This window comes from Macaca fascicularis, chromosome 5, assembly GCF_037993035.2.
Source record: "Macaca fascicularis isolate 582-1 chromosome 5, T2T-MFA8v1.1".
Taxonomy (NCBI): domain Eukaryota; kingdom Metazoa; phylum Chordata; class Mammalia; order Primates; family Cercopithecidae; genus Macaca; species Macaca fascicularis.
Window position 1 is genome coordinate 81,250,923 of NC_088379.1, and position 270,641 is coordinate 81,521,563.

Below are 270,641 nucleotides of genomic sequence, written 5' to 3' on the forward strand. Positions count from 1 at the left end.
TGAATCACCACGCCCAGCCTGGCCCTTTTCTTTAAGTGTAAAATGGTGATCAAAAGCAGACCTGTTTTTTCATGTCTGATGGGAGTTGGGATACAGACATCAAATAATCCCATGTACAACAATAATAGATATCACTCATACAGTGACTATTATGTGCCAGGCATGTTTTTAGTACTTTACATAAATTAACAAAATCACTCTCTGAGGGGGTACTCTTAGTATCTTCACCTTATAAATAAGGAAATTGAGGTATAGAGAGGTTAAGAAACTTGCCCAAGGTCATATAGCTAGTCCAGGTAGGCTGACACCAGGGTCTACGTTTGAACCACCCACTCGACTGCCTTCATGCAGTACTCTATGGCATGAATATATTTACAAATATAAGTGCCACAAAGGGAAGACAGGTGGTGCTATAAGAACATATAACAAAGGTATCCCACCTGTAGCAGGGGGACATCTACAGGTTAAGTGGGTGTCATCTAAGCAAAAAGAGGGAGGAAGACAGAGGTGGACACAAAACTGGTCACAGCTGAAGGGTAAGTATGGAACCATTAGCCACCTGGACACAGGAATTCACTGATGGGCTGGGGAGAGCAGTATGTTTGGGAAGCTATATGGGAAGGTCTCAGGCAAGAGGCACATCTGGAGGAGGCGAACTTTGAACCTTCTAAACTGGTTTAGAGAGCAGTGACATAGTTTGCATATTTGTCCCCCATGTGATCTCCAATACTGAAGGTGGGACCTGGTGGGAGGTGTTTGGGTTATGGGGGTGAATCTTTTCAGAATGGCTTGGTGTCCATGCCATGGTAATGAATTAATTTTTGCTTTATTAGTTACCACGAGATCTGATTGCCAAAAAAACAAGAAAAGAGAGAGAATTCTCCCTCCCCTCTCTTGCTCCCTCTCTCGCCATATGACACACTTGCTCTCCCTCCACCTTCTGCCATGAGTTAAAGCTTCTTGTGGCCTCACCAGAAGCTGAGCAGATACTGGTGCCATGCTTGTGTAGCCTGCAGAACTGTGAGCCAAATAAATCTCTTTTCTTTATAAATTACTGAGTCTCAGGTATTCCTTTATAGCAATGCAAAATGGATTAAACACAGGCAAAGAAGAGAGGAAAAGGAAACATCAAAGATTCAGAATGAGCCTAACGAATTTCAGGGACAGGAAGAGACGGATGTATTAGGATTCCTTCAGTTGGAACTAGTAGACATCCAGTTTGAACTGGCCAAAGAAAATGAAGACTATACTGGCTTGAGTTTCTAAAAATCCCAGGATTCAGATCTGGTAGCGAGTGGATAAATAAAGTTGTTAGGATGTCTTTCATTTCTTAGCTCCATTTTCCTGTGTTGGCTTCATTCTCAGGTAATTGAAAGATGGCTGCTGTAGATGAATATCTTACCAGCTCAGTAAACTCAGGAAGGGGAGTATTTCTTTCCCAAAAGTACCAGGGCTAAGTCTCATTGGCTCAGCTCATATTACATCCTCTTGGCTGAACCAGTCACTTTGGCTGGGGCATGAGGCACTGTCATTGGCCAGGCCTGGATCACGTGCCTTCCTCTGGTCACAGGAGGCTAGGTTAGCCACATTTGAACCCTAGGTCTGAGTGTGGGAGATGGAAAGTTCCCCAAAGTAGAAGCTAGGAGTTGTTACTGAAAGGAGAATGGATGCTGGTGAGGCAAAAACAGAATTCTACCACAAGTCATTGGCTGGAGCAGTGCTCCCCAAACTTCTTGGAGAGTCTGATTTATTAGGTCTGGGATGGGAACTGAAAGTCTGTACTTCTGACAACCTCCTGGTGATGCCAATGCTGTTAGTCCATGAACCATACTTTGTGAAGCAAGAGACACATCACCTCCCTCAAATTAGTTTAGGCTATTGTATTAGGCCATTCTTACATTGCTGTAAAGAAATATCTGAGACTAAGTGATTTATAAAGAAAAGAGGTTTACTTGGCTCATGGTTCTGCAGGCTGTACAGGCAGCATGGCACTGGCATCTGCTCGGCTTCTGAGGAGGCCTCACAAAGCTTTCAATCATGGTGAAAGGCAAAGGGGGAACAGGTATCTCATATAGCAGAGCGGGAGCAAGAGAGATAGAGAAACTATACCATTCCACCCGTGGCCCCTCCAAATCTCATGTCCTTCTCACATTGCAAACTACAATCATTCTTTTCCAATAGGCCCCCAAAATCTTCACTCATTCTAGCATTAGCTCAAAAGTCCAAAGTCCAAAGCCTCATCTGAGACAAGGGAAGTCGCTTTCACCTATAAGCCTGTAAAATCAAAAACAAATTATGTACTTCCAAGATACAATGGGAGTATAGGCATTGGGTAAACGTTCCCATTCCAAAATGGGGGAAATTGGCCAAAAGAAAGGGGCTACAGGCCCCACACAGGTCCAAAACCCAGGAGGGAAGTCACTAAATCTTAAAGTTCCAAAATAATCTTCTTTGACACCATGTCCCACATCCAGGCCACACTGGTACAAGGGCGGGGGGTGGGGGTGGGGGTCCCAAGGCCTTCAGCAGTCCTGCTCCTATGGCTTTGCAGGGTAGAGACTCCAAGGCTGTCCTCATGGGCTGCAGTCTGTGGCTTTTCCAAGTACAGAATACAAGATGCTGGTGGATCTATCATCCCTGGGTCTGGAGGGCAGTGGCCCACTTCCTATAGTTCCATTAGGCAGTGCCCCAGTGGTGACCCTGTTGGAGCCTCCAACCCCACATTTCCCCTCTACACTGCCCTAGTAGAGGTTCTTTGTAAGGTCTCCACCCCTGCAATAGGCTTCTGCCTGGACAAACAGACTTTGCCATATATCCTCTGAAATCTAGGCAGAGGCTGCCAAGAATCCATGATTCTTGCACTTTGTGTGCCTGCAGGCTTAACATCACATGAAAGCTACCACGGTTTACTGTTTGAATTCTCCAAAGTGGCAGTCCAAGTTGTATGTAGGCCCCTTTGAGCCACAGCAAGAGTGGGAACAAGAGCAGCTAGGATGTGGTGAGCAGTGTCCCAAGGCTGTGCAAGGCACCAGGGCCCTGGGCCCAGTCCATGAATCTATTCTCTCCTCCTAGGCCTCTGGGCCTGTGATGGGAGAAGCTACTTTGAAGTTCTTTGAAACGCCTTCAAGGCTTTTTCCCTATTGTCTTGGATAGTAGCACTTGGCTCCCCTTTAATCCTGCAAACATCTCTAGCAAGCAATTGTTCCACAGCCTGCTTGAATTCCTCTCTTGAAAAAGCTTTTTTCTTTCTCTGCCACATGGCCAGGCTGCAAATTTTCCAAACATTTTTTTGCTCTGCTTCCCTTTTAAACATAAGTTCCACCTTTTGTCTTTGCTCCCACATCTGAGCATAGATTGCCAGAAGCAGTCACACCACTTCTCGATCACTTTGCTGCCTAGGCATTTGTTCTGCCAGATACCCTAAATTATCACTCTCAAGTTCAAACTTCCACAGATTCCTAGGGCATGAACAGAATGCAGTCAAGCTCTTTGCTAAGGCATAACATTGCGTGACCTTTGCTTTAGTTTCCAGTAAGTTCCTAATTTCCATCTGAGGCCTCACCAGCCTGGACTTCACTGTCCACATCTCTGTCAGCATTTTGGTTTGAAGTCCAGGCTTCTGAGGTCTCGAATGGAAATAAGGAACTTATGGGGAACTAGAGCAAAGGTCACACATGTTTTGCCTTAGCAAAGTGCTTGGGTGCATTCTGTTCACGGCCTAGCCATCAGCATTTTGGTCACAACCATTTAACCAATCCCTAAGAAATTCCAAACTTTCCCTCATCTTTCTATCTTCTTCTGAGTCCTACAAACTCTTCTAACCTCTGCCTGTTACTGAGTTCCAAAGCTGCTTCCACATTTTCAGGCATCTCTACAGCAATGACTCACTTCTCGGTACGTTTTCTGTAATAGGTCATTCTTGCATTGCTATAAAGAAATCCCCAAGACCAGGTAATTTATAAAGCAAAGAGATTCATGGTACTACAGGCTATATAGGAAGTATGGCACAAACATCTGCTTCTGAGGAGGGCAAATGAAGCTTCTAATCATGGCGGAAGGCAAAGGGGGAACAGACATCTCATATGGCAGAGTAAGAGCAAGAGAGAGTTAGGGGGGTAGTGGGGAGGTGCCACACACTTTTAAATGACTAGATCTTGGGAGAACTCACTCATTATTGTGAAGACAGCACCAAGCCATGAGGGATCCTCCCCCATGTTCCAAACACCTTCCACCAGGCCCTGCCTCCAGAATTGGGGATTCCAATTTAATATAAGATTTGGGTGGGGACAGACATCTAAACCATATCAGCCGTTTAGTGCCATCCTTCCATTTTCTTGCTTTTCCCAGTCCTAACGATACCTGCATATCAGCTTATCTCAAAGTTCTCTCATTAGCTTGTCAATATTTTTAAGGTTTTAGCTTTTATCATCCCTGAATAATGTTTCCTCAATGAGTGAAGCTAAGATTATGATTATTATTCTTCAACCCAAGAATTTTCCAATTTAGACCTGTGAATACTACACTTGTGGAAATGTAAAATGTATTTAATCTTTCATGAGTCTGACAAGCTCTGCCATGTTCAATTGATTTGTTGTGTATGTAATTCACTGCCTGAGTTTCAATCTGGATGTTTATATTGAACACTTCAGTTTTAGGAGATACACCATTAAAATGTATACAAAAGATCCGTTTAACTTGCTGATATAGCACTCAGTAATCAGATGATGTTCAATTTCCATTATGTTGATGGTGTTTTCAATCCTGTGGACTTTGCAATCCAATGTTCGCAGAAATATTGAACTCTTATTATAAAATTTTCATATCATTTAAAGATTTGGATTAATGCCTTTATAGTGGAACTTCTGTGAAATTGAGTCCTGAGATCTGAGTTTTAGTCTTGAGGTTGCTCCTGACCTTGAGACATTAATCCTCAAATCTTAAAGTTTTCTGGGCCTCTGTGTTGGGATTGGTCATAGCTCAGTTGTTTTTTGTCTTCTCTCTTCTCTTCCTCTCCCAGAGTGCTCAGCCCAGGTTACCACACCAACTTCATCTGTAGCATTTCGGTAAGGCATCTGGGCAGGATACTTGATCCTCTAAGCCTTATGTTACTGATCTGCAAAAAACGAGATAATAGCATCTACCGGCTAATAGTTATGGTGGCGATTAAAGGAGATCATGAATGTAAGCATTGGGTGCAGTGGTTCACGCCTGTTGTCCCAGCGCTTTGGTAGGCCAAGGTGGGATGATCACTGGAGCCCAGGAGTTCAAGATCAGGCTGGGGAACATAGAGACCCCGTCTCTTAAAAAACAAAGAGAGAGAGAGAGAGAGAGAAGAAAATCAGTCATGACTTACAATGGAAGAAATTATCATCAGGATGTATTTGGAAATAATATTTAGGTTGAAAGACTTAAGCAGGAATATTACTTCTTATGTGCACTGGAAAACACAGTGACATGACTCCCAAAACCTTCAGTCAACGAGTCTGTCTTACTGTTTCCTCCCCAGATCCTAGGGGGTATTAGCAATCAAGGGCTCTCAAATGTTTACTCTTGGTTAGATAAAATTTATCTTCAACTAATTTTTCTTCTGATTCAATTTGTCATTAAATATATTGATTTAAGAATTTATCACGCATCTCACTTGTACAACTTCTCCCATGAAAGCATCGAATTGCAACTTTGTATGTGTAACTGTTTCACACATTCAGAAACCGGCCCCTTCAATTCGCGTGGACCTATCTGCTAAGTGGTGCACAGACTCACCCTCTGAACCCACAGACACGACCTTTAATGCGGGAAATGTGCATGATCCCATACAGCGTCCATCTCAACAATTGGAGGCTGGGCATCCCTGAGAGGGGTATGCCTGCCTTGAAGATATGGAAAAGTTTTGTTTTCGTTCCTTCCGCTCCTTAGTGCTTGCGCGGAACCGGGACGTCTCCTTTGGACCCGCTAATGTTACAAGCCGCCCAAGCGCGCCGCTGCTGGCCTCCGCCCAGACCCGGATTCCTCTCGCCTCCTGGCGCCCTTTCTCGGGCGCCCGGCCCGCGGCTGGCGAGGGCTCTCTGACCGCTCCGGTGTCCTCGCCCCATTTTACTTCTTGGGTCCCCGCCGGTGCCATCTGGTTGGAACCCTCGGGAAGAACTAAAAGTTGGACGTTGCCACCCCTACCCCTCGCCAAAAACTAAACACCGGAGGCTGCCGAGGCGCTGCGGGAGGAAGGCGACAAGGAAAAAGCGAGGACGGAAGGCGGCCCCGGGTTCGCCCCGGCCCGGGCCTCCCGCCTCCCCACCCCGCACCCCGTGCCGTCCCCGGCTCCCTGGCTTCCCGACGGCGAGGAGGGCCGCTGCTTCCGCGTCGGAGTCGGCCAGGGGGACCTGCGGGGTGCGGCTGCCGCAGCGGCGCGCCCCGGAGCCTGGCCCGGCATTCCAGTCCGAATAGAGAGAGGCAGGGAATCAAATGGAAAAGCAGGAGGCCAGGCCGGGCGGGGAGGGAGGCGGCGCGGCGGGGCCCGGGAACCCAGCCCGGAGCGCTCGGAGCGGCCGGCTTGGACTCACGCGGCGCGCCCGGGCCGCCCCTCCTCCCCGCGCCGCCGGCCGCGGCCCAGGCTCCCTCGCTCCGCCACTCCCCGCCCCTCCGCGCTCCCTCCCCGCCCTCCCCGCGCCGCCGCCTCCTCCTCCCGGCCTCCCTCTCCCAGCCAAACTGAAAGCTGGACCCCAGGCCGCCGCGCCGCCGCCCGGCCTCCCAGCCAGCGCGCCACCATGGGCAGTCCCGGTTTCCCCTTGTAAAGATGGCGGTGAGGGATCGCTGCAACCTTTAGACTAATGACTGTCCGAAACATCGCCTCCATCTGTAATATGGTGAGTGGCCGAGCCGCCTCGGGGTCGCGCCCGACTCGCGGCGAGGCAAAGAAAGGGAAGCCCGAACTGCACCATTCGCCCGGCGGCTGGGGCGGCGGGGTCCGCGCCGCCAGAAGTTCCCGGCCGCCGAGCTGGGCGCGCGGTCGCAGCCCCCTCAGCGGCCGGGGAGGGTCCCCGAGCCCCCCGCGCCCGCCTCAGCCCCGGTACATCAGAGCCCGCCCGGCGATCCCGGGGCCCCGCTGCTGCGCCCCCGCCCTTGGGTTGCGGTGGAAGCGGCTTGAGGGAAGGGAAGCGACCGAACCTGAACGTCCCCAGGGAGGGGGTGGGGGATAAGGTGGAGGTGGGGGCACCCATCCTCTTCTTGCGGTCAAGTCGGCCTTGTTGGACGCCCAGACTGCCCTCATCTCATTTTGAGTTCAGTCCTTCAGCGGTGTTTAGAATTCACTTTGCAACACCAATTGTGTATATGGAGAAATTGGAAATGTAATAAAGCTGTAAAAAAGTGCAAAATTGTGGCTAGAGAAGTGAACTTCAGCCTGGTTTGAAAAAGCACCGTAATTTGCTCCGCATGCCTCAGTTTCCCCATCTGTGAAAAAGGGACAAGGCTCTGTAGCGGTAATATTTGCATGCCCTAAGGGTGGGGCCGGCTGTGGGCTTGGAGGAGGTCTCCAGGGTTATCCTACCTTATCCACTGTAGACCTAGGGGAGACTGGCGGGCATGGATACAGCCAGGGACATCACTGGGTTCTGATGCAGTCCGAGCCCATGACGCGGTGGTCACTTTAATTTGGGCTTCTCCCATTGCTTTCCCTTTTTCTGTAGGAAGAACCTCCAGCCCTTGGGTCCCCAGGGTCCCCAGGGTGGACCCTGCTGGCACCTCCACACGTCAGAGCCTTTGGGAGCTCAGACTGGAGTAAGGCATTGCTGTCCCTTGCAGGGTGAGATGATGTGTGCTTTGCTCCATTCTTTAGACTGCACCCCGCCCCCCTCCAGCCCCCTCCCAAACTGGTCCCCAGAGGCAACACGTGCTCTTACAGTGCCAGTTTGAGGAAAACCTCCCTAGAAGCTAGTAATACTGGCCCCTAAAGGGAATCCAAGGAAGCTTGTTGGAGAAGCCCTGGTGTAAGGTGATCTGGCTGTCCTTCCCCCATCACATAGCTTTTTAAATCTTCTGTCCCACATTCTGTTGCAAGATCAACACATGGCAAAGGAGCATTAAGAAACCTTGTGTTAGCTCAGGGGTGGAATTGAGACCTGCTGGCTTCAGCTTTCAGCACAGTGGGACGTGCCACTGTCACGGCCAGCAGAGCAAATGCTGGGGCCTCCCAGAGTGATAGCTGCACAGGTATTGGTTGGTGCCGGGCGAATTCATACAGGGAGTGGATCCTGGAGCCTTTCTGTTTTCTCTTTTTTCATTTCTCTGCGAGGAGACAGGTTTACTCTTATTCCTGTGGAGGGGCTGCTTGTTATAGAGGTGATGCCTTCTCAGTTTCTCTCTCCTACGACCAGCTTCTGAGGGAACTGTGAATCAGGAGCAGCTTGAATACTCTCTCATGTCTGTTGGTGTGGCCGCAGGCCTAAGGATACTACAGGGTAGTTAGGCTCCGTCCCAGCCCTTGGTGGTGTTCTTGTCCAGCTTGTGTGTGGTTACACCTCTCTGTGTAGAAGCAGGCTGGAAACTTGAGAGCTAGCATGTCCCTAGAGGAAGCCAGCCCCCAACCTCCCCCCACCCGCCTCCCTCCCGCCCTCAGTGCTGTTGGGGCTTTCTGGCACACCTGGGCTGAATGTCACAATGTGTTTCAGTGAAACTCAGCTAGGGAGACAGGGTGTGGGGAGGACCTGAGAGGAGCAGGCCAATACTGCCCTGAGAGTTGACATCTCGGGTGGAGACCTAAAAAGGTACCAAATTTAGGACCATCACCCAGATGAAGTGAGGAACGAGTAATTTCATTAATTAAAGAGTCCGATGTGCCTATTTAGACGCTGTGTCTAGAGAGAGTGACAGAGTTTGGGTTCTAATGTCAGACTTTCTGGGTTCAGGTCCTGGTTCCTTTTTTTTTTTTTTTTTTTTGACAGGGTCTCACACTGTCACTCAGGCTGGAGTGCAGTGGCATGAACATGGTGGCTCACTACAGCCTCCACCTCCCAGGCTCAAGCGATTCTCCCACCTCTGCCTTCTGAGTAGCTGGGACTACAGGCACGTGCCACCATGCCTGGCTAATTTTTAAATTTTCCATAGAGACTGGGTCTCCCTTTGTTCCCCAAGGTGGTCCCTAATTCTTGGGCTCAAGAGGTCCTCCCACCTCAGCCTTCCGAAGCGCCAAATTACTGCTGTGAGCCACCATGCTTGGCAGGTCCTGGTTCTAACACATGTTGGCTTTGTGTCCTTGAACAAGTTGCCCAGTCTTAGACTTTCCTTATCTACCAAAAGGAGATGTTAATATTGTATTACTCGGGCATAGGGCCTGGTACATGGCTAGAACTCAGTGTCATTGTCAACATCATCTTTCTCATTGTTATGTCATCTACCAGGTGTTTAAAGGACAGTGGAGATCATGCCATTTCAGACCTGGTGGAAGCAACCACTAATATAAACACCGCCCACGTTTAGGAAGGCTGGAGTGGGAATCCTTAACCCCGCCCCCTGCTCAGGTCACCCCCCCCCCCCCCCCCCCCGCCCCTGCCGCCCCTCCCAGTCTTCCTTCCCAGAGGAGAAGGCTGGATATGAGAAAACTGCTGTCTTTTCACTGGATCAGACGTAAATATTCACTGGACCTTGATTCTTCGCTCAATAATGAATTGTTTCCAGGTAGGTGTCTTACAGGTCCCTTCTCACTGCTTAGCTTCTCTGTGGGCCTCTTACTGACCCTTCCCACTCCTAAGTTTGTTTGGTCCCAGCTGGTTTGAGTAGTTGTAGTAAGAGCAAGTGAGGATTGCATTTTTTTTTTTTTTTTTTTTTAAGCAGATCGTTTGACATATTTTGAACAGGCTGATATGTGACCAGAAAGGATGTTAGAAGATACCATTTTTCTGGGTAACAGGAAAAAATGAAGATCTATCATTGAAAGTGGATTTGTTTCCTCCATCAGATAAGAAAGGACCCGGCAGAGTAGAAACCAAACTTGTGGCAGATACTTTGTGTGATTGAGAACTAAACATCCCCTCTTTTCCCCATACTTCTTGTGCCAGTTTTAGATATAGGAAACTTGGAAAATATCCTCATTCCTCCACTTACCCACCCACTTGCTGAACTTTTATTGTCCACTGGAAGTTTAGTACTAGTTTCCATTTGTTTTAATTTTTCTTCCGTGTGAATTCCTGCCATGGTAATTCTTGATGAACTTGCTCAGGGCAAGGCAGCTTGGCCACACAGCAGTGTCTGGTTCAGATATAGTAAAGCTTGTTTGGCTGGTGTGTTGTAATTTTCATAATGCACTAGCTGCTACCAAGCATGAGGAAATGTCTTCTGTTGATAATCCTCTGATTTTTATCCAGACCAATGGATTTAACTTCCTATATATATTTATGGCCCTGCAAATGGAAGGTTTTTGTTTTTGGATTTTTTTAAAGTTTCCTGTTTGAAGAGCTTGAGGAATTTTCTAAAAAGGAAGCATTAGTTAGAAGAAACCAAATGTGACATACCAATGCAAATTGGTCCAGATCTTCTAATCTTATTTCATTTGTTAATAATGCTGTAAGATGTACCTCTGAGAAAATGCCGTGTATCAAATAGATTACGAGTTTTGTTCCAATAAATGGCCATCTGTTGAGGACCTGCTATGTTAGTGTTGGCACAGACTATATTCAACTGCTTAATAAATGAATGAGGTGGGTCCCTGTCCCACCGTTCCTTATCTTGTGGGTGTAACATTGGTAAAGATGAAACCATTTCAATACAGTGTGATACCAGCACAGATAGAGGTTGAACAAACTCCCAGCAGCTGTACAGTGGAAAGACTGATTAATACAACAGGACATTTCAAAAATATATTCTCATTTGACCAAAGTTGGATACATGTTCTACTTCTGGCTTTTATTTTATATGAGGACATGATTATAGTCAATGTGAGTTAGAATTGAAATCTGCACCATTGGGTGTCTCTCCAGTTAAGCATGAATCCAATGGTGCTTTTGGACAAATTGTTGTATTTCTGAGGACCTTTGTTTTTCTCATCTTCTAAAACTGATTTTCTGGTTTTGGTCATGAAAAGCTTCTTAGTAGAATTTCTTAGATAAAGCCTTTATGAAAATCTGCACCTCTTAATTGGTTAGCAACCACTTCGTTACCTAACTGCCTTGTTTAAAACTGCATTAAACTTATGAGATATTAGCATTTTAGCATCTGTAGAACAGCCTCAGGATAATTTTTGACACCAGTTTGAGTGCCAGATTTTAGTTCTTTTAAATCAATGAAGTAGGCTGGCCATGGTGGGTCACTGGTAATACCAGTACTTGGGAGGCTGAGGCAAGAGGACTGTTTGAGCCCAGGAGTTCAAGATCAGCCTAGGCAACATAGTGAGACCCCATCTCTACCAAAAACAAACAAACAAATAAAATCATGTAAATAAAAACATATACATATAAATAAATGAAGTTATGTTGAAATAAAGGGAAAGTAAACATTAAAATTTTGAAAGAAAACTAGAGAATTTTTATAGTTTTATCTTGATAACTACTTACCTAAGGCAAGTATTTTGAGAATGGTTGGAAACAATTTTTTAATTATTAAAAAATATGTTGGTCTTATGATTTGGGGGAACAGATATCTTGCCTTTTCCTCTGTTACTGTTATTCATGCTTGCCATTCTCAAAGATAGTTGGCAACTGTAAGTTTAGTTAATGTATCAGCTAGGTGTAAAGTCATGTGAGGGTCTACTCTGATAGTTGCTGGGGTTAGAAAATACAGTGTGAGGTGAGGTGAGTTAATGTTTAAAGAAAAGAAATTCTGTTTTTCTGGCCCCACTGGTCTCATATGCAGAGGTTTATGTTAGGTCGGGACCTGACAATTAGTTCTGCGGATTTTTCTGTTTTTCTTGGACTCCTCCAAGAAAACGAAGTTGAATGCCAGTATTTAGTTAGAATGAAAGATTATGATACCTTTTCTGAATAGCAACTTTATGTGCTTCAGTTCACTCATACCATAAAACCTGTTTATTTATTCTTCACTAAGTGGAATTTTGGTATGTTTATGTTATAATTGAAAGACATTTTCAATTTTTATTCTCTTAGCAATTAAGAGAAATTTCTCTAGCTCAGATGTCTTTTTTCCCCCCTCCTAGTCTTTCTAGTTAGTGTGAATGGATTGGGGTTCCATGACGGTATTAAATTCTGTGGTATCATCAGAAGGGTATTTGGTAACCACCTATCTCTATCTCTAGCCTACCCATGAAGCCACCCAAAGCTAACTAACTAGAAGAGATGTAAAAGATGGTGTCTTTTAGTCTAGTTAACTTTTCTGGTCTAATTATTTTAATGCAGCTTCTTATAACAAACCTTCAGTTGTGGTGCAACCAAATGCTGGCCTAAGGGTTTGAAAGGCCTTGGTGGTCTTTAAGAGAAAAGGCCACCCAAAAATCAACCAGCAAAATCTTTTTTTTTTTTTTTTTTTGAGATAGAGTTTTGTTCTTGGTGCCCAGGCTGGAGTGCGATGGCTCACTGCAACCTCTGCCTCCTGGATTGAAATGATTCTCCTGCCTCAGCCTCCCGAGTAGCTGGGATTACAGGTGCCTGCTACCATGCCTGGCTAATTTTGCATTTTTAGTAGAGATAGGGTTTCACCATGTTGGCCAGGCTGGTCTCAAACTCCTGATCTCAGTTGATCCGCCTGCCTCAGCCTCTCAGAGTACTAGGATTAAAGGCATGAGCCACTGTGCCCTGCTGCAAAAACATTCTTGAGACAAACTCGATTACCAACCAACCCCAACAGTAAAGGGTTTTTGGAATATTTCTCTTCTGGGACTATGACTTGAAGTTTGAGGGATGTTTTAAGTGCTGTACATGGAAGTTTACCACAATTCTGAGAATGATTCTTTGTCATGGATGGTTTTAAGATCATGGTAGTGGGACTCCATGGTCCCCAAAGCTTCACTTTACACTCATAGGGCCAACCTTCCTGTTCTTCCTCAAGTTCCAATGCCACTTTCAGAACCCTCAGATACTTTTAAATTAGCTCAGACTTTGGCTTTTTTTCTGAGTGAGGGTGATTTTTAGACATACAGAAATGTAGAATAATAGAGTGAATACTCGTGTACTCCCCACCCCGTGAAGAAATAAAATACTATATATACATTTAAAACCACCTATGAGTCCTTCCTGATCTCGTTGCCCCTCCACCACTATTCTGCATTTGTTGTTTATTGTGTATTTTTATATTTTTACTAGATTTATGTGCATTCATAAACTAGATATAGTGTATTTTTTCATGTTTTAAACATGCTTTATAATACTAAACATTCTTCTCAGTTTGCTTTTATTGTTTAAATTGTGATTTTGCTATTGAGAGACACATAATCCTGGTTTATTTTAACTGCTATATAACAACATTTTATTATATAAATATGCTATGACACATTCATTGTAATGTTGTAAGCAGGCTTACAAATTTGTGAGTGCTGTTTTAGTGCAATGAACAGTTGTGAACTCATCTCCCTGTGTATAGTGTACACAGTTGACAGTTGACAGTTTCTCTGTGGTGTAAACCTGGAAGGGAATTGCTGGGTCAAAGAAATTAGATCGTCTTCTTTAATAAGTTGCCAGATTGCTCTCCAAAGAAGTTGTACCAATTTGCATTCCAACCAAGCAGCATTTGGGGGTTCCAATTGCTTCACATGTTTACAGATATTTGATATTGCTAGACTTGATGTTTTGCCAGTCTGATGGGTGTGAAATTGTGCCTTTGTGGTTTAAAATTTGCACTTTTTCTGTTTGCTAGGGGAGGTTGAACATCTTTTCATGTGTTTGTTATGCTGGTTTGTTTTCAACTCGGGCTTGGGAGCAGTTTTCCAGGGCTTGAAAGTCAGGATTGTAGTTTTGGTTTTGTCCGAAAACAGGGACAATGAAGAGGAAAATCAAGGAGACCAAAGCAAAAGTCATGAAAGGTAGGGATGAATTGGAAGATGCAGGTGAAGAAAATGATGACAAGATAATCACTGTGGAGGGGTGAAAACGAGTAACAAAAAAATAATAGAGTAGCACTGAGAAGATATCTTGAGTTTTGATAGTAAATTCAGGAGACCTTCCTGTGCCAGCCAGGCCTTGGTCGAGCCACATTTGCTTGGTTTAATTGAAATTGGCTTTAGTGAAAATTGTGTCTAGGGCCTGTTCCGGTGAGAACAGCAGCAAAACTGGACTTGTGGAGTTTTCCTGTTTACCCAGTTGCTCTTTCAAGTTCTTTTAGAAAGGCATTGTGAAATGATGGTTGTCTTCCTAAAATACATTTCTTTGTCCTTCAAATTAGGTACACAGTGCAGGAAAATTTTTATCTGGATCTGCTTGAATATATACTGGTGGAATTACTGTCTCAAATATTTAGAAAGTATTCTCTACACTTCATTTTAATTTTCAGAGTATGACGAGTATTACCTCATTAAACAAAGAAATGTATGGTTTTAGGTTCTTTGGTGTACCAAAGAATGGTGCCCACATGTGCATTCTCTTATTAAAAATTTAGACTCTGGGGTTCAACACCCAGAGAGTTTGATTAAGTAGGTCTTAGTTGGGGCTCTGGAATCTGCCTTTTAAATTAGTGTTCCCTCCTCCTTCCTACTCCCTCCACATTCTGTTATAGGTGAGCTGAGGGCCATGCTTGGAGAAATATTGCTTCCCTTGGGTAATAACCTTAGCCTCTTAAAAAATATTGCTTAATAAATTACTCCATGTGAAAGTTTTTTTAAAAATGAATGTAAATTATTTAAGCTAGTAACTTAACTTTTTCTGTTCTTTTTTCTTTTTCTTTTTCTTTTTTTTTTTTGAGATGGAGTCTCGCTCTGATGCCAGGCTGGAGTGCAGTGGCGCCATCTCAGCTCACTGCAACCTCCGCTTCCAGGTTCAAGCAATTCTCCTGCCTCAGCCTCCTGAGTAGGGTACTACAGGCACATGCCCCCATGCCCAGCTAATTTTTGTATTTTTAGTAGAGACAGGGTTTCACCGTGTTGGCCAGAATGGTCTTGATTTCTTGACCTCGTGATCCGCCCACCTCGGCCTCCCAAAGTGCTGGGATTACAGGCGTGAGCCACTGCACCCGGACAACTTAACTTTTTCTTGATATTAAATAGCCAGGTTTTTTATTAGTATATGTTCTCAGAACGGAGATTTTCAGCACTGGTTTTGTATCACATCACCTGTGAAGCTTTTAAAAGAAATTTTAAAAATAATAATTGAATCACAAAACATTAACATACAAAAAAGCATGAAAAAAATAATGTTATATATGTTTACCTACCCTTCAGATTTAACAGATATTAAAATGTAGCCATATTTGGTTACTTTTATTTTTAGACACATTACCTTAAAAATAGCACTAACTCTTTTTAGACTCTTTTACCTTAAAAATAGACACTCATTCACCCCATCTCTTTCCTTTCTCTTCCTCCCAGAGCAAATCATTTTCCTAAAGTTGGTATGGTGTTTACCAAACATGTCTTATACTTTACTTCGTATTTATGAATTCATAAGCAATGGATTGCAACGTTTGTGTATGGATAAAACTGTGTAGCCTTTTGCAACTGTCTTTACTCAACAGGTATGTTTGAGATTATGTCAACACATAGAGGTCGAGTTTATTCATTCTGACTGCTCTGTAACAGGATTCTTTGACCTAACCATGGTTTACTTATTCATTCTCTTATTTAGGGGCAATTTGGTAGTTTCTACAATATTCTCTCTGGAAACAGTGCTGCAGTGAATGTTCTTGTTTCTGTCTTCTTTGCTCAAGTGTCTTCATTTCTTTAGGATATAATCCTGGAAGTCAATGTGCTGCTTTTAGGATGCGCCCATCTGCAGCTTTGCTAGGTGTGTCAAATTGCTCTCCGAAGTGGTTCCACCAATTGGAGCTTTTTTAACATGCAGTTTCTAGGGTCCCAGTCTCAAGCGTTTCCGACAGTATGTAGATGTAGGTAGTCTGGGGTGAATTTTAGGCACCTGTGTGTGTATGTGTGAGTGTGTATTTTACGTGCCACAGTTGATTCCGATGTGAGCTTCCAAGGTTGAGAAACCACCATGTTAGACTGACAACTCTATGAGGGCAGGAACTATATTTATTTGTATTATTCACTGTTGATTTCCCAGCTGTCAGCACAGTGCCTAGCACATATGTGGTTAGTGCTCAATAAATAAATATTGATAAATGAATGAAGGGATGTAATTTGGTAGAATGGAAGAATTGCCTTGCAGTACAGCAGTATGCCTCCAATTTTATTATGCATAGGCATTAGCTGGAGCTCTAGTTAAAATGTAGATTTGGATTCAGCAGGTCTGGGGTAGGGCTGAGATTTTGCACTTCTAACAAGCTCTCTGGTGATATAGATAATGCTGGTTTCAGGACCATTTTTAGAGCAGCAAGGCTTTGGGAAAAACAAAACAACTTCTATTTTCTATATAGTTGTAAAGTGGAGGAGTTTGGAATTCAGAATCCTGTTTGGTAAATCTTAGAGCCTATTTATCTTTTTACAACAAAGGTAGTCAATGAGATACCGTCTTTAAAGCTGTGGTGTTGGGAGAAAGAGGTAGAGAGAGGCCCACAGGACTCTTCTAATCAGCGCTGTAGCAGGTGACAGGACAACAGGAAACTGTCTAATTGGGTTCCGAAGTCAGATACTTTTCAAAATGAAAAAGAATGCTCAGAGTAATTATAAAACATTAATTAATCTATAGGTGTGATCTGAGCCATTCAGGGCAAACTCAAGGTAGGTCACTCTAAGGTTAAGCCACCACAGGACACTCCCATTTAAATGCAGAGTTTCAGGATGCTTTGGGAACTGGGTTTCCCTGCCTCATGAATCAGAGGGGTACTATAGTAATGGAGAGAAGGCAAATACAAATAAATAAATAAAAATAACATTCAGAACGAATGCATATTGTATGGTTGGCAGGGTAGGGGTGAATAACCTATTATTTCCAAATTTTTCTTACTCTAGAGAAAAACTGTGGGATGGATCCAGTTGCTTAGGTCAGTGATACTCAAATGTCAGTTTGTCATCATTCTTCATGGTTTTTGCTACACCTGTGTATCACTTGAACTTATTTACTTAGTTTTCCTTAATCTGTTCACCCTAATTTGACCTCATTCGGAAACATCTGCAAAATGATGGGTTTGATGAGCTAGTTTTATGCTTTTCTAATCCTTTTCAAAAACATTATTTCTACAGTTAAAACTATTCATACTGATGCCATCTAAGAGTAATTCCCCTCCCTCCAGGATTCATGGCCCATAGTTTGGGTGACATTGGCTCAGATGAGAGGTTCTTTGTAGTGGCTCAAATAACCGGCTCTTGGAGGAGCACCATTTGTTGAACTGCTTTGTAGATGATGAATCTGGTCAGTGAGCTTCCTTGGGAGGCAGGTGAGCACATGGCTGAGATCTGGTTGGACTTTCTATACCACTGTTGATTGGGTACGAGAGCTTGATGTTCTCTACCCTTGTAAAGACATACTTCTTATCCATAGCCTGTGGGTGATGAGAGGACTTACCTTCCTGGGTCATTGTGGGGCTTAACCAGAGAGATTGATGTCTAGTGCTTAGCCTGTTGCCTGGGCATTGCATTACCACTTTCTTCCAGTGCCCTTCCTGTTTCCACTAGTGAAAGAGTCCATGAAACACTGTAGTAGACAGAGCCCTGAGCTAGGACTCAGAAATCCTGGGCTCTGATTGCTTTCCAGCTTTAGTGATGTTGGACAGGTCACTGAGGCCTCTCTGGGTCTATAAAATAAGAACCACTCCTGCTGGTGAGCAGTGGCAAGAAGATGAGCATGTGTGTTATAAACCAGCTATGGTTTTCAGTCAAGGAGAACTAGGGAAGGGCTGCAGGACAAAGGGAGGAAGAAGCTATGATTTCTGACCAAAATGCCATTGGAAGACACATGCTGGTGGGGTGTGGCTAAGCTTTTGTTGTCACTAGTCAAGATACAGTATTTTTTCCTTTTCCTGAGAATGAGGGCACGTGGTGAGTAAAAGATAAGTTGTCTTTGAATGAGCTTATACCACACTCTTTTGTGTCATTTGGTGCACACAGCCTTCCTAACTAAGAAATACATGAAGTAGCTAAGCGCAGTTTCTTTTTTAAATTTTTAAGTAAAGTGTCTGAATAGGTACTCTGAGTTTATGTGGCAGACATTTCAAAATGTGCACAAGGTTGTATGTTGAAAATAGACCCACTGTCCAATTCTTATCTCTAGCATCTATCAATAGTTTCTTATGCTTCCATTTAGAGTTATGTGCATATACAAGCAAATGTGTTTATATTTCTCTCCTAGTTTTTAAAAACACAAACAGTACATAGAGTATACGCTGATCTGTCCTGATCTGCCCCTTGCTGTTTGTGTCTTATAGGAGGGTCCGTGGGAACAGCCGCCTCATTCTTTTTTTTATCACTGCAGAGTGAGTATTCAGTTGCTTGAGTGTATTGAATTCACTGAACCAGGCCCTCACTGACTAGCAGGACATGTTGTAGGTAGTTTTCTAGTCTTTGGTTTTTACAAACAAGGCTGTAAGGAACAACTTTCTCCATATGTGGGAGTATATCTGTAGACCGACTTCCTAAAAATGGATTTGCATTTGTAACTGGGATGGATTTTGCCAAATTGCCCTCCATCAGCAATATGTGTGACTCTGGTTGCCTGCAGCCTTGCCAAAGCAGTTTGCTACCCAGAAACCTTTTGATCTTTGCCAGTCAGGGGAAAGGTGGTGTCTTAATTTGTAGTTTGCATTTCTCTTATTAGAAGTGAGCTTCAGCAGCTATTCACACATTTAGGAAAATAAACTCAATTTTATTTAAATGCCTTGCTGTTGGTAATTATTTTCAGAGTCTGCAGGGAAGGACTAGTTTTATTGTTATTTTCAGTCTGTCTCAGACCAATATATTTGTAAAATACAATAAAAAGGAATAACTAGCAAAATGGAATAAAGAAAACCCAAAGAGAAATAAAATGCAAGCCTTAATTTTTTGTTACTAAACTTGACAGATACAAAATTACTCTATCCACCCATTTTATCTCCATGTTTTCAGTTTCTGGATGTAGCTCACCACAGAGCGTTTTGAGTAACATTGCTCTAAAGAACAACTTGCTCATATTTTTTCTCCCATTGCTACCCTATTGGGGGTGGGAGGAGAGAGCTCAGAATTTTATATTTTATATTTCATAATCAGCACATTTCAGGATTTTTTGTTACATTTGTTGAAAATATCTCTGATGGTGCAATACTGACCCAGGAGGGACTGGTTCCCGAGGGCAGGGTTGCTGCACAAGTGCATTGAGGCATGTTGACGCCTGCAGTGCTCCCCATGCTGTGAGGTGGGAATGCAGGAGTTGTGATTTTCACTGATGAAGACCTTGAGCTTGGATGAGAAGAAAGGAGGATGAAATCACCCTATTAATAAAATTTGCAGAGCAGGCCTATGTTAGTGCATTCTCACACTGCTATAAAGAACTACGTGAGACTGGGTAATTTATGAAGAAAAGAGGTTTAATTGACTCACAGTTCCAAAGGCTTAACAGGAAGCATGACTGGGAGGCTTCAGGAAACTTAAAATCATGACAGAAGTTGTAGGGGAAGCAGGCACATCTTACCATGGTGGAGCAGGAGAGAGCAAGAGAGAGGGAAAGGGAAAGTGCCACATACTTTCAAACAACTGGATCTTGTGAGAACTATCATGAGAACAGCAAGGGGAAAGACCACCCCAATGATCCAGTCACCTCCCACCAGGCCCCTAGAATTGTGGGAATTACAATTCTAGATGAGATTTGGTGGAGACACAGAGCCAAACCATATCAAGGCCTCTTTGACCTGGGATTTTGCAAGGACCCCAGCCTTCTCTCTGCCTTTCTGGGAAGAGATGGGAAGTGTATTTCTGTGTAAAGTAGGAGCTTAAGGGACACGATAATTCAGGCAGCATCTTGGTGGCTTTGTAGAAAGATTGAATTGAAAATGAGATGCTTGCTTCTAGCTCACTGAGTTCAGTGGCATGAGTGGCTATTTCCTTGTCTTCCACCTGCAGCTAGAAAACAGACATGGTCTCAAGATTCTTTGTTCTGCTTTTGACTTGAAGTTTTAGTTTTGCATAAGGACTTCATTGTGTTATTTCTAAATATATGGAGAATTGTTTTGCCAGCCAAAGCTTCTTTCTAGATATTTTTTAACAGTTCTTGCTAGAATGACTTGGGATGGTCATGTAGTCAAGTATCCCAGGGTCAGCTTTCTTCAGTGGCAGATGTTTTGGCCTCTGTGTACAATTATTAAATGGAGTCATGTTGAGGTTTTTGTTTGTTTGTTTTTGTTTGTTTGTTTTTGAGATGTAGTCTCTCTCCGCCTCCCAGGCTGGAGTGGTGTGATCTCGGCTTACTGCAACTTCTGCCTCCCGGGTTCAAGCGATTCTCCTGCCTCAGCCTCCCGAGTGGCTGGGATTACAGGTACATGCTACCATGTCTGGCTAATTTTTGTTTTTGTTTTGAGATGGAGACCCTCTCTGTCCCCCAGGCTGGAGTGCAATGGCATGATGTCAGTTCACTGCAACCTCCGCCTCCTGGGTTCAAGCGATTCTCCTGCCTCCGCCTCCTTAGTAGCTTGGCTTACAGGTGCATGCCACCACGCCCGGCTAATTTTTTGTATTTTTAGTAGAAACGGGGTGTCATCATATTGGTTAGGCTGATCTCAAACTCCTGACCTTGTGATCCGCCCACCTTGGCCTCCCAGAGTGCTGGGATTACAGGCGTGAGCCACTGCGCCTGCCCCAAGGTTTTTTTCAGAGTTTTTTTTAAATTCAGTATCATGTAAGATAGCGGTCCCCAAACTTTTTGGCACCAGGGACAAGTTTTGTGGAAGATAACTTTTCCACAAACCTGGGCAGGGCTGGGGATGGTTTTGGGATGAACGTTCCACCTCAGATTATCAGGCATTAGACTCTCAGAAGGAGTACGCAACCTAGATCCCTCTGCTGCGCAGTTCACAATAGGGTTCACTCTCCTGTGAGAATCTTAACGCTATTGCTGATCCGACAGGAGGTACAGCTCAGGTGATAATGCCTGCTTGCCTGCTGTGCTGCCTGGTTCCTAACAGGTCACAGAACTGTCCCTGGGGCTTGGGGACCCCTGATATAAGACAAAGAAGTGACACGCTGTCATACTGTGGAATGAAAATGCCCCTTGACTGCCTTCTTGTTCATGATTGCTTTCCCTGTTAAAGCCTGGAGAGGAATGGGCTGTTGAAACAGGAACCAGTGTTGTAGAAAAATGGTGTTAAGATCATAGATTCACCACTTACCTCTGCCTTATGCTAACATTTGACCTTGGCAAGTTAGTTAACCTCATTTCCTTCAGCTATGACATGGGGATAATGAGTTCCCATCAATGATTTATTTGGCAGAGAGAGTCACATTCAGTATTGCTCAGTGGGACAGGGGTTCAGTGGTGACATGTTGCTAACTAAACAGGTCAGGCATTCGTAGCCACTCTGGGTAAGTGCCCGGTGGTTAGGTAATGTGTGACAGCCAGCAGTCAAAGTGGACATACTCAGAGACAGTTCTGGCTGTCTGCCCAAGCCTTACATCTGTAGCTAAAGAATTACTGAAAATGTGAATGAGAATATCTTCTCTCCTGACTTGTGGTCCAGAGCTCAGACTCAGGAATGGAATTGACGTAGGTTTGAATCCCAGATCTGCTCTTATTGGCTGAGTGAGCTTGGGCAGGTTCCGTACATTTTTTTCATGTGTAGAATGGGGATATTAAGAGTAATCTGCCTTGGGTTAGCAAGCAAGATTGAACGAATATGTAGATGTGAAGTTGTCTGAATGAGTGGCACCTACTGCTAACGTTCCCCCTGCTTCCCAAGTTTATTCAATGAGCAAATTTATCAAGTGCCTTCTATACACCAGACATTCTACTAGGTGCTGGCAAATGAATCATACCTAATTGCTGCCCTTATAAAGTTTATGGCCTAGTACAGGGGTTGGTAAGCTTTTCTGTAAATGTCTGGAGAGTAAATGTTTTAGGCTTTGTGGGCCGTAGTGTCTGTATCACAGCTACGCAATTCTGCTGTTAATATTGTGAAAACAGTTGCCATAAGTAAATGAATGATCATGGCTGTGTTGCAGTAAAACTTTATTTATGACAACAGTTGGCATAATCTGCCCATGGGCTGTTAGTTGCAGACCTGTGGTCTAGTGGGAAGACAGTTGTTAAATAATTACAATTATGATGTTACAGATTGTTCTAAGGGCTGTGGAGGAACAGACAGGATTCTATGAGTGGGAAGGGTCAGGGAAGGTAGCTTTGAAGAGTGACGTTGAAACAAATGATGAGGAGAGGCAGCTAGAGGAGGAGATGGATAGTGCTCCTGGCTGGTCTGTGGGTTTGTATCTTTTAAAGGCATAACAGATATTCTGCAACTTTCTTTTTTTTTTTTTTTTTTTGAGACGGAGTCTAGCTCTTTTGCCCAGGCTGGAGTGCAGTGGCCGGATCTCAGCTCACTGCAAGCCCTGCCTCCCGGGTTCACGCCATTCTCCTGCCTCAGCCTCCCGAGTAGCTGGGAGTACAGGCGCCCGCCACCTCGCCCGGCTAATTTTTTTTGTATTTTAGTAGAGACGTTCTTTGGATTAAAATAAACAATTTCTTTCCTCAATTTAATTCATTGCCAGTTCTCTCCTTCCCCACCCCTCTCCCTGTAGTAATCCAAGAGATAAGCTGTGTTACCAAGAGATAAGCTATATTAATATATTAACACATTTTGTTCTACATATGCACTTTCTCTCCCTTTTCCATTGTTTTCGTTATGTTATTGTCAGTATCTATCTAAGTATTTAGTAGAGAAAATTGTACATTATTTCATTATTAGGTGTAAAATGGTTTACTCCCTAGAATTCAAATTCGCTTTTTGATATGGTTTTCTCTTTTAGCTTTTTAAAAGTTGACATTATTTGTTTTTATTATTTGGCTAGATAAAAGGTCCACAGTCTTTGAAATGATTTTGAAAAAAAATCTGCTTTCCTCTTGACTACATCTCATGTCTCCCCTGACTCCCAATCTCAATTTTATGTTTCCTCTAAACGGGTTGCCAGTACTCTGTAGAGATTTCATGGAAAAGGACTTGTGTGTTCTCATTCTGGAAAATTTCAAGGGGTGCTTCAGAAGGAAGGGGGTTCTCCTGACAACTTCGTGACCTCTTCGGTTTCTTCAGTTCTTTCAGTTCTGTGGTTCCAAGGAGACTCTGCCTCCCTGAGAGTCCATATTATGTAGTAGTTGGGGGTACACACACTGGAGCCAGATTGTTCAAGTTCAAACCCAATTCCAGTACTTAGCACCTGTGTGAACTTGAATAGTTCCCTGCCCTCTTAGTTTTCTTATCTTTAAAATAAGGCCAGTAGCAGCATCTGCCTCAGAGTTTTTATGAGTATTAAAATGAATGAAATACAGGTAAAATCCCTAGAATGTGACTGTACACAGTCTATGCTATTTATGAGTTCTCTATTATTATTAATTACATCAGAGGCATCAGTGGCCATAATTCCTCTGTGATCACACTTGAATTCTGTCGGGTGACTTCTGACTTATCCTGTGATCTTGGGCTGAGTCACTTCATTTTTGCTTCACTTTCTCCATAAGACTATAGGAATGATCTTTGTCATCAGATTTCTGGGAACACTAGTCCTTTTGAAAATAGGTCCTTTATGTGCTTTGTACTTTGAAAGTATAGTTGATAAGTAGAGTAGCCTTTTGAACCATAGATCTACAAATGTGGTTTTAGCAGCAATGTTCACCTCTCCTGTCATCTACTTTAATTTATGGTGTATAATTAATGACTTATTCTCTATGTACTTAGAAATCCTTACATGTTATCTTTGGCCTTTCTTGTGTCCCTTCCTTGTACAAACTTGAAAGAAAGGCTGCATGTCCTAGGATGCAGATAAATGAGCTGCCTTGGAAAGATCTTGGGCAAGTACGTTTGCTTCTCTGGGCCTTCATTTTTTAATCTGTGGCATGGTCTGGCTCTTCTCCAGGGACCCTTCCTGGTCCCTGTGTTTTTGTTTTAGGCTCTTCCATATTTCGACAGAGTTCTCATTGGTTTTTCCAGACCTTTTAATGCCATTGTTTTCATTATTTCCTCCTTCTGGGCAAGGCCATCTTCATCCTTTAACCCCCAACCAAGGAAGAAATTCTAACTTGTTTTCCTTGTAAATTGCTTCAAAACATTTCTTTCTTTTTCCATCTTATGCATTTATGAATCATCCTTCCTGGGATTTTGTTATTGTTGTTTGTGTTTTAGTAGCACCCCTTGGTAGTCATAGAATTGCTTTCAGAGGTGCTTTGAGGAGCTAAGATGATAGTCTTGTTGGAACTTGTCCCAGCTCAGATGCTATTTTTAATAAAGTTGGCTGCATTGTTTTTCAAAGGTTACCACATTTTTTACTGATGGAAATAAGAACCCTATGTTTCTTATGCTTCCAGACCCTGTGATTTAGCCCACTAGGTAGGTACTTTGTTCACCATCTGGTCATATAGCAATTATTTTTCAGTGCCCCTCATTGCCTTTTGTGTCTTGTGCAGGGTGCTAGCAATAGAAGTGCAGTCTCTTGGATTTGTAACATACTTTATGATTTATACAGTGCTGATAACATTCCCAGTTTTTGCTTCATTCTCTCTGCTGCCCTGAGGAATAGTCAGACTGGATATCAGCAGCCCAACCTCTCAGCCAGGAAACTAAGGCCACAAAGAGGTAAAGTGACTGAAATCAGAGGCATTTTATAGTGGTGAAAAAAAAATGGCCAAATACAACTCTGAGGTATTTGCCAAGAGCCTTAGGCAACTGGTCTGCAGGGCATTCATTTACTAAACTTTTATTACATTTTTAAAAATTTGTTAATTTTTTTTTTTTTTTAAGATGGAGTTTTGCTCTTGTTGCCCAGGCTGGAGTGCAATGGTGCGATCTTGGCTCATTGCAACCTCTGTCTCCCGGGTTCAAGCAATTCTCCTACCTCAGCCTCCTGAGTAGCTGGGACTACAGTCATGCGCCACCACGCCTGGCTAATTTTGTTTTTTTTTTTAAAGTAGAGACGGAGTTTCTCCATGTTGATCAGGCTGGTCTTGAACTCCCAACCTCAGGTGATCCACTTGTCTTGGCCTCCCAAACTGCTGGGATTACAGCCATGAGCCTGACCTAAAATTTTAATAAAAAATAATATATGCTCATAGTGCAAATTCAAAGAGTTAAAAAGATAATAAGAAAAGCCCGTTCTTAACCTCCTCTTCTTCTAGGCCTACTCCCTGATGCTGGGGACCACTGTTATAATCTCTCAAGTGTTCTTTCAGAAATTTCCATTAAAATGTAGATGTTGAATACAGTGGCCTGGTCTGCTTTGTTCACCTTGTGTCTCTCAGATGTAGAATAGAGCCAGGCACACCGCAGGGCTCAGTGTCTGTTGATGGAATGAACCACATTTACAGTTTTGTCCTATACAACACATTGTTACTCTGTAACATGTTTTTACTTATCATTGTATCTTAGGCAAATTTTCATAGCAGTACCTGTAGGGTAACTTTACTTTTTAAATTAGCTACATGGTATTCCATCATATGAATTACTATAATTACTTAACCAGTTCAAGTTACTTTCTTTTTTCTTTTTCTTTTTTCCTGATACAAACCTTGCTGCAGGGATATGACTGCTGATTGTCCCCTCAGTATCCATTTTTCAGCCAGGCACAATGGCTCACACCAGTAATCCCAGCACTTTAGGAGGTCAAGGGGAAAGGATTGTTTGAGCCCAGGAATTTCGAGACCAGCCTGGACAACATGGCAAGACCCTGACTCTACAAAAAAAAAAGCCAGGCATGGTAGTAGCACATGCCTGTAGTACCAGCTACTCTTGGGGTTGAGGTAGGAGGATCACTTGAGCCTGAGAGGTTGAGGCTGCAGTGAACCCTGTTGGCACCACTGCACTCCAGCCTGGGCGACAGAGAAAGAAGCTGTCTCAAAAAAAAAAAAAATGCATTTTTCATTTCTAGAGACATTTTACCTGGTCATGGCTGCCCAGGTAAAGACCACCTTTACCAAGCTCCCTTGCAGCTAGGTGTGGCCGTATGACTAGATTAGATTCTGGCTAGCAGGATTGTGAGCAAAAGTAACTTGTGCAGCTTCCAGGAGCATCTTTGAAAGAAGAGGATCAGTCCTTTCCCATTTTTTTTTCTGCTTCCCCCTGGCAGAGGTCATTTGATGGTATGAGCTAGAGTAGCCATATTGGTTCCAAAGATAGAAACTGGCTCTTCAGGATGACAGCGCAACAAGGTAAAAGGACCCTGAGTCCTCAACACTGCAGAGCTGCTATATCAGGCCCACGCTGCGTCTTCTTGCATACTTACATGAGAGAAAAATAAATTTCCATCTTGTTTAAGCCACACTTATATTATTTGAGTCTTTTTACAGCCTTTGTCTCTTTTTCTACCTGTATGAAAATATAGTAGAATAAAAAAAGTCGAATTGCAGGGTTGAAGGTTGTGGTCATTTAAAACTTTGATACTACTGCTTAATTTATCTTTAAGCAATTATCATCATCATCTCATGAAACATTCCCCATCATGTCTGTGTTCTTTTATCATGCAAACATTTACATTTAACATATTTAAGCCCTAAGTCTGTTAAGGATGCACAAAAATTCATGTTACCAATGAAAAATGCTAGCATGTGAAGTAAGAGTTTGGTTCCAAATGTCAATATCAGTGACATTCTGTATCCATGGAAACCAATTCTTAGAGTATGTGTCTATAAAAGGGAAGGGAGAATGGGGAAGTGATGAAGGGTACTGCTTATGCCTCACTGAACAGTACATAGGGAGTGCACAAACATATGTTTCCAAATTATCATGCACATGGAAACTACCCAGGCAGCCCTACCCATCCCTGTCCATGCATGCATTCATCCAGCCATCAGTTCATGCAGCAGGTATTGTGGGACTACTATGTGCCAGCCACTGAGATCGCAGCATTGGGCAGGTCAGACACGTTCTTTGCTCCCATGAGCAATATCTATATATATTCACACAAAATTATATATATATAATTATATATATATGATTATATATATATTATAATATAATATATATAATATATATAATTATATATATAATTTAGGGCATTGGACAGATGTTAATAATTATATAAATAATAACTGGAATATACAAGGGAGACATACAGGATGCTATGAGTGGGAAGTGGAGCTTGGGGAGGGGTGTATTACTTTCCTGTTGCTGCTGTAAAAATTACCGAAAACTTAGTAGGTTAAAAAGACACAAATATATTATCTTACAGTTCTGGAGGTCACAAGCCTTAAAATCCAGGTGCAGCAGGGCTGTACACCTTCCAGAGGCTCTAGGGGAGAGTCTATTTCCTTGCCTTTTCTACTTTGTAGAGGCTGCCTGCATCCCTTGGCTCATGGTTCCTTCGTCCCTCTTCAAGGCCAGCAGCATGGCATCTTCAGTCTCTCCGTCTGACCTCTACATCTGTTGTCAGTCTCCTCACTGACTCTGACCCTCCTGCCTCCCTCTCTTGAAGTCACTTGTAATTACACTGGGTCTCCTGGATAATCTAGGATAATCTCCCCATCTCTAGGTTCTTAATTATTTAATCATATGTGCAAAGTGCCTTTTGCCACATAAGGTAACATCATCATGGGTTCTAGGGATTAGGGCCTGGACAACTTTGGGAGGGGCAGTATTCTCTCTGTCACAGAGGCTGACTTAACTTAGGGGTGCCAGTGTAGAATACTCCTGGGAGCTGATCTTTAAGCTGGCCTTGCAGGATGCTGGGACACAGGCGTCTGAAGAAGCAGGGAAGGAGGAGTACTCAGATAGTAAGCAGGGGCATTTGAGGTACCAAAGAACAGGAGGGCCATTGGGACAGGGGATGGGGGCAGGAGATGAGGTTGGAGACAGCAGTGAAGGTCACTGGAGGATTTTAAGCAGAGTCATATTTTACAAGAGCACTTTTTGCAGCGTTGATGGTGGGGTTAGAGGTAGGTTAGATGGGCGGTAGAGGCCATTCAGCATGTGGTTGTAATTCAGATGAGAGATCTGGTAGTCTGACCTAGCTGGTGGCAGTAGAGTAAAAGAGAAGCACATGGGATCGAGAGATTTAATGAGGGTGAGGCAATAGGACAGTGATGGATGGGCGAAGAGTGCAGAGGATGATGTCGGCATGACCCGTAGGTTTCTGGCATGAGCCAAGAAGAGGAGGATATTGTCCTTTTCTGAGCAGGGAAACACCAGATAAGTGAAAAATCTAGTTTTAGGTAAATTGATTTTGAGATCCTGTGAGACAAATAAGTGGACCTGCCAGTACTCATTCAGCCTGGAGCTCACAAGTGAGGTTTTCGGGCTGCTGAGAAAGAGTTGGAAATGGTTGGCACATAGCAGCTGATTAAAGCCATGTGAGTGGTTCCTGCCTGGGCCCAGGAGAGGGTGGAGGGCCCCAGACAGCCCCTGGAAAAAGTCAGCCACCTAAAAGTGCCATGGAGTTTGCCACATTTGAAACTTAACAGTGATGAAGTGAGGGTAGAGCCCAGAAGGGGCTTTTTGAGGAGTGATTTGGAGATGAGGAAGTAGAGACAAGTCTTAAGATTTTATTAGGAGGCTGGGTGCGGTGGCTCATACCTGTTATCCCAGCACTTTGGAAGGCCAAAGTAGGCAGATCGCTTGGGCCCAGGAGTTTGAGACCAGCCTGGGCAACATGGCAAAACTGTCTCTACAGAAAATACAAAAATTATCTGGGTGTGGGGGTATGCACCTGTAGCCCCAGCTACTTGAAAGGCTGAGGTGGGAGGATCGCTTCAGCCTGGGAGGTCAAGGCTGCAGTGAGCCGAGATCACACCAGTGCATTGCAGTCTGGACAATAGAGTGAGACCCTGTCTCATAAAAAAGAAAAAAATGATTTTATTATGGAACGCCTGAGACATTTTGTATTAATTTACTATTACTGCTGTAACAAATTACCATTAACTTAGTGTCTTTTTTTTTTTTTTGAGATAGAGTCTTGTTCTGTTGCCCAGGCTGGAGTGCAGTGGCACCATCTCGGCTCACTGCAACCTCTGCCTCCCAGGTTCAAGTAATTCTCCTGCCTCAGCCTCCTGAGTAGCTGGGACTACAGGTGCCTGCTGCCACGCCCGGCTAATTTTTGTATTTTCACTAGAGATGGGGTTTCACCATATTGGCCAGGCTGATCTTGAACTGCTGACCTTGTGATCCGCCCGCCTTGGACTCCAGAGTGCTAGGATTACGGGCGTGAGCCACCACGCCTGGCCAACTTAGTGTCTTAAACAATATACATTTTTGATCTTACAGTTCTGGAGGTCAGAAGTCTGAAATGGGTCTCACCGGGCTAAAATCAAGGTGGTGCCAGACTGTGCTCTTCCGGGAGGCTGAAAGGAGACCCATTTTCTTGGCTTTCCTGTTTTCCAAAGGCTGCCTGCCTTGCTGGTCTCTGGCCTCTTCCTCCATCTTCAAAGCCAGTGAGGGCGAGCGGAGACCTCACACATTGCCTCACTCTGATCTCTTCTGCTTTTGTCTCTCACTTGGAAGGACCCTTATGATTGATCCCATTGGGCCTACCTGGAGAATACGTAGGTCTCCCTATTGTAAGGTCACTGGGTTAGCAAATTAATTCCATCTACAGCCTGAATTTCCTTTTGCCATGTCAGGTCATGTATTCTCTAGTTATGGAGGTTAAGGGGGCTACTATTTTGCCTATATACATATATGTGAAAAATAAACAGAAAGCACAGTGAGCCCCCACACACCCATCACTCAACTTCAACAACATAGCTTTATCCCCTGAACCCCCACTTCTCCCCAACCTCACCACCAGATTGTTTGAGACCCATCTCAGAAATCATCTGATTCATCCATAAATGTTTCAGAATAAACAGTTGTTTAAGAAAGTTTAGCTCTGAGGGGGAAGTGAGGAGGAGCTGATAACTGGAGGTGATGTTTGGGGCAGTGTGGGTATGTATATTTTTGATATGGGAGCTGGAGCATGTTTAAATGCTGATGGGAAGGATCTGATCATTTTCTTCCTCTCTGTCATTAGCAAGAAAGAGGCATGTAGGAAGTTGGGGGAGTCCCTGTCTAACAGTTAATGTTTTGTTTTGCTTTTTTCTGTTGAGTGGAAGGCCAGTGAGAAAGGTCAAGGGGATGGCAAAGTTTTGAGGAGCTTGGGGACCGTTGGAAATGAGCACTGTGGAGTGGAAAGTGAATGCACTGGAGAAACCCTGGAATGTGGGACCTGTTGTGGGCCACTTGAAATGGGGGCATTCCAGTGAATCTAGTCAGATTGGTTGTTTGACTTTTTTCCCTCTAGCATTGCACATTTGTCTGGGTGTATGTTCAGAGAGGAAAATGTTTGGTTTACACTGGCTTGGCTTTCTTACCAGATGTATGGCCAAAGGGCAGGGTGAGGGCTATTTAGAAGAGCAGCTGGATTCGTTATCCACAGACTCAAAGCTGAATGAGAAAGTAGAGGACTAGAAGTTCTGGAGAGATGTAGGTGTGGCTAGGACTGTGGGCTTAAAAGAAGCCAGTGGTAACATTGCCTGGAGGGTATAAGGAGGCAAAAAAAAAAAAAAAAAAAAAAAAAAAAAAAAAAAAAAAAGAAGTAGAAGCAGCCAGCTGACAGCTGAGTTTGGGTAGATTGTGGGCAGCTGCATTTGAGGATTTCAGGGTGATGACCAGATCCAGGGTGTCTATGGGAGGGGTAGCTGAAGTGGAATGGAATTTTAAAAAGTGCAGTGAAATAAGACAATTGAAAAATAGGACATCAAGTTGCTGCGAGAGCATGTGTGGGATGGCTCGTCCATCCACATGGGTGTTGAAATCACCTGGGATGGTAAGAGTTGTAGTATAAGTGTAGGTCTTCCACGAGCTTGGGTCAGCCAAGAAGAGGGGCAAGGAGGGAGCTTCACAGTAGTGGAAGTTATAGACCTCAGAAAGGGAGATGTTTTGACTGGGCACGGTGGCTCACACCTGTAATTCTAGCACTTTGGGAGGCCGAGGCAGGTGGATCACTTGAGGTCAGGAGTTTGAGACCAGCCTGGCCAGCATGGTGAAACCCCATCTCTAGTAAAAATACAAAAATTAGCTGGGCATGGTGGCGGGTGCCTGTAATCCCAGCTACTCAGGAGGCTGAGGCAGGAGAATTTTTTTTGTTTGTTTGTTTTTTGTTTTTTGAGACGAAGTCTTGCTCTTGTCGCCCAGGCCGGAGTGCAATGGCACGATCTCGGCTCACTGCAACCTCCGCCTCCTGGGTTCAAGTGATTCTCCTGCCTCAGCCTCCCGAGTAGCTGGGATTATAGGTGCCCACCACCACACCTGGTCAATTTTTGCATTTTTAGTAGAGACAGGGTTTTATCATGTTGGCCAGGCTGGTCTCAAACTCCTGATCTCAGGCAGTCTGCCCACCTTGGCATCCCAAAGCTCTGGGATTACAGGCGTGAGCCACTGCGCCCGCCCCAGGAGAATTGTTTGAACCCGGGGGGTGGAGGTTGCAGTGAGCTAAGGTCAAGCCAGTGCACTTCAGCCTGGGGACAGAGCAAGACTGTGTCTCAAAAGAAAAAAAAAGAAAAAAAAAGAAAGGGAAGTGTTTTTACAAGAGGGTGAGGGTATCATGGTCTAGAAGCAGCGCCAGGGATCAGGGCCCAGCAAACTTCTCCTCATGACCCTTCCAGACCCAAGCAAGCTCAACCTGAGGGGTGGTGAGGAAGTGCTGACCTCAGAGTAGAGCAAGGTTTCACTGAAGGCACAGAGAGCTCACTTTGATTTTTCGCTGTGCTGTGCTGTGCTGTGCTGTGCTGTGCTGTGCTGTGCTGTGCTGTGGTACACCCAGCTTCCTGCCTGAGTGGGCCAGGCCTCTGTCTCCAGCGTATTTCTCTTGAACACTGGCCCCTGGGTTGCCATCCTTTATATGAGTCATGACCTCCACCTCCAGGTTGCCGCCTCCCAAAATGGGAAAATATTAAGATAGGTAGAAAAAGCAAACCGAACCTAAGAATTTCCAAATAGCAAAAATCATGGATTAACTTGAATATGTTCCTACCTCATAAAGAAAGATTTAATGGTATCTGTCTCCATGTGCTATACTTTTATATCTGATATTCCTCCTGGGCTCTAAGCCATATATCCTAATTTTGCTTGAAAAATGGCTATGGGGGTATATTTAATATGCATTATTTACATTGATTTATGCTTGAGATATAACTTTATTGAAAATTTTTAGTGATTTTTGTCTATACCATAAAGTCCTACCGTAATTTGATGTGTTATTTCAAAAATTCAGCCTTGTATATAGTGTCACATTATTGTGAAGGCAGTGACTAATGAAAAAACATGGAAACTATCCTAGACACAAATGATCCTTGAACTCTAAGTCTCAGATGACAGGTAAAGGGAGTTATTAGTTTGGTGGAACAATATTAAGGACCTAGGAAACAAGTGGAATTTGAAGGATGTTATGATGAGGGGAGGCTGTGTGCCATTTCTGCTGTAGTTCTGTGGTCTGAGGAGGGTCATTTTGCATTTCGTGTTTACTTAGGGACAAGTGGCCATTTTGACTGGTTCTCACTTATGTTTTGTTCATTTCTTTCTGTGACAGGAGATGCCAGTTGTGAGTCCAGAATAAATAGTAACTGCAGATCAATTTTTAAAAATGAAACTTCCTTCCTTCCTTCCTTCTTTCGTTTTCTTTTTCCTTTTCTTTTTCCTTTCCTTTTTCCTTTCCCCTTTCTTTTCCTTTCCTTTCCTTCTTTTCTTTTCTTTCTTCTTTTTTGAGGCAGGGTATCACTCTGTTGCCCAGGCTGGAATGCAATGGTGCCATCACAGCTCACTGTAGCCTCTACCTCCCCAGGCTCAGATGATCCTTCCACCTCAGCCTCTTGAGTAGCTGAAACTACAGGTTTGTGCCACCACGTCCCGCTAAATTTTGTATCTTTTGCAGAGACAGGGTTTCACCATGTTGCCCAGGCTGGTCTCGAACCACTGGGGCTCAAGGGATCCGCCCACCTTGGCCTCCCAAAGTGCTGGAATTATAGGTGTGGGCCACCATGTCCAGCCAAAACTTTTTTCTTATTCATTTAAAAATACCTGTCTCTCAAGTCTTGAGTTTCTGTGAGCTGTTAGTCTTCCATGATGGCCTGCGAAGGTAGACAGAGCCTTCTCTAGAATGATGATAGAGTCCATGGTACAAATGGAGTCTTATTTTACCTGCTTCCCAAACTACTTACCATATTGTACTGAACTTGGGTCATTTTTCCTAATCCTAGAAGACTCATTCAGGTCTTATGGAGTGATGATAATCATTTGCCAGTAACTGACCCTTAATGGGACTCAACAAAAGGTTTAATATTAGAATTGCTCTGTACAGCATTTGCTTATGATTGTGGACTCTCAAGTCTGCCTCTTGGGTTCAAGTCCTAGCTCTACCACTTACAATGGACCTTAGGTGGATTCTTAAATGCTTCTGAGTCTTAAGTTCCTTGTCCGTGCAATGGGGATGGTAATAGTACTTACCTCACAGGATTGTTGTGAGCATAAATAGCACAGTCCGTGGCACATAGAAAGTGTACCCAGTAGCTGTTATCATGTCGGATTGTCATGTGGCTTACCAATTTGATGCATTTGGGAAAGGTTAGGTTTTAACTTGTATTTCTTCACTATTTACAATATTCTTTGGACATTTGCCTTCTCAGTAAGGCCTTCCCTGACCACTCTATTTAAAGGTGCAGTCTGGGCGTCGTGGCTCACACCTATAATCTCAGCACTTTGGGAGGATGAGGTGGGAGGATTGCTTGAAGCCAAGAGTTTGAGACCAGCCTGGACAACATAATGAGACCGTGTCTCTACCAAAAATAAAAAAAATTAGCTGGTCATGGTGGTGTGCACATGTAGTCCCAGCTACTTGGGAGGCTGAGGTAGGAGGATCACTTGAGCCCAGGAATTTGAGGTTATAGTAAGCCATAATCCACTGCACTGCAGCCTGGGTGATAGAGTAACAACCTGTCTCAAAAAATGAAATAAAAAAATAAAGGTGCTGCTCTCCACCCTCTACAGCCTGCATGCCTCTCCCCCATCCTTACTCCTTGTCTTCCCCATCGCCATTTCCTACTTTATTTTTCTCCATTGCAGTATTTTCCTTCCTTCCTTCCTTCCTTCCTTCCTTCCTTCCTTCCTTCCTTCCTTCCTTCCTTCCTCCCTCCCTCCCTCCCTCCCTCCCTCCCTCCCTTCCTCCCTCCCTCCCTTCCTCCCTCCCTCCATCCATCTCCCTTCCCCTTCCCATTCCCCTTCTCCTTCCCTTCCAATGGAGTCTCATTCTGTACCCAGGCTGGAGTGCAGTGGCACAATCTTGGCTCACTGCAACCTCTAGCCTTTGGGTTCAAGCAGTTCTTATGTCTCAGCCTCCTGAGTAGCTGGGATTACAGATGCCTGCCACCACACCTGGCTAATTTTTGTATTTTTACTAGAGATGCGATTTTACCATGTTGACTGGGCTGGTTTCGAACTCCTGACCTCAAGTGATCCGTTCGCCTCGGCCCCCAAAGTGCTAGGATTTGACAGGCGTGAGACACTGCACCTAGCCCCTGCACTATTATTTTTAGATAAACTCTACAACACACTTTTCCTTTCAGTCTGTCTTCATCTGCTAAAGTGCGAACTCCATGAGAGCAGGCATCATGCGTTTAGTTCACTGTTCTGTTATCCATGCCCAGACCTAGAGAACAGTGTCTGGCTTAGTGGGTGCTCAGTAAATCTTTATTAAAATGAAGACATTGACTTTGATAGTGGTAATATGATTCTGTATGCCATCAAATATTACAAAAGCTGCTGTGGCTGTTTGAAATGCCCATGTTCCTTATTCAGAAGTTCTTGGCGATTGTTTGTTCATTTGCCTATCTTAAACTTTCTTTTCTAGTTGGAAGAAAATTGAAGTCAAGTAGAGTAGGTTTGAGGGGATGAATAAGTTCAATGAGGAGAAGAATAAGGCTGACATTATTAACTGCTCTTCTGCTTTACTTCTGACACATTTTCCTTCAGTGCAAACATCACCAAATACCATATTGACCGGGGGAGATGCTTGTCTCAATAGTAGACTCTTCTAAGTATGATTTTACTTTTCATCTATTTTACATGCAACAGAACTTTTGCTATTTTTCTCTTTTAGGGCACCAATGCCTCTGCTCTGGAAAAAGACATTGGTCCAGAGCAGTTTCCAATCAATGAACACTATTTCGGATTGGTCAATGTAAGTATGTAAAATGTTTTATTTTCATCAAATGTTTTAGGGTATATGAAGCAACTCTACTCTAAGTGCGTTTTTATCACTGCCAATTTTTAAATGATTGGTCATGCTCCTTAGTAGAATGCCAACGTTGGGGAGGAGGCAACTTAACCTATTTTTGAAAGTATGAGTTGTCCCAGCAAAAAACATTTAATTATTGCATTTTGGGTCAAATTTACATTTCCCCCCCATGCTTTAAGGAATTTCCTTTGCATACATAACTTTCATAATAACTTCATTAGTCTTTGTAGCCAAATCTGCTTTTTTTTGGTTTTGTTTTGAGACAGAGTCTTGCTCTGTCACCCAGGTTGGAGTGCAGTGGCGCAATCTCAGCTCACTGCAACCTCCACCTCCTACCTCAGCCTCCCGAGTAGCTGGGATTACAGGCGTGCGCTACCATGCCCGGCTGATTTTTTAGTAGAGACGGGGTTTTGCCATGTTGGCCAGGCTGGTCTCGAGCTCCGGACCTCAGGTGATCCACCCGCTTTGGCCTCCCAAAGTGCGGGGATTACAGGCGTGAGCCACCGCACCAGGCCCCAAATCTGCTCTTATATGTTCTCCCTGTGTCCTCTGGATGAACTGTTCAGCCAGTCTTTCTTTAAGTTTACATCAGTACAACCAGCGTTTTAAAAACGTTACCAGCACATTGCCAGTGTCTTTCTTTAACAGTGTAAGTTGGTGGTGTACCTGAAGCAGGACAGGTTGGGAGGGAAAACTGGAACCATTTTATCTCAGAATTCCTGGCCTCATTTTTTTTGTGCTCAGCAGTAACCTCCTTTGTAGAAGGCTGGACCCAGCAGCTCTGCTTCCTTGGTAGGTTGATGATAATGGAGTAGTAATACGGTAGAGGTCGTGTGCCTCCATCCTCATGAGCTTTCTTCCTCACTTGATCCTTTTTCTCTGTGATATAGGTGTTAAGTGACATCAAATACTAACTCATAAACAATTGGTTTTCTGAATAATTATGCTGAACATAGTCTGTCAGTGCCCAGGTGTGGTAAGTAGTAATATCCACTGGGAAAGCTGGAAATATTCTCTGCAAGTAAATGCTGCCCATGACATAATAGGAAGAACATTGGCTTTAATGTAATACAGACTTCGGTTTGAATTCTGCCTGTGCTACTCCCTGGCTTGTGTGATCTTGGGCAATTACTTGCTTTTTCTGAGCCTCCATTTCCCCATCTGTAAAATGGGGGTCATAATGGCTTCTACCCTTTGGGTGATAATGAAGGGTAAATGAGAGCGCCTATTTAAAACCCTGACATGAAGCTGAGACATACTGTGGACGCTCGGTAAATGTTAGTTCCTTTCCCTTCCCAGGAGTTATCCACTGAATTGGGGCCAAGTGTTACTGAAGGGTGTCTGGGGAAAGGTGAGATACTGAGTAGAAGAGAAAAGAATGGAAGGAGGAAAGCTAAGTCCTGGAATATAGGGCATTGTGTTGGTGAAATGCTGACTTAAAATTTTAAAACAAACCTTTTAGCCATTGTGCACAAGCCTCTGCTTAGCCCTGTGAAGTAAGTTATTCAAGGCATGGGAATTCTGCCCTGGCTAAGAAAAATAACAAATGCAGATTGTGGAGAGGGAAAAAAAAAAAAAAAAAAAAGAAAGAAAGAATTAAGGCCATTTCCTAGTTTGTGTAAGGATTGTGGGATCTGTGTTTATTAATAGCTTCATTTATGTTCCCTTTGAATGGTAATTTATGAAAGTTCCAGCGTCTCTGTACAAAGAGGTTTGTCTCCTGTTACATAATTGTGTCAAAGTAGATTAAAATATAAAAATAGGAAGCCTTCTATCTTAGCATACGTAGAAATGTCATGTTAAGTATGGCAGAGCATCTGTCTCGCTCTTGGCTAAACGACACACAAGCCAACAACCAGTTTTGAGAAGGTGTTCATGTTCTATTTCAATCCTACATAGCATTTTGTAATCTGTTATTAATCTTGTTAGTTATTTCCTTAGAATTTTTTTCTTTAAATTTTATTGTGCACAAAAAATTCTAAAGTGATAGTCTCAGCTGTGTTCTTCTACAGAGGTGGTCTTATAGTCAGTTGAAAATCAGTGAGATGTTTTCCCTCTTTAATAATAATCTCAGTATCCATGCTTTGTGAGAGGTATAAAATGTTACTGGGTGGGCCCTAATGTGATTGCAGGCTAGGAACTTGGGTAGTATGGTATTGGCACAATTGCTGCCTTGGCAGAGGCAAGATCAAGGGCCATTTAGTAGTCCAGAGGGTGGGAAGCTGGGAGAGTGACATGAGGCAGCATATTTTTGCCTGTGTTGCTTGGGGTTAAGTGAGGAAATGTGGTCTGAGCCAGTGGGCAGGAGCCCTGGAATATTGAAAAACGAAAACCAGCCCCCGTTCAGTTTAGGCTGTTTCACCCGAGCAAGTGGTTCCTAATTACTGGATTTCTTTTTTATTCAGATTTTTATTTTCCCTGTCGTAGGAGTTTTGATGTATTGCAATGTGCATCTTTTATTTAGCCAGCTGCTTTCCTGAGTCTCTGCATTATGTATATTTTTTTCTCTTCTCTCTCTCTTTTTTTTAAGCACCAGCAGGCCTCATTAGACTCTTTATTGAGGCAGAGTGCTTGTTATCATTCTCGAGACTTTGATGGGCTAGAGAAGCACCAGAATGATGTGCATTTTTCTTCATTTCTCTGTGGATCAGATGGTCACTGGTATTTACAGTAGTTAACTAGTTTTCTGATATGGTGAACTAGACTCCAATACAGGGACATCCAGGCCAGTTCATGGAGTGGGGACCTTCTCACCCTCACTACTTATTCCAGAGGTGGCTCATCCCCAGGCAATGACTTGAACCATCCCTGTTGTCCCTTGGCAGTTTGGAAACACATGCTACTGTAACTCCGTGCTTCAGGCGTTGTACTTCTGCCGTCCATTCCGGGAGAATGTGTTGGCATACAAGGCCCAGCAAAAGAAGAAGGAAAACTTGCTGACGTGCCTGGCGGACCTTTTCCACAGCATTGCCACGCAGAAGAAGAAGGTTGGCGTCATCCCACCAAAGAAGTTCATTTCAAGGCTGAGAAAAGAGAATGGTGAGTAGTAAGCAGTATAATGTGTTTAAGCCTCTGAAATAAGGAGAATTGATGGTTCTCTATCTCCTCAAAAGGAAGAGCTGAGATTTTTTCGAAAAGGGAAAATAAGCATGGTTAACTACTCGGTGTCACTTTTTAAGAAACAACATTTCTTCTCTGCCCAGTAAACATAAAACAAAACTGGGTTAGAAACATGCTTAAAAATGCACGTTTATTATTCCAATTTAGAATGACCTTTTTATTTTCTCCATTCTGGGCAGTATCATTGTAAGAGAGAAAAGTGTCCCAGGCAGCCTTCTGAGTGGGATACTCATTGGCCTAAATTGGTTGATGCAATAATTGAATAAAATAGTACTGTCTTATACACTTGTCATAGGTGACTAAAATAAGTGCCTATTATCTAATCAGAGCCTCTACTGTTTTAAATATACCTCTGATTTTCATTTGCCTAAGGTAATTGAAGGATATCAAATTGATTGCTTTATATGATGTTTAGAAGTCCTGATTTTTCTATCTTCTTCTTTTGGGGAGTAGGTAGTAGAAACTAGGTGCGTATTCCAGAAGTTTTGTATTGGCAGTTTTTATGACTATAAAGATATTTGTTATGGCAATTGCTATTTATCTTAGATTCAGCCTTCCTTCATCAGATGTGCATGGTTAATCAGGTATTTGTTTTATAAAATCTCTTTTAATTTGATTGCTATGTTTTGAAGTTACAGTTTATACATACCAGAATAAAACTAATTTGAGTGGAGAAGGAAACAGAGCACTCTGTCAAGTTGTGAACGTGAGTAATAATGAAGGTTCACAGCTGCATTCATCTTTTGATTGTTTGTCCTTATGGCGGGGAGCAGCAGGAGGCTTCTGGAATCATTTGTATTTGGTTTCAGAACACTATCAGATAGATGCATGCTCACACATATCCCTCATCTCCCTTCTGTGTTTCATCTAGGCTGCTTCCAGGCTGGTCCAGGGTTTGATATGATCTTTGGGAAGACACCCTAGTTGTTCTGAATAAATTACCCAATGAATACTTAATTGATCATTGGTAGTTACATCATATTAAAAATTCATATTTTATCAGGGAACTTATCTAGTAACTTCTGTTCTTTTGTAGAACAAATAGAACTTTTGGTAGTTTTATATAAATGTGATGACTTTAGGGAGATACGGGAAATTTTGTTTTTGGTACGTGGTGGAAAATGGAAATGAATTAAAAAAATTCTTTGGAAACTTACTCATTGAAGCTGCTTGGTAGAGATGAGTATGTTTATATTCCATACCTGTTCACCCTTTCAGTATAAAAATTGAAGTATGGGCTCTGGGCAAGGTGGCTCACGCCTGTAATCCCCGCACTTTGGGAGGCCGAGGTGGGCAGATCATGAGGTCAAGAGATCGAGAACATCCTGATCAACATGGTGAACCTGGTCTCTGCTAAAAATACAAAAATTAGCTGGGCATGGTGGCACGCACCTGTAGCCCCAGCTACTTAGGAGGCTGAGGCAGTAGGATCTCTTGAACCTGGGAGGCAGAGGTTTCAGTGAACTGAGATCGTACCACTACACTCCAGTCTGGCGACAGAGCAAGACTCCGTCTCTTAAAAAAAAAAAAAAAAAAAAAAAAAAATTAAGTATGGCATGTAACACTAACTACATCCATTTGCTTTTCAAGAACCAGAGACTGAAATAACCACCTTCTGCTTTCCAGATCTCTTTGATAACTACATGCAGCAGGATGCTCATGAATTTTTAAATTATTTGCTGAACACTATTGCGGACATCCTGCAGGAGGAGAAGAAACAGGAAAAACAAAATGGAAAATTAAAAAATGGCAACATGAACGAACCTGCAGAAAATAATAAACCAGAACTCACCTGGGTCCATGAGATTTTTCAGGGAACGCTTACCAATGAAACTCGATGCTTGAACTGTGAAACTGTAAGTACTAGGGGAGCTCTCATGTAACTCGCGTGTTCATATTTATGTAGGCTATGTTGCATGTGATTGCAATGTGGTATTATAGCATTTAGCAATTATCTGCAGTGTATGTAAATGATCCTATTTTTGCATATGAAACTCAAGTGCAAACTTTTGGAAGCACATATCCATCCAGGATGTCTCAGCAGGCCAAAGCTGAGTAATGAAGAAAAATCTCCTCAAATGCTGAATTGCTTTACACCATGGGCAAATTTTGGGGTCTACAGATTTAACCTATTGAATTGGATGTCAACCAGTTACCTTACAAAGATTTTGGTCATTGGGAGGTCATGTGTAATGTGGAACAGGACCATCACCCCAATTTAGAGGCAATCAGCTGTGGTATGTTGAACTTGGAGTCAGAAGACAGGCTAGACTCCTGTTTTTATAGCAGTTAACTGCGTATTTGGGGCGAGTTACTTACAGCACTGTTTTGAGGGTTGGATGAGCTTATGTGTTTGGATGGGTCTGACACATGGTAGGTACTTAATGTTAATTGAATTTGAAGATATGTTCTCCAGAGCATGATTCAGGATGTCATATTTGCTTGGCATGTTTAACTTCAACTCTGTGGGTGGCCTCATATTTTGCTGCTTAAGAGCTGAGCTCTGGAGCCAGGCTGCCCAAGTTTGTATGATGGCTTTTCTGCTTAATAACTAGCGGACCCTATGCAAATTATTAATCTTCTCTGTCCTCAGTTTCCTCATCTATAAAATGGGGATGATGAGAATGCCCATCTTGGAGGGTTGGTGGGAGGATTAAATGAGTTGACACCTAGAGCCATGCTTGGCACATGGCAAGTGGGCAATAAATGTCAGCTATAATTTTTTATTCTAGCTACTACTGACAGCATAGAAAGTCTATAGGTTCATTAGGGATCTCAAAGTTTCTTGACATTGTATGAAAAATTCTATAAGATTGTGCATTTTTCTGGAAAGAGAGTTAGTAGCTTTTGTCAGATTCTGCAAAGAGCCTGTGTCTTAGTCTGGTCTGCCTACAACGCAATCCTTCATGGATTGCTTAAACAACAGAAAATCATTTCTCACAGTTCCGGAGGCTGGAAGTCCCAGATGAAGGTGCTAGCAGGGTCAGGTTCTTGGTGAGGACCTTCTTTCTGCCTTGCAGACAGCTGCCTTCTGGCTGTGTCCTCACTTGGTGGAGATAGAGAAAGCAAGCTCTCTCGGGTCTCCTTTTATAAGGGTACAAATCTTATCATGAGGGCTCCACCCTCATGACCTGTTTGCCTCCCAGAGGCCCATCTCCAAATACCATCCCATTAGAGATGAGGCTTTCAACGGACGAATTTTGGGAGGACACAGACATTCAGTCCATTGTGAGCTGTAACCCAGAAATGTTTAAGAAATGTAGATTTACACATCAACATCTATGTTGGGAGAAGCTTTTTGGGTTTTGGCAGTCTTTCTTCCATCCTTTTAAACAATTTTTGAGTCAAGCATTCTGTTTTACCCATTGTAGAAGCAATTAGAAAACATAGCTAAACAAGAAGAGACTAAAAGTTACCAGTCATCTTCCCACCTAGAGATGATGAATTTGTAACATTCTAAAAATTAGCCCAGAGATAACCACTTGAACATTTAAAAATATATCCTGCCAAAACATTTTCTGCACATAAATATGCCAATAAGTATCCAGAGATCTTCCCTCCCTGCCACCATCTCTGTCTCTCTCTCTTCTTCCCTCCCTCCCATTTTCCCTCTCTTCCTTTCTACTTTATATTCCAGTAAAGTTCAAATGAATACAAAAGTAGAGGCAGTAGTGTGGTGTTTCCCATGTGTGTATCATTCAGGATCAGTGATTGTTAACACTTTGGCCAATCCTGATCCTCACCTGCAACCTTCCCCCGCCCACCCTTTTTTCCTTGCAATTTGTTTTTTGAAGAAATCAGGGTGTTTGTCCTATAGCATTTCCCACATTCTGGAAACATCCTTGTGGTGTACTTTAACATGTATGGTAAAATGGCAGTATGTTTCTACCACCCTACTCTTTGTTTTTATTTTTATTTTATTAAAAAAATTTTTTTGAGACAGTCTCGCTCTGTCGCCCAGGCTGGAGTACAGTGGCTTGATCTCAGCTCACTCCAACCTCTGCCTCTCGGGTTCAAGTGATTCTCCTACCTAAGCCTCCTGAGTAGCTGGGATTACAGGTGCCCGCCACCATGCCCGGCTAACTCTTGTATTTTTAGTAGAGACGGGATTTCACCATGTTGGCCAGGCTGGTTTTGAACTCCTGACCTCAGGTAATCCCCTGCCTTGGCCTCCCAAAGTGCTGGGATTACAGGCGTGAGCCACCGCACCTGGCCCCTACTCTTTGTTTTTATTTAATTGATCTATTTTATATTCATTTTTCTCTCTTCTTTTGGGTCAATGAAATATTTTTCATTTTTTGGCATTTAATATATTACATTTCCAAATTCATTTAGAGGTTACTCTGGCGATTACAACATGCATCCTTGACCTCTTTCATTTTTTTTCCCACTTTTCCAACAATGTTAGAGCCTTTAATATACTTTATCTCCCTCTCTGTCTTTTGTATTACCATTTTGTGATGAATTCATGAATTTTAATATATTTCGTGTGTTTTAATCCATTATAGTTTTTTATTCCTTTTGATAGTCAGCTTATTTTCAGAATAATTTTGTATACTTTTAAACGTAAAAACTAGGGCTATATTGTAATTATGACAATTGACAGATTTTCAATATTTGTCATTTAATAAGGGTGTACTCCTTCACGCCATCCTTACCTCACCTCTTACATCTATTCTGTTGCCACTCCCTGTCTGCTGTATCTCCCTTAATATACTTTTCTTCCTCCCTGCTACCAGCCTGGCTCAGGCACCCGTCAACTCTTGGCTGGCAGTCTCAACTAAACTACTGTAGTAACTCCTACTGGATTCTCTGTTTTTTCCTCTGGCCTTCCTCCATGTTACTCTCCTACCTAAAGTATAGTAGTGGCCTGCAGTCTCACTGAAAATACCACTGCCTACAAATTCTTACATAATCTGGCTCTGTCTGCCTCTACAGGGTCATCTTTGCTATTCTGTTTCTTACTGTAGCTTTAGTGTAGCTTCTCAAGCGTTTTAAACCCCTTCCTGCTTCAGGTCCTTTGCACATGCCACTTTCTGTCTGGAATGCACACCACCTGCCCCTATTGCTTGACTAAAACCTCTTCAGGTTTCAACTTGTGTTAAATCCCAAGAGAGGCCTTCTCTGAATTTCCAACTTAATGAAGTCACCTTGTATAATCTTACAATAGTCTACTTTTCTGTGATAGCATTTTGTTGTATTTATGTATTTATCTATATGTATTTTGTATGCAGCATCTAAACTGTAAGATTGATGAGGACAGGGATAGTGCCAGTTTTGTTTCTCTCTCTGGTGCCCAAGGAGTAGCTGACATATAATAATTACTCAATAAATAGTTGAGTGAATAAATAAATGAAAATGTCATGTTTCTTGAAGAAGAAAACTATATGTTATGGGAAAATATTTTGATTTATTTCATGAGCTAGAATTGAGAAATGATTCATAGTAAAGCCTGGTCTAGACTGGTAAGTATTGAAATTATTTTTTAAATTAGGAAATACATCATGTTTATAAAGAAGTGTATGTGTGTATAGTGTATGTTTATATATAGGCTACGTATACATTTTAAAGAATAGTTAAAAAAATCCATAGGCATATACACCTATAAAAAATGGAACATTAGCAATAACTTTGAAACCCTCTGTGTACTTCTTTGCAATTTAATTTTCCTCTCAATCTCATCCTTTGCCCAGGAAATAACCACTGTCTTCCATTTTGTGTGTCAATGCTATCTTTTCTTTGTAGTTTTACATACATATGCATGTGTATTTCTAGACATTTACTTAGTTCTGCATGTTTATGGCTTTTATATAGATGAAATCATATACATGTATTCTTCTAAACTTGCTATTATCATTAAAGATTATATTAATATTTTTGAGAATTGGCCATTTCTTTGTAGCGTGGTTCATTCATTGTTATTTTATAGTATACCATTGTAGGAATATACTGCAGTTTGTTTTTCTATTCTTCTATATGGTGTGTCTAGTTTTGACTTGTAGACAGTGCTGCTACAAACTATCTGCTGGCCCACATGGGCAAAATTCTCTCTGGGATATCCTTTTGGGAGCAGAATTGCTGGCCATAGGGCATGTGCATCTTCAGATTTCCTAGGTAGTGCCAAATGTTTCTAAAGTGGTGGTAAGTTAGTTGCATTAGTAGAGTTTTGGTTTTTTTTGTTTTGTTTTGTTTTGTATGTGTGTGAGACAGAGTCTTCCTCTGTCACACAGGCTGGAGTGTAGTGGCACGGTCTTGGCTCACTGCAACCTCTGCCTCCCAGGTTCAAGCAATTCTCCTGTCTCAGCCTCTGGAGTAGCCAGGATTACAGGTGCATGCCACCACACCCAGCTAATTTTTGTATTTTTAGTAGAGATGAGGTTTTACCATGTTGGTCAGGCTGGTCTTGAACACCTGACCTTAGGTGATCTGCCCACCTCAGCCTCACAAAGTGCTGGGATTACATACATGAGCCACAGCGTGTGGCCACATTAATAGAGTTTCTAATGTTGACCCCACTTTGTATTTTTGTGAGAAACTGAATTGGGGCTTTATCTTTTATATACATGGTTGGATTGTGAGATCTAAAATTTTTAGGATTTTTTGCCACTATGTTTATTAGTGAGATTGGCTTGAACTTTTCCTTTCTCCACTGTACTTGTCTGGTTTTGCTATCAACATTCTTGTGAAATTGGTTCTCTCTTTTCTTTGGAAGAGCTTCTATAAGTTTTTATCTCTTTGAATGTTTGATAGAACTGATGACCTATTTTTGCATATCTGAAATATATAGTTCAGTTTGGCTTGTTTTTGACATTTTGATACATATCATAAATATGTATCATTTGTGTTTTGCCTTTTGCTCAGTGTCCCTTGTAAGATTCATTTGTGTTGTTGCATGATGCTTTAGTTTATTCATTTTTATTGCTGTATGGTATTCTATTGCATGAATATGCTACAGTTTACTAATTCATTTTACTGTTGATGGGTATTTGGCTGTTGCCAGTTTGGGGCAATATGAACAATGCAGCTATGAACATTTTAATACATATACTGTAGTGCACATGAACCCAGTTTCTTTAGGATATGCACATCAAGTAAATGTGTTAGGTCATATTGTATGCTTTTCATTAACATCATTAGAAAGTGTCAAATTCCCAAAATGGTTATACCACTTTACACACTCAGTATATGAGTGAGTGCTTTCATTTCTCTACATCATCTATCCCTGCTCTTCTCAGATATCTTCACTTTTGCTAATCTAGTGGCTTTGTACAGTATTCTTTTATTCAGTAAATATGTGGGTTTTTTTTTTTTTTTTTCCACATTTGCTATGTAAAAGCCTGAGGCACTTGAGGGTACAGTGAGAGCCCTGCCTTTCTGGAACTTCCAGCATGGACACAGTCTTTAATGACAAAATGAGTAATTAGTTAAGTAATTATAATTGCAAGATGCCGTGAAGAAGAACAGAGTACTGCATGAGTTTATGATATGGGAACCAGAACAAGGGGGCTTCAGTTCCTACATTTGTAGCCAGAGAACCTGTACCAGACTCTACAGTAACACTGTTGCTAAATCCATCTTTACTCAGTGTGGATTTTCAGGAAGACTCAGAAGATGGACTCAGACACATGTGTAGTTTTTTTTTTTTTCCCTTATGAAAAGGTCAGCTGATCCCAATAAATGCAAATATTGCATTGTCAAGTATTTATATTGTAAAAGCTTTTACCTAGCTTGTTATCTCCTGGAGGGTTATCACGAGTGGGAAACCTGTGCCCAAAAATGCCTTCGAAATTTTTGGATGATACTGTAGTATTTGTTATAATGGATTCCAACTGTTTATACTTGTTTTGTAGAAGTAGATGCGAGTGTGCCGGTATGTCTTTCTGGAAAATGGGGCAATCTGTAAAACCTACTTTTCTTCCTCCTGAAATGATAAGATGATTTCAGGCAAGAGTGTTTTTTCTCTGGAGTTACTTGGATAATCACCTCCATTTTCTTAGCTCCTTCAACTGGATGGGATCCTAGCAGTCATTTAATCTTTTTTTTTCTGCCAGTGCTGAGTCCCTTCTATGATATCCTAGCCAGTTGGTCAACAGCATCTGATGGACCCAGTCCAGAGGCAGGGAATCAATCTCCCAAGGCGTTGCATTCCATTTTTAGAAAGCTCTAATTGTTAGAAAGCCCTGTACTTTCTAAGAAAACACATAGCCTGCAGGCTTTTTCTGTTACTATAAAATGTTGAGTACTTGGTGTGCAAGAAGACCTAATGGGAAAGATTTCCTTTACCTGGATGAGAAACAGGGTGCCTCTTTTGAGTAACATCCTTTGCCTAGGGCAGACAGCCTTTAGATGGTGCTTCAGTCAGAATTGCCAAGACCCATGTTTGTGAAGTCTAACTGTGGGATTAAATGGCACTAGATCCTGAGCAGCAAATTATCCCCTGGGGGTACCTTGCCATTGTCGCTGCCTCAGCTGCTAGTTCCTTCAATTGTGGAAAACCTTTTTGCCAGCCTTCGTGCTTTCAGAAAACAATGATTTTCTTTTTCTTTTTTTTTTCCTGGGTCTCACCCTTTGTAAATGTTGCTTATGCTTGCAGTGCAAATATCAACTGAGGGATTTGTGGAGACAAACAGTTTCATTCTGCAATAGACTTGGAGAGACTATTTTAAGGGGTAATTCATTGCTGACTTTTCTGGATAACCTTGATAAAGGCACTTCAGAATTGGGGCTTGGATATTCCACTGTAGCCTTGCATGTTCCCTTGGTTATTCTTTTGTTTGGTTCATAAGATTTGTTAGCCCAGTTGGAGCTTAATTTTGCCACTGTTTATTTTAATTTTCCCTCTTTCCATTTAAGCTGAGCTTTTGCTCTACAAATCTCTGGTTTTCCCATGTTTCTCGGTGGCTTTAACACATTTGTATCTGCTACTGGAGCCAAAAGGTTGTTTTAAGAACTGCTTTATTAAGTACCAATTTTGCAGCTCCTCATTGCTTTGTTTGCAGAGGTTCAAATTGATTAGTAGAGCTTCTGAGGCTTTTGCAGATAGGAGTAGGGATGGGTAATGGAGGGTGGTGTGATAGTCAGTGGAGATTCTGAGTCCCAGAGATTGATTCAAATTGGCTGTAGTTGCACTTTTCCCAAGCCCACCACTGGGTACCTTTTAAAGCCAGCACAGTTTCGGCTCATGATTGAACAGCGCAGAACTGCCACCTCATCACCTTTTCTACTAAGCTCAAGAAAAGAATATGGGGATTTAGAAGCTGACTTTATTTATTTATTTAGAGTTAGGGTCTCCCTCTGTTGCCCAGGCTGGAATACAGTGGTGGTGATCAATAAGATTTTTTTTTGAGATGGAGTCTCACTCTGTCACCCAGGCTGGAGTGTAGTGACGTGATCTTGGCTCACTGCAACCTCCCCTTCCCGGGTTCAAGCACTTCTGCTGCCTCAGCCTCCCAAATAGCTGGAATTATAGGTGCCTGCCACCACGCCTGGTTAATTTTTGTATTTTTTAGTAGAGACGGGGTTTCACCATGTTGGCCAGACTGGTCTTAAACTCCCGACCTCAGGTGATCTGCCCGCCGTGGCCTCCCAAAGTGCTGGGATTACAGGCGTTTTTGTAGTCTGGGCCTCACTATGTTGCCCAGGCTGCTCTTGAACTCCTGGCCTTAAGTGATTCTCCCACCGTAGCCCTCCAAAGCACTGGGATTATAGGCATGAGCTACTTCTGTGCCTGGCCTGAATATGATTTTAATTTCTTAAGAACTTAGCAAAGCTCGTGATTTATATGTATACCCTATATGTAATCAATTTTATTAATTGATTTGCAGTTAATTACTTTAAAAAGAATATTAAGTGAGAGGTCTCTTATATGCTTTTAAACTAAGAGTTTTTGAGAGACTTCCATGCTCAAAATTGAGGGAGAAGAAAGGAGAATAAGATATAGCTTGCACTTGCTAAGAGTATTGGAGTCTCTTAGTGATAGATGTTTCCTTGGAGACAAGCTGTATTTTCGGTTAGACCAGAATGAGATCCTTGTGTGTGGGAAGAAAATGGTTTTCTTTTCTGGCAGCTTTCTTGGAAGAGAGAGAAGCAAAAAAACCCAACAACAACAACAACAAAAAACCCACAGAACCCCCAAACCAACACCCTTCCTCCGCCCCCCCCGCCCCCCCCAGAAAAAACCCACATTATTTGATCATTAATTGCTTTTGACTGTGTCAATCTAGAGCAAGGAGAGAGAAAAATCCAAACGGAAAGGCTTAGCGCCATGTTTTGATGGCCCCGCAGGGGTGATTCCTCTGCGCAGCACTTTCACACACTCTCATTCCAGTAGCAGTTTGCATTTGGAATTGAGAGAAACTTTTTTCAGTTAATGAATTACATTTGTTCCATTTCTCCCTCTCTCCAAAACCATTAAGTTCAGAAAAAGATTTGCATCCAACAGGACAAAATGTTTTTGTTTTTATTCCCTTCTTCGTTTAAGAGCTTAAGTAGAATGAGATCCTAGCTATCTAATTTATTTATGGTTTCAGTTGGCTATAATCTTCTTATTTCAGAGAAGGGCCATTTAGGTTAAGAAAAATGTTCTGCCAATTAAGGAAAATATTGTGGATTATTTTTAAAAATTAGAAACAGAAATTAATAAAAACTCATAATTCTGCCACTCGGATGCCACTGTTGTCATTTAGATATATTTCCATTTGTTCAGTCTTCTGTTCAGTTATTATTTATTTAGTAAATATTTATTTCCTGTTAAATGCTGGGAATTATTTTAGGTACTAAGGATATAGCAGTTAAAGTAGAAAAATGGTCCCTTTTCTTTTGTTTACTAACATACAAATACAAAGCTATAAATTTCCCTGTAAGCACTGGTTTAGCTGCATGCTACAAATTTTGATGGTATGTTTTCTTTGGCATTAGTTGAAAATATTTTCTAATTTCTCCTGTGATCTTTTTTATTTGATCCGTACACTAATTAGAAGTATGCTGTTTAATTTCCAAATATTTGGGATTTTCTTATATATCCTTAATGGTATTTATTTCTAATTTTGTTGTGGTTAGGGAGTGTATTCTGTATGATTTCAGTTTTAAATTTATTGAGATATGTCTTGTGTCCTTCCACATGGTCTGTCCTGGTAAATGTACCATCTGCCCTTGAAAACAGGATCTCTCAGCCAGGCGTGGTGGCTCACGCCTATAATCCCAGCACTTTGGGAGGCTGAGGTGGGCGGATCACCTGAGGTTGGGAGTTTGAGACCAGCCTAGCCAACGTGGTGAAACCTGTCTCTACTAAAAATACAAAAATTAGACGGGTGTCATGGCGCACGCCTGTAATTCCAGCTACTTGGGAGGCTGAGGCACAAAAATCACTTGAACTCGGGAGGCGGAGGTTGCAGTGAGCCAAGATTACGCCACTGCACTCCAGCCTGGGTGACAAAGTGAGACTCTGTCTCAAAAAAAAAAAAAAGAAAGAAAGAAAAAGAAAACAGGATCTCTTAGTGTTAGAACTATTGACATTTTTGGATCAGATAATTCTTTGTTGTTGGGGATAGCCCTGTGCATTATAGGATATTAAGCAGCATCTCTGGCTTCTACCTGCTAAATGTCAGTAGCACCTCCCAAGATACAACATTGAAAAATGTTTCTGGACATTGTCAGATGTCTCCTGGAAGCCAAATTTCCCCTGTTGAGAACTACTGAGTTGAAAAGAATGTTTGGCAGTTGTTGGGTGTAGCATTCTATAATCGTTAGATATGTTGGTTGATAAAGTTATTCAGATCCTTTTTGTCTTTGTTGACTTTCCTGCTAGCTTTTCTGTCAGTTGCTGAGAAAGGAGCATTAAAATATTTTTGTGGGATTGTCCTATTTCTCCTTTTAATTCTGTCAATTTTTGTTTTATGAATTTTTTGACTTTTTAAAAACAACTTTGGTGAGGTATAATTTACATGCCATAAAACCTATCTAGTTAGTGATTTTTTTTTTTCTTTAAGTAATTTGCTGAGTTGTATAACCAGTACTATAACCTAGTTTTAGAAAATTTTCATCACACCAGTAAGATCCCTCATATCTGGCAGTTAATTCCTGTTCCGTTTGAGGTCACTACTAGTCTACTTTTTGTCTTTAGAGTTGTGCCTTTTCTGGATATTTCATGTAAATGGAATCATACAATATGTGGTCTTTTATGTATGACTTCCTTCACTTACATAACATTTTTGAGATTCAGTGGTGTTGTGGCATGTATCAGGAGTTTATTCCCTTTTACTGGTGAAACAGTGTTCCAGCTTCATGTTCCAGCTTCTGCGTTTCTCCCTCATGTGTTTTTGAGACTCTGTGGTGGGGACTCTCCATATTCGATTGTTGTGTTTTTCTGATAAGTTGATATTCTTATCATTAGGAAATGTCCTCTCTTATTTCTCTTAATAACTTTATCTTAAAATCTATTTTATTTGATATTAGCCCTCTACAAACTTATGCTAACTCTTTGCATAGTATGTCATTTTCCAACCATTTACTTTCAATCTGTGTCTTTATATATAAAGTTTAGCTCTTGTGGATGGCATACAAATTGGTATTGTCTTAAAAAAAATCCTTCATTCAATATTTGTCTCTTATTTGTAATTATTAGTCCATTAATGTTTATGGTAATTACTGGTATAGTTGGATTTTGTTTTCTATTATTTCCTCTATTTTTTGTTCTTCTGTTCCTCTTCTGTATTTTCTTTTAATTTTCCTCTTGATCTTTTCTGAGTATATTTTCGCATGCCTGTGTGTATTTTTAGTGATTTTGCTAGAGATTACAATAGACATTCTTCACTTTTCACAGTATCCTTACAGATAATGATACTATTTCACCTGAAATCTAGAAAGCATATAAATATATAGGTGTATATTCCCTCTGCTCCCACCCTACCTTGTTCTTTATGCTGTAGTTGTTATATGTATTACATTTATGTAGAATATAAATCCCACAGGACAGTGTTATGCGTTTTCCTTTAAAGAGGTGTGAATATTACACAAAAATTAAACGAGAAAAAGTCTTTTTTATTTGCACAAATATTTATCATTATTGATGCATTTTATACTCAAGGATCTGGATTTCAAACTGGTGTCATTTCTCTTTGGCTTAAAGAATTTCCTTTCACCTTCCTTGTGATGCAGGTCTGTTATATCAATGAATTCTCTTCATTTTGCCTTCATTCTTGAATGATCTGTTTATGGCACATAAGAAATCCAGGCTGATCACTTTTTTCTTTCAGTACATGAAAGATGTTTCACTGTCTTCTGGCCTCCATAGTTTCTGATGAGAGGTTAGCTGCCAATTGAACCATCCTCTTATCTTTTTTTTTTTGGTCTAGATGTTTCAGATTTGCTTTTTATTTCTGGTTTTCAACAGTTTGCCTGTGAGGCACCTTGGCTGACCTTCTTTGTATTTATCCTGCTTGGTGTTGGTTGAATGTCTTGAGTCTATTAATGGATGTCTTTCACCAAATTTGGGAAATATTCAGCCTTTATTTTCTCAGTTCTACTGCCCTGTTCTCCCTTTTCTCCCCTTTTAGGACTCTGATTATATGTACAGTACTAGCTAAAAGATTCCTAAGTATCTGTTAATTTTTACTTCAGTCTTTTTTCTTTAGTCCTCATTGGGTGATTTCCATTGATCTGTCTTCATACTCACTTGTTTTTTCCTCTGTCACCTCCACTTTGCTGTTAAATTCATTCAATGTATTGTGTTTTTCAGTTCCGGAATTTCTATTTGATTCTTTTTTATTGTTTCTATTTCTCTACTGGAGTTTCACGTTTTTTGATCCATTGCGAGTATATTTTATTTTATTGATGATAGTTATAATGGCCTCTTTAAAATTCTTATCTGCTAATTCCAACATCTGGGTCATCCCAGGATTGGTCTCAGTTTTTTTTCTTTTAAGAATGTCTTAGGTAAGTCATTTGTCACATATTGTAACTTTGGATCTTATTCAGAACATTGAGAATGTTAAATGGCAGAGACACTGGATTCTGTTAGATTTCTTTTTTTTTTTGAGATGGAGTCTTGCTCTGTTGCCCAGGCTAGAGTGCAGTGGTAAGATCTCAGCTCACTGCAACCTCCACCTCCCGGGTTCAAGCGATTCCCTTGCCTCAGCCTCCCAAGTAGCTAGGATTACAGGTGCCTGTCACCATGCCCAGCTAATTTTTGTATTTTTAGTAGAGACGGGGTTTCACTGTCTTGGCCAGGCTGGCCTCGAACTCCTGACCTAGTGATCCACCTGCCTCCACCTCCCAAAGTGCTGGGATTACAGGTGTGAGTCACTACGCCCAGCCAGATTCTGTTAGTTTTCTTTAATGCATATTGAGTTTCTTTAGGTTTAACAGGCACTTATCTTGGTTGGATCCAAACTATTCACTATGTTTCTTGGGTGACAGCTTGAATTTTGGGTGGCAGCCATTTTGTTAATAGCCAAGTTGCTTTGTGTATATTCCATGCATGGGTGGATCAGGGGCCAGCCACATGTGGGCAGGGTTGGAGATACCCTCTTTCCTTTTTTTCCAGTGGGCATGGTTTCCCAGATTTAGTCTTCCGGCTTGCAGACCGGGAAGACTGCGTTTCCCCCTCAGCACCCCCAGCTAAAGGCCATGAAACCATGAACTTGTTGTGTATGGCTATCCTTCTCCAAGTGTGGACTCCCCATGTGCTTGCTTGTGTTCACTCTCCAGTGCCTTCAGGTAGCTGCTTTTAGTTTTTGGTTATGTGAGTTTATAGTTTCTAGTTTTCTGGAGAGTATTGGTGTGCTAGGATCTTAGTTACTATGGAAGCCAGTCTTTTGAACTTTCATTTTAGTGAGGGGGAGATGGACAGTAAACATATAAAAGTAAAACATATAAAAGGATAAGTAGTTGTATCAGTAATCTATTGCTTTGTCACAAACCACCCCAAAACTCTGAGCCTTAAACTATCATTTATTATTATAACTCATGCAATGGTGGGTTGGCTTGTGGTCGACTGGTCTAGGCTGGACTCGGCTGAACTTGTGTATTTGTAGTTCAGCTACCCCACTCACATGTCTGCAAGATCATTAGGGGTTTTATTCTAGATTGGGCTTGGCTGGATTGCCTTAGTTAGGACAGCTTTCCTCCATGGATCTCTCCTCTTTCTGGGAGCAGCAGGCTAGCCTGGGATTATCCTTCTTATGGTGATGCAAGAGAACAGTTTCACAAATGCTTGTTCTGGCTTCTGCTGGTAACTTGCCTTCTAGCATCCCACTGGCCAAGGCAAGTCACATGGTCGCACTCAGACTCAAGGGTGGCAAAACATAATCACCTCTTGATGAGAGTATCTGTGAAGCCATATGACAAAGAAGCCAATAGAGGCAATGGTGAGGATTTGGGGCTACTAATGCGTTCTACCATGGCAGAAATAAATGGCATTAAAAAATTAAAACAGGATGGTAGAGAATGCCAAGGGAGGGGATGCATGTGTGTAAGTATAAAGATGCCTTTTTTTTTAAATACAAAATTGGAATTAAATTATATATAGTTGTATAACCTACTTTTTCATTTCATATGATAACCACAATGTAGAAAGCCATTCCCAACTTTTTGACCATTTTAGGACACTTAAAATTTTTTACTGCTTCCTAATTTATTGAGTCCTTACTTTTTAAAGCACTTCACATGTACTATCTTATTTCCTCCTTACAACAGTTTTATGAGATAGACACTCTTGCTGTCCCCACTTTACAGATGAGGAAACAGAGGCTGAGTAACTAGCCTGAAGCTATCGACTTTATAAGTGGCAGAGACAGGATACAGATCTGGGCGATACCCATTCTTGTGTCTCAGTATCCATTCCTGTGTGTACTTTTTTTTTTTTTTTTTGAGACAGGGTCTCACTCTGTCACCCAAGCTGGAGTCAGTGGCGCAATTTCAGCTCACTGCAACCTCCGCCTCACGGGTTCAAGCAATTATCCTGCCTCATCCTCCCAAATAGCTAGGGTTACAGGCACGTGCTGCCATGCCTGGCTAATTTTTTGTATTTTTAGTAGAGACGGGGTTTCACCATGTTGGCCAGGATGGTCTTGAACTCCTGACCTCAAGTGATCCACCTGCCTCAGCCTCCCAAAGTGCCGTGATTGCAGGCGTGAGCCACCATGCCTGGCTCCCGTGTGTGCCTCTGAAAGTATAAAAGAGAGCATCCACATCTCTGAATATTTCTTCAGATAACTTCTGGAATTTTGGGTCATAGGGTAGTTGTCACACTTTAAAAGGAATGTTGTTTTCATTTTGCTGCTAATTGACTGAGCACCTGAAGGTTGTTGCCAACTGTTCCTGCTACTCCGGGAACAAGGTAGTAAAACCCCAGGGTTGTCAGTGAATTACTGGAAAGTAAGCACTTACTCAGTGAGCTTTGAGATATATGAGATCCAGAATTAGTGTGGGGTGAGCTGTTGAAGGCTGAGAGACAGCTGGGGCCACTGAACCAGCTCCGCTGAGAACTGCCCACAGTATGGCGGGCCTGTGTGAGCCCAGGCTCCAGGCCAGCCCCAGGTCTGGTCATTGTCATGGACAGCACAGGGCTCTGCATGTGATGACCACTTCCTGGCCAAAGAACAGCTTTATGTGTGGTCAGTGTGATTCTGCAGCCCATTGCCTGTCAGGCTCCCTGGCCCACCACACGGTTTGAATGATGGGGCAAGGGAGAAAGGGAGTGATTTCAAGGGACTGGCAAAAAGTGGAAACAGCTCAACAAGGGATGGTCATCTGGGTGATAGATTTTGTAAGTCTCTTGTCCTTTTTCCATTTCCATTTTTTATCACTCTGCAATCTGGGCTATATGGATATTTAATACTCCCTACTTTGAAACAATGGGAGAAATGAATGGAGAGGGAGAGAAATCTGGTTGAGTTTTAACTATTAAAAGCTGTGAGTCAAAACTGGGATAGGGATGAGGTTAAATTGAGAATTTGGGATTTTCTCTAGATTGGGTTGCTTTTGTGGTAATTGGGTGCCAATGAGTATACATGTCCATGCAGGACTTTAACTGCAGTTATGGTTTTTATTGCAGTCAGTGATTACCTATACATATTCAAAGTGTTATCTACTACATATTTCATGCCTAATGTATTTTTTCCTGTTTTTGTTTCAGGTTAGTAGCAAAGATGAAGATTTTCTTGACCTTTCTGTTGATGTGGAGCAGAATACATCCATTACCCACTGTCTAAGGTAACCTTATGAACTCTGAGGCAGTGTGAGCTTTTGATCAGGCTTGTAGCTAAGTGGGAGAGAAAATCCTGTGTTTCTTCAGGACATAATCTTCCCTCCTCTTAAACCAATATGATCGTATTATTTGCTATCTCTCCTTTCCCAAGAGAGATTATGTGGTCTGGAGAAGAGTCCCACTGAGAAAAAAGAGCATAAAATAGAAGTAATTGGTTGTTAAATTTAAAAATAAAATGTTACTCTTTAATGCAGATGTAGGCTTTGGTCTTCATCAATCAGTGTTGCTCTTTCTTACACACACACACACACACACACACACACACACACAGTCTCTGTCTCTCATACAATTAAGTTAATAAAGGCTATAGATGCCTACGATTACTCTTTTTGTAAGATAATCTATTTTATTATTTTAAATATTATGCACTTTGGGCTGAGAACTAATGAGGGAGTTGCCTGTTCCTCCATCTTTTAAGCATTCTATGGAGATCATCCATGGAAAGAAATTCTTTCTCATGAGGGTGAAGAGAAGATAAGGAGCCCTGAGTGTAACAGTAATGTTTGCCCAGGTTTACTGTAGACATTTTTATTGACTTGTGCATTGAAAATGTGCTCAGAGTTGTTGTAAAGACGTAATTCCCTTTGAGCCCCTCACTCCCTTCTGCCTTTCTTCCTTTCAACAGGAGGCCATGAGTGCTTATAATTTGCCTGGTTGTGTTGTAGACACTGGGGATAGAGGAGTGAACCTGACAAGGCCTGTGCTTTCACAGCACTTGCATTCTAGTGGGAATGCATAGACAGTGATCATTGCTTTGAAGGAAATAAAACAAGTCTGAAGAGTGGCTGGTAGTGGAGGTGCCTGTGTAGACCAGGTGGTCAGCATGGGCCTCCCCAAGGCTTGGGGTGTTCCAGCAGGGTGTCAGAGACATTGTTATAGTATCATAATTTTTATGAGTAAGGGCCAGATGACAGAACCTTTATTTCAGGAGCTCAGGTTACTTGGAACCTTTTAGAAGAATAGATTAAAGGGATTTGGCTGTGGTGGTTGCAGTTAGAAAGCCATCTTTCAGGGAAAAGGCACCAACAACAGCTTGGAAGAGCTTCTTGGTTCATCTGGGTGTAATGTATTGTGTGAGCTGGGGGCTGATTGTGTTCCCATTTCCCAGGGCTCTGAGAGTTCCCCACCCTGGCACTGATAGTTACCTGAGTGCTTCTTATCGGTTTGGCTTTTCTGCTTGTGTCCAGGTGTCTAGGACAAGTTTGTAATTTCTTTGTTTGCAAAGAGTTTTATAGGCCATGATGGCCTCTTTTTTCTTCTGAATGTTTCTGTTTACAGCATGAGTTTCTGTATTAGTCCATTCTCAGACTGCTATAAAGACATACCTGAGACTGGGTAATTTATGGAGAAAAGAGGTTTGATTGACTCACAGTTCTGCAGGCTGTATAGGAGGCCTGGCTAGGGAGGTCTCAGGAAACTTACAATCATGGTGGAAGTGAAGGGGAAGCAGCCACAGGACAGAGAGAGAGCAAAGGGGGAAGTGCTACACACTTTTAAACCCCCAGATCTCATGAGAACTCACTGACTATCTTGAGAACAGCAAGGGGGAAATCTGCCCTCATGATCCAGTCACTTCCTACCAGGTACCTCCCCCAACATTGGAGATTACAATTCAATATGAGATTTGGGTGGGGACACAGAGCCAAACCATATTATTCCGCCCCTGTTCCCTCCCAAATCTCATGTCCTTCTCACATTTCAAAACCAATCATGTCTTCCCAGCAGTCCCCCAAAGTCTTAACTCATTCCAGCATTAACTCAAAAGTCCAAGGCCAAAGTCTCATCAGAGACAAAGCAAGTTCCTTCTACCTATGAGCCTGTAAAATAAAAAACAAGCTAGCTACTTCCAAGATACAATGGGAGGTATAGGCATTGAGTAAGTGCTCCCATTCCAAAAGGGAGAAATTGACCTAAACAAAGGGGCTACAGGCCCCATGCAGGTCTGAGACCCAGCAGGGCAGTCATTAAATCTTAAACTGCCAAAATAATCTCCTTTGACTCCATGTCTCACACCAGGGTACACTGACACAAGGGGTGGGCTCCCAAGGCCTCAAGCAGCTTCACCCCTGTGGCTTTGGAGGAGCCCTTGCAGGTGCTTTCACAGGCGGGAATTGAGTGCCTGTAGCTTTTCCAGGTGCACAGGGTGGGCTGTTGGTGGATCTACCATTCTGGGATCTGAAGGGCAGTGGCCCTTTTCTCACAGCTCCACTAGGCAGTGCCCCAGTGGGGACTCTGTGTGGGGGCTTCAACCCCATATTTCCCCTCTGCACTGCCCTAGTAGAGGTTCTCCATGAGGGCTCCGCCCCTGCAGCAGACTTCTGTCTAGACAGCCAGACATTTCCATACATTCTCTGAAATCTAGGTGGAGGCTTCCAAACTTTAGCTTTTGCTTTCTGCACACCCACAGGCCCAACACCGCATGGAAGCTGCCAAGACTTAGGGCTTGCATGCTCTGAAGCAACAACCCAAACTGCACCTTGGTGCCTTTTAGCCATAGCTGGAGCTGGAGTGGCTGGGGTGTAGGCTGCCATGTCCTAAGGCTGCATGGTGCAGTGGAGGCCCTAGGCCTGACCTGTGAAACCATTTTTCCCTCTGTGAGAAAACATTTTAAATGTTTTGTTTTCAAGGCATCATAAATCTAAGTACTGTCAGCCAGCCTGTGGTTGTGACAAACTGCACAGCTCATGGCACCTAGAAAGTCACTGTAAGTGAACAGGATATAGAGGAGGGGTCAGCACATAAAAGGGAAGAAAGTTTTGTTATTGGGAAATTGAAACTTAAGCAGGGAAGGGGACTGGGGTATGACCTTATGAGGGAATAATGAAACTTAGGCAATGTCCGGGAAGATTGTAACCCCATAGTATTCAACCATTGAGGAACTGGGGGAGGGACTTGTGTGCTAGGAGATAAATTAGCTACTGAAATTAGCTGCTGTACTTGCCCCTGGTGTGCCTGCCTACCAGACATCCGATCTTGCAAGACCACCGTTAAAAGTCTTGTTTCCACTGTTCTTTGTGACTCTAAGTCCATTCTTTGGGTTTGGATGGGTGAGTGTGTTTCTCACACCTCTTAGGCCTCCAAGCCTGTGATGAGAGGGGCTGCTGTAAAGGTCTCTGAAATTTCCTGGAGGCATTTTCCCATTGTCTTGGCTATTAACATTTGGCTCTTCTTTACTTATGCAAATTTCTACAGCCTTGAATTTCTCCCTAAAAATGGATTGTTCTTTTCTGCAGCCCATGGTTGGGCTGCAAATTTTCCAAACTTTTATACTCTGCTTCCCTTTTAAATGTAAGTTCTAGTTTCAGGTCATATCTTTGTTTATGCAAACGAGCATAGACTTAGAAGCAGCAAGAACACATCTTAAACACTCTGCTACTTAGAAATTTCTTCCACCAGATGCCCTAAATCATGTCTTTCAAATTCAAAGTCCCAGAGATCTCTCGAGCAGGGGCACAATGCTACAAATCTCTCTGCTAAAGCATAGCAAGAGAAGGAAGGGTGGGCTCTTGCTTGGCCCCTTTCATGGTTTAATTTGGATTGCATTTTTGAGGATTTGTTTTTACTTCAATTCCCAATAACTTCCTTATTTCCATCTGTTACTTCCTCAGCCTGGAATTCACTGTCCATGTCACTATCAGCATTTTGGTCACAACTATTCAAGTCTCTAGGAAGTTCCAAACTTTCCCACATCTTCCTGTCTTCTTCTGAGCCCTCCAAACTGTTCCAACCTCTGCCCCGTTACCCAGTACCAAAGTTGCTTCTACATTTTCAGGTATCTTTATAGCAATGTTCCACTCTTGGTACCAATTTTCTATATTAGTCTGTTCTCACACTGCAGTAAAGACATACTGGAGACTGGGAAATTTATGGAGAATAAAGGTTTAATTGGCTCACAATTACACAGGCTATACAGGAGGAAACTTATAATTGTGGCAGAAGGTGAAGAGGAAATGCATCATCTTCATATGGTGGCAGGAGAGAGAGAGTGAAGGGAGAAGTGCTACATACTTTTAAACAGCCAGATTTTGTGAGAACTTACTATCACAAGAACAGTAAGGGGAAATCCACCCCTGTGATCAAATCACCTCCCACCAGGTCCCTCCCCCAACATTAGGAATTATAATTCAACATAGGATTTGGGTGGGGACACAGAGCCAAACAATTATCAGTTCCTAACGTTCCGGTGAAAAGAAGCCATTTTTTATTTCCTAAGGTTTTATGATCACAGGTCGTGGAAAACGTTAAGGGTGTACCACCATTAGTTTTTGATGAGGGAATGGGAGAAGGCCATTATATGCCCATTCTCCTCCTTGGTGAGAATTTGGAGTTAGGGAGGTTGGCTACATTCCCTCTTTTCCAGGAATTACTTGAACTGTTCAAAAGGGCAGGTGGCAGTGGCTGTAGATTTGAGATCAGCCAGGTGAAGTGTTAAGTGACTGGTGATAATTTCAACCTTTGGGAAACCTTGTTATAAGAAATAGAACTGAAGTTTAGGTTTCCATAATTTTTTTTCCTGGAGAAATGTGTATATTGGTTATCCATACCTGGTGAAGTCAGGCTAGAGGCACTTGGAAATGTTCAGGCTAGGGTGGGTGGATATAAAGTAGACTCTGAATGCCTTTTAAACATTCGACTCTGTCTTATTGCACTGTGCAGGCTGATATCTCTGAAGTGCCTCCCACTCCCTTGTTTTACATCACACCTAAACTAGACCTTGACCAACTCGGCTATACCTGCCCTAACATGCGTGTGAGATGTCACCTCTACAGCAGAAAGAGAAGCCTGCCAGGTGTTGCCACTCACCACTCAGAGTTCCGTGATGGGAGAAGGACCTGCGGGAGAAAGATGCAGGGAGCAAATTATGCCAGTGGAGTCGTTAGCTTTCTCTGTCTCTGAGACAAAAGAGAAGGAAGGGTGGGCTCTTGCTTGGCCCCTTTCATGGTTTAATTTGGATTGCATTTTTGAGGATTTGTTTTTTAAACTAGAATTATGAATTTTCTTCTCTAATGTTATGTCTGCATTTCTCTTCTGATATGTTTCTTTCATTTCGATAACTTTAAAAAATAAAAAATTAAGCTAAAATGGTGGGGTTTGAATGTAAGATCTCTGGCACCTTCTTCCAGAAAGTTTTTAGGTGGTGAATTATAATGTATTTTCACTGAACTTTTGTTCCAGAGAAATGATATAAATAGTGTTTAAATTCAGGATATAGATCTGGAGAAACCATTAAGTTTGTGTGGTAGCTGAGCTATAATTCTAATACTTCAAACCTCAGTACTGTGTCTTAGGCAGAGTAAGCCATTTGTGTCATAGGAGAATACTGAGAAAGAAAGATGTTTTTTCCTTGTGAAAAGTTCAGGACTGACCTCAGGCAAAAACTTAAACTATGTGAAGTTTATCTTAATTATCCTTGCATGACCTTTTTGGTTATTTTTGTCTTCCACTTGAGTGCCTTAGACCCTCCCCATGACTCCTTCCCAGAATCTCCTCTTTCTCCTCCAAATGAGTGCTCTAAAACCACCTTCCCTTTCCTCTATCTTCCTCTCATTTTAAATTCCCATTCTCCCAGTGCCGACAATATCCCCAGGTTATTGGGAAGCATTGGAGTAATGACTCTCTGCCTTTACATTGGCATTTTGGCAGCACATTGGAAGATTTAAGAACAATAATGCCTGGGTTCCACCTGGAGAGATTCTGATGTAATTGAATAGAGGGAGAGTCGGGGGTGGAGGGGTGTGGGATTGGGCATTGGGATTGTGTTTAAAGCTCCCCAGATGATTCTAATGAGCAGCCAGGCGAGCAGGAGGAGAACCACTGCACTAGATTCTAGAATAAAACTTCCCAACTGGTGAGCCAGGGAAAATGGGTTAGATGTATTCATCTCGGTTCCTGGGAGGCTAGGAGGGCCTGGCAGTGCCAGAGCCCCATGGCCAGCCATAGGAGCAGCCTCGTCAGTATATCCTACTGTGTTTCTCATGGTAGTATTTCTGTGTGATCATGACATGGAAATTATCAGGAAGTGTTACTTGAGGATTTTTAATATCGATTTTAAATTATTGTGATGAGTGAAAAAGATTTTAATTGAAAATATATCAAAGATAGACATTAACTTGGACACGATAGCTGTGTTTACAATAAATGATAGCCTTCCCCAAAAAGAGTCTTTCTCCATTTTTTAAGTTTTAAAATACTTGCATAAGGCTTTAGTGCCTTTTTTGTAAAAGCATGCATTTCTTATTAGATTTGTTCCCAAAGTGTATTTTCTTTCTTCTCTTTCTCTCCTTCCCTCCTTCCTTCCTTCCTGAGAATGGAGGAAAAAGTAGAACAAGGAGTTTGATCTATAACTGACTGTGAACCATCAATTGAGATAACTCACTACTTTTGGAGCAGCCCTATATTAGTCCATTCCCACGTTGCTATAAATAAATACCTGAGACTGGGTAATTTATAAAGAAAAGAGGTTTAATTGGCTCATCGTTCTGCATGGTGTTGGCATCTGCTTGGCTTCTGGGGAAGCCTCAGGAAATTTACAATTATGGCAGAAGGTGAAGGGGGAACAGACACATCACACAACTGGAACAGAAGCCAGGGGTTGGAGGAGGGGCTAAACACTTTTAAATGGCCAGATCTTGCAAGAACTCAACCACGATGTATGGCGAGGACATCACTGGGAGGATGGTGCTAAACCGTTCATGAGAATTCTGCCTCCATGATCCAGTTACCTTCTACCAGGTCCTACCTCCAACATCGGGGACTACAGTTGAATATGAGATTTGGGTGGTGACACAGATCCAAACTATATCAAGCCCCAAAGTGTATTTTTAAGTAATATTTTATTGCTGCTCTGCCTCTTTTTAAAGCAATACAAAGAATTTTATGTTTTTCTCACAACCTCTGCTCTATGCTTTGATAATTTATCCCAAGTGTGGGAGAGAGCAAGTGCCCCTCTGTCTTTCTCATTGAAGAGTTTCCTACACCACTGTTGCCCATTTTTGTTCTAACAGGTATAGAGCATTAACTGACAGCTGCTCTGCCTCAGCATTTACTGCTGGGGTCCTTCCCTTCTTCTAATTTGCCTTCATTTTCTAATTCTCAACTCATGGATGCCCTAAGAGCATTACTCTGTCAGCGACCTTCTTTGTAAAATGGGTCTTTACATTAGGTATTAACTTCTGCTCTATTTCCACCTGTCTGGGTGTACAAATCAAATAACTTTTTGGAAAAAATAAGAATGAGTAGGAATGAATGATTCCCTGTTTGTTGCTGGCCTTTCTTTGGCTATTGTGACCCTTTAGCTTGGTAGTACAACTTGTCCACAGTAGACATTGGGAGGATATGAAGCTCCATAACGCCCATACTCACCTCCCTGCCTCTGGCTCCCTGGTTCCACTCCAGTCAATCCCATGCAGCCAAAACAAGATTCCACAGCACTTACTCAATTGAAGTATTCAACCAGCTAAGTATGAGTTTGTTTTATATACCACGTACTTGAAATCTGAAAGTTTAGTACATTTGCACTCTAATGGCTTTCTTGCCTTTTAGCCCTCTCCAATCCCCCCTCTACCATGCTGTCAAAAGTGGAATTTCCAAAAAGCACTACCTGATTATGTCTTTTCTTTGTTGAGACTGTTGGTTAGTGTTCATGCTGGTGTCTTGGTAGCGTATTCCAGGCTGTGTGACTTGCTGCCTGATATGATTTGGCTGTGTCTGCACCCAAATCTCATTGAATTGTAATAATTCCCACGTGTTAAAGGAGGGGCCAGGCAGAGATAATTGAATCATGGGAGCAGTTTTTCCCATACTGTTCTCGTGGTAGTGAATGAGTCTCACAAGATCTGATGGTTTTATAAATGGGAGTTCCCCTGCACATGCTCTCTCTTGCCTGCTGCCAGGTAAGACATGACTGTGCTCCTCCTTTGCCTTCTGCCGTGATTGTGAGGCCTCCCCAGCTATGTGAAACTGTGAGTTCGTTAAACCTCTTTTTCTTTATAAATTACCCAGTCTCAGATGTGTCTTTGTTAGCAGCATGAGAACAGACTAATACACCGCTGCTGCTATTCCCTACCTCCAGGCCTCTGCACTGCAGTGTTCTCTCTCTGGAGTCATTGACTCTTATTTGCTTGTTCACCTGGCACACTTTCCCTCTTTCTCTGTGCTTTCTCCTGGACTTTACACCTGCTTCTGTCTTTGTTGGTTCATTCATTCAACCAACAAATATTAATGCGTTCCATTGTGTGTCGTGCTGGGGATATAGGAATGACAAGCGCACTGCCCACATAGAGGGGAAGCAAGTAATCAAATGAACAGAAGATTGGTTTCAGATGCTGGGAAGAAATAAGACGGCAATGTGATAGGGGCTGGATAGGCTTGGACAAAGTGGCCAGAGAAGTTTTCTCCAAAGAGGGGATGTTTAGGCTGAGTGCTGAACAACCATGTTAGCCAGCCATGGAAGCTTCTGGGAGGAAGCTCTCAGTGCTGAGAAAATAGCACCTGCAAACACCCTAAGGTAAGAAGAGGATATCCCAGGGCCAGTGTGACTGAAGCAGAGAGGAGGCAGGGTGGATAAGTGCAGTGGAAACTGCTGGAGGGTTTCAGCAGGAGAATCATGTAATACTTTTTATTGAAGCTGCACTGATCGTTTCATGTTGTCAGTGGTTCATTTGCACGCATCTCTGTTGAAGTGTGAACCGTATGAGGGCAGTTATTCTCTGTGGATCCCCAGAATCTAGCCCAGAGGACTGGCAGGAAACATTTGGGGACTTAATGAATGAAAGAATCCATGTTTTCTTTTGATGTGTTCTGTGTAAGTGGTAGAATCACCTAACACATTTTAAATAACATTTTATGTTTAATAAAATCTGGTCATTGTGGTGCTAGGACACTCTGTGAACAAGGAAATGTCCCAGAATTTTTCAAAACTGTAGGGTGTTAGTCCAGATGTTCTTTTCAGCCCTTGAAGCAGTACCACAGAAATGTTAAGTAGAATCTCGATGGCTGGAAAAGAATGAAAAACCATGACATTTAAAAAATAAAAACCATAAATAGCAGAGTAGAACCTCAAGATAAGGCAGATACACATATGACAAACACAGTGGCTTTTGTTCTCCAAAGGGGGCAGGCAAAAGTTCATATCCTCTGGCAGGGGAGCAGTGGGGAGCAATGGTTGGTAGGAGGTGGTCATTTGATTAATTCAGGATTTCTTTAGTTCAGTAAGAGGGCAGTTTTGTATATGGTTTAAATTTCATTATCTTTACTTTCATGCTCTTTGAAAATATGGACTACCAGAGAAATACTGTTTTTCATTAACTACACAATAATGTCACCTTGCATATTACCTGATTTCCTTTTTCGACCTAAGTTTTAGTGTTTATGGTGAGCTTTTACTCAACAGCATTTTTCTATTATGATTTTAGTTTCTAGCTTATAGGTATTCACCATTAAATCATGAGGTTTTTTTCTGAATCCAGTTGGAAACCCTAATTTGTATCTGCCTTTATATATCCCATAAATAAAACTATATTTGAATCTCTCATGGTAAATTCATGATTTGATGTAAAGAACATGTCTACCATCATAATGGCACCCAGTCTTCTTTTTATTTATCCTGTAGTTTCTCTTCCATCCTAGTTTTAAGTAGGGTTTTTTTTTTATTACTTCTCCCATTTTTATTTAAAAATTACCCTACAGGTTAATTGAGGGATTTAAAACATGGTATACCAAGTAGATTTGGACATTTTTTAAAGATGAAAATATTTTCCTCTACAGAGACTTCAGCAACACAGAAACACTGTGTAGTGAACAAAAATATTATTGTGAAACATGCTGCAGCAAACAAGAAGCCCAGAAAAGGTAGGTAAAGATTTAGCTCAGGGTTATCTCTGTGTGGTGAGAAGGTTCCAGACTGTGGGGCCCAGTAGGGTTGGCTTTGAATCAATCTCAGCTTCCTGGGCTTGTAGCCGTGGAACCTTGGGGAAGTCAATTACCCTCCTCACCAGTGAAACTGGGATAAGAACGCTGACCTTGGAGAGGACAACTTGGAGAGTTGTCTGTCCGATTGTTTACTTATTTGTTTATTCATTCAGTCATTCAGCAAATATTTGTTGAGCCCTGCCGTGTGCCAGATACTATGCTAGATAAACAAGTAATGATTAAATGTAATCACTATTCTCTTGAGATTAAAGGTAAATTATATAAATACTTAGCAGAGTATATAACACATAGTAGACACCCAATATTATTTTTGTTTGTATTGCTTAAATGTTGGGACCTCTTATTTAGAGACAGAAGTTTAAAAAATATATATCATTTCATAAGGACTCATGAGGAAATTATTAACACATCAGTTATAAGCATAGGTGATTAGAGGCTGGGCGCAGTGGCTCACACCTATAATCCCAGCATTTTGGGAGGCCGAGGAAGGCCAATCATTTGAGGTCAGGAGTTTGAGACCAGCCTGGTCAACATGGCGAAACCCCGTCTCTACTAAAAATACAAAAATTAGGTGGGTGTGGTGATGGGCGCCTATCGTCCTAGCTACTCGGGAGGCTGAGGCAGGAGAATCACTTGAACCCAGGAGGCAGAGGTTGCAGTGAGCTGAGATCGCACCACTGCACTGCAGCCTGAGTGACAGAGTGAGACTCTGTATCAAAAAAAAAAAAAGAAAAAAAGAACAGGTGATAAGAAAGTAAGTTATTGCACCATCTTTTCTGCACACCAGACAGTTACAGCTCTTGGAAAATCTGGAATAACCAGTTGTTCCCCATTAATCTGCTCCTACAAGCCAGGAAAGTTGCCATTTCAGTCATCCTGCAAAGGCTTCTGTGAGTTAAATCTATCTTGTCAGTGGTCTGGAGTATTCAAGGCAGCTGGCAGATGCTCAGTACTGCTGTCTAAAACCCTCAGGGGTTTAGACCTGAGGTTGAGATCATTTCTCTGCCCAGCCTTCCCAGGCGTTCACTCCAAACATGTACACTTTTCTTTGCTGCAAAACTTACAGATGGTTAGTCACTGTAGCAGGCAGGCCTCAAGGAGGTAGGTAGATATCTTTTGTTAGTAAAGAAGGTCACTCACGTCTGCCCCCCATCCTTATAACCGCAGTCTGCCTAAGACTGGCCTTGGGTCTTCCTTTGTGGCATTAAGATGTTTTTCGTTCAGCCCTGGGGAGTTTATACATTACAATGTCATGTGTTCCTGTAAAATATGGGGTTCCCCATAATTCTTATTTCTCTAGTGTTGTTTTACTTGCTTATTTGTATGAACAGGGCTTTTCCTTAATAGATTCCTTAAAACCATTCTTTTAAAATTTGTCTTTTTCACATACTATGCATTAAAAATGTATGCAAACTAAACGGCATTTACACTTAATTCAGTACATTCATGGAATGGGGGCCTGGAAGATAACTGGAAGACCCGTTATTCTAGCAGTATACTCTGCATAAACTGTTATCTTTGTGACTTTTTACTGAGGAATGATCAGTTACTAGGTGACTTTTTACTTTTTTTTTTGTGACTTTTTACTGAGGAATGATCAGTTACTAGGTGAACGATCACCTAGTAAAAAACCTTTCTATGTTTATATAAGTTTGGGAAGTCCAACATCAAACAACAGAACAATTCCTTTACTGCAGGATTTCTCAAAATCTTCAGTGTGGTAATGTACACTTAGGATCTTCAAAGCAGAAAGTAGCATCGTCCAAACTTACTTAGCCACAGAAACATCACATCTGTTAACATCTCCAGTGCTCTCATGCACCCAGTTTGCAAAATGTAGCCCTAAACCAACCCCTGCATTTTATAAATGAGGAAACTGAGAGCTAGAGAAGGGAAGTGACTTGCCCAAGATCACAAGGGTCGGAATGAGAGTGAGCCTGGCACGCTTGGTGTCCCAGTGCCCAAGAGTGTGTGTCAGAAGCATCCATCTCCTGCCAGTCCTCGGAACCTGTAAGTCCAGCAGTCGGCACCGTCTACCTTGTCCTTCTCCCATCTTCCTGTTCTCAAAAGCTCTCAACCCACCTCTCCATCATCTGAGGGGGTAGACTGTCCAAGTATCATTTCTCTCTGGAAGGCACAGGGCAGTGGGGGAGAACAATTGCACAACCTATTTTTATTTGTACAAAAATTCTGAAACATCTCCTTTCAACAAATAGACACACACCGTTGTACATTTCTCCTGCTGGGATGCTTCTGGGAGCCAGGGATGTAGGTTAAATCAGCTCTATATAAGCCAACATACTTTTATCCTTGCAAACTGTTTGGTTGTTTGCTGGTTTGAAGTTGGATAGAACTTCCTCTTATTCTGTTTGGGCAGGTGACAGTGTATTCTCTTCCCCTAACAGGTGTTGGGTACAACTGATTTTCTATTTCATGGTTTCTTAGGATGAGGGTAAAAAAGCTGCCCATGATCTTGGCCCTGCACCTAAAGCGGTTCAAGTACATGGAGCAGCTGCACAGATACACCAAGCTGTCTTACCGTGTGGTCTTCCCTCTGGAACTCCGGCTCTTCAACACCTCTAGTGATGCGGTGAACTTGGACCGCATGTATGACCTGGTTGCTGTGGTCGTTCACTGTGGCAGGTAAGGGCAAGACTGGAAGCAGACATACAGGGTAAGTGTAAGGGTTGCCCCTTCGCTGAAGTATATCCAGCTGCACCTTTCCTGGGCCGTGGCACTCAGTACTTTTGGGATATCTTCCAAACTCTTACTGATCATCACAAAAAATATGTAAACATGCCTGCAGACACATAAAATAAAGAGCATTCCAATAATGAAAATCTAAGTGTTCTATCATGAGATAAATCACTTAATAAATCTCCTTTGCATGGAAATGATGGTTATGAGGAATTTGAAATAACATGGAGAAATGTCTATGCTATTATTTTAATTTTTAAAAAGCCAAGTTGCATTTATAGTATGATCTCAAAAGTATTTTAAGATGTGTAAATAAAGACTGGAAGCAGTGGATCAAATTTAATATTTTTTTGGCACTTTGAGTGATTAAAAATATATTCTCAAAAAATATTCTTTGTTATTTTTATTCTTTCCCCAACATTCTGTAATAAGTATATAATCAGAAAAAAAGATAAGAGAGAGAAGGCCTCTAGATATGGAAAGGCAAAGCATTTTGCCGAAATCCTTTGAGCAGATTTTTTTTTTTTTTTTTTTTTTTGAGACAGAGTCTCGCTCTGTCCCCCAGGCTGGAGTGCAGTGGCACGATCTCGGCTCACTGCAAGCTCCGTCTCCTGGGTTCAGGCCATTCTCCTGCCTCAGCCTCCCGAGTAGCTGGGACTACAGGCGCCTGCCACCGCGCCGGCTAATTTTTTGTATTTTTAGTAGAGACGGGGTTTCACCGTGGTCTCGATCTCCTGACCTTGTGATCCGCCCGCCTCGGCCTCCCAAAGTGTGAGCAGATATTTTTTATTCCATAATTTGGTATAAGGGAAGAAAAATATATTGAAAATTTACCTGTTTGTTATTCTTTGCTCAGCTGGGACAGGTGTATGTTCTGTCTTGGGAGTAGGCACAGCTTTTCCCCGCCCTCGTAGGTTTTAGATTGGGGCGTGTCACAGAGTAAGAGTCTTTCTCCGCCATCTGCTAAAATCGGATTATGGTGAACACACCATTACCAGGAGACTACCATTGCCATGCGCAGGAATAGATTGATACATTTTTAATTGTGTACTAGGGTAGATGGCATCAGAAACTGTAACTTTACATGTGAAGCACCCCATATTTTATCCTGCACGTATTAACTTTAAGTCACTGGATGTTTTCTTGTATTCTCAGTAAAATGGTATTTATTTGCTAGTTATATGCCAGTTTTGTGGTGTTCTCCCTGAAGAAGAGCTGTTATTCTTTTGAAGAACCCAGTGTTTCAGTGACCTGGAACCTAGCCTTGAGCACTGGGTGAGGCCTCACATTGGTGCAGGGTTCAGGAAGGTCTTAAGGCAAGCAGAGCCTGGGACCTGGTGGGCATTGTGGCTAAAGTGGGTGGCAGGGGTGGTGTGAACAGGAGGGCCCCTTGCACAGGGTACACAGGACTTTCAGTGTGGGTCTCTGTGGGTGCCCAATTCAAATCCTTGGGAGGACTGGCAGAGACCCAGGTGAGGGAACTGGACGTCCAGCGGGAGGCTGGGTTCTCTAAGGTCAGTTTCTGTACTGTGAGCACAAGGTCAGAAGAGCCCTGGTAGCAGAAATCAGTTGGTGCCAAGTCATGCATGCCACTAACTAGGATTCTTCAAACTCCTCCCCACAGAAGTAGCATTGTTCTCCTGTGTGGAGCAGGGTTGGCCTATGCATGTGGATTGGGTGGCTTCCAGGTAGCACTGGAAAGCTTTGAGGTTAGGGAGCTGGGCCTGCCTTCCCTTCCATGCCAGGAAGGCAGGCCCACAGTTGCAACAGGTGCACAGCCTCATGCATTGATTTCTGCTGCAAGTTTTTTTTTAAGCTCATATTTTCTGGGTTCCATGCCAGGATCTGAAGATAGAGTAACGAAAAGACACACAGCACAGGGGCCCTGCCCTCACAAAATTTATAATCTATCTGGAAAGACTGATAATGAACAAGTAAACACACTGCCCTGCTACCTCCAAAAACAAACCATTGCAAGATAATTTGATTTTGATCAGTGCTATCAGGAATAAACAGGGAGATGAGTGAGTGATGGGAAATACCTCTTCAGGTGAGGTGGTCAGCAGAGATTTATCTGGGGAGGTGACATTTGAGCTGAGGGCTAAAAAGAATGCAGTTGGGGGAGGATTATCTCTGGCAGAGTTTACAGCAATGCAAAGGCCCGTAATGTGAAGGGGGTGGCGTGTGAGAGGAGCCCGATGGGCTGGAGCTCAGAGGGAAAGGGAGACAGTAGCTGGAGGAGGCTGGAGAAAGGGCAGGAACAGATCATTGGCATCATCTTGTGTTGAAAGAGGGTAAACAAAGGGGAAAGTTTGGCTTTTTCAACTTTAACAGTGCGTTAAAAAACAGTTTTAGGTTTAGGATTAAAATCTCCTCACTCGTGCAAATCTAACCTAACTACATAGTGACAGCTGCTTAGTTGTCCTTTCTGCTTTTTTCCGTATAGCATAGTATATGGCTTTTTAACACTTGTTACTATGCTTATTGGTTTGTTAATGTCTTTCTAAAACACAGATCATGCAACTCCTCAAAATTCCCATTTCTTCCTGGCTTGCTCGAAGCAAAGCCTAAAATCTTACTTGGGATTCCTACACCTGCCCCTCAGCCCCCTCCGGTCTTCCCCTCCTCGCTCACTCTGCTGCTCTGGCCTCCTTTGGCCTCTCTGCTGTTCCTGAAGACACCAAGTGCTACTCACTCACCCCAGGTGTTTGCACTTGCTATTCCCTATTTCTGAAACTTCCATCCCAGAGTCACATGGCTTCTCCCCATGCCCTGACCCCAACCCCACCCCTACCCCTACCCCTGCCATTTCCTTCAGGGAAATTTCCTTCTGCTCACATTATCAAAGTGGCCTCCCTTCACTTTCCATCAAACATTACCTCCTCCCATCACTCATATCCCATTACCCTGCTTCATCCTTCTCCGTGACACTTCTCACCGCTTGACATACATTTATAACTTTAGTTTGTATATTGCCAATCTGGCCCCTACCCCAAGTCCTAAGTAAGTGAGGTCTTTGTTTTGTTCACTGCTTCTTCCCCTGACAGATAGAATAGGGCCTGGCACAGAATAGGTAGAGAGTAATTTTTTGTTAATATTTACTGAATTTGAATGTCTGTTTTTGCTGCTGGATTATGAGTCCTCAGAAGACATCTCTTCTGTCCACTTTTGTATTCCCGTGTCCAGCTTAGTGTTGTGAACATAGACATCAGCTGTATTCCAAGTTCTTTATGCTGATGACATAGTTTGTTTCCCAGAGAATCACTGCGTATAAAGAGCTAAGTAGAGTTTTATAAAGAGATAAATGTTAACTTGCTGACTTTCTTTTAATTGTTCTTTTCCAGTGGTCCTAATCGTGGGCATTATATCACTATCGTGAAAAGTCACGGCTTCTGGCTTTTATTTGATGATGACATTGTAGAGGTTGGTTTGCAGATTATTCTCCAGTAGTCATAGAGCATCAATAGTATTTCAGGGAATGTATACGTATAGATGTTTTCTAAAATAGGCCTCTTTCCCCATAATGTAATTTGAAAACAACTTAAATTTCTATTCAAAACCAAATTCTGCGAATCCCCATGCTCCATGGAAAGGGAGAAGGGGTGTGATCACGGACTTACCGATGAGTGTTCTCTACGGTTCAGCCCTAGACACGGGGTCTCTCTATCTGTGCCACCGTAAATCATACTTAAGTATAAGTCTTGTTTCTATCATGACTAAAGCCCCCTCTGATACAGGACAAACAATAGACTTCAAAGTTCTATTAAAATTATTTTATTATAACAAATTTTTCTTGTATCGATTATTGTTTATTTTTTTCAGTCTGTTGGATCTGGAAATCTTTATATTACACCAATACATTCTATGTATTGACTTTGTTATAAAAGAATACTAGCTGGAATGAATTCTACACTCAAAGACATGATCTATTTTAACCCACTAGGGTAGCAGTTTTAGTGGAATAACACTAAAAGTGGAATAACACTAAACTCTGGTGGCCGGAAAGACTTAAGGCTATTTCCAGGACCCATCAGTTTACCATCTGGGAGATGTCTTGTCTTGTTCTTCAATGAGTGCCCACACAGGGTTGCTAATGCATGAAGGTGTTGCCTACTTTCCCAGAGATGTACAATTTCTGTGATGATGTCCTTCAGCCAAGTCTGTGGAATTCTCCATTTGCTATTGAAAGTTCCTAATCATGATTTCATAACAAATTGTCCTCCTTGCATTTTAATATATATTCCATTAGTTTTTATCTCCTTTCCCCAGGAATCATATTATATAATTGTATTGTTTTCTTTCTCCTTTATTGCAGAAAATAGATGCTCAAGCTATTGAAGAATTCTATGGCCTGACATCAGATATATCAAAAAATTCAGAATCTGGATATATTTTATTCTATCAGTCAAGAGAGTAACTTAAAGAACTGTGGAACTGAGTCAAGTGGGGGAAAATGTTCAAAGCACTATTACCTGGTTTCTCTGCAGTCTTTCTTCTTCCCCAGTGGCCCACTAATGGTATCACTCTGAGTCTCAATGGTCTGGCCGAGTTAGACTCTCTCCTTTTGTGTTTTTACATGCAGCACTACTCTTGGTTTTATTTCAGTCTGACGTAGAGTTAACTGCAATCAGATTGTAGTCTGATTTGTATGAATAACAGTTGCTAATTTTAGGACTGGGTGAAAGCTATGCCATTCATTATGTCTGGCTGTATTAGAATGACATTTCCTATGAATGTCTATGGTCTATTTTAGGTGTTTGCTAAACTTCTGTGGCTTCCAGGATCTTCTTACAGTGCATTCCTTTAACTTGTCCCTGGAAGCATTGCTACCCATTTTCAGCTTCTCTGCCTCTTTTCTGATAAAAGGACAGAAGAATTGGGTAGATATTCACCTTTTAGGGGTGCAACTGTAGCTTTAAGTTTGTGCAAGTGAAAATGTTGAAAAGTGAGTAACCTCAATACTAAAATCATCCTTCACATGAAACAGGGTGAAGAGAAGCTGTCCGCGGTGGCTGGTGTTGGCTGGCATTGGCACTAGGCTGTGCTGACCTAGCCATTAGAATTCCAGGGGCTAAGAAGGCTCAGGGCAGGCAAAGCCAAGAGGGGGAAGTTTTTGTGGACAATGAAAAGTTATTTTCGTACATTTCTACCAAAACCCAAGTTTCAGGAAAATAACTCTATGTTGTTTATTTTCAGTGACACTTTTGTGAGGCCCTGTGAATTGTATTTATCCTGTATCCGACACTGCTAAGCTTTTCAAGGTATCTTTCCAATCCTGCTGATGTGTCACAGTCAGTGACTGCAGGGCTGGCAAACCTCACCTTAGCTAGTCAGCACGGCATTGTTCCTTATCAGGAATAACAAAGGTACTGCATCTTTCCAGCCATCAGCACATTGTACAACTTAACTTTTTAATATAGTCCGTCTGTTTACTGAGGCACTGGCGAGTCCCAGGGCTGATACAGAACCTTCCCTAGAGGGAATACCAGAGTTAGCTGGGTATGAAGGTGGCTCAAAGGAAGTGTCCGTGGGCAGGGGGAGGAATGAACAAAATGGCGCTGTTTCTTTGGCTCAGACTCCTAAAATGCTTGACAAGACAGAATTTTTTTGGAAGAACCTCATCTCACTATAGTTACTTTTTTCACTTTTGTTATATATGTATTTATTAGAGCATTTGAATATTGGTACCTTTAATTAAAAGGGTCGTTTGGTGTTTTGCCGTTGAGCTGGTTTTTGAGTCTTAGATCTTGGCTTCCTTTGGAAGTCATGTAACTTCCATACACTATAATAAACTGTGAACATATTTTTGTTACCTAATGCATCCGCTAATGAACATGCAAACTTTGGGCATAATGTGAACTAAAATTGAAATGGAAAATGTTAGTGGCCATTTTGCAACAATGAAGAGGATAGCACTTTATCTAGATGAAAACTGGATTTCTTATCTTTGAAATATCTTGAACTGTTTATTGCTCAGAACTTAAGTAAGCATGCCAACATTTCATTTGTTTATGCTTGAAGTGAAATGTTTTACTTTTCACTGGAGAAGACAAAACAGGGTGATCTTCATGTTATTGTTTTATACAGTGATGGAAATGTACCTTGCCTTGTTTAGAGGCAATTTCACATTTATAAGCATTGTTTTTCTCTCCATGAAACTTATGCAGTAATCACTACCTGGAAGGTGAGTCTTTGTCTCCTTTTAAGGAGAGGCAGTTTCCGACTGAAGGTGATTAATGTAGGAAAATGTTTGTACTACATAGAATCCATATATTTGACTGCAAGTTACAAAGTTTTAAGAAAATGATGGTTGGCCTCTAATATATTGGAACTGATTCATAAGAAAAGCTATTAAAATTATCTTTGAAACAACTGTTGAAGCTAATTTATTAGAAAAAATATTTCAATTGGAAGCCTGTAGAAGTAATGTTTAAATGCTCAGTCATAAGTTCAGGATATTTCTTTTCTATTTGGTTGTGCAAAATGTTTTTCCCAGTGATTTAATCAAAGTAATTCCTTTTAATAGAAAGAGTCAGTTAAAATTCAGCATTCATGGATAGATTTTTGGAACGAAAAAGGGTAAGTATAAGAAAATATTGCAAAGACATTAAAACAATTGTGTGGTGCAGAAAAAGAAGATTGGAAAAAGACCAAAACACACTTCTCCAGCAACACTCCATCAGCTTTTTAAAATTTAGAGCTATCTGCTAATTTTTTCACTCTTCCTCCTCAATAAATGAAACAAACACTAGGCAGCTACAAGTTTTTCCCAATCATGTCTCTTTATGTAAAGACGGTAACATGCAAACACTTTTAGTTTACATCCCTCATTCATAGTGTAAAACAGGAAATGGTGTGGGAGATGTGAGACCATTCTGAGGTCAGCAATAGCCCAAAGGCTCCTCAGTATTCCCTCCAACGGCCAAGGATTTCCTGTGTCATCTGCAGAAGTGAGTAGGCCTGCTGTATTTCTTTTAACTGCTGGGTGTTATAAAATAAGTTACAGTGTTTTACACTTAAAAAAAAACAGAAGGAACATTTGCTTTATTGGTTACTTACTAGTTTAGCCTCTAGGTTATGGCATAAAAAATGCTAAAAAATCATGTGTTTAAAAGTAAATGTTGGTAAAATGCTGGCATCCAGTCCTATTGTGTTGGTGCATTTTCCCTTCTATGGTCATAGGAAGTGGACTGGTCTGAAGAGACTGAGGCACACCACAAGCAGGGCATTAGTTTGAATAGGAAGTCAGTCATATTTGGTTTTATGGCCTGGTATATTTTGGATTTAAGATAAAATGGGGAAAAAATGTCAGCAATGGTCCCTATGCAATTATTTTCATGGATACCCTTAATTTCATGGGCATGCCGAATAATGATCTATGTTCTAACTGGAGCTTAGGGCTTATTTTAGGTATTGGAGTGTAGCTTTATTACAGATGGATTTTATCTTTCAACATTGCATTTTGATCAACTTTGTATATTCATGTGTATTAAAATATTGTGCACTAAATGTTTTGCCCTTGTTTGCTATTATATGGTCAAGGCATTTATCAGCACTATTGTAATGAACTCATGTAAATGGCATGGGTCAGGGAAAATTATTTCTTACTTTTCTGCCTAATTAAATTTCTGTTTTCCAGTATTACATTAATTTATTTTTGGCTTCCATTTCTGTGTAACCTGTATTTGTGTGGCATTCCTATTATTTTGTTGCTAAAAATATTATAGTTTTTATTTAAAATAATCTGTACCTTAATTTTTAAAAATGTAACCAATTCAAGCACTTTAAGCAATAATGTCAATCTTGTGAAATTTTAATCAGTTTAACACCCTGCCTCTAAAATTGTTTGCAAAAATTAAATAAATGAATAAAATGGAAATTCTCTTTCTAGAGAATTATATCGGGGTAATGCTACACACATGGACTTAAAATCATTTTTATAAAGCGTGAGTCAGTGGCAGGTCTTATGTCCAAGTAATTATTACAAACTTAATTTTGAAGCAGTGGAAATGTACAGAACATTCTGGTCACTATAATATATAAAGGCAGCGTTACTCTCAAGGTTGATAAAAATCAATGTTCTGGAGATAACTCATCACTTTTTTGAGTGAGAAAGATCAACAGAATTTAATTCAGGGAACAGTATCTGGAGAATAGCAAATTGAGAATATCAGTGAAAAGAAGTTAGGGATAGTTAACTAGGCATCACAGTGAATTTCTTTTTGGGGACTTTGCATATAAAATCCCCTTAACCAGTTATGAAATGAAAGATCCATTCCCCAAATAAGGAGGCAGCCTACAGCATCTGGTTTCTAGGAAGGAGTAGGAGTGTGGTTGGTCCCTGGTGTCCTGATAGCCAGCTGACTTCTGGGCCTGTTTCTGAGCCACGGGGAACCCCCAGCTTCAGAAATCCTCAGGTGAGTTCACACCACTCCCTGCCCCAAAAGGGGGGCAGGCACAGGTCCATGCCATGTGGCCACAGTGAAGCCTACAGTAATCACGGGTAGGACTGCTTTTCCGCATCAGTCACCCAGGGCATCTGTGGGTGGACAGATTGTCATCTGAATACATGCTTGGGTCCATTTATGGGAATAAAACCTCACAGACCAAGAGCAGGGAATGTGCCAGTAAGTGTTGAGTCTCCCAACTGCTGTCCATCTTCTCAGGGCAGTGCAGTTGAACCTGACTGAGCTGAAACAGAGACTGTTGGGAAAGTCACATCTGTCTGCCATGAAGGCCAAAGGAAGAGAAGATCTTCTTGGGAATGTGTTTTTCTTTCCTAGGCCTCACTTTGTCAGTGGGATTTATAGGATAGGCCTGTCACTACCAAGGTGACACAAATTCTAGAGAATGTATTTTCCCATTTCTTCAAATTTCCTTTCCTCTCTTTGTATTGATACTTAAAATACCTTTACTGAAAAAAAATGAAGCATTCCATTACCATTGCCTTATATTTACATGAAGATAAAAATATTTGCTAAGTCATTGTATTTGTCCATTCTGGCAGTGCTATAAAGACATACCTGAGACTGGGTCATTTACGAAGAAAAGAGGTTTAATTGACTCATGGTTCTATGGGCTGTACAGGCTTCTGTTTTGGGGGAGGCCTCAGGAAACTTAAAATCACAGCAGAAAGCAAAGGGAAAGCAAGCCCATCTTATGTGGCAGGAGCAAGAGGAAAAGAACAAAGCGGGAGGGATTACACACTTTTCTTTCTTATTTTTTTTTAAGATGGAGTCTCACTGTCACCCAGGCTGGAGTGCAGTGTTGTGATCTCAGCTCACTGCAACCTTGGCCTCCCAAGTTCAAGCGATTCTCCTGTCTCAGCCTCCTAAGTAGGTGGGACTACAGGCATGTGCCACTATACCCGGGTAATTTTTGTGTTTTCAGTAGAGACAAAGTTTCCCCACATTGGCCAAGCTGGTCTGGAACTCCTGAATTCAGGTGCCTCAGCCTCCCAAAGTGCTGGGATTACAGGCATGAGCCACCTTGCTCGGCTGGAGTTACACACTTTTAAACAGCCAGATCTCGTGAGAACTCAGTCACGAGGCAGTAGTAGCGGGATGGTGCTAAATCACCTATGATTCAATCACCTCCCACCAGGCCCTGCCTCCAACACTGGGGATTACAATTCAACATGAGATTTGGGTGGAGACACAGCCAAACCATATCAGTCATTTTTCTTTTACTGAGGGAAAATTTTGGTTGTGGGGTTAGTACTAAAGATAGCCCATGTAGACTTTTTGTGAAGATGCCCCAGGTGGAGAGATTTTTAATTAGGCATTTGTTTGGCAACTATTACATTCTAGGCATTGTGACAGGAGCTGGCGGATAAAAAGGTGACACAGATTGGGTCCCTCTTACAGACTCATTTTTTGTCTCAGAAAAGTCTGGGTGAGAAAGAAATTTAAAATTAAGTTGTGGAAATAATACTTGTTGGGGAAACTCCTTGCAAATCAGCACAGTTTGGTATTCAGCCCCAGCCTCACCGGTGGTGCAGGTGGCACTGTTGGATGAAGCCACCCCATCCTTTTTCCTGGGAGCCCCACGCTCTTCCCAGCCTGCCTTCCAGCTCAGGGACAACACATTTTGAAAAACAAAGTATAAATCGGTTATGTTGCAGCAATGAATCACGTTTTGCCTCTTCTCATGTTAAAAGAGCCAGTATCATGAAAGCCTCAACAGTGGGCTTTATGAATCAAGTATCTGTTATTTCTAAACAATCTGTTTACATTATGACCAGATAATTAGAGCCTATGTAGACTTACCAAAATAAGATAGGACATAAGTGGTTTATTGGTGCATCAACCTGTGTTTGCTTTTTAAGGTTCCTTTATGTTTTAAAGTGATTTGAACGAAAGACATTAGGAGCTTACAAAGGAAAAGTAACTTCATTTTGGCTATGAGATAACAGAGTCAGAAATGATGTTAGATTGTGTAGAAAAGACTTCTAATTGTGTGCTTAATTCCCACATGATTATAATAAACTATGTATTAACCTTGGTGGGGTCGTACTCAGGTTGTCAATTACACGGATGCATCTTTCACTTTGTTCTCTCCCAAGAGTGAGAGAAAGAGTGAGGTCGTGCTTAAGGCAGTGTGGAGTTCTATAGAAACTCTTCATGGAAAAGGAGTTCAGGCACTTGTGTTTAGATTGCAGTCTGATTCTGTTCTTACTTCCTCTCAGCATAAGGGAGCTTTGAAAAGAAAACGGAGACTTGTATCCGACTTGGCTAGAAGCAAAATAATTTGATCATTGAAGCCACCATTTCTATGTATTTGATCAAGTCCTCCTCAGGAATCCAATACAGCTGTATTCATATTTCACTCTCTCTTAATGGACCTTGCTGGAAAGAACATTCCATGCTAAGAAAATGGAAAATAAATGCGAGAAAACTTTAAGAGTGAGCCTTCACGTCTCCTGCAGCAGGTGATATCTCTGTACTTTAGAGCTTGTCTCCAGGTTGAGAATTACCTGTTTTCCACTCTGAGGAGATTAGAAAGATAATTTTTTAATGGGTTATAACACTTGTGTGAAGAAGACTGACCTCCACCTCTCCTGTGAAATAAATTGTTTGAAAACTCTTTGAAGAGAAATGGCTTCGGTATATTGTTCTATCTGTGCTACCCCAAAGCCCGGAGAACAAATATTAAGTATAAATTGCTAGGCTAAGTATGTCATATGTGCCAGCTTCGACATGTAAACCAAAGAAAAGGACTGAGCCAAGTCTCAATTAATGTACAGGTTATTTTGCCAAAGTTGAAGATACACCAGGGAAAAGAGACGAAAGCCACAGTATGATCTATGGCCCCTACTTTTTACAAAGAGGAATCTGAGGGCTTCAGTATTTAAAGGGGAAAAGTAGGCAGGAGGAGGAAGGAGGAAAGAAAAAAAAAAGAGGGAGAGTATGGTCATATTCTTAGGAGGCTTTGATTCACACTCGCTGAATCTGAATTCACATGCTGCGTGTGGAAAGGAATAGGTAGAGGAACAGTAAATTATGTATGTCTCCTACTCAGTAAAACTGCACTTTACAAAAGATAAACAATAGAAAAGTCAAATATGCATTTATCTCAAGGTGGGCAGTGGGGATGATTTCTATTCTCCTCTTGTCCCATATTGCAGGAGGCCACCTGGGGAGACATGGCCTCTTTTTGCTATCCGTTTAGGAACAATAGGAAAGACAGTTTTCTGTGACTCAGCTTCCAAGCTTAACTTTTTTCTTTGGTATAGTGAGTTTGGGGTCCCGAGATGTTCTTTTCCTTTCACAGATGTATGAGACTTCAGCAGAAGGGTGAAGGCTGTAGAATGGAGAGAAAACTCTGCCTGCATGGCTAATGATTGACTTGGTCTTTTAACTGATTATGTCATCTGAGGAGTCTGTGAAGGTTTATGAAGAATGAATTCACCATACAGCCTCCCCTCAGATGGAAATGTATACACGATGTAGAAGAATAAGGGGCTGTGAGTCTCGGGAGTAAGAGGAGGGGAATAAGGTTAAGGCTCCTCGTACTGCTTAGCTTCTAGCCTTGGGTCTTGCCGCAACACCTGCCCAACACGTGTGTGTGTGTGTGTGTGTGTGTGTGTGTGTGTGTGTGTGTGTGCTTTGCAAGGTTAGCTGGGACCCAGGTAAACCCCACTTTGTCCCTCGCTGACAGGAAACCTACACATTCTCTGCCCTCTCTGTTGCTTCCCTGACCTCGCTCTCCCATGGAATTTTAGATTCAATTCAATGGCGTTCAGGTTCCAGTGTGGGTTGGTCACCAGCCGATGCAATCCCCCTAGCGTATGGGAAAGCAAAGGATCAGGAGGCATGAGATCCTAGTTCAGTCCTAGCCTTTGCTTCCTGGTTTGCCTAACTCAGATGTTGGACATAGTATTGGGGTAGGATGCTAATGAGTGGTAGTTGGTGGAGGGGGCCATTTTCCCCAGCAGTCCCCAAGGGGGAGAGACCAATTGGCAACACAGTGGAAAGTATATAATATTAGCTACTTAAGTCATAAATAGTTCTGGGAAATAGGCTCTACTGTTTCATTTATTCCCCACAACATTTCCTAACATTTCCTAGGCATGAAATACGACGCTGAAGACGTGAGAAAAACAAGCATCCCCTGACAGCCAGGGGCTAGCCTGAGACAGCCGCCCTCTGATGTTGTCCGGAGCCATCCTGGCGCTCATCGCTGGGCTGTGGTGTTTCTTGTTTGATGTAAATCGCACAGAACACCAGCCTTAGACAAGGTCATGCCGTGACTGTGATGAAGTGAGACGAAAAACAAGACCACTTCATAATTTCATCCCAGCATAGACAAACACAAGGTCACTGTATAAACCACGAAATCACAAACATCCCCCTCTCTCCTCATCACCAGTTCCCATTTTAGCTTTGCTTTCATCTGTGCTACATGAGATTTACTGCGATCTCAATCAGATCATCTCCCCCACTTCCTGACAGCAGCCAATACAAAGCACACCCCTATCCGCGGAACACTCCCATGAATGACCTAAGCAAGGTCTCCATCCTCAGAGTTCTTTCTGACAGCCGCTTACGAGATGCCCCACAGTCCCCCAGAGTGTGTGGTCTCTCAGTGCACTGAGCATTTGTTCAACCACAGTTGTGTTCCTAGTGGTCTGACTGGAGAGTGCTAGACTGAGAAGTCATTTCCTGAGGTCTGCTGTTCTCATGAGGGCAAGGGGGAAAGGAGCATCATACACACAAATAGGATGGCTACTGGTATGCTGGCGCCTCATTGATCTGTAGCAACTCCTCCTGCCCACGGAGTTGGTGGTGTTGGCCCAGACACCAAAGGAGGCTTCTTACAAGTAACTCTGGAGAAATCTGGACTTCAGTTTTTCCTAACCTGTAAAACAAGGTCAAAGCGGGTTTGTCATGAATAGAAATGCTGGAAAGCATGTAGTGTGATGGTGGGCATGGCCTGGTAAGACTGACATGCTTTGCTCATTGTTCATAGTTCCTGGCACCTTCACACCTCCCCTTAGAGTCCCTCAGGCTCAGGTGTGTCTGTGTCTCGAACCCTTGTTTTCCTGAGGGGTCAGAACCACTATTTGAGGCAAGGCCTGAAACAGAGGAGATGGGGACTGAGCTCCCTCTGTATGGAGGGTTCAGTCAATTTCAGGAATTCCAATTTGCTCCAACAGAAATTCCAAGTTCTGTCTGGATCCTGTTATATGTGCTCAAGAGCTTTCCAGAATCATAGGGCTGGGGTGGGCAGGGATGATCCTGGTGTGGATAGGGCAGGTGGCAGTAGAGATGACTGAAGATGCAGGGACAGGGTCCGGTGCCCTCTAGTTTGAAGGGCCCACTAACACCTCCTGATTGTCCTCAAAAGAGCTGTTGTGCAAGTCTTGCTCTTACTTTACTTACATTACTTGTCTATGTGTTTTGTTTAAAAAAAAAAAAAAAAATCCCAAATGTGACAACAGTGATCTTGAATCCAAACCAAGGCTGAAGTTAAGCCCTTACCTTTCTGCAAGACAGGGCAATGGAACAAGAGATCATGAAAAGGGAGAAGAAGACATTCTCCATGAAGACAGTGTCCTGTCCCTCTCTGAAGCTGGTGCCTAGAAAGGGTTGTCAAGTTAAAACAAATGTGTGGCAAGGAGATGTGGGGCTAATGTGGAGAAATCTAAAAAGAGAGGAGAAGTGATTCTTATTCCTATTTAGCTTTTTAATGTTATAAAGCAGGAAAGGAAAGGTCAACCTGAAATAATTTAAAAGAGTCAGGATCCAATTAAAATAGTTTAAGTGCAAAGATTGAGGGTAGCTGTCAAGGCACACCCGGACACCAGAGAATGATTATTGGTGCTCCCAGTGTGGGGATAAGTGAAGATTGTTTATATAGGCAAAAATAGGTGTAGAACAGAATCACAACATTCTCCATACAAAGGCTAACACAGAGATATAAGATTTGATTGGCTACTGTTGATTACACTCCAAAGGATTGCTTAACATCTCATTGTAAAGAGGTAAAAATCATGAGGGTCTTTATCTCATGTAGCCTAAGTTTGAATAAAGATTAGGGAGTCTGGTTAATATATAACATCTCAACACAAAGATCAAGAAGCAACAGTCATTCACCAGAGAAGAAAAACAACTGTGGCTCAGTTTCCACGGCTTAACTTTTGCCCTCGGCATAATAAATAGGGAAGGTCCTGAAAATTTCTTTTCTTTTCACAGAAGAACAGAAGAAGAAAAGAAAGAAAATGGAGAAATCAATGTAAGGGTTTAAATAAAAGATCTGAGAGCCACTTTCTGATTTTGGGAGGTACAGGAAAAGAGCCCCATGGCAAGCCAACTAAAGTGGCCAAGCATAATTTTAATCCTTATAGTCCTCCCCTACCTGACAACAAATATCCTGTTTTGTTTCTGCTATTCAAGTTTTGGTTACAATGTTTTGCAAGCTATTGATTTTTGTAGGCAAAAACTGTGAGGCCTCTCAAAAGTGATATGGGATAGGGACTCATTTATCGTTTTAGAAAAAGTGATGTGGGATAGGAACTCATTTACTGTTTTAGAATTTCTGGAAAATAGTTTTGCATTTTGAAGCTTTCATTATTTTTGCTAGAAGCATTTATTTGTAATTATGTCTGCTGACCCCAGACTCTAAGCTACATAATAGAACTTTAATTACATTAGGTACAGGATTTTTTTCTCCATTTACGTATATGGAGGAATGGAGTATTGGACAGAAAGTCGGCCGGGCATGGTGGCTAACACCTGTAATCCCAGTACTTTGGGAGGCCAAGGCAGGCAGATTGCTTAAGCCCATGAGTTTGAGACCAGCCTGGGCAACATGGTGAAACCCCCATCTCTACAAAAATTAGAAAAATTAGCCAGACTTCTTGGCATGCACCTGAAGTTCCAGCTACTTGGAAGGCTGAGGTGGAAGGATCACCTGAGCCTGGAGAGGTAGAGGTTGCAGTGAGCCATGATTGTGCCACTGCACTCCAGCCTGGGTGACAGAGCAAGACCCTGTCTCAAAAAAATAAAAAGTCTATAGTGACATTCTGAGAACAAGTGTTGTGAATAAGTGAGTGATGGAAGTGTAAGGAGAATATTCAAGAGAGAAAAATGGCGAAGCAGAGCTGAAGGAAGCAGAGATTTAATGCATTCTTCTTAGGCATGGCTGGTGAGTGAGTGACTTCTGTCACACTAAAATTTAAAGAAATCTTCCTGATAGAATGTATTTTAAAATAGATTTAAAATAGATATAGTTTCTTTTTAAAACTTTATCATGGGGAATTTAAAACATGTACAGAAGTAGAGAGAATAGAATACTGAACCTCTGTGAACCCACGACTCAGCTTCAACAGTTAATTATAGCCAATCTTGTTTCAGACTGCTGGAATTTTCAGATGGTACTGGAAAGTTATCAAATGAACAGGCCCTCAACTATTCAGGATCTCTAAACCCATAAAGGACAAATGTATGAAGTGTTGATGTGGTTTAGATTGACAACCAACTCTAAGGGATTTTCCATGTATTTTGTCATCCTCTAACTTGAAGTAACATAATCATTAGCATAAATGCAAAAACATTTTTTGTGATGCAGAGATTTAATTGTTGAAATGTCCTTAACTTTTACAATGGCTAAATCATATAAAAAATAATGAGACTGAAGCTACAGTATAAGGAAGTAACCACATTTATTTGGAAAATTGTAATGAAACAATAGCACTTTATAACTAATATAGATTATAGAATATAGTTCTATGAATATACATATGCAAAAGTGACAACTTCTACCTCTCACAGCTGTTTTACACGCCTTCTAGGTTTTCACTTTTCCGTCTACCCTTACTTTTCTGAAATTTTCCCAAAAGGATGGGGCCAGACTCAAAGTTTCTGTTTGTCTTGCCCCTTTCCTGTTGATGTTTTCTCTTGTGGCATGTCATTAGAAGATTTTACTGATCAATGCATTAAATCAAAGAATGCTAGAGTGGAAAGACAGTTCCTGGAAAACAGTTCAAAGTCAAGATAAGGAAATAGAATGTATTTTAAAATAGATTTAAAATACAGGAAATAGAAGCCCTGAGATCTTATCAATACTTGCTTGCATCACTTTTCAAGTTGGTTTTACCTAAAGTAAAAAAGGAGGGACTGGTGACCGTTGTCCCAGAGTAGAAGCAGAGTCACTATTCTGTGTGGTGGGCGCTTGCAGGAGGAAGGGAGTGCAAGCTCAGTTGTAGCTCTTGAAATCTCCAGCTCTCCCTGGTGCCTGCTCAAAGAAGCATGTGGAGGCCTGAACTGCAAGGGTTGGGGCAAGGAAAGAGAAAGAGCTGGTCTTAGCAATCAGGAGGTAGAGCAGAAACCAAAGGGTCTTATATATAGAATTTCACCCTCTCCAGTCCATCACCCAAATGATCTAGCACTGTTTTCAAGCTCTTGTTTCAGTAGCACAACCTTTTTGAAAAATAAAATCTAATGTAGAACCTAATTGTGTGTATATGGCATATTTTTCCTCAGCTTTATTGAGGTATGATAGGCAAATAAATATTGTATATATTTAAAGTGTACAACAGGATGGTTTGGCATATGTGCACATTGTGAGACGACTACAGTTAATTAGCAAATACTCTTGTGTATGTGTGATGAGAACATTTGAGATCTCAGCAAATTTCATGCATATAATCCATTATTATTAACTATGTCACCATGCTATATATTAGATTTTAAGAATTTACTCACCTTAAACTGAAATTTGTAACCTTTGACTAATACCTCCTCATTTTCCCCTTCTCTAGCCCTATTAACCACCGTTCTACTCTGTTTTTATGAGTTCCAGTTTTTTAGATTCCACATATAAGTGATATCATGCAGTATTTGCCTTTCTATGTCTGGCTTACTTCACTTAGCATAATGTCCTCCAGGTTCATTCATATTCTTGCAAATGACAGGATTTCTTCCTTTTTGAAGGCTGAATAATATTTCGTTTTATATATATATATATATATATATATATGTGTGTGTGTGTGTGTGTGTGTGTGTGTGTGTGTGAATGACATGTATTTATCCATTCATCTGTCAATGGGCACTTAGGATGCTTTGCATCTTGGCTACGGTAAATAATGCTGCAGTGAAGTGGTAATGCAGATATGTCTTGAGAGTTACCGAATTTATATACTTTGGATATATACCCAGAAGTGGGACTGCTGGATCATATGGTATTTCTGTTTTTAATTTTTTGAGGAACCTCCATTCTTTTTTCTGTGTAATGACTATACCACTTTACCTTCCCCCCAGCAGTATATAAGGCGTCTGTCTTAGTCCATTTTGTGCTGCTTGTAACAAAATAGCTGAGACTGGGTAAGCTGTAAAGAACAGAGATTCACTTCTTACAGTTCTGAAGTAATGAGAGGTCCAAGATCAAGGGGCCCACCTCTGGGCCTGGGCTTTAGTGCTGTGCCATCCCACAGTGGAAGGTGGAAGGGGAAGAGAGTGCAAGCGAGAGGGAACAAGAGGTCAAAATCACGGCCTCAAGCACTTTATTATCTGCATTAATCTATTCATGAGGGTGTAGCCCTCATAACCTAAACACCTTCCATTAGGCCTCACCTCCCAACACTGATGCATTGGGGGTTAAGTTACTAACACGTGCTTTTTCGGGGACAGGTTCAAACCATAGCAGATTCTTTTCTCCACATCCTTACCAACAATTATCTTTCAACTTTTTGAAAATAACCACCCTGACAGGCGTGAAGTGATGTTTCATTGTGATTTTGACTTGCATTTGTCTGATGCTTAGTGATGTTAAGCATCTTTTCATATATCTGTTGACCACTTGTATATATATGGTGTTTTATATGGCATTTTATTAGTATACATTCCTTTTATAAATTATTTTTAGAATGAGAACAGTGCAACTATCTGAGGAACATGAAATTTTGAAATCAAGGATTGTCAGTGACAATAGTATTCTTTTATTGGTCTCAGCACCCAATTTACATCTGAACTTTTATTTCACTCACATGGAATTATGAAAATTCAAGTTTGCACTGATACATGGTTGCATATTGTGTTTCATTTTGTTTTTTAAACAGCTGCCTTGCAATCTCCAAGATCTTTTCAATAAAATCAAAATAGTGGGGAAACTTTTATTTTTAAGATTTTTCATTAAAATAAGTTAACCTCTCAGATTACCTCAGTTAGAGTCACCAAAGAGTTCAAATTTGATTTATAACACAGTTGAATATATCTGTTGGTTATTAAGCCAAGTTATATTTTAAAAGTGAAACTTTAATGAAAACATTTGTGGAACCCCTGAAGCAGGGTTCCATAGAACATAGTTTGAAAACCAGTAATCTGGTATTGAAGAAGTAAGGCCTCCTTTATTTCCTCACCCCAAACGTTTTTCAGCCTTTCCCGCTGCCCTTTCTTGGCTTATTTTCCCCTTTGGAGTGGTGCTGAACTCATTTTAACTAAATTTCATTAAATTAGCACTGTGGTTGGTAGGAGGATGGAAAAAAGGGTAAAGTGGCTGCTTGTTCTGCCTGGGACCTAGCATTCCCACCTCCCTTCTTTCCCCTCCATCCCATGGCATAAAGGGGTGGGTTCGAGTCAGCACTGAGTAAAATCGTGAAGTAGGTGGACTTCTTTCTCACGACTTCTTCAGTCCGGGAGCTGAACTGTTTTTGGCATCCTCTTCCCTTTAGGAAGACATGATAGCAAGCTGCTCTATTTGGACATTCTGTGCTCCCTGTGCCCCCAACACACACTGAGATCCCTGGGGGCTGTGATCCAGATTTTTTTCTTCTGCCTTATCAAAACTTACAGAATGGGAAGTGTCCCATGACTTAGATGCTGCTTTCTGCTAGGTGTTTTCTAGCTATAGTAGCAAGCTAATCCAGCCAATATGTTTACTTGTGTGCTTTTGCAAATATTATTTATTTTTCTCACACATTTATTAAGCAATTACTCTGCGATGAGTAATAAGCTGAGTACTTTACATGATCATTGGGTTCTCCCAACAACCCTGTGAGATAGGTTCTCTCTCTCATTATCATTCCCATCTAGGGATGAGAACACTGAGGCCAGGATTTAAAAGAGCTTTCTGAGAGTCCTTTTGGAACCCTTTGTTGTGGTGACCACCCAGGCTACCTGATGCAAATTTCAGGTACAAATGATGAGGTGGTTTAGAAGCAAGCTTTTGTTCATCTGAAAGAATAGAGCTTTCCCCAATAACACAGCAGTTAAGAGCACAGTCTTTGAAGTAAAAATAACACACATTTGAATGTTGGCTCAGCCACTTACCAACTGTATGAAACTCAGTTTCCTCATCTGTAAAATGGGAAATAATAACAGTACCTATGTCTAAGTGTTGTTGTGAGGATTAAATGAGATAAAGTGTGTCAAACACATAACAAAATGCCTGTGCCTATGTTCAGTGCATTCCGTACATTCAGTGGTGGAATGTAAGTGGTTAGAAAGTCTTAGCTGTTATTTTGTTATTATTAACTCATTATTAGGCCTGAGCTAGCTGAACATAGAAGAACCACTCCACTGAAGCACATGTTTAAAATAGGAATAAGTATAAGTTACCTGCAATAATTTAAGAAACAAAATGAGACTGCGCTAACACCATTTAGCTTAATTCCTCTACTCTTTGAAGGTATGATCACCTCTTTGGATCATATACAGTGTCTGCTGTGGCCTGGTTCCAAAAATAGCTCTAATATCTTCTTTTCTTTTAGGGCAACGAACCCTGCAGATTGGGCTCTTGCACATAGATGGATGCTGTTTTTGTCAGCCAATGAAAGAGAGGGCAGAAAGAGCTGATATCATCAAGTCATACTTCTTGTTCTTCGAGCAAACTTTTTCTATTCCTAGCTTTGGGACAAATTTTGCCCCCGGGAGCCAATTATGCTGCTGGTGTCCAACGAAGTCAGCATTTTATTCACAAGTGCCGTTTCTGCACTTCTTGAAGGACAGAGGGTCTTGTCTGACACAAGCCTTCCTCACATGTGTGCCAGGGACCCACTCAGAGAGGGGCAGTGGGTGCTCACAGAGGTCCAGATTCACAGCTATTAGAACCTCTTCAGAGCCCAAAGTCCGTGGGCCCATGGTGAGGGCAGCCTTCTCTGCCCCTGCTCATCCACTGAAGATGGCCTGGGCAACACCAACGGCTCCAAATCATAGCAATTTGGCAACCTCTTACCTGAGCCATTCAGGAAACTTCTTATACAGAAACATTCTTGAGTTTCCCTAGTTCCAGTCAGATCACATGTTTGGTTTTGTTAAAACATGTTTGTATTATTTAAAAGATGAAAGTACTAAATGCTTATTGTCCACAGTTAGGAAAACATAATAAAAAAGAATCTTCACAAGGCTTTTTTTCTTATTATTTTTGTAGTTTGACTTCTATATGCATTTAAAAAAATAAAGTTACTTGACTCATTCAACACTTGCATGTGGATAGCTAAGCCTCTGAGCCTACTAGTGTAAGACCTTCCTGCTCTATGTAGAAAAGTGTTAAAAGTGCTGTTTACATATGTGTGAAGATAGTCACTGCAAAGTTGCACATAATATCAAAAAGACCTAAATGTTCTTTAAATAAATAATGATACATCTATATTATGAAATTATATGCAGTAATTTTGACACACAAATCATGATCATATTTAAAAATTCACCAAAAATATCCAGTTAAATAGAGTGAAAACCGATAGTTCCCCTTTATTCCAGTTCCATTTTTTTCCCCAAAGATAACTACTAATGAAAGTTTGTGGTAGGCCCTTACAGACCCATTTTTGCATTAACACATGTATATTTGCACATAGATATATAAATATGTTTTTAGTTTTAATTTTTAAAACAAAGATTATTAAGTTTTATTCTGCAACTTGCTCTTTCTTTCAACTTAATAGTCTTAAAGATTTTTCTATACTAGAGTGACTTCATTTAAAATAAATTACTGGGCCAGGTGCAGTGGCTCATGCCTGTAATTCCAGCACTTTGGGAGGCCAAGGTGGGCAGATCACTTGAGGTCAGGAGTTCAAGACCAGCCTGGCCAACAGGGTGAAACCCCATCTCTACTAAAAATACAAAAAATTAGATGAGCATTGTGGCATGCGCCTGTAATCCCAGCTACTCAGGAGGCTGAGGTGGGAGAATCACTGGAACCTGGGAGGTAGAGGTTGCAGTGAGCCAGGATCATGCCACTGCAGTCCAGCCTGGGAGACAGAGTGAGACTCCATCTCAAAAAAAATTACTGCATATAATTCCATAATATAGATATACCATAGCTACTTTTATATATACATAGAACCTTGCAAGGCCAAGCAAGCTGGCTCATGTGTATAATTCCAGCACTTTGGGAGGCCAAGGGGGGTAGATCACTTGAGCTCAAGAGTTCAAGACCAGCCTGGGCAACATGGCGAAACCCCATCTCTACAAAAAAATATAAAAATTAGCCAGGTGTGATGGTGCATGCTCTGCTACTCAGGAGGCTGGGGTAGGAGGATCACTTGAGCCCGGGGAGGTTGAGGCTGCAATTTGCCATGATTGAGCCACTGCACTCCAGCCTGGGCAACAGAGTGACAGGTGAGACCTTGTCTCAAAACAAAAACGAAAACAAAACCCACAAACAACAACAACAGCAACAAAAACCTTGGAGTGAATATCTTTGCACACATGTAAACAGCATTTTTAAACTTAAAATTTTTCCCTATAGGGCAGGAAGGACTTACACCAGTAGGCTTGGAAGGCTTAGCTGTATCCATGTGCAAGTGTTGAATTCGTCCTGAGAAAGTGCTTGGGGAAATTAGAGGAACTCATTAAATCTTTTGGACCAAGAGCTAACACTGAACCCTAGAACTACTTGGTTTTATGAATGCCAAAAGAGATTTTTTTAGTTTCACATTTGTTTAATGAACACAGGGCCTGGAACCATCATCTAAGTATAGTAATTTGAGATATAATTTTAAGATTACTGGAAGACAGTGTAATAGGCTTGATGTCTGTCCTCATCTGGTGTTTGAAATTCTTTCCTCTTGAGTATTCCGGGCCCAAGAGAAGCTTGAAAGTTGATAATGTTGTTTTTTCACTGTTGCCCTTTCAACAGGGTCTAGAATTTCCAACTGGTCTAATTGTGAAACTTGTCTTTTTGCTGAAATGTTTTTCCTTGATTTGGGTTTTCTTGAAATTACTGCCAAAGTCATATGACATAAATTGTAAATGCCACAAAATTTATTCTGCTATTCTTGAGATAAAACATGGAAATCTGAAAGTTGAAGGCTAGGACTTGAGAAGAGAATATAAGAAGCTACCATTTCAAAATCCTTAGTGAAGGGATTATATCACCCCCTTGCTTTGACTTGAAAGTCTCTTGAATGATCTTCTTCATCTGTCAGACAATCCCTGCGTCAATGATTAATAAACTCACTCTAGCCTGAGGGTGGGTTTCTGCTGAAATACTGAGGGAGGCAAAGTGCAGCAGGAGTAGAATGTGAATTCCAAACCCAGACTATGCCTAGAGCAGGAATTCTGCAGCCTGACTGTGTCAGAGCCAGCAGGACGCTTTCATCACCACCAGCACCACCAGCAACACCCCCAGCACCAGCAGCACCAGCAACACCACCAGCACCAGCAGCACCAGCAACACCACCAGCACCAGGAACAGTAACATAGTTTCTCATCTATTGAATGAAAAATTATGACCTGATCAAATTTTTCACCTTTCAGTTACTTCCATTTCAAGGTAATGGCAATTTCTTACTCTATCTCTGTTTCATAGCTGAACTCCCAGAACATAGATGATGGCCTTAACACCTACCAAATCCCAGACTCTGGCACGGTTCCAGCTCACCCATGAGCATTTACTATATCAATGGAAATAAGTTATTGGTGTGGTGTTTGTGATAGTCACATGAATGATGATACTTATTTACATTTATGCTTATAGTGATTTTAATGATTATTGTCATACCTTGAAAGATATTATATTGATAGACCAATTAAAAAAAAAAAAAACAAAACTGACCAGGTAGATTTGTGATGATGGCAAGTATAAATAAAACACCTCCTTTCCTTCATTCCTCCAGGTTAATTCCTTCACCTCCAATGTATACATCAATTACAGAGGTATCGCTTCATGTCTATTGCCAACCCCCTAGTCCACGCCACCATACTGTCTTGCTTCCTCAATCCATTCATGGCACAGCAACCTGAGGGCTTTCTTTTGTCTTTTTATTTTGAAAAATTGTAAACCTACAGAAAAGTTGCAAGACTAGACAGCAAGCAACTATCTATCCTTCATCTAGATTTACCAATTTTAATAATTTGTTTTATCTCTATATATGCATATTTTGATTATTACAATTACTGTTATTACATTATTGTTGCTGATTCATTTACGAGTATGGTGGAGACATCATAACCCTTTGCTCCTGAGTACGTTAGTCTGTATCCTTTAACAAGGACATTTTCTTCCATAACCACAGTTACAATGATCAGTAAATTTGACACTGATTCAATACTATTATCTACTATACAGTCCAAGTTCAAATTTTACCAAGTGTCCCCAAAATGTCCTATCTAAAAAGTTATTTTCTTCCAGAATCCAATCCTGGGCAGATACTTGGTTGTCATGTGTCTTCAGCCTTCTTTAATCTCAGGCTTTCTTTGTCTTTTGTGACATTGAAGAGTACAGACCAGTAATTTATACTACACTCCCCCATTTGGGTTTGTCTGAGATTTCCTCATGAGTAAATCCAGGTGATGCATGTTTGGTAGGGTCCCTCTCAGGTTATCACATCAGGAGCAGAAGGACCTTTGAACCCAGTGGGTCAGACTGTGCTCCCATCGGGCATATCATCCTTCAGCCGTGTCTCATGGAGTCAGCTGTTCCATATTAAGGTCCTACACACTCCAATCCCTGTTTCTATCCTGCTATGCTTCTTCCTTGCACTGAGTTCTGGCTGCACTGGGCTTTGTCCAGTTCCTTGAGCAGGTCAGACTCTCTCCTTTAAAACTTTTTCCTCACTCTGTTCTGCTTCCAGTTGGTTGGCCCATACGTTCCAGGAGTTCAGCTACAAAACAGAGATAGAGTAAGAAATTGCCATTACCTTGAAATGGAACTAACTGCAAGGTGAATTTTTGCTAAAAAATTTTTCTTTTACCCCCCTACAGCTTTTGGACTACTCCAAAGTCAGAGTAAGCCATTCTAGTACTTGACATACTCAGATGTATGACTCACCCATCTCCCATGTGACAGGTTTAGTTGGTTGTCGTGTGTGTGTGTGTGTGTGTGCACGTGTGTGTCTAAAATTTTTGTAATAAGACAATCTAAAAGGCAGCTCATAAAAATAACTTAAAAATATTTTTTATGTTTTTATTTGAAATATTTTTGGCACCTTAGGTATAAAAAGTAAGTGTATTCATATTTATAAAGCTAGATAATCTGGTTAAATAATTCCATTTAGAATTCTTGGGGAAATCATAAGCAATTATTCCTAATAGGTCTTCTCAAATTCCATTCGAAATCATCACCATAAGTCTGTTTCCCAGAAGAGCCTTGTGTTACTGTTGCTTTATGAGATGAAGCAGTGTGGGGGTATCATGGGGTGAAGATGTTTACAAAGATGCAATTCTAGAGATTGAGAAGTCCTAGATCAAGGTGCCAGCAGATTCCATGTCTGGTGAGGGCTGATTCCTCATAGATGGCGCCTTTTATGTGTCCTCACATGGCAGAAGGGCAAACATACATTTTGAATTTTAGAATAACTTAGGTTTGCAGAGAAGTTACAGAGAGTTCCTGCATTTTCTTCACATAGCTTCCCCTAATTTTAATATCTTACATTACCTTGATACATTTGTCAAAACTAGGAAACCAACATTGGTACATTATTTTTAACTAAACTTCTGATATGGTTTGGTGGTGTCCCCACTCAAATCTTGTCTTGAATTGTAGCTCCCATAATTCCCATGTATTGTGAGGGGATCTGGTGGGAGATAATGGAATCATGGGAGCAATTTCCCCCATACTGTTCTCGTGGTAGTGAATAAGTCTCATGAGACCTGATGATTTTGTAAGGGGTTTCCCTTTTCGCTTGGCTCTCTCATTGTCTTTCTTCCCTGTCACCATGGAGGATGTGACTTGCTCCTCTTTGCCTTCTGCCATGATTGTGGCAGCCTCCCCAGCCATGTAGAACTGTGAGTCAACTAAACCTCTATCTTTCATAATTACCCAGTTTCGGGTATGTCTTTATCAGCAGCGTGAGAACGGACTAATACAACTTCAGACTTTATTCAGATTTGACTAGTTTTCCACTGATGTTCTCTCTCAGTCTGAAGATCCAATCCAGGTTACTACACTGCATTTTTTCGTCATGTCTCCTTAGTCTTCCCTGGTCTGAGACAATTTATTTTAAAAGTCATTTTTTATCAACATGGTACATACATCTGGCACCAAAAGTTTTACAATGCAAAATAGGAGTTCGTTATCCATAATCTATGCAATACCCCAGAAATAACCACCCTTGCCTGTTTTGGCCACTTCTGGTGTTTACCTCTATATTTATAAATAATACAAATTACCTAATTTGTATTAAATTACTTTGACATTAAGTTACTATTAAAAATGCAAACATACATTTGATGTAAAATAAGCCATGCAGAACACCACACAAAACCAATGAATAATTTAATGGGATGTTGTGAGTTGTGCACTTTTGTAACACCACCCAAGACAAGAAACAGAATGTTGGCAAATACCCTAGTAGCCCCTCCACCTGCCCTGTTCTAATCAGAAGTAACCACTCTCCTGACTTTTATAGCTATAATTGTCTTGTATTTTTAAAAATAGTTTTATTACCCAGTGTACGTTGTTGAGCACTATGGTTTGTTTAACCATTGAAAAATTGTTGTTATTATTTTTTGAGACAGGGTCTCTGTTGCCCAAGCTCGAGTGCAGTAGCACAATCACAGCTCACTGCAGCCTCGACCTCCCAGGCTCAGGTGATCCTCCCACCTCAGCAATCCCAAGCAGCCTAGGACTACAGGTACATGCCACCATGTCTGGCTAATTTTTTAAGTCTCTTAATCTGCAGATTTATTCTCCATCCCTTTCTTTTCCTTACAGTCCCCTCCCCTCCCTTCTCCTCCCCTCCCCTCCCCTTCCCTTCCTTTTACAAAATCCACAGTTTGAATATTCTTACTGTTAATCTTGGAGAAGATCCTTTAAAGATCCTTTATGTGACCTTGTCCTAATGCCCAGAGTCTTTTATACATTGGCCAGTAGAGATTGCCTACCCTGAGAAACATGTATTTTTTTCTTTTTTTTTAATAAAAAAAAGTTTGTGGGCACATAGTAAGTAGGTGTATATATTTATGGGTTATGAGATATTTTGATATAGGCATATGATGCATAATAATTACACAAGGGTAAATGAGGCATTCATCACCTCAAGCGTTTATCCTTTGTGTTACAAACAATCCAATTGTACTTTTTACATTGTTTTAAAATGTACAATTAAATTATGATTGACAATAGTCACCCTGTTGTGCTATCAAATACTAGATCTTATTCTTTCTATATTTGAGTACCCATTAACCATACCTCCCCCTTCCCTGCCAACTCTTCCCAGCCTCAGGTAACTATCACTCTACTTTCTTATATTTTCACCTCTCATTTTTTGGAGAAAGACATGTTGTAAACAATCAAATCATTTTGGGAAGGCAGGAAAATGAAAGCTGAATAAAAGTGTAAGTACTTGGTAGTGGTTGGCAGAATTTTCCTCATTTTTTTGCCTTTATCAGAAAAACTCTATTTTATATATATTATATCTAGTTTTTGAACAAAGATGGCATTAAAAATAGCTTACTAGATCCTGAGCAAGATGGCCGAATAGGAACAGCTCCGACCTCCAGCTCCCAGCACGAGCAACGCAGAAGGTGAGTGATTTCTGCATTTTCAACTGAGGTGCCAGGTTCATCTCACTGGGGAGTGCCGGACAATTGGTGCTGGTCAGCTGGTGCAGCCCAACCAGTGAGAGCTGAAGCAGGATGAGGCATCGCCTCACCTGGGAAGTGCAAGGGGGAAGGTAATCCCTTTGCCTAGCCAAGGGAAACTGAGACACACAACACCTGGAAAATCGGGTAACTCCCAACCTACTACTGCGCTTTACCAAGGGTATTAGCAAACAGCAACCCAGAGATTATAACCCACACCTGGCCCGGAGGGTCCCACGTGCACAGAGCCTCCCTCATTGCTAGCACAGCAGTCTGAGATCTAACTGCAAGGTAGCAGCGGGGCTGGGGGAGGGGCGCCCGCCATTGCTGAGGCTTAAGTAGGTAAACAAAGCCACCTGGAAGCCCGAACTGGGTGGAGCCCACTGCAGCTCAAGGAGGCCTGCCTGCCTCTATAGACTCCACCTCTGGGGACAGGGCATAGCTAACAAAAAGCAGCAGAAACCTCAGCAGATGTTAATACCCCTGTCTGACAGCTTTGAAGAGAGCAGTGGGTCACCCAGCATGGAGGTTGAGATCTGAGAACGGACAGACTGCCTGCTCAAGTGGGTCCCTGACCCTTGAGTAACCTAACTGGGAGACATACCCCACTAGGTGCAGACTGACACCTCACACCTCTGAAACGAAGTTTCCAGAGCAAGAATCAGACAGCAACACTCGCTGTTCAGCAATATTCTATCTTCCGCAGCCTCCGCTGTTGATACCCAGGCAAACAGGGTCTGGAGTGGACATCAAGCAAACTCCAACAGATATGCAACTGAGGGTCCTGAGTGTTAGAAAGAAAACTAACAAACAGAAAGGATACCCACACCGAAACCCCATCAGTATGTCACCATCATCAAAGACCAAAGGCAGATAAAACCACAAAGATGGGGAAAAAGCAGGCCAGAGAAGCTGGAAATTCAAAATATCAGAGCGCATCACCCCCTCCAAAGGAATGCAGCTCATCACCAGCAACTGATCAAACGTAGACGGAGAATGACTTTGACGAGTTGAGAGAAGAAGGCTTTGGTCGATCAAACTTCTCAGAGCTAATGGAGGAACTACGTACCCAGCGCAAATAAACTAAAAATCTTGAAAAAAGAGTGGAAGAATGGATAACTAGAATAATCAATGCAGAGAAGGACATAAAAGAACTGATAGAGGTAAAAACCATGACACAAGAATTACGTGACAAATGCACAAGCTTCAGTAATCGACTCGATCAACTGGAAGAAAGAGTATCAAAGATTGAAGATCAAATGAATGAAATGAAGTGAGAAGAGAAGACTAGAGAAAAGAGAGGAAAAAGAAATGAACAAAGCCTCCAAGAAATATGGAACTATGTGAAAAGACCAAATCTACGTCTGATTGGTGTGCCTGAAAGTGAGGGGGAAAATGGAACCAAGTTGGAAAACACTCTTCAGGATATCATCCAGGAGAACTTCCCCAACCTATTAAGGCAGGCCAACATTCGAATTCAGGAAATAAAGAGAACGCCACAAAGATACTTCTTGAGAAGAGCAACTCCAAGACACATAATTGTCAGATTCACCAAAGTTGAAATAAAGGAAAAAATGTTAAGGGCAGCCAGAGAGAAAGGTCCAGTTACCCACAAATGGAAGTCCATCAGACTAACAGCAGATGACTCGGCAGAAACTCTCCAAGCCAGAAGAGAGAGGGGGCCAATATTCAACATTCTTAAAGAAAAGAATTTTAAACCCAGAATTTCATATCCAGCCAAACTAAGTTTCATAAGTGAAGGAGAAATAAAATCCTTTACAGACAAGCAAATGCTAAGAGATTTTGTCACCACCAGGCCTGCCTTACAAGAGACTCTGAAGGAAGCACTAAACATGGAAAGGAACAACCGGTACCAGCCATTGCAAAAACATGCCAAAATGTAAAGACGATCGATGCTAGGAAGAAACTGCATCAACTAATGAGCAAAATAACCAGCTAATATCACAATGACAGGATTGAGTTCACACATAACAATATTAACCTTAAATGTAAATGGACTAAATGGTCCAATTAAAAGACACAGACTGGCAAACTGGTTTAAGAGTCAAGACCCATCAGTTTGCTGTATTCAGGAGACCCATCTCACATGCAGAGACATACATAGGCTCAAAATAAAGGGATGGAGGAAGATCTACCAAGCAAATGGAGAACAAACAAAAGCAGGGGTTGCAATCCTAGTCTCTGACAAAACAGACTTTAAACCATCAAAGATCAAAAGAGACAAAGAAGGCCATTACATAATGGTAAAGGGATCAATTCATCAGGAATAGCTAAGTAAATATATATGCACGCAATACGGGAGCACCCAGATTCATAAAGCAAGTCCTTAGAGACTTACAAAGAGACTTAGACTCCCATACAATAATAATGGGAGACTTCAACACCCCACTGTCAACATTAGACAGATCAACGAGACAGAAAGTTAACAAGGATATCCAGGAATTGAACTCAACTCTGCACCAAGTGGACCTAATAGACATCTACAGAACTCTCCACCCCAAATCAACAGAATATACATTCTTCTCAGCACCACATTGCACTTATTCCAAAATTGACCACAGAGCTGGAAGTAAAGCACTCCTCAGCAAATGTAAAAGAACAGAAATTATAACAAACTGTCTCTCAGACCACAGTGCAATCAAACTAGAACTCAGGACTAAGAAACTCAATCAAAACCACTCAACTACATGGAAACTGAACAACCTGCTCCTGAATGACTACTGGGTACATAAAGAAATGAAGGCAGAAATAAAGATGTTCTTTGAAACCAATGAGGACAAAGATATACCAGAATCTCTGGGACACCTTATTTAAAGCAGTGTGTAGAGGGAAATTTATAGCACTAAATGACCACAAGAGAAACCTGGAAAGATCTAAAATTGACACCCTAGCATCACAATTAAAAGAACTAGAGGAGCAAGAGCAAACACATTCAAAAGCTAGCAGAAGGCAAGAAGTAACTAAGATCAGAGCAGAACCGAAGGAGATAGAGATACAAAAAACCCTCCAAAAAATCAATGAATCCAGGAGCTGGTTTTTTGAAAAGATCAAGAAAATTGATAGACCACTAGCAAGACTAATAAAGAAGAAAAGAGAGAAGAATCAAATCGACGCAATTAAAAATGATAAAGGGGATATCACCACCGACCCCACAGAAATACAAACTACTATCAGAGAATACTATAAACACCTCTACGCAAATACACTAGAAAACCTAGAAGAAATGGATAATTTCCTGGATACTTAACACTCTTCCAAGACTAAACCAGGAAGAAGTTGAATCCCTGAATAGACCAATAGTAGGCTCTGAAATGGAGGCAATAATTAATAGCCTACCAACCAAAAAGACTCCAGGACCAGACAGATTCACAGCTGAATTCTACCAGAGGTACAAGAAGGAGCTGATACCATTCCTTCTGAAACTATTCCAATCATTTGAAAAAGAGGGAATCCTCCCTAACTCATTTTATGAGGCCAACATCATCCTGATACCAAAGCCTGGAAGAGACACAACAAAAAAAGAGAATTTTAGATCATTATCTCTGATGAACATCAATGCAAAAATCCTCAATAAAATACTGGCAAACCGGATCCAGCAGCACATCAAAAAGCTTATCCACCATGATCAAGTGGGCTTCATCCCTGGGATGCAAGGCTGGGTCAATATATGCAAATCAATAAACGTAATCCAGCATATAAACAGAACCAAAGACAAACCACATGATTATCTCAATAGATGCAGAAAAGGCTTTTGACAAAATTCAACAGCCCTTCATGCTAAAAACGCTCAATAAATTTGGTATTGATGGAACGTATCTCAAAATAATAAGAGCTATTTATGACAAACCCACAGTCAATATCATACTGAATGGGCAAAAACTGGAAAAATTCCCTTTGAAAACTGTCACAAGACAGGGATGCCCTCTCTCACCACTCCTATTCAGCATAGTGTTGGAAGTTCTGGCTAGAGCAATCAGGCAAGAGAAAGAAATCAAGGGTATTCAGTTAGGAAAAGAAGAAGTCAAATTGTCCCTGTTTGCAGATGACATGATTGTATATTTAGAAAACCCCATCATCTCAGCCCAAAATCTCCTTAAGCTGATAAGCAACTTCAGCAAAGTCTCAGTATACAAAATTAATGTGCCAAAATCACAAGCATTCTTATACACCAGTAACAGACAAACAGAGAGCCAAATCATGAATGAACTCCCATTCGCAATAGCTTCAAAGAGAATAAAATACCTAGCAATCCAACTTACAAGGGATGTAAAGGACCTCTTCAAGGAGAACTACAAACCACTGCTCAGTGAAATCAAAGAGGACACAAACAAATGGAAGAACATACCATGCTCATGGATAGGAAGAATCAATATTGTGAAAATGGCCATACTGCCCAAGGTAATTTATAGATTCAATGCCATCCCCATCAAGCCTACCAATGACTTTCTTCACAGAATTGGAAAAAACTGCTTTAGAGTTCATATGGAACCAAAAAAGAGCCTGCATTGCCAAGACAATCCTAAGTCAAAAGAACAAAGCTGGAGGCATCACGCTACCTGACTTCAAACTATACTACAAGGCTACAGTAACCAAAACAGCATGGTACTGGTACCAAAACAGAGTTATAGACCAATGGAACAGAACAGAGCTCTCAGAAATAATACCACACATCTACAGCCATCTGATCTTTGACAAACCTGAGAGAAACAAGAAATGGGGAAAGGATTCCCTATTTAATAAATGGTGCTGGGAAAATTGGCTAGCCATAAGTAGAAAGCTGAAACTGGATCCTTTCCTTACTCCTTATACGAAAATTAATTCAAGATGGATTAGAGACTTAAATGTTAGACCTAATACCATAAAAACCCTAGAAGAAAACCTAGGTAATACCATTCAGGACATAGACATGGACAAAGACTTCACGTCTGAAACACCAAAAGGAATGGCAACAAAAGCCAAAACTGACAAATGGGATCTAATGAAACTAAAGAGCTTCTGCACAGCAAAAGAAACTACCATCAGAGTGAACAGGCAACCTACAGAATGGGAGACAATTTTTGCAATCTACTCATCTGACAAAGGGCTAATATCCAGAACCTACAAAGAATTCAAACAAATTTACAAGAAAAAAACAAACAACCCCATCAAAAAATGGGCCAAGAATATGAACAGACATTTCTCAAAAGAAGACATTCATACAGCCAACAGATGCATGAAAAAATGCTCATCATCACTGGCCATCAGAGAAGTGCAAATCAAAACCACAATGAGACACCATCTCACACCAGTTAGAATGGCGATCATTAAAAAGTCAGGAAACAGCAGGTGCTGGAGAGGATGTGAAGAAATAGGAACACTTTTACACTGTTGGTGGGATGGTAAAGTAGTTCAACTATTGTGGAAAACAGTATGGTGATTCTTCAAGGATCTAGAACTAGAAATACCATTTGACCCAGCCATCCCATTACTGGGTATATACCTAAAGGATTATAAATCATGCTGCTATAAAGACACATGTACACGTATGTTTATTGCGGCACTATTCACAATAGCAAAGACTTGGAATCAACCCAAATGTCCATCAGTGACAGACTGGATTAAGAAAATGTAGCACATATACACCATGGAATACTATGCAGCCATAAATAAGGATGCGTTCGTGTCCTTTCCAGCTACATGGATGCAGCTGAAAACCATCATTCTCAGCAAATGATTGCAAGAACAGAAAACCAAACACCGCATGTTTTCACTCATAGGTGGGAATTGAACAATGAGATCCCTTGGACATGGGAAGGGGAACATCACACTCCGGGGCCTATTGTGGGGAGGGGCTAGTGGGGAGGGATGGCACTGGGAGTTATACCTGATGTAAATGACGTGTTGATGGGTGCTGACGAGTTGATGGGTGCAGCACACCAACATGGCACACGTATACATATGTAACAAATCTGCACGTTGTGCACATGTACTCTAGAACTTAAAGTATAATAAAAAAAATTGGCCGGGCATGCTGGCTCAAGCCTGTAATCCCAGTACTTTGGGAGGCCGAGACGGGTGGATCTTGAGGTCAGGAGATTGAGACCATCCTGGCTAACATGGTGAAACCCCATCTCTACTAAAAATACAAAACAAATCTAGCCAGGCAAGGTGGCGTGCGCCTGTAGTCCCAACTACTCGGGAGGCTGAGGCAGGAGAATGCCGTGAACCTGGGAGGCGGAGATTGCAGTGAGCTGAGATCCAGCCAGTGCACTCCAGCCTGGGCGACAGAGCTAGACTCTGTCTCAAAAAAAAAAAAAAAAAAAATAGCTTACTGATGAAAAGTAGGTGCTCTGATGGTCTGCCTGAGTTTATATCCTGGCCTGTCCTTTCTTAGTGGCTTTGTGACCTTGGACAAGTTATTTAACTTCTTGGTGCCTCAATATTCTCTTCTGTAATATGGAGGTGATAATTGGCATAGGGTTGTTGAGAGGAGCAAATGATATAATAAATACTTTGAAAAGTAGTTGGCAAGCACAAAGTAAATGCTTAATATTTTAAGCTTCCATTACTATTCTTTGCAATGGAGAATAGATTCAAAATGATCAATTTCAGTCTAATGTACATGCCCAGGATTTTCAATTCATTTATTCACTTTTACTCCTGGCACATTTCCAGCCTTATTCATGTGATGAGGATAAAATTAATTCATCCACAGCTGTTCTTCAATCTCTGGCTATTTTCTGACTCTTGGGCAAATAAATCATCAGCTTTTAAACTAAACAATTAGTCCCAGCTTGAAAGAATTTGTAAATATCTCCAAGGCCATGCACAATGGAACAAATCCTTTGTTTCCTGTGTTTATACATAAACTTTGGAATGTAACTACTGAAACCACTGCTCTGCTCTAAGGCATTTCAGGAAGAAAAAAAAAAGACCATAGTAATTAACATTTGGCAACAAAGAGGAAGCAAATATATTTCTATGCACATCTTTAAAACCCGGAAATCTCTCTCCCTAAGTCTGCAATTATATTTTCTAATATATAGGTGGTTATACCCTTGTAGTGAGTTGAATTGAATCCCCCAAAACAATATATCCAAGTCCTAACCCCTGATACGTGGGAAGGTGCACTCATTTAGAAATAGGGTGTTAGCGGGTACAACAAAGTTAAGGATCTCAACATGAGATCATTCTGTGTTTAGGGTGAATCCTAAATCTAACGACTGGTTTCTTTCTAAGAGACAGAAAGGGAGAAACAGACACAGAGAGACACAGAGGGAAAGCCAGTGAAACCAGGTAGAGATTAGAGTGTTATGTCTACAAGCCAAGGAATGACAACAGGGGCTGGCAACCACCAGCAGCCAGGAGAGTGGCACAGAGCGGCTTCTCCTGCAGAGCCCGCAGAAGGAGCCAACCCTGCCAACACCTTGATTTTGGACTTCTGGCTTCCAGAGCTGGGAGAGAATACATTTCGGTTGCTTGAAGCTGCCAGATTTGTGGTAGTTTGTCATGGCAGCCCTGGGAAGCCAATATAACCTTCATGATATAAAGGATACTCTGAACATCTAAGATAAATCAAAACTAAAGAAATTAGAGGCAAATCTAGACATTCTACTTCTGCCAGAACAAACACTCACCTCCCCCATACATCTTTTGTTTACCCTGAACTAAATGCATTTGGGAAAAGGACAAGTTCTAGTTAGCTACCATGTCATACACCAATGTCTATGCTTTCAAGGAATCCAAATATTTAAACTGCATTGCACATAAACTAATCATTTTTAGATGACTCAGAAGGCATTCCACATCTTCAGAAATCAGGGAGTTACTTACTGCCTGAGTCTTTTCCTGCTGATGTAACAAAATCCTACAGGCTGGGTAATTTATAAAGAATGAGAATTAATTTTCTCACAGTTCTGGAGGCTGGGAATTCCAAGATCAAGGTGCCAGCAGGTTTGGTGTCTGGTGAAGGCTGCACTCTGCTTTCAAGATGGTACCTTGTTGCTGCATTCTCCAGTGGGGAGGAACATGATTTCCTCACACACTGAAAGGGAGAGCATGCAGATTTTTGAGTTTTAATCCCATTCATAAGGGAGGAACCCCTCATGAATCAGCTCTTAAAGGCCCCACCTCTTAATACTGTCATATTGGCAACGCTTGGATTCTGGAGGTGACACATTCAAATCCTAGCACCTGTGATGCCTTCATCATTCTCATCCTGACATCACCAAGTTCTATATACATTACCTTCTAAATATATCTTGAATTCATCCACTTCTTTTTGTCCCCTCTGCCTCTCTTGGGTCCAAGCCACCATTTGTTCTCTCTCTGACAGCTGCAGTGGTCTCTGAAATGGTCCCCCATCCCATTCACTGCACCGCAGTGCAGCACAGTCTCTTGACAATACAAGTCTGATTGTGTTTTCTCTTTCGTTGGGGCCCCTAGGGCTCCTTGGACAAAATCCAAACTCCTTGAGAGATGAGGCCTTGTTTTCTTCTTTCCTCTATGTCAGTGCCTGAAGCAATGTGGCACACAGCAGGTGCTCAATAAACACTGTAATAAATGACTTCGACTACAATGCTCTGCATAATCTCCCTCAAGATCTAGTCTAGTTCCCAGTGAACTGGCTGTGTGACTTTAGGAAAATCACTGAAATTCTCAGGCTTCATCCAGAGTCCCACTCCTTCTAGACTATTTACTGTGTGTTAGCCACACTGGGCTTTAGGGTCTTTGCATCTGTGTGGTTCCTTTTTCTCTCAAGGGTTTTTACCAGGCAGTTCCCTTTTCATTCTCACATCTTCTCCCCTAGCATCTATACACCAAAATGCCACTTTCTCAGTGCTATGGTCTGAAAGTTTGTGTTCCCTGAAAATTCATATGTTGATTCCAAATTGCCAATGTAATGTTATTAGGAAGTGGGGTCCTTGGGAGGCAATTGAATCATGAGAGTGGAACCCTCATAAATGGGGTTAGTGCTGGTATAAACAAGGCCCAAGGGAGCCTTGCCTCTTCTGCCATGTAAGGACTTAGTGAGAAGTGCTGTCTGCGAACTAGAAAGCAGGCCCTCCCCATACATGAATCTACTGGTGTCTTGATCTTGAACTTCCCAGTCTCTGGAACTGTAAGAAATATACTTCTGTTGTTTAGAAGCCATTTGGTCTGTGGCATTTATTATGGACCTAAACAGACTATGAGGACACCTAGTGAAACTTCACAGATGAAGTAGCATGTTCCTATAACAGGCTCCCATAAGACTTTGTACATTTCCTTCACATTGCATATGACTTTGTAATAATATATTTATTTGGTGATTAGTTATTTACTCTCTCCCATGCCTACTAGACTTCAGGTTCCAGAAGAGGAGTGACAGGCTCCTTTGATCACCACTTATTCACCACTATGTCCCCAGAGCCAAGCATACTGTCTGGTACATAACAGTTGCTTAATAATGGTGGAATGAGTGAATTTGCCCTGTGGTGTCTCAGCATTGCTTTGTGGCTATCAATAAGCAGAACGTGTTTTGTAAAAAAAGAAAAAAAAAAGAGTGGAGATTTCTGGCTTTAAGGTTGATGATATTTAGGTTTTAGGCATTCACAGTAACATTCACTGAAACCCAAGATGGGTAGAGGAGTCTGTATTCTCCCCTGGGCACACAGCTGGGGTATGGTGGAGGTTGGGAGAGAAGGAGACCAGGTAGAGGTGGTGCATGGCAGGCAGGATGTTAAGGAGAAAGGTGCAAAAGCAGCAAGAAAAGTAGAGCTTTTGGCTTCCCCTGCACTTTGCACTTAACAGTCCTGGGCGTGTAAACTACCAGTCAGAGAGGGAACACCAGGATGGAGGCAGGGCAAGGAGAGAGGGCAGGGACATGTGATGCTTCAGAGGCTGCAAGGGGTAGAGACATGGAGCCCATTTTTTGGGGAAATGCTTTTCTAGCTCTGTACCTCATGGTTTCCATGAGAAATAAAACAATATTTAGTGTTGCTTAAAGTTTCCATTTTCTCCCTGATTCAGCTATCATAATGTTGTATATCAGCAGGCCAAGAAAACAGAAGGCAGGATGAGAATCAACACTTTGTGAGCGCCTTCAATGGGCTAGGTACTGTGCTAGACAATTTCATATTCTCAGTCTGTCCTATCTCCCTCCCTCCCTCCCTTCCTCTCATTTGCTCACTCATTCACTCATTTATATGTCTTTTTTTTATTATTTTATTTTATTTTATTTTTTATTATTATACTTTAAGTTCTAGGGTACTTGTGCATAACGTGCAGGTTTGTTACATACGTATACTGGTGCCATGTTGGTGTGCTGCACCCATCAACTCGTCAGCACCCAACTACTCGTCATTTACATCAGGTATAACTCCCAATGCAATCCCTCCCCCCTCCCCTCTCCCCATAATAGGCCCCGGTGTATGATGTCCCCCTTCCCGAGTCCAAGTGATCTCATTGTTCAGTTCCCACCTATGAGTGAGAACATGCGGTGTTTGATTTTCTGTTCTTGTGATAGTTTGCTAAGAATGATGGTTTCCAGCTGCATCCATGTCCCTACAAAGGACACAAACTCATCCTTTTTGATGGCTGCATAGTATTCCATGGTGTATATGTGCCACATTTTCTTAATCCAGTCTGTCACTGATGGACATTTGGGTTGATTCCAAGTCTTTGCTATTGTGAATAGTGCCGCAATAAACATACGTGTGCATGTGTCTTTATAGCAGCATGATTAATAATCCTTTGGGTATATCCCCAGTAATGGGATGGCTGGGTCATATGGTACATCTAGTTCTAGATCCTTGAGGAATCACCATACTGTTTTCCATAATGGTTGAACTAGTTTACAATCCCACCAACAGTGTAAAAGTGTTCCTATTTCTCCACATCCTCTCCAGCACCTGCTGTTTCCTGACTTTTTAATGATTGCCATTCTAACTGGTGTGAGATGATATCTCATTGTGGTTTTGATTTGCTTTTCTCTGATGGCCAGTGATGATGAGCATTTTTTCATGCATCTGTTGGCTGTATGAATGTCTTCTTTTGAGAAATGTCTGTTCATATCTTTGCCCACTTTTTGATGGGGTTGTTTGTTTTTTTCTTGTAAATTTATTTGAGTTCTTTGTAGGTTCTGGATATTAGCCCTTTGTCAGATGAGTAGATTGCAAAAATTGTCTCCCATTCTGTAGGTTGCCTGTTCACTCTGATGGTAGGTTCTTTTGCTGTGCAGAAGCTTTTTACTTTAATGAGATCCCATTTGTCAATTTTGGCTTTTGCTGCTGTTGCTTTTGGTGTTTTAGACATGAAGGCTTTGCCCATGCCTATGTCCTGAATGGTACTACCTAGGTTTTCCTCTAGGGTTTTTATGGTATTAGGTCTAACATTTAAGTCTCTAATCCATCTTGAATTAATTTTCATATAAGGAGTAAGGAAAGGATCCAGTTTCAGCTTTCTACTTATGGCTAGCCAATTTTCCCAGCACCATTTATTAAATAGGGAATCCTTTCCCCATTTCTTGTTTCTCTCAGGTTTGTCAAAGATCGGATGGCTGTAGATGTGTGGTATTATTTCTGAGGACTCTGTCCTGTTCCATTGGTCTATATCTCTGTTTTGGTACCAGTACCATGCTGTTTTGGTTACTGTAGCCTTGTAGTATAGTTTGAAGTCAGGTAGCGTGATGCCTCCAGCTTTGTTCTTTTGACTTAGGATTGTCTTGGAGATGCGGGCTCTTTTTTGGTTCCATATGAACTTTAAAGCAGTTCTTTCCAATTCTGTGAAGAAACTCATTGGTAGCTTGATGGGGATGGCATTGAATCTGTAAATAACCTTGGGCAGTATGGCCATTTTCACAATATTGATTCTTCCTATCCATGAGCATGGTATGTTCTTCCATTTGTTTGTGTCCTCTTTGATTTCACTGAGCAGTGGTTTGTAGTTCTCCTTGAAGAGGTCCTTTACATCCCTTGTAAGTTGGATTGCTAGGTATTTTATTCTCTTTGAAGCAATTGTGAATGGAAGTTCATTCATGATTTGGCTCTCTGTTTGTCTGTTACTGGTGTATAAGAATGCTTGTGATTTTTGCACATTAATTTTGTATCCTGAGACTTTGCTGAAGTTGCTTATCAGCTTAAGGAGATTTTGTGCTGAGATAATGGGGTTTTCTAAATATACAATCATGTCATCTGCAAACAGGGACAATTTGACTTCTTCTTTTCCTAACTGAATACCCTTGATTTCTTTCTCTTGCCTAAATGCCCTAGCCAGAACTTCCAACACTATGTTGAATAGGAGTGGTGAGAGAGGGCATCCCTGTCTTGTGCCAGTTTTCAAAGGGAATTTTTCCAGTTTTTGCCCATTCAGTATGATATTGGCTGTGGGTTTGTCATAAATAGCTCTTATTATTTTGAGATACGTTCCATCAATACCGAATTTATTGAGCGTTTTTAGCATGAAGGGCTGTTGAATTTTGTCAAAAGCCTTTTCTGCATCTATTGAGATAATCATGTGGTTCTTGTCTTTGGTTCTGTTTATATGCTGGATTATGTTTATTGATTTGTGAATGTTGAACCAGCCTTGCATCCCAGGGATGAAGCCCACTTGATCATGGTGGATAAGCTTTTTGATGAGCTGCTGAATCCGGTTTGCCAGTATTTTATTGAGGATTTTTGCATCGATGTTCATCAGGGATATTGGTCTAAAATTCTCTTTTTTTGTTGTGTCTCTGCCAGGCTTTGGTATCAGGATGATGTTGGCCTCATAAAATGTGTTAGGGAGGATTCCCTCTTTTTCTATTGATTGGAATAGTTTCAGAAGGAATGGTACCAGCTCCTCCTTGTACCTCTGGTAGAATTCAGCTGTGAATCCATCTGGTCCTGGACTTTTTTTGGTTGGTAGGCTATTAATGATTGCCTCAATTTCAGAGCCTGCTATTGGTCTATTCAGGGATTCATCTTCTTCCTGGTTTAGTCTTGGGAGAGTGTAAGTGTCCAGGAAATTATCCATTTCTTCTAGGTTTTCTAGTTTATTTGCGTAGAGGTGTTTATAGTATTCTCTGATGGTAGTTTGTATTTCTGTGGGGTCGGTGGTGATATCCCCTTTATCATTTTTTATTGCATCTATTTGATTCTTCTCTCTTTTCTTCTTTATTAGTCTTGTTAGCAGTCTGTCAATTTTGTTGATCTTTTCAAAAAACCAACTCCTGGATTCGTTGATTTTTTGGAGGGTTTTTTGTGTCTCTATCTCCTTCAGTTCTGCTCTGATCTTAGTTACTTCTTGCCTTCTGCTAACTTTCGAATGTGTTTGCTCTTGCTTCTCTAGTTCTTTTAATTGTGATGTTAGAGTGTCAATTTTAGATCTTTCCTGCTTTCTCTTGTGGGCATTTAGTGCTATAAATTGCCCTCTACACACTGCTTTAAATGTGTCCCAGAGATTCTGGTATGTTGTATCTTTGTTCTCATTGGTTTCAAAGAACATCTTTATTTCTGCCTTCATTTCGTTGTGTACCCAGTAGTCATTCAGGAGCAGGTTGTTCAGTTTCCATGTAGTTGAGCGGTTTTGATTGAGTTTCTTAGTCCTGAGTTCTAGTTTGATTGCACTGTGGTCGGAGAGACAGTTTGTTATAATTTCTATTCTTGTACATTTGCTGAGGAGTGCTTTACTTCCAATCATATGGTCAATTTTGGAATAAGTGCGATGTGGTGCTGAGAAGAATGTATATTCTGTTGATTTGGGGTGGAGAGTTCTATAGATGTCTATTAGGTCTGCTTGCTGCAGAGATGAGTTCAATTCCTGGATATCCTTGTTAACTTTCTGTCTCGTTGATCTGTCTAATGTTGACAGTGGGGTGTTGAAGTCTCCCATTATTATTGTATGGGAGTCTAAGTCTCTTTGTAAGTCTCTAAGGACTTGCTTTATGAATCTGGGTGCTCCTGTATTGGGTGCATATATATTTAGGATAGTTAGTTCTTCCTGTTGAATTGATCCCTTTACCATTATGTAATGGCCTTCTTTGTCTCTTTTGATCTTTGATGGTTTAAAGTCTATTTTATCAGAGACTAGTATTGCAACCCCTGCTTTCTTTTGTTCTCCATTTGCTTGGTAAATCTTCCTCCATCCCTTTATTTTGAGCCTATGTATGTCTCTGCATGTGAGATGGGTCTCCTAAATACAGCAGACTGATGGGTCTTGACTCTTTATCCAGTTTGCCAGTCTATGTCTTTTAATTGGAGCATTTAGTCCATTTACATTTAAGGTTAAGATTGTTATGTGTGAACTTGATCCTGCCATTATGATATTAACTGATTATTTTGCTCATTGGCTGATGCGGTTTCTTCCTAGCCTCGATGGTCTTTACATTTTGGCATGTTTTTGCAATGGCTGGTACCGGTAGTTCCTTTCCATGTTGAATGCTTCCTTCAGGGTCTCTTGTAAGGCAGGCCTAGTGGTGACAAAATCTCTAAGCATTTGCTTATCTGTAAAGGATTTTATTTCTCCTTCACTTATGAAACTTAGTTTGGCTGGATATGAAATTCTGGGTTGAAAATTCTTTTCTTTAAGAATGTTGAATATTGGCCCCCACTCTCTTCTGGCTTGGAGAGTTTCTGCCGAGTCATCTGCTGTTAGTCTGATGGACTTCCCTTTGTGGGTAACCCGACCTTTCTCTCTGGCTGCCCTTAAGATTTTTTCCTTCATTTCAACTTTGGTGAATCTGGCAATTATGTGTCTTGTAGTTGCTCTTCTCGAGGAGTATCTTTGTGGCGTTCTCTGTATTTCCTGGATTTGAATGTTGGCCTGCCCTACTAGGTTGGGGAAGTTCTCCTGGATGATATCCTGAAGAGTGTTTTCCAACTTGGTTCCATTTTCCCCCTCACTTTCAGGCACCCCAATCAGACGTAGATTTGGTCTTTTTACATAATCCCATACTTCTTGCAGGCTTTGTTCATTTCTTTTTCTTCTTTGTTCTTTTGGTTTCTCTTCTCGCTTCATTTCATTCATTTGATCCTCAATCGCTGATACTCTTTCTTCCAGTTGATCGAGCCGGTTACTGAAGCTTGTGCATTTGTCACGCATTTCTCGTGTCATGGTTTTCATCTCTTTCATTTCGTTTATGACCTTCTCTGCATTAATTAGTCTAGCCATCAATTCTTCCACTTTTTTTTCAAGATTTTTAGTTTCTTTGCGCTGGGTATGTAATTCCTCCTTTAGCTCTGAGAAGTTTGATGGACTGAAGCCTTCTTCTCTCATCTCGTCAAAGTCATTCTCCGTCCAGCTTTGATCCCTTGCTGGCGATGAGCTGCGCTCCTTTGCCGGGGGAGATGCGCTCTTATTTTTTGAATTTCCAGCTTTTCTGCCCTGCTTTTCCCCCATCTTTGTGGTTTTATCTGCCTCTGGTCTTTGATGATGGTGACGTACTGATGGGGTTTTGGTGTAGGTGTCCTTCCTGTTTGATAGTTTTCCTTCTAACAGTCAGGACCCTCAGCTGTAGGTCTGTTGGAGATTGCTTGAGGTCCACTCCAGACCCTGTTTGCCTGGGTGTCAGCAGCAGAGCCTGCAGAAGATAGAATATTTCTGAACAGCGAGTGTACCTGTCTGATTCTTGCTTTGGAGGCTTCCTCTCAGGGGTGTACTCCAGCCTGTGAGGTGTGGGGTGTCAGACTGCCCCTAGTGGGGGATGTCTCCCAGTTAGGCTACTCAGGGGTCAGGGACCCACTTGAGCAGAGAGTCTGTCCCTTCTCAGATCTCAACCTCCGTGTTGGGAGATCCACTGCTCTCTTCAAAGCTGTCAGACAGAGTCCTTTGCGTCTGCAGAGGTTTCTGCTGCTTTTGTTGTTATCTGTGCCCTGTCCCCAGAGGTGGAGTCTACAGAGACAGGCAGGTTTCCTTGAGCTGCTGTGAGCTCCACCCAGTTCGAGCTTCACAGCTGCTTTGTTTACCTACTTAAGCCTCAGCAATGGCAGACGCCCCTCCCCCAGCCTCGCTGCTGCCTTGCCGCGATATCACAGACTGCTGTGCTAGCAATGAGGGAGGCTCCATGGGCATGGGACCCTCCCTGCCAGGTGTGGGATATTATCTCCAGGTGTGCCTGTTTGCTTAAAGCGCAGTATTGGGGTGGGAGTTACCCGATTTTCCAGGTGTTGTGTGTCTCAGTTCCCCTGGCTAGGAAAAGGGATTCCCTTTCCCCTTGCGCTTCCCAGGTGAGCGATGCCTCGCCCTGCTTCAGCTCTCACTGGTCGGGCTGCAGCAGCGGACCAGCACCGATTGTCCGGCACTCCCTAGTGAGATGAACCCAGTACCTCAGTTGAAAATGCAGAAATCACTGGTCTTCTGTGTCGCTCGCGCTGGGAGTTGGAGACTGGAGCTGTTCCTATTCGGCCATCTTCACTCATTTATATGTCTTAAGCACTGTGTTAAGTGCTGAGAATACATTGATGATTGAGACCTGCATGGTTCCTGCTGTCATGGGGCTTACACTTCAGTTTTTTTTTTTTTTTTTTTTAATCCTCCTACCAACCCATTACAATCTGTATTATCCCTATTTTACAGGTGGGGAAATAGTCTCCAATAGGTTAAGCTGATTTACCCGAGGAAATGGCCTGGATTCAATATTTAATCTATACTCCATTATTAGGTATGTAGAATTTGAATTCCTTCCCACTCAGGATGCTTTGCAGCCCTTGGGAAAGTCACAATCTGTACTAAGATCCTCACTGTAGAGAAGGCAGTAGGAACAGGGTAGAGGTAAAGGAAGGGGCATGATGGGGGTCTCTGTTCAGAAACAGGAACCTGGCAGAGGCATTGGTGCCCAATAACATCCCTGTCACCCTCACCATTCAGGCACATGTCAGAGTCACCTACTGCAAGTCCTGGGGATTCTCCACACAAAGGATTGCTCTCAGCCTGGCTAGAGGGAGCATGAATGGGCCAGGGAGGGAATACTCCTGGGAGGAGGTCTCAGCCAGTGAGAGCAGAGATGGGACTGGAGGATAAATACCCTCAAGGGGCATGTCTTACACCATCTCCCAGAGTTCCCCTGCAGGATGAGCCTCAGTTGCCCACAGGAGTCACCTGCTCAATAATGCATGCTTCACTGCCTTCCTTCCCTTTCTTCTCTTATTTCTTCACTTCCTGGGATTGCCTCTAAAATTAACTACTTGCCCTCAAGTCCTTGTCTCAGGTCTGCTTCTGGGAGACTCCATACTAAGAAAGGCAGTAACGCTTCATATGCTAGCACCTTCTAGTGTAGACCCTACTATTTAATAGCCATATAGCCTTGGAAAGATCATTTAATTGAGAACTCAGTTTCTTTAGCCTTAGAGATGGGGAATAATATCTTCCATGCCTCCCTCATGGGGTGAATGTGGGGCAAGGATCAAATGAGAAAATGTCTTTGTAAATTATACAGTCCACAGAAACCTGGTGTAGAGTTGGTATACTTAGAGATTTTTCATGGTGTTGAAATGAAATAGTTAAAGTGCATGTGAATACCCAGTTCAAAGGCCACCTCAGGCTAGGTCCCCAGGGATGGGTCTTCTTAACAACATGCCCCAGATTGTGTGGTCAACCAGTGGCAGGGCTGGGGTTTCACACCAAACAATCTGGGACCAGAGCCACTTCCCTTGGCCACCTCACTACACGCCTCCCTGGAAGAGCAGAGCAGTAAGACTTGGGTTCAAGACTGAGCTCTGCTGTTCATTTACTCCTGCTTCTGTTTGCTCATCTTTAAAGTGGAGATTAATGATTACTATCTCTCAGAGTGGTTGTGAGAATTAATTGAAATAATGGACATGCAAAAGCTTTAAAAACTGCAAAGTATTATGCAAATATTATAATTTTGATGTGGATAACAGAGAAGATCCAGAAGAAAGAGAAGCCAGCGTGCTGACTTAGAGTGATGGGCATAGCAGAGGTGACAGAGAACAGCGGGAGGCTCACGAAACCCATGTCTGTTTCTTCCTGGGAACAGAGGAAGATTGCATTTCCCAGCCTCCCTTGCAGTTAGTAGGGACTCCTCACTGAGTTCTGGTCAGAGGGGTATAAGTGATGCTCACTTCTTCCAGCCTGCACCTAAATCCTCCCATATGCTCCTCCTTGCTCTACCTTCTTCCCTCTTCTGCTGATCAGATGCAGAAGTTCTATGTAACCCCAAGGCTCAGCTAGAAGGCAGCCCCCTCGGCTGCCTCCCCAGCAGTCAGATGAACTTTACAGGAGCAAGAAATACAGTTGTCTTCTGTGATGCCACTGAGAGTGGGGTTATTTGTGAGCATACCTAATTGAGCAGATGACAATATATACCTAGTTTTATTTTGTTTTCTTTTATTTTACTTTTTTGCCCAGACCAAATAGCAATCACATTCTAGAATTCAAGAGCACATCAGTTGGGTAGAGAATAGTTTTTTTTTTAAAAAGCTGACCAGAGATGAAATTCTTGCTCCATACTGTTTTAACTAACAAACAGGCCAACAAATAATCTGCTGTCGCTTTAACTTCACTTTCTAACAAAATGAAAAACAGGATTTAAAAAATAGTAATTCTTTGAAACTTTGGGGATACATGCTCTGGTATTAATCCTATTCCCAAATCTCGTTATCCCATGGAGAATCCCTGATACAATTTACAGGGGCTGGAGCTCTATTTGAAAAACAAAAAGTGCAATCATCTCTTTAGGATGGAGGTTTTTCCTGGGGGGAGGGGTGTGATTTGTGGAATGTGGTTTAAGTTAAGCTTTCGCAGTAGGGGTATTTCATATGAACAGGGATTATTCTCTTGGCTAAACCCTTTAGAAGGTCACTGTGATCAGCAGCAAAGGGCAGCATATCTATTTTAGGCACCAGGCTCAAATTTGGAATTGAAGAAAAGCACAAAATGAAACCTGCCCACTCCATGAAAACAAGGTTTTGGGAGGCAGACAAAACTGCGGGTCAGGAATCTCAGCTATCAAAATCACTGCAGCAACCTCTAAACAACCGAAAGGGGTTTGTCATAGAGTGAAATTTAAAGAGTGGAAATATAGCATGAGCCCGCTGAATCTCTGCGGCATTATGGTGGTTTACTTTATATTTCAGATTAAGAAGAGTTTCTGGGTTTAGCATGCAAGAACTGGGTTCTTTTTCTTGCTGCAGAATTTTTTTGGTGAATCCAAATGGTAGAACTTTATGAGAATCACTTTCCTTTCTGGGGTCTGAGAGATCTAGGAAATCTACTTTATTAGGCAGTTCATTAGTTCCTAATTGCAATCACTCAAATCACTTGCCCTCCCCAGATTTATAAACACATAGGCACTGTATTACCTGACAGAAACAGTGGCATCCTCTTCCCAAGCTCTCAGCAGTCCTAAGTTCTGGGAGGAGGACCAAGAAGATCTTTTGTTTGCACATCTCTCTAATCAAGTCTGCTGGTCCTGGGACTGTTTTCATTCAAGTCACATCAGTGAGGCGTCCCTTCTCTGCTTTCTCACTAACTTATCAACTAGGCTTCTTCTTTATGACAGTAAATGTATTGCAAGCTAGTTTAAGTGAAAGTGGGAGATTATTGATTCATCTGGATGAAAACTTGAGCTCTATATCCAGTTTCAAGTACAATTTGATTCAGGGCTCAAATAATGGCACCAAGATCCAATCTATCTTCCCTCTTTTCTTTTGTATCACTTATGTTTCCTTTTCTCTCTCTCTGTCTTTCAGCTGTCTTTCCTCAATTTTAGCTCAAGTGCCCAACTGGTTAAAAGATGGCTGTAGTCCTAGGTCTTCCAATATCTGAGGTTCAAGTTCATCAAGGAGCACCTGCTTCTCTTCTGGCATTTCCACAAAAGGTCTCATTGCATTTCACTAGCTCTGCTTAGAACTAATATTGCTACCTCAGACTAATCACTGTGGTGAGGAGTTTGAATGAGCCACTTGGCTTTAGTCACATGCTTCTTCATCTCTGTGCTTCATGGGGTGATGTCTTGGGAGCAGCGGGAGGGCTGGTGTGCATCTGAACCACATGACATAAGAATAGGTGAGCGTGGATTTCCAAAAAATAAAAATGAAAACAGGACCTATTATGGATACTGGATGACCCAAAATCAACAAATGCCCATTGCCATTCCTACCTAAACCTGTGTTCTACATTAAGACAACTGAAGTCTTTAATCCCCTAAATATTAAAGGGAGACCTCAATTTTCCCAATAGTTTTACTCTAGATAAAATTTGCTTGAGAAATTTTATCTAGAGTGTGAATCCAAGTGTCCTGGGGAAATAAAGTTTCAGATAAGAAAGATGTTTCTGGAAATACAGATATGCTGTTAGTATTGTCAACTTAAAAATAATCAAAATGGTCAGCATCAAATTTAAAGAAAATTTATTCAAGTGCAAAGTGTGAGGATGGACCACCCAGAAACATCAACTCCAAAGGAATAGAGTAAGGATTCACAAATAGGAAAGTTAAGGTTTTATTTATTTATATTGGCAGAGCCAGAGGGGTTTTTTTTAGCAGGCTTACAACATTATTCAGCCAAGGTTGTTGCATAGTTACAGCAATTTAATTGCTTATAGGCAGTTTTTCTATTTAGAAAGGGTACATTTAACTATTTCTTTTTTTTTTTTTTTTTTTTTTACAGAGGATGTAATAGTCATGAGTTTTCTATCATCTGGTCAGTTAATCTATAATCTGAGAACAGATGTTGTAACCACATTTGACTCAGATCAGAGTCACATCTTTCTCAAGACTTAAAGTGTTTTGGGGGCTCCAATGGCTTTTACATTATATTTATCTTCACAGCCTTGAACAAAAAAGGGTAGAAAGAAGAGGTGTTTATTGGGGGAAACCCACCCCTGGTATTCAACATGGGTCCTTTTCTATTTTCCCTAAGTGTCGGCTGGTCTGAGAAATAAAGGGAAAGAGTACAAAAGAGAGAAATTTTAAAGCTGGGTGTCCAGGGGAGACATCACATGTCGGCAGGTTCTGTGATGCCCCCCAAGCCGCTAAACCAGCAAATTTTTATTAGTGATTTTCAAAAGGGGAGGGAGTGTACGAATCGGGTGTGGGTCACAGAGATCACATGCTTCACAAGGTAATAAAATATCACAAAGCAAATGGAGGCAGGGTGAGATCGCAGGACTGGAGTGGAATTAAAATTACTAACGAAGTTTTGGGCATGCATTGTCATTGATAACATCTTATCAGGGGACAGGATTTGAGAGCAGACAACTGGTCTGACCAAAATTTATTAGGTGGGAATTTCCTCATCCTAATAGGCCTGGGAGTGCTAGGGGAGACCTGGGTTTATTTCATCCCTTATCTACAACCATAAAAGACAGACGTTGCCAAAGCAGCCAATTCAGAGGCCTCCCCTTAGGAACGCATTCTCTTTCTCAGGGATGTTCCTTGCTGAGAAAACTCAGTGATAGTTCTCCTATTTGCTTTTGAAAGAAGAGAAATATGGCTCTGTTCCACCCGGCCCACAGGCAGCCAGACTTTAAGGTTATCTCCCTTGTTCCCTGAAAATCACTGTTACCCTGTTGTTAAGGTGCCCAGATTTCATATTGTTCAAACACACATTCTCTACAAACAATTTGTGCAGTTAACACAATCATCACAGGGTCCTGAGTTGACATACATCCTCAGCTTATGAAGATGATGGGATTAAGAGATTAAAGTAAAGACAGACATAGGAAATCACAAGGATATTGATTGGAGAAGTGATAAGTGTCCATGAAATCTTCACAATTTATGTTCAGAGATTGCAGTAAAGACAGGCATAATAAATTATAAAAGTATTAATTTGGGGAACTAATAATGTCCATGAAATCTTCACAATTGAGGTTCTTCTGCCATGGCTTCAGCCGGTCCCTCTGTTCAGGGTCCCTGACTTCCCACAACAGGTGTTGACTCCAGCAGCTGTAATATCAGCATTTGTCCCTGGGCAGCGTGCTCAGCACATCCATGTGTTTCTATGCCCAACAGAGAAAAATGCAGACAATAGAAATGAGAATGTGAGATTGCCAGCTCCTCTGTGGATGGGCCAGGGACCCACTGGGAGTCAGGGATCCTTATTGACTCATTGTCCACTCACCAGCCTGCCACTCTGCTCCTGGATGGCCATTGTCTTCACTCTTTTTGAGTTTATAAAGACCTTGTGTTTCCTAAGATTTAGAAGCCTAAATGCATCACGTGTCATCTTTCGCTTACAGTTAGAATGAGTGGATAAGTTTTTCCTAAAATTGGTCTTGCTGCCTTTAAATTTCATTCCCATGAGAATGTAAGCTCCGTGTAAACAAGGAATTTTCCTATTTTCTTCCCTGTTGTATCCTTGGTATGTAGAAAAGAGAGGGCCTCGAATAAAATAGGCAGCCTCCCCAAATCCTCCAGTTTCTCCAATCTTTTCGGGTTTGAACCTGGAGGGCCATCACTGGGAAGGACTCTGGGAGGACTCTGGAGATGACAGTCACAGAGAAGGAGACAAGGCATCTACCAGCAGGACCCTAGCATGTACTGAAATCTGGAGGAGCCCTTTCAAGGAAGTGAACTCATACTGTCCTGGCATGTACCCACACCTCTCTAACAGTGGTTTCAAAGATGTGGAGTCCCTACCGAGTGAAGGTGGATTAGGGCCTCAATGGCAGACACAGAGTCTGGCTCTTTTGTGGACCTTTCAGTGATGACTTCTTTAAGTGTCCTAGAAAAACACTAGGTTAATAGGTAATACCATTCAGGACATAGGCATGGGCAAGGACTTCATGACTAAAACACCAAAAGCAATGGCAACAAAAGCCAAAATTGACAAATGGAATCTAATTAAACTAAAGAGCTTCTGCACAGCAAAAGAAACTACCATCAGAGTGAACTGGCAACCCACAGAATGGGAGAAAATTTTTACAATCTATACATCTGACAAAGGGCTAGTATCCAGATTCTACAAAGAACTTAAACAAATTTACAAGAAAAAAATCAACCCCATCAAAAAGTGGGCAAAGGATATGAATAGACTTCTCAAAAGAAGACATTAATACAGCCAACAGACATATGAAAAAATGCTCATCATCACTGGCCATCAGAGAAATGCAAATCAAAACCACAATGAGATACCAGCTTACACCAGTTAGAATGGTGATCATTAAGAAGTCAGGAAACAGCAGGTGCTGGAGAGGATGTGGAGAAATAGGAACACTTTTACACTGTTGGTGGGACTGTAAACTAGTTCAACCATTGTGGAAGACAGTGTGGTGATTCCTCAAGGATCTAAAACTAGAAATACCATTTGACCCAGCCATCCCATTACTGGGTATATACCCAAAGGATTATAAATCATGCTACTATAAAGACACATGCACACGCATGTTTATTGCGGCACTATTCACAATAGCAAAGACTTGGAACCAACCCAAATGTCCATCAGTGACAGACTGGATTAAGAAATTTGGCACATATACACCATGGAATACTATGCAGTCATAAGAAAGGATGAGTCCATGTCCTTTGTAGAGACATGGATGCAGCTGGAAACCATCATTCTCAGCAAACTATCACAAGAACAGAAAACCAAATACCACATGTTCTCACTCAAAGGTGGGAATTGAACAATGAGAACACTTGGACACAGAGTGGGGAATATCACACACCGGGACCTGTCATGGGGTGGGGGAGTGGGGAAGGGATAGCATTAGGAGATATACCTAATGTAAATGATGAGTTAATGGGTGCAGCACACCAACATGGCACACGTATACATATGTAACAAACCTGCATGTTGTGCACATGTACCCTAGAACTTAAAGTATAATTTAAAAAAAAAGAAAAAAAAACCCCACTAGGTTAATATGGCCCAAGAAATTGCAGGTAAACTGAAGAACAGCCTTGCTTCCAATAGAGAAAGTTCAGTTGAGTGTTTCTCCATGTCATATGGCCACTAGATATTCTCGCTCATGCAATCACTTATAGGTACCCACCCCTCTCTGACATCAATGGGAAGATTTACAGTTAATTCTGGCAGGTTGAAAACATTCACTTACCTCAGTCGACCACTTCATTCCCACCATCAGTGTACAATAAAGGAACAACCAAAGGCAAAATCACAGGAGGACACCAACCGAATAGTTAATGCCCTCTTTCCTAATTCCTTTCTCCACTAGGTTCTGAAAACACATGAAAACAGAAAAGAGGCTTTACAGCCATCTTTATCCCAGGCAGAAATTGGAGTATTTCTCTCTGGCAAAACCTATCAGTCAAGGAGAAAAGAATTAGTGGTATCAAGCTCTATCATACAAACAATTATTGATCTCTAGCTCGATATCATACCAGAGAAGCCCACCAGTCAACAGCCCTGTGCTCTCCATTTCCATTATTCCTCATTTTGTTCCCAAACTAATTTATGAGGACTTATAAAGATACAATAGGCCAGGTGTGGTGGCTCGCACCTGTAATCCCAGCCCTTTGGGAGGCCAAGGTGGGCAGATCACCCGAGGTCAGGAGTTCGAGATCAGCCTGGCCAACATGGTGAAACCCCATCTATACTAAAAATACAAAAAATTAGCTGGGCATGGTGGCACGTGCCTGTAATCCCAGTTACACGGGAGGCTGAGGCAGGAGAATCGCTTCAACTTGGGAGGCTGAGGTTACAGTGAGTCGAGATTGCACCATTGCACTCCAGCCTGGGCAAGAAAAGCAAAACCCCATCTCAAAAAAATAAAAAAATAAAGATACAATAGTCAGCAAACAGGCTGACAAAATGTAAACAAAATGTAAACTCACACTGGCTAAGGGGAACATGCATTTGGCTCACTCTTTCAATGGACAGTTCTAAAAGGGAATAGGGCAGTTAGTCTTTGCTCTTACTATGCCCATCTCCCCTAGTGATGGTTGCCATGGAATCTTCATCAGGACTCCGCTTCTGCAGATTTAGTGTCTGGCCTTGGGGGTACCTCAACAAAATTCCAGTAAGCTGTGCTTCTATTTTAACTGATGTTGCTCTGCTGTGTCTGTTACTATTAGCGTACACATTTCCGTTTCCATTACAGCTGATGAAGACACCTCTTGGGTACATTCTGTCGTGGGTTTTGACTTCTAACCCTACAATCCATTAGATCCCTAAAGAAGATTAAAGAGATGATGGAGGTTGATTTTAAAAAGAAAAAAATTTCATTGTAAGGGTTGACTTCTAAAGCTTTCCTGCCCCAGGGGGAGTATTACTTAGATATCTGTTTTGCCACAGAAGTTCCCATGAAGGAGCAAGGGTGATTTGCACTCTCTAGGAATCATGTTTTGGAACTTCAGAGTGCTCTCACTGAAGCAATGATGTGATTCAGCTCAACTCAGGGCACACCCTGTGCACTATACATTGACTATGTGGAAGCATAAAGCACATATATTTTCTTCTGAAAGCATGAGAAGACTCCTGTCTGATGTTTCTCAAATATCTAAACAGTACAATATGTACAGTAGCACATTTTGTCTTGCTACAAAATGGCCCAGCAAAGCAGAACTTTATGTCTTTATTAAAAATGGATAGGACAAAGAATTGTGTACACAAATAAGGTATTTTTAGTTCTGTACATACTCAGAACATATATTGAGTACCTATCATGTACCAGGCATTGTGCTAGGTGTTGGTGATACAACAACAAAGAAAACCTTTCCCTCCTCAAGGGGTTCCCAGTCTAGAGGGGAAACATACATGTACATAAGCACTTCACAATAACACACATTGATCGGTTTGTTTTCTTTCTTTCTTTTCTTTCTTTTTCTTGCTTTCTCTTTTTTTTCTCTTTCTTTCTTTCTTTCTTTCCTTTCTTTGTTTCTTTTCTTTTCTTTCTTTCTTTCTTTCTTTCTTTTTCTTTCTTTCTTTCTTTCTTTTTCTTTCTTTTCTTCTCTTTCTCTCTCTCTTTCTTCCTTCTTTCCTTTCTTCCTTTCCTCTTTCCTTCCTTCCTTCCTTCCCTCCCTTTCTCCTTTCCTTCTTTCCTTCCTTCCCTCTTTCCTTCCTTCCTTCCCTCCCTCCCTTTCTCCTTTCCTTCTTTCCTTTCTTCCTTCCCTCCTTCCTTCCTTCCTTCCCTCCCTCCCTCCCTCCCTTTCTCCCTTCCTTCCTTCCTTGCTTGCTTCCTTCCTTCCTTCCTTCCTTCCTTCCTTCCTTCCTTCCTTCCTTCCTTCCTTCCTTCCTTCCTTCCTTCCTTCCTTCCTTCCTTCTTTCCTCTTTCTCTCTCTCTTTCTTTTTTCTTTCTTTCCTTCTTCTCTTTCTGTCTCTGTCTCTCTGTCACCCAGGCTGGAGTCCAGTGGTGTGATGATGGCTCACTATAGTCTCCAAGTCCTGGGCTCAAAGCATCTTCTTACCTCAGCCTCCCAAGTACCTGGGATTACAGCCATGCATGATCATGGCCAGCTAACTTTTTAATTTTTTTGTTACCCATGCTTCAGGCAATGCTCCCACCTCAACCTCCCAAAGCACTGGGATTATAGGCGTGAGCCACCATGCCTGTCCAATACTTTCAAATTGGTTAAATTGGTTTATACAACATGCTGTAGAAGTACATGAAGCATCATTGAATTATTTCCACAGGGCTGGGGGTATGGTATGACATGTGGCAGGAGAATTAGTGGGCTAGGGTGGAGTATGGAAGCCTTCACAGAGAAGATTACTTGTAAGCTGAGAGCCAAAGGAAGAAAATACAGCCTGGCCAAAGTGGTGGCAGGGGAAAAGTGGGAGTGCCCAGAGACCACGTCTAAGTCTTACAGGCCATGCAAAGTAATGGCAAAAATCGCGATTACTTTTGCACCAACCTAATACTAACAAAAATCTATATTTTCACTTTTTATTCAGAGCAGAAGACAAATAAGATCATGTTTGTTAGGCATCCTGTAAAAATTGCCATTAGCCTAATCATGTGGCCTAGTAGCTAGAATACCCTTGGAAGATACAGGTGCAGCCACCTCAAGGAAGGAGTTGGCCCACCTGGATGGTACTGCTGGCCCTGACTGCCCTCGGGCATCAGAGGGGGACTTAGAAAATTTTGATGAAGGCAGCTGGGCATGGTGGCTCATGCCTGTAATCCCAGGACTTTAGGAGGCTGAGGTGGGTGGATCACCTGAGGTCAGGAGTTCGAGACCATCCTGGCCAACATGGCAAAACCCCATCTCTACTAAAAGTACAAAAATTAGCCGGGTGTGGTGGTGGGCATCTATAATCCCAGCTACTCGAGAGGCTGAGACAAGAGAATTGCTTGAACCCGGGAGGCAGAGGTTGCAGTGAGCCGAGATCACGCCACTGCACTCCAGCCTGGGTGACAAGAGTGAGACTCCATCTAAGAAAAAAAAAAAAGAAAATTTTGATGAAGGCACTCCAAGGTACAGGGCCCTCTGTAAGGCACTCCAAGGTACAGGGCCCTCTATAAGGCACAGGTCTAAGGACAGTGCTGCCCACAATAACCTCCTTGGTTTTATCCATATGGGGGTATGCAATTGACACAGCAAGCCATTGGCACTGCCTGAGATCTTGGCAAATCCTCACGTATGGGATACCACTATGGTGAGAAGGCTGCTTGGAAGTGGGCTGGACCCACAGCACAGGGATTCTGGAAGTGACTCTGAGGCAGAGATTTGCATGGAGGAGGTATAGTGGAGAGTGGTCTCAATATCAGCAAGTGTGGTGGCTGAGGGCAGTGGTAAGTGAAGCAAGTTTGGGCAGAAAGAGAAGCTGAACCAAGGCACAATGTAACAAAGGCCACAACTGATTCCAAGGGGAGATCTGGGGCTGGAGGACCTTTCAGATTTATCGCAAATTGAGGCAAAGTGGGTAAACTGTAACCCCACCCCTTTACCACACATCATTCCAGCCTTGTGTGGGATTGCCTCAGGGAGGGTGTGTGACCTTGGCTGAGATAATTCTCTTCAGCCAAGGACAGTTTCTGGTGAGAGACTCTGCTGAGAGCGGTCAACAGCCAACACTCCCAGGCACTATGGGAAGGAGTACTTCCTCTTGTGGTGGGGGATGGAGGGGTTGGTTTAATCATCACAGGCAAACTGTGAAATAGGGATTCTTTGTCATGAATGATGAAACATGACTATTAGGATAGTCACAGTCAAACCCGTGGATGATACATCTAAGAAACCCCAAGTTTGTCTTTTTGAATTAAATAGTAAGAATTTGATGCCTTGGAGGAGTGCGTGTGGGTGCCTGTGTGCGTGTGTGTCTCTGTGTGTGTGTGTGTATGTGTATTAGTCAGGGTTCTCCAAGGAAACAGAACCAGCGGAATGTGTGTGGGTGCCTGTGTGTGTGTGTGTACAGAGAGAAAGAAAGAGAGAGAGGAGAGAGATTAAGGCATTGTCTCAAGCAATAGTGAAGATTGGCAAGTTCAGAATCTGCGGAGTGGGCGGGCAGGCTGGAGACCTAGGGAAGAGTCACGGTCCTGAGGCCATGTGCTGGCAGAATTCCTGCTTGTTCTTGAGAAGGTCAGACTTTATTCTGTTAATGCCTCCACTGATTGGATGAGGCATACCCACACCCACACTAGGAAGCATAATCTGCTTGATATGGTTTGGCTCTGTGGCCCCACTCAAATCTTATCTCAAATTGTAATCCCCACATGTTGAGGGAGGGAGGTGAGTGATTGGCTCATGGAGGCAGTTTCCCCCATGCAGTTCTCATGACAGTGGGTGAGTTCTCATTTGATCTGATAATTTTATAAGGGCTTTCCCCCCGTGCTCACTCTCTCTCCTGTCACCTTGTAAAGAAGGTGTTTGCTTCCCCTTTGCCTTCTGCCATTATTGTAAGTTTCCTGAGGCTGCCCCAACCATGTGGAACTGTGAGTCAATTAAACCTCTTTCCTTTAATATAATATAAATTCCTGGGTAATTTATATTATCCAGTATCTGGTAGTATCTTTATATTAGGATGGTGCAAAAGTAATCGCGTTTTTTGTCCATTAAAATTAATAATTAAAGGTAATTAATTTTATGCTAACCTAATAGTAGTGTGACAATGGACTGATACACTGCTTTACTCAAAGTCTGTTGATTCAAATGTTAATATCATCTAAAAAGTACCTTCACAGATACATCTAGAATAATGTTTGACCAAATATCTGGGTACCATGGCCTAGCCAAGTTGACACATAAAATTAACCATCAATGCTTATATTAGAGAGGGGTGGGGGGAGTTGGGTTGTGGGACAGTAGGAGGAAGCAGTTTCATTGTCACTCTTCTGTCTCCTATTTTATGACCAAACATGTCACTCTCATATGCACCATGCCCCTGCTGGGACTGGGTAACTGGTTCCAGGGGCACGGAGTTCTCAGGAAGAGTAGAGTATGGATCCATCAGGCCTCTGCACAGTGCCAAGCAACTCAGGCAATTGAATAAACACTCATTTGCTTGTCTTTTTCAGGCCCCACTGTCACTGTACCTGGAGGTCTCCTCAGTTTATCCAGGGTTACACTTGGCTGGGGTAACTCAGTGATGAAGAGAAGCCCAAAGAGTGATGTAAGTATCTCAGATATAATCTTCCATCTCTCTTCCCCTGCCTCAACTAATGACCTATACACAAACTCCTTTCAAAATCCATGTGCATAGCATGTTCGTATTTTCCTTTTTTATCCTGTGGAAGCTTCAGATCTCCTGGTTGAACACTTATTTGAGACAAAAGCAAGACCTAGTAGTAGATTCATTTTTCAACAAAAAAATAACTTTTCTTAGTAGAACAATCCAGTTTACTTTTACATTTCGCCTACCTTCCAGTTTAATCACACTCTCCATAACCTATGAACACACAGAAGCCCCCAGGTAAACATGTGCATTTCTTATCCACAGAAAAATGCTTAGAGACCTTTTCAGCTAGAGTAATTGTGTATGTGGTTTAATTATTATTTTACAATATCTCAGAGTCATTTCTTGTTTGAATATTTTCTATCCATTAAGTCCAGCCTGGACTGGAGAAGAGAAAATTGTTCAGTGAAAAATTAGTAGCATTTCCCCTCCTGCATGGGGAAAGGGTGTACTGTTTGTGTGAGAGTCAGGGTTGGGGGATTGTCTGCCACTGTCACTTATCTTTGTGTTAGTAAGTTCCTTTGTTCCCTCTTAATGCTCTGCAAAGCTTTATTTATTTATTTATTTATTTATTTATTTTTGAGACGGAGTCTTGCTCTGTGGCCCAGGCTGGAGTGCAGTGGCGCGATCTCGGCTCACTGCAAGCTCCACCTCCTGGGTTCACGCCATTCTCCTGCCTCAGCCTTCCCAGTATCTGGGACTACAGGTGCCCGCCACCACACCCGGCTAATTTTTTTTGTATTTTTAGTAGAGATGGGATTTCACCATGTTAGTTAGGATGGTCTTGATCTCCTGACCTCGTGATCCGCCCGCCTTGGCCTCCCAAAGTGCTGGGATTACAGACTTGAGCCACTGCGCCCGGCTCAAAGCTTTTTTAATCTGAAGAAATTGATTTCTGCCTCTCCTCCTCTATTCTATTTCTCTGATTAAATAAAGCATTTGAATTTAAAGGAATTTCAGGGAGGGTATTTTTAATGTTTCTGTAGATTATATTGTTATAGACTGAATGTGTCTCCCCAAATTTGTACATTGAAATCTTAACTGCCAAGGTGATGGTATGAGGAAGCAAGGCCTTTGGGCATTGATTAAACCACAAGGGCAGAAGAACCCTCTTGGGTGGGATTAATACCCTCATAAAAGACCCAGACAGAGACCACTCACTCCTTCCACCACGTGAGAACACAGAAACAGGGCCCTCACTAAGCACCAAATCTGCTGATGCCTTGATCTTGGACTTCCCAGTCTCCAGAACTGTGAGAAATAAATGTTGCCTAAAAGTCACCCAGTTAATGATACTTTGTTACAGCAACCCCATGGTAAAACCCCCTCTCTAGTAAAAATACAAAAACTAGCTGGGTGTGGTAGTGCACGCCTGTAGTCCCAACTACTCGGGAGGCTGAGGCAGGAGAATGTCTTGAACCTGGGAGGCAGAGGTTGCAGTGAGCTAAGATTGTGCCACCGCACTCCAGCCTGGTGACAGAGTGAGACTCTGTCTCAAAAAAAAAGAAAAATCTAGTCTTTCTTCTGCCTCTGACCTGGTCCCACCCAACCTCTCTCCACAGGGCAGCAGAGTTTTCTAATACATCCTATTGTTCTTATTGAATTAAATGGTAATTGTGTGATGTGTGTGTGTTTGTGTGTGTGTGTGTGTGTGTGTAGGGGGTGCCTGTTGCAAAGGTATCGCCACCAGTGGATAACTGTCACTCCCATCTCCTTTCCTTTCCTCTCTTCTGCCTCCCATTGTGCCACATCGCAAGTGTGCTGCTTGCAGCCTTTCTATACTTTTCCATGGTTGTGCATTGCATAATTGGATGTTTCCTACCCTGGCATTCTGAAGGCAGGATTATGTCCCAACTGCTTTGGTGAGCCTCTCTGTAGCAGGCCCTCCTGGTTGTCTTCCCCCTAATTTTTCCAATCCCCCTTTCCCTCGTCTGTTTTCCACTATAGAAGCTGAAAAGGCCAGATACTCACTTTCCCAGCACCCTCCCTGTTTCATCTACCCTGTGCTAGGATGGCTGTGTGATTTGCTCCTGGTTGATTTGACATAAGGGGAAGTTGGCTGGTGGAAACTTCAGATAAATGTTTTTCTCTCTGATAAAAGTGGAGAGCACACAAGAGGAAACTTTGGTGTTCTTCTTCTTCCTCCTTTTGGATGTGGCATGAGAAGCTTGGGAGGGTGTGATACCTGGAGCTATTACAGCCATCTTGTGACCATGAGGCATTCAGATAAAAAGCCAACATTCTGAGGTTAGTGAAGGAGAAAGATAGCAAGAGGCTAGATGGAAACAGCAACATATTCCTGGGTCTGCTCCCCTCTGATTTTCTAATTAAATAAACAACTTGTCCTTAGCATTTAAACCACTTTTTTGGGAGTGCAGCTGTTTTCAGTCAAAAGCAGTCTTACCTGATGCACAAGCCACGTGCCTGGCACAATGGGGTTCAATATATATATTTATTGGATAAAGGAATGAGAATGAATAAATGAAGCTCCTACCTCTACTACACCTGCCTGCACTCCAGCCATCCTTGAGTGTTAACAGGACCTCACCTGGAAGACTTAAAGCCTGGGCTGGAATCATTTGAGAGGATGTTCACTTGCTTGGCTGATGCTGGGAAGGGCCAAACCTCTGGAGCATGGAACAGCTGGGGCTCCTTGGGCATCTCTCTCTGTATTTCTGTTGTTTTCCCACATGATCTTTCTAGCATTACAACTTCAAAGTAGCTAGACTTTTTACTGGGTGGCTGAGGGCTACAAAGGTGTGCACTTCACATGGCAGACAGAGGGAGAGAGAGAGCAAGCCAGGAGGAAGGTGTGTCTTTTATATGACCTAGTCTCAGAAGTCACATAGCATCACTTCTGTTCTACTGTATAGGGCCAAGCAGTCATGAGGCTCCCTAGCTGGAAAAGGAGAAGAAATGGATTCCCACTCTTGATGGAGAGGGAAGCATCTAGAAAAGCATGTGAAAATGGAAATTTTGCCATGGCCATTTTTTTTTTTTTTTTTTTTTTGAAAATCCAGTATGCTACAGTGCCTCACATGCATCTCTATTTTCGTATTGACCATCTTGACGTCATTAGTCTCTTTCATGTCTACCCTACTGGCTGAAAGGTGCAAGCACCTGGAGGTTTTAGTCTGTGTTTTATTCACCTTAGTATCTCTGGCACCTTTATGAAGATATGTTTAATAAATGCCTTATTCTAACTGCTCTGAACCTCATTTGTGTGTGTGGAGGGGGAAGCCTCAAGGGTGATGAGAATTTTGACTTCAGTTGCACGGTCCTTGCAGACTCTAACATTAGGAGTCTGCAGCTCTTTAGGGGGTAAGAGAATCACAGGTAAAGCTGGAGTCAATACTGACCAAGACTTGCTTTCCTACCTGCCATTCTCCTAGAGCATGCTGTCCTGGAGGACTTTCTGCAATGATGAAACAAGTGTTCTGGCCCTGTGCTGTCCAGTGTGTCATGTGTGGCTACCGAGCACTTGAAATGTGACTGATGTGATTGAGAAACTGAATTTTACACTTTATTTCATTTCAAAGGATTATAAATCATGCTGCTATAAAGACACATGCACATGTGTGTTTATTGCGGCACTATTCACAATAACAAAGACTTGGAACCAACCCAAATGGCCATCAATGATAGACTGGATTAAGAAAATGTGGCACATATACACCATGGAATACTATGCAGCCATAAAAAGGATGAGTTCATGTCCTTTGTAGGGACATGGATGAAGCTGGAAGCCATAATTCTGAGTGAACTATCGCAAGGACAAAAAACCAAACACCGCGTGTTCTCACTCATAGGTGGGAATTGAACAATGAGAACACTTGGACGTAGGAAGGGGAACATCACACACTGGGGCCTGTTGTGGGTGGAGGATGGGGGAGGCATAGCATTAGGAGATATACCTAATGTAAATGACGAGTTAATGGGTGCAGCACACCAACATGGCACATGTATACATATGTAACAAACCTTCACATTGTGCACATGTACCCTTGAACTTAAAGTATAATAAAAAAAATTGATTTCCGTTTAATTTTCAATCACATATGTGGCTAGTGGCTACCTTGTTAAACAGCTCAGCCCTTGAAAAGCAGGTTTGACAATTCTTTCCCTACTTCGCAAGACCAACCACGACTGGCCTTTCATCCCTCAGCAAAAGAAACAAAGCCACAAAGATTTTTTTGTGTCCCTTCCTGCTCCATGCCTCCCACCAAAACACTCCTTTAAATTCCTGAGACAGCTCTTAATTGCTGGTTTCAGCAATGTTTCTCTTCTATTCACATTCTGTTTTCATTTCACTGTTTTTGTACCCAGTGGGTGTTGACATATAAGGCTTTTTGTTCTCATTTTGTCTTCTATCTGGAAAAATAGTTCCTGATGTCTATTCTGTATCTCATACACTAATGCCATTATCCGTGTTGAAAGGCTTTAGATATTACTGAAGTCAGTTACCATTTTCATGCACTTTAATGAAACCGTCACTTAAACATTCCTGTTGTTGATTGTGTTCACTGAGAATCTTTAATCTGTCCTCTCCAGCCCCCTTGCTTAATCCCAGTTGTCATTCTCTGTATGTTTCCTGTTTGGTATGTCCTGTTTTTTATTAAACTGTCAGTGGAATGTTTTTGCTTTTATGTGGCTTTTGGAGAGTAATGAGTTTTGTCTTTTTCATAGTTTGGAAAGGGGGGTGGTGGTAATCTTAACTTTATTGACAAAAGTGTGTAATAGCTTTGTAACCTTGTTAGACCAATATGAAAGTAAAAATAAATCTGTTTTCTTCCCTAAACCCAGAGGTACTGCTGTGCAGAGAGTTCAGGAAGCAAGACGGGGGCCCTGGAGCATTTACATTTGAAAGGCAAACTTTATTTTCATAAAAACAAATGGAAAATTAGAATATGCAGTGCACTAGGGATCTAGGTTTTGTAGCAACGGCATTTAGACTGCTCTGAAAAGAAGCCACAGATTGCCTGGGGCATTTGTAGGAAATGATATTTGCAGGTCAGAACAATGTGATAGCATCAGAGCTGGACTTAACCCAGTGAATGGCAACTATACGCATGGAGAGAGAGATCGAGAGAGAGAATGAATGAATGAATGAATTTGTAGAAGACAGATAATTTGATATGTTTTATTCACTCTCATGCTGCCAGCACTCATCAGTTCATTCACCAACTGTTCAATATCAACCAACCAACCAACCAGAAAAGCTGCTCCCAACTTCCCTTCTCACAGAAATGATGAGATAATAAATGTTTATTGTTGAGCTGTATTGTGTCTCCTTACAACACTTCTGACCCCAAAGGTATGGAGGTTTTCCACACCAATCATCTATTTTCTGATTCTCTGGACACCAGCTGGGTGTTCAATTCAATTCCTATTATGAGTCAGGTACTGTATCAATGAATAAAATAGATTGAGATTCCTGCCATTCTGGAGCTGAAATTCCGGCATGGAGTTGGATGGGGGGGAGAAAGACAACAAAAGGCAATAGAGAAGGAAATCATAGTATGTAGTAAAACATAACACATGTTATGAAACAAGAAAATATAGAGCAGCATAAGGGATTGGGAAGGATGCAATTAAAACTGCAATTTAAAACATGGCAGTCAGGCTAGGCTTTCTTGAAATGATGATATTTCAGCAAAAACCCCAAGTGAGTGTAGATTAACACCTAGAACAGTGCCTGGCACAAAGGAGGTGCTTGGAAAATAAGTGTTAAATGATCAAACAAGCAAACTCTATCCATCCTTCCACTCAATTCATGTACCCTTCAGGTGAGCCTGAGATGAGCAGTAGGAATCTGCTGCCCCTCAGTGAGATCTCACTCCTTGATGATCTCTCTACAACAAACGTTTCCAGTGTTCAGGATTTTCATACATTTCAACTTCTGTTTGTAAGCCATTTTCATCAGGTATTCAACTGAGATTCAGTGACATGTTTTAAAGCTACAGGAAAAATTGGCCTTATTGAGTTTACTGAAACATGCATGTATACACAATTACTATATCCAACTGGTACTTTTTCAAGGCATGTGGAAGCAAATCCTGCAAAATACGTGCCTCTGTCCATTAAACTGAATATTGCATGTGTAGGGTCGGGGAGCAGGGGTGGGGGAAATTGGGGAGATTTGTGGAGATGCGTTAGAAAAAGCAAGCTACCTTAGCTTCATGATTTTGCATGGGGCCAATCCTGTGGGAGGGTTTCATTAATGAACATTCTCCATGGCACTAAAATTATTTAATTTCATGGTGATCTTGCAGTTCTTGTTTTAAGACTTGAGGCACAATGAAAGTAGATCACTTGTCTGAGGTCTTCCAGAGTGAAAATGCTAAAGCCAGTAAAACGTTGTATGTTGTCAGAAGCCTAAACTCTCGTGTTAGATCCAAATGGACTGAGTACAGAGGACTTGGAGTTGACTAAATACTTTGTTCATTTATTTGAAAAATGTGTTTGAGCCCTGTGGGTTGGGAGCCTCCAAGATGGCCCTTGAAGAGCCTCGCCTCCTGGTCTTCATGTTCTTGTGTAATTCACTTCTATAATCAGTTGGGCTGACTTGGGTAACCAATAGGACATTGTAAAAATGACAGGCTGTGACTTAGGAGGCTAGGAATAAAACACATTACAGCTTTTACTTTGCTCTCTTGGCACTTGCTGGGCAGGAGGCCAGCTGTCATGGACTGAGCAGCACCCTGGAGAGGCCCAACTGGTGAAACAAGGCCTCCTGCCTACACCTGTGACCACTGGATAGTCATGTGAGTGAGTCACTTTGGATGTAAATCTTCCAGGCCCAGTCAAATCTTCAGATGACTGCAGCCCAGGACAACATCTTGATTACAACTTCTTGGCAAGACTCCAATCCAGAACCAACCAGATAAGCTGCTCCCAAATTTCTTTCTCACATAAATGAGGAGATAATAAATGTTTATTATTGAGCTGTGCCTCCTCACAACACTTCTGACCCAAAAGGTATGGGGGTTTTCCACACCAACAACCTATTTTCTGATTCTCTGGACACCAGCTGAGTGTTCGATTCCATCCAATTCTGACTCTACCTGTGCAGGCCCCACAGGTGAAGGACTCAGTCCTTCCTATTTCAGATGCTGGTCTTCAGTCCCAGGCCTCCTGTGCTTTTGACCAACCAGCCACATATCTGCTACCTCCTCAGGTTTGATAATTTGCTAGAATGGCTCACAGAACTCAAGAGCACACTTTAGCACTTTTACTGGTTTATTCTCATAGCCAAATGAAAGAGATGCATAGGGCAAGGTATAGGGACAAGGAGGGGTACACGGAGCTCCCATTCCTTTTTCTAGCATGCCACCCTCCCAGTACCTTTGTGTTCATCAGCCTGGAAGCTTCCTGAACCCTATTGTTAGGGGATGTTTATGAAGGTATGATTAATTAAGTCATTAGCTGTTAGTCCTGCAGGTTGAGGTGGGCTAAAAGTTCCAACCCTCTAATCATGCCTTGGTCTTTTGGGTGACCAGCCTCCATCCTGAAGCTATCTAGGGCCCCCCAGCCATGAGTCATCACCATTAACATACCAAAACACTCCTATCACTCTGGGAATTCCAAGGGTTTCAGAACTGTTGGTCACTAATTGGGGATAAAGACCAGATATATATTTCCCATTATACTGTATTTATTTTAAGGCATTAACTCTGAAGTAATATTTCGATCAGTAATTGATAACTAACCAGAGGCAGGTACCTGGGAGAGTCGATGGAAGCCTGAAATTGTGGGTGTGGCTTTGGAATGGGGTGGTGGGCAGAAGGAATTTGGAAAGAGTGTTAGTGGAAAACTAAAGATTACTGGTGAGATTAAAGTCAAGCTCCACGGACCCCAGGCTGTAGCTACATTTTAAGAGAAAATTTTCCACTGAACCCCAGATGGCCACTCCCTTCTCAATGACTCCTGTAGGACAGTTCTTCAGGTGGCCTTGGACTGACCCAGTTCTCCCTACTTTCTTACTTGTAATTCTTAAGAATAACTGTAGAATATGCTAGGAATGTAATGTCGTGAGATAGTAGGGGACTGGTCAGAACAGCCTGGGCTCTGTTCCAGCTCACCCTAGAAATAGGATGTCCTTCAGTGCTTTGGCCCTGGGCGTAAAGCCCAGGGTAGACTGCTTTTCCAGGTCCCTCAGATGCAGTGCAAGTGCGGCATGTGCCTTGGAGACTCTGTGTTCCCCAAGCAGCTTTGTGAGCCTTGGGAGACCAGCTCAGGATGAAGCCTTGACTTCTGTTATCCATTGCTGCTTATCTGTAAGTGATAAACCTGTTTCATGTAACTTGTGTGTGGGTGTTCTGTCTCACTGTACTCAGATAAATTGGTAATCAGTGCACAGTGAACCTGCTTCACTCCTACTTGTTTGTATGAAAAAACTTTCTTTGGTAATTTCCAGAAGTGTTCTTAAAATGAATGACCCCTAAGCAATAGGAATGGGATGAAGCCAAAAGTCACCTTCGTCCTTCTCTTGTGTATTCATTTATTCAACAAATACATAATAAGCATGTACCATATGTCAGCAACTAGATATATCGTAGTGAACAAAGATGAAGTTTCTGCTCTCATGGAACATACTTTACAGTGGGAGGAGATAGAGAATAAACAAAAACTCACAGGCAAGATACTTCCACTGGGTGATATAAGTGTTCTGGAGAATTAAAGTCTAGGAGAAGAGTAATCCTTATAAATAGCCCTTTTGACCCCTGATCACCCATTTATCTCACATTGTTCAAATTTTGAAACTCCAATCATTCTGCCTATGCTCCTCTTTTCATACTACAATGTTTTTGTCGGCAGGCCATAAATGAGAACTTTGACATTGCAATCTGGGGATGACACTCTTACATTTGCTGTTTCTTACAGAAGTGGTACACCCTCAAATTCAGACAAAAAACTTGGTGCTAAGTCATGAAGTAGATGGATGGGCAGGCACCAGGCACAAGTCACCAAAATGATTTTGCAATAGTTTATTGGGTTAAATTCCATGGTTATTCAAAGTTTACCTCATTTAAAGAAATTAAAATGTATTGATTTCCTCCCTTTTTCTACCTTAACTTGGAAAAAAAGTTAATATACTTTATGGTTTAGTATATCTTAACTTTTCATTCACACCACTTCCCCACACTTGAATACCTATCAAGTGTAAGGCACCCATGTTTAGTGTGATTGCAAGATAAAAGGATTCCATGGAGTGAAATAGATATTTTAAAATGTAGCTGTATCATGAATGGTGTGTCCTAAGAAACAGTGGCTATGGTGTCGGTCATGTAGATTAAAAACAACAAAAAAGTGAGAGAGCTCTATTGCATACTAGGCATGCCTTGCACAGCAAATTTAATTCATGCTGGGTGACGGCTACTTCCTGGGATTAGTCTATGCATGCATGGATGGAGAATTGCTTTTATTCTGCTTGGAACTCTAAGCAGGTAATTTTAATAAATGTAAAAGTCCTGTCCCCTGCCTGTTGACCCACTAAATGTTGACAATCTCCATGATATATTGATAAGTAGACAAACGCATATGCAGAACAGTATGTATAGCAAGTTACCATGTATATAAAATGGGAGAAAAAAATTACACATAGCCATTCCTTCATTATCAATATTGCTAGGTGCTCAGGATATAGAAGTAAACAAAAGATGAAATCACTACCCTCAGGGAGCTTTTACACTACGGGTGTAAAAAAAAAAAGGTGGATTTATTTTAGATACTGAGTATGATGTTTAATTAGTGAGAACAAAATTGAGGAAATTCATTAAATTGGGCAAATGGGGAGAAGATAGTTTAGATTCAATGAAATGAAAGATAATGATATAACTTAATGAGTGTACAGGACTCAAACTAAGTGAAAAAATAAAACAACGCAAGCTCTCTTAACCACCACCAGCAACTAGTAACAGGGAGTGGGGGGTGGGATTCAATGGATTTCTCCCAAAATTCCAGGAGGAATTGAACAGCTAATCCTGAGGAGGGTAGGTGTGGACCCCAGTTGTGACCTTCATGAGACATAGTTCTCAACTCTCAGCTTTTGTGTCTCTACATTAGAGAGAAATCATTACAGTATGAATCAAACCAAGATTGGTCTGAATGCTCAGGAGCTGGGCTCCCCCATTTCCTCATGCAACAGTAAGACCCACTTCCTTCCAGTTACGAAGAAAGGATGAGGCAGGATCTGTTGAGTCCCTTCTTTCAACAGTCTGAATCCTTTCATTTCCTGTCCCCTTTTTATTTTACCCAAAGCAGCCCAGAATTGCCCTCCTATTTGCCTATCCTCTTCCTGGTTCCCTGGCAGAGCCTGAGGTGGTTAAGGGCAGTGCTAGGGGTGGGGGCTCAAGCACTTGCAGACCCCCTGGGTCCTTTTGCCATTTCCTGATAACTCACCCTGCTGCCCCATGCCAGTGACCAACCCCAGTCCCTTCCAACGGTGACTGTGATGCATAACCAACACCACCAAAGAATTGTGCAGTCCTTGGAAAGTGTGGAGCGGCAAATTAGCCTTTCCTGAATTCTGGGAAGACATTTTTATGTAAGAGAAATCACATAGTTTAGTGATTACCAGCTCAGGTGCTGAAGCCGAACAGCAGTGGGTTCAAACTCCAGCTCCGCCAATGACTCACTGTGCAATACTGGTGGGTTTTGTGAACTGTATATCTTGGTTTCCTCAGGCATAAGTCTGAGACAGTAATAACAATACTTATGGGGCTGTACAGCAGACTCACTCAAACTAGACACCCTGTGGGACTCCACTAACTGCCAGCTTGGTGACTGCTATGGTTTGGATGTGTCCTCACCCAAATCTTATCTTGAATCATAGTTCACACCATTCCCACGTGTCTCGGGAGGGACCTGGTGGGAGGTAATTGAATCATGGGGCAGATCTCTCCTCTGCTGTTCTCACGATAGTGAATAAGTCTCACAAGATCTGATGGTTTCATAAAGGAGAGTTTCCCTGCACAAGTTTTCTCTCTTGCTGCCACTGTGTAAGAAGTGCCTTTCACCTTCTGCCATGATTGTGAGGCCTCCCCAGCCAGGTGGAACTGTGAGTCCAGTAAACCTCTTTTTCTTTATAAATTACCCAGTCTCAGGTATGTCGTTATCAGCAGCATGAAAACTGACTAATGCAGTGACCATGGCAAGTCTTTTACTTTCTCTGTGTCCCAGGTGCCCTCTTCTGCAAATGGGATAAATTTATGCAAATGGGATAAATTATCCAGGAAGCTGCCTTGAAGGGCTGTTGGAAAGATAAATGAGTTAATATGTGTGTTATGGTTTGAACTGTGTCCCCCTACACTGAAGTCCTAACCTCCAAGACCTCAGAAGGTGATCTTATGTCTTCACAGAAGTAATCAACTTAAAATGAAGTCACTAGTGTGTACCCTAATCCAGCAAGACCAGTGCCCTTTTGAAAAGGAGAGATTTGGATACAGACATACAAAGGGAAAATGCCATGTGAAGACAAATGTAGAGACTAGGGTGTTGCATCTACAAGCCAAGGAATACCAAAGATTGCCAGCAAACCCCCAGAAGCTGGGAGAGGGGTGTAGGACAGGGTCTCCTTCACAGCTTCAGAATAAACCAAAACTGTTGACACCTAAATCTTGGACGCCTGGCCTCCAGAACTGCGAAAAAATACAATTTCTGTTGTTGAAGCCACCCAGTCTGTGTTACTCTGTTATGGTGGACCTAGGACCTAGGACTCTAATACAGTATACAAAGGACTTAGGATAGTTTGGAGGGACTATTACTATTATTATTATTATTAGACAGAATCTCTCTTTGTTGCCTGTGCTGGATTGCAATGGCACAATCTCAGCTCACTACAACCTCTGCCTCCTGGGCTCAAGCAACTCTCCTGCCTCAGCCTCCTGAGTAGCTGGGACTACAGGTGTGAGCCACCACAACTGGCTAATTTATTTTTCTTTATTATTATTATTATTTTTTGAGATGGAGTTTTGCTCTTGTTGCCCAGGCTGGAGTGCAGTGGTGTGATCTCAGCGCACTGCAACTTCTGCCTCCCAGGTTCAAGCAATTCTTGTGCCTCAGCCTCTGGAGTAGCTGGGATTACAGGCACCCACCACAAAGCCCAGCTAATTTTTGTATTTTTAGTAGAGAGAGGTTTCGCCATGTTGACCAGGTTGATCTTGAACTCTTGACCTCAAGTGATCTGCCCACTTCAGTCTCCCAAAGTGCTGGGATTACAGGCGTGAGCCACCACAACCAGCTGTGAAAGGACTATTATTTTGCAGAGCTTTAAATGAGTTACTATAGGGACTCGGTAATAAGTGATCAATGACTGTCAATCAGTATTTTTGGAACAAAAGACTCAGTGGTTCAGAGTGACAGTATCCTTATCACAGATACTTCCATAGAAGGAGGAATCCATCAACAAAGGGAAAACTTGGCTTCTTTTTTAGGGTGGTTGCTTATTTCACTTGGACATATGAGGCAAGGTCAAGGTCTGCCTGCAGCTCTGCTCAGTGTTTAGTGAGAAACCCTCGACTTCAGATAGTGGCACAGTCAGGAAGACAGCAGGCTGGGGTAGGAGATTAGGGTGTGAACAAACCTTGTCCCAGCAACTCTGTGCCAGGCTACAATACCAGAATTCAGAACTCAGAATTTCAAAGCTGCTGAGGAGAACAGACTGTGAAACACCCACTACCCCAAAATGATGGGAGCCCTCATTTTTACTGTGGAGGAAGGAGCGTGGAGGCAGGGATGGGTGCACCCACTCCTTGCTGGTGCCCAGTTGGGCTCAACTTTGTCCTTCTTGATGTTGGGCTTGAAATTGCCACCCTCTCCTGAGCATGTGAAGCAACTCAAAATCCTGAAAGCTGTTTTTCTTTTTTGGCTGTTGTTTTCAAGAAGAGCAATCTGGCTGATGCTCTCTATTTTATCCTCAGTTAACACACTGTGATTACAGCCTGACTCCCCCACCACATCCTGTAAAAACGAAGGGTGGGTATGTGAAAATTGCCTCTGGTGTTTTTAGCACTAAGGAAAAAACTATTCATTTGTTCTCGGCAGGCATGCTGATATCTTATAAAATCCTCCTGGGCCACAGATTGTGAGGTCACTCTAGGCGAGAACAGGACAGCCTCTTCCATCAAACTCCCATTGGCATTCACTTGACTGGTCCACTTTAGTTCATTGTTTAAGAATAATAATGATGCAGTGATCATGCATCCTTCTGGAGCTTATCTGAGGAAAGGAGATGTAGTTAAAAGTATATATTTTTTCAAACAGGAAGCTCTTTTTGATAAAATATATCAGCCCCTTATATTCTGTTGGTATAATACATTTCCCCAGAATGCCCTAGTTGAGCTCAAATGTCTGCAGCTTGTCCTGAGGACTCTGCAAGGTTCTGTATGAACCTGTTGTTCAATTCTGCAACGTCCAACACGGTAGCCACTGGCAAAATATCTTATTCATAGGAGTCTTTACTGACTACATGGTGAAATAATAGTATATTTAATATATAGGTTAAATATTATTGAAGTATTACTTAACTTGTTTTTTAAATTTCACCTTTTCTCTTTACCTTTTTAAAAATTTCTAGTAGCCACTGTAAAATTCCACCTATGACTTGCATTTGTGACTCACATGTATTTCGATTGCACAGTGCTTGTTCAAATCATTTGCAAGTGTTTATTCTTAAAGGTTACTTGGGTATTTTTTTATAAATTGTTTTCCCATTAAAAGTTTAGTCCAGCTTTCCAGAAATTGATAAGCAACCTTTCCTTCAGATCTTTTCTCTCTCCCTGATAGCTTTTTATGCTTGGTTCCAATGACTTCGCAATCTGGTACCAAATGTTAGAATATGTGATTGAGTCTCTGCCTAGGTCGATATATTCATCTTTAAAACAGAGGGCTGGATGTGACAGGACTCCAGAGGCTCCTCCTGGCTCTAGGATTTTACGATTCTGTTTTAAAACTTGAGGTCTGAAAAGGAGAAAACTCTAGATTAATTTCCGAAAGTCTTGACATTTGAGGGGTGATAAGGTTTTCCGAAGATAAAATCTTTTTAATGGACCCTTTTCCTAGCTGAGCTGGAAGCCTGGAATCAAACAGCCGGGCGAGGCGCAGGGCAAGGAGGGGCAATGCTGCCTCCTACTGGGCTAAAGGGGAGCAGCAGGTCTACAGGGGAAGTGTCCCTGTGCAGTCGCAGTCTAAGTGCTGGCCAAATGTGAGACACTGAGGGCAATAACGGCTCTGGCAGCAGATGAGAAGTGTGAGTGTGGGGGACCCCAACAACTCCTTTAGTGGGTTTGCTCAGTCTGGCCCATATCTCTTGCCAAAAGTTCAACATTTGATTCAAATAGGAGCTGACCGTCCCCTTCTGGTCATAGCAATTGCTCTAAGAGTGTGGACACGGGCAGGTGAAGCTGCGAGGATGTGAACACAGGATCTGTACTCTCAGGATTCAGCCTCAAGGAGACAGCAAGGCTGTGAGAAGGTGCTGGAAAAGCCAGGAGGAGCAAACTCAGGAGGAGGGGCTGGGCATGTTGGAACAGGCCTGTGGTCCAAGCTGCTCTTGGGGGAGGCTGAGGTGGGAGGATCGCTTGAGTCCAGGACTTGGAGGTTGTAGTGAGCTGTGATCGCACCACTGCACTCCAACCTGGAGACCCCGTCTCAAAGACAGACACACACACACACAGAGAGAGAGAGAGAGAGAGAGAGAGAGAGAAAAAGAGAGAGACAGGCGAGAAAAAGAGGAGGGTGTTAGCTTAGGCTAGTCCAAATTGAGTTTTTTCCCCTTTTGACCAAGAGTCCTGACCAGTACACTCTATAAAGCATTTGTTGTTGTTCTTGTTTTTAAGATGGGGTTCTTCTAGAGTTGCCCGGGCTGGAGTGCAGTGGTGCGATCATAGCTCACAGTAGTCTCAACCTTTTAGGCTCAAGTGATCATCTGCCTCAGCCTCCTGAGTAGCTGGGAATACAGCTATGCACCACCACACATGGCTAATTTTTGTATTTTTTTTTTGTAGAAACTGAGTCCCACTATGTTGCCTAGGCTGATCATGAACTCCTGGGCTCAAGTACACCTCCTGCCTCAGCCTCGCACAGTACTGGGATTACAAGGATGCGCCACCACTCCAGGTCTATAACACATTCTTTAGAGGAAGATGAGATGACCTTCTGAATAAATATAACAATACATTAGGAATGTCCATAGAAGGGACATGTACCCTTTTCTCTTGATATGCAGTATATTTAAGAGAAAGGGAATCTGATGGACTCAGGAAGCCACAGACCAGGTGCCAGACATACGTGAAGAAGCCTAAATTAGTTTGCTCACTCCTATTACTCCCATTCCCAGACTTCCCTACCTTATCACCTCCGTGTCCTCCCAACTTATCAAGGCAATTCTGCCCTCTGCGTTTGGCCTCTCACCTCATCCTCCCAGCATACAACACACTGGACAAACACATACATCCACACTGTACAAATAATATATCCCACTGCTTGGTAGCAAGGAATACACTTACCTGTGTTACTTCAAGCAAAAGTAGGGGACAGTTTGCTAGCATATTTGTGGGACTAAAGAAAACAGGAATCTCAAGCTTGTTGCCAGGCCTCCTGGGAATTGGGGAAAGCCACATAACGTCCAAAGAAAAGCAAGACCCACAGGACAGCAGAGCACCAGAGAGCCCGGAATAAATCATCCCATGCAGAAGGTCATTCAGTGTCCAGTTAAATGTCCTGGAGACTGATGATCTTGCTGTCAGCCCTCTCTCCTGTCTCCCTGCTTATACAAGAAGCTGGAATTTGTTGATCTTCAAGACGTCTCGCATTATGGAGCCCATCTCATTTTTGCCTTTATCTTGAACCTGTTCTAAACATCTCCCTTGTGCTCTACTTAACGTATATTTGGACTTCTGCCTCCTCACAACTTCTGCTTACTATAACAATTTCTGCTTTCTTTTGACCTTTCATTATTCTTCAGAATCTTGTCTGCCTTTTCTGTTTTTTTTTCTTTCTCTCTTGCTAATGGAGATGGATTCTCTCCCTCTATCTCTTCTTTGTATTCCTGAGAATCTCCCCATATTTTCATTTTATATCATATCTGTATTTCATCTTCATTTTCTATTCCAGAAAAAGATAATTTGATGCCTTTATCATCATTATTTGTGTATGACAAAGATTTCTTACCAGGCTATCTCGGAGGCTATTGGGCAATTCTAAATTGGCTGCCTTTGGGTTGGGTGTCCACCTCTGGTTCAATTAGTGATAGCCTGGGGTGGGGTCGCATGGTGCAGGGCATGGCCATTTATGCTTACGGAGCAGAAGCTTGGTGAAGTGCTTTGAGTATAACCCCTTATGAGGGGTCAATGAGGGTTGTAGATTTCAAGGCTTTTTCTGTCCCATATATATATACTACCTCCAATTCTCACCTGCAATGCCATTCTCTTGTCCATTGTTCATCTTCTTGCTCACGTGGTCCAAGATTGCATTTTGTAGGTTGCTGCTTGCCTTACTTGATAGTCTTGCTCTTCTCTTTAATGGAGAGTGAAAGATGAGTTTGGGAAGAGCTGGTATGATTTTGCTTCTTTAATCAAAAAAGACCTTGAGAAATAAGGAAATGCTTTCTGGTGATGTATAACAACACACACCTCTTAATGGCCTCAGTGGCAAATTTGATATACTGTGACTCCTCCCTTGAGAATAATGATTTGGGGAATGAGAAGTGGGGTAAGGTGGAAGGAATTTGGAATGTAACCTCAGGCATCTGTCAAAATACTATCCTTTTCTAGTTACTACTGCCAGTTCTCCAACTGTTCAGGCCTCACACTCCCGGAAGGCACCAGCTCTGGAGCCATAAGTGTCCTTTAGGATTTTTATTCAGCCCTTTAAGTCAAACCTAAGATCTTTTCCCCACCTATGTAGTCTCAATCTTCTATTCTCTTTAAATAGCTGTCAGTGATTGTGCTATTCAGAGGTTTCTTCTCAGAATGTAATTGCTCTCTGCATACTTAAATGCCCCAGTTTCTATTGTCTCTGAATGAAATAACTTCAGATAATTCTCAGTCTGGATGATCAGACTGATGAAATCTGAGGAGAACTGAAATTGGGAAAAAATATCTAATATTTCCTCTCCTGGTGGCATCCTCATGTTTCAGAAATGTAGATAACTAAAGTCTTCTGCAGAGTTCCAGAGTCTGTCTCCTGCATGCCAATGATTACTCTTACTCTGTTTAAACACCAGGCTCTGATTTCTAGTAAAATCTAGAGTTTCTACAGACATGAATTCTTATTGTGTACCAGGCACTGCCATAGGAATGATAGGTTCATGATGATTGAGACAGATGTATTTGTTAAGGTAATCCTAGAACTTGTAACAGACAAACTCAAGAATGTGTAATTGTTCAAATGTGATAGAAGTTTGTTTTTCCTCACATGAAATTCATAATGGGCATTGCTGATGAGCGGATGCCTCACCCAAGTAATATGCGAAGACCCAGATTTCTTTCACCTGTGGCTCTGATGTCTTCGGCATGCGGCTTCCAAAGTCCCTGTAGAGCACGGAGGGTTGCCTGTGGGGGGACTTTATCAGCAAGAGCAGGAAGGGTGCACATCGCTTCCACGCCAATGGCATTGGCTAATGCATGTCACGTGGCCTAACTGCAAAGGAAGCTGGGAGACAAGGTTAGGTGTGTGCCCAGGCAGAAGGCAAAATGGGTTTGATGCATACATGGCAGCTTCTGTGAAAATAAACAAGATGCCACTTTTGCCAGAAGCATTCATCTGTGATTTTGAGGAGTGGAGGATACTTCAGAGTAAGATAGCCTGAGACTGGCCCATTAGGAGGACTCAGTGAGCCAACAGACATCCTGGCTTTTAATCTTATTTGCCAAGATGTTTACCAAGCAAATAGCAACTAATGATTTGGCTTCCACAGATTGCCCAAAGAGAAATAACACATTGCCTAAGAGCAGCAGAACTCTAGTTCAACCTTCAGGAAGCACATTGGGGACAAGGACCAGGTGTCCACAACTTTAGGTCATCTCCTGGCCCAATCATCCCATAACCTAGGTATTAAGCCCAGTATCCATTAGCTATTCTTCCTGATCCTCTCCCTCCTCTCACCCCCACCCTCCAAGAGGCCCCAGTGTGTGTTGTTCCCCTCATGTGTCCATGTATTCTCATCATTTAGCTCCCACTTACAAGTGAAAACATGCGGTATTTGGTTTTCTGTTACTGCATGAGTTTGCTGAGGATAACGGCTTCCAGCTCCATCCATGTCCCTGCAAAGGACATTATCTCATTCCTTTTTATGGCTGCATAATATTCCATGGTGCATATGTACCACATTTTCTTTATCTAGTCTATCATTGATGAGCATTTAGGTTGATTCCATGTCTCTGCTGTTGTGAATAGTATGTGTGCATGTGTCTTTATAATAGAATGATTTATATTCCTTTGGGTATATACCCAGTAATGGGATTGCTAGGTTGAATGTTAGTTCTGTTTTTAGGTCTTTGAGGAATCACCACACTCTCTTACACAATGACTGAACTGATTTACACTCCCATCAACAGTGCATAAGTGTTTCTTTTTCTCCACAACCTCACCAGTATCTACTATTTTTTGACTTTTTAGTAATAGCCATTCTCACTGGTGTGAGATGATGTATCATTGCGATTTTGATTTGCATTTCTCTAATGATCAGTGATGTTCAGCTTTTCTTCATATGTTTGTTGACTGCATGTATCTTTGTCTTCTTTTGAGAAGTGTCTGTTCATGTGCTTTGCCCACTTTTTAATGGGGTTGTTTGTTTTTTTCTTGTAAATTTGTTTAAGTCCCTTATAGATGCTGGATATTAGATCTTTGTCAGATGCATAGATTGCAACATTTTTTTCCCATTCTGTGGATTGTCTGTTCACTCTGTTGATAGTTTCTTTTGCTGTGCAGAAGCTCTTTAGTTTAATTAGATTCCATTTGTCAATTTTTGTTTTGTTGCAGTTGCTTTTGGTGTCTTCATCATGAAATCTTTGCCTGTGCCTATGTCCTAAATGGTGTTGCCTAGGTTTTCTTATAGGGTTTTTATAGTTTTGGGTTTTACATTTAAATCTTCAATCCATCTTGAGTTGATTTTTGCATATAGTGTAAGGAAGGGGTACAGTTTCAATTTTCTGCATATGGCTAGCCAGTTCTTCCAGCACCATTTATTTAATAGGGAATCCTTTTCCCATTGCTTGTTTTTGTCAGGTTTGTTGAAGATCAGATGGTTGTAGGTGTGTCGTCTTATTTCTGGGTTCTCTATTATGTTCCATTGGTGTATGTGTCTGTTTTTGTACCAGTACCATGCTGTTTTGGTTACTGTAGCCCTATAGTATAGTATGAAGTCAGGTAGCATGATGCCTCCAGCTTTGTCTTTTTGCTTAGGATTGCCTTGGCTATTCAGGCTCTATTTTGGTTCCATATAAATTTCAAAATGGTTTTCTCATATTCTGTGAAGAATGTCAGTGGTATGGGGAGTAGCATTGAATCTAAAAATTGCTTTGGGCAGTATGGTCATTTTCACCATATTGATTCTTCCTATCCATGAACATGGAATGTTTTTCTATTTGTTTGTGTCATCTCTGATTTCTCTGAGCCATGGTTTGTAGTTCTCCTTGAAGAGGTCCTTCACTTCCCTTGTTAGCAGTATTCCTAGGTATTTTATTCTTTTTGTGGCAGTCGTGAATGGGAGTTCATATGTGATTCGGCTCTCAGCTTGTATGGCTGATATTTCTAGATCTCTTCCTATGTTCCATGTGCTAATCTAAGGATCTTACATGTACAAAGAGAACAGAGGATCAAGACTCTATAGGTTTGAGGGAACATTCTTAGGTTTGCGCTAAAGGACTAAATAAAAAATCTGACCGAGTCATGTGGCCCGTCACACTTGCTGTTGACTCCAGAGGTGGCATGCTTAATCTTGTGTCTCATTTCCTTGTTAAATGGGTGTATCAGTTATAAAACAAGTGACATTGTGCTTTCTACACTGCTCTTTTATGAATTTAGTTAGGATGAAGCCTGATATCATAAGCTTCTATGTTCCATGATCACTGATAATGCTGAAGTTTAGAGTGTGCAAAGGAGAAAAACAGATTCCCTCTTAGCACTGGAAAGGGTTTCCCCTTCTAGTGAGGCAGGAACTTCCCTCAAGTATCTCCTTCTGTGATAACTCCACGGTCAATCCTCCAAGCTCTGGTTCCTTCGAGACTTTCTTCCTATTACTTTAATAAAAAGTCTAGTTTGAAACTCAAAGTTATGGCTGGAATCTGCCTTCTATTCCTGGGGCCTAGACTTAATGTTAGAAGGGGAAAAAGAGATCAAAATAAAGACAAAATAAAAAACCCTGAATTCTCAAGAAGGGAAAATACTTTGATTAAACAAAACAAAACAAAACAAAAAACTGGTTGGGTATGGTAGCTCACACCCGTAATTCCAGCACTTTGGGAGGCTGAGGCTGGCGGATCACCTGAGGTTGGGAGTTTGAGACCAGCCTGACCAACATGGAGAAACCCTGTCTCTACTAAAAATACAAAATTAGTCAGGCGTAGTGGCACATGCCTGTAATCCCAGCTACTCCAGAGGCTGAGACAGGAAAATCGCTTGAACCCAAGAGGTGGAGGTTGCAGTGAGCCGAGATCATGCCATTGCACTCCAGCCTGGGCAACAAGAGCAAAACCTCATCTCAAAACAAAACTTATGCTACCATTTTGCAATTTCAAGAAAAATGTCAGTTTTCTTAGTTTCTAATGGGAAGCGTGAAAAGTCAATCATTAGACTGTTTTCTACTGGTTAGCAAGCTTTGACTATGTGTTAGGCATGATACCAGATTCTGGGTGTCAAAAGATGCAAATGATGTAGGCTAAACAGAGAAAGGCAGATGAATTACCGCATATGTTAAAGGCTAAAGCAAATGTGTAATGAAGACATAGTGGGGCCCCAGAAGTCAGAGCAACTAGTTCTATCAGGGTGGTAGTTGAATAATATGGTAAAAAAAATAAAAACTAGAACCATGTTAAATAATAATAATATCACCGGGTGTCTTTTTTGATTGTTTCTTCAACTTAATGTTTATGCCCCCTATATTTCACTGTGAAATATTTGTTAAGATGTTCCCTTTTCCCCACATTCAGAGTATCTTTGTAGTCCTTGGCATGTATTGAAGATGATGATTTGGGTGGGGGACTAGAGGATGAATGGATATGGGCGAGTTACTGTGTGAAGGCTGACAGGTCACAAATAGAAGGCTATTTCCTTCATCTAGTGTGTGATAAGGAAGACCAGAACCAAGGCAGTGGCAGGGTGGAGGAATTGGGACAGCATTGGAGTCAGGAGACATTTTTTAATCCCAGGGCTTGGTGAGTGGGCATGAGGGGTTGTAAATGTCTTCACAATTTCTACCCTGGGAGACCCCATTAAGTGTGCTTGAGAAGACAGGAAATGAAATGGGTTAGAGGAGGATGATGGTGGGTTCTGTTTGGGCAACTATAGGGTATCTAAGGTGACACAATAAATAGATAATTGCAAATGCAAATCTAGAGCTTGGATAAAAGATCAGGGTTCGACAGATAGCTCTGGGTGCTGTCACCCAGAGTTTTGTGCGTAGTAGGTGGCAGTGAAAGTCCTGAGACTGGGTGAGGTCCCCTTGGGCAGATGTGCAAAGTGGGGGTAGAAAAGGAACTCTAACATTAAGGGTGCAGGTAGAGAAGGGGGAACCAGGCAGTGAAACTAACAGAGGTGTTGCAGGGTCTGGATAGAAACTAAGAGAGTATAGAAATAGTTAACATTTTATTGAGTGTTTAGTATGTGCCTGTTAGTGCTAAATACTTTCTCGTGCATTATATGATTTGATGCTCATGACAATGAAATTGTCATGAATTGTTATGAAATTGATATTAGGCTCTTTGTATGGATACGGAAATAGAAGTTTAGAGAGAGTAAGTAACTCAGCAAAGGTCATGCTGTTAGCCTATGGCAGATTCAGGACTTGGACCCAGATTTGTCGTACTTCAGAGTCTTTGTTCTTACCCCAGGTTAGCTTGCTCTCTTGGCATCTGAGAAACCAAATAAGGATGGAGTTTTTTTTTTTTTTTTTTAATTAATTTATTATTATTATACTTTAAGTTGTAGGGTACATGTGCATAACATGCAGGTTTGTTACATATGTATACTTGTGCCATGTTGGTGTGCTGCACCCATCAACTCGTCATTTACATCAGGTATAACTCCCAATGCAATCCCTCCCCCCTCCCCCCTCCCCATGATAGGCCCCTGTGTGTGATGTTCCCCTTCCTGAGTCCAAGTGATCTCATTGTTCAGTTCCCACCTATGAGTGAGAACATGCGGTGTTTGGTTTTCTGTTCTTGTGATAGTTTGCTAAGAATGATGGTTTCCAGCTGCATCCATGTCCCTACAAAGGACACAAACTCATCCTTTTTGATGGCTGCATAGTATTCCATGGTGTATATGTGCCACATTTTCTTAATCCAATCTGTCACTGATGGACCTTTGGGTTGATTCCAAGTCTTTGCTATTGTGAATAGTGCTGCAATAAACATACGTGTGCATGTGTCTTTATAGCAGCATAATTTATAATCCTTTGGGTATATACCCAGTAATGGGATGGCTGGGTCATATGGTACATCTAGTTCTAGATCCTTGAGGAATCGCCATACTGTTTTCCATAATGGTTGAACTAGTTTACAATCCCACCAACAGTGTAAAAGTGTTCCTATTTCTCCACATCCTCTCCAGCACCTGTTGTTTCCTGACTTTTTAATGATCGCCATTCTAACTGGTGTGAGATGGTATCTCATTGTGGTTTTGATTTGCATTTCTCTGATGGCCAGTGATGCTGAGCATTTTTTCATGTGTCTGTTGGCTGTATGAATGTCTTCTTTTGAGAAATGTCTGTTCATATCCTTTGCCCACTTTTTGATGGGGTTGTTTGTTTTTTTCTTGTAAATTTGTTTGAGTTCTTTGTAGGTTCTGGATATTAGCCCTTTGTCAGATGAGTAGATTGCAAAAATTTTCTCCCATTCTGTAGGTTGCCTGTTCACTCTGATGGTAGTTTCTTTTGCTGTGCAGAAGCTCTTTAATTTAATGAGATCCCATTTGTCAATTTTGGCTTTTGTTGCCGTTGCTTTTGGTGTTTTAGACATGAAGTCATTGCCCATGCCTATGTCCTGAATGGTATTACCTAGGTTTTCCTCTAGGATTTTTATGGTTAAGAAGTAAGGGGGTAGGTGCTGGAGGCCCCGATTGGGGAACAGATTTTCCTGTCCAACTCTGTCTTGTCCAAGTTAATATCAACAAGACTATGCAGACCCCTGGCTCAGGGTAGTTGAGTGAAAGGATAAAGACCCCTAATGTGAAAAGATCCCAAGAGACATCTCAGTTTGGGAAGGAACTTGAGGGCAATAGAATCCCTGAATATTCAAGTGCAAAAAGAGACTGGAGGCACGTGGAAGGTTAAATACACCAGAGCCTCTGACAGTTGAACACTTGAAACCTAATGATTTCCAGATTCTACCATTTGAATTCTTCATAACCACAGCCAAATCTTCCAATAGCTGTGAATTTAGATTTCTCTTTTTATTAATTTCCTATTTCAGAAAAACCATAGTCCCTATCCAGTTCTCAACATAAAAGTGTTAAAAGGTGTAAAACATCGACTCCGTTAAACACCCTGAAATTTAAACTTTCTGAAATGATTCTTTAGCTCTAGGTCAATAATAACAATTAATAATTATTGAATCTTTATTTTGTACTAGGAACCACTTTTAGCACTTTATATGTATTATCATTTTTAAGATACATTAACCCTAAAAAACAAGAGTGATTTTTCAGGTCCGTTATACAAAGCCCTTGCATCTTCAGAATTAAGGTTATGTGCACTGAGTATTCTGCAAATCTTAGGAATCCTCATTTGATGGGTTAATATTGATCTAGGCATATTTAGGGAAGAATTGTCCATAACAATTGTAATCTACATGCATCAGAAGACTGAGTTTTGTTTTTGCTTCTTTCATAGACCTGGGACTTGAGCCAATTCACAGATTTCTTTGTCTTAAAATTCTTAACAGTTTTTTTATTTTTTATTTTTTATGGTTTTTTTTTTGTACTTAGCTATTTAATGAGGTTCTTAAGACATTTAGAATACCAATTTGTGAGGATAAATTCTATTCGTCAGGACAAACACAGATCGCAGGTAGCCCTGGAGCTGAGGAACAGCTTTGATTTTTGGTAGAATTTGTGAGTCCACAGCTTTCTGATCAATCTTGCGCTGCTCTGTAATCTCATATTTCTCTTTTTCTGTGTCGAAGATCTCACCTTCCTGGTGTCTGGGCTTCCGCAGCTGCTTCTTCTTGAAGTAAGCATCAGTAAGATGTTTTGGGATTTTGACATTGCTGATATCTATTTTGGTTGAGGTGGCAATGACAAATTTCTGGTGTGTTCTTCGTAGAGGAACTCGATTGAGGACCAGAGGTCCAGTCACAAGTAACAAGCCACTAGCCAGCTGCTTCAGGAAAACCACCCTCTTGCCCCTGTGGCGTCCAGTGAGGACGATCAGAATGGTCCCGGGGGGAATGCTGGCTCGCAGTTTTCTCACATGCTGACTGAAGGGTTTTTTGCCGTGGCTCAACACCTTCGAGGCACATCTTCAGTAGGATAATATCTAGGCATTTTGCGAAGTTTAACCACCCGGGTACCGCCGTTCTTGTCACCACCAACTGGTTTTGTAAGAGTTGCAAGAAGCTTCTTCTTTTTCTTTTCAACCTCGCATTTAGCGGCTGAGTGCTTCCTCTTGTACATGGCCTTTCTGGAATACATGGCAGATCGGGAATACCTGCCAATTCCTCTGACAAGGACAGGGTTGCGTCTGCAATGGGGCTTCCCCTTCTTGGGCTTCTTAGCCTTGAGGTTACCCTTTTCCACCTTGCCACCAGCATCAGCCTTCTTGGCTTCGGGTTTCTTCTCTTTAGTATTTGGCTTCTCAACTTTTTCACCCGCCATCTTGCAAGATGGGAAAGAGCAACAATTTTTTTATTTTTAAAACGTTATTGTAAAACATACTTTTTATACTAGAGTATATGAAGCATTTCTGTACAATGTAAAGAATAATAGTACAACATGTGGTATTTCATTATTGTATTATCCACCACCAGGATGGCAGAGTGAGATCTTGTCTCAAAAACAAAAACAGAAACAAAAACAAAAACAAAAACAATGCATCAAACCCTAAATCTGCATTAAATTGAGAAGCCCATCACAGCCTACTGCCTGGAAACCAGAATATTCAGTGCGCTCATTTCTTATGGCTGCTGTAACAAACTGCCACAAATTTAGACTTAAAACAACACAGGTCAGAAGTCTAAAATGAAGGTTTCAGTGGGGCTCTGTCCTTTCCAGAGGCTTCAGGAAAGAATTTTTTTCCTTGCCTTTCTCAGTCTGTGGAAGCTGCTAGCGTTCTGTGGCTCGTGGTGCCTTCTTCGCACCATTCCTACTTCTTGCTTCCATCATTACATTTCCTACTACTCACTCTGATTCCCCTGTTTTACTCTCACAAGTACCTTTGTGATTACATTGGGCCTCCCTGGAAAATCCAGGACAATCTCTCCGCCACAAGATCCTTAATTCAGTCACATCTGCAAGGTCCTGTGGACCATATTCACAGGTTCCAAGCAGTAGGATGTAGAAATCTCTGGTGGTGGGTGGGGGTGGGGGCTGTTATTCTGCCTACCACTGCCAAGTTCCTCAGGCCTGCCAGATAAGGGCTGATCCCAAGTGTGGCTGCCCCAAACTTCATGTGCAAGTCTTCCTGTCAGCTACAGGAAAGAAGACCAGAGAATGAATTAAAATTCATACAGCAGCCCAACAAGGGCTTCCTCCACCCCTGATTTATAAAAAATTATTCATATGAAAGTATGAAAATGGCACTTTTAGCTGTGAATTAAATAATTTTATTGAGCATAATAAAAATGATGTGCAATGGAAGCTCTCCTGGAAAATGTTAGCATATTTGTGGAATAAGGTTTATGCATGAAAAAAGATCCTCTTGCTTCAGGGTTTCTTTTTTCTCCTGTATTTCACTGCTAGGGCTGCCACAGCAAATTACTACAGAATGGGTGGCTTAAACAATGGCAATTTATTTTCTCACACTTCTGGAGCCTGGAAGTCTAAGATCTAGGTATCAGCAGGGTTGGTTTCTTCTGAGGCTTCTTTCCTCAGCTTGTGCATGGCCACATTCTTGCTGCTTTGTCCTCACATGGCCTCTGTGCACACACACCCCTGGTATCTTTTTCTCTTACAAGGACACCAGTCCTGTTGGATTAGGGCCCTACACTAAAGATCATTTTAACAGAATCACTTTTTAAAGACCTCATCTCCAAATATGGTTACACTCTGAGGTCTTAGGAGTTAGGGTTTTAACATATACATTTTGGCGGGGATGGGGGGACGCAATTTAGCCCATCACACTCTTTCTGCCTCCAGCTCTGACCACTGATTCCTTCTTAATGATCTTTTTCAGCAGGTTCCTATTTTAACTAGGTGCAAACATTAGGTAAACTCAGGGAATGTTGTCATATTAGGAGCCAAGGTTTACTAATCTGAGTAATGAATGTATATCTATTTTCTTTCCTTCCTTCCTTCCTTCCTTCCTTCCTTCCTTCCTTCCTTCCTTCCTTCCTTCCTTCCTTCCTTCCTTCCTTCTTTCCTTCTTTGTTTCTCTCTCTTTCTCTCTCTTTCTTTCTTTCTCTCTTTCTCTCTCTCTCTTTCTTTCTTTCTTTCTTTCTTTCTTTCTTTCTTTCTTTCTTTCTTTCTTTCTTTCTTTCTTTCTTTCTTTCTCTTTTACTTTAAGTTCTAGGGTACATGTGCATAATGTGCAGGTTTGATACATAGGTATACATGTGCCATGTTGATTTGCTGCCCCCATCAACTGATCATTTACATTAGGTATTTCTCCTAATGCTATCCTTCCCCTAGCCCCACACTCCCCAACAGGCCCTGATGTGTGATGTTCCCCACCCTGTGTCCAAGTGATCTCATTGTTCAATTCCTACCTATGAGTGAGAACATACGGTGTTTGGTTTTCTAGTTTGCTCAGGATGATAGTTTTCAGCTTCATCCACGTCCTTGCAAAAAATATGAACTCACCCTTTTTTATGGCTGCATAGTATTCCGTGGTGTATATGTGCCACACTTTCTTAATCCAGTCTGTCACTGATGGACAGTTGGGATGGTTACAAGTCTTTGCTATTGTGAATAGTACCACAATAAGCATACGTGTACATGTGTCTTTATTGTAGCATGATTTATAGTTCTTTGGGTATATACCCAGTAATGGGATTACTGGGTCAAATGGTATTTCTAGTTCTAGATCCTTGAGGAATCGCCACACTGTCTTGCACAATGGTCAAACTAGTTTACACTCCCACCAACAGTGTAAAAGCGTTCCTGTGTCTCTACATCCTCTCTAGCATCTGTTGTTTCCTGATTTTTTAATGATTGCCATTCTAACTGGCATGAGATGGTATCTCATTGTGGTTTTGATTTGCATTTCTCTGATGACCAGTGATGATGAGCATTTTTTAATGTGTCTGTTGGCTGCATAGATGTCTTCTTTTGAGAAGTATCTGTTCATATCCTTTGCCCACTTTTTGATGGAGTTGTTTGTTTATTTCTTCTAAATTTGTTTGAGTTCTTTGTAGGTTCTGGATATTCGCCCTTTTCCAAACAATATGTTGAATAGGAGTGGTGCGAGAGGGCATCCGTGTCTTGTGCTGGTTTTCAAAGGGACTACTTCCAGTTTTTGCCCATTCAGTATAATATTGGCTGATGTACCATAAATAGCTGTTATTATTTTGAGATATGTTGCATCAATACCGAATTTATTGAGAGTTTTTAGCATGAAGGGCTGTTGAATTTTGTCAAAGGCCTTTTCTGCATCTATTGAGATAATCATGTGGTTTTTGTCATATGTTCTGTTTATATGATGGATTACATTTATTGATTTGCATATGTTGAACCAGCCTTGCATCCCAGGGATGAAGCCCACTTGATTGTGGTGAAAAAGCTTTTTGATGTGCTGCTGGATTCAGTTTGCCATTTTTTTATTTAGGATTTTCGCATTGATGTTCATCAGGGATATTGGTCTAAAATTCTCTTTTATTGTGTCTCTGTCAGGCTTTTGTATCAGGATGATGTTGGCCTCATAAAATGAGTTAGGGAGGATTCGTTCTTTTTCTATTGATTGGAATAATTTCAGAAGGAATGGTACCAGCCCCTCTTTGTACCTCTGGTAGAATTCGGCTGTGAATCCATCTGGTCCTGGACTTTTTTGGTTGGTAGGCTATGAATTATTGCCTCATCAGAGCCTGTTGTTAGTCTATTCAGAGATTGAACTTTTCCCTGGTTTAGTCTTGGGAGGGTGTATGTGTCCAGGAATTTATCCATTTCTTCTAGATTTTCTAGTTTATTTGCATAGAGGTGTTTATACTATTCTCTGATGGTAGTTTGTATTTCTGTGGGGTCGGTGGTGATATCCCCTTTACCATTTTTTATTGCGTCTATTTGATTGTTCTATCTTTTCTTCTTTAATAGTCTTGCTAGCAGTCTATCAATTTTGGTGATCTTTTCAAAAAACTATCTCCTGGATTCATTGATTTTTGGAAGGGTTTTTTGTCTCTCTCTTTCAGTTCTGCTCTGATCTTAGTTATTTCTTGCCTTCTGCTAGCTTTTGAATGTGTTTGCTCTTGCTTCTCTAGTTCTTTTAGTTGTGATGTTAGGGTGTCAATTTTGGATCTTTCCTGCTTTCTCTTGTGGGCACTTAGTACTATAAATTTCCCTCTACCCTCTGGTTTAAATGTGTCTCAGAGATTCTGTTATGTTATGTCTTCATTCTCATTGGTTTCAAAGAACATCTTTATTTCTGCCATCATTTCATTATTTATTCAGGAGCAAGTTGTTCAGTTTCCATGTAGTTGAGCAGTTTTGAATGAGTTTCTTAATCCTGAGTTCTAATTTGATTGCACTGTGGTCTGAGAGAAAGTTTGTTGTGATTTCTGTTCTTTCACATCTTCTGAAGAGTGCTTTACTTCCAATTATGTGGTCAATTTTACAATAAGTGTGATTTGGTGCTGAGAAGAATGTATATTCTGTTGATTTGGGGTGGAGAGTTCTGTAAATGTCTATTATGTCTGCTTGTTGCAGAGCTGAGTTCAGGTCCTGGATATCCTTGTTAAATTTCTGTCTTGGTCTGTCTAATACAAACAGTGGGGTGTTAAAGTCTCCCATTATTATTGTGTGGGAGTCTAATTCTCTTTGTAGGTCTCTAAGGACTTGCTTTATGAATCTGGGTGCTCCTGTATTGGATGCATATATATTTAGGATAGTTAGCTCTTCTTGTTGAATTGATCCCTTTACCATTATGTAATGATATTCTTTGTCTCTTTTGATCTCTGTTAGTTTAAAGTCAGTTTTTCAGAGACTAGGATTGCAAACCCTGCTTTTTTTTTTTTGCTTTCCATTTGCTTGGTAGATCTTCCTCCATCCCTTTTTTTTGAGCCTATCTGAGTCTTTGCACGTGAGACAGGTCTCCTGATTACAGCACACTGATGGGTCTTGAATCTTTATCCAATTTGCAGGTCTGTGTCTTTTAATTGGGACACATAGCCCATTTACATTTAAGGTTAATATTGTTATACGTGAATTTGATCCTGTCATTATGATGTTCACTGGTTATTTTGCCTTTTAATTGATGCAGTTTCTTTCTTTTTTTTTTTTGATGGAGTCTCGCTCTGTCACCCAGGCTAGAGTGCAGTAGCATGATCTCGGCTCACTGCAAGTTCTGCCTCCCAGGTTCACGCCATTCTCCTGCCTCAGCTTCCCCAGTAGCTCGGACTACAGGCACTGGTCACCACGCTCGGCTAATGTTTTGTATTTTTAGTAGAGATGGGGTTTCATCGTGTTAGCCAGGATTGTCTCAATCTCCTGACGTTGTGATCCACCTTCCTCAGCCTCCCAAAGTGCTGAGATTACAGGCACGAGCCACCGTGCCTGGCCAATGCAGTTTCTTAATAGTGTTGATGGTCTTTACAATTTTGCCTGTTTTTGCAGTGGCTGGTACCGGTTGTTTCTTTCCATGTTTAGTGCTTCTTTCAGGAGTTCTTGTAAGGCAGACCTGGTGGTGACAAAATCTCTCAGCATTTGCTTCTCTGTAAAGGATTTTTTCTCCTTCACTTATGAAGCTTAGTTTGGCTAAATATGAAATTCTGGGTGAAAAATTCTTTTCTTTAAGAATGTTGAATATTGGCCCCCAATCTCCTCTGGTTTGTAGGATTTCTGCTGAGAGATCCGCTGTTAGTCTGAAGAACTTCCCTTTGTGAGTACCTCGACCTTTCTCTCTGGCTGCCCTTAACACTTTTTCCTTAATTTCAACCTTGGTGAATCTGACAATTATGTGTCTTGGGGTTGCTCTTCTCGAGGAGTATCTTTGTGGCATTCTCTGTATTTCCTGAATTTGAATGTTGGCCTCCTTGCTAGATTGGGGAAGTTTTCCTGGATGACATCCTGAAGAGTGTTTTCCAACTTGGTTCCATTCTGCCCATCACTTTCAGTTACCCCAATCAAACGTAAATTTGGTCTTTTCACATCATCCCATATTTATTGGAGGTTTTGTTCATTTCTTTTTATTCTTTCTTCTCTAACTTTGTTTTCTCACTTTATTTCATTAATTTGATCTTCAATCACTGTTACCCTTTCTTCCACTTCATTGAATTGGCTGTTGAAGCTTGTGCATGCATCACGAAGTTCTCGTGCTGTGGTTTTCAGCTCCATCAGGTCATTTAAGGTCTTCTCTACACAGTTTATTCTAGTTATTCTTTCTTCTAACCTTTTTCAAGGTTTTTAGCTTCCTTGTGATGGGTTCGAACATCATCCTTTAGCTTGGAGAAGTTTGTTATTACCAACCTACTGAAGCCTGCTTTTGTCAACTTGTGAAAGCCATCCTCCATCCAGGTTTCTTCCATTGCTGGTGAAGAGCTGTGACCCTTTGGAGGTGAAGAGATGCACTGATTTTTCGAATTTTCAGCTTTTCTGTTCTTGTTTCTCTCCATCTTTGTGGTTTTATCTACCTTTGGTCTTTGATGTTGGTGACCTACAGATGGGGTTTTGGTGTGGATGTCTTTTTTGTTGATGTTGATGCTATTCCTTTCTGTTTGTTAATTTTCCTTCTAACAGTCAGGTCCCTCAGCTGTAGGTCTGTTGGAGTTTGCTGGAGTTCCACTCCAGACCCTGTTTGCCTGGGTATCACCAGCGGAGGCTGCAGAACAGCAAATATTGCAGAACAGCAAATATTGCTGCCTTATCTTTCCTCTGGAAGCTTTGTCCCAGAGGTGCAGTCGCCTATATGAGGAGTCTGTCGGCCCTTACTGGGAGATGTCTCCCAGTTAGGCTACATGGTGGTCAGGGACCCACTTGAGGAGGCTGTCTGTCCATTCTCAGAGCTCAAACTCCATGCTGGGAGAACCACTGCTCTCTTCAGAGCTGTCAGACAGGGATGTTTAAGTCTGTACAAGTTTCTGCTGCCTTTTGTTCAACTATGCCCTGCCCACAGAGGTGGAGTCTACAGGCAGTAGGCCTTGTTGAGCTGTGGTGGCCACAACCCAGTTTGAACTTCCCAGCTGCTTTGTTTACCTACTCAAGCCCCAGCAACGGTGGACGCCCCTCCCCCAGGCAATCTGCCTTCTTGCAGATCAATCTCAGACTACTGCGCTAGCAGTCAGCAAGCCTCTGTGGGCTTGGGAGCCACTGAGCCACACACAGGAGAGAATCACCTTGTCTGCCAGTTGCTAAGACCTTGTGAAAAGCACAGTATTTGGGTGGGAATGTCTCATTTTTCCAGGTAGTCAGTCATGGCTTCCCTTGGCTAGGAAAGGGAAATCCCCTGACCCCTTGTGCTTCCTGGGTGAGTGACGCCCTGCCCCACTTCAGCTTGCCCTCCATGGGCTGCACACACTGTCCAACCAGTCCTAGTGAGAAGAACCAGATACCTCAGTTGGAAATGCAGAAATCACCTTCTGCATCAATCATGCTGAGATCTGCAGACCAGAGCTGTTCCTATTTGGCCATCTTGGAACTCCTTCCCTCCCTTCCTCCCTCCCTTCCTTCCTTCCTTTCTTTCTTCCTTCCTTCCTCTCCCTCCCTCCCTCCCTTCCTGCTTCTCTTTCTTTCTTTCCTTCCTTCCTCTCCCTCCCTCCCTCCCTTCCTGCTTCTCTTTCTTTCTTTCCTTCCTTCCTTCCTTCCTCTCCCTCCCTCCCTCCCTTCCTGCTTCTCTTTCTTTCTTTCCTTCCTTCCTTCCTTCCTTCCTTCCTTCCTTCCTCTCCCTCCCTCCCTCCCTTCCTGCTTCTCTTTCTTTCTTTCCTTCCCTCCTTCCTTCCTTCCTTCCTTCCTTCCCTCCTTCCTTCCTTCCTTCCTTCCTTCCTTCCTTCCTTCCTTCCTTCCTTCCTTCCTTCCTTCCTTCCTTCCTTCCTTCCTTCTCTCTCTCTCTCTTTCTCTCTCTCTCTCTCTCTCTTTCTCTCTCTCTCTCTCTCTCTCCCTTCCTTCCTTCCTTCCTTCCTTCTTTCTTTTTTTTTTTCAAGGTCTCTCTCTGTCATCCAGTCTGGAGTACAGTGGTGCAATCATAGCTCACTGCAACCTCAAACTCCTGAGCTCAAGGGGTCCTCCTGCCTCAGCCTTATGAGTAGCGGAGACTACACGTGCATGCCACCATGCCTGGATATTTTATTTTATTTTTTGTAGAGATAGGGCCTCACTTTGTTGCCCAGGCTTGTCTGGAACTCCAGCCTGGGCTCATGCAATCCTCCTGCCTCAGCCTCATAAAGTGCTGGGATTACAGACTCTACACATATTTTCTACCAAAATATTATAGTGCACTAAAATACCTGGGGTAGTGAAACAAGAAAATAATATAAATTGTCTTAGATAACACTGAACAAATATCAATTATGTGCTGGCCCATTATCTTATTTAATTCTCTTAACATCTCGTTGAGACGGGTCTATTGTGCAGATGAGGAAACTGAAGCCCTGTCTCAAGGTGATGGCTCTGTTGAATTCTAGAGACCGCAGAGATGAAGAAACTAAGAGACTGAGGCACAGATTATTAACTATTCTGCCCAAGGTCATACACTGGAAATGAATGGTGAAGGTAGGACATGAAACCAAACTTACAACCTCTAAACTCTAATCACTGTTTTTAGAATACTACTAGCACCTGAAAATGCAGACTCAAGTCAATGACTAGAATATTGCAGATGCAGGATTGTTGATCAGAGGATGTCTTGGTTAATAGAATACCAGAGACTAGATCCATTAGTTATGAGATAGATGCAGAATCCAGAATGAATCTGAAAGGCTCTATACTCTTCTACTCAGTATGGACTGTGGCTCGGCAGCTCCAGCAGCACCATGAGCTTGTCAGAGCTACAGGAGGTTGTGACACGCTGTAGACCCTCTGAATCAGAATCTGCATTTTGACAAGATTCCCAGGTGAGGGGGCCTTGTCAATTTCAAATCCTTCAATTTCCCATAGGTTGTGTATTTTTATAAGGAGTCCTGGCAGGGCTCAGTGACTCATACCTGTAGTAGCACAGGGCACATGAAAAGCACGTAAAAACAATTATGCCCTGTATTATAGAACTGAAGCTATGGTCATTTCAACTTGCTTTCTAGAGGGCTCTATTTTTGTTTGTTTTTGGTTTCTGTTGAAATTGAACAGTGAACCCTCAATTTTGCTCAGGCCAGTGAACCTGTATAAATGGTTCTCAATGGAGACATCCTGGTTAGGCTGCTGAGCCAGAGCCTTGCTCCCAGTAAAACTGGTGCATGTTCCAGGGCTCAAGGAAGGGAGCTGAGGCTTTGATGATTGCCTTCATCCGTTTCTCTATCTCTGTGAATAGACAAAAACCAATTGTCCCTTTAGTAACATTCTATTTGGAGCTCCTGAGACAGTACAGGAGGGTGGGTGGTATTCTGAATCGAGGCTGATGTTAATAGAGGAACTGGCATTTGGAAGAGTTGTATACAGAGAGAGAAAAAGTACCAAAATGAAATCAGCTGAGAGCAGGTGCTCAGAGGCATAAAATGTCACTTTGGTGAAGTGAACCCCTCTAAGCACCAACTTTCCTTTTCAAAGCATATTTGACGAAACTCTTTTTAAAACTTTATCACATCCTTTTCAGGTTCTTTAAATAGAGAATATGAAACACAACTTAGTGTTAGGGCAGGGAGGGCTGATAGAAATCATCAGACTCAACTCCTTCATTTCACAAACGAGGAATCTGTGACCCAGAAAAGTTGGGTAGAGGGCAGGTCACACAAAGCTACATAACTCACTTATGGAAGAACAAGGTCTTCAAAGAAATTTTTGTATAGTTCTTTCTATTTCATCATAGCATATTTTGTTTTTCTTTTTAAAGTCTAATTATTTTGTCTAATACCATCTTTTTTAAAGAAGTAAATTACAGCTGAGGAAATGCATGCAGACTTTTTCCCTTGAGTGGAAATCTAATTTTCCAGGAGGTCAGCAGGAGGGCACTAAGGATGAAGACAAGCTGTCATTCAAACTCCAGTGCCTCCTTCTGCTCAAGTGCGTCTCTACTTTTCTGCTCGTTGCTTCCAGACAAAAGCTCGAGTTTCCTAGACTTTATCTCAAGGTGTACAACACCCTTCCCCCTACTTCAGTATCATACCGGTGGCTGCTTCTGTTATCTCTTTTGCCTGGAGCAGAGTTCTGCTCAAGATTCGTCCTCCCAAGGTCAACTTCTTGTTTCTTGTTTTCCTAACAAACAGGAGGCCAAGTATGGAAAGTACTTGTGTTAAGGTTGCATTTCCCACCAGAGAAGGAATATGGCTAAAAAGCATTAATTCCATTTGATTCTTTCTTTACAGAAATCCATTCGGTCTTTATCGGATTTGAGAAGTTAAAAGCTGTTTCCCTGTATCACTTTTCCTGATCTAACAGAGATCTCAAGCATGGTTTAAGGGCAAAGATGGCACTGTGTGTTCGATTTTTTTTTTTTTTATTATACTTTAAGTTCTAGGGTACATATGCACAACGGGCAGGTTTGTTACATTTTGTATACATGTGCCATGTTGGTGTGCTGCACCCATTAACTTGTCATTTACATTAGGTATATCTCCTAATGCTATCCCTTCCCCCTTCCCCCACCCCACAACATGTCCCGGTGTGTGATGTTCCCCTTCCTGTGTCCAAGTGTTCTCATTGTTCAATTCCCACCTATGAGTGAGAACATGCAGTATTTGGTTTTCTGTTCTTGCAATAGTTTGCTGAGAACGATGGTTTCCAGCTGCATCCATGTCTCTACAAAGGACATGGACTCATCCTTTTTTATGACTGCATAGTATTCCATGGTGTATATGTGCCAAATTTCTTAATCCAGTCTGTCATTTATGGACATCTGGGTTGGTTCCAAGTCTTTGCTATTGTGAATAGTGCCGCAATAAACATGCGTGTGCATGTGACTTTATAGCAGCATGATTTATAATCCTTTGGGTGTATACCCAGTAATGGGATGGCTGGGTCAAATGGTATTTCTAGTTCTAGATCCTTGAAGAATGGCCACACTGTCTTCTACAATGGTTGAACTAGTTTATAGTCCCACCAACAGTGTAAAAATGTTCCTATTTCTCCACATCCTCTCCAGCACCTGTTGTTTCCTGACTTTTTAATGATTGCCATTCTAACTGGTGTGAGATGGTATCTCATTGTGGTTTTGATTTGCATTTCTCTGATGGCCAGTGATGATGAGCATTTTTTCATGTGTCTGTTGGCTGCATAAATGTCTTCTTTTGAGAAGTGTCTGTTCATATCCTTTGCCCACTTTTTGATGGGGTTGTTTGTTTTTTTCTTATAAATTTGTTTGAGTTCTTTGTAGGTTCTGGATATTAGCCCTTTGTCAGATGAGTAGATTGCAAAAATTGTCTCCCATTCTGTAGGTTGCCTGTTCACTCTGATGGTAGCTTGTTTTGCTGTGCAGAAGCTCTGTAGTTTAATTAGATCCCGTTTGTCAATTTTGGCTTTTGTTGCCATTGTTTTTGGTGTTTTAGACATGAAGTCCTTGCCCATGCCTATGCCCTGAATGGTATTATCTAGGTTTTCTTCTAAGGTTTTTATGGTTTTAGGTCTAACATTTAAGTCTCTAATCCATCTTGAATTAATTTTTGTATAAGATGTAAGGAAGGGATCCAGTTTCAGCTTTCTACTTATGGCTAGCCAGTTTTCCCAGCACCATTGATTAAATAGGGAATCCTTTCCCCATTTCTTGTTTTTGTCAGGTTTGTCAAAGATCAGATGGCTGTAGACGTGTGATATTATTTCAGAGGGCTCTGTTCTGTTCCATTGGTCTATATCTCTGTTTGTTATCGCTTCTCGACCTTTTGGCTAAGATCAAGTGTAGTATCTGTTCTTATCAGTGTTTGATTGCTAAAGTTAAACTGCAGACTGTGAGGAAAATCAGGACCCCCAGAGTATTTAAAATGGAATGGCATTTTTCATTTCCATATGAGAAAATATAAGGATTTATTTAAAAATTATTTGTAAAACTCCTAATAATGTGATGTCATGGATATTTTATTTTGTTTTATTGTATACAATTTTTAAATTAAAAAAATGTAGGTGGAGGCAGGTCTTGCTTTGTTGCTCAGGCTGGTTTTGAACTCCTGGGCTCAAGTGATCTTCCTGCCCTGGCATCTCAAAGTGCTGGGATTGCATGCCTGAGCCACTGCACCCAACCTGCCATGGCTATTTTAAAGATTATTAATTGCTGTGTCAATACTACTAGTTTCTACTCCTTTATTTCATATGGCTTTAAATATAGTCTAGAAAAGACAAAAAATGAGAAGGATCATTGCTTCTGTCCATTTAGTCTCTTACTTAGAATCTACTTATTTATTTACTTAGTTTTCTATTGAGGTACGAAATTGAAATGCACATTGAAGTACACAAAATATGTTATACATATATAGCTCAATACATTTATATGTATGTATATACTCATGTAGCTACTATCTAGATCAAGATAAGAAAACCTGTAGCACCTGAGAAAGCTCCCTTGTGCTCCGTCCTTGTCCATCCTTGGCCTTTACCAGAATTAACCACGATTCTGATTATTAGCATAATCCTTTAGTTTTGTATCTTTGTGGACTTCCTATCAATGGACTCACACAGGATTTCTCTTTTGTGTCTAGCTTCTTTCACTGCACATGTCTATGAGATTCATTCATGTTATTGCTTCTATCAGTAGACTTTTAAAATTTGTAGATAGCATTCCATTGTCAGAGTATATCAGAATTTATCCAGTTTCCAATTCATGGGCATCCAGATTGTTTTCAGTATTGACTTATAAATAAAAGTGTTAAGAATATATGTTGGTCAGGTGCAGTGGCTCATGCCTGTAATCCCAGTACTTTGGAAGACCAAAGAGGGTGAATCACTTGAGGTGAGGAGCTCGAGACCAGCCTGACCGAACCTCATCTCTACTAAAAATACAAAAATTAGCCAGGCGTGTTGGTGCACACTTGTAATCCCAGCTACTTGAGAGGCTGAGGCAGGAGAATCACTGCAAGAGAATCACTTGAATCCTGAAGGCAAAGGTTGCAGTGAGCCGAGATTGCACTACTGCACTCTAGCCTTGGTGATAGAGTGAGACTGTGTCTCAAAAAAACAAAAACAAAAACAGAAAAACCCCAACGCCACCCCAAAAAAACACCCAAAAGACAAAAAAAATTGGCATATGTCTTTTATTTGGCAGAAGCACTAATTTCTCTTTAGTGTATGCCCAGAAGCAGAATTGCTGGATCATAAGTATACGTTTAATTTTAGTGGTTATTGTCAAACTGTTTTCTAAAATGGCTGAACTTTCAGCAATAATGTACATATAAGAGCTACAGTTGCTCTGTATCCTGATCAATACTTTGTAGCTCAGTCTTTTTAATTTTACCCATTCTGGTGGATGTGTAGTGGTAACTCACTGTGGTCTGAACTTTCATTTCCCTGGTCAAAGATGAGGCTGACCAACTTTTCATATGCTTATAGGTCAATTGGATACTTTTTAATGTGAAGTCCCTAAACTTTGTCCGTTTTAATTTTTGTTGTCTTTTTCTTATTGATTTGTAGAAGTTCTTTATGTCTTCTTTTTTAAAAATTTAATTTTATTTAAAAATTATTATTTATTTGTCATTGAGACATAATAGATGTACATATTTTCAGAGTACCTGTGAAAATTTAATACATCTGTATAATTTGTGAAGATCAAATCAGTGTAATTGAGATAGCCATCACCTGAAATATTTGTCATTTTTTATGCTAGGAATATTTGAGTTATTCTCTTCTAGCTATTTTGAAATATTCAATAGATTATTGTAAACTACAGTCACCCTAATCACAGTATTGATCTATTAAACACTGTCTTAAATATATTCTTGATATGAATCCTTTTTTGTACTACATATTACCAAATTTTCTCTCATTCTGTGGCTTTTTTGTTTACCATCTTTATAGAGAAGAACAGAAGTTAATTTTATTGAGATTCAATTTATTAAACATTTTATTGAGCCTCAATTTATTAAAACCTTTTTTTTGCTATTATAGGGTTTTTTTGTGTACTGTTGAACAAATCTTTGCCTGTCAAGATTTCTTCAACAAGAAAATATTATCCTATATATCTTTTATAAATCTTCTTATTTTATCTTTTACATTCCTATCTATACTGTGTCTCAAATTAGCTTTTGAGTGTGATATGAGGTAGGGGTCAAGGTTTGTTTTTACTCCTATAAGGAGATCCAATTGCTCCAGCACTGTTTATGAAAAGGCTATACTTTCTCACTTCATTGTTACTTTTGTTGTAAATCAATTGACTGCACATACGTGGGTCTATTTCTGGATGGAGAAACTTCATTTTTAGCATATTTATTGTAAATATTCTAGTGGATACAGCATCGGGTTAAGCATCAGAAGCTCTGGCATCTTGGGCTGGTTTTACCAGGGAGAGCTGGGAGACTTGGGAGTGGAGGACATAGCAGTCTGTTTGCTGCCTCTTACAACACTCCCTCCTAGCATTGTGTGCCCTAACCTAGGTAGCTAGCTTGTGGCCCTCTTCCTCCTTCAGTTGCTCTGATTAGATCTTGGTGAACACATGGCCCATACCTATAAAGCTACTAGATGGAAAGTGACCAGTTAAATTTTCCCTCTTGGGAATCTGACCCGATGGTTACAGAGACAAGATTTGCACTGAAAGATAATACACAATAAGTGTGTGGCGGCCAGGCACAGTGGCTCATGACTGTAATCCCAGCACTTTGGGAGGCTGAGGCTAGTGGATCACTAGGTCAGGAGTTTGAGACCAGCCTGACCAACATCGTGAAACCCCGCCCATCTCTACTAAAAAAAAACAAAAACTAACCACGAGTGGTGGTGCGCACCTGTAATCCCAGCTACTCAGGAGGCTGGTAGGAGCTACTCAGGAGGCTGGTAATCAGGTAGGAGAATCTCTTGAACCCGGGAGGTGGAGGCTATAGTGAGCTGAGATTGTGCACTCCAGTCTCAAAAAAAAAAAAAAAAAAAAAAAAGAATAAGAGTGTGGCTTAATAAAGGGATGCAGTTGTGGATCAAGTTAAACTTAAGAGAGAAGGTGCAGAAACAAAGTTGAGGAAGGCAGCTGACCAAGCAAGCAAAGATTGAGAATGGAAGAGCAGCAAAAAGAGGAGAGGAGATGAAAGACTGGATGAGGCAGTGACACGGATAGAAAGGTTGCCTGGGAGAGCTCTCCAAGAGACTCTTATTAACCCATCTTCCAACAATAGTTGGAGAAAGAGCAGGAAGGGTGAACAGAAGGGCCTGTGTAATTAAAATCACTGTGTCACCCAGAGGCAGTACAGGATGCTTTTTATAATTAAAAAAAAAATCACATTGTATTAGTCTGTTCTCATGCTGCAAATAAAGACATATCAAAGACTGGGTAATTTAAAAGGGAAAGAAGTTTAATTGACTCACAGTTCCACGTGACTGGGGAGGCCTCATGATCATGGCAGAAGGCAAATGAGGAGCAAAGTCACATCTTACATGGAGGCAGGCAGGAAAGCATGTGCAAGGGAACTATCCTTTAGAAAACCATCAGATCTCCTGAGACTTATTCACTATCACAAGAACAGCATGGGAAAGACTTGCCCCCATGGTTCAGTTCCCTCACACTTGATCCCTCTCATGACATATGGGAATTATGGGAGCTACATTTCAGGATGAGATTTGCGTAGGGACACAGCCAAACCATATCACACATAAAGATGTATTTCAACAATTTTCTTTCCTCCTTAGGCCTCCAAGCAACTTTAAAGATTGTTTTATACACGATCTTGTGAGTAGCATTTCTGGGAAAGCCCCAGTCTTTCTTATAAGCTCCCCCTCTTCTCACCCTGCATATGAGAGCCAAACTCGAGGGAAGCTGCTTTGCCTGAGTGAGGTTTGGGTTTAGTGCCTTCAATTTCCTGTCGGTTGTGTATTCTTATAAGAAGTCCTGGCTGGATGCAGTGGCTCACACCTGTATTCACAACACTTTGGGAGGCCAAGGTGGGAGGATCCCTTGAAGCTAGGAGTTCTAGACCCGCCTACAAAATATAGCAAGGCCTTGGCTCTATAAAAAAACTTTTTCTTTTTCTTTTTTTTTTTTTGAGACAAAGTCTCACTATCTCAGGCTGGAGTGCAGGGGCGCAATCTCGGTTCACTGCAATCTCCGCCTCCTGGGTTCAAGAGATTCCCCCTGCCTCAGCCTCCTGAGTAGCTGGCCCTACAGGCGCATGCCACCACACCCAGTTAATTTTTTGCATTTTAGTAGAGATGAGGTTTCATGATGTTGGCCACAATAGTCTCGATCTCCTGACCTTGTGATCTGCCCGCCTTGGCCTCCCAAAGTGCTGGGATTATAGGTGTGAGCCACCGTGCCGAGCCTACAAAAAAACTTTTTAAAAAATTAGCTTTGGTGGTGCCATGTACCTGTAGTCCCAGATGCTCAGAAGGCTGAGGTGGGAGGATGGCTTGAGCCCAGAAGATCAAAGTTGCTATGTGCCATGATGGCGCCACTTCACTCCAGCCTGGGCAACTGAACAAGACCCTGTCCCCCCGCAACCCCCCACCTAAAAGAATCTTACTTTCATTCAAGCTAGTTTGTGTATTTCTTGCAACCAAACAAACTTTGACTAGAATTACCTGGATATTCTGTTGCTCCTATGTGAAACAGAAGTTGTAAACCGTGCCCTGGTATTCAAGAGGGATGTTTGGGTGTGATAAGTACAACTTGCCACAGAAGCTGAGCACACACATATGTGGGCAGGACACAGTTAAAGAGCAGCAAGGGGCAGCCAGGGAATTGCTGAGGGGGATAAATAAAGAACACCAGTGCCTAGAATAGATATTTTTTTTCCTGCTAGAAACCAGGTGTAATTGTCCATTCATGAGATTACAGCAATGTGCTTTCCAAAACCTGGAGGAAAGGCTGCTTTCCGTGCTTCAGTGCTTCAGTGCTTTCATATACAGCGGGTATGACTGATGTCTCCCACAGTAAAGCGAGAAACTGCTTGTAAACGAGGACTTGAAGAATTTGTGAACAGCTAAAATGCCAACCTGAATGCAATTTGTCATTAGAAAGAGGAAATCAAATCCTTCCTTTTCCAAACCAAACTGATATGAGTCAAACTGTGTCCTTTTTGGATAAACAGTAGTTAAACAGAAAAAGCAGGGTCAATTTGGAGCATGCAAAGTTGGTAGTGCCAACCTGACACCGTCTGGGTGAGAGATGCTACTCTGGAGAGCACCAGCTTTCTGTGCCTGGAGAGTGTCTCTGCTGAGACAGGGATAGTGACCTGGATGAACACCGCTGTAACTGTCCACCACCCTCCTTTGCTCTAATGCTATACTCCCATCACTTTTTTTTTTTTTGAGACAGGGTCTTGCTCTGTTGCCTAGGCTGGGGTGCAATGGTGTGATCATGGCTTGTTGAAGCCTCAACCTCCTGGGCTTAAGCGATCCTTCCACCTCAGCCTCCAGAGTAGCTGAGACCACTGGCACATGCCACCATGTCCTGCTAACTTTTTGATTTTTTGTAGAGATGGAGTTTCACCATGTTGCCCAGGCTGATCTCTAATTTCTAGACCCAAGTGATCCACCTGCCTCGGCCTCCCAAAGTGCTGGGATTACAGGCATGAGCCACGGTGCCTGGCCAATTTGATAATATATCTTCCTCAGTATTTTGCTCGTTAGAAGATAACGTCTCAGAAAGGAGTAGGAGTATTTTAGCCACTAGAAAGAAATATCCTTTACTGAAAAGTAACATATTTTCTGTCTGGTTTGTACATTTCAATGAGTTTGAATGGCAAAAGTCAGCATTCTTGTTTTCAGTCAACTCTGGTGCACTAATAAAGCTAAGTGTAAGATCCTGGCTGGCAGCCTACCACAAATTAACTTCACAGTTGCTCCTAAGTCATCTATATTACCATAGAAGTTTATTTTAAAAACCAAACCATCTCTCCATTGCCGTAGGAATAATCCTGTGGGCCATAACTTCTAAAGGCATTTACACAAACTTTGCAGCAGATACTTAAGAAATGTGTTTACATTGGAAGCATTCATATCTACAGAATTTCCAGCATTTCATTTGTGATAGAGCACATAGGAACAGAAATAGAACGTGAGAAATAAGCTTGTGTATTAGGTTGCTAAGGCTGCCATCACAAAATACCACAGCCTCGGTGGCTTAAACAATAGGCATTTATTTTCTCACAGTTTTGGCTGAAGAATGGTCTAGAATTCAGAGGTTTCCAATCTTTTGGCTTCCTTGGGCCACAATGGAACAAGAAGAATTGTCTTGGGCCACACATAAAATACACTAACACTAATGATAGCTGATGATGTAAAAAAAGAAAAAAATCTCAAAAAAGTGTGCTAATGTTTTAAGAACGTTTATCAGTTTGTGTTGGGCCACATTCAAAGCCATCCTGGGCCACATGCAGCCAGTGGGCCACATGCGGGTTGGACAAGCTTGTTGTAGATCAAGGTGCCAGCAGGGTTGGGTTCCTCTGAGGCTTCTATCCTGGGTTCTGTAGGTGGCTACCTTTGATTTACAGATGGCTCGCCTCTTGCTGCCTTTTCACATGGTCTTCCCTCTGTGCGTGCAGGACCCTTCTTTTAAGGATGCCAGTCATATTGGATTTGTCCCCCTTCCTATTTAAAAAACAGATTTAGGGGGTACAAGTGCAATTTTGTTACATGGATATACTGTGGAGTGGTGAAGTCTGGGTTTTTAGTGTAACCATCATCTGAATAGCGTACGTTGTATCTATTAGGTAACTTCTCATTCCTCACCCGCCTCCCACTTTCCCACTTTTGGAGTCTCCAGTGTCTGTTATTCCACTCTGTAGGTCCATGTGGACCCCTTGTTTAGCTCCTGCTTACAAATGACAACATGTAGTATTTGACTCTCTGTTTCTAAGTTTTTTCAGTTAAGATAGTGGCCTCCAGTTCCATCCATGTTGCTGTAAAAGACATGATTTCATTCTTTTTTATGGCTGAGTCGTTTTCATATAACTATATATATATATATATATATACACACACACACCCACCCACATTATCTTTATCCAGTCATCCATTAATAGACACTTAGGTTGATTCCATATCTTTGCTATTATAAATGGTGCTATCATAAACATATGAGTGCAGATATCTTTTTAAACTTGTAAAAATTTTTAAATTTTCATCATGTCAGACAGGTAATATTCCATCGCCACAAGGTTTGAGGGTGACACGTCTCGTGTATGTATGTGAGCACCCAATCATCGTGCTCATGAACTACAAAAAGATCAGGTATCTTTTTCATATAATTATTTCTTCTCCTTAGGTTGGATACCTAGTAGTGGGATTGCTGGATTAAATAGTAGTTCTGGTTTTAGTTCTTTGAGAAATCTCCATACTGTTTTCCATAGAGGTTGTGCTAATTTACATTTCCACCAACAGTGTATAAGCATTCCCTTTTCTCTGCATCCTTGCCAACATTTATTGATTTTGACTTTTGAATAATAGCCATTCTGACTGGTGTGAGATGATATCGCATTGTGGTGTTAATTTGCATTTGCCCTATGATTAGTGATTTTGAGCATTTTTTTCATGTGTTTGTTAACGGATAGTATATCTTCTTTTGGAAAACATTCATGTCCTTTGTCCATTAAATTTTTTTTTTTTTTAAATTTCAAGTTCTGTGGGTACATAAGTGTATATATTTATGGAATACATGAGATGTTTTGGTACAGGCATGTAATGTGTAATAATCACATCACAGAGAATGTGGTGTCCATCCCCTCAAACGTTTATCCTTTGTGTTACAGACAATCCAATTATGCTCTTTTAATTAATTTAAATATATAATTAAATTATTATTGATTATAGTCATCCTGTTGTGCTATCAAGTACTGGTTCTTATTCATTCTTTTTTTGTTTTTTTGTTTTGAGATAGGGCTTTACTCTGTTGCCCAGGCTGGAGTGAAGTGGGCTAGATCACAGCTTACTGCAGCTTTGACCTCCCTGGGTTCTGGTGATCCTTCCACCTCAGCCTCCTGAGTAGCTGGGACCACAGGCATGAGCCACGACACCCAGTCAGTTTTTGTATGTTTTGTAAAGATGGGGTCTCACTATGTTGCCCAGGCTGCTCACAAGCCTTGCCTAGGCTAGGCTCAAGTGATCCTCCTGCCTCAGCCTCCCAAAGGGCTAGGATTACAGGCATGAGTCACTGTGCCTGGCCTTATTCATTCTTCTAACTATTCGTTTTTCTTATCCATTAACTATCCCCACCTCTCCCCCTCCCTCCCACTACCCTTCCCTTTGCTCACTTTTTAATGGGATTATTTGTTTTTCCTTGCTGAGTTGTTTGAGTTCCTTGTAGATTCTGGCTATTAGTCCTTTGTCAGATGCACAGTTTGCAAATATTTTCACCCATTCTTAGGTTGTCTGTTTACTCTGTTGATTATTTCTTTTGTGGTAAAGAAGCTTTTTAGTTTCATTTTGTCCCATTTGTCTATTTTTGTTTTTGTTGCATTTGCTTTGTCGTAAATTCTTAGTCATAAATTCTTTGCCGAGGCTGATGTCCAGAAGAGATTTTCCTAGGTGTTTCTTCTAGGATTTTTATAGTTTCAGGTCTTACATTTAAGTCTTTAACCCATCTTGAATTAATTTTTGTATATAGTGAGAGATATGGGTTCAGGTTCATTCTTCTGCATGTGGATATCTGATTTTCCCAACATAGGGTCCCACTCTATTGTTTTCATTTAATGTAATTGCCTCTTTAAAGGCCTTATTTCCGAATAATATCATATTCTCATGCATTGGAGGTTAGGACGTCAATGTATGAATTTGGGTGGGGGGCACAATTCAGCCTAAAATAGGTGATGAAATCTGTCCTGTCAAGGCAGTAAGACTTCCTTTAATCTATCTATTGTTTTAGTGAGTTAGAGGAAAGAAGATTTTCTGGGATTTGGGTTTTCTTAAATCCAACATTAGCATCCAGACTTGGCAGGCAAGGTTAGCCTCTGCACTGTAGAATGTCCCCCAACAAAGACTGTTCTTACTGAAAGCATTAGGAAAATGCAACTTAATTATTAGGTTGTATGGACAGAAGCACAGCGCAATCCAAGGCACACTATTGTTTTAATCTCAAAACCAACAGATAGGTAGTGAACATAAATATTCCAGGCAATGCAGGGGTATTGGACAGGTATTGGCGTTATGATGGTGGTTGTTTACAAAGAAGGGCTTTTCTGTGGGGAATGGCTAATCAGCAGGCCCTGCAAAGGAGAATTAGTGCTTCCTGTGCTGAGGCATCCCAGAATTCTGGGGATTCTGCCAGAGTCCTGCTGGTTCTCGGACAGGATCATTGGACTTCTTAGGGGAATTTACCAAAAGTCCCCTGTAACTCTGACTGCCATGCAGCCTGAGCCAATTTGTTCTCTGCCAATCTCTGCAGCAAATTTATGAATGATGACAGGAAACAGTTGAGGAACCAGTAAACTGGCTAAAACATCATCTTTGTTGCCCTAGCAATGCCTCTAGGGCTTCCAGTGGTGGACTGTGCATTTCCGGGCACAGTTTACTTATCATGCCACTGTCAACTGCCTGAATAGGACTGGGGTTAAGACGCTTGCTCCAAACATTACAGTAACAAATGGAGGTTTGCAAGGAGCAAGGACTTCAAATCAGAGTTAGAATGACCAATGAATTTATTAGTTTAATGAGCACCTACTATAGGGTAAGGTACCCTTAGTGGAGCCAGAGATACATTTCAGAAAAATGTTGATTATTAGATTGTATGGACACAGGCACAGCACAATCCCTGCTCCCATAGAGCTTTCATTTTATCAGGCAGAAACAGACAATAAATAAAGCCATTAAGTGGAATATATCTTTCGTTAGATGGTGATATACATTATGGAGAAAAATAAGGCAGAGAAGGGAACTAGGAAGTGCCCCAGATGGTGGGCAGCTTTGCAGTTGTCTGGGGTGGTCAGGAAAGATGTCACTGAGAGAGTGACATATGAGTAGAGTCTTGAAGAAAGTGAGGAAGCAAGCCATGAATGTATTTGGGGGAAGAGTGTTCCAGGCGGAGGGCTTCCTAGTGCAAATATCCTGAGGTACATGCAGAAGCAAGGAGCTGGTATGGCAGAAGCAGGAAACAGTGGTGGGACAATAGCAGTGGGATGAAGGGAGACAGCAGGCAGTGGTGGGGTAGGAAACCATGTCAGTCTTTGTAGGCCATTGTAAGGACTGGGCTTTGACTGTGAGTAAAATGAGGGGCCATTGAGGGTTTCAGCAGAAAAGCCGCTTGACCTAATAATAAGGTTGAGAATAATTCAAAGTCGTGAAAAAGTGGAAGCCCTACTGCAGTAATCCAGGTAAGAGATGATGGCTTGGACTGGGATGGTAGCAGTGAATGGGTAAGAAGTGGTTGGATTCCAGCTAGGTTTTGAAGTAGAATCATTAGGATCTACTGACAACTTGGAAGTAGAGGAGGCAAGGGTGACCTTAAGATTTTAGACTCATAATAACTAGAAATCTTGTGCTAAAGTGGCTTGAAGTATTATCCAAAGGTATTTTTAGTCAAATAGACAGACTTTAGAGTCTCTGGCACTCAAATATCATTCCCCTAATCTATTCTATAAGTACTAAAGAATGTACCATGCTAAAATCCTCCAGTCTAGCTTCACAGTACCTGATGCCTTCCACCCATTCATTCATTTGTTCATTCATTTGTTTGTTCATTTATTCACTCACTCATCCATTCTCTGACTCATTCCACTCATCAACTATAGCTCAGCTGTCAGCCAACAACTCCCTGTTCCTTGAGATATAGAGGAGGTTTATTTGAACAGCCCCTTTCCATGATATGTGAAAGTCCAACATCTCCTCTAAATGCCAGGGGACTTAGGTTCTTCTGGCCTCCTCTGTATCCTGGACACCGGCTTCATCCATTCTGTCATGGTGCCTTTATACCAAATATTCTTTGTGTCCTGGTAGAGTCCAGGACTCTGATGGTGTGGGATAGAGCCTTCATTTCTTCACTTTTCTCCTCCACATTTTCTAGGAGAAAAAAAATTCCTTGTTGTCTTCTTCATAGCAATTTAGGGACATGTTTTTAGCTTAAGCTTGGTATCCACCCCCAAGACCCTATCACAGAGAAATCATGTTCTTGTTAGAGCAATCTAAGAGGGTCTAGCCAAAGTGTGTTTGAACATTTTTTAAAGACTCCTTTAGCTGCTGGTTGTAGAATGGATTGAAGATGGGTAAAGTGTATGACACCCATAACCCTTCATCGTCTCTCACTATGTGGTCGTCTGGATTTCCTTTGTGCTTCGCTCTGTTAGAATTGTCTTACAGTAGTGCTACTTGTGCTCCAATTGTACAGTTTAGTTGAATAGCTATTACAGCTTTTACTTTGCTCTCTTTAACCTTGGGACCTAGAAATGGGGCTACACAGAAAAGGAGCAGAGTTACAATCATCATGCTCTAAACAGAACCGCCTTCCCCCCGCACCTACCTCCCAGGTACTACAGGTGTTTTGTTGAGACAAGCTTGTTTTACCTGGCATCTTCTTCCCCAAGGATGAGTACTCCCTCGAGGTCCTCAGTTCTATAGTCAATGGTCAGCAAACCCACCCCACCTATTTGCAGATGTGCCCAGACAAGTCTGACTCTTATATAGGTTCCAACTAGAATCTGTAAGTATTATGAATAAGTTTCTTCCATATAATTCGACCCCAATGAATGACATTTAATATTGATCTTGAGTAAAATTACTTTCATATGGAAAAGATTAGTTAAGTAAATTATGTGTAATAATTGGTTTGTTATTTTTAGTCTCCATACTCAAATCAGTGCCCTTAGAAAATAGTTTCCAAATGTATCTGTCATTGACAATAAAAGAAGCCAGGATGTGACTGTGAATGTGCATCACTCATTGTTAATTTAGGCAGGCATCTGATGGGAATGTCCTGATCAAGTCATAGCACTGTTGATTTGTGGACAATGTGGAGAACATGATGTGTGTTGCTGGTTAGAGTACACTGAGACCAGCAAAAGTTTGTCAGACTTCTTTGCCACAGTGTCAGGTAGAGGCTTTTAAAAAAAAAAAAGTGGGAGGAAAAAGTGCTGTGAAAGTTACTAAAGGAAAAAGCTTTTTCCATTGAAAATATTTTATTACCTGTAAAATGTAATATTTTATTACCTATACAAAGAATAAGAATGATACATGAATAACAATATAAATTTGCAAATTGCATAAAAGGTGTCATTTTTATGTAATATAACACATAATAGTAATTAATATAAAATCTTTATTGATCACAAGATTTTTCTGGCTCACTTTCCTGCAAATTAATTTATTAGTTCATCAAAATGTATATATTTAATAACTTTATTTTTAATTGATATAATTGAAAATGATGTCAATTACTCTTGACAAATGCAAGATAGTAAATAATTTCTGAACATTTTTAATTTTGCAAAGTATCTTCCTGTTGACACACTGTTTCTAGAGCTGTTAAGATTATTTTATGATTTGTGACAATACTAGGATACATATTAATAAGTCAATTCAAAATATAAACGTTAGTACATCTAGAACTGATGATAGTTTCAGAACAATTTTTCTAAAAAGATTTAACTCTTCATACAAATCAGTTTCACCTAAGTTTGAATTAAATTTTCATTGGAAATGAATACAGTAACATTTTAATGTTTCCTCTGACCGTTCCTGCTCCAAATTCTTGTGGAGGCAGTTTAAGATACAGAATTTAAAACCCCCATTTATACACTCTATGATGTATCTTCAATACATAAAAAATATTTTAAAATTGTCTTCTTCATTAATAATTGGTTCATCCAAAGCTTGGGATGAAAATAGTACTCTTTTCTATCAAATGTGATAATGTTTAAATTTAATTTTGGTTTCTAAGGTTGCATATATTTGCTTTGCAACATTACTCCAGTGTTCAAAACTGGAGATTCTGTGAAGAATTACTGCAACTCCCTGATATATTATTGCAATGCCCATGTGTATGCTTCCATTTTGTTATAATTTGCTGACAAAGGTCACTGATTGAGAGCCAGCAATTTGATCCTGGTACTTAGTCCAGAAAATTAATATCTGTCCCATGTTGCAGGGATGGGCTCTGGAGGAGGATGGGCAAGCAGGTCTCCCACCAAAGATCTCATTGTTGCTCCCACGCAGAGCCCCTTCTTTCTCCCTTGGCTATGTCCACTGCTGCCATTGCTGCTGTTGCTTCTGCTGCCTTTGTTCCAGCTGCCAGTGTTGCCAGGTCCTGCCAGCTACTTTGGGGCCTGGCACTCTAGACGGCCCTGAGACATACACATGTGCTCCAGGCTGCATGGCCAATTACTCAGAACCAGAGCTGCCACTGTGTCAATGAGTGTGTGTGTTGCTTCTTGCTGCACCTTGGCTATTCACATGCATGCTCCATTGTCGCATTGGATTTCACTGACAAAACACAAGTTTGAAGATAAAATTATCAAGAATTGTAAGACAGCAACAGCAGAGCATTAAACTAAGCACGGGATCCCCTTGAGAGTGGAGCTCTCTCCAACTGCACAGATTGTGTGATTGTGAAACTGGCCCTCGTGCCACAGCACATAAAGCAACTCTACAATTGCAAGGTGAATAGGGAGGGAAAGAGCAAGGGAGACTTTGGTGCCCAAAAATGTCTCACACACGAGATATCCAAAACCATAGCTCCTGATCTCCCTGATCCTCCAAACCTGTTCCTTTGACAGGATTCCCCATCTCAGTAAGTGGCAACCTGATTTTTATAGTTGCTCGGGCCCAGGTCTTGGAGTTCAATGCCACTTGTCTCTCATACACATCAGCAGCATATCTGATGACTTCTCATCTCTTCTACTGCTCCTGTTCTGCTCTGGTGCTTGGGGTTATGGAATAGCCTCTGCATTGATTTCCATGCTTCTTTTCTTAGCCCCATATTAGGCAGGGTTGTCCAGAGAAACAGAAACAATAGGATATATATATATAAAAATATATAGGAGATTTATTATGAGGAGCTGGCTTATGTGGTTATGGAGGCTGAGAAGTCCCGTGATGTGCCATCTCCAAGCTGGAGACCCAGGAAAGCTAGTGATGTAGTTACAGTCTTGAGTCTAAAGACCTGAGGACCAGAAGAACTGGTAGTGGATGTTCTAGTAGAAGTCCAAAGTCCTGAGAAATAGGCATACTGATGGTGTAAGTTCCACTCCAAGTCTCAGTCTGAGGACAGAAGAAACCTGACATCCTATCTCAAGAAGTCAGGCAGAGAGAAAGATAATTCTCCCTTCTACCACTTTTTGATTCTATTCAAACCCTCAACAGATTAAATGATTCTCACTCACATTGGGGAGGACACTCAGCTTTACCCACTTCACAGATTCAAATGCTAATCTCATCTGAAAACATTCAAAGACACACGCAGAAATAACGTTCAGCCAAATTTGGGCACCTTGTGCTCTAGCCAAGTTGACATATAAAATTAACCATCATTCCCCCTAATGTCCCTCACCTAGAATTGGACCTGACCTAGAGAAACCACTCAGTAAATACTCATGAGATGAATGAGATAGGACTCTTCAGTGTGGCTGGTCTTTTTAAGGGCACATTCTGATCTCTTGGGATTAGATAACTTCTCAGAATTACTTTGGGCAAGCACAAAGGGTTGTGCTTTCAGGCTAGGACCATGGTCCCTGAAGTATGGCCCATGCACCAAGAGGTGCCAGAGACACTTTTCCACTGTGTTGACATTGACCTGATAGTTCACATACAATGGTTGGTAAACTGCTGATGACATAGCAGAAATGAAAGCACTGGCATCACACTGAACTATGAGGCATTGTGCCCAATGCCTAGTTCACCATGCACTCATATAAAAAACTTAACGGTTTCAGTTCAGAATGTTCTTGATGTAAAAATTAACTATATCAAATCTCAACCCTTGGATCAATAACTTTAATATTTGGTGTTATGAAATGGTAAGTATGCATAAAACACATTTGCTGTATACCAAAGTATAATGGTTGTTTTGAAGGAAAGCTCTCGTCAGACTGAACTGCAAGCTGGACTAGTCATTTTCTTTAGGGAAAACCATTTTTTGTTTTTAGAGTGACCGTCTTAGTCTGTTCAGACTGCTACAACAGGATACCATAAACTGGGCAGGTTATAAACAATGGAAATCTATTTCTTACGGTTCTGAAGGCAGGGAAGTATAGATCAAGGGGCCGGCACTTTCAATGTCTGGGGAGGGCCCATTTGCTGGTCCCTAGCATGCTGCCTTCTTGCTGCTTCCTTACATGGTGAAAGGGTACAAGGCAGCTTTCTGGGGCCTCTTTTATAAGGGCACTAATTCTATTCATGAAGGCTTTTCCCTCATGATCTAATCACCTCCCAAAGGCCCCACCTGCTAATATTATCACATTGGTGATTGGGTGTCAACATATTAATTTTAGAGGGATGCAAACATTCAGACCATAGCACTAACATAGAAATTGTGTTTTTGTAGACTTGAATATTTGGCGGACTTTTCTAGAAAATGAATAAAGTGAAGCTGTCATTTCAAGAAAAATAGCTGCCAGTATTTGTTGCCAATTATAAAATTTGAATTTTCAAGTGACAATTAGAATTTTGGAAAACTTGTGTTCGCCACAGTAAGTTTGATAACTTTCCAATACTTAACAACTTTTTAAATAATATCAATGATATATTATTTACATACATACTGTGTGTGTGTACATATATAAACTTGTATACATGTACAACATTATGTAACAACATTTGGAAGATCTATATAACTCAGCAAACCAATATTTGCCAAATGACCACTCTATTATAATATCATACAGGGGAAAAGATCCATTCCAATTATACAATGGACCAATGGATTTTAACATAAGAGAGTATGAAAAGTTTGTTAATTTTGTTTCAGATTCCATACTGCAACTCAACTTTAGGGCACTACCACTTGTCAAGCTCTGATGTGGTATCAAAGAAGAATATCCACAATTATCTAAAAAAGCTGTTAAAACATCTATCCCTTTCCAACTACATATTTGTGTGAAGATGGATTTTCTTTATATACTTAAACTGAAAAATCATAATGCAACATTTTGAATGCAGCAAGCAGATATGAGAATCCAGCTGCCTTGTATTAAGTAAGACATAAACCAGATGTGCAAAAATATCAAGCAGTGACACTCTTCTCACTAATTTGTTTTGGAAAACATAGATATTTCTTTAAATGGCTTTAATAAGGTATAATTAAAATATAGTAAATGACACATACTTAAGATATACAATTTAATAAATTTTGACATATGAATATGTCTACAAAACCTTCACTTCAATCAAGATAATGAACATAGCCACCACCCCCAAAAATGTCCTTGTGCCCCTTTCCATCCCTACATCTCTCCCCTTCCTGACTCCTTGATTTCCAGGAAATCATGATCTTCTGTCAGTCTGTTTTAGTTTTCATTTTCTAGGATTTTATATGAATGGAATCACAGTCTATGCATCCTTTTTGTCTGGCTTTCCTCATGGCATATTTTGAGATTCACTCATGGTTTTGCCTGTATCAAAGCTCATTCATTTTTATTGCTGGGTACTCTTCTATTGTATGATTGCAGTATAATTTATTGATCCATTCACCTGATGATGGACATTTGGGTTGTTTTCCGGTTTTGGCTATTATAAGTAAAGTGGCTATGAACATTGGTGTATAAGTCTTTGTATGGGTATATTCTTTCCTTTCTCTGGGTAAATACCTAGGAGAAAAATGCCTTGGCCATATGCCAGGCATATGTTTAACATTTTTTGAAAAAATTATTATTATTATTATTATACTTTAAGTTCTAGGGTGCATGTGCACAACGTGCAGATTTGTTATATATGTACGCATGTGCCATGTTGGTGTGCTGCACCCATTAACTTGTCATTTACATTAGGTATATCTCCTAATGCTATCCATCCCCCCTCGCACCTCCCCACAATAGGCCCCGTTGTGTGATGTTCCCCTTCCTGTGTCCAAGTGTTCTCATGGTTCAATTCCCACCTATGAGTGAGAACATGTGGTGTTTGGTTTTCTGTTCTTGCAATAGTTTGCTGAGAATGATGGTTTCCAGCTGTATCCATGTCCCTACAAAGGACACAAATTCATCCTTTTTTACGGCTGCATAGTATTCCATGCTGTGTATGTGCCACATTTTCTTAATCCAGTCTGTCACTGATGTACATTTGGGTTGATTCCAAGTCTTTGCTATTGTGAATAGTGCCACAATAAACATATGTGTGCATGGGTCTTTATTATTATTTTTTATTTATTTTTTATTTTTATTTTTATTTTTTTATTATTATTATACTTTAAGTTCTAGGGTACATGTGCATAACGTGCAGGTTTGTTACATATGTATACATGTGCCATGTTGTGTGCTGCATCCATTAACTCATCATTTACATTAGGTATATCTCCGAATGCTATCCCTCCCTCCTCCCCCCTCCCCACAATAGGCCCCAGTGTGTGATGCTCCCCTTCCTGTGTCCAAGTGATCTCATTGTTCAATTCCCACCTATGAGTGAGAACATGCAGTGTTTAGTTTTCTGTTCTTGTGGTAGTTTGCTGAGAATGATGGTTTCAAGTTGCATCCATGTCCCTACAAAGGACACAAACTCATCCTTTTTGATGGCTGCATAGTATTCCATGGTGTATATGTGCCACATTTTCTTAATCCAGTCTGTCACTGATGGACATTTGGGTTGATTCCAAGTCTTTGCTATTGTGAATAGTGCCGCAATAAACATACGTGTGCATGTGTCTTTATAGCAGCATGATTTATAATACTTTGGGTGTATACCCAGTAATGGGATGGCTGGGTCATATGGTACATCTAGTTCTAGATCCGTGAGGAATCGCCATACTGTTTTCCACAATGGTTGAACTAGTTTACAATCCCACCAACAGTGTAAAAGTGTTCCTATTTCTCCACATCCTCTCCAGCACCTGTTGTTTCCTGACTTTTTAATGATCGCCATTCTAACTGGTGTGAGATGGTATCTCATTGTGGTTTTGATTTGCATTTCTCTGATGGCCAGTGATGATGAGCATTTTTTCATGTGTCTGTTGGCTGTATGAATGTCTTCTTTTGAGAAATGTCTGTTCATATCCTTTGCCCACTTTTTGATGGGGTTGTTTGTTTTTTTCTTCTAAATTTGTTTGAGTTCCTTGTAGGTTTTGGATATTAGCCCTTTGTCAGATGAGTAGATTGCAAAAACTTTCTCCCATTCTGTAGGTTGCCTGTTCACTCTGATGGTAGTTTCTTTTGCTATGCAGAAGCTCTTTAGTTTAAATAGATCCCATTTGTCAATTTTGACTTTTGTTGCCATTGTTTTTGGTGTTTTAGACATGAAGTCTTTGCCCATGCCTATGTCCTGAATGGTATTATCTAGGTTTTCTTCTAGGATTTTCATGGTTTTAGGTCTCACATTTAAGTCTCTAATCCACCCTGAATTAATTTTCGTATAAGGAGTAAGGAAAGGATCCAGTTTCTGTTTTCTACTTATGGCTAGCCAATTTTCCCTGCACCATTTATTAAATAGGGAATCCTTTCCCCATTTCTTGTTTTTGTCAGGTTTGTCAAAGATCAGACGGCTGTAGACGTGTGGTATTTTTTCTGAGGGCTCTGTTCTGTTTCATTGGTCTATATCTCTATTGTGGTACCAGTACCATGCTGTTTCGGTTACTGTAGCCTTGTAGTATAGTTTGAAGTCAGGTAGCGTGATGCCTCCAGCTTTGTTCTTTTGACTTAGGATTATCTTGCCAATTCGGGCTCTTTTTTGGTTCCATATGAACTTTAAAGCAGTTTTTTCCAATTCTGTGAAGAAAGTCATTGGTAGCTTGATGGCGATGGCATTGAATCTATAAATTACCTTGGGCAGTATGGCCATTTTCACAATATTGATTCTTCCTATCCATGAGCATGGTATGTTCTTCCATTTGTTTGTGTCCTCTTTGATTTCACTGAGCAGTGGTTTGTAGTTCTCCTTGAAGAGGTCCTTTTCATCCCTTGTAAGTTGGATTCCTAGGTATTTTATTCTCTTTGAAGCAATTGTGAATGGAAGTTCATTCCTGATTTGGCTCTCTGTTTGTCTGTTACTGGTGTATAAGAATGCTTGTGATTTTTAAACATTAATTCTGTATCCTGAGACTTTGCTGAAGTTGCTTATGAGCTTAAGGAGATTTTGGGCAGAGACGATGGGGTTTTCTAAATATACAATCATGTCATCTGCAAGAGGGACAATTTGACTTCTTCTTTTCCTAACTGAATACCCTTTATTTTTTTCTCTTGCCTGATTGCCCTAGCCAGAACTTCCAACACTATGCTGAATAGGAGTGGTGAGAGAGGGCATCCCTGTCTTGTGACAGTTTTCAAAGGGAATGCTTCCAGTTTTTGCCCACTGAGTATTATATTGCCTGTGGGTTTGTCATAAATAGCTCTTATTATTTTGATATATGTTCCATCAATACCTAGTTTATTGAGAGTTTTTAGCATGAAGGACTGTTGAATTTTGTCAAAAGTCTTTTCTGCATCTATTGAGATAATCATGTGGTTTTTGTCATAGGTTCTGTTTATATGATGGATTATGTTTATTGATTAGCATATGTTGAACCAGCCTTGCATCCCAGGGATGAAGCCCACTTGATCATGGTGGATAAGCTTTTTGATGTGCTGCTGGATCTGGTTTGCCAGTATTTTATTGAGGATTTATGCATCGATGTTCATCAGGGATATTGGTCTAAAATTCTCTTTTTTTGTTGTGTCTCCGCCAGGTTTTGGTATCAGGATGATGTTGGCCTCATAAAATGAGTTAGGGAGGATTTCCTCTTTTTCTATTGATTGAAATAGTTTCAGAAGGAATGGTATCAGCTCCTCCTTGTACCTCTGGTAGAATTCAGCTGTGAATCCACCTGGTCCTGGACTTTTTTTGGTTGGTAGGCTATTAATTATTGCCTCCATTTCAGAGTCTGCTATTGGTCTATTCAGGGATTCAACTTCTTCTTGGTTTAGTCTTTGGAGAGTGTAAGTTTCCAGGAAATTGTCCATTTCTTCTATGTTTTCTAGTTTATTTGCATAGAGGTGTTTATAGTATTCTCTGATCGTAGTTTGTATTTCTGTGGGGTTGGTAGTGATACCCCCTTTATCATTTTTTATTGGGTCTATTTGATTCGTCTCTCTTTTCTTCTTTATTAGTCTTGCTAGCAGTCTATCAATTTTGTTGATGTTTTCAAAAAACCAGCTGCTGGATTCATTGATTTTTTGGAGGGTTTTTTGTCTGTATCTCCTTCAGTTCTGCTCTGATCTTAGTTATTTTTTGCCTTCCTCTAGCTTTTGAATGCGTTTGCTCTTGCTTCTCTAGTTCTTTTAACTGTGATGCTAGGGTGTCAATTTTAGATCTTTCCAGCTTTCTCTTGTGGTCGTTTAGTGCTATAAATTTCCCTCTACACACTGCTTTAAATGTGTCCCAGAGATTCTGGTATGTTGTATCTTTGTTCTCATTGGTTTCAAAGAACATCTTTATTTCTGCCTTCATTTTGTTATGTACCCAGTAGTCATTCAGGAGCAGGTTGTTCAGTTTCCATGTAGTTGAGCGGTTTTGATTGAGTTTCTTAGTCCTGAGTTCTAGTTTGATTGCACTGTGATCTGAGAGACAGTTTGTTACAATTTCTCTTCTTTTACATTTGCTGAGGAGTGCTTTACTTCCAATAATATGGTCAATTTTGCAATAAGTCTGATGTGGTGCTGAGAAGAATGTATATTCTGCTGATTTGGGGTGGAGAGTTCTGTAAATGTCTATTGGGTACTTTTGGTGCAGAGTTGAGTTTAATTCCTGGATATCCTTGTTAACTTTCTGTCTTGTTGATCTGTTTAATGTTGACAGTGGGATGTTAAAGTCTCCCAATATTATTGTATGGGAGTCTAAGTCTCTTTGTAAGTTGGGCAAATGGGGTCTGGAGTGGACCTCAAGCAAACTCCAACAGACCTGCAGCTGAGGGTCCTGGCTGTTAGAAGGAAAACTAACAAACAGAAAGGACAGCCACACCAAAACCCCATCAGTATGCCACCATCATCAAAGACCAAAGGCAGATAAAACCACAAAGATGGGGAAAAAGCAGAGTGTAAAAGCTGGAAACCCAAAAAATCAGAGCACATCACCCTCTCCAAAGGAACACAACTCATCGCCAGCAATGGAACAAAGCTGGACAGAGAATGACTTTGACGAGTTGAGAGAAGCTTCAGCCAATCAAACTTCTCAGAGATAATTAGGAACTACGTACCTAGCACAAAGAATCTAAAAACCTTGCAAAAAGAATGGATGAATGGATAACTAGAATAAGCAATGCAGAGAAGACAATAAAAGAACTGATAGAGATGAAAACCGTGACACAAGAACTACGTGACAAATGCACAAGCTTCAGTAACCGACTCGATCAACTGGAAGAAAGAGTATCCGTGATAGAAGATCAAATGAATGAAATAAAGTGAGAAGAGATGTGTAGAGAAAAAAGAGTAAAAAGAAATGAACAAAGCCTCCAAGAAATATGGAATTATGTGAAAAGACTAAATCTATGTCTGATTGGCGTGCCAGAAGGTGACAGGGAAAATGGAACCAAGTTGGAAAACACTCTGCAGGATATCATCCAGGAGAACTTCCCCAACCTATTAAGGCAGGCCAACATTCGAATTCAGGAAATACAGAGAACGCCACAAAGATAGTCCTTGAGAAGAGCAACTCCAAGACACATAATTGTCAGATTCACCAAAGTTGAAATAAAGGAAAAAATGTTAAGGGCAGCCAGAGAGAAAGGTCGGGTTACCCACAAATGGAAGCCCATCAGACTAACAGCAGATTACTCAGCAGAAACTCTCCAAGCCAGAAGAGAGAGGGGGCCAATATTCAACATTCTTAAAGAAAAGAATTTTAAACCCAGAATTTCATATCCAGCCAAACTAAGTTTCATAAATGAAGGAGAAATAAAATCGTTTACAGACAAGCAAATGCTGAGAGATTTTGTCACCACCAGGCCTGCCCTACAAGAGATCCTGAAGGAAGCACTAAACATGGAAAGGAACAACCGGTACCAGCCATTACAAAAACATACCAAAATGTAAAGACCATCATTGCTAGGAGGAAAATGCATCAAACTAATGAGCAAAATAACCAGCAAATATCACAATGACAGGATCAAGTTCACACATAACAATATTAACCTTAAATGTAAATGGACTAAATGGTCCAATTAAAAGACACAGACTGGCAAATTGGATAAAGAGTCAGGACCCATCAGTTTGTTGTATTCAGGAGACCCATCTCACACCCAGAGACATACATAGGCTCAAAATAAAGAGATGGAGGAAGATCTACCAAGCTAATGGAGAAAAAAAAAGCAGGGGTTGCAATCCTAGTCTCTGATAAAACAGATGTTAAACCATCAAAGATCAAAAGAGACAAAGAAGGCCATTACATAATGGTAAAGGGATCAATTCAACAGGAAGAGCTAGCTATCCTGAATATATATGCACCCAATATAGGAGTACCCAGATTCATAAAGCAAGTCCTTAGAGATTTACAAAGAGACTTAGATTCCCATACAATAATAATGGGAGACTTCAACACCCACTGTCAACATTAGACAGATCAACAAGACAAACAGTTAACAAGGATATCCAGGAATTGAACTCAGCTCTGCAACAAGCAGACCTAATAGACATCTACAGAACTCTCTGCCCCAAATCAGTAGAATATACATTCTTCTCAGCACCACATCACACTTACTCCAAAATTGACCACATAGTTGGAAGTAAAGCACTCCTCAGCAAATGCAAAAGAACAGAAATTATAACAAACTGTCTCTCAGACCACAGTGCAATCAAACTAGAACTCAAGACTAAGAAACTCAATCAAAACCGCTCAACTACATGGAAACTGAACAACCTGCTCCTGAATGACTACTGAGTACATAACGAAATGAAGGCAGAAATAAAGATGTTCTTTGAAACCAATGAGAACAAAGATACAATATACCAGAATCTCTGGGACACTTTATTTAAAGCAGTGTGTAGAGGGAAATTTATAGCACTAAACGACCACAAGAGAAAGCTGGAAAGATCTAAAATTGACACTCTAACATCACAATAAAAAGAACTAGAAAAGCAAGAACAAACACATTCAAAAGCTAGCAGAAGGCAAGAAGTAACTAAGATCAGAGCAGAACTGAAGGAGATGGAGACACAAAAAACCCTCCAAAAAAATCAATGAATTCTGGAGCTTGTTTTTTGAAAAGATCAAGAAAATTGATAGACTGCTAGCAAGACTAATAAAGAAGAAAAGAGAGAAGAATCAAATTGTCCAATAAAAAATGATAAAGGGGATATCACCACCAACCCCACAGAAACACAAACTACCATCAGAGAATACTATTAAACATGTCTACACAAATAAACTAGAAAACCTAGAAGAAATGGATAATTTCTTGGACACTCACACTCTACCAAGGCTAAACCAGGAAGAAGCTGAATCCCTGAATAGACCAATAGCAGGCTCTGAAATGGAGGCAATAATTAATAGCCTACCAACCAAAAAAAGTCCAGGATCAGACAGATTCAAAGCCGAATTCTACCGGAGGTACAAGGAGGAGCTGGTACCATACCTTCTGAAACTATTCCAATCAATAGAAAAAGAGGGAATCCCCCTTAATTCATTTTATAAGGCCAATATCATTCTGATACCAAAACCTGGCAGAGATACAACAAAAAAAGATATTTAAACCAATATCCTGATGAACATCGATGCAAAAATCCTCAATAAAATACTGGCAAACCGAATTCAACAGCACATCAAAAAGTTTATCCATCATGTTCAAGTGGGCTTCATCCCTGGGATGCAAGGCTGGTTCAACATATGCAAATCAATAAATGCAATCCAGCACATAAACAGAACCAAAGGCAAAAACCACATGATTATCTCAATAGATGCAGAAAAGGCCTTTGACAAAATTCAACAGCCCTTCATGCCAAAAATTCTTAATAATTTCGGTATTGATGGAACGTATATCAAAATAATAAGAGCTGTTTATGACAAACCCACAGCTAATATCATACTGAATGGGCAAAAACTGGAAGCATTCCCTTTGAAAACTGTCACAAGACAGGGATGCCCTCTCTCACCACTCCTATTCAGCATAGTGTTGGAAGTTCTGGCTAGGGCAATCAAGCAAGAGAAAGAAATAAGCGGTGTTCAGCTAGAAAAAGAAGAAGCAAATTGTCCCTGTTTGCAGATGACATGATTGTATATTTAGAAAACCCCATCGTCTCTGCCCAAAATCTCCTTAAGCTGATAAGCAACTTCAGCAAAGTCTCAGGATACAAAATTAATGTTTAAAAATCACAAGCATTCTTCACCAGTAACAGACAAACAGAGAGCCAAATCAGGAATGAACTTCCATCACAATTGCTTCAAAGAGAATAAAATACCTAGGAATCCAACTTACAAGGGATGAAAAGGACCTCTTCAAGGAGAACTACAAACCACTGCTCAGTGAAATCAAAGAGGACACAAACAAATGGAAGAACATACCATGCTCATGGATAGGAAGAATCAATATTGTGAAAATGGCCATACTGCCCAAGGTAGTTTGTAGATTCAATGCCATCCCCATCAAACTACCAATGACTTTCTTCACATTCAAGCTACCAATGACTTTCTTCACAGAATTGGAAAAAACTGCTTTAAAGTTCATATGGAACCAAAAAAGAGCCCGAATTGGCAAGATAATCCTAAGTCAAAAGAACAAAGCTGGAGGCATCACGCTACCTGACTTCAAACCATACTACAAGGCTACAGTAATCAAAACAGCATGGTACTGGTACCACAATAGAGATATAGACCAATGAAACAGAACAGAGCCCTCTGAAATAATACCACACGTATACAGCCATCTGATCTTTGACAAACCTGAGAAAAACAAGAAATGGGGAAAGGATTCCCTATTTAATAAATGGTGCAGAGAAAATTGGCTAGCCATAAGTAGAAAGCTGAAACTGGATCCTTTCCTTACTCCTTATACAAAAATTAATTCAAGATGGATTAGAGACTTAAATGTGAGACCTAATAACAAAAACCCTAGAAGAAAACCTAGATAATACCGTTCAGGACATAGGTATGTGTAAAGACTTCATGTTTAAAACACCAAAAGCAATGGCAACAAAAGCCAAAATTGACAAATGGGATCTAATTAAACTACAGAGCTTCTGCACAGCAAAACAAGCTACCATCAGAGTGAACAGGCAACCTACAGAATGGGAGACAATTTTTGCAATCTACTCATCTGACAAAGGGCTAATATCCAGAACCTACAAAGAACTCAAACAATTTTACAAGAAAAAACAAATAACCCCATCAAAAAGTAGGCAAAGGATATGAACAGACACTTCTCAAAAGAAGACATCCATACAGCCAACAGACACATGAAAAAATGCTCATCATCACTGGCCATCAGAGAAATGCAAATCAAAACCACAATGAGATACCATCTCACACCAGTTAGAATGGCAATCATTAAAAAGTCAGGAAACAACAGGTGCTGGAGAGGATGTGGAGAAATAGGAACACATTTATACTGTTGGTGGGATTGTAAACTAGTTCAACCATTGTGGAAAACAGTATGGCGATTCCTCACGGATCTAGAACTAGAAATACCATATGACCCAGCCATCCCATTACTGGGTATATACCCAAAGTATTATAAATCATGCTGCTATAAAGACACATGCACACGTATGTTTATTGCAGCACTATTCACAATAGCAAAGACTTGGAATCAACCCATATGTCCATCAGTGACAGACTGGATTAAGAAAATGTGGCACATATACACCATGGAATACTATAGAGCTATAAAAAAGGATGAATTTGTGTCCTTTGTAGGGACATGGATACAGCTGGAAACCATCATTCTCAGGAAACTGTTGCAAGAACAGAAAACTAAACACCACATGTTCTCACTTATAGGTGGGAATTGAACAATGAGATCACTTGGACATGGGAAAGGGAACATCACACACTGGGGCCTATTCTGGGGTGGGGGTAGGGGGGAGTTATAACAGGTAAATGGCAAGTTGATGGCTGCTGACAAGTTAATGGTTGCAGCACACGGACATGGCACATATATACATATGTAACAAACCTGCACGTTGTGCACATGTATCCTAGAACTTAAAGGATAATAATAATAAAAAAAGTAATTAAAAAAAAGAAAATAACATTGGTATTTTGATAATGATTGCATGAATCTGTGTATTGTTTTGGGCGGTATGATCATTTCAGTATTAACTTTTGTGATCCGTAAGTATGGGTTGTCTTTCTGTTTGTTTGTATCATCTTTAATTTCTTTCATCAGGATTTGTAGTTTTTCCTGTAGAGATCTTTTACCTGCTGGGTTAAATTTATTCCTAAGTATCTTTTTTTTTTGTAGCTATTGTAAATGGGATTGCCTGCTTGGTTTGTTTCTTAGCTAGATAATTATTGTTGTATAGAAACACTACCGACTTTTGTATGTTGATTTTGTATTCTGCAACTTTACTGAATTTGTTTATGAGTTCTGAGAGATTTTTGGTAGAGTCTTTGGCTTTTCTTTTTAAATATAAGATCATGTCATCTGCAAAGGGACAACTTGACTCCCTATTTTCCAATTTGGGAGCCTTTTATTCCTTTCTCTTGCCTGATTGCGCTGGCTAGGATTTCCAGTACTATGTTGAATAGGAGTCCTGAAAATGGGCATCCTTGTCTTGCTCTAGTTATTAGAGGAAAGGATTTCAACTTTTCCCCATTCAGTATGATGTTAGCTATGGGTTTGTCATATATGGCCTTTATTATTTTGGGCATGTTTCTTCTATGCTTAGTTTGTTCAGTTTTTTTTTCTTTTATCATGAAGTGATGTTGGATTGTATAAAATGCTTTTTCTGCATCTATTGAGATGATAATATGGTTTTGCCCTTCATTCTGTTGATGTGGTGTATCATGTTTATTGATTCATGTATTTGAATGATACTTGTGTCCCTGGTATAAATCCCACTTGATGATGGTATATTATCTTTTTGATGTGCTGTTGAATTCAGTTTGCTGGTATTCTGTTGAGGAGTTTTGAGTCTACATTTATAAGGGATATTGGTCTGTAAGTTTCTTTATTTGTCCTGTCCTTGTCTGGTTTTGGTATCTGGGTAATTCTGGCCCTGTAGAATGAGTTGGAGAATTCTTGCCTCTTCACTTTTTTGGAATAGTTTGAGAAGGATTAATTCTTTATTAGTTATTCGTTATGAGTTTGGAAGACTTTGGCAATGAATTCTTCCAGTCCTGGGCTTTCCCTTTGTTGGAAGAGTTTTTATTACTGATTCAACCTTGCAACTTGTTATTGGTCTGTTCAGTTTTTTTATTTCTTCCTGATTCAGTCTCTGTTGGTTGTAGGTTACCAGGCATTTATTCATTTCCTCTAGGCTTTGAAATTTGTTAGTGTATCATTGTTCATAAAAGTCTCTGATGATATTTTGTATTCCTGAGGTATGATTTGTAATGCTTCCTTTTTCATTTCTGACTTTGCTTATTTGGGTCTTCTTTTTTTGTTTAGATTTCTGTCTAAATTTTGTTTATCTTTTTGAAGAGCCTTTTTTTTTTTTTTTTTTTTTTTTTTTTTTTTTTTTTGCTTCATTGATCCACTGTTTATTTTTTAGTCTCTATTTCATTCTCTTCTGATCTTTATTATTTCTTTGCTTCTGTGGTTTGATGTTTGGTTTGTTCTTACTTTTCTAGTTCCTCGAGGTACATTGTTAGATCATTTATTTTAAATCTTTTGACCTTTTTGCTATAGGCTTATTGCTATAAACTTTTTTAGTATTGCTTTTGCTGTATCTCATGGGTTTTAGTATGTTGTGTTTACATTTTCATTTGTTTCAAGAATTTTTGATTTTCATATTAATTTCTTCACTGATCCATTGATTGTACAGGAAATTGTTTCATAGCCATGTATTTAGTAGTTTCCACAGTTCCTATTGGCATTGACTTCTCTTTTATTCCATTGTAGCCTAAGAAGATACTTGATATACTTTCAATATTTAAAATTTGTTGAGATTTGTTTTGTGGCCTAACATATGGCCTATCTTGGAGAACGTTCCATGTGTTGATAAGAAGAATGTGTATTCTGCAGTGTTGGTTAAAATGCTCTGTAAATAGCTATTAGGTCCGTTTGGTCTAACGTCCAGTTTAAATCCAGTGTTTCTTTGCTGATTTTCTGTCTAGATGACCTGTCTAATGCTGAGTTGAAGTCTCCCATTACTATTGCATTGGAGTCTCTCTCTTCAGATCTAGTAACATTTGCTTTAGGAATCTGGGTGCTCCAGTGTTGGGTGCATATGTATTTAGAATTATTATTTTATTTTGCTGGATTGATCCTTTCATCAATAGATAATGACCTTCTTTGCCTTTTAAAACTCTTTTTGGTTTAAAGTCTGTTTTATCTGATATAAATATAGCTCTTCCTTCTTGCTTTTGATTTTTGTTTATGTGGAGTATCTTTTTCCATCTCTTTAAGTTTATATTGGGTTTTTATAGGTAAAGGGTGTTTCTTTTAGGCAACATTTGATCAAGTTTTTTTTTTTTAAAATCCACTTAGCCAGTTTATATCTTTTAAGTGGAGAACTTAGTAATAATATTTATGAACAAGGTTAATATTGATATATGAGGTTTTGTTTCTGTCATATTGTTAATTGTTTTCTGGTTATTTTATATATTTTTTGTTCCTTTCTTTTTCTCTTGTTTGTCACTCTGGTTTGGCAGTTCTCTGCAGTGTTACCATTTGAGTTCTTATTCTTCCTCCTCTTCAGTTTTTCCCTCCCTCCTTCCCTTCCTTCCTTCCTTCCTTCCTTCCTCCCTTCCTTCCTTCCTTCCTCCCTCTTTCTCCCTTCCTTCCTTCCTCCCTTCCTTCCTTCCTTCCTTCCTTCCTCCCTCTTTCTCCCTTCCTTCCTTCCTCCCTCCCTCTTTCTCCCTCCCTTCCTTCCTTCCTTCCTTCCTTCCTTCCTTCCTTCCTTCCTTCCTTCCTTCCTTCCTTCTTTCTTTTCTTTTCTTTTCTTTTCTTTTCTTTTCTTTTCTTTTCTTTTCTTTTCTTTCTTTCTTTCTTTCTTTCTTTCTTTCTTTCTTTCTTTCTTTCTTTCTTTCTTTCTTTCTCTCTCTCTCTCTCTCTCTCTTTCTTTCTTTCTTTTCTTTTTCTCTCTCTTCTCTTTCTCTTTCATTGTTGCTTGTTGTACTTGTTGTCACTTGTTTGTTTAGTGACTTTTCTGAACAAATTTTGTGAAGTCTTTGTTATGTCTAGCCACTGAAGTCTCCATTTTGTTAGTTTAGTTGTGAAGTAGTGATTTGACAGAAATTTCCTTAAATGCCTTAAATAACAATAAAAAAATCTAGCATTTGCAGATGGGCTATGTGTGTGTTTTGGAAGACACTTTCCTCAGCCAGGCAGTTTACAGCTCTGCCTTTGCCTTCTTTCACTTCTGGCTTGCACAGGGTCTGCAGGTCAGTCATAGATGAGAGCTAGGTTCTCAGGTCTTTTTTGATATTGCATCATTCCTGGGTGTGAGTGTTGCCTTCTAAATTCCCAGAAATATATGCTACCTTTTCAAAGCCCTTATTTCCCAAGACATCTTATTCCCTGGCTTTTCCTACCAGAGTAGTTCGTGGTTTGCCCCAACTCTTATCTTTTGCCCCAGGTGGCAGTAACTCATACATTTGCCTTGGAATATTTTCTACTGATGCACCCTGAGTAGACTCAGCTCTGGGAGAATTTCAGGTTAAGTGAAATAAAGACAAGTCCCTTGAGCCACTTATTCAGGGAGACACTGGGCAAAACAACTACAGTTCTCTGAGAATGAGGTTTGTTCTGCTCCCTTCATACTAAGATCCTATCTTAATAATGTGGGTTATTGTTTTCTCCCCACATTGCTGGGGAGCCTGCAGAGCTAGAGAGTAGAAGATGGAGCTGAAATAAAGCACCGCAAAGCTCTCTTTCATAGAGGCAGGTTTTTTTTTTTTTCTTTGATTAGACATTCATCTGTAAATTTTGTATTAGTATTCAGAGTTCTGACAAAACCAATTCTCACAGTTTTGCCAATTTATTTGTGGCTTTTATGGAGGAACACACTTTTGGAGTTTCCTTTTCCACCCATTTGAACTGGCATCATTTTCCAGTTTGCTGACTTTTGTTCTGATCTTTATTACAGATGTTCCTTGACTTACAATGGGATTACAACCTTATAAGCCCATCATAAATTGAAAATATCATAAGATGAAAATGCATTGAGTACACCCAACCTACTAAAATCCTGGTTTAGCCTAGCCTACCCTAAACATGCTCAGAACACTTACATTAGCCTACATCTGGGCAAAATCATCTAACGCACAGCCTATTTTATAATAAAGTATTGAATATCTCATGTAATTCATTGAAAATTCTACTGAAAGTGAAAAATAGAATGGCTGTATAAGTACTCCAAGTATGCTTTCTACTAAATGCATATTACTTTTACACCACTGTAAAATAAAATAGTTGTTAAATTGAACCATTGTGAATTAAGAACTGTCTGTATTTTCTTCTTTTTCTGCTTTGGTTTTAGTTTGCTCTTTTTTTCCCCTAAGGTGAAAGTTAAGGTTATTTAATTGTTTGTTTCTTCTCAGTGCACAAGTTTCCCTCTAAAGAATGGTTTGATGGTAACCCCCAAATTTTGATATGTGTGTATTCATTTTCATTTGGTTCAAAATGTTTTCTTGTTTCCCTTTTGATTTCTTCTTTGACCCGTGGACTATTTTGAAGGATGCTATTTAGTATCCAAATCTTTAGGAATTTTCTAGATAATTTTATTAATTTCTAATCTAACTTTTTTTTTGCTGTTGGAGAACATGTTTGCATGACATAAGTCACTTAAAACGTAGATAGATTTATGTTATGGCCCAGAATATAATTAATCTTGGTAAATGTTTCATGTATACATGAAAAGTATGAGCATTCTGCTGTTGTCTGGAGTGTTCTATATCAATTAGGCTGTTTCTATTATGTCTTCATAGTTAAAGCAGGTTTCTTTTAGACAGCATAGGGTTGGATCTTGTTTATTTGTTTTTTTCTAATCTGAAAATCTCTGCCTTCTGATGGGGGTGTTTATTTATACAGAATGTGATCATTGACATGGTTTCATTTAAATCTATCATTTTGTGATTTGCTTTTAATTTGTTCTATTTTTGTTTCATTTTTTTTCTTCTTTTTTGACAGTTTTCAGATGAATTGAGGATTTGTTATGATTTCACTTTATCTCCTTTTCTTTCTCATTAAGTATAATTCTTTGTTGCATTATTTAAGTGGTTGCTTTTGAGTTTCATCTTTAACAATATAGTCTACCTTCAATAATACTTGATGCCCAGTATAAGAACTTTGCAGCAGGACACTTCCATTTTGATCCTCCAGGCTTCTCTGCTATTGTCATACAATTTACTTCTATAATTTACATAAATCCCACAATATATCGATATTAATTTTGCTTTAAATTTCAACTATCTCTTTAACTTTAAAGATATTTAAATAATAAGAAAATTACCTATCTAGTTAGAATTTCTGGTACAATTTATTTACTTGGTGAGGATCCAAGTATCCATCTGGTATTATTCTCCTTCTGCTTAAAGGATAATTTCCTAAAATTTCTCATAGTGCAAGTCTGCTAGTGATAAATTCTTTCAGCTTTTGTATATTTGAAAAAGTTTTATTTTACCTCCTTTATTAAAAGATATTTTTCTTGGGCAAAGAATTCTAGATTTACTCTTCCTGTACTTTCAAGATATTGCTCCACTGTCTTCTAGGTTGCATTGTTTCTGATGAGACATCTTTATCTTGTTTTTCTGTAAATAATGTGTCTTTTTTCCAAGGTGTTTTTTAAAAAATTATCTTTTATCAGTGGCTTTTAGCAATTTGATTGTGATATCTTGGTGTAGTTTTCTTCATGTTTCTTGTGTTTGATGTTCATTGAGCTTATTGGCTCTGTGGGTTTGTAGTTTTTACATTTGGAAAATATTTAGTGTCCTTTTGTACAAATTCTATCATTCTGTCATTTCTAGGTTAATGTAAATTAATTGTTTTTTTCTCATCGTGGGTTATACTTTCCTGCTTTGTTTCATTCCAGGTAATTCTCTATTATATGCCACATAGTGTGAATTTTGCCCTGTAGGGCGTCACATATTTCTGTATTCCTATGAATATTCTTGATCTTTGTTTTGGAATGCAGTGAAATTACTTAGCAACAGTTTGATTCTTTGGGGTCTTGCATTTAAGGTTTGTTTAGCTGTATCAGAGCAGCATTTTGTCTACCATTAATTTTCCCCACTACTGAGGCAAGGCCCTTCTTAGTGCCTAATCCAGGGCCCCGTAAGTTATACAGTTTTCTGCTCTGGTTGTTGAAATGAGACAGTCTTATGTGATCAGGTCTTATGTGAGCAGCTCTCATCCAGGTCTTATGTGAGCAGTGGGCACTATTCCCCTTTAATGCTTTCAAGTTGTTCTTCCCCTAGCCTTGGACAGCCACACACACATGGGCTGCTCAGTGTTCATCTGAATACTTGAAGATGCCTCTGGAAGATCTCTGAAGTTAACCTCCTATGCTACTCTGTCCTCTGCAGGGCTCCCCAACCCCTGGGACCCAGACTGGTATCCATCCATGGCCTCTTAGGAAATGGGCCACACAGCAGGAGGGGAGGGGAGGGAGGGATGTGCGAGCAAACATTACCACCTGAGCTCTTCCTCTTGTCAGATCAGCGGCAGCATTAGATTCTCATAGGAGCTTGCACTCTATTGTGAACTGCACATCCAAAACTCATCCCCCACCCCAATCCCCTGTTCATGGGAAAAATAGTCCTCCACAAAACTGGTTTCCGGTGCCAGAAATGTTGGGACCACTGCTCTACAGTACTTTGCCCTGTGAACTTTGGTTTACCTAAACTCCCAACTCCATCTCCTCAATTCAGAGACAGGCTATACTTGGGTTTTTTTGTCCTTGCTCCATTACCTAGAATCTTTACGTAGCCCAGAAAGACTAAAATGTATGCCATCTGGCCCTTTACAAAAAAAGTTAGCTGACCCTGATAGTAAGCTGATGCAAGTACAGGGCTCACTTCATTTATTTATCTTCTCTTGGGGATTATTGTTGTTTATTGCCTTATGTCTAATGTTTCAAGAGCTGTTGTTGTATATAGTTTTTTATCTGTCTTTTTTTTTTTTTTTTTAAAGCTCAGGTAGGATGGTAAATCTGATCTTTGTTAACTCCATCTTGGTTGCAAGTGAATGACTCCAATATAGTTATATGTAAAAAAACACATTTTAATGTTAACATGTAGTGGGTTCATTGATTTGTTAAATGAATTAAAAATAAATGTTTAAAATTTTCTCTTTTTAGTTTGTAATTTGGTAAACATCAATAGATCAAACTCATATAAATAAAAGTTCTTTGTAGATCTTCAATAGGCTTTTAAAAATTGATATAAATTATTATTATTATTATTATTTGACACAGAATCTCATTCTGTTGCCCTTCCTGGAGTGCAGTGACGTGATCTTGGCTTACTACAACCTCTGCCTCCCGGGTTCAAGCAATTCTCCTGCGTCAGCCTCCTGATATAAATTATTTTTAAGATCAGTTTTTGGTTTCCAGAAAAATTGAGTAGAAAGTACAGAGACTTCCTATATATTCCTCATAACCCTCATCCCAGCCTCCCCTGCAATCATCATCTTGCATCAGTATGACACATTTGTTACAATCAATGAAAAAGCACTGATACAGTATCCGACAAAGCACATAATTTACATTAGAGTTTGCTTTTGTGTTGTACATTTTATGGATTTTTACAAACATATGATGACATGTTTCCAACATTGTACAAAATAATTTCAGTGTCCTAAAAATTCCCTGTGTTCTTCCCATGTACTCCTCTCTTACCCTAAATCCCAGGCAACCATTGATCTTTTTACAGTCTCTATAGTTTTGTCTTTTCCAGATGTTACATAGTTGGAATCATACAGTAAGTAGTCTTTTTGGATTGGCTTCTTTTACATAGAAATATGCATTTAAGTTTCCTCTATCTTTTCATGGCTCAATAACTCATTTCTTTTTATCATTGAATACTATTTTATTGTATGAATATATCACAATTTACTTATCTCTCTATCTATTGAAGGATATCTTGGATGCTGTTAAGTTTTTTGCAATTGTAAATAAAAGCTGCTATATACATTCATGTGATCTTCAATAGTTTTAAGAGTGTAAAGGGTGTTACAACCAAAATACTTTAGGACCACTAAGCTAGGGACAGTATTTCTCAGGAGAGGAGCAAAAGTATTTTTCTTTGCTCCAGTTCCCACATGTGCTTTTACTGATTATTTAGTAGATTCATTTGGTAAATATTAATTGACTTTCTCCTCTGTGGAACATGTTGTGCTAAGAACAGGACATATAATGGTGAGAAAAACCAGAAATGGTCGCTGCCTTGGAAGAACTTACAGTTCATTTGGGGAGGGAAGCATTAATCAAATAGTACAAAATTGAAATCACCAACAGGCCAAATGCAAAGAAAGAGAGGTATATAGTGTCAAGGGAATCTGTAATGAAAAATTTGATCTGGGCAGAAAGGTCAGGGAAAGTTTCCCTGTGGAATAATAATTACACTCAAAGCTAAGAGATGGCAAGGAATTAACTTGGTGAAGAGGGGAAGAAACAGGAAATATTAACAGGCTATGTTCACTACTCCATTTGGCTTATCAGAGGCTGACTGTCTAGTCCTTTTTTGTCCTCTTCTTCCTTCTTTGTTTCTCCTCAGTCTCTTCCTCTTCCTTCTTTCTCCTTCTTTTCCTCTTTCCATCCTTCGTTCTTTGTTTATTTGCGATAAATATTCAAGATTTTCTAGCTTAATGAGTAGACACTAGAGTTTTTGTGTATAGGATGTTGTTTTAGTCTGCTTTGTGCTGCTATCATGGAATACCACACACTGGTTAATTTGTGATGAACAGAAATGTATTTTCTCACAACTCTGAAGTCCAAGGTCAAGGTACCAACATCTGATGAGGGCATTCTTGTGTGTCCTCACATGACAGAAAGCAGAAAGGAAAGAAGGCAAAAGGGGTCAAATCTGACCTTTTATAGCAGGATTAATCCCACCATGAGGGGAGCTCTCATGGCCCAATCTCCTCACAAAGTTCCCACTACCACAATGCAACCACATTTCAACGTGAGTTTTGGAGGGGACAAACACTTGAACCATAGCAGATGTTCATAGGCAACTCTATAAAAATTTTAAAAGGATGGCCTTTGCTTTTTTGTTTAAGCTGACCCCTTTTAGAAAGAGAAGTTAAGATATTAGGATTTTGATCATGCTTGGCTTATTGTTGGGAGTGGAGAGGTGACAAAGGATGAAAGAAGGGGAAAAAGCTGGGATCAATCAGATCATTAATGAAGTCACTTCTGTCAAGAAAATTTAATTTCAGTGCTTGAATCATTGACCTACCAAAACAACTAAATGTCATATGTATTTGCATTTTAAACACACTTGGACTCTCTACCCTAATGGAGAATATGAGGGTGCATAGTGTTAATGTCACACAAAAAGGCAACATATTTCTACAGTTATACTCACTGTGGCATTGCACCAATATTAGCTGTAAATTTCAGAGTTGCAAACAAGACTGGCAAGCCCTTTGGCTTCTTAGCTCTGTAATTAAACATCAGGCAGTTGGTTTGGCTGGGATATGTGACCTTTCCAAATGAAGTAGAGCTCAAGCTTAATTGTAAACCTAATTTGTCTTTCTTATCAGTGAAGAAACAGGCAGAAACTAAAAGGCCAAAACAAGACACCTCCTCTACTGGAATTGTTAAAAGCTGTTGTTCCATAATTACTGTGACTAAGACAATAAACGGACTCTATTGAAGTTGACAGAAGCATTAGATCCATGTGGCTGGATTTCTGTGGGCCTTTTCTGCATGTTCCCAACAAAGTATAGCATATTTTCACAGAGCAGGCAAAAGAGGTTAATAAACTATTATAACTCCAGGAGAGTTATTGTAATATATTCTGCTAAAGGGATACATTTAATTTAGGCTTGTTTTGAAATGTAGGAAAACATCACCAAATTGGAGAAATAGTATATTCCCTGTCTAAAATATTGAGAAGTGGAGTAGGGTTGAAAACATATGCACTTTGCACTTAAACGAGGCTACCCTACTAGACTAGACTAGACTGGACTAGACTACTGCAACTGTAATCCAGTTGGGGACCAAAATATAGATAATGATGGAAAGATCTGCATCAGAAGGCATATAAATACTAAATGTGTATGTATTTCATAACAGAATTTCAAACTACACGAAGCCAAGCTGAAATAAATAAAAAAACACACAAACTACGGTTGAAGATTTTAACACCTGTTTCTCATTAATTGTCAGAATAAGTAAAACCAATTCTTAGCAAGAGTAATCAGAACAGTGATTACTTCTGCAGGGGTGAGGGAAAGGAGGTTAGCTGAAAAAGGACATTTGGAAATTTTCTGGAGTGATAGAAATGTCCTATATGTTGATATCATTGATGGATGGGTATATGCATTTATCAAAATTCATCAAAATTTACACCTAAAAATCTATACATTTTACTGTAGGTAATATATGCTCAATATTTAAATTTGAAATAAATTGGTAAGATTTAGTTTTAGATATGTTATCCTTGGAATTTCTGTTAGATATCAAAGTGGAGATATCAGAGTGATATGTAAGTTGAATATGTGAATCTGGAGCTCAAGGGAGAGGTTGGTACTGGGGTTACATTTTGAAAGTCATTAGTATATAGATGGTATTTAAATCCAAAGGACTGAATGATCCCTTAGATATTGAAAATGGAGATGACATCTGAGGTCAAAGACTTAAAAAGCCATGCCAACTCTTAGAATTTGGGATAATAAAGATAAATCAGTAAAGAATATTAAGATTAATCAACTAAGGAGATAGGAGTAAAACTGGGAGGATATAGAAGTCAAATTAAGAAATTCTTTCAAAGAGAACAGAATGATTATGTCAAATTCTGTTGAGAAATACAGTAAGATGAGTACTAATTACTTGTTTCAGTTTTTTTCAGTTTTCCAAGATGGAAGTCATTGGTGAGTTTTTAAGAGAAGACACATAAAAATAGCAGAATGCAAGCCTGATTTGACTGGGTTAAGAAAATATCTGATGAGGCAATGAGTACAGAAAACTCTTTCAAGAAAATGTGTGTCTATGTTGCTTAAATGAGATGCATAATTGCTTCTTATATTTGAGCAATGCTGTGGGCGTTGAACACTATTATTTAGGGAGAATATACCAGAGAATGATGATGTTGAAAGAACACAGGAACCATCTCCTCCTGTGGTTTTTAACAGGGGGTTAACAAAATCCATATAGCTGACCCTCAAGATAGGATTAAATGAGGACACATAGTTACTCTGAGCATAATACTTCAGAACCTTTTCATAATGATATTTTTAAAACATTTTAAAAACATTTTAAAGCATTGTTTAACTTTATTTGGAGAAGAAACTGAACTCTGTTCTGTATATGGGAGAATGGATTACTATTGGTCATTATTAGACTTCCCTATTTTGAACCAAATAGTTTAGGAATGACCCAATGTGGTTAGCTCATGGATATAAAATGCCTTTATAAATCATACTCTTTATTAAGAACCTCACTTCTATACCCTAAGTAGCTTACCAAAATGTTCCTTCTAAATACACATATTATTCTCTCATAGAAATATTGTGATAGATCCATATTTTTGGTTAGGATATAAATTCAACTCCATATAGCAGAGACAAAATAACAATGGCATAAATGAAATAATATATTTCTCTCTCACATAAAAGTCTGTGCTGGTATAGCAGCTTTGTACTTTAAGATCACTGGAGGCCCAGGCTCCTTCTCTCTTGTTGTGTGGTGGTGGTGTCATCCATATGGCCCAAGATGACTCACCATCATGTTTGTATTCCAGCCAGTGGCAGTGGGGAAAGAGGAAGGAGTAGGTGTGCTCTTTCATTTAGGGGCAGGCAGGACCTAGAGTTTCATATATTACTTTATTCTCATCCCTTTGGCCAACATCCACCCACACTCTCTCACCACAAAGGTGCCTAGAGAATATAGTCTTTATTCAGAGTGGCCTTATGCTCAAAACAAATCACTAAAACAATCACTGTGAAAGACAGAAAGATGGCTACTGATGCAAAACCAGCAGCTGCTGTTCAACTGAGTACCTTACCTATGATGTTTTAGCCTTCCAGTGCTCTTTTAGAGACTGTCACATGGGCATGTGGTTGGCCTGCCCCTTTCTCTCCATCTATCTTTGGGATCTCTACAGGGATAAGGAGGAGGTGCAGGGTTGACCCTACATTAAATCTTCAATAAGTGTAGCGTCTCCTTCATTTGTTTCACTGATGTGACTTCTGAGCAAGATGCCATTTAAAGTAAAGTTTCTCAAGTTGTGATGGGTAATTTTATGTGTCAATGTGACTGGGTCACAGGGTACCCAGACATTTGGTCAAACATTACTTTGAGTGTGTCTATGAGGATGTTGGATGAAATGAACATTTAAACAGGTAGATTGGGTAAAGTAGATTGTCCTTCCTAATGTGGATGGGCATCCAATTCGTTCAAGACCTACATAGAACAAAAGGTCTGATTCTCCTTTCACTTAGAGGAAACACCTCCTGCCTGACTGCCTTGAGCTGGGGCATTGGTCTTTTCCTGCCTCTCGACTCAAACTGAGACATTGGCTCTTCTTGGGTCTCAAGTCTGCTGGCCTTGGGACTCTCCTGGATGGGCAGCTTGCTGACTGCAGAGCTTGGGACTTGTCAGCCTCCATAATCACATGAGTTGATGTCTTATAACAAGTCTAATAAATCTCTCTCTCTCTCTCTCACCCTCGCTATTGCTCCCAAGCCCCCAGCCTCACACACATACCCTGTTGGTTCTGTTTATCTGGACAATCCACCTGACTAATATGTGTTGGGGTCCGTGCCGGGGGTGGTGGAGAATGAAAGAACACACAAAAGACAAAGACACACAGAGAACATGGCGGCCGCACTCAGAGCCTCCGCCTCACTTTATTTATACTCCATAAACCCCACGTCAGCAGAAAGAATGCAATGCAAAACAAACTTTCTTTTCCCACATGTAACCTTCTACTCAGTTCCTTGTTTCTATGCTCTTCCTTATCTGCCCGCCTTCTTGGCGCCTACGGGAGTTCATTAAAAGTTCAATTGGAGATACTGTCCTTGAGCCCTATCTATTCTCAGCATACTGTTTTCAAAGGCCCCTGCATTTCCCCCTTTTTGTTTTTGTTTTGCCTCAATCCTAAAAAGGTAGCCCATATTTGTTCCTGTGTTTTCTTTTGTTTTTGGAGGCGACGGAGGGAGCATCGAATCACCAAAAGAAGTAGACTCAATCCAAGTGCCCAAAGCAATATACTTCCAGAGATTGTAGAAATCCATGTTTTCATCTGGGTCCATGGGTTAAAGGCAGCAAGGCGCTGACCCAGCTCTGCAGGGTTACGGTTCCAGACAACACATGTAATTGTTGTTGAAATGCTTCAGAAATGTTCTGAATGAGCTCTTGGATGTCCAAACTAATATTTTTATGGCCTACTAATAATTTTCGGATTACAGTCCAATTTTGAGAGATGTTAAAAGGTACAGGCATTACACAAAATTGACTGGAGTTCCAATCACATTGTAATGTCATCCGAGTACTGAGTACAGTGAGCTGATCTCCAAGCCATGTCAATGCTTGCTCCATGTTGTCCAATCTTTCAGCAAGTTGAGAGTCAATGTTTCGTTGTTGAAGCCATAACCGGTGAGATTGTTCGTGCCATTGCTGCATAAATTCAGCATTTTGTATGCTTTGATGAAGAGCGAGTCCTGCTACGGTCGCAATGGAGGCGATGGCAACAAGACTCATCACCGAGGCAATTATAAGTCCAAGGGCACGGCGGGTTCGGTGAAGAGAAGTCCAAATATAAGTCTCAAGAGGTGATGTCCCCCATGGTCACGTAAGGTTAACAGGTAGCCAAATTTCCTTACGAGCCCTGAGGATATAAATATCCCCAGTAAAGTTGTGCCAACAGGAATGATTGAGGCAAGACAAAAATGTACACGTATCTACAATTAACAATCCCCGTATCATTATCCCATGTCAAATTCCCTGCTAATAATAGGTAGGGCTTACGGACACAAGCAATAATATATCAGGAGGTATTTTGATATAACTGAATATGAAAGGAGTTAGTTGGGTTAGAACGATTAAGGGACATATTCCTCACAAAAGTGCTAATGGCATCACCTGCAGCTAACAACTTCGAAAGATGACTCTGTACTTCAGGCCTCCTTCACGCCATACCAAAGTTTCATTACTGTTAGCGGCAATACTTTTATTTACCCAGTGTCATTTCAAAGGTATGTGACTAAATTTTATTTGAAAATCACCGTGCACACTCCAATCAGTTATTTACATTCCATTGTATTCTAATAAAATCCGGGGTTTAGTTCCCCGACATTGTTGCCACTCCAGCACCTCAATATTAGGAGAAACCTCTGGAATAGGACAAAAAGGTAAAGAACTAGGAATAGTTTCATTACTATATACAGTATGATTATACTGAAAGCTTCTAGTTACAATAATAACAGTATTAGCAGCCACATGACTATGATTATAGCGAACAGCCCAGGCTTCATGCGATTTTCAGAGACAATGAGAACTATTTCCCATACATATTGGAAGTCCTTCCACTCCAAATTGATATGTGTTGTTTATAATTCCCGTTTCCCGTTCTATATTGTCCTTGTCTATATAGGGGGACGGCATCCAAGTAGTGTCATTGGTGAAAACCTTAATTTCCGCCTCCCCTCAGGCAACTCCCTGATACAAGGGTGGAAAGGGAATATAAGTCCAATATTCATACAAAGCCTCACTAAGAGAAATAAGTCCCCTGCCGAGGCACATCTAACAAAGGAAGAAATGCATGCTGAATCCAGTTTTCTTTTCAACAGGGTTTCAATCATCTTGTAGGAAACCACTCAGGTCCGCTCCCTGTAAGGACAAGAGCATAGCCCCGTCCCTGTTTTAGAATTTGCCCTTGAACATACTTACCTTCTTCATTAGGATACCAAACCTTTAAATTGTCAGCGGGGACTATCACCGAGGGAGGTGAGGAAAGATGGGTTACGACAGCAGAGTCTTGCAATTGTCTCCATTGATTCAAAAAAATTAAGGTAAAAAGAACCTTCAAAATCTGGTTTCTGGGGGGCTCATTTCCCCCTTTTTGTTTTGTTTTAATAGTTGAGTTTTTAAAGTTAAATTTGCGCGCTTAATGATGGCTTGACCTTGACTGTTGCCCGGGATACCGGTGATATGTTGAATATTGTATTGCTGTAAGAAAACTTGTAATTTACGAGAGACATAGGCAGGGACATTATTAGTTTTAAGTATAAGAGGAATGCCCATGATGGCAAAACAAGCTAAGAGATGTGTAATAACAGAATCAGCTTTCTCAGATGGCAACAGAGTGGCCCATTGAAAATGAGAAAAGGTATCAATAGTATGATGAACATACTCTAATTGTCCAAAAGAAGGGACATCTCATGGATTAACCCCAGGATGGAATGCTCAAAGGAGCACAGGAAGGACAAGCTCGAATAAGAGAACGAGCTTGTTTATAAGTTAAATGAAACCGTCATTGAAGGCCAGAACTATTAGTGTGATGTAGAGTATATTTTTGTTCTGCAGCATGTAGGTGGCCTGGGAAATATAAGAAGTAACATAAACAGCGTATTGAGAATCACTAACAATGTTACAACCAGTAGTAGGGAAATCAAGTAAGATCATCAGAACAGCAAACAATTCTCCCTGTTGCACCAAGGGATAAGGATAAACTGTAACTCGAGATTGATGAACACACCAATATCCAGCCTTATCATTACTACTAGCATCAGTAAAAAAGGTAGGACCTTGAACAGGAAATACAGAAGTTGGTGAGAAAGGCAACACAGAATGTTGCCTAAAAAATGAAAAGATCAGAGACTTAGGATATTGGGTAGAAAATTGTCCAACAAAAGAAGCGCAAGCAACTTGCCAAGAATCAGAAGTTGCAAGAAGATAAGTGATCTATGAGTGAATTGAGAGATAATTAAGGAAGGATCTCCTCCCCAAAGTTGTCGACAGTGATGCCGTCCTTTGATGATCAGTTCAGCTAAACGATCGATATAAGTAGACAAGCGTTTAGATATTTTATTGGACAAAAAGATCCATTTTAGTGGTCGATTAGTTTGATGAATCATTCCTGTGGGAGAAGGTAAAGTATGAAATTAACAAAAGGAAGGGCCTTTTGAAGTTGCTCTTCAACATGCTGGAGTTCCTGTAAAGCCAAAGGAGTTAAATGGCGTGAGTTGTCCAAGTGACTGTCTCCTTCTAGAATAGAAAAAAGATGTTATAACTGATATGTTGGTATTCTTAAAACAGGACACATCCAATTAATGTCTCCTAGAAGCTTTTGAAAATCATTTAATGTTTTTAAATGATCACGTCAAATTTGAATTTTTTGGGGTCGAATATTTTGTGCCCCCAAGGTATAACCTAAATATTGAATAGGAAAATCCAGTTAAATTTTTTCTGTGGCATTATTAAGTGAGTAGAAAGAAAGCTGAGTTTGTAATGATACAAAAGCATCTTGCTGCTTTTCTCTGGTGGGTGCAGCAAGAAGAATGTCATCCATATAATTATATAAAAGAACAGAAGGATGACGCTTTCAAACAGGATCCAAGGCCCTATGGACAAATTCTTGACACAAGGTAGGGCTATTTAACATACCTTGAGGTAAAACTTTCCATTGATATCGAGAAAGTGGCTGAAAATTATTTAAAACAGGGACAGAGAAGATCCATACAATAATAAATTAACACAGTTGGAAACTGATTGTTTACAGGATTTAAAGTCCTATGTACAAATTTTTGACATATAGTAGGGCTATTAAGTGTACCCTGGGGAAGAAGCTTCTGCCGATATTTTTGAATAGGTTGTCCATTATTATATTTAGGAATAATAAAGGCAAACTTTTTACAACCTTGAGGTTGTAATGGAATAGAGAAAAAACAATTTTTGAGATCTATGACCATTAATTTTTAACTTTGTGGGATAAGGGCAGGATTAGGAAGACCAGACTGTAAACTTTCCCTAGGTTGAATGTAAACATTTATAGTTTTAAGACAAGACAAAGACAGGAATTCCATGCAGAAGTACGTGGCTTTAGATTCCTCTCAGCCATTTGTTTTTTGACTTACTCTTTTAAAGTCCTAAGTATTTCTTTAGATAATGGCCACTGTTTCACCTAAAAAGGAGTGGTCGTTTTACACTTTAATTATAAAACTTGAGGATGGTGAACAGTGGCTATGAGTTTAAAGGATTGTAGCCCATTTTGAACATCATATTTTTGGCAGCTGAGGAAATATGAAGAATGTTTAAAAAAGCACCAAATTGTTATGAAAGATTTTGTCCCCAAAGATTAATATTGATAGGAATACTATATAAAAAAAAAACTTGACCTTGTTGACCTTTAGGACCGACACAGGTTAAAGGTTCTACGTCTTGATAAACCACAGAAGCAGCACCCAAGCCAGTGAGTATGACTGAAAGTTGTCTTTTTTCCCATTGTATAGGCCACTAATTTAAACAAATGATAGACATATTCACCCCCATATCAATTAACCCTTTAAAAACTATTCCATTAATATGCAATGAACATAAGGGTTTTTGATTAGAAACTAAAGTTTCCCAAAAAACAGTTTTTTCTGTGCTACCAAACCCTCCCTATTGAGAATACATTCCCCTGCCTCTAGGCGTATAAATTGTGAAACTTGTACCATCATAAGAATTTTATTAGTAACATCAAGATCAATGATTTCTGGAATCATCATTAACTTCCGTATAGCACTGTTGTTTTGACCTAACAAAAGTCCTACATGTCCTTTTGGCAAAGGGTCACACACTCTAATAGCTAATTTATATACTCCTCTATTAGGAGACAAGGTATAAGGTTGAGTAATAACTAAGTCAGCAGCGGCGCTCTACTTAGTTGCCGCATAAAGCTGAGAAACTGGGGTAAGGTGTGGGATCCTTAAGGAGGACTTGAATTTATTCGTTGATGTTGTAGGTCATTGCTCACTGGGTATTGTAGTAGACTTGTATTGTAATTGTTGGGGCCCCAAGCCTGTGGGCCCCGGCTCCCGTTTCCCAGGAGAGGAGACAGTAAATTTCCACTTTTATCAGTTTTGGAATGACATTTATTTGTCCAATGTCGACCTTTACCACAACATTTGTACACCTCTGAAGGCAGCTTTCTGCCTTGAGGGATAAAAGTGTTCAATTTTTATGACATTCTTTTTTTTTTTGAAATGTCTAGGTTTACCACACTGCAAACAAACACCTTGTTTGTTATTTCCTTTTAAGGCTTTAGACAAAGCTCCAGCAAATAATTGAGCATTATAAATAGCCCTTCCAACACTAACACAAGTTTTAATATATTTATCTAAATTGGCCCCATTGGCCTTTAACGATTTTAACAATTTTTAACAGTCAGCATAAGCATTTTTAAAAGACAATGTTTGTAACAAAATTTTTGAAGAAGGCCTGCACCCACAATTTTGAAGACAGCATCCTGAAGATGGGCTATGAAATCTGGATATGGTTCATTTGTGCCCTGTAAAATCTTCACAGAGGAAAGGGAAGATTTTCCTGTTATCTCTACCTTATTTCAAGCCCTTAAAAACTAAGTCTTGATTTGAGTAAAGGCAACATCATCTAGACCAGCCTGAGCATTAAGAGTAGCATACTGGCCCGTGCCTGTGAGTTATTCCTCAGTGGGTCCAGGGGGATCACACATAACATTTTTCCTAGCCTGTACATGTGCCTTGTTCATTTACCAGTTGTGCAATTGTAACCACTGAGAACGATCAAGAAAAGCCTTCCCTCAAAGTCTTCCAGTCTATAGGAATTATCAAATTTTCTGATGAAAAAACATCAAGAAGACCAAGGATAAAAGGAGATTGAGATCCATAGTTAGAAATGGCAGCTTTCATTTCTTTTAAAAATTTAATTTGTAAGGCATTAAATTGGACATTATTGCCACCATTTGAAAACTGAGCATTAGGAGCAAAAGAAGCACAAATAATTGGAAACAGATCCAGCTCCTTAAAAACTTTTTTTTAATTAAAAGTATATATAATATATAATAATACTCATATCCCCAAATATAAAGAATCCCAACATATTAATAGGAAAAGGTAAATAACCCAACCAAAAGTAGCAGAACAAAGAAATGACAATAAACCTATATGTCTAACATTATTACTCACTAGGAAATATGTATATTAATACCAAATTGAGAATCATTACATACACAATACAATGGTTAAAATTTAAAAACACAGAAAATATCAAGAGGTAGTTAATGTGTTAAGCAACTCGAATACTCAACTTCTGTTTGGAGTGTAAATTGGTGGAACCTATGCACCCCTATAACATAACAATTTCCTAGCTGGGGTTATTAATACTATATTAATATTAATAGTTAATATTAATGTGCTTATTTATGGACTATTGAAATACTCATAATATTTTAACAAACAATAAGATATACATATACACTGGTTTTGACATATTAAACAGGTGTTTTAGTATAAATTTAAAGTATGTCTGATGTGAACAGGGCTTCAACTTTGCCAAACAAAGGTAAAGATAAGGAAGCTGGGGGGTTGGAGGCACTGGAAAATCCTCTTTTAACAGGGCAGAAGGAAAAGAAACAGGGAAAGCTCACAAAGGTGAATTAGAAGAATGTATCTGTAATATTTGTTGAAGCATTTCCATAATACTCTGCACGTCAGAATTTCCCTTAGAAGAAGGAAGAGCTGGCTTTTTCTCTTTTCCCCCTTTTGCTACCCCCCCATCCTCTGTTATCCTGGCACAAATGGGCTCCATTTCAGATTTATTTTTTTTCCAAATCCTCAGATACCTTTCCTCCTATGGCTACATTACCACACTCTGAATCAGTCTCAAGTAACTCTAATGTCTGAGTAATAGAGTTACACAAGGTCCACAATCTTAGAGGCATAATATCCCCTAACTGGAGAGCTCTAAGCAGAGCTTTTACTACCTGTAACCATTCTCTCTGATTCAGCTGCACTTTGGTCTGATACTGAAACCAGTAACAATGTTGTTCAACATGGGCAAACAATCGCTTCAAAGTCTTTTTCTTTTACTTCCACTCCTATAGAGAGCAACAGTCCTTGAAACAGCCGTAAATATTCTGAGGCCAGAGAGATGGAATTCCCCATAATGAAAGCTTAAGAAGGTTCCCCTTAACAATATCCAGGCCTTACCCGCCCCTAGGGGGTTCCCTTTCTTGTTCTCCCTTACTCACTCATGCTGACCCTGCTTGCTGCGCCACTTGTTGGGGTCCGTGCCGGGGGTGGTGGAGAATGAAAGAACACACAAAAGACAAAGACACACAGAGAACATGGCGGCCGCGCTCAGAGCCTCTGCCTCACTTTATTTATACTCCATAAACCCCACGTCAGCAGAAAGAATGCAATGCAAAACAAACTTTCTTTTCCCACATGTAACCTTCTACTCAGTTCCTTGTTTCTATGCTCTTCCTTATCTGCCCGCCTTCTTGGTGCCTACGGGAGTTCACTAAAAGTTCAATTGGAGATACTGTCCTTGAGCCCTATCTATTCTCAGCATACTGTTTTCAAAGGCCCCTGCAATATGCCGGTTAAAAAACAAACTGGAAGCCACTGATTTAGTCCCTATAAGTAACAGATGGTGGAATTGGGGCCCAGAGCCATTAAGTAGCTCCTACAAGTTAGATGGCCACAAATTCAGGACTAGATCTAGATCTTCTAATAATCAGTCTAATTTTTGCTCCATAGAATGTTTCCTTGTCTTGCACGTCACATTACAGATGGAAATGCACCATGTTCTACACATTCACATACTGCTTCTCAAGCATAGTTGATCTTAAGCTTCCTATTATTTGTATAATCTCCATAGAAACTGTAAAATACAAATTCACTTTTCACAGGAAGTTTTTTTTTTTTTTTTTTTTCTAGGCTAAAGTGATGGAAAGATGTGAAAAACAAACCCATCTTGCTATTTTAATGGTCAGTACTGGAACAAAACATCCTTTAAAATCTGTCTGGTAGCTGAATTGGTGATTGAATTCCATGAGCAAATGCCAACATTACCAAAGTGAAAACACAGTGTTAGAACAGAGGAACACAAGCCCTCTGCATTAAGCAGACCAGACTCCAGATTTGATTTGTCAAAGCTCAGAAATAAATTAGTCTCTTGCTGTGGCAGAGTTTATATAAGTAATACTGTGCCCTGTTCTCCCTTGTGTGGGGGTGGAAGGAGAGAGCTGTTAGTATCTCTGAAACAGAATTGAGATGAATCATAACTTCTATGCATACAATGACAATATTTTTCTGTGCCAAAAATTAGGTCAAGTCAGCAATGGCTTTTAGGAAGGAGATAATGTAAAATCTGATAATGACTGAGGAATTTGTACCAATTATTTTATTTTTGTAGTATCAAAAACCCAGCTTTTTTGAAATATAATTAAAATACCAAATAGTTCATTTAAAATGTACAATTTAATGGTTTTTAGTATATTCACAATGTTGTGAAACAATCACTACTCTCTAATTCCAAAAAATCTTAATCACCCCCAAAATAAGCCCCTTACTTATGAGCACGGATTTCCATTTCTCTCTCTCCCTAGTCCCTGGAAACCAATAACCAACTTTCTGTCTATATGGATTTGTCTATTCTGGACTTTTCACAGAAATGGTTATAATATTTGACCTTTTGTGACTAGCTTCTTTCACTTAACACAATATTTCCTCTAAGAATTTTTTATTTGTATAGATTTGTGGGGTGTAAGTGTAATTTTGTTACATGGATATATTGCATGGTGATGAAGTCAGGGCTTTTAGTGTATCAATTGCTAGAATAACAAAATCATGCAAATTATAATATCTTCAAGGTTCATCCATGTTGCAGCATGTATCAAAGGATAATTTTTTTATGACTACATTACTTTCCATTGCATGGCTATACCACATTTTATTTGTCAATTCACCAGTTGATGAATTGATGATTTGAATTGTTTCCACTTTTTGGCTATTTAAAATAACATTAGTGTACAAGTTTCTGTGTGGGCATATATTTTCAATTCTCTTAGGTATATGTCCAGTAGTAGAATTTCTGGGTCATATAATAATGGTATGTTTAACATTTGAGGGACTGTTAAACTATTTTTCATAGTGGCTACATCATTTTACATTCCCATCATCATTGTGTGAAGGCTCCAATTTCTCCACATTCTCACCAATACTTGTTATTGTTTGATTATAGCCATCCTAGTTTACATGAAGTGGTATCTTGTGGTTTTAATTTGCATTTCCCTTATCATTCGTAATGCCAAGTACCTTTTAACTTGTTTCCTGACCATTTTCCCATTCCCTTGTGAAGTGTTTGTTTAAGTATTTTGTCCTTTTTAAAAACTGCATTGTCTGCCTTTTAAAATACTGAATTCTTGGGGTTCTTTAAATAATTTCTTTGTCTGATGTTACACATTTATTGCAATTTTCTCTCAGTGTGTAGCTTGCTTTTTAAATTTTCTTAACGATGTCTTTCAAAGAGAAGGAAATTTAAATTTTGATGCAAGTCTAATTTATCAATTTTTTTAATGGTTTGTAGTTTTGGTGTTTCGTCTATGCTATTTTTTTTCATTCCAAGGTTATGAAAACATCGTTACTTTTTTTTTTTTTTTTAAAGGTTTAAGAGTTTTAGCTTTCATGTGTAAGTCCAGGATGCATTTTGAGTTAATTTTTCTGCATGGTATGAGTTAAAAGTTGAGATTCTTTTTCCACACATGATATCCAATTGTTCCAAAACCACCTACTATCATTTCCTTACTGAATTTCCTTGACAACTTAATGAAAATCCATTGGCCATATATGTCTATTTCTGGACTCTCTATACTTTTCCATTAATCTCTATTGATCTATGTGTTTAGCCTTTCACCAATGCCTTATTGTCTTGGTTTCTGTAGCTTTATAGTAAGCCATAAAATCAAGTAGAGTAAGCCCTCAAACTTTGATCTACTTTTTCAACAGTGCTCTGGCTATTCTATGTTTTTCAGTATTCCTATATAAATTTTAGAATCATGTCATCAATTACCACAAAAAACCTTCTGGGATTCTGATTGAGATTGCTTTCAATCTATAGATCAACTTGGAGAGAAATAAGATCTTAAGAGTGTCAAATCTTCCAATCCATGAACATGGGATAACTTACCAGTTATTTCAGTCTTTTCTAATTTCTCTCAGTTTTCAATATAGAGATAATGTGTTTTTTATTACATCTATCCTCATGTATTTTTGTTTTCTTATATGTTATTATAAATGGTATTGTTTTAATATTTATCTTCCACTTTTTTGTTGCTAGTATAAATAGATAAATTTGATTTAAAGTTATTGAACTTATATCCTACAAACTTGCTAAATTCATTAGTTATTTTAGCATTTTTATACATTTATAGGATTTTCTACACATTCAAACATGTTGTTATGTGAATAAAGACAATTATACTTTGTCTTTCTGGAAATTTTGCCTTTTATTTATTTTTGTTGCCTATACCGCTGGCTAGAACATCCAGTATGATGTTGAATAGACGTAGTGATATTGGTATCCTTGCCTCATTCCTGACTTTAGGAAGAAAGTATTCATTCTTTCACCATTAAATATCACATTATCTGTGGAGTTTTCATAGATACCCTTTATTTAACTGAGAATATTTCTTTCTATTTCTGTTTTGTTGAGAGTTTCTAATCATAAAGGAATGTTGAAATTTGTTAAATGCCTTTTCTGCATCAATCGAGATAACCATATTACTTTCCTATTTTATTTTGTTAATGTAGTAAATTACACTGATTGATTTTCAGATAATTCTATCTTTTGCATTCCTAGTATAAACCACGTTTGTCATAACATACAATATTTTCCTTTTTATAAATTGTTGAATTTGTTTTACTAGTTATTTTGTTAAGCCTTTTTTATAGCTATGTTAATAAAGGATATTGATCTTCAGTTTTCTTGTAATGTCCTTGTCAGATGTTGGTATTAGGCTATTCTGTCTGTATAATATGAGTTAGGAGTATTCTTTCCTCCTCTGTTTTCTGAGTGCGTATAAAATGGTTATTATTTTCTCCTTCAACGTTTGAAAAAATTCAGTATAGTAGAACCAGTACAGCAAGTTGGATTCCTTATAAGCAAAGGCTGAGGTAGAGTTTAGGGGTGAAAGATGTTTATTAGAGATCAACAGCTATGAAGGGAGAGGAAAGAAGAATGGGCAAATGCAGAAAATAAACTTCAGTGAAGGCCCAATGAATGGGGGCCAACCCAGCAGGGTACTCTGGAGTAAGTATTGCCCAGTAGAGTCAGGTACAGCCTTCACACCTTGCCCTGCTCAGTCCTTACATGGGAGCCACTCCAGAAAGCCTGTGACAATGGGGGAGACAGCACTCTGTAGTGGAGGTGGCCCCACCAATCCTAGTGAATTTAGTTTCTGAGTTTTAATCTCTGTCTCTCAGCTCACCAAGATGACCAATAACCATGAAGGGTCTCCTTCTCCGTGCCACAGTCCAGAAAGATCTGCATCAGCTATGGGTCTCATCTTTGCTTCACTTCACTCATGGATCATAGTTCTGTGCTTTCTATACTCAAGAAAATAGTCGTTTCATATATCATTTTGTTTTATAGTCGTTTTCAATAAAAGGGCTGGTCTGGGACTAATTACTCCATCATGATGGGAAGAAAAGATCTTAGTTCAGCTTTTGTCAGCCCATTATGTAGACATCTATTTTTATTAACTTTATTAGGAATTCATTTTTGACACAGCATTATAATTTTAAGACAGATTTTTCCTTAGCTGACTAGAAGAGTTTTAAAATCTTAGAAGTACAAAAGGAAGCCACAAACTCAGACCACAGCTTGGATTAATTTGCTAATGTAGACCCCTTCTTAGATGCCCATTCTCCCCTTCTGTCACCATAACCAGATTCCTTTTTAAAAAACAAAATTAATCACACAAGCAGTTCTTAATGGCAGATTTCCAGAGTCCTCAGCCAGAACAGAAGAGCCCCACTATCCCTCCCTTCACAATTCATCTCTACTCCTGGGCCATTTCAGCAGAAACCCTCTGAAACCCAAGTGGCATTACCACATTTATAATAGTGGGTGCTCCTGTTACCCACTCCTTTGGACTGTGTCTCAGTCCGTTTGGGCTGCTACAACAAAAATAGCATAGACTGGGTGGTTTAAATTACAAACATATATTTCTAAAGTTCTGGAGGCTGCAAGGTCTAGATTAAGGTGCCTGCAGATTCAGTATATGGTAAGGAGGCACTTCCTAGTTCAAAGATGGTTGTCTTCTTGTTGTGTCATCACATAGGAGAAGGGCCAAGGGATCTCTCTAGCACTTCTTTGTAAGGGCACTAATTCCACTCATGAAGTCTCCACCTTTATGACTTAATTACCTCTCAAAGGCTTCCTACTTCCTACCGTCATCTTGGGGGTTAGGATTCAACATTTGAACCTATGAATTTTTTTTTTAAATTTCTTTTTATTATTGTACTTTAAGTTCTAGGATACATGTGCATAACATGCAGGTTTGGTACATATGTATACTTGTGCCATGTTGGTGTGCTGCACCCATCAACTCATCAGCACCCATCAACTTGTCCTTTACATCAGGTATAAGTCCCAGTGCAATCCCTCCCCCCTCCCACCTCCCCATAATAGGCCGCAGTGTGTGATGTTCCCATTCCTGAATCCAAGTGATCTCATTGTTCAATTCCCACCTATGAGTGAGAACATGCAGTGTTTCCTTTTCTGTTCTTGTGATAGTTTGCTGAGAATGATGGTTTCCAGCTGCATCCATGTCCCTACAAAGGACACAAACTCATCCTTTTTGATGGCTGCATAGTATTCCATGGTGTATATGTGCCACATTTTCTTAATCCAGTCTGTCACTGATGGACATATGGGTTGATTCCAAGTCTTTGCTATTGTGAATAGTGTCGCAATGAACATACATGTGCATGTGTCTTTATAGCAGCATGATTTATAATCCTTTGGATATATACCCAGTAATGGGAAGGCTGGGTCATATGGTACTTCTAGTTCTAGATCCTTGAGGAATCGCCATACTGTTTTCCATACTGGCTGAACTAGTTTACAATCCCACCAACAGTGTAAAAGTGTTCCTATTTCTCCACATCCTCTCCAGCACCTGTTGTTTCCTGACTTTTGAATGACTGCATTCTAACTGGCATGAGATGGTATCTCATTGTGGTTTTGATTTGCATTTCTCTGATGGCCAGTGATGATGAGCATTTTTTCATGCATCTGTTGGATGTATGAATGTCTTCTTTTTGAGAAATGTCTGTTCATATCCCTTGTCCACTTTTTGATGGGGTTGTTTGTTTTATTCTTGTAAATTTGTTCGAGTTCTTTGTAGGTTATGGATATTAGCCCTTTGTCAGAGAAGTAGATTGCAACAATTTTCTCCTGTTCTGTATAGGTTGCCTGTTCCCTCTGGTGGTAGTTTCTTTTGCTGTGCAGAAGCTCTTTAGTTTAATTAGATGCCATTTGTCAATTTTGGCTTTTGTTGCTGTTGCTTTTGGTGTTTTAGACATGAAGTCCTTGCCCATGCCTATGTTCTGAATGGTATTGCCTAGGTTTTTTCTAGGGTTTTAATGTTATTAGGTCTCACATTTAAGTCTCTAATCCATCTTGAATTAATTTTTGTATAAGGAGTAAGGAAAGGATCCAGTTTCAGCTTTCTACTTATGGCTAGCTAATTTTCCCAGCACCATTTATTAAATAGGGAATCCTTTCCCAATTTCTTGTTTTTCTTAGGTTTGTCAAAGATCAGATGGCTGTAGATGTGTGGTATTATTTCTGAGGGCTCTGTTCTGTTCCATTGGTCTATATCTCTGTTTTGGTACCAGTACCATGCTGTTTTGGTTACTGTAGCCTTGTAGTATAGTTTGAAGTCAGGTAGCATGATGCCTCCGGCTTTGTTCTTTTGACTTAGGATTGTCTTGCCAATTCGGGCTCTTTTTTGGTTCCATATGAACTTTAAAGCAGTTTTTTCCAATTCTGTGAAGAAAGTCATTGGTAGCTTGATGGCGATGGCATTGAATCTATAAATTACCTTGGGCAGTATGGCCATTTTCACAATATTGATTCTTCCTATCCATGAGCATGGTATGTTCTTCCATTTGTTTGTGTCCTCTTTTATTTCACTGAGCAGTGGTTTGTAGTTCTCCTTGAAGAGGTCCTTTACATCCCTTGTAAGTTGGATTCCTAGGTATTTTATTCTCTTTGAAGCAATTGTGAATGGAAGTTCATTCATGATTTGACTCTCTGTGTGTCTGTTACTGGTGTATAAGAATGCTTGTGATTTTTGCACATTAATTTTGTATCCTGAGACTTTGCTGAAGTTGCTTATCAGCTTAAGGAGATTTTGGGCTGAGACAATGGGGTTTTCTAAATATACAATCATGTCATCTGCAAACAGGGACAATTTGACTTCTTCTTTTCCTAACCGAATACCTTGATTTCTTTCTCTTGCCTGATTGCCCTAGCCAGAACTTTCAACACTATGTTGAATAGGAGTGGTGAGAGAGGGCATCCCTGTCTTCTGCCAGTTTTCAAAGGCGATGCTTCCCATTTTTGCCCATTCAGTATGATATTGGCTGTGGGTTTGTCATAAATAGCTCCTATTATTTTGAGATATGTTCCATCAATACCGAATTTATTGAGAGTTTTTAGCATAAAGCGCTGTTGAATTTTGTCAAAGGCCTTTTCTGCATCTATTGAGATAATCATGTGGTTTGTCTTTGGTTCTGTTTATATGCTGGATTACATTTATTGATTAGCATATGTTGAACCAGCCTTGCATCCAAGGGATGAAGCCCACTTGATCATGGTGGATAAGCTTTTTGATGTGCTGCTGGATCCGGTTTGCCAGTATTTTATTGAGGATTTTTGCATCAATGTTCATCAGGGATAGTGGTCTAAAATTCTCTTATTTTGTTGTGTCTCCGCCAGGCTTAGGTATCAGGATGATGTTGGCCTCATAAAATCAGTTAGGGAGGATTTCCTCTTTTTCTATTGATTGGAATAGTTTCAGAAGGAATGGTATCAGCTCCTCCTTGTACCTCTGGTAGAATTCAACTGTGAATCTGTCTGGTCCTGGAGTCTTTTTGGTTGGTAGGCTATTAATTATTGCCTCCATTTCAGAGCCTACTATTGGTCTATTCAGGGATTCAACTTCTTCCTGATTTAGTCTTGGGAGAGTGTTAAGTATCCAGGAAATTATCCATTTCTTCTAGGTTTTCTAGTTTATTTGTGTAGAGGTGTTTATAGTATTCTCTGATGGTAGTTTGTATTTCTGTGGGGTCAGTGGTGATATCCCCTTTATCATTTTTATTGCGTCTATTTGATTCTTCTCTCTTTTCTTCTTTATTAGTCTTGCTAGCAGTCTATCAATTTTGTTGATGTTTTCAAAAAACGACCTCCTGGATTCATTGATTTTTTGGAGGGATTTTTGTGTCTCTATCTCCTTCAGTTCTGCTCTGATCTTAGTTATTTCTTGCCTTCTGCTAGCTTTTGAATGTGTTTGCTCTTGCTTCTCTAGTTCTTTTAATTGTAATGTTAGGGTGTCAATTTTAGATCTTTCCAGCTCTCTCTTGTGGTCATTTAGTGCTATAAATTTCCATCTACATACTGCTTTAAATGTGTCCCAGAGATTCTGGTATGTTGTATCTTTGTTCTCATTGGTTTCAAAGAACATCTTTATTTCTGCCTTCATTTCTTTATGTACCCAGTAGTCATTCAGGAGCAGGTTGTTCAGTTTCCATGTAGTTGAGTGGTTTTGATTGAGTTTCTTAGTCCTGAGTTCTAGTTTGATTGCACTGTGGTCTGAGAGACAGTTTGGTATAATTTCTGTTCTTGTACATTTGCTGAGGAGTGCTTTACTTCCAATCATGTGGTCAATTTTGGAATAAGTGTGATGTGGTGCTGAGAAGAATGTATATTCTGTTGATTTGGGGTGGAGAGTTCTGTAGATATCTGTTAGGTCCGCTTGTTGCAGAGTTGAGTTCAATTCCTGGATATCCTTGTTAACTTTCTGTCCTGTTGATCTGTCTAGTGTTGACAGTGGGGTGTTGGAGTCTCCTGTTATTATTGTATGGGAATCTAAGTCTCTTTGTAAATCTCTAAGGACTTGCTTTATGAATCTGGGTGCTCTTGTATAGGGTGCATATATATTCAGGATAGTTAGCTCTTCCTGTTGTATTGATCCCTTTACCATTATGTAATGGCCTTCTTTGTCTCTTTTGATCTTTGCTGGTTTAAAGTCTGTTTTATCAGAGACTAGGATTGCAACCCCTGCTTTTTTTTGTTCTCCATTTGCTTGGTAGATCTTCCTCCATCCCTTTATTTTGAGCCTATGTGTGTCTCTGCACGTGAGATGGGTCTCCTGAATACAGCAAACTGATGGGTCTTGACTCTTTAGCCAGTTTGCCTGTCTGTGTCTTTTAATTGGACCATTTAGTCAATTTACAGTTAAGGTTAATATTGTTATGTGTGAACTTGATCCTGTCATTATGATATTAACTGGTTATTTTGCTCATTAGTTGATGCAGTTTCTTCCTAGCATTGATGGTCTTTACATTTTGGCATGTTTGTGCAAAGGCTGGTACCAGTTGATCCTTTCCATTTTTAGTGTTTCCTTCAGAGTCTCTTGTAAGGCAGGCCTGGTGTTGACAAAATCTCTAAGCATTTGCTTATTTGTAAAGGATTTTATTTCTCCTTCACTTATGAAACTTAGTTTGACTGGATATTTAATTCTGGGTTGAAAATTCTTTTCTTTAAGAATGTTGAATATTGGCCCCCACTCTCTTCTGGTTGGAGAGTTTCTGCTGAGAGATCTGCTGTTAGTCTGATGGGCTTCCCTTTGTGGGTAACCCTACCTTTCTCTCTGGCTGCCCTTAACATTTTTTCCTTCATTTCAACTTTGGTGAATCTGACAATTATGTGTCTTGGAGTTGCTCTTCTCGAGGACTATCTTTGTGGCCTTCTCTGTATTTCCTGAATTTGAATGTTGGCCTGCCTTACTAGGTTGGGGAAGTTCTACTGGATGATATCCTGAAGAGTGTTTTCCAACTTGGTTCCATTTTCCCCCTCACTTTCAGGCACCCCAATCAGACGTAGATTTGGTCTTTTCACATAATCCCATACTTCTTGAAGGCTTTGTTCATTTCTTTTTCCTCTTTTTTCTGTAGACTTCTGTTCTCACTTCATTTCATTCATTTGATCCTTAATCACTGATACTTTTTCTTCCAGTTGATCGAGTCGGTTACTGAAGCTTGTGCATTTGTCACATATTTCCCATGTCATGGTTTTTATCTCTGTCAGTTCATTTCTGGCCTTCTCTGCATTGATTATTCTAGTTATCCATTCTTCCATTCTTTTTTCAAGATTTTTAGTTTCTTTGCACTGGGTATATAATTCCTCCTTTAGCTCTGAGAAGCTTGATGGACTGAAGCCTTCTTCTCTCAACTTGTCAAAGTCATTCTCCGTCCAGCTTTGATCCGTTACTGGCGATGAGCTGCATTCCTTTGGAGATGGAGATGCACTCTTATTTTTTGAATTTCCAGCTTTTCTGTCCTGCTTTTTCCCCATCTTTGTGGTTTTATCTGCCTTTGGTCTTTGATAATGGTGACGTACTGATGGGGTTTTGTTGTGGGTGTCCTTCCTGTCTGTTAGTTTTCCTTCTAACAGTCAGGACCCTCAGCTGTAGGTCTGTTGGAGATTGCTTGAGGTCCATTCCAGACCCTGTTTGCCTGTGTATCAGCAGCAGAGGCTGCAGAAGATAGAATATTGCTGAACAGCAAGTGTACCTGTCTGATTCTTGCTTTGGAAGCTTCATCTCTGGGGTGTACCCCACCGTGTGAGGTGTAGGGTGTTGGTCTGCCCTTAGTGGGGGATGTCTCCTAGTTAGGCTACTCAGGGGTCAGGGACCCACTTGAGCAGGCAGTCTATCCATTCTCAGATCTCAACCTCCGTGTTGGGAGACCCACTGCTTTCTTCAAAGCTGTCAGACAGGGTCATTTGCATCTGCAGAGGTTTCTGCTGCTTTTTTTGTTTGTTTGTTTAGCTGTGCCCTGTCCCCAGAGGTGGAGCCTTCAGAGACAGGCAGGCCTCCTTGAGCTGCTGTGGGCTCCACCCAGTTCGAGCTTCCTAGTGGCTTTTTTTTACCTACTTAAGCCTCAACAATGGCAGGCACCCCTCCCTTAGACTTGCTGTTGCCTTGCCAGTTAGATGGCAGACTGTTGTGTTGTGCTAGCAATGAGGGAGGCTCAGCGGGCGTGGAACCCTACTGCTCAGGTGTGGGATATAATCTGGTGTGCTGTTTGCTAAGACCCTTGGTAAAGCCTAGTATTGGGGTGGGAGTTACCCGATTTTCCAGGTGTTGTGTGTCTCAGTTCCCTTGGCTAGGAAAAGGGATTCCCTTCCCCCTTGCATTTCCCAGGTGAGGCAATGCTTCGCCCTCCTTCAGCTCTCCCTGGTCGGGCTGCAGCAGCTGACCAGCACCAATTGTCAGGCACTCTCTGGTGAAATGAACCCGGTACTTCAGTTGGAAATGCAGAAATCACCCATCTTGTGTGTTGCTTGCGCTGGGAGCTGGAGACTGGAGCTGCTCCAATTCAACCATCTTGCTCTGTCCACCAAACCTATGAATTTTAAGGGCACACAGACATTCAGTCTATAGGAGACTGTCAATATTTTTTGTACCCACATGATCTGAGGGGCTGGCAAGTCAAATCTTTGAAACCTTTAAGGTTTATGTTTTTCAAGAAAGAATATTCGGGATAAAAATTGCTGATTAGAATGAGGAGAGCAGGACAGTATAGAGGAAGAGCACTAAAGACCACCAGGGAGCATCAAAGGAGGTGGAATAGAGAAAGAAGGAGCTTTTGACATATGTCATTTTCATTCATTGCTAGGTATATACAGTAGGCACTCAATAGACACTTGGTTATTGGTTGTTGTGGAATTTCATATTCAGTATAACTGATACTTTCCCTTTAATAATGGTCAGGTCATTTTCCATCCTACATTGCCTTGTGGAAGAAATCATCACTGCATTTTGGCACTTTTGAAATGACAGCAGACATTATGAATGCAAGAGTGATGGCAACAGAATGGAAAAGAATGATCACTAGTGAGCTTTCTAGTGTGGGTGTTGAAAACTAATGAAATGCTGTATTATTCTGTGTTCTGCTCTAGGGAACTTTTGATATTCTTTTTCTTTAGTTAAATTTGACTCTATTACTTATTATCATTCCAGAAATGTGAAGAATAAAAAGTTCAGAAGCCATTTGTGTTGAAATAGAATGCAATTAAAAAGTCCCAGGCAAGCACTGTAAGCTCATAAACAAGAGAGCTAGCAAGAAAAAAAAGATCAAGAAGCAAATCTTGAAGCAAGTTATAACCTGCCAGACATGAGAAAGGTGATAGAAAACGAGAAAGAAAAAAAAAAAAAAGTTATGACCATTAATTAACATATGGAAAAAAATATCAGAGGCCCCCAAGCAAGCTGGATTATTAAAAATGCGACCTCCATTTCAACAAAGAAATTCCAGGCAATGACACAGTTTTGAATTTATAATGAGGATTGATTAATAGAACAGAATTGGTACCAGGAAATTTCAGGAAACAAAGAAATACATGAGTTGAAGCTACAGTTAACAACAACAAAAAAAAAGGTATTGGAGGAAAAGTTTTCTACCAAAGACAGAATATATCACTGTACTCTCATACTCTTCTTTGTGTTTCTCCAACCACTTTGATTCCTCTTTTCTGTATTGTCAGATTCCTGCTAAATGTTTCTCCAGAAGGGGCTGTTTTTTTCTGGTCATTGGGGCACTGCCATCTTCTGTAATTGCACCTCTTTGAAAAATGTACCATTTTTACCAAGAGTAAAAGTAGTATTCACTTATCCATGGGGAATACATTCCAAGATCTCCATTGAATGCCTGAAACTGTAGATAGTGCAGAACCCTATATATACCATGTTTTTTCCTATACATATATACCTATGATGATGTTTAATTTATAATGGGCATAGTAAGAGACTAACAACAATAACTAATAATAAAATAGAACAATTATAATAATATACTACAATATGTGACTATGGTCTCTCTCTCAAAATGTCTTACTGTAGTATGTAATATTTTCAGACTGTGGTTGACCACATGTAACTGAAACCAAAGAACGTGAAATGAAGGACAAAGGGGATTACTGTACAATCAAACAGATCCCCTATGAATCTTCATTATTGAGATACTTCTGACTGATCTCATCCATAGTTTGCAATTATCTTTATGCAGGTCTAATGATTACTCTTACCATAACACTAAAACAAGGCTATAAAGCAAAGAAAAGTATCCTTTGACCAAAATTGGTCAAATAAATGTCAACAATACAGACTGCTCCTAATGATAAAAATAGTTGGCATTTATTGAGTATCTTGTATAGGCAGACTTAACACCCCTAATGTCTGACTTAATTCTTACAACAAACTTGTGAGTTTTGTAAGATGATCTTTATTTTAAAGATGGGGAAACTGCAGTTCAGAGGGGTTTGGTAACTTACTCAAGATCTTCTAGCTGATAAAGGCAGAACTGGACATGACCCAAGCACTTCTCATAACAAATCAAACACAGGTAACATGACACAATGTTCCTATAATTTGTGAGTCCCTTTACAGCTTTAAATGCTTTCATATGAGCAAGAACAACTTGCAAAATCTGAAGATTCTTTGATCAAAGTTGCTATGGCAAGAGATTCAGAAAACAAAGAGAGTAAAAATCTTAAGACTTAGATTCTAAACTTAGTGAATAAAACGAAAGTAGACAAAATTAATTCTGAGTGCCTGTGATAGATTAAACACAGTCTGCCCATCTCTTTGATTACAACTAAAAACTAGACAGAATACATAAAGCAACTATCTGAGAACTTTGAAGAGTAATAGTAGACATATTGATGAGGGAAATAAAATCTTGAAGATTGTGACGAATACAGGAGCAAGTTTCCCATTATTTTTATTTTTATTTTTAAAAAGTAGAGATGACGGTCGCATTTCGTTACCCAAGCTGTTTTTGAACTTCAAGCAATCTTCCCACCTCAGCATCCCAAAGTGCTGGGATTTCAAGCATGAGCCACCATGCCCACTGCCCACCCCTCCTACTCCCCAACCTTAAAAAAACTCTACCATATCTTCTGGTTTATACTCAAGAGCAGCCTGAATGCTGGAAGTCTGCAGCAGTTCTGGATAGAAAAAGCTCCAAGAAAAACTCTTACTTTTTGGATGGAGGAAAGAAAGCAGGAAGTCGGTTTCTTACAGGACAAATTGTTCAGTAGAAATATCTCCTGTCTTCATTTTCTCTCTTTTTACTCTCTGAGTCTTGCTTTGAGGCAAGCTCCAGTCATGAAGCTGTACTTCTGTAGTAGCGGTGGATGTCATAAAGGCTCCTAACTCTCTGAAAGTCTTTTTCTGCAATCAGTGGATCCTGATAAGCAACTTCAGCAAAGTCTCAGGATACAAAATTAATGTGCAAAAATCACAAGCATTCCTCTAAACCATTAACAGACAAACAGAGAGCCAAATCATGAGTGAACTCCCATGCACAATTGCTACAAAGAGAATAAAATACCTAGGAATCCAACTTACAAGAGACGTGAAGGACCTCTTCAAGGGAAACTCCAAACCACTGCTCAATGAAATAAAAGAGGACACAAATAAATGGAAGATCTTTTCATGCTCATGGATAGGAAGAATCGATATTGTGAAAATGGCCATATTGCCCAAGGTAATTTATAGATTCAGTGCCATCTCCATCAAGCTACCAATGACTTTCTTCACAGAATTGGAAAAAACTGCTTTAAAGTTCATATGGAACCAAAAAAGAGCTTGCATTGCCAAGACAATCCTAAGCAAAAACAACAAAGCTGGAGGCATCACAGTACCTGACTTCAAACCATACTACAAGGCTACAGGAACGAAAACAGCATGGTACTGGTATCAAAACAGAGATATAGACCAATGGAACAGAACAGAGCCCTCAGAAATAATACCACAAATCTACAACCATCTGATCTTTGACAAAACTGACAAAACAAGAAATTGGGAAAGGATTCCCTGTTTAATAAATGGTTCTGGGAAAGCTGGCTAGCCATATGTAGAAAGCTGAAACTGGATCCCTTTCTTATGCCTTATACAAAAATTAATTCAAGATGGATTAAAGGCTTAAATGTTAGACCTAAACCATAAAAACCATAGAAGAAATCCTAGGAAATACCATTCCGGATACAGGCATGGGCAAGGACTTCATGTCTGAAACACCAAAAGCAATGGCAACAAAAGCCAAAATTGACAAATGGGATCTAATTAAACTAAAGAGCTTCTGCACAGCAAAAGAAACTACCATCACAGTGAACAGGCAACCTACAGAATGGGGGAAAATTTTTGCAATCTACTAATCTGACAAAGGGCTAATATCCAGAATCTACAAAGAACTCAAACAAATTTACAAGAATAAAACAAACAACCCCATCAAAAAGTGGGTGAAAGATATGCACAGACACTTCTCAAAAGAAGACATTTATGCAGCCAACAGACACATGAAAAAATGCTCATCATCACTGGCCATCAGAGAAATGCAAATCAAAACCACAATTAGATACCATCTCATGCCAGTTAGAATAGCAATCATTAAAATGTCAGGAAACAACAGGTGCTGGAGAGGATGTCGAGAAATAGAAATGCTTTTACACTGTTGGTGGGAGTGTAAACTAGTTTGACCAATGTGGAAGACAGTGTGGTGATTCCTCAAGGATCTAGAAGTAGAAATACTGTTCGACCCAGCAATCCCATTACTGGGCATATACCCAAAGGATTATAAATAATGCTACTATAAAAGACACATGACATGTATGTTTATTGTGGCACTATTCACAATAACAAAGACTTGGAACCAACTCAAATGTCCATCAATGATAGACATGATTAAGAAAATGTGGCACATATACACCATGGAACACTATGCAGCCATAAAAAGAATAAGTTCATGTTTTTTGCAGGCACATGGATGCAACTGGAAACCATCATTCTGAGCAAACTATCACAAGGACAGAAAACCAAACACCATGGGTTCTCACTCATAGGTGGGAATTGAACAATGAGAATACTTGGACACAGGGCGGAGAACATCACACCCTAGGGCCTCTTGTGGGATGGGGAGAGCAGGGAGGGATAGCATTAGGAGAAATACCTAATGTAAATGACGAGTTAATGTGTCACCAACAGGACACCAACATGGCACATGCATACCTATGTTAGAAACCTGCTTGTTGTCCACATGTACCCTAGAAGTTAAAGTATAATAAAAATATATAAACTAGAAATAAATAAATAAAACTGTCTCTATGTGCATGACATATTGTCTACATAGACAATCCCAAGAATTCTACAAAAAAGCTTATAAACCTAAGTGAATTTAGCATGGTTGCTAGGTACAAGATTAATACACAAAATCAAATGTATTTCTCTCCACATAGCATTGAATAATTGGAAACAGAAAATTTTCAAAGTATCATTTTTATAATTATCTCAATGAAATGCTTAGGTACAAATCCAGGAGAACATCCAGCCTTTATATGCTAAAAAATACAAAATGTTGATGAGAGAAATCAAAGAAGACCTAAATAAATGAAGACATGCATTGTGTTCATGGATTTGCAGACCCATTATTATTAAGATGTCAGTTCTTCCCAAATTGATCTATAGATTTATTGCAATGACAATCAAAATCTCAGTAGACTTTTATTTTTGAGATATCAAAAGCTTTTCCAAAATTTATACATAATACAAAGTAATCAGAATAGCCAAAATAATTTAAGAAAGAAGAAAAAAGTTAGAGGAGTCCAACTAATTCTGTAAATCTACAGGAATCAAGATTGTGGTAATGGTGAAATCATGCACACAGATCTCAATGTAACAGAATAGAGAGTCCAGAAACAGACTCACAGTAATATATGGTCAACTGATTTTTGACAAAGGTATAAAAGCAATTCAATGGAGAATTGCCATTTTCTGTAACTGATGCTTGAATAATTGGACAGACATAAATAAAACAATGAATCTTAACCTGTATCTCACACTTTATACAAGAATTTTCAAAATGGATTATCAGCTTAAATGTAAAATGCAAAACTGTAAAATTTTAGAGGAAAACATAGGGCAAGTTGTTCTTGATCCTGGGTTAAGCAAAACATTTTTAGATATGACACGGAAAGCACAATCTATAAATTAAAAAAAGATAAATTGAACTTAATCAAAATTCAGATGTTCTGCTATATAAAAGATATTGTTGGAGAACAAAAAGACAACACTAGGGGGAATATTTGCAAATCAAATATCTAACAAGGGACTTGTATCCAAAATAAAACTCAAAATTGAGACAGAAAAAGCAAACAACCTGATTTCTAAAAAGAGAAAAAGATTTGAACATTCATTTCACCAAAGAAGATATATGGATGGCAAATAAGCACATGAAAATGTGCTTGACATCATTAGTCATTAGGGAAATACAACTGAATCCATAATATACTTATTAAAATGGCACAAATAAGAACAAACTGAGTCTAGCCGGTACTGGCAAGGATGAAAGCTTGTACATAGCTAGTGGGAATGCAAAACAGTACAGGTACTCTAGAAAAGTGTTTGGCAGTTTCTTAAAAATTTAAATATACGTCCACTAAATGACCCAGCAGTAAAAATTAGAAACTTATATTCACAAAAATCTTTAAGCAAATGTTTACGGTGATGCTGCTCATAATCACTAAAACTGAAAGTAACACAAACATCCTTTAACTGGGAAATGGATAAACAGAATGGAGTACATCCATACAATGAAATACTACTCAGCCATAAAACAGAATGAACTTGCAACAGTATGGATGAATCTCAAATGCACTATAATAAGTGAAAGAAGCCAGACTCAAAATATTATGTATAGTGTTATTCCATTTGCATTCTCTTCTAGAAAACGCAAAATACAGAGATGGAAAACAGATCAGCTGTTTGCCAGGGGTTAGTGGTGAGAACTTTTGACCACCAGGGAACAGCGTGAGCAAATCTCTTTGGGGTGAGGGAACTAGTCTATATCCTAACTGTGGAGGTGGTTTCACAAATCTATGCATTTTTCAAAACTCACAGAGTTGTACAGAAAAAGCTAATTTTACTGTATTTAAATTAACAAAATAAATTTCAAAAATTATTCTTATAAATTCCTTAAGTAAATTTATTAAAGTAAAAGACAGGAATCACTGACCGTGATTACTAGAAAGCACTTTGATAGAAACAGAGTAGACAGTGATGAAGTTTTGAGGGAACACTCCTGCCAAAGGATCTCTAAGTCTGATTTTGACAATTAAACCTTGAAATAATCCCTAAGCCAATTCCAGGCTGTCCCATAAATGGGAAATTCAAGCGTTCCCAATTTCTTCGGTTTTTATCTTCAGGTTCAAGAACTAGAAGTACAAGGAACTTTCTGTGTGTTCCATAATAAGTGACCATGCTAAGGACCAAAGAAGATAAAAAGAGTTTTTAAAAACTAAAAATGGTAAAGCATTTGACAATTGGAGAAATATAAAGCATATATAAGCATAGTCTTTTCTGGTGCATATGTACCAACTTGGAGGCTATGTACCAGGTATTTAATTGAGACCTGGACATATCCATCTTGCTTGGTATTTCCAAGTATTCTATGGCAAACTCTTACTGGATTTAACAGGTTACCATTGGAAGACACAGACAGGAGGAAAGGCTCCAATCAGATTAGAACTTAGAAGGCAGAACTTTTGTTTTGTTTTGTTTTGTTTTTGAGACGGAGTTTTGCTCTTGTCACCCAGGCCGGAGTGCGATGGCACGATCTCGGCTCACTGCAACCTCCACCTCCTGGGTTCAAGCTATTCTCTAGGACTTTTTTAGTTTTTTTTCCTGTTGAAGAGCTATTTGCAGCTGAAACTTACAGATGTTCTCTTTTCAGCTCTTCTGTTTTGTGAATGTTTAATCATTACTTATTGATCTTTCAACACAGTGAGCCTGAGAATAGCAGTGTCTAGAACCTATGCTGAAGATCATGTTTCCAGCTGACAGTCTCTCACTTGAGACAATGAGATTACTGCATGACAGATTATAAGGAACACGGCAAATGCAGAGGGGCCTCCACACCATTCATGATTGCTGCAACCTGAAAGTGTCTTTACTCCATGAGATGCTGTGGATGTGGGAAGACGGTGTTTCTGCTGGGTTGACAAATGATGTGGCACGATGTCCTAGTGTTCAACCATCCACTGCATATGCAGCTCTGGGTAGCTGCTGGCAGCCATGACATTGGCTTCCACTATCAGAGGAAGAGGTGCAAAGTAAGATGATTAGAGAATGTTTTCAACTCTAAGAAACTGTTTTCTTGTAGAGGATTATGCTATGGTGACAAGTCCTGCTCCAGAAGGGGATGGTTGCAGCAACTACTCTGCCATATTAGCTGAACTCCTTGAAATTTCTCACATACTGAATTTCTCCCACCAGCTGGAACATCATTCCAGCCAGTGTTGATATAAGCCATAACTGCCAGCTGCAGCCGAGTCCTGCAGCCTGACCCACTGTATTAGAGAAATGACACTAAATATTGTGGGGAAGATTCTGCTGGCTTAAGGATAACTGTGATGTGTTTTCTCGAGGCTTTACAGAAGTTATTGGGTGGTTTCAGCCTCACCTGACCCTGAGTGGCCACATGCACAGTGCCTGTGAAGTGTTTCCCAGAGGACAAACCCACAAGGTCAACAGCCCTTAGTCTTTTACTTAGAGGAAGAGAAACAGCCCTAACCTCATCTTGGGCAGCATAACACTTACAGGTTGCTCTCTCTCCACATGCCCCTTCTGTTGGAAGACGTAGTTTTAATCATGTATGGAAGATTAGCTGTGTTCCTGGCGGTCTCATAAGCACAAAGCTCACTTTACGCTCTTCACCTATATTCAGGTAAAACTTCCTCAGAGAGCACGAGGCAATGTGAAAAGCAGCAAAGATCAGCACTTGTAGTGAATGTCAAAGCCAAGGAAACTGAACTTCAGGCAGAGTACCTGTTACAGCCAATTGAATGATGAATACAAATGCAAGCCATTTTTACGCCCCTCATAGAAATTCTAAATCATTGCAAGGAATTACTGCAAAAAAGAAGAAAACCCAGTTGATTGAACTGCTTTCATACTATAAAGATGGAACAAGTATTAAACAAGTCTCTTTTCCTGTTATATCACTTTTATTAATTTGTATATAATTAGTGTCTGTACAGTGTATGAATGTTACTAGTGCTAACCTGCAGGTGCTATATACTCCCTTTCTCAGGATGTATGTGGTACCCTTAAGGTACATATGTGATTTTCATATGTGCATGTATTGGATCTGCTTCCATTCTCATATAAACTCATTCTCAAATTCCTCAGTATTACAAAACTATTCACTTAAAGATATAGATACTGTGAGCAGGAGGTATTGTTTTAGTTGACTAACTCTTCTTGGCTAAATTAATTGAATCGAGTTTTTCAATAGGCGTAATTTTCTCTTCACCAGACAAAATAGTCAAGTCTGAATCTTTCAGCGAGCAAAAGATATTTTTTTTTTAAATGGAGAAGGAAATGAACTTGGCTGTTTGAAATATACATCAATTCTTCTTAATAACTTTGAGCCAAAAAAAATATATTCGTTTATTTTTTAGGTGTCTTTTTTTTTTTTCCCCACTAATCAAACTTTCAATAGACCCTTGAATTAGTTTAAGGCCATCTTAAGAAATAAAATTATTGAGTAATTATTTATTTAACAAAATAGAAATTCATCTTGCAGAGCATAATATCTCTTTTAGTTTTCCTATGCTTAGGTTTTACTTTGAAAGTGTGTGGGGAATTGAAAATAATTTCCCTTTTATATGTTCCAGTTGAATTGCGATTATCAAGATTTTTAGGTTGAGAGACATGAAAAGGTCATGCTAATGAAATAAAAAATATGTGATGGTTTGTCTATAAAATCTTCATCTTTCATGGACATATAATAATTAAATTTAACAAAGAAAGTGATACATGATTATAAATCTTAATTTACATGTAAGCTTTAAAATATTAAAATATTAAAAGCAGGCTAGATATTGGAAAAGGAAACTTGTGAAAAAATGTAGACTATCACTTCTCTGGATTTACATTGTTGAAGCTATTATTTTGGAACTCTATACAAGTTACTAATATAAGAAAATATATAAGATGAACCCTTACTGCTACAGCAATTCTTGCTTTTAAGATATTACACAATACTATAACTTTGAGAATATCATTCAAGGGTGTGAAATCACTACACATTTTGACCATATAAAAATTTTAAATGTTTCTTTATTAAAAAACTAATCACAAAGTCATTTTTAATTATCTTAAACCAGACACAAATATTCAAATATTTTTGGTTTGTTTCTTGCTGTTTGTGTAACGGAGCTTGAGGTTAATACCAGTTCAAATGCTGTGACTGAGAGAATAGTTGGCCTATTCACAGTAAGGGAGTTTGTAAAAGTCTTTTTAAATTTTGCTTAACATTTTATTAAGAAAACAATAAAAAATATAAAAAACATGAAAGAATTTTACAGTGATTCCCTCACATATCCAACACCTAGATTCTAGAATTAGCATTTTCCTATTCCTGATTTATCACTGTTCTCTCCAGCTAGCCAGTCCCCTGTGCATTCACCGATCCATCTTATTTTTTGACGTATTTCAAAGGAAATTGCAGACATCAGTGTACTTCCCCTCAAGGGCTTCAGCATACGTAACATTAAATAGAGTGGTGAAATCTTTTATTAGCAAAAGAACTTAAAGATCACATTGTTTAGAGAGGAAAATAAAGCCCTTGGATTTCTGAAGAAAAAAATAATGTAATTGCAATTGGACACTGGGATAAATTTCAGAGTTTTATACCTAAAGCTCAGAAAAATAAAGACACATTGATGGCACGCCTTATAATGATGGTACAAAACAGATCTCTAAGCCCTGAAATTTTCACCAACAGGAAGAGGACTTATAAAGTTGTCTATCCCCCGAGAAGGGCAGTCATCTCCAAAGCCCATCTCTAATATGGCTGTAAAGGTTTCATCTCTCTCTCTCTCTCTCTCTCTCTCTCTCTCTCTCTCTCTCTCTCTCTCCCCTTCTGTCTCTCCCTATAGCCAAATCTAGACAAAGGCAGAAGAAATGGAAGAGAGTTTCACTCTACAATGACAGAAGTTATTCAGCTGGCCTGGCTGTTGTCTCAGCATTCTGGATAATTTACTAACCAGTCAATTACCTCCCCAGAAAGTGAAAGGCTGTCACAGACTATTTCTAGTAATTTCTAGAAATCCAAGTGCCAGAGAAAGTAAAGTTCTTAGCACTCCCACTACCAAAATATAATAAAGAAGTGGCCATGTGATGAGGAATTAGTTGATTTGTCCCTCGGCATTCTGAGCACATCAGAGTAAGTGTACTTTTAGGAGAAAATATTTAAGAAACTTTGTGAATGCTGACAGGCAAATCATCTTGGTGTCCGTTATGCTAATTCCATGTTTGACCTAACTACACGCATAGCATTTTCTCGGTGGGTTTAGCATCCAATACATTTCATGGAAGTCCATTTTTTTCGCGTAGACTTCCATTCAGTAGTGAGCCCGGACCACTTCTGTTTACCGCTAAGGATGGTCTCATAAAATGTTTCCTCTCTGATTGGTCTTTGTTTATAAAAATATGGTCTTGCCTTTTTCTGTCTGTCTCAAGGCAAGACAGAAGGGTTCTATTAGACCCCTGAGCTCTCTTGCAGCTGAGGATTCTAAGCAGTGATTCCTGTCTCCTGGTGTTCACTGAAGTGCCTTCCTACCTCCTCCCACTTTCCTATCCCACTGCTATGGTGAGGACTTTAGCTACTAAAGAAAACCTAATTTAGGAAAGATAGAAGCTTGCCACCGCGTCCTGGCTCTGAGAAGGGACTCTTCAAGTCGGAGGCAACTATAAACAGAGGGAGACCTTGGGGGACATTGCCAACCATTGCCCAAGTAAGCATGGGGCCAGTGGAGGAGCATCCAGATCAATGGGGACATAGGAATGGGACTAAGAAACCTCCTGTCTCCTACTAGACAGGCACACCTCAATAGTTGCAGGACTAGGGCAAGTTACAAATGGAGGTTTGTATACTTTCAGTCTAAACATTTAAAAGTTGTAAATCAACTTAACGAACTATTAAATCATATCCTCCGATCTTCCCAGACATACTTGTGTTAAGGTCTGTAAGGTCAGATGTGAATTAGAATTCCTGGACTCCTCGGAGGGTTGAGCCTGAACATGGCAGCACACAAAGACCAATTCCCAGCCACAGACTGAAGTCTACCCCACTTTTCCTCCAGCCCCAGTCTTACCCCACATCCCCAGCCTTTCTGTCCAAGCTCCAGTCACCACACTGCAAACAGCTTCTCCTTGATTGTTCCCCAAGTATAGGACTGAATGGATACTGTAACTTAGTCCCTTCTGAGAGCACAGACTCCTGTGGGCATACCCTTTGGGCCCACAGATTCCTTGCCTAGTGGGCAGGGATGCAACCAGATATTGGCCAGAGCAGGGCACTCTAAGCATAGTGCCCTTGTGCCTAGCCCAAGGCAGCTTTACAGGAATGCTCATGTATTTCAAACTGAAGCTCACGTCTTACAGAAATGACAAAGTTGGCAGGGCACTCCCTGGGGCTCAGTGGTTCAGTTGTTGTATATGATGTCGATACAACTGCAAACAAGATAGACATAGTCCCTTCCCTTGTGTGGCTTTAGGTCTCAGTGTCACGCAGACATAAAGCATGACAATACTTTGATCACAAATGTAGTAAGTACTGTGAAGGAGAAACACAGGGTATCAAAAGGGCATTCAACAGGAGGATCTGACTTGGTGTAGGGGCAAAGAAGGCTTTCTTAAGAAGTGATTTAAGCCAATAATGGAGGATGAGCAAGAGTTATTTAAGACAAAGGGACTCAGGAGTGGGTGGTGGGAAGGGGGTCCGCACACAAAGAGTAGCATGATCAGAGACTCTCAGGAAGTAGTATGGCAGAACTGAAAGCTGGTATTCCCAGACCTATGCAGCATAAATCAGGAACGGGGTAGAGGTGAAACTCAAAAGAAAAGAATCCCTGATGGGTAACATTACCAAGCTGGAGAATGACGAGAACTAAAGTAAACTGAGTTTCTACATGGGCCAGACTGCACTACATACATGGCATATGTAGTGTGCAATGGGCCATTGTAGACAGTAGACTATACTACATATACAATGTTTGCAGTATAGTCTGGCACATATAGTATGTGTATATACTCAATCTGCATAATCTCCTTTAGCATTGAACATGAGCTTTGCCCACAGAGCTAGGCATCATTGTTGCTAAGTTCAGACAGAAAAGACAAAGTTCGAACACTTTTTGCCCGAAGCTGCCTTATATTATAAAATGGCATTTCACATTCTGTAAGTACTTAACAGAAGCAAGTGAACTCAATGAATTAGCTTCTGTGGAATCGGCTTTGGTGAATTGGTCCACTTCCTTTTTAAACATATGCAGAAACTAAAGCTCTTTTAAAATAAATAAATACATAAATAATAAATAAAATCAAGGACAGCAGGATTTTACATTACTGTGGTTTGTTGCAGAATATATGTTTATTGGGTTTTCTTTTTTGCTCAATGGAACTCCTTTTGACCACATCATGATCAAACTATTTGCACCTTGGAGAAAAATGTATCAGTTTATTGGGTGGTCTAGGAGTTATTTCCACAGATTTCTGCATGGGGGGGTTAAGACAAGAGAAGTGATATCCTCATAAGGATCTGTTTTGTTGACTTAGGTGCTTAAAAAGAGTACAAGAGGCCGGGCGCGGTGGCTCAAGCCTGTAATCCCAGCACTTTGGGAGGCCGAGACGGGCGGATCACGAGGTCAGGAGATCGAGAGACGATCCCGGCTAACACGGTGAAACCCCGTCTCTACTAAAAAATACAAAAAAATAGCCGGGCGAGGTGGCGGGCGCCTGTAGTCCCAGCTACTCGTGAGGCTGAGGCAGGAGAATGGTGTAAACGCGGGAGGCGGAGCTTGCAGTGAGCTGAGATCCGGCCACTGCACTCCAGCCTGGGTGACAGAGCAAGACTCCATCTCAAAAAAAAAAAAAAAAAAAAAAGAGTACAAGAAAGGGTAAGTCAGGAGACGTGAAGGGAGAGAGGGAAGAAAGAAGGAAGACAGGAAGAAGTCTCCTAGTACTTTTTGTGTTTATATTTTTTAAAAACTTCTGAAAGCTTCTTCAGATAGGACCTTGAAGTGTGGTTTATTTCTGAAAACTAATAAGACAGGGTGCTAGCAGTAGCCCAGTCCAGTACAAATAATGTGGTGGTGCAGTTGGGAGTAAATTACTATAGCATAGAATGACTCTTAAAAGACATAGGGTCTGAAGTCAGACCACTTATCGGAAACTTCACCTTACCACTTCCCTGCTGTCCTTGACCATGGGCAAGATATTTAACTTAGCCAACATTTCTTATCTATAAAATGAAGCTCATAATAGTACAGACCCATGAGTGTAAATTAGTTCAACCGTTGTGGAAGACAGTTTGGCGGTTCCTCAAGGATCTAGAACCAGAAATACCATTTGACCCAGCAATCTCACTACTGGGCATATACTCAAAGGATTATAAATCATTCTACTATAAAGACACATGTACACATATGTTTATTGCAGCACTGTTCACAATAGCAAAGACTTGGAACCAACCCAAATGCCCATCAGTGATAAACTGGATAAAGAAAACGTGGCACATATACACCATGGAATACTATGCAGCCATAAAACAGGATGAGTTCATGTCCTTTGCAGTGACATGAATGAAGCTGGAAACCATAATTCTCAGCAAACTAACACAGGAAGAGAAAACCAAATACTGCATGTTCTCACTCATAAGTGGGAGTTGAACAATGAGAACACTTGGACACAGGGAGGGGAACATCATACACACCTGTTGGGGGGTAGGGGGGCTAGGGAAGGGATAGCATTAGGAGAAATACCTAATGTAGATGACAGGTTGATGGGTGCAGCAAACCACCATGGCACGTGTATACCTATGTGACAAACCTGCATGTTCTGCACATGTATCCCAGAACTTAAAGTATAATAATTTTTAAAAAATGTAAAAAAGAAAAAAAAATAGTGCCGCCCCATAGAACTGTAGTGTTTAAATTAAATTCAGTTTTACCCTTGGATGCCTACCCAGTAGTAGTTCTCCATTTTTTTCCTTGCTGAAGGATCCATTTTTTTTTTTTTTTTTTGGAGATCTGTAGAACCCAAGCTCAGGGTAGCTGAGCTCCAGCTCCAGGCCAGGGAGGTCAATCACAAGAGGTCCCTACTTTTGCTACAGATATACAGGAACTCATTCCTTCTGCTGTTGCCAGTTGTTGACTCTATGTGTGATGTTGGAAGCTGTGGCAGACATTCTAGATCCATAAAGGGAATTGAACAAAGTCAGGCCAACCTGCCAACCATAGCAGAGTAGAAAGAAGAGGAAAACCTGCATGCCTAGTGACATCATATGTCCCCTGAATTAGCCAAACCTGAAGCCACTTTACCTCTGGACTTTTTGTAATCTGAGATAATAAATGTTCTTGTTGTCTAGGTCATTCTAAGTCAGGAGTTTTTTTTTGCGGGAAGTCAGGGACCCTGAATGGAGGGAACGGCTGCAGCTGCGACAGAAGAACATAAATTGTGAAGATTTCATGGACATTTATTAGTTCCCCAAATTAATACTTTTATAATTTCTTATGCTTGTCTTTACTGCAGTCCTGAACATAAATTGTGAAGATTTCATGGACACTTATCACTTCCCCAATCAATATCCTTGTGATTTCCTATGCCTGTCTTTACTTTAATCTCTTAATCCTGTTGTCTTCTTTGTAAGCTGAGGAGGATATATGTCACCCCAGGACCCTGTGATGATTGCGTTAACTGCACAAATTGTTTGTAGAGCATATGTGTTTGAACAATATGAAATCTGGGCATCTTGAAAAAAGAACAGGATAACAGTGATGTTCAGGGAACAAGGGAGGTAACCTTGAACTGGCCGCCAATGAGCTGGATGGACCAGAGCCATGTTTCTCTTCTTTCAAAAGCAAATAGGAGAAATATCACTGAATCCTTTTTCTCAGCAAGGAACATCCCTGAGAAAGAGAATGTGCCCTGAAGGTGGGTCTATGAACAGCCCCTTTGGAGGCATCTGTCTTTTATGGTTGAAGCCGAAGAGATGAAATAAGCCCCAGTCTCCTGTAGCACTCCCAGGCTTATTAGGACAAGGAAATTCCTGCCTAATAAATTTTGGTCAGACAGGTTGTCTGCTCTCAAACCCTGTTTCCTGGTAAGATGTTATTCATGACAATGCATGCCCAAAACTTCATTAGCAATTTTAATTTCACCCCATCCTGTGGTCCTGTGATCTCGTCCTGCCTCCACTTTCTTTGTGATATTTTATTACCTTGTGAGGTATGTGATCTCTGTGACCCACACCCTATTTGTGCACTCCCTCCCCTTTCGAAAATCGCTAATAAAAACTTGCTGGTTTTATGGCTCAGGGAACATCATGGATCCTGCCGACATGTGATGTCTCCTTCGGACACCCAGCTTTAAATTTCTCTCTCGTACTCTTTCCCTTTATTTCTCAAACCAGCTGAGACGCGTAGGAAATAGAAAAGAACCCAAGTTAACCATCGGGAGTGGGTTCTCCTTATAGGTTTTCGACAGTTTTGCAGCCCAAATCATCCCTCTAGGAATACCACCACAGAGAGTCGTTAGTGCACAGTAAAGATGTAATTATAAAGCAGAGCTGTGAAACAGTGCATAAGATGTGGAGGCAGGAGATGACAGTTCAAGTGTCAGGTCCTGGGCCAGAAATTGGTTTCATTGGCTGTTGCTCATTACTGCCATTGGTATTGGTTCTCTCACCATCAGGGCTCTTTCTTTTTGGGGTGGTGTCTCACTCTTCACCCAGGCTGGATTGCCCTGGAGCCATTATGGCTCATAGCAGCCTTGGACTCCTGGACTCAAGTGATGCTCCTGCCTCAGCCTCCCGAGTAGCTGGGACTATGGGTGCATGACACTATGCCCAGCTATTAGCCTTGGGACTCTTGTTGAATCTTTCTTGCCTTGGCCTATGGTAATGATTAATCCCTTCCTACTTGAGCTGACTTCACCTACGCAGTCTTCCCTGCCCAGGAACTTCTCGGCAGAATAACCAGTGGGACCTCTCCTCTCCCACTCCCAGCCCACCCTGCCCCAGAATTTCATCATTCATCTGCCATAGTTGCTTCCAGAACAGTGCTGCCCTTCTCCCAATTCTGTACACTCTGCACCAGCTTTGCCTACTCTATTTGTCTGAGTAAAACTAACGGGACCTATTACGTTCTTGAGCCACATTTACTCTAAACTAAGCTTGAGTATGAGGAGCTACATACTGACCCTCACACCTCCCAGTAGTCATAGGCTCTGGAACAATGGTTCTTAGGGAAGGGGCCTTTTGTTCCCAAGAGGACATTTGTCAATATCTGGTGACATTTTGGGTTGTCACAACTGGGGGATACTACTGATCTCACAGGGAGAATCTAAGAGGCTTCCTAGCACCCTAAAAAGTAAATTATACCTCAACAAAGTTGTTTTTGAAAAGTTAAGGTCAAGTGTGGTGGCTCATGCCTGTAATCCCAGCACTTTGGGAGGCCAAGGCAGGCGGGTCACTTGAGGTCAGGAGTTTAAGACCAGCCTGGCCAACAAGGTGAAACCCTATCTCTACTAAAAATACAAAAATTAGCTGGATGTGGTGGCAGGCACCTGTAATGCCAGCTATTTGGGAAGCTAAGGCACAAGAATCGTTTGAACCTAGGAGGCAGAGGTTGTAGTGAGCCGAGATTACACAACTGCACTCCAGCCTGGGCGACAGAGTGAGACTCCATCTCAAAAAAAAAAAAAAAAAAAAAAGTTAAAAAATGTGTCAAGGAATTGACAGAATTGGAAGAAGTCAGACAATTCCATAGAGTTACAGATTTTAGCACCCCTTTCTTATCAAGTGATAGAAAAGTTGGGGGGAAGTCAACAAAGATGTAAAAGATATGAGTAACTATCATCCTCCATACCTAACTGGCAAGTGTAGGAGAATATACCCAACAAGTGCCAAATATATATATATTTCAACTCAGCGGGTCAAAAGCAGGGAGATTTTGCTGCCAGAGGACATTTGACACTGTCTGGAAACATTTTTTATTTTCACATCTCAGAAGATGTTGCATCTAGCAGGCAGAAGCCAGGGGTTCTTACAATGCACAGGGCAGGTCCCCACAACAAAGAACTATCTAGCTCAAAATGTCAAGAGTGCTGAGGCTGACAACCTTGCACCAAAAAAGTGAAAATACTACAAATGCATCATATCCCTAGACTTTCATAGCTTTGGAGGGTCCCCAGCCCTCCTTCTCCTACCAGCCGCAATCCTGCATCTTCCTGCTGAATTACTCTTTTGTATTCTGTGTTGCTTTGACACAAGAAGAGGTCTCCCTTGCTCAGATGTCACTTATCTACTGTGCTTCCTCTGGACACTTTTGGTTTTTTAAAAAGGACAATATGAATAATAAAAGCTTACTTCAGGGACAAGAACTTTTGATCTTCCAGGCCTTTGCCTATTTCCTGCAGGACTTTGCTCTCTCCTTCCTCCTCTTTGGCATAATTCTAAAGCCATATAGCCGGTCCTTAATCAAACTGTTTGTAATGTTAGTAGACTGTAGCCTTAGGAAACCAGACCATATCTTAAATTGATGCTACCCCTCTAAGGTTGAAATTTACAGTCGGCTCTGCGTTTGCGGAAACATAACACCTTAACAATGAGGGTGGCCCTCATTCGTCATTCCAGTTAAACTTTATTTTTGTAGCATTTCCTTTCAAGATCGTAGTACATTCTGGGGCAGAAAGTGAGAGAGGAGAGTCTGTCCATGATAGAAAAGGAAACAGCGGATTTGATCTCTAGGAGGTAAAATGAGAGGTTGTCAGATCATCTCATTCTATGATTTGCGGGATTAACTTGGACTTGTTTATTAAGTGACCTCTGAGTCTTGAAACTTTTAAGTAATGAGAGATGAGAGGTTAGTCCTCCAAAATAAGCAATGTTAGCCTGGGCCTTGAAGGATTATGTAGTTGTGGTGCCAGAAGGTCAAAATTTGGAGCTTCACTTTTGTGTTCCATAAAATGGAAAGCAACTTCTGTAACTATGATCTCAGATCTTACAGTGATTTAGAATTTCCCAGAGAGATTTCACCCATGTTGTGATGTCATTTTTTCATCATCACAGCGACCCTGTGTAGCAGGCAGGTCAAGTATTACTACCCGCATTGGGCTAAGGAAGAATGCAAAGCTATAAAGGTTAAATGACTTGCTTAAGATAAACAAAACTTAGAGCTGTATTACTTCACTGAGAGATGCATGACTTTTGAATGTAACCAAATGTTTCCAATTTCCCCAGAACAACTAAGATTTAAAACCATCGTTTCTTTATCCTCAATATGTTCCTTTGTCAGAAAACAAATCATTCTTTTTAGTCAGAATATACAGTCACTGGAACATTGAGCTGGAGTGGCCAAGTAGGAATTCTTTCATTTATTCATTAAGCGGCCTGATTATTTGGCATGTGCTATGTGTGACGTTTTATACTAGGGGTTGAAAGGAAGGGAGACAATGATGAATATAAAATGTGGTCTTTGCCCTCAAATTGCATATAATCTTTTAGAGGACACAGACAAGTAAGCTATCAACAGTCACATAAGGCAGCAGGACTTGAAAGGAGTAGAAGACAGTTTGTGGACTACAGTGAGACAAGCAATTCCCTCTGCCTGTGAGGGAATGGGGAAGTCTTCATCAAGGAGGAATCTGCATATAAACTGGGCCTGGAAGGAGCAGAGTTCGGAGAAACAGAAAAGATGAAGAAAGAAACACTCACTTCAAACTCTTAATATTCCTGGTGAAGCTCTGTTCAGAATTTTCAGTGTAACGTTAACATAGGTGCTCTCAATTCCTTATTAGACAGTATCTTAGACTGCACAACCGCTGCCAGTTTTTTGTTCTTTATGAGGCAGTCTCATTCTGTTGCGCAGGCTAGAGTACAGTGGTGTGATCATGGCTCACTGTAGCCTTGGCCTTCCTAGGCTCAGGTGATCCTCCTACTTTAGCCTCCTGAACAGTTGGGACCACAAGCACACACCACCATGCCTGGGTAATTTTTGTATTTTTTGTAGAGAGAGGGTTTGCCATGTTGCCCAGGCTGGTCTCGAACCCCTGCGCTCAAGTGTGATTTGCCCACCTTGGCCTCCCAAAGTGCTGGAGTTACTCTTCACTGTCTTATTAATAGAAGGGAAGCATTTTGCCTTTTCCTTCTCCGAAATGAGTGTGTCTCCTCTAGGTAAGGACACAGATCAAATGGAATTTTTACAAGGCAAAGTTATTTTTCATTTCAGTTTTCAAGGTCAATGCAACCTTGATCATTAATATTTTCTGTGTCTACTTCCTTTCAGTATAACCTGGTAAAAGTCATATACGGACACACACATACACTTTTTTCCCCTATGTATCAGGCACTGTGAACATATATAACAATGATTTAATCTCCATAGTCCAATGGTATTATTACCTATTATATTTCCTATTTTACAGTTAGGAAAGCTGAAGTTTATGGAGGTAGAGTAATATGTTCAAAATTACACAGATTTAAGTAAGCGACACAGGAATGAGAGGTTTCTGGTTCACTCAAAAGCCCATGCTCTTTCTAGGATGCTCTACTGCCTTGGGTTAATTCTATGAAAGAGAATCACACTGTGGCAGAGTGATTCCCTGAAGATGAAGGCTCCTCCTAGGAGAATGCATACAACAGGATCAAAGAAGTACTAGTAGTGTGCCGGTGATTTTTTTCCTGGCATTAACTGGCATGAGCAGTTTTGGCATGTTGGATATTTAACTATCTCATATCAACCATGATCCTTCTTCCCCAGAATCCACTCTCCTTTTAAAAATTCTAATAATAGAGCAGACTCCCTCCTACCCCTGGACAATTTCAGCAGAGCACATGGCTATGACTTCCATCTCTAAGCTTGTTTTGCAGCTAGGTGTGACCTTGTGCTGTTCTCCAGGATGGAATGTGAGCAGAGTACCGCGAGCTGCCTGGGTATCACATCCTTCGAGAGAGAGTGCCTGTTCTCTACGTTCTCTCTTTTCCCCTTCCTGGAAGCTGGAATGAGGTGCTGCTGCTGGTGGTCTTCCCTGATAAGATGGAGCAACAAGGGAGAAAGAGCCTGGGTCCCTGGACAATTTTGTGGAGTGCTGTTTGGGCCACCCATCTACCACTGAGCAGTTAGCAAGGAACTACTATCTCATTTGAGTCACTGTAGTTTTTTTGGTAACCGAAATTATTTACTCACTAATGTAATTTCCGTAATTCAAGAGCACTAGTCAACATTTCCTAGAGTGTCTAAACTGCCGCATTCCAGATCTATAAAAACTGCATGTTATGATGGCTTGCCCCCAAAGCATTCTGGAAAAAGGCCTATTTGCCTTCCGGCATTATGAGGCTCAATCTCTAAACAGTGTCATCTGACTGTCCCTGCTGCTTTAAAAGTCTGCTGCAGCCTTCAGATGCAGACTGCATTCTGCATATACCTAACATCACATGGTTAGAGTCCTTAATCACTCTTACATCCAAACTTCTAATCTCATGAGAATAAGTCTGCTTTCCCATGGCTGAGCAAAATGGGTCCTCTCACCATGACATGTGCCCTGCAACCTTCCAATCAAGTGAAGGAAATACACAAAACAAATGTGAGAAATCTCATCACCCATATTCTCAAACACACAGATTTTATTGTTCGTTATCAGGGCTCATTGACTTTGGCTACTGAAAGATTCCTAAGTAGATGTGGTGTACTACCTGTTTGAACTTGGGCTTCTGAATTTTGCTCTAATTGCCCCTGTCATTCATCATAGCCCTCACCAGGAAACAGCAGAAGTCACACTTAGGATATGAGACTGTTACAGGAGGCCTAGGCAAAGATGCATTGGGTTTATATGTGAAATGGACGTCCCTGGGTTGGCATTGGCTGCTGATTTGGGTGACTACAAGCCATCTTAGATGAAAGTCAGACATGTTATTTAGGTATGACTTGTTCTAAGAGAATGTGTTGTTTGGTAGAGCTACTCTATAATTAAGACCCAGCTCAATCTAACCCTCTAAGGCCTGCTATTTTGCTCTGCTTCTTGTCCAGCTTATCCCTCTGGCTCTGGATGGCTGGTAAATTTCCCCTCACCACCAGTTTCTAGGACACTGGGACTTCAGCATGAATGGACCACAGCATATGTATTATCTCTAGACAATCAGAAGTTAAACTATGAATGCAAAACATTTATAATTGTTGAAGAGTCCCAGACTCCTTTGAGAAACTGACAAAATTGACAGAAAAAAATATGTTTACAAAATAATTTTGTACACCATTTCAGGAATGTGCATACAACTTCACGAAGCCCATCCATAAATCTTCAGGTTAATAACCAATGCATCTGTGCATGGTTGGTACTATTGCATTTACATAAAAGATATCACAATATTTAATATTATCATGGACTAAGTTGAAAATTCCTTGAGGACAAGAGTTATAGTATGTTGACTTGGTACAGTTCTGTGTAGTAGGTGTTTTCAGAGATGTATAGAAAACCAAGTCTCACAGCCTTGATTTTTTAATTTGGCCTAAATATTTCCATTCAAATGCTTTATTTTTAGAAATATTGAGAAAATGAGGTGGGAGGGAGAGTGAGGAAAGTGGTAGGAACCCAATGTCCGGGAATTCTCAATTCCGTCCATATGTAAATCATTTAACAGCTTGCAAATGATTTAGCAGCTCATCACTGGTCCCAGAATAAATCTTTTTATAGGCAAAAATCCTGCCCCTTTTACACTATTTAGGAGATTCAGCCTAAAACTGATGTAATATTTTGAGCTGTTTAATTAATTTTGCTTACTGGCATAAAGATCCTTTACTTTATTCAATTAAAAAAATAATTCCCCACCATTTTCTTGCCTTCTGTGGCAGAGACTATTAGTGGTCCTCCAGTACTCATTTTCTCCTTTCTCAGTAGAGAACTCCAGGATGTTGGCTGGACACAGGATTGCCCAGAATAAAGACATTTCCCAGCCTCCCTTGCAGCTGGGTATGGCCATCTGACTAAATTCTGGCCAATGGGATGCAATTGTGCTCTGTAAAAATTAGGAATTGTATTTAAACAGTGGTGTGTAATGAGGGCTTCCCTTTTCTTGTCTCTGTTAGTGAGAATGTAGGGTATAAAAAAGAGCCATCCTGGACTATAAGGTCCAGATGCATTTGAAGATAGCAGACCACAAGGTGGCAAGAGCCAGGGTGCCTGTCACTGTGGAGCTGCCATACTGGTCCTAAACTGTTTCACGCTCCCCAAGACCGCCCCCACATTCCAGGTTTTACTAGAAGGACTCAGCATGTCATTGCACTCATGCCTAAGGTTTATATAGCAATGTGGTAAGGATACATGGCTAGATCACTGGGGGAAAACACATAAGCAGGGCCTGGAGAAATCCATGTGCAGGACTCCTTATGCTCTCTGACTCCTGCAAGGAGCTCACTCTTCCACCATCAACAAAAATGCAGCAACTTGTGTGTGATGTTTCTGCGTAGAGAAACCCAGGCAGGAGCTGGGGTCATATTAGATACCCTCTGTCTAGCCATGTACCAAAATTCCAGAATGCCATAAGGACAGCAGTCTCGGTACTGTGTTTAATGTTTGATCCCAGTTTTTAAAAAATCACCTCATCTATTGGAAAATAGTGCATGTTGTGGCAGACAGTTAGTTGTTTCCCAGTATCAGCTAATTGTTGACTAGGGTCACTCCAAGAGTTGTATTCCCAGATGCCAGTCAAGGCTGACCTTGCAAGCAACCCTTTCTAAGAAGAACAGCCTCAGGCCTGCTGTGTTAACTCTTCTGCACATGGACAGTCTCTATTTACCTGAAAGAGAAATATACTTTAATCTTGTTTAAAGCAATGCTTGTGTGTATGTGTGGTGGGGTGGGGGTGTCTTTTGACCACACCTAATTCTAATGAATACCCTTCCCTCTTCATATATTTGACACCTAGGTAGAACTTAATCTTGGTGTCCAGCTTAACAATGGAGGTCAATGTTGCAGTCTGGTGAGGATGTGCTGATTCAGGAACACATGTTTTCATAACTCTAAATTCACTAGAGAGCATCAATTTATAAAATAACCTGCGTTTCCAAGGCTCATTTGTAAACTGACTAACACATTAGCTCATGAAGTAAACCTAAGATGACTACATGAGGTCGAGTCTAAGGTGGAATTGGAGGAATCAGATTCTAGTCAGGAACTTGCAACTTACTTCCTCCTACTTCTATGAACCCTATAGTGGAACAAGCAATGACCATGCCCAGTGAATGCTTGGCAATGACATTTCTCCAGCTTATTGTAGATCAGATGAGTCACAAAATCTCTGTATCATTTCAGCTTCGCTATGGTAGTTCACACAGAGAAGCGATGCACTTTACAGATCTTTCTATATCAACATTCAAGCTCTAGAGAACAGAATCATAAAATCGTTTTGTTTTGTTTTGTTTTGTTTTTGTTAGTTTGCTTTCTAAGTGGAAGGACCCTAACCAATTTTCTCATTTGATAGAGGAAAACTGTAATACATCTCACAAGACCCAGCATGTTAGCAAAAGTGGAAATAGAAATCTGTCCTCTTGGTCCCCATTCACACACCACCCTGAGGAATCATTTGTGATTATCTACTCATTCACCCAAACTGGGAAAACTGGAGTCTCTGTGAAAACAGATCTGGGCACATGGCCAGTCCCTAAACATTGGCTCATTGACTGAACTCTCACATTGTGTGGTACCTTCAGGAGTAAGAAGAAAAGTCGTCTAGTAGAGCAGTGTGGATGGACAGAAGCCAAATCATTATGTGATATTACATTTGCTTCATGAGTATTTTAAATAGTGCCCCGGGGATAGTAAAAATTACCTTGCAACACAGGAAGTGGCTCAATCCCTCTGATGATTCTAACCCCAGGACTTCCTCTTGAATCTATCTCAGACATTTATTTGGCATATTCTTTTGAGGTACTCCTAAGATATTTATTAACATTTAAGCCACTAATTAATTGTCATGCAAATTAAACAATATTGCAGCTTTCACAGGCTTGTGTGGGCACTTGATAAATGTGATCTGAGGACACTAACATCTATTTATCAAACCAAAAAATATTTTCCAGTTCCTGAATAACAACCTCTTTTAAAGAAAAGTGTATACGGAGTGTGGAAACTCTAGTACTAAGAAGCCAATGGCTCAGTGAGTTTTCTGGATCTTATTTGGACCTTGTGGTGGGCATGCGCTTTCTTCCCACTTATCCAAGATTGTGTGCAATTTCATAATTGGGTACAGCATAACCATTACATTGAAGAGCGATGCTTTTTTTTTCACTTAGTGGTAATGCTGAGCAAAGAATAGGAGTTTTTTACCTAGGAGCAAGAGGGATAATGGTGAAGGCATGAAATGGGGTGTCGCATTGCAGCACTATTTACAATAGTAAAGACTTGGAACCAACCCAAATGTCCATCAATGATAGACTGGATAAAGAAACTGTGACATATATACATTGTGGAATACTATGCAGCCATAAAAAAGAATGAGTTCATGTCCTTTGCAGGGACATGGATGAAGCTGGAAGCCATAATTTTCAGCAAACTAACACGGAAACAGAAAACCAAATACCACATGTTCTCATTCATAAGTGGGAGTTGAATATGGACACAGGGAGGGGAATATCACACACCGGGACCTGTTGGGGAGTGGGGGACAAGGGGAAGGAGAGCATTAGGACAGTTACCTAACAGATGCGGGGCTTAAAACCCAGATGAAGGGTTGATAGGTGTAGCAAACCACCATGCCACATGTATACTTATGTAATAAACCTGCACATTCTGCACATGTATCCTGGAACTTAAAGTAAAATTTTTTTTAAAAAAAGAAATGGGGAGTCACAGATGAATCTAAGTGCTCACTGGCTGTGTTACTTACTTTATCGCTAAGAGCCTCAGATCTCTGTAAGAGTGGGGTAGTATTACTCACGTCTTAGAGCTGCTGTGAGGATAAAAGTGAGAATATTTATGTAAACATCTGTGGAGAGTAGGGGAGGACACAAAGAAACCCAAGCACGCTTTTACCAACTTACCAGAGGGAAAACATTATTGAAAGTATAGGAAATCAGCCACATAAATTGGGAGACATATGTCAAGGTTTTGTTTTGTTTTTTTTTTTTTTCCCAGATCAAAAAGATATATAGCACTTTTACGTTTCTACAAATGACAACATCTCAGTCACACCACCACTTCCCAGGTGGCCTTCTGTGAGTTGGCCTGTGCCAATTCGTTTGTTTATGTAGGCATCTTACAAAGGTTGTGGTATTGAAGTTCTTTTTCTCTTTCAGTTCCTTAACATACTTATGTGATTATTTATGGTTTCTTTCTTGCTAATTTTTTGTGATGTAAAAATTCTAAACAGGGGTATGTTTACCAACCACCTGGCTCCAGCTCTCAGGGCCTTTGCTGCTTCAACAGAGCCTGCCCTTTTGTATCCCCGTCTCTCTCTTTTCTCTTCTCTCTCCACCCATGGTCTCTTCCCTCATGGGTTCATCGCTCCTAAGATAAATGAGTCCCCAGGGGTCCCGATGAAGATAAAAAATCTTTCCCTAGAACAGTGTTTCCAAACCATGGGACATGGTTCTAGGTGATTTTAGATGACACACAGATGTGCCATTAAATAACATTTTGCTACATACTGAAAAAGCCATTCCCTTTTAATTCTCTTCTAGTCATTTAGATTTCATGAAAAGGAAAGTTTTGGTTTGGTACTATTATGCTTTTAATGCTTCTCTAACGCTCACAATCTTCATTTTTAACAAAGAAAGAGCAGATCTCAGGGTCAGAGTCTTCAGCACATAAAAATTTCATAACAAAGTTTTGTTTTTACAGTTTTTAATTTTTGCTAACATTTTCAATGTATGCCAAGTGATATATCATTTTCCATTTACAATAATAAATAATTGTGTTCCCTTTCAAAAATAAATTTCATGTTAGTAACAATACACAGAAATCTCCTTTTAAAAATAATATTTCTTGAATTCAAAAAGTAGGTGACTTGAAGAAGCAAACGATAGTACAGGTAGTACATGAATATGTTACAACTGTGAGGGTGCTACTTAGATGGCTAAAGTTTGTCTGTTAGTTCAAAGCCATTGAGAGAAGCAAAATGTGGCAGGGAGGCAGATAGGTGCTGCTCAGAACAGGCTGGTTTCTCTAAGCAAACATAGGAGCCATTTATTCCTCTTCTTGTTCCACTGATACTTACCACCACTGTCATCATCATCACCATGGCCATCACCATTCCCTCGATCATCACCTCCATAACTGCCACTACCATCACCTATGTACAACTATGTACTGTGTTAACATCTTACCACCTTCATCACCATCCCTCTGTCCACACTGCTATAGCCCAAGTCTTTACCACCACAGGCCTCTGTTACTGCAGCAACCTCCTGCCTGGGGTCCATATTTCCAGTCTTTCTTACTCCCAGTTCACCTATAGATACATGCAAACCCCCTTTCATTCCATTAGTTTCTTGCTGTGGAACTGACAGTCCTTCCCACTGAAATAGTTGATCAAATCTAAATTCTTCTGCCTACCTTTCACGACTCCCCCTTCCCTCCTCTTTCTCTCCTCTTTTCTGTTTTCTCTCTAGAATGACCCCCCCACTGCACATTTAGGTCACCATAATTTTCCTGTGAATGTTTTTCTATGCCATTAAAGGTTTCTCTAAAAGCACAATTTTTAATAGCTCTAAAGAATGAATGTTCTACAATCTATTTAACCCTTTATTATTGGATACTTTAGTTATTTTCATTTTCTCACTGTAATGAGCAATGCTGCCATGAAAATTCTTGTATGTAAACAAGGATCACACCTTTTTCTCTTTCTTACTTCTTTATCTTGCTGGAAGCCAAACAAATAATCACTGATCAAGTAAAGCTTAAGGGAAAACAAGGACATTCTGAAATGTCCCTTTAAACAAGAATCTTGAATTGTTGAAAATAAAAAATGTCTTTGGATCTGATGACCTTGTTTCATTTTCTGAGCAAAGAGAAGTAGAACAGCAGTGAGATGTCATGGCTTTGCTCTTTCAGAAGCCGACAGAGATATTTATTGCCCAAGTCTCACAAATGCTGAAATTGTGATTGGAAGCCTTTCAGCTTCCTGCATAACCCCAGGAGCCTCAGGTTGCAGATCACTGGCCTGATGAAGTGACAGCCTCTAGCCCCAACTATCTGTACACCAGTGGAGATTAGAAGCATGTCCTGGGACTGGTTTGGAGAAATAAGTTATTTTTCTTTGGTGGGAAACAGGGGCAAGGCTGGTGAGAAGACACTGCTGTAAATGTGATATAATCCAGCTGTCCAAACATGAACAACTCAATTCAGCCAATCATCCATTCCCCCAAATCCAGATGTTTGCCGTTACACAATCTCAGACTATCTTTTCTTCAATTGCGTGTAACTTGTATTATGTTTGTCTGAGTAGCATTTGTTTTGAATTAGAAGACATCTATTTTGAATCGGCTGGGACTCCTCAGCTGTATCACAGAGACACAGCCTATGTTATTAATAATCTTTAAATCATAACTGCCTTTTGCTTTGTGGCAAACTGCTGAGGTTTTCATTCCATCTCAGAGTTCAAATATAAGAAACATCGAGACTGCACTAAAATTGGAGTCGATTACTATTAATAGTATTTGTTAAAATGCAGATAATTCCATTCTATCTAAACATTCTGCAAACACAAAATTCCCACAATGGCAGTGGGCTTTTAATATTTGCACATCTTTGTGTGTGGAAGTCTCCAACTATTATGTTTCATAGTTAGACTTGCTTTCAAATAAATTCCATCCTAACATGTGGTCTTGCTAAGGTCATGAACAGTGTCTATGAACTTAACTTCATCATCTGAAAATTAGAGGATTATAAATGTTATTGTAAGAATTAAATATCATAAAATATTTTAAACACACAGCAGAGTGCTTAAAATGTAGTCTATATGTAAATATATGCTGATTCCTTCCATTCCTTTAAAAATCTCTAGACAGGAGTCTGCCTTTTCTAAATGGTTATCTGTTCTTACCTCCAGGAGACTGAAGCACACTTTCCACAGGTTTAGATGTAGAGCTTTAGTTCTTCCGCCTGAGAGACAGTGAGCAAGAAAAGTAAGGGAGAAATGCTGAGTATGCTGGAAGCAAGTGAGGACTGTTCTGTAATCTCACTATGCTTCCTTGTGAAACACAATTCTAGACCATTCTCTGAACTGACGTTTTGCTTGCTGAGAGCATTCTCTGCAGAGAGCCTGTTCTCCTCCCTGTCCGCTGTCCTGTCAGTGCCTACCGCCTTCCCTGTCTTCTGGTTCTTTTCCTTCCTCTCTTGGCTCTTTTCAGGTTCTCTGCTTTGCTCTGATCTGCTTTGCACGGTCCCTGGCTCCTGCTTTCCCCTCACAATTACCACCTTGCACCACCACCTTGCTTCAACTTCCAGTGGTTTTTGTCCAGTCTATGAGTCCAATTTAGGGTGAGACACATGGCAAATATTTGCAGGACAGAATCTGAGAGGTCCAGCAGTGGGTATTGTCCTCCAGATCATGCCTCAGGACTCCCTGAGACCACCAGAAGGCTGGCCACCACCCAGAAGCTGGCCCTCACCTGGGGGCTGGCCCTCAGCTGGATGCTGGCCCTCACTTGTAGGCTGGCCCTCACCTGGAGCCTGGCCCTTACCCAGAGGCTGGGGCTCACCTGCAGGCTGGCCCTCACCTGGAGGATGGCCTTCACCTACAGGCTGACTTTTACCTGGAAGCTGGCCCTCACCCGGAGGCTGGCCCTCACCCACTGGCTGGCCCTCACCTGCAGGCTGGCCCTCACCTGGAGGCTGGCCTTCACCTGTAAGCTGGCATTCACCTGGAGGCTGGCCCTCACCTGCAGGCTGACTTTCACCTGGAGGCTGGCCCTCACCAGGAGGGCCCTCACCTGGAGGCTGACCCTCATCTGGAGGCTGGCCCTCACCTGGTTGCTGGTCTGCACAGGTGCAGCATGTCCCCCACTTGGTTTCCTGACCTTCTCAGACCAGGCAGAAGCTACACCTAGTCTCTGCTTTCTCTAGTCCCTACTGGCTCTGCTGTCATATTCTGTTCCTAAGAGCTCCAAGCATGTATATTCACATGAACAGAAAGTAGCTTACAAAAACAGTTAACTGGTATTGACCCTGTACACCAGGTATTCTGCCAACTGCCTTACATCCATTATGGACTGAGGGTTTGTGTTTCCTCAGGATTCATATGTTGAAGCTCTGGTCCCTAGTGTGGCTATATTTGGATGTGGGGCTTCTGAGGAAGTAATTAAGATTAAATGGGGCCATAATGAGGAGGATTCTGATCCAACAGGATTAGTGTCCTTATAAGAAGAGACAGCAAAGTGCTCACACACCACAAAAAAGCAAGCAGATGGCTATCTGCAAACCTAGGCCAGAACACTCACCAGACACGCACCGTACTGGCACCTTAAGTTTGGACTTCCACTCTCCAGAACTGTGAGAAAATAAGTTTCTATTGTTTAAGCCATCCAGTCTTTTTTTTTTTTTTGTTATGATATTTTTTATGGCATCCTGAGAAGACTAATACATGCACTAGTTAATTTAATCCACTCAATAATCACATTAGGTCTTATAACTGTTATTCCCATTTAAAAGACTGAGAAAATGGAGGCACAGGGAGGGCAAGTCATCTACCCCCAAATACCCAATTATTAAATGGTAAAAGGATTTGAACCCAGATAATCTCAGTCAAGAACCCAAGTTCTTAGCAACTCTAGTTTTGCTTGGGCCTGTACTATCAAACCAAAATAATAATAATAATAATAACAATAATAATAATAATACACCCTGCTTAAGTTATGGATGAAGCAAATTTCTTTCAAAGTGTAAACATGGCAAAGGTAATTTTGAAAAAAAAATTGTTTTCTGTTCAGAAATACTGAATTTGACTTAAGATACAATGGCAGTGAAATGAATGAATTAATAGTGGGTTAAATCATTGGCATTTATGAAATTTTTATTGAACTCAAAATCTTTTTGATTTACATAATTACATTTAATATTCACTAATTTTCAATTTCATAAATGTATTTTCAGATTTTCATTCATTGCTAGTAAACCTTAAATCACTCTGCCATGCAGTCTCAGCTGAAAAGACACAGGTCCTGCTTTGAGGAGGTCACTCATGGTGGGGAAACAAACATGTACACTAGGGCATGGCCTGACACAGTTACACACTAAGTATTTTTTCAAGGCTCCACCATGGGCCAAGTGCCATAAAAATGATAGTAAGAGGACTAGGAGTTTGCAAGAGTGAGTGTGTGAGTGTCTGTGTGAGAGTGTGTGTGTCTGTGTGAGAGTGTGTATGTGAGAGAGTGTGTGTGTGTGTGAGAGTGTGTGTGAGTGTGTGAGAGTGTGTGTGTCTGTGTGTGAGAGTGTGTGTGTCTGTGTGTGTGTGTGAGTGTGTACAGTGTGAGTGTGTGAGTGTGTGTGTGTGAGAGTGTGTGTGTCTGTGTGTGAGTGTGTGTGTGTCTGTGTGAGAGTGTGTGTCTGTGTGAGAGAGTGTGAGTGTCTGTGTGAGAGTGTGTGTCTGTGTGAGAGAGAGTGTGTGTCTGTGTGAGAGTGTGTCTGTGTGAGAGAGTGTGTGTGTCTGTGTGAGAGTGTGTGTCTGTGTGAGAGAGTGTGTGTGTCTGTGTGAGAGTGTGTCTGTGTGAGAGTGTGCGTGAGTGTGTGAGACAGTGGTGTGAGTGTGTGAGTGTGTGAGAGTGTGTGTGAGTGTGTGAGAGTGTGTGTCTGTGTGAGAGAGTGTGCGTGAGTGTGTGAGACAGTGTGAGTGTGTGAGTGTGTGAGAGTGTGTGTGAGTGTGTGAGAGAGTGTGTCTGTGTGTGAGAGTGTGTGTGAGTGTCTGTGTGAGAGTGTGTCTGTGAGTGTGTGTGTGAGTGTGTCTGTGTCTGGTGAGCATGGGTGTGAGAGGGCCATCAGAGAGGGAAAACAATGTGAAAAGCATTGAAAGTGTGAACAGATCGACAGTGTATGTGTATGTGAGTGCATGTGTGTAAGTGTGTGTGTGTGCATGTGTCTGGTGGGCATGGGTGTGAGAAGGCCCTCAGAGAGGGAAAACATTGTGAAAATGCTTGGAAGGGTGAACAGATTTGAGCGTGTGTGTGTGCGTGTGTCTGAGGTAGTGGAGGTGGTGGGGCTGGGTGTGGATAGAAGAGGACATTCTGGAGAGGAAAGAACTTGTGATGCATGATGAAGCGGTTGAACAAGATTAATTTTTTCCATTTTGTTTTTGGTGTCTTCTCTCAGTAGAAACCAATATTTTACAGAATGTGGGACTGAAGTTATAAGTGTAAAATCTTGACAGCTAGAAAATGATTTTTGTGCTGTGCATTTAAACTTAAGCAAGGCTTGCTTCATATGTGAGGGCATGTACAATAGCTCCAGTCCTTGTGGCTGGCTCAATGGGAAGATGCTGAGCCAGCTGCCTAGTGCTGCCTAGAGTGAGGAGGATACAAATATCTATCAAAGCAACATGAGCACACTGTTTTATAAAAATCATACACAAGGGGCTGGGTGCAGTGACTCACACCTGTATTCTCAGCACTTTGGGAGGCCTAGGTGGGTGGATCACTTGAGCACAGGAGTTTGAGATCAGTCTGGGCAACATGGTGAGATTCCATCTCTAGAAAAATACAAAAATTAGCCAGGCCTAGTGGCATGTGCCTGTAGTCCCACCTACTCAGGAGACTGGGGTGAGAGAATCACTTGAGCCTGGGAGGTTGAGGCTGCAGTCAGCTGTGATTGCACCACTGCACTCCGGCCTGGGTGACAGAGTGAAACTCTGTCTCAAAAAAGAAAGAAAGAAAGGAAAAGAAAAAGGAAGTGTCTTATACAAGGACTTGGAACACAATGCACCCTGTCTCTGGCCAACATCTTCCCCAGTTCAGCTTGGGAAGAAGAGATAATTATTAGTATCTGTTTTGAATTCTTTTCATGGCTCCTCCATGTCAGTAAGTATACGACTATACTCCTTATCAATTTTAGAAATTATCTACTAATTTCCAGCTCTGACAGATGAGGGATTAGCTCATCTGAAACAGTTCTTCTGCCATTCATTCTCAAATAGTTATAATATTCTTTTTTCTTTCCTATGTTGGTTACTTTTGAAACTTCAAATATTTACATCATTATTTCTTGAGTTATCAAGTACAGGAATTATTTCTCAACTTCGCTCTTTATAAGATGAAAATAGTCTCCTTACTCCTTACTGCAGGTTTTATCTCTCACTTTATCCCCTACCTTTGCCATTTGTAGTTTTCCACTAACATCATCATGGCTGAAACATTTAGATTGCTTTCTGTGTGCATAATGAAGGTTTGTACGTGGGTTCAGTCTAACTGTACAAAGTTAGTAAATCATGGTTACATCGTTAAGAGTACATACAGATTGTTCATTACAGGGTCAAATAGTTGGCTTTGATTACATTTTTCTACATTATGTAGGTTTGTTTTTTTTTTTTTCTGTTGTTCTGATTGCCTTTTCTCCCCCTGCTTTTTGTGTTTATTGCCTTTTTAAGCCTCACACATAGTATCATATCTCTGGAAACAACCTTGCCCCTTGTTTTCCAGTTTCCTGTGTCCCATGTCATCCTGGCTTTTTGTTTACTCCTTCATTTTGCCAAATCACATCCTCAAGTATCTTCTGACAAAGAATGTGGAGGAGGTAAACTTTAAGGATCCTTGAAAACCTGACAGTAACTTTATTATGTCACTTTACTGATATTTTGGTAGCGTATAGAATTTTAGATTGCAAATAATTTTCTTTCGCTTCTTTGGAGGCATTTCTCATTTGTCTTTTAGCCTCAGTTGCAGTTAATGAGAAGCCTTTTGCGTAATTCTTGTTTCTTTGTAAGTGAACTCTTTTGTCTTTCTGAAAGCATTACGAGGTTTCCTTTATCTCTAATTTTCTGAAATTCCATAATGATGTGCCTGGGGATTGTCATGTCAATAACTGCTCAGATGCAACGTAGCCTTCAAACATACTTCCTGGCAGAGAAATCATCAGTGTACTTCTTCCTCCACGGCTCACAGAAGAGATAGACTCGCAGACTAAATAAAAATGTGGGGATCACACAGCTTATTAAATCAATTCAAAACGTAATGCATAAAGACAAAAGGCTAAGGGAAATCAAGTATGTAAGTTTGTAAGTTAATCCTTAAGAAATGTTGCAAGCAGGGTAGAAGAATCACACTACTGGTCCTGGGTATGCAATCTACATGTGTCTCTTCTCTCTTCTCTCTCTTTCTTTCTCTCTCTCTCTCTCTCCCCCTCTGCCACAACAGCCTTCCCCACTGATGGTAGGTTAATAGGACCAAAGCTGGATAGTGTTTAGGCCAGGGATCTCAGAGATGGAAGCCCCCCAGGGCCATGACACAGACTTGCCTTGTTGGAGAGATGCAGGCCAGGTATGCCTGGCCATAGCTATAGCTAGTCAATTAGCCTGGTTAGAGGCTGTGGGTTTCAGTACTGTTTCTTGAGCAGAGGACATGTGAAGCCAAAATGATGTTGCTAATGGGTGGTTGGATTAGGCCTCTGAATACTAAATACATCTTGTCTCATGTATATTCAGCAATTTCTCAGTATTCACTGAGCATGGTGAATATTCAATATATCATGACTATTTTGTATCCAGGTGATGACTTATATATATTTAGTGCCTCATGAATATTAATTATCTTTTGGTTCTTCCATCCCTTCTGTGTATAATACAGACATATTCCACTTACTACCTAATCTGTACTTAAGATATCTTAAGTGTTTCATTCACATCCCATTTGTTTTCTTTTCTCCTATAGCAGAATTGCATCTCTTCAAACAATGCAACTGGACATTCTGGTTATTAATTTTTTTCATTTTTTTTGTGTGTGTATGAAATATATATATTTCAGTGGATAGACTTTCACTTCGAAGACTCATGTCTTATTTCATAAATGTTCCTGCACTCTTTCTCTGACAATTTCTTCCCCTCAATTTTTCCTTATTTTTGCTTTCTAGAACCTGTATTAGTAGATAGGTGAATCAACTAAATTAACTATTTCTACTGCTTGCCTTTTCACTGCTATCTCTCTATTCCTCATCTTCTGGTACTATTGTTTGGAAAAATTTCTCAACTTTCTCTTTTGGTTTGTCTATCAACTTTCTGAATTCTGTAACCACATTTTAAAACAGACTTTATTATTTTGAACAGTTTTAGATTTACCAAAACATTGAAAAGACCATACAAAGAGTTCCCATATACCATGTACCCCATTTCTCCTATTAGTAACATCTTACATTAGTAAGTGACACTGGTCACAATTGAATTAATTAAGGTAGGCTAAATAATTCATACATTATTCTTAACCAAAGCTCATGGCTTATATAGATGTACTTAGCTTTTATCTACTGCTCTTTTTCTTGACCAGGACCTTATGCAAGCTACCACATTACATGTAATTGCATTGTCTCTTCAGGCTCCTCTTAACCATAGCAGTTTCTCAGACTTTCCTTGCTTTTGATGACCTTGACTGTTTTGAGGAATACTGATCAGATGATTTGTAGGATGGCCCACTATTTGAATTTATCTAATGTTTTTCTCTTGATGTTACTGGGGCAGTGAGTTACTGGGAGGAGGATCACAGTGGTAAAGTGCCATTTGCATCATGCCATGTCAAGAGAACATTCTATCAACATGATTTATAATATTTGATGTTGACCTTGATCACCTGGCTGAGCCTGTGTTTGTTAAGTTTCTCCGCTGGAGAGTTATGCTTTTCCTACTCTTACCCCTTCCACACTGTGCTTTTTGGAAGGAAGTCACTATGCACAGTCCACACTCAAGGAGTGGGAATTTATGGTCCCCAACTGGAGGGTCAACTATCTACATAATTTATCTGAAATTCTTCTCCATGGGAGATTTGCCTCAGTAACCACATTTTAAATTTCCAAAATTCCATTCTTGCTCTTTGATCATCTCTTTCTCATAGCGTCCTATTCATACATGCTGTATCTTCTCTAGTTTTTCTGACAATATCATTGTACGATTTTGGCAGCAAGGGCCTCTTTGGTTCTTTAAATTTCTGTTTCCTTGACAGTTTGCTTCTCTTCGTCTTTCTCTGACATTTCAGTTTGTTTTCAAGTTTCTGGAGACCCTTGCTTACTTATTCATATTCATATCAAAATCAGTAAAGAGGAGGCCTCAGAGCTCTGGCAAGGGGAATAGAGCTTATTGACCAACGGGCTTCACTTTAGGATGAGTGGGAAGGGAGCTGTCCCTTCTGCTGGTAGCCCCTCTTAATATCAGAATGCAGTTTATCAGAGATATTAACACTCACACTAACTGTCCTGGTTAGTCTTAGACAGCTTGTTTGGTCTCGTTAGAGAATAACCTTCTTTATGTTAGTGGGGTAGGGGATGCTAAATGCCTGGCTGCTGGACATTCTGAGCACTGGATTGGAGGGATTGTTGTGAGTCATTTTGTCCCACAGACTGACCATTAAATAACACTCCAATTTTATACCTCGCTCCTCTCTCTTGCTCTCCATTGAACCACAAGCAGTTTCCAAGTCTGGAGGGTCCCTGGGACTCTAGCGGGTAAGAACCCTAAAGACACTTCAGTCTCACTCCACATGGGGCAATGGGTCTGGATGCGGCATGCTCCACCCTGTTTCAGTGGTCAGTGCTCTTTCATCTGCTTCCTCTCTCCTGGGACGCTGCTCAGCGCTCTCCTACTCTGATTGGCCCCCTCCTGTCCTTGCTGTTATTTCTTGGCATCATTTTAGTGAGGGAGAGGAGAGAAGCATTATGCCATTTGTCACCTTGAACACGGTTCTACTTGTTTTAGTTGTAAAAATATGGTGAATTAATTAAGGTAAGCTAAATAACTGTAACAAATTGACTGTAGAACATATAAGTTACAGTAGCAGCTTCTTTCATATTAGTGCAATGGTCCCAAGTTTCTGGCAGTGCCTCCCTCAATGCAGGGATTCAGGGACCCGGACTCGACCTTTCCTGTGACTTTGCCATTTCCCAGGGCCTTGCTGCTGTCTGCACCTGGCCAGCAGAAAAGGAGACAGAGCAGGGAGGAGACATGCCTCCTTTTTAAAAGCTTTGGGCCAGTGGCGTATAGATCACATCCGCTCACACTGGACTGCTGAGAACCAGTCCCGTACCCATGGTTAGATTCAAGGAGGCTAGAGACACAGACGCTGCCTGAGCAGCCTCTTGCCAGCTTCACCTGTGCGTGATGAAGGGTCTGGATGGATCTGGTTGTTCATTTCTCTGGTCTCCTTTGCCACACATGTACAGGTCGAGGATGGGGTTACAGTCTATGGTAAGAATTGGGCAGAAGATACTTTGCTCAGTGACAATAGCCAGTCTTAATCATAGCAGTGTGTGAGGATACCTTCATCCCTGCATGTGCCCTAAGGCTGTGCCACACTTTTCATTGAGCTACCCTAGCTGCTTTGAAGGGAAGCTGAAAGGAAACAATGCTCATTTAATAAATCCATGTGTCAGGCATTGTGCTAGGAGATTTACATGCAACCCCGACAACACATATTTTCTCTGAGTCACAACAAAAGCTGTTGCTCTCTGTTTATGAAATTTGTACTCCCTGTGGGAAAGACATAGTATGTGGGGATCTTTTTAAAGAAGTAAGTTGGCAGAAAATTATCATTCACCTACTAAGTGCTAGACATGATGCCAGGTCTTAGGAAGACAAAGATGGGAAAGACACCATGCCTAATTTCCAGGAGCTCAGATTTCTCTAAAATGGAAACAAATCATCACAATAAAATGTGATAAGTGCTATCATGGGAGACAGAGGAGGGGCAGAATCTTCTCTGCCTAGAAGGGCAGGGAGGATGTGAAGGGGGGTTCAGAGAGGGTGTCACAATGGAGGAGTCTAGCATTTCAGTAGGGTCTTAAGAGATAGTTAGGATTTTTCCAGAAAGAAAGGGGCAGTGGGATATTCAGGCAGAGGGACCAACATACGGAGGTCAAGAGTCATGGATTTTCCAGGCAAGGAATGTGGTGCCTGATACATGGGCATCCCAGGAAGGTGAGGCAGGAGTGGTGATGTGATAGTGAGGAGGAGGATGGTAGCAATCGCCAGCCCATAATCCACTTCCTGCCAGAACTTGCAGTCTCTGGCTGTCTCCCCCTTCTGTCCAATACATTCCAGAGCCAGCTGTCCTCACCAGCAATTTTAGCTTCCTCAGAGAATGGAGTGGATAGCTCACTTGAGACCAGTGCTTCTCAACCTCCTTTGCACAATTGACATTTGGGGCCAGACAATGCCTTGTGGTGGGGGCTGTGCTGTGCATGATAGAAGGGTTACAGGGTCTCTGCCTCTACTCACTAGATGCCAGAAGCACTTCCTAAGGTGTGACAACCAAAAATGTCTCCAGACATTGCCCAATGTGCCCTGGGAAGCAGAATGGCCCTACTTGAGAACCACTGTTTTAGACAAATGTCACCTTTCTCTCATCTACCATAGAATAAAGCCTAGTGTTGATATGGTTTGACTGTGTCTCCACCCAAATCTCATCTTGAATTCCCACATGTTGTGGGAGGGAATGGGTGGGAGATAATCGAATCATGGGGCCAGGTCTTTCCTGTGCTGTTCTTGTGATAGTAAATAAGTCTCAGGATATCTGATGGTTTTAAAAACAGGAGTTTCCCTGAACAAGCTCTCTTTGCCCACTGCCATCCATGTAAGATGTGACTTGTTCCTCCTTGCCTTCTTCCATGATTGTGAGGTTTCCCCAACCACCTAGAACTGTAAGTCCATTAAACTTTTTCTTCCCAGACTCTGGTATGTCTTAATCAGCAGCATGAAAACGAGCTAATGCAAGTGTTTTGCAGACAGTGGGTTAATGTGTAAGCTGAGGACACATCTCCTTTGAGGCAGAGGGTCTATTTCATCAGCCAACAGTTCTGCCCTGCTTCAAAGCAGTGTTCTGAGGAGCAGCCAATATACAATAGTTACCCACTATTTTATATTTTGCTTACTTTAAATGTATCTGTCTTTTATTTTTAAAATTAAAGTCAGGCAGACATTTAGTACACAATTATTTTCTCAAATTGAAGGTCAAGTCACTTTTTAAAAATAAGCTGATTGAGACCCAAGCAGATTAAAACTTATTTTTGAATGCTCTTTCTATCTTTTCAAGACAAAATGACCTCTTTCGTGCTTTATGACCTAACCCTCCCAAAATAATACTTCATTTACTGGCAGATCCCCCAGCAGTCTATCTGGGGCAAATATCAGTCAGGCTCCCACGTTTTCTCAACTATAGGTTGACTTTGCTTGCTCACACATCTGGTATCTAAAACGTATGGATTATGCTTTAATCAATAGCCCAGAATATTGTCATTTTAGGCACCTGTCAGAGAATTCATCCCAGAATTGACTGCAGCCCAGCATTTGCCAAAATTGCAGTTGAGACATCTGATTTTCAAAGAGACCATCCAAAGGGCACATCAACTCCCGACTCTCTCAGTTATCTAAGCTCTATCCATGCACAAAGTCAACTCATCAGAAAACAGTAGGTCCAGACTCTGTTATTAATCAAACTTTTCACAGAAGTGCATTTGGTGGGAAAAAGTTATTTCATTTTTTTCTTGGTACAGGGAAATAAAAAAAAACCCATCTGTGGAAAAAATACGTATTTTGCAAAATCATGGTCAAAGTTGCTGCCAATTATTAATCCAAGCCCATTTGCTAAGAATGAATTGAGTTCTGGCTCTGGCAGCCAGGCAGGAGGACCAAGCATGTGCCTTCAGACAGAACACAAACTGGGTCCAAGCACAACACCAGAAAAGGCCAGAGGGAAAATTTCAGGTCTTACCAGACTGCCAGGATGTCAGGGAGGACTAGAGGCAAAGCAATGAATCATGTTCTGGGCTGACAGAGTGTACTTGGGGTCTGGGGTGGTGGTGGGGGCATCTGCCATACTCAGGAGGGCTATGCCTATGCCTATGTTTTGGCTCCCTGGAGACTTTCAAAATTAACCCTTTAGACACAAGTGGGCCCTATGGTGAGCTCCTGGGAGAAAAAATGACATTTTTCCTCCAAACGAGATGGAGGATGCAGGGCATTTAATTTAACTTGACAGAGTGAATATATAAACAGACAATGGCCAGACCATGTATAAAAATAGGACTCCCTCATAATCTGCAGCAACCTGCCCAGGAAGCCAACTGATTATCTATAGTAACCAGCCCAGGAAGTCAACCGATTATCCATAGTAACCAGCCCAGGAAGCCAATCGGTTATGGTAACCAACCCAGGAAGCCAACTGATTATCTGTAGTAACCAGCCCAGGAAGCCAGCTGGTTATCTACAGTAACCAGCCCAGGAAGCCAGCTGGTTATCTACAGTAACCAGCCCAGGAAACCAACTGATTATCTATAGTAACCAGTCCCAGGAAGCCAGCCTGCTATGTCACACTTATAGGAAGTCAGACTACCATCTCTAGCAATAATCCAAGAAGGCAAATAGTAACTCCAAAGTAGACTTGATTAAAACTGACAGTTTCCCTAATTTTTGTCCTCACTTCAACTCAGGACCAACTAGAGAAGCCCAAATATGCACTCCTAACCAACCTCCTAGGATGTCCTGCTTCTAATTAGCTCAACTGTAGCTCCCTTAGGCCAACAGCCTCTGATCAGGGGATACCTGAAGGCTTCTCTTTCTTCCATGATAAAGTTTTTCCATTCAGAGTTGCACAGCGGAAGTGTGCTGGGCCAGTAAAGTTTTCCCACTCCTCTGCCTGCCTTTGATTTTCTGCCAAATACAAGTCATGGTGACTGACTGTCTTGCAGTTGCAAATTTTGAATAAGTAGTCTTTGCTTGTTTTCATTTGCTTGGTCTCTGTTTATTCTCACAGAATGTTGAAAGTAATGTAACCTAATCTTGAACTCCAAGCAAGTAAAGCATGCTAGAGCAATACCCACGGAGGGGCATGCATGTAGCACAGTCCCACCCCGTCCATACATGTGCACCCAGTTTCTTCAGTCTGGAATGATCCTGTCCCCTCTCTTCCCCCTGGAGGAATCCCACCCATCCACCCAGGCTTAGCATGAACATTTCTGCTTCTAAGGACTCTTCCCTGCCTGTCATTGGCAAAATCCCTGGAGTTCCCTTCCTCCTCCATGTTAGACTGATGACAGCAGCTCAGCATGAAATGTCAACAGGAAAGAAAGACACATTTCCTGAGTCACTATCTATTTCCTGAAGGCTTTTTACATGTGACATTTCAATAAATCCTCCCTTAACTTTGTGAAGTAGGAACTCCTTCCTCCATTTCCCAAATGATGAAAGCAAGACTGTAACTCATTATACAAAATTGAAGATGTATTTCTCTTTCCCAGTTCCCTTTTGAGCTTCTTGATGAGATTATTTCTGATACATCTTACTTCTTTAATGCAGAGCATATTCTGGACAAATGAAAGCTGTTTCATCCAGGCTTGGGGACTGAATGAATAAATAGATGAATGGGTTACCATGGGGCAGAAAAAAATGAATTTGTTTACAAGCTTAGTCTGGCTTAAATGACTGATTATTCAAAAGCATAGACCATATGGTTCCCATAGGTAAAGGGATCTAACTCAAACTTTTTCATCCATCCAGACCCCGTTTCTACGGACAGGAGATGAGTCATTATAAAATTCCAGGTGGAGGCGTCAAGTGTTTCCAGCTCTGGCTATGCTGGTTTGGAGGCTTTGATGCTTGTGGGTCACATTCTGAAGACTTACCAGGGAGCAGCAGCTTTCTGCCTTAAGTGAGAAGACAAATGTCAGCAGGTGATCTATAATCTGTGCTTAAGCAATGGGGGAAGAAAACACTTGGTACGCAGTGTATGAGAGAATGGATCATTTTGCCCAGCCTTAGGGAGTCTGCATCTTTGGTACTTTTGATTTATTTAATTATTTTAAACGGTTTTATGGAAAAGTTGTCATAGCAACAACATCAACAAATATTTTGAAGTGAAAAATTCTATTTCCAGCACCTTCAAGTAATAATTTTCATTTTTTGCTCATTTTCCACCCATCTCTAACGACACATAAATATTTTATATACTCGTGACCACAAAGCAATGTCTATTTTGTGTCCTGCTTTTTTTGCGTAACATCATGCCAAAAATATTTTCTATGTTTCTGAAGCCTTCATATTTAAAATGTTCCTCTGCCTAATATTTCATACGTTATTAAACTATTCCACATTGTTAAGTAATTAGTTCACTTCTCACATTTTTACCATTCTTTAGGACATGTTGCCGAAAGCATCTTCTTGCATATAACTATTTATTCTGATTATTGCTTTAGAATGAATGCAAAGGAATAGTGTTTCTGACATCTTTGTGGCTTCTGCTACATTAATACCATGTTGCTTTTGCAGAAGCGCTTCTGCTAATTTAGAAAGCCAGTGGTTTGAGAAGGGTGCCTTTTTATGAAGCCTGTGCAGACTTCTCCTTAGGGTGGAGGGCTAGACAGTCAATGGATGCAGCATCTCCTTAAAAAGAATTAAAAAGCATTTGCTGAGGTAGCCACAAGGACTGACAAGTGGGAAAAATTAACTCCAAGGCTGCCTTAATGATAAGAAGTTTTCTGAAGCAAAACTATTTTGCTCTGGCTATGTGAACTCGTAAAATGGTAATAGAGGGTTTTCCTTTTCTCTCTTCTGAGTTTTGCATCTCATAGGCCTAGGTGTGACTACAAAACAAGAGACTTGCTTTTACAACCACACTGGAATTCTTACCTACAAACAGGAGCCCATCTTTCAAAGATCTTTCCATAGGAACCTCTTATATAATTGGTTAAACATGAAACCTTTCTTAGGGAATTGAATTTATGGCCAGTTTTTAAACTACAAAAGGAAACTTAGACTCATTTTATTTTTTACTTATATATTTTATTATTATTATTATTATTATTTTTGAGATGGAGTTTTGCCCTTGTTGCCCAGGCTGGAGTGCAGTGGTGTGATATCAGCTCACTGCAACTTCCGCCTCCCAGGTTCAAGAGATTCTCCTGCCTCAGCCTCCCGGGTAGCTGGGATTATAAGCATGCACCACCACGTCTGGCTAATTTTGTATTTTTAGTAGAGATGGGGTTTCTCCATGCTGGTCAGGCTGGTCTCGAACTCCCAACCTCAGGTGATCTGCCTGCCTTGGCCTCCCAAAGTGGTGGGATTACAGGTGTGAGCCACCATGCCCGGCCCAATTTATCTTTTTATTTCCACAAGAGATACTCACCAGTTTGATGATCAAGCAGTGAAAAGTAAGCCAGGCAGGTATGTCAAGTTCATAATGATAATTACAGTTGCCATCTCAGGAGCACCCACTGTGTGACAGGTTCAGTGCTGAGTCTCACTGGCCTCCTCCCATGGCCCTGCTTTCACTCTCACCCCTACTATCTAATCCCCACACATCAACCAGAGTGATCATCTCAGAACACAAGTCAGATAGATCACTCCTCTGCTCAAAATCCTTCAGTGGTTTCCATCTCACTTGAAGTGGAAATCCAAGTCCTCAGAGGAGCCTGCCCTTTGCCCCTTCTTATCTCCTAGTGCACCCCGTCACTCCCTGTATCAGTCAGTTCTCATGCTGCTAATAAAGACATACCCAAGACTGGGTAATTTACAAAGGACAGAGGCTTAATGGACTCTCAGTTCCACATGGCTGGAGAGGCCTCACAATCATGGCAGAAGACGAAGAAAGAGCAAAGTGATCTCTTATGTGGCATCAGGCAAGAGAGAACATGGGCAGGGGGACTCCCATTTATAAAACCATCAGATCTTGTGAGACTTATTCACTACTGTGAAAATAGTATGGGGAAACCACCCCCAAGTTTCAGTTATCTCCACCTGGCCCCACCCTTGACATGTGGGAATTGCTACATTTCAAGGTGAGATTTGGGTGCGGACACAGCCAAACCATATCACTCTTTTCCAGCCTTGTTGAACCCCTGGCTTTTCCTCAAACATTCCAAACATGCTCTGACTTCAAGGTCAATGGAATGTGAGCTGTATATTGCACGTGCCTAAACATAAAGTATTCCCCACTGCTAAGTGATGGAGCCGAAACAATTGTCCTGAATGCTGACTGCAGACCACCTTTGGTTATCTCCATTCTGTGAGTTCAATGCAGATAGAACACATTGCAGTAAAATCAGGGGCTTTGATTAGCAGTGAGTGATATGTGATCTGAGGATTTTTGGGGGGGTGGCAAATGCTTATATTTTGTCTATTAATTTAATATCCCCCAATAAAATTGACTGCAAGTGTTGGTTGAAGGATTGAGCCATGATCTTGCCTGTTTGACACTGTAGGTATTTCCAGGCAAGCAGAGGGTGTATCCAAACGACATTCTGCAATTTGTGATTTAGGGCAGGGATTGGTAAAATTTTCCTATATAGAGAGAGATTTTAAGTATTTTAAGCATTGCAGGTCATTGTAGCATGAAAGTAGCTATAGGCAGTACCCAAATGAGTGTGATTATTCCCCAACAAAACTTTATTTACAAAAGAAGGAAATGGTCAAGTTTTCCAGTCCTTGATCTAGGGGCAGATGTGGGAGCTCAGGCCAATATTTGGGAGCACAAGTCTGACATGGGAGTTCCTCATTAGAAAATAAATCACATTCTTTTTTTTTCTTATACTTTCAGTGTCTGGCACCTCACCTGGCACATAGGAGACATTCAGTAAAAACCTTTTGAAATAAATGACTGAATGAATGAATGTATAGAGTTTGGAGTGTGTAGATCTTTTTCTATACGTACAGAGAGATCTTGTTCATTCATAAATTTATTAGAGAAAACATTTATTGAGTGTCCCCTATGTGCCAGACACTGGGGCTCAGTAAAAAAGATGGGATTTGCAACAGACCTCACAGAACACAGGGTCAATTTGGGAGACAGATGTTCAAGGGGGAGTATCAGCAAAATGTGAAAATTGTTAACACAGAGGAAGTTCAGAGGGTTTTAGAAGCACTTTGGGGTTTGGAGGGCACTTTATGGTATGGTCCAGGAGTGCCCACTAGACCCTGCACTTGTCAATCAAGAAGCAGCAATGGCACAAACCCACAAATGCAGGAAACAGAGCTTATGTAAGTGAGGGATGTGGTCATCTTGTAAACGTGAATAAACTTTTTAGCCGTAAGCACTGTATTCAATAAGGGAGGTTCAAACTGCTTGCATAAGAGGGCTTTCCAGCTGTTAATCAAGTGGAAATCACTGTTGTGAAGGCTGTATTAGGAATTTTGAACACCATTTGATTTCTCTTCAAGCCTCTTTGAGGGAGTGTTATGTTCAAGCCAGCCTTTTAACAATGCACTATATTTATTCTTTTTTACCGCTTTTTTGATCTTTTTCTCTAAAAATTATTTCCATTATTCCAAATTTCATTTTGCCTTTTCTATAACTCTTTTGTAAATGTTTCTTTAGGAGATAAAGAGCCCATTAAATGCTGTGAAGTCCCCGCCTGCCTTTAATATGGGAGGGATATGGGAGCTCAAATAGAAGGTCACTGGATTGTGAGAGAAATAGATTCACAGTGGGCACAGATTTCTTTTTGTGTATACGCTGGCGCAAGTGCCTAGCTGCAACTATAAGAAAAATGGTAAACTCCAACCTTGCACTTTATCCGAATGACGTTTCTTACATTAGAACTGGTCAGACTATAATGAAAGGCCTAACATTCACGTCATCAGAGTACCGAAGAGAGATGAAAAAGAAGATGGGGCTGAAAAAGTACTTTAAGAAATAACGGCTGAAAACTTCCTAAATTTGACAAAAGATATGATTTAACAGTTGCAAGAAGCTCAGCGAACCCCAAACAGGATAAGTTAAAAAGATATCACACCAAGACACATCATTTCAAACTTCTAAAAATTAAAGACAAAGAAAGATACCTTGAAAGCAGTGAGAGGGAAACAAAACCTTACCTAAGACGGGAAAACAAATCAAATAACGATGTATTTCTCATTAGAAACCATGGAGGCGAGAAGAAAGTGGCATAACATTTTCCAAATGCTGAAAGAAAGAAACTGTCGACCCAGAATCATAGTCCCAGCAAAAATATCCTCAGGAATGAAGCAGAAATCAAAACATTCTCAAAGTAAAACAAAGATAATTTGTCATTAGCATACCTGCCCTAAAAGGATAACAAACTGACCCTCTCTGAGCAGGACGGGAACTATAAAGGAAGAAACCCTGAATCATCAAGAAGGAAGAAAAAACACAGTATGCATGATATTGTGATACAATGGTGAGTACATTTAAGGTTTACTGTTTTAGCAACTCTCAAGTACATTATTAACTATAGTTACCATGCTGTCTATTAGATTTCCAGAACTACCTATTGATCTTAACTGAATTTTGTACCCTTTGACCACTATCTCTCCGTCTTCTTCCCTCCTGCCATTCTCCAGCCCCTGGCATCCAGTATTCTACTTCTGCTTCTATGAGTTAGACTTTTTTTTTTTTTTTTTTTTTTTTTGAGAAGGAGTCTCACTCTGTTTCCCAGGCTGGAGTACGGTGGCGCGACCTCGGCTCACTGCAATCTCCGCCTCCTGGATTCAAGCGATTCTCCTGCCTCAGTCTCCCGAGTAGCTGGGACTATGGGCACCCGCACCACGCCTGACTAATTTTTTGCATTTTTAGTAGAGACGGGGTTTCACCGTGTTAGCCAGGATGGTCTCAATCTCCTGACCTCGTGATCCGCCCGCCTCGGCCTCCCAAAGGGCTGGGATTATAGGTGTGAGCCACCGCGGCCAGCCATGAGTTTGACTTTTTAAGATTCCACATATGAGTGAGATCATGCAATATTTGTCTTTCTGTGCCTGGGTTATTTCATTTAGCTAGTGTCCTCCAGGTTTATCCAGGTTGTTAAAAATGACAAGGAAATATGAATGCTAATGGAAGACTGAATAGTACTTTAAAAACTTATTCATCCATCCATCCATGAACATGAGGTTAATTCCATTTGTGACTGTTGTAAATAGTGCTGTAATGAACATGGGACATGTTGATTTCGCTTCCTTTGGTTATATATCCAGAAGTAGGGCTGCTGAATCATATGGTTGTTCTATTTTTAATATTTTGAGGAACCTCCATACTATTTTCCATAATGGCTATACTAATTTATATTCTGACAATATTATACAAGAGTTCCTTTTCTCCATATACTTGACAATACTTATTTTATGTCTTTTCGATAATAGCCATTCCAACAGGCATGAGTTGATATTTCATTGTGGTTTCAATTTACATTTCCCCAATTAGTGATGTTGAGCAATTCTTCATATACCTGTTGGCCATTTGTATGTCATCTTTTGAGAAATGTCTATTCATCTCCTTTGCCCATTTTTAAAACTTTATTTGGGTTATTTGTCTTCTTCTTGTTGAGTTGTTTGAGTTCTCTAAATATTTTGGATATTAACCCCTTATCAGGTGTATAATTTGCAGATATTTTCTCTCATTCCATAATTTGTCTCTACTCTGTTAGTTGTTTTCTTTACTATGCAGAAGGTTTTTAGTTTGATGCAGTCCCATTTATCTATTTTTGGTTTTGTTACCTGGGCTCCAAAATTATAAATTTATTTTTTAAAATCTGGCAATGAGAAGCTTAAAAAAATCTGAATCAGGAAGTATTTATTGAGCTCTTATTTTGGCCAGAGACCATTTTAGGAGCTGAGGATACATCAAGGAATCAAAGAATCTACATCCCTGTCCTCATAGGGCATCTATTTTAGAGCAAGAGAGAGAATTTAAACAGACATAAATTCATAATACAATGTTGAGTATTAGGAAATACTATTACCAAAAATAAAACAACCTAAGGAGATAGAGAACATCTGGGGGAAAGGGTAGAAGACTTTTATAGATACATAGTTCAAGGGAAGCCTTTTAGGAGAAGATCACATCAAAATTGCTCAAGGGAAGTCTCTTAGGAGAAGATGGCATCTCTGTGGAGATTTAAGGCAATTAGTTTGATTTGGGATATGTTTCACTGAGACACCATCTGGGTATAGATAGCCAGGTAAAGCTGTCCCAAAGGTAGGAATAGAGACAGAGTTTGGAGTAATTTTCATAAGGATGAATGTTAATGATCATAGGGCTAAATGAGATAAGTAAGAGTGGGAGCATGCAGAGAGGATAGGAAGAACCAAGGACACAATCTTTAGGAGTCAGCAGGAATGTTCTATCCCTCCCAGTGAAGGCTGCTTTGAATGAGACTGAGCCAGATTTCCTTAGTTTTCTTTGTGAGTTGCTCCTTTTCTTTTCACCATCTTAATACTGGAGCTTATCAGTCTATAGCCTTGGGGCTCTTTTCTTCTTTATCTCTACCACTCCCTTGGAGATCTCATACAGCCTGAATCCTTCTCCTGAGCTCTAGACTCTTATATCCAACATCCAACTGCCTAGCTTTACTCCATTTTGGCATCTACCTAATTTTCTGGAATTAAATTTGGGAATATAGGTATTGATAGAGTAGAAATGCAGGGATATATATATATATATATATATATATATATATATAAATAACATGTATATATAAATGTATATATGTGTGTGTGTATATATATAAGTGTGTGTGTGTGTGTATATATATATATATATATTTAGAGAGAGAAAGAGAGAGAGAGAGAGAGCTGGGGTCTCACCATGTTGCCCAGGCTTTTCTTGAGCTCCTGAGCTCAAGTGATCCATCCGCTTTGGCCTCCTAAAGTGCTGGGGATTACAGGCTTGAACCACTGTGCCCAGCCTTAGAAATGCAGGGAGTTTCTAACAGATTCTAAAATTCATGAATGTATTTTGATTTCATAGGAGTTGGTGCATCCTGGCCCAGAATTTTAACAAGGCCCTTTCTTTTAAGTTTCCTTCAAAGACTTTTTATTTTATTGACATAAATATTTTTGTATACTTTATTTATAGTCCATGTTTTGCAGCTACTAAAGAGCAAAAAATATAATACTGGGTGAAAATGAAGAAAGCAAAAATGGAATGGATGAAATGACCTTATTACCTCCTTTTCTAATTTTTTAAAATGGTGGTTCTATCAATACAAATGAGTTTTGCAGAGGGAGATATCATATCATGAAATAATTCTGATTTCAAGCTCCAAACATATTTTATTCTGAGATGTATGCATATTCTCTAGTCCATAGTGAACCATTTCCAAGCAGTCAGAAATATCTCATGTAATTAAAAGTCATTCCAAATCACCTTAAAGTTTGGTCAGTTTTATGAACCCTATGTATTTAAGCTAAAAAGTGAAGACACATCTTTACTTATGTTATCATCACATTTAGAACAGAGGTGCAATGAGGCCATTTGCCATTTCCTGTGGCAATTGTTTGCATGTCTTGAGAAACAGGACATTCTGCCACTGCTCTCAATATATAATACTATATTACATATATAATATATAATATATTGTATATATAATATATAACTTCAGCGCCAGTAAAGATGTATTAGTTATCTATCTCTGTGTTACAAGTTAGCCCACAATTTGGTGGCATAAAACAACAACATATATTATCTCTGTTTCCATGGGTCAGAAATCTTAGCTGGGCCTTCTGACTCAAGAGCTCACTAGCAGGATGAAGATAATAGTCAGAAGTATTCCATTTGAAAACTGGCCCAAGACAAGGATGTCCTTTCTCACACTCCTATTCAACATAGTATTGGAAGTTCTGCAATCAGGCAAGAGAGAGAAATAAAGGGTATTCAAATAGGAAGAGAGGAGTCAAATTGTCTTTGTTTGAAGGTGACATGATTGTATATTTAGAAAACCCCATTGTCTCAGCCCAGAATCGCCTTAAGCTGATAAGCAACTTCAGCAATGTCTCAGGATGCAAAATCAATGTGCAAAAATCACAAGCATTCCTGTACACCAAAAACAGACAAACAGAGAGCCAAATCATGAATGAACTCCCATTCACAATTGCTACAAAGAGACTAAAATACCTAGGAATACCACTTACAAGGGGTGTGAAGGAACTCTTCAAGGAGAACTACAAATCACTGCTCAAGGAAATAAGAGAGGACACAAACAAATGGAAGAACATTCCATGCTCATGGATAGAATCAATATTGTGAAAATGGCCATACTGCCCAAAGTAATTTATAGATTCACTGTTATTTCCATTAAATTACCATTGGCATTCTTCACAGAATTAGAAAAAACTACTTTAAAATTTATATGAAACCAAAAAAAGAGCCCGTATAGCCAAGACAATCCTAAGCAGAAAGAACAAAGCTGGAGGCATCATGCTACCTGACTTCAAACTATACTACAAAGCTACAGTAACCAAAAACAGCATGGTACTGGTACCAAAACAGAGATATAGACCAATGGAACAGAACAGAGGCCTCAGAAGTAATGCCACACATCTACAACCATCTGATCGTTGACAAACCTGACAAAAACAAGTAATGGGGAAAGGATTCCCTATTTAATAAATGGTCTTGGGAAAACTGGACCCCTTCCTTACACCTTCTACAAAAATTAACTGAAGATGGATTAAAGACCTAAATGTAACACTTGAAACCATAAAAACCCTAGAAGAAAATCTAGGCAATACCATTCAAAACATAGGCATGGGTAAAGACTTCATGACCAAAACACCAAAGGCAATTGCAACAAAAGCCAAAATTGACTAATGGGATCTAATTAAACTAAAGAGCTTCTGCACAGTGAAAGAAACTATCATCCGAGTGAACAGGCAACCTACAGAATGGGAGAAAATTTTTGCAATCTATTCATCTGACAAAAGGCTAATA

General features: G+C 40.7%; 1 protein-coding gene, 2 long non-coding RNA genes, 1 other non-coding gene and 2 pseudogenes across 9 annotated transcripts; 2 read left to right on the forward strand and 4 right to left on the reverse strand.

Annotated features, from left to right (window-relative positions):
- Positions 1 to 1,705: 1,705 nt before the first annotated feature.
- Positions 1,706 to 6,620, reverse strand: LOC135970946 (uncharacterized). The gene is made up of 2 exons (XR_010586885.2): positions 5,764 to 6,620; positions 1,706 to 5,299 (listed from the first exon to the last, which is right to left on the reverse strand). It is a non-coding gene; the product is annotated as an uncharacterized lncRNA (long non-coding RNA).
- Positions 6,621 to 6,681: 61 nt separating this feature from the next.
- USP46 (ubiquitin specific peptidase 46) lies at positions 6,682 to 220,947 on the forward strand. 6 transcript variants are annotated; one of them, XM_045392620.2, is made up of 12 exons: positions 6,682 to 6,860; positions 7,281 to 7,475; positions 7,683 to 7,798; positions 9,393 to 9,669; positions 35,258 to 35,338; positions 38,221 to 38,434; positions 40,142 to 40,371; positions 55,650 to 55,726; positions 65,547 to 65,630; positions 68,157 to 68,354; positions 71,753 to 71,831; positions 72,724 to 76,287. In XM_045392620.2, exons 4-12 carry the CDS (start codon positions 9,655 to 9,657, stop codon positions 72,823 to 72,825), a joined length of 1,080 nt encoding a protein of 359 aa, XP_045248555.1. In that variant the 5' UTR covers positions 6,682 to 6,860; positions 7,281 to 7,475; positions 7,683 to 7,798; positions 9,393 to 9,654; the 3' UTR covers positions 72,826 to 76,287. The 6 variants fall into 6 exon arrangements, with proteins under 6 accessions (XP_045248555.1, XP_045248556.1, XP_045248557.1 ...); XM_045392621.2 differs by lacking the exon at positions 7,281 to 7,475; XM_045392622.2 differs by lacking the exons at positions 7,281 to 7,475; positions 7,683 to 7,798.
- Positions 149,500 to 150,419, reverse strand: LOC102119104 (large ribosomal subunit protein eL6 pseudogene; annotated as a pseudogene).
- On the forward strand, positions 161,828 to 161,931 carry LOC123573835 (U2 spliceosomal RNA; annotated as a pseudogene).
- On the reverse strand, positions 169,214 to 169,314 carry LOC123573827 (small nucleolar RNA U13). Its single transcript, XR_006698558.2, has one exon. It is a non-coding gene; the product is annotated as a small nucleolar RNA U13 (small nucleolar RNA).
- LOC141410315 (uncharacterized) lies at positions 174,170 to 208,718 on the reverse strand. Its single transcript, XR_012434925.1, has 2 exons — positions 208,651 to 208,718; positions 174,170 to 175,491 (listed from the first exon to the last, which is right to left on the reverse strand). It is a non-coding gene; the product is annotated as an uncharacterized lncRNA (long non-coding RNA).
- Positions 220,948 to 270,641: the final 49,694 nt, after the last annotated feature.

What these genes read in the sequence shown, in the direction of transcription:
- USP46 (XM_005555302.4), top strand. Translation starts at nt 6,825, where the DNA reads ATGACTGTCCGAAACATCGCCTCCATCTGTAATATG. An exon ending in ACTATTTCGGATTGGTCAAT is followed by an intron (nt 35,339 to 38,220) that starts GTAAGTATGTAA and finishes GTCCCTTGGCAG; the next exon opens with TTTGGAAACACATGCTACTG. An exon ending in TCCATTACCCACTGTCTAAG is followed by an intron (nt 55,727 to 65,546) that starts GTAACCTTATGA and finishes TTTCCTCTACAG; the next exon opens with AGACTTCAGCAACACAGAAA.